Here is a 288,358-nt window from a genome sequence, read left to right on the forward strand (position 1 = left end):
ACTCGGTTCGATTGTTTTTTGATCGCTAACGACTACCGTGAGTTGTCAAGTACGGGGTGGGAGCGGTGCTCAGCCATGTCCTACCTTCTGGCCGTGAGTTGCCCATTGCCTATTATTCTAAGACCTTGGCACCAGCAGAGCGTAATTATTCGCAGTTAGATAAAGAGGCTCTCGCCTTGGTGGCTGGGGTCAAACGGTTCCACCATTACCTCTATGGCCGTCCCTTCATATTATACACTGATCATAAGCCTTTGTTAGGCATATTGGCAGGCGATCGCCCTGCTCCTCAAATTCTGTCCCCCCGCATGACCCGTTACTCTGTCTTCCTCGCTGCATACGAATATCGACTGGTTCACCGGCCTGGGAAGGATCTCGCTCACGCTGACGCATTGAGCCGATGCCCCAGCCCTGACTGGCTAGAGGACCCTGTCCCTGTGTCCTCTGTGTTCCTGTTGGAGGACGCGCCATTGTTGATCACCGCATCGGACGTCGCCCGGTTCTCCGCGAAGGATACTACCCTGCAGCAGGTGTTGGACTGGATGGCCAGAGGGTGGCCACCAGGGCCCTTCGCTCCAGAATTCCAGCCATTTGCCAGCCGCCGCCTCGAACTTTCTACTCAAGCGGGGTGCCTTCTGTGGGGTCACCGGGTGGTTATTCCACCCCCCCCTTCGTTCCTCATTGTTGAAGAAATTGCATCGGGGTCACCCGGGGGTGGTCAGGATGAAGGCGTTAGGCCGTTGCTATATGTGGTGGCCTTTGATGGACCGGGACATCACTGACTGGGTCGCACAGTGTTCGCAGTGTCAGGAGAACATGTCAATGCCGCCAAAAACCCCCCAGGGGAGTGGGAATCGCCTGGGGCCCCTTGGTCGAGGTTGCATATTGACCTCGCTGGTCCATTGAAGGGTCAGTCTTTCCTGGTCCTCGCTGATGCGTTTTCAAAATGGGTTGAAGTCGTCCCATTACGGTCGACTACAGCAGAGGCTGTCATTAAGGTTTTGCGTTCATTATTTGTAACACATGGGTTGCCTGACTGCATAGTTTCGGATAACGGTCCGCAATTTACTGCGGCCGAATTCGAGGGTTTTTTAGCCCACAGGGGCATCCGGCATTGTTTAGTATCGCCGTTTCATCCTTCCAGCAATGGTTGTGCGGAACGCGCGGTGCGATCTGCAAAAGACGCACTGAAAAAGATAGGGCACGGGACGTGGGCTGAGCGGGTGGAGGAGTTCTTATTAGCTCAACATACCACGCCCTGTCAACTAACTAACAGAAGCCCGGCTGAACTTTTAATGGGCCGGAAGCTCCGCACAACCTTAGATCGTTTGCACCCCACGTACGGACATGCCAAGCCCTTCGATGCCATGAGACAGTACAGGTCATTTGTTATAGGGGATCACGTATACGCCAGGAACTATGGGGGACTGCCCGTGTGGTTGGCAGGAAAGGTTGTTGGGATTGCAGGTCCTTGCTCCTACCATATTGAGATAGATCAGGGAAAAATTTGGAAGCGTCACAAGGATCAGTTGAGGGCTCGGAGAAGTGGGGCCAAAGGTGGGGGTATGGCCGCCGAGCCAAACTTGCAGGAAGTTAGATACAAGAATGAACACCCGGTGCCGCCACAGGCGAACACACCGACCACCCAGGGGAGAGAGGGTGAGGAGGAGAACTTACCTTTGCTGGATACGGGAAGCAGTACAGTAGAAGTAGGGGGCTCGCTTAGCCCGCAGCCCAGAGTTGAGGTACAACGGGAGATGAGTTCAAATTCACCGCCGGAGGGGGTCGGAGGGGTGGAGCCCAGACGTTCAGGGAGGATACGGCGAAGACCCGCGTACCTGGGCGATTACGCATGCGCCTGACGTTGGCACATGCTCAGATAGGTGGGAAGGGGTATTACATATTAAGTTAAGTTGATTGGAGTCTTGGGATTGGGTGCTGTAAGCGCAATGTTCATTGGTTAACAACTGACAGCTGGCTGTATATAAGGAGCTGTCAAGCGCGGGTTTCCTGTTCTCTGGCATACTTGTATTAATAAAGGTTCAGTTAGTTTAAACTCCGTCTCTGTCCTGTCAGCCGGCACTGAGAACAAAATATTTGCTGTCTTGAGTTATTAATAAAAAATAATAAAGGTGAGAAATAAATAAATAATAAATAATAAACAAAATGAAAATAACAAAACAATAAGTGTTATTGCATCCATGTGCCAAAAAGCATTTCATGAAAATGACGAGCATGACTATCACAAAGGCACATCCATGGAAATACATTATAAGGATCAAAACGCCCTGGGTCAATTCAAACTGAAGAAAATAGAAATGCCCATAGATTGCCAAAGAGCAGAAAGAAAATTCATTAAGTGATCATAAGCATTCACACACACAGCAGCTCCGAGCCTTTAGAAGCTTTGGCAATAATTAACGAGCTTTTTCTATTGGAACTATTAAGATGGAAATGTATGCAAGTTCATAGCAGTTATTTTTAAAAAAATCTGCACAAACATTAGCCCTCAAAACAAGCATTCTGTCAGCACCATTTGGATGGGCAATTACTGAGCCCTTTAGGAAAAACATGCCAAGAAATGAACAAAAGGAGTGACTAAGAGTAAAATTGTGGCATTCTCCTTAGAGGGATTTAGACAATTAGAGTTTGATATCAAAGGAAAAATAGCGATTCAGCTAAATACTTCTCCAAACTCCTGTTTTTCAGTTTGCTTAACATACAGTACATACTCTGTGTGATGTTTGAAATCCTTCCGTTGAAAGCAGTTTTGCTCTAAATCACTAATTCTAGAAAAATATGGGACTGCCAGCAGGTGTCTGAATTCTGATTCAGATACAGAAAATGTCTTTGTAGGAGGAGAGCCATGGCGTCTAGTAGCTCCTTTTCTAACTTGCAATTTTTAACATTTTTAACAATTTAACAGTTTAATATAGAATGGCTAGACCCATGATGGCGAACCTAGGTGGCACGCAGAGCCATATCTGTGGGCATGTGAGCCATTGCCCTAGCTCAGCTCCAGTGTGCATGTGTGCACCGGCCAGCTGATTTTCAGCTGGCCCCGCCACGCCGCCCCTCCCCTCCCAGGAGTCTCCACACAGTCCACTTTGGATGCCAGATAAGTATAGGGCTCGCACGGAGGCTCTGAGAGGCCATTTTTGCCCTCCCCAGGCTCCAGAAAAGCCTCTAGAGCCTGGGGAGGGTGAAAAACGGGCCTACCGGGCCACCTGGAAGTCTGGAAACAGACCATTTCTGGCCTCCAGAGGCTTCAAGGAAGCCTGCTAGGCCCAAAACGGGGCACAGGGGAAGCGCGAACACATGCGCAGGGGGCAGGGCACGGGGGACATTGAATTATGGGTGTGGGCACACACGCACTATCACTTTCAGCACCTGAGGAAAAAAAGATTCGCCATCACTGGGCTAGACTAATGTAGACTGAACTCTCATCCATCAAAAAGTTTCAGGCAATCTCAGAAACTGCAGTTAACACATTACAGTTAAATGGATCAGATACTGTTAATCTGTCTCTCAGATAATTTGTTTTTGCATAACTATCCTGTCTTTCCCTCTCTCCCAGTTTACATCTGCCATGAGTCTACCCACTGTGAATCTGATGAAGAAAATGTCTTGAAGCAGCACTCCTATGTCTTAATTTTCACCAAGATGTCCTACCTCAAAAAATTCCTGCTTATTCCTTTTAGCACTAATTGTGCTTCCATTTCAATGAACAGGAAAAGCACGCTTGCTTTCATTTTGTGATTATCTTTGTTTTGTAAAGGTTGTGGGAGATAGGCGAAGATTAAACCAGGTCTTGGAAGACAGCTTGATTTATAAAGCTATCAAGGTCTCTATGGACTGATCTGCCCTTGCTGTTTTGTCAGGACAGAGCCCCTACAATTTTAGGAGGGCAGGGATAATTGCATTGTCCTCACCCTGCCCTTAGGCTGCTGGGAAGGTGACCTCCAGCTGAGTTTTCATTCTCTGAATCAAAAGTAGCCTTTTCCCTTTCTCCTGTCTGTCTGGTCCACCTGCTGTGCTTCATTCTGGCTTCCTCTGTTGACTCTATGCCAACTGGCTGATGTGTGCTCTGGTGTGCATACCCACAGCTTCAGTTTTTGCTCTCTTCTTTTAGTAGCAATTTTGATTTGGGAGGCTAGCCATGAAAGTTGTGGGGAGGGTTGTTTTTCTTTTCAGATTCAGGAGCTGACAGTTCTTTGTTATTGTTTTTAACACAATTGTCAAAAGGAGAGTAAAATGTTAGTCTCTTCTTTTCTTAAATTTTAATTGTGAAATTGGTAGGAACTCTGCCAAGTTTCCCATCTAGCCCAAGGGTATAAGCTATAAAACTTCTCTCTCTCTCTCTCTCTCTCTCCCTCCCCCCCCTCTCTCTCTCCCTCCCTCCCTTTCTCTTTCTCTCTCTCTCCCTCTCCCTCCCCCCACTCTGTTCCTTCAAACCAATGTTGACATCTGGCAACCACCTGGACAACTCTGACAAAGAACTCCAGAGGCAACTCAACCAATTAATCTTTCTAAGTTTTTGTACTTTTTGTTGTTAACTTTCCCTTTGCTTAGTGGGAACAACATTCTTCCAATAATTAGGCACCTATGTGATCTTCCCATACATGTGGCATAACTACTCCTTAACAAATCCCATGCATGTGGCAACATTTCTCCAGCTATACTCTTGGCAGATGCAGCTGTATCATTTTTCAACATTTTCATATTTCATAATTTCCTTTTCATCGTTTTTGTTTCTTAGATACTAACATTTTCAGCAATCATTTCAGTTCAGTCTTTGGCATATCACCATCATTTCTATATAAAACATTGAATTACTTCTTTCCAGAATTGCTTCACTTCACTTTACTTTCAACACTTTTATTTTCAGTCTCATTCACTCTAGTAAAGGCTCCTCGTTGACCCTTTTGCATCACATTCAAGACAGTATTTACTATCATCAGAATTGCTCTGCATACAGGTAGTCCTCGTTTTACAACAGTTCGCTTAATGACTTAGAACCATTTTTCACACTTATGACCTTTGCAGCATCCCCACGGTCACATGATTTACATTCAGATGCTTGACAATTAACTCATATATATGACTGTTGCAGTGTTCTGTGGACACGTGATTCTCTTTTGCAACCTTCTCACAAGCACAGTCAATGGGGAAACCAAATTCACTTAACAACCATGTGACTAATTTAACAACTGCGGTGATTCACTTAACAAACGTGGCATGGGAAGTCGTAAAAAGGGGCAAAATTCACTTAACAAATTTCTCATTTAGCAACATAAATGTGGAGCTCAATTGAGGTTGTAAGTGGAGGATTACAGTACCTGTACTTACTTTTAATTTTAACTGCTCATTTCTCTCTGTGACTACATTCTTTCCAAGTAGCTTTTTCTTTATACTCACATTATAATGTCTGTCAGAATATCTATATCATCCTTGTTTTTGCAGCAGTCATATGCATATTCTTCATATTTAGTCCTTTTAACTTCATTATTTCAACTAGTATCATTTTTTTTCATATGCCCTATTTGTATATCTTCTCATGTTTCTGAGGCATTCACAAATGTAGTTCAGTTTTCCATTCTTTCTTTACATTCAGTTTCCATCCATTTTGTTGGGAGATCAATTCATCTATTTTTTTTTTTCATATGGGATTGTATTTTCTTTTCCTACAGTTCCTTTATTTCGGTTCTCATAACTTTTACTTCTTTCTTCTCTTTCTTGTATACTTTTTTCTCAATGATTGCCTGTGGCACAGTGGTTAAAGTGCACTATTGCAGGCACACTCTGCCCACAGCCTGGAGTTCAATGAGGTTCGAGGTTGACTCAGCCTTCCATTCTTCCAGGGTTGGTAAAATGAGGACCCAAATTGTTGGGAGGCAATATGCTAATAATGCTGACATTGTAAACTTCCCAGAGAGTGATGTAAAGTGCTATGGGATGGTATAGTAGCCTAACTGCTATTGCTATTGCTACCCACTTTTAACTGGACCAAATAATGTCTTCTTTCACATTCAGAACCTCATGGTACCCCCTTTTTTTCCTTCATTAATGTTTTCACGCTTTTATAATAAACATTAAAATTGATCATGGCTTTGGGTTTATATTCGTTTGTTTTCTATAAAAAGGTAAATGTTCCCCTTGCACATATGTGCTAGTCATTCCCGACTGTAGTGGGTGGTGCGGATCTCTGTTTCTAAGCCGAAGAGCCAGCACTGTCCGAAGACGTCTCCATGGTCATGAGGCCGGCATGACTAAATGCCAAAGGTGCACGGAACGCTGTTACCTTCCCACCAAAGGTGGTCCCTATTTTTCTACTTGCATTTTTTACGTGCTTTCGAACTGCTAGGTTGACAGAAGCTGGGACAAGTAACGGGAGTTTATCCCGTTACGCGGCACTAGGGATTTGAACTGCTGAACTGCCAACCTTCCAATCGACAAGCTCAGCGTCTTAGCCACTGAGCCACCATGTCCCCTTTTGTTTGCTATATATGTGTATAAAGTTTTCCACAGTGCTTCTTACTGGGGGTATGAGTTAACATTTTAGTTTATAATAGGTATCCATCCATCTGCCAGATGACTTCTGAATCTGAAGAGATGATGAAGGAGGAAAGAGGTTGCTTTCAACTTCCTTAGTTCTTTGTAAAAAGAAAAATTGAGCTCTACAAAGAAAATAAATTCACTTTTAAGCAAACAGCATTACTTTTTCTGTTATGGGCATTGTAATATGTCTGGTTTTTATTTTTTACAAATCCATCTTTTCAATGGATTTGTAATTTATGCTCATTACATTCACCCATGCTTCAACCACAAATAAATCAATTTCCCTTTTGGCCCACCACCCATAAAACATCAATAAAAAAGTATTAAAAGGTCTAGCAGCTGGTACAACCTTGTAGACAGGCAGAAGAAGATAAGACCATTCTGTTTATTTTTGAGCAGGGTAGATTGTTGTGGACTTACTGTCTCCATGGAAATAATGGCTTACAGTAAAGGTAAGAAAAAATAGTATTTTTCCAGGACAGGAGAGGGGCATAATCTCCGCCTCTCAAAAAAAGGAGTTCAAGTGCTCTCATATTTGGTATATGTGTAGAAGATGAATTATATAACACTGTATGAAGCATCACAAAGATCTAGTTTTTGTATTTATTAGGAAGAATATATGCATTTAAGTTTTCTTCTCCTTTTAAAGCATAAACTGATATAATTCTGTCTGCTGTTGAGATGCACCCATAGTGCAAAATACAGTTAAATTAAACTCAGTTGTAAAACCATCTGGCGGTAAATTTGCAGGATCTTTATACCAGCAATAGCAACTCATCTCGGTCATTTTTTTTTAAAAAAATAATTTTCTCTATTTAAATAAAGCCTACAATGATTAGTCACAATAATGTCAGATGAAAACATGCAAAATTGGGCAGTAAATTATATTTTTTAATAGCTTTCAATAATTTGTTAATCCTTAATAGCATTAGAATCAAAACAAAGACATCTCTTTTGGGATATTGTGCTGTTTAGTTGCTTTTGCATTATAACATCGCATCATAAATTGGGTGGGTCCTTAGTCCTCCAAGAACAAGTTTCCAGTCCTTAAAGATACTAAACTTGTAGAAGAACATGGACACCACCATCTCAGGAGCTTTGTCTGAATAATGAAAGCAGCATTTCAATGTCACAGTGCAAGCTCTGCCTCTTTTATATGTGCATGTGATCATAGGGGTGGGTTCCACTTACCTTTACTACCGGGGACTGGCTACTGCAGGGAGAGCGCGTGGGTGCTCGCTTCACGCGCACGCGTGCTCTTCTGTACATGCACAGATCACCGATGTCATGGCAGGTGGGCGGAGCCTCCCACCGGTTTTACTACCAGTTCTATAGAACCGGATAGAACCGGGAGCAACCCACCACTGATGTGACATCATAACAAGTGTATAAAGGGTGGGAAGTTATAGCATGCAAATACTATTAGTTATATAAATGTGTACATTATACTTTGATTACCTCCTAGGAAAAATGCAGACCTTTGCTCCAGTCAAGGGTTTGGGAAAAAAAGTTTGATAAAGATTATTTCCTTTGACACAAAATAATGATCTCCAATTTCCTATAAAACTAATTGGCATCAAGGATATGTAGCATTCTCGTTGCAGTTATGCAAAATAAAGAAGTAAATAAACAAGAAATGAGCAAAAGAAACCCTACCTTGGTCACTTCCCTTGCCTGCGTAATTCTGAAGGCTGGCTTGTTAAAATATTTATTAATTAGGTTAGTTAAGGAAAAGGTTGCCACTTCTCCCTTCAAGGGTGATCTCCCATCTCATTTTTATTATCATCTGTTCCCCTAATCAATTGTATAATTATCAGGCCCTTCAGTTTTTATATCCATTAGGCATATGCCCGTGGATAGCCTACCTTTTCTTACAGTCTTATTCTATGTAAGCACTTTGAAATCCTGTGACTCTTTTCCCTCTAAATCAGAGGCCTCCAACCTTGGCAACTTTAAGACTTCTGAGAAATTCTGGGAATTGAAGCCCACGGTTCCCAAGGTAAGAGACCCCTGCTTTAAATCCAGGAGACATCACTGTAGCTGCTAGCTTTGGAAATAATAAAGGATTTTAACGCTAACAGAGTTGGAAGGGACCTTAGAGGTCATCTAGTCCAACCCCCTGCTCATGCAGGAGACCTGTACTATTTTATTTTATTTCGAATTTATATACCGCACCTTCTCCCGAGGGACTCAGGGCAGTGTACAGCCAGCTAAAAACATACAATACAAACATTAAAAACAATTAAAAGAATATATATTAATTTGGCCCCAATTTAAAATGACAAACCAGTTAAAAATGTTTTTTAAAAAATGTTATGTTAAACCAGCCCGGCTTGCTGGAAAAAGAAAGTTTTAAGGGCACGGCGGAAGGCACCGAGGTCTTGAATTCTCCTTATCTCTGGGGGCAGCTGATTCCAGAGCGTAGGTGCCCCCACAGAGAAGGCCCTCCCCCTGGGGGTCACCAGCCTACATTGTTTGGCTGATGGCACCCTGAGGATGCCCTCTCTGTGGGAGCACACAGGTCGGTGGGAGGTCATCAGTAGCAGCAGGCGGTCTCGAAGATAACTAGGTCCTATGCCATGGAGCGCTTTAAAAGTGGTGACCAACACCTTGAAGCACACCCGGAAGACCACTGGGAGCCAGTGCAGCTCACGCAGGAGCGGTGTTATGTGGGAGCACCAGGCAGCTCCCGTAATTACCCGCGCGGCCGCATTCTGGACTAGTTGGAGCCTCCGGGTGCTCCTCAAGGGGAGCCTCATGTAGAGAGCGTTGCAGTAGTCCAGGCGCGAGGTGACAAGGGCATGAGTGACTGTGCACAGGGAATCCCGATCAAGAAAGGGCCGCAACTGGCGGATCAGGCGAACCTGACAAAAGGTCCCCCTGGCTACCGCCGTCAGATGTTCCTCTAAAGACAGCTGCGATTCCAGGAGGACACCCAGATTGCGCGCCCTCTCTGCGGGGCCAAAGACTCGCCCCCGATAGTCAGTGATGGAGTCAACTGACTATATCGGGATGCCGGGAACCACAGCCACTCAGTCTTGGAAGGGTTGAGCCTGAGCCTGTTCCTCCCCATCCAGATCCGCACAGCCTCCAAGCACTGGGACATCACTTCAAGGGCATCATTGGGGTGGCCTGGGGTGGAGATGTACAGCTGGGTGTCATCAGCGTACTGATGGTACTTCACCCCAAAGCCACGGATGATCTCACCCAGCGGCTTCACATAAATGTTGAACAGAAGGGGTGAGAGGACCGACCCCTGAGGCACTCCACAAATGAGAGACCTCGAGGTCGACCTCTGCCCCCCCTGCCAACACGAACTGCGACCGGTCTGAGAGAAAGGAGGAGAACCACCATAGCACGGTGCCCCCCATCCCCAACTCCTCCAACTGGTGCAGCATGATACCATGGTCGATGGTATCAAAAGCCGCTGAGAGATCTAACAGGGCTAGAACAGAGGAGCAACCCCTGTCCTGCGCCCTCCAGAGATCATCTACCAATGCGACCAATGCCGTTTCCGTGCTGTGCCCAGGCCTGAAACCCGACTGGAACGGATCCAGATAAGACGTTTCCTCCAGGAATTGTGGAAACTGTCGTGCAACCACACTCTCAACAACCTTCGCCACGAAGCGAAGGTTGGAGACAGGACGGTAGTTGGCTAATACTGCCGGGTCCAGGGCAGGCTTCTTGAGGAAAGGCATCATCACCGCCTCTTTCAAGGCAGCGGGGAAGTAACCCTCACTCAGCGAAGCGTTGATAATTCTATTCGAACCGCCAAACTTTCTGATTGACAAGCTCAGTGTCTTAGCCACTGAGTCACCTAGTCAGGCTCAGTCACCTTTTCCATTGATGGCTTTTCATAGATGAGTTCTCCATCATAATGGGCCTGGTGTCAGGACCCCAGGTCCTGACTGGTCTTGCCTTCATCATTCTGTCTCCCTACCCCATAGTGGTTGAGAAGCAATGCGTCTTATGATAAATTGGGCTTTTCTGACTGGCCGTTCTCACAATGGAAGCCATTTATGAAGGCATGGCAGTAAGAGCTACTGGTTTATGGCTTCCAGCACTGCTGTAAGATGTTGCAATTTTTCCATGCTGTGTGGAAATGAGCTGCCTGTAGACAGCAAAGAAGCACATGAATGAAATTGTAGTTCCCAACTATGAATCCTCTAGTTTTGCTATACATACCCTGCAGTAAGGAAATTGTTACATTAAATTGGCAGAGTATTCATTCCATTGATTCAGGACTCAAAAAAACAGGCCTTCTTTCAGGTGCAAGTCATATTTTCATTTATCTTATAGCCTATGGCTATAATTCTTTCTTAAAAATTATAATAATTTCATTACTGTCAAGAAGGTGAAAGATGAATGTGTTTTTCAATCAGGTTGTTTAGAGTCTTGGCATTTTCATTTTAGATACTTTCAACACAAAATACGGACAGGATCCCCACTGAATTCCACTAAACCTACTTCTGGGGAAGGAACTTAATTTTCACTCGAAGCCTAAGAAAAGTCACTGCCACTATTTTTATCATTTCTGGGGCAGCTGTTGTTTGGAACTGCATGTTGCTGCAGCACTCTCTTCCTCACATTTCCAATTATAGAAACAGTTCACAGGGAAGATGTCCAATTATTGCCAACCCAATTTGAGAGGGATTAGAGCTTTTGTATTTTCTCTCTCGCATTATCTACTTCTGAGAATTTCAGCTTCATTTCTGAACTTTTAGAGAACTCTATTTTAAAGCTCTGCCTATAGATTCTGAATGCTTTCCATTTTCAAGAACCCCAGTGCAAATACATAATTTGCATTACGACTCTCGGAAACAAATATTACAATGGATAACTAGCCATAAAAACATCACTGCAATTTTTGTTTTGTTTTATTTCTTCTGTTCAATCATGTCCGACTCTCAAATACGGCCTGGACAAGTCCACACAGTTTCCTTGGCCAGGTTTTCCAGAAGTGGTTTGCCATTGCCTCATTCCTTGGGTTGACAGAAAGTGACCAACCCAAGGTCATCCAGCTGAGAAGGTTGCAAATGGCGATCACACGCTGTCATTGCAGCTGTCGCAAATATGTACTGGTTGCCAAGCACCCAAATGTGACCGTAGAGATGCTGCGATGGTCATAGGTGTGAAGATTGATCCTAAGTCACTTTTTTTCAGTGCTGTTGCCACTTTCAAATGGGCGCTAAAAGGAAGATTGTAACCTGAGGATTACCTGTATAGGCTTTGGGCTTCTTGGATTTTTGTATGGTGTTTGGGATCTGTTTAAGTTACCTAAGCAAACCCTACATCTTTGTAAGAAGCCTGGCTCAAAATGGCAGAAAACCACATCCCTGATTTTTAGTAAATGAGGGTGTAGGATCCCCAAAAAGCACAAAGGCCTGGAACATGGGCACAGGGCTTCAAACTACACAATTCTGAAAGTGAAACAAGAGCTTAAATCAACCATGCCCCTTGCGAGGCTTTTGTGGCTGTTTTGACAGTCCTTTGCCTGGAAGGCAGTCTCAGCGGAAATATTCCCTGCAGATGATGTGGAGACAACCGGGAACAGCTTTTGAAATTGGCCAGGTGAGCCTTGCAAGATACAGGATTTTATTTGTGCTACCTTGCCTTGCAAAATGCTTCTTTCGACTGCTTTACGCTGCCTGGTTATCTATCAACAACATGTGGAGGATCAGATTTTCCAACCCTGATTCTTTGTTTTTTTAGCTGTACTACTGACCACTGGGGACGCAGTGGCTCAGTGGCTAAGACGTTGAGCTTGTCGATCAGGTCGGCAGTTCAGTAGTTCGAATCCCTAGCACTGGGTAACGGAGTGAGCTCCTTTTACTTGTCCCAGCTTCTGCCAACCTAGCAGTTCGAAAGCACATAAAAAATGCAAGTAGAAAAATAGGGACCATCTTTGGTGGGAAGGTAGCAGCGTTCCATATCCCTTTGGTGTTTAGTCATGCCGGCCACATGACCACGGAGACGTCTTCAGACAGCGCTGGTTCTTCAGCTTTGAAACGGAGATGAGCACCACCCTCTAGAGTCGGGAACGACTAGCACATATGTGTGAGGGGAACCTTTACCTTTACTGACCACCACTGAAGAGTACAGAGAGCCCATCACCAAAACACTGTGTACCATCCAGTGATGTTGGCATGAATTGTACCTCTGTACTGGCTTTATATCCCACTTTTCTTTAAAGAGCTTATAGATTCAGCTTTTTAGCTCACTGCCATCCAGTTGTTGATAATTAATGTTAAAATATTTAGTCCATACTACAGCCTTGCCTTTGCTACTGTCTCCTGTCCCAATCTAGGCAATTCTGATCCTGCTTGGCTTAGTGTGATATGATTGAATTATACGTTAAGACATTCAGTTGTAGTGTTTCCAGCAGTGTCCTTGGCCTTTTTAAGATATGTGGACTTCAACTTCCGGTTGGCTGGGGAATTCTGGGCGTTGAAGTCCTAGAAGTTCCCAAAGTTAAGAAACACTGGTCTATAGGCTCAGCTAAGACAATGAGCTCATTCTAAGCTGAAATTAATTTATTGAGGCAGAGCTGTTATAGTAAATATTTGTAATTTATCACCAAAGCTGTTTTTTACGTACGTTTTAAATTTCAACAAAATCATTCTGCTGCTGGGTTTTGGGTAGAATTTCTCTTAATCTCATTCTTTTTCATTCCACACTGGAATGAATTCAGGATAACACTATTTCATCTGAAGAAACAGATTCTAATCAATACTTGTCTATGCCATAATGAAATTGAAGGGGCTGCTTGATGCTTTTTGGGTTTGGCTACAACAGGGTAACACAACAATATAGCTAATTCCCATTAGGGTTTTATGTATCAGTTCTAATGTGTATCTATTTTTGATTAACTTGCATGCAACACCAGAGGCGCTAATGAAAAAAGTCACAAGTTCTATGAACAGAAACATTTTGGAATCCATAAATAGCATCTTAATCTGCTTTTCTTCAAGGTATACCTATCTAAATCCAGGTTTCAGTTTCTTGGGAGTATTTTAACCAATCTAGCTGGGTCCAGATTCTTCTAGACAAAAGACTTTTCTTTTGCACCTGATGAACACTTCCTCTTCAAGAGAGATCCAAGAGCAATTCACTAGTCAGTTTAGAGTCAATGTTATGAACCAGGGTATCTTTGTTTGAAAATAATAGCCTCTGAGAAAGCATCCCCAGGGCCACACAAGTCAAAACAGAGAGGTGACGCTTTCCAAACACTCCCCTATGGACTGAGAAAATTTTCATCAACCTTCCATCTCTGTTGCTAGTAGGGACAAAAGACAAATAATGTGCATCAATCCATTAAGGTTTGGATTCAGATCCCACTATCTTCCTATAGAGAAAAAAAAATACAACATCTATACCTATAGGGATTTACTTTTAGTTGTTCTATTTGCCCAAGCATAGCTGAGAACTGGAGATAACATACAATTGGTGGCTCAAATAACCAATCCTGTCCCCTCATGTTTCCTGCTCTCCAAGTCTCACCAAGAAGTTTGCTCCAATTATAAACAACAACCAAAAAAAGCTAAGTAGCTAGAACAAATGTATAAGAACTGAAAGGAGAAAAGCTGTATCTCAATCATTATTTCCACACAGTCATAAAATGCAGAACCTTCACTAGTTATCAATTACAGACTTTTACTGACAGGCTGAAACAAGTTTAGCAGCTAAGACAGATTTCATGGGTATGATGCCAATAATTAACAATAGGATATTAAGCTGAACAAGGTAGTAAGGAAGAATAACTAGAATTAGGATCCAAAGTCACCGAAACAGAGGAAAAACAGCATTTGCTTCAAACATTCTTTGTTTCTAACACCGGTAATAAACTCAAAATTAAAAGAACGCCATCCCTAAATTTAATCTTCCCCATTTGTATGCGTGCTCCTTTGTTGACCAAATATAATAACTACAGATACGCACTGGCAATTTCTCAGAAGGAAGATACAAATCTGTTTTGAAAGCTATTTGCAGAATGCTATTAGGGCAGAAGCTTCTCCAGAGCTCCAGCTGAAAAATATCAGGTGCAAAGAACCTGTACTTTTATTGTCTAATTCTGAGTAATGAACACATGCTTTGGAACACATCATCCACAAGGCAGCCAACATTTTTAGAATATTTAAGAAAACTGCGTGACTGGCTGTGGGCACATCTCCCCCACCTGGCACTTCACAGCTCCATGATCAGGTTGGTTTGCTGATACAGATGTGCCACAGAAAATGCAGACACTACTGAAACTGCCTATGTTCGATTGATGGGGGAGGAAGAATTACTGTAGATAATATGTAATTATGGTTGAGCATTGACAAACTCTCTCGAGTTCTGATTGCTATTTTTATTTGGAGTCCAGGGTTTTCTGGTCTTTGTAAGGAAGGAAATCCATAACAAACGGGATGAAGAACGTTAAAAGGTTATTCACATCCTTCAGTTCTAAAGAATATTTCTCTGCTATTTTCTCAGCAGTCCATGTCTCTGGAGAGCGGTGATGATTGTTGAGAAGAGTCATGGCTTCCTCTATCAAGACTTTGCCTTTGGGAACAGTCTGAATGTCCAGATAATTGAACTGTCCATCTATTACCGGCCTGTAATCCTCCTGCTTATGTGGGAGATTTCTCCCTTTTTTTTTCCTCTAGGAGAAAAAAAACATTAAAAAAAAAAACACCATTAGAAATATGTTAGTCAATGTTCTATTTCTATATTAAGGCATTTATTTTTCATGTAACCACCTGTAACAAAGTTATGAACTACAGGTAATCCTTGGGTTACAATGATAAAGCAATGATGCAGTCATAAAGCAGAATGTATCATGACTGCAATGGTAATAGACATTGTCATTGTTAAGCAAGGACTGTGTAGAGCAAGGACCTCACAAGACCGCATCATGGGCAAAGGTAGGGAGCAAGGACCTCACAAGGCAAGCAAGGACCTCACAAGACCGCATCATGGGCAAAGGTAGGGATCAAGAGATGTTTGTTTATGCTGCTGAAACTTTGTTCCAGATACTTAGGCAGGGAGGTCCCACAAGTAGGTGCTAGAGTGCAGGGTGGGCAGGTGCTGGGGTGACCACTAGAGAATGCAGTCAGGCACTACAGAGAACAGGTGGACGGGTTCTGTCCACATGCTGTCCAGAGACTTATTTGGGAAAAAACTGGTGGGGCTGAATGACTTGTAACCTCCTGCCAGTTTCCCATTGACCTTGGTTGTGAGAAGTTGGCAGGGAAGATCACAAATGGCAATCACATGCCTATGGGATGCTGCAGGTCTCATAATTGTGAGTTGGTTCCCAAGTGCCCAAATTGTGATCACATGGTCACAGGGATGCCCCAATCATTGCAATTCAAGGATCAGTTGTAAGCAGGGTGGATAAAAATCAATGATTTTTTTAAAAAAAATCAAAAAAAATCAGATTTTTTTGATTTTTATCGAATTTATTTTAATAAAAAACTTTGGGGGTAAAAATCTATCATGACATAGTTTTCTTTTTAAGATACATAAATAATTTAGTTTATTCAGCATGAAATGGAGCTTAGTTATGTAGCATGAGGCTGTATATTCTGGTTGTAAGACACACACACACCATTCAGTGCTGTCATAGCTAAATGGTTGCTGAACTAATAGCACTTAGCAATAGCACTTACACTTATATACCGCTTCACAGTGCTTTTATAGCCCTCTCTAAGCGTTTTACAGTGTATTACCCCCAATAATCTAGGTCCTCATTTTACCCACTTCAGAAGGATGGAAGGCTGAGTCAATCTTGAACCTGGTGAGATTCAAACTGCTGAACTTCTGGCAGCCGGCAGTCAGCAAAAGTAGCCTGCAGTACTGCATTCTAATCACTGCGCCACCGCAGCTCTTGGTCACTAAGTGAGGACTACCTGTATTCTTCTCTTATGAGCCTATCTGGTTTCCCATTTAAAAGAAGTGTCTGGTTATAATACTTGTTATTCTGGCTGTTTAATGAACTGGAAATACCTCAGAGGTATTTGGAAAAATATTACAACATCCCAGATTCATATCTAGGATTATTAGCAAGCTAGAATCCTGAAATATGGCTGCCATCAGTTAAAGACAAAGTCAAGCCAAATAGAATAATAGTCTGGCTTGTTATACAGTGGCTTGTTACTTTTTAATTTTCCAACGGGTTTTAAAAATCCCTTTCCCCCTCAATGCATTTGCCTTCTCCCTCTCTTTATCCTCATGAGAACTAGGGAGGGTCTTGTCTAAGATGCTTCCTCAGGTTACAATTCTGTTCTGGACTCAAGTTTCTTTTATCTGACTGTTAACTTGCCAGCAGCTCTTCCTTTTCTTCCTCAATATTGTTTCTTCTTGACTATAATTCAAATTTTCCCTCAGCTATAGGACCTAGCTGGTGGTTCTGGGCATTCTCTCTCAAGACATTCTCTCGTTTTAAAAACCTCACAAGATTGTTCTGAGTCTAAAATGAGGGGAGACCTATATGCTAAGCTACTTGGAGTGTTTAAGGAGGAAAAAAGATATCAGTGCAAAATTAGAAAACAATTAAGAACCTAAAACAGCCCTGCTGGCTTAAGCCCAGGCCCTTTTAGTTTAACATTTGATTTCTTGCATTATCTAAACAGAAGTCTCTAGATGCAGGATCCAGTGCCAATTACAGCCACCTTAACTTATTTTCATGGTATCTAAATGCAAGCCTGATTAATTTTACATTATATCCAATTGATTTTAGCCAAATGTTGCAGCCTGTCAAGATATCCTCAGTATCTTATTTCTATTTTTAAATAATTATACATGAAAATATTCCCAATGAAGATTTGTTTTTTGGGTAACCTAAATGACAAGAGGCCTTGCCCATTAACATACAAGATAAAAGACATAACCTCAGAGGTGCATCTTTTCTGAAAAATAAATGATCTAATCATAAAAAAAATTTTTTATACATTTCATTATCTTTTCAGGAATCTTAGAAAATTGTAAATGGAGCATTTAGGATTAGCCACAGAGCTTTAGTTATGATAACTGAGGCCAAGCAATTGTTTGTTGGGCAAAAAAATCCAAAAAGAAGGAAGGAGAATAAGGAAGCAATTGCAAATTCTACAGCTTAGTTTTCTCAACCTTGGCAACTTTAAGATATGTGGACTTCAGCAAGCTGGCGTATTCTGGGAGTTAAAGTCCAGACATCTTAAAAGTCACCCAGGTTAAGAAACACTGCAGCCCCACACTGCAGGGCCCTGTAGGATAATGCTCCTTTGCAAGTCAAAATTGCAGGCTGGGGAGAGACCAGCAAGGCAAGAGTGATTCTTCTCTCTTTTTTTTATCTCCACCTAGTGGACTGCCAGAAGAAAGACAGTTTTTCTAAACTGATCCTTTGCAGTGGATTTTTGAAATTAGACTGAGCTGACGACCTATTTTATAGCATCAAAACACAAGGAATTTTACAAACTGATATGCTAAGAGACGGTCTGTTCTTGCTTGAGAGTTTTAATTGCTATGAAAAGGCTAAGCACAGGGACTGCTTGCAGTAGACTACTGGGAAAAAAAAAAAAAGACCGGCTATGAATTTCTTATCTTGGATAACTGGTTTGTCGATATCAACAGATCATTCTTTGCTATGCTGCAATTTATTTCCCTTACTGGGTTTTACATTTTGACACTACCAATAATCATTTAAATTTAAAATAAGCAATGCTGGTGAGTGCGGGGTACCCTTTTAAGATATTTTTTCATTCCCCAAAGTGCCCCACAAGCTCCCCAGAAATCTCGTTATAGATTGATGTACAATTTCTCTTTAAAATACTCCAAAAAGGATAGTGGAGGACAGCAACGATAGCAAACACAGCCATGGTATTTTTTTCCATACAACCTCATGAGAAATATTAAAATTCAGACTAAAGATAACTTATCTCTGCAACTACAGTGAGTGGAGGAGAGGGGGAGAGATGAACAGAAACAAGGAGGCAAAGAAAGATCTGGGACAGAAAATAGAGCAAGCTGCCAGAGGCACAGTATGGCAAAAAAGAAAAAGGAGGGCATCTCCGAGCAGGACACCCTTCAGCATTTCTTTCTAACTTCTAAAGACAGCTTCTGAGAATAAGCTGTCTATAGGCCCTGAAACTAACTCGTTCGCCAAATGCATGAGAGTTATCCCCCAGTCCCATTTATCTCTCTTATATTAAAGTCAACATCAATTATCTTAGAGAGAAAGCCCTATTAAACACAGCCAATATTATTTCTGAATAATCTTCCAGATATTTGGACATCTATAAGCACCTTAATGTCAGATTCCAAATACAAATAAGTTATTCAGAAGTGCTTACTTTTGAATACAAGTAGTCCCCCAACTTACGACTACAATTGGGACCAGCATTTCCACTGTTATACAAGAGGTTGTTTAAGTGAGTCCCATCCAATTTTAGGACCCCTTTTTGCCATGGTTGTTAAGTGAATCACTGCCGTTTGCCAGGAAAATCCAGCTTCCCACATTGATTTTGATTGTTGGAATCTGGCTGGAAAGATTACAAACGGAGATCACATCGTCGCCATTTGTAACCTACATGCCATTGGTGCAGTAGTTAGAATGCAATATTGCAGGCTAACTCTGCCCACAGTCTGGAGTTTGATCCTGATGAAGCTCGAGGTTGACTCAGCCTTCCAAGGTTGGTCAAATAAGGACTCAGATTATTGGGGGCAATACTCTGACTTTGTAAACTTCTCAGAGAGTGCTGTAAAGCACTATGGACCAGTATATAAATCTAAGGGCTATTGTTATCCCAGGATGCTGCAACTGTCATAAATACATGCCAGCTGCCAAGAGCTCAAATTTGGATCACATGACAACAGTCTAAGTGAAAAGAGCGGTCAAAAGTCACTTTTTTCAGTGCTTTTGTAACTTCAAACGATTGCTAAATAAATGGTTGTAAGTCAAGGACTACCTGTGAGAGTCTTCAAATTACCAGGAATTCTGATGCATTTGCAGTGCATTTCCAAAATAAAGGCAAAACAGAATTTTGAGCAAGTGAAATAAAAAAGACATTTGGGAAATCTGTGAAAAAGTTTACATAGACAGATCCTTGCATTTATTAGGTAAATGTCACTGGGAATGGGAAATGTATGAGATTAATTGCATTCAGAAACTGAAAGAAATATCAGGCATTGGCTTGTACTGATATGGGTAAGAAATCAATATAAGAAAGCAAAGACGACTTAGACTGTGTCATGAAAAATCCTGAAACTTCTTTTGTCCCCAGTATGCTATGTAAAGCTGAATTATCAATGTGTGTGTGCATTTCAAGACTCTGTAACTCACTTGCAAGTCTGGATCACTGGAATCAACATAGACATCCTTCAAGAAAGTAAGAAGCTTTTCATCTTTTTTCTTTATCTCTTCTTGGAAATCGGCAGACCCTGAAGAAAATAAACATAAAACCCATAACTTTCCATTTTTACAACAAAATAACACAGTTCCAATAGAAGAGAATATATGTAGCTCAGAGCTGAACTGTGGAGTTCTTGGTGCTCTCTGAGCTTGGCTGTTTACCTGCAGAATTTTCATTATCAAACTAGGTAACTTATCAGTGCTAGTAAGTGTGGGGTTTGCTTCTCATTTATATATAATAGCTTGTCTTGCCAGGGTTAGTGGGGTATGGTTTTCTCCTTGGTAGTTTCTTGAAGAGGATATTGTTTTCTACTTGATTGTTTGTCTCCTTACTAGTTCTGTGAAACAAAAAGCCAACATCCAGATAAGCAGAGATCAACACCTAACAAACAAACAATCAAGCAAGCATAAAACAATACTCTAATCAAGGAAGTACTACAAAAAAACCAACAACATCCCCGCCAATACTGGCAGGGCAAGCTGCTGTATATAAAAAGAAAACAAACACCACTCTCCGTAGCACTGATAATGTTACCTAGTAGGTTAATGAAATGTCTGAAAGCAAACAACCAAGCTCAGAAAGCACCATGGACTCCACAATACGGTTCTAAATGAAATCATAAACAAAAAATCTGTATGTGTGTTTACAAACACAGACACCCCCCCCCCCACACACACACACACAAAACATCACAGCACAGCAGGAAAAGATAGGTAGAAGTTGTTTTCCAGTGGATTGTGGGTGGGTCGAGTTGATGACGTTTCCAGTCCTGAAAAATGGTTAGCCACCCATGTGGCTGGGCAAGTCAGTCCAAGTGTCGTTTCTCTGGTTTTACTTTAGCACATTGCATAAACTAAGTGATTGTGGCTTATTTAACCATAGAAAATAAAGAAAGGAGAGCTAAGTGTGTTGTGTGTTGACTGATCTGTCTGGAGCTGGAAGGAACAATACAGATAGTCCTTGACTTACGACCACAATTGAGCTGAAAATCTCTGTTGCTAAGCAAGACATTTGTTAAGTGAATTTTGCCCCATTTTACCACCTTTCTTGCCACAATTGTTACATGAATCACTGTAGTTTTTAAGTTAGTAACACAACTGTTAAGTGAATCTGATTTCCCCATTGATGTTGCTTGTCAGAAAGTCGCAAAAAGTGATCACGGGACACTGCACCTGTCAAAAATATGAGTTAGTTGCCAAGCAGCTGAATTTGGATCACAACCTGGGGATCTCTCAACCGTCCTAAGGGTGAAAAACGGTCACGAGTCTTTTTTTTTTTTTTTTGCAACTTTGAACGGTCACTAAACGAACTGTTGAAAGTCGAGGACCCTCTGTACCTGCTTCTTTACAGGAGTTATAATTTCGTATTTTGCAACAGGGCTATTTCGTGTAAAGAATGTCAGCCAGGATAAAAAAAAGGAGATATTGTTTGATCATTTGTATGTTTACGTCTGCACTGATGGAACCGGAAGACCTTCATAGAGCCGTGGCGGCACAGTAGTTATAATGCAGTACTGCAAGCTACTTCTGCTGACTGCTGACTGCCAACAGTTTGGCAGTTCGAGTCTCAGGGGCTCAAGGTTGACTCAGCCTTCCATCCTTCCGAGGTCTGTAAAATGGGAACCCACATTGTTTGGGGCAACATGCTGACTCTGTAAACCGCTCAGAGAGGGCCGTAAAGCACTGTAAAGCGGTATATAAGTCTAAGTGCTATTGCTATTGCTATATCTACGCTGTCTCAGCACCCTTGCACCTCTATTGCATCCCAGACTACCGTTCCCAGCCTCTGCTCATTATCGCAGACGCGCATGCGGCTGCTGCTAAAAGTCCAACCATCAATCTGTCTTTCCAAAGGCAGAGCTAACGCGCGGGCGCGGTTTCCAAAACTTGGGAGCGGAACGAAGGGTCGCTTCAATGTCACCAGCGCCTTTGGCCTCGAAAATCGCGGTTGCTTTTGTCTGTGCAGCCGCCCCGCCAGACCGGATTCATTTAAAGGACAAAGCCTGACTACGAATATCCCCTCCCTTTGCAAGATTTACTCCCAAGGCCCCTTTGATGCAAAGGGAAAGGAAGCCCTTTGCTCTTTATGGACGCAATGCAAACACTCGTTCCCTGCCGCGGGGCTGCCCGGGGTTATTTCCCGACGGGACGGCGGCTGCTTCCCTCCCTCCCCCAAATTCCCTTTAATCCAGCCTCTCTGCAGCAGAAAGCAAAGGAAGCGGCGCAGGGGGTGATTCCACGATCCGGCAGCGCGTTTGCGCCCGCTGAACTCACAATCCGGCTTGGCTGCGGTGAGGTGGCGCGGGGCAGGCTTGGGTTTCTTCTTGCTGATTTCCCGGTGCGCTCGGCTCTCCACGTTAAACTTGCTAAGCACGCGGGTCACCCTGCCGCCCATCGCACCGGCTCACAACACAACGCGTCGGGGAAGGTGTCAGGCTGGCCTTCGCGCAGAAGACCGGCGATAGGAGTACAGACCGCGGCCGAGGGCGCCGCTTAGTGGAGCGGAGGTCGGGTTGTTTTCTAAAACAGAAAGTCGAATTCGCTTTTTGTTTTGTTTTGTTAAATCCGAAACTGACGTTCGTTTTATTGTAAACTTAAGCCCGAACTTTCTGTGATATCCCGCCCCCCCGTGTGAATCAGGAAGGTGCGAGCTCGAAACTTTGCGATCCAACTAGGGTTGGGAAGATTGGAAAAAAGGACACACACCCTTTGACTTTCTGGGCCTCCATGACAAGAATTACAGCGAAAAACTGCCAAAAAAAAAAAAAAAAACCCACAGTTTTAGTATCAGGATTTCAATTGCTATGCTTTCCCTATAAATTTTTATTTTTCAAATACATGCTAATGATAATATAGAATGGACAAGAACGCTCTTCAAATTTCACCACAAGAACCTGTGGGAATCATGTCACCTAAAGATTACAGTGATTTGAAGGGGATGGGTTGAAATTGATTGCTCATAGAATCAGGAAATAAATAATGTCAATCTAGAATCTGTCAACAGATGAAAGAAAGAAGCAGGCATTTTCACAATACCCCAAAGTTTTAATGACTGAAGAACGTAGTCTGGTTCTAACAAGGTGATGCCCACTGAAATTAAAATATTGTGAATAATTGTGTGTGTGTATCAGGGGTGAAATCTAGCAGGTTCTGGAGAACCAGTAGTGGAAATTTTGAGCAGTTCGGAGAACCGGCAGATACCACATCTTGCCCCAGAGTGGGGTGGGAATGGAGATTTTGCAATATCCTTCCCCTGGAGTGGGATGGGAATGGAGATTTTGCAGTATCCTTCCCCTGCCACACCCACCAAGCCACACCCACCAAGCCAATCACGCCCACAGAACCGGTAGTAAAAAAATTTGGATTTCATCACCGGTGTGTATACATATACATACATACATACATACATACATACATACATACATGCAGGCATAAATATATAGAAAGAGAGTTAGACAATGTTTAATTTTAAGGCTATGGCTGCTAAACATGAGGACATGTCTTCCTTTTGTTAGATATATGGTAACCTTAAATCAAATGATTTTGCTGGCTGAGGATGAGGGGTTTGCAGCCCAACAGATCTGAAGAACACCAATTAGGTTGCAATGTCAAATTAGCTACATAACGCTTTCCAGAGGCTTTGCACCCTTTGGCCTAAAGTTCTGGGAATATAGGAGTTATAATTTTTGGAAGCCACCATATTAGCAACATAATCCCTTCGCAAATACAATTATTATTTTCTATTGCAAACCTATTCCCAATAAATATCATTGAACGTTGTGATTTTAAACTGCTTAGACGTGTGCATAATGTTACATGCTTTTATAAAATGAGGGGTTTTTTTTGTCCAGGTGTGATTTATAGGATAATTTAATTACTAATCATTTTTACCTTCTATTCAGTAAAAAGAGACTTCCAGAAAAATTTCCAAATATCATCAATAGGAAAATCAATACATGAAAATGTTTTGATTTGTAAAATGTATAGTTTTGTAGAAGTAAAGATAAGATTCTAATCTTTATTTCTAAATTTTAAATGTATAGATTTTAGTCAAGTTCATCTTTAGAAAACTAGAGCACTGGGTCCAATTGCCCATGTAGTTTTCTTAGCAATAGTATGATAGTAGCTTGCTGTAACCTTTTTTTTTTTTTTTTAAAGTTTAATTCACAGTCCTGGGATTTCCTGGTGATCTCTATCCAAATTCTAATCAGTTCCAGCCTTCTAAAGTGTCAGAATTAGCAGAGATGGCAAAATTGACTTGTCTGATTAGAGAAAGGATGATAACCATAGTATTAATGACTAGAGACCCCTTATAGAATTTTTGTTATAAAACAAAGAACTTGTGAGCTTGTTTATTAAATAGGCTCAGGCTATGGAAATAAGGAAATTATGTTGTAAACTTAGAGAAAGTAAAATATAAATGCATTTATAACTGCTGTCAAACAGATTGGAAGCCACTTGTTTAAAACTTTTTTCTTTTTTTCCTTTTTCCCCACATTTTTTTTATTTATCTAATACTTTTTTTAACTTTCATTACTTTTTTCTTCCCAAATTTGCCTTCTCTTTAATCTCTTAAAAATTATTTAATAAAATTTATATATAATAAACAAATAAATTAATCAGGTCTATCGCTATTTAGCTTTTTTTCAGATAAATCAAAGTTGGTTAGATGTTGTTGCTTAACAAAATGGGTTTTGGGGGAAAAAGTTGCAAACATAGTTTCTTAGTATAACATGAAGAATAATGATCTTAATGAGGTCTGGAATAGAAAAAACACTGGAAAAAGATGCAAAAATTGCTAGGTAATAGCTGATAGAAAGAAACATCAGATGGAGCTGACAGTGTCAGGCTTCCTTTCACTTCTGTTGCTTCTCTCTCTTTCTCTCTCACACCCACAAACACACAAAGAAGACAAAGGACAAAAGCACTGTGATCCTTTAAGATTAATTTACCCAGCAGTGTGAAAACATGTTGGACGTAGTAAAACCTCATCATTAATTTCTCATCAGGATATATTTTCATTGAATAACATTTCAAGCATCTTTGAGGGCTAGATTGCCTGATAAATGCAATAAATAAGAGAAAAATTGACCTTGAACTACCGTATTTTTGGGAGTATAAACGCACACACCTACCTTTTTTGATGAGGAAAAGAAGAAAAAGAAATCTTCCTCTGCCTCTGAGCAATTTTGCCTCTTTGCAGCAAACAGACTGCTTTGCTTTCATTTTCATTTTCAGCATAGCTTGATTAGCACAAGGGGAAAAAAATCTGCTCCAGCAATTTACTTCCTTGCAGCAAGCAGCAGAGCCCTGCCCAAAACAGCTGGGAGCAAATCAGCTGAGAGTTATGAGGCCGATCCAATCAATTTGTACTAATTAGGCTGTCCTGAAGCTGAAAGGAGCTGTTTTTTCTTGCTGTTTGCTTGCAAGGAGGTAACTGCTGCGAGGCAGAGGCCAAAGAGTGGGGGCCAGTGGGTGGCTGGGGCTATATTTGGTGTATAAGATGCACTTAAATTTTTACCCCCTTTTAGGGGGAAAAAAGGTGTGTCTTATACTCCCAAAAATACAGTAATTATTCAGTGATCTAATTCTCCAAAATATAGTGTGGTTTGGCTTAACTGTCTTAATCGTAATATTTGTCTTCTGAACGAAAACTAGTTGTGCAGCCCAAGAAGTTATATTTAATATAGTAGAGTACTCAAACTAAAAAGTTCTTTCCAATATGTGGAGAAAGATTCAAGCCACATAAATTATTAACATTTTTGTTTTAGGTTTCCTTTGTTTTTACCTGTAAAATAATGAGTTTTTGAAGAAAAAACTGAGCCAAAACTAAGCACTTTTAGGTTTGTTCATTTTAGTAGGAAATACAGGTAGTTTTCATTTAACCACAGTAATCAGGACTGGAATTTCCATTACTAAATAACACAGTTACAAAATGTGATGTCGTATGATGCCCCTTTGGGACCTGCTGGCTTTCTCTTTGCCTTTGCTTGTTGAAAACCAATGAAAGTTGCAAATGGCAATCATGTGACCATGAGATGCTTCAACATCGTAATTGTGAGCTGCCTGCCACATGGACACTGCAACCTTGTAAGTATGAGAACTGGTCATAAGTGCTTGTTCAGCACTGTCATAAATTTGAATGGTTGCTTAACAGACTTAACAGATGGTTAAGTGAGGACTCCCTATAGTGGTAATAGCTATCCAAATTATAATAAAATCGTCAAGATTGACTATGCACATCAGGGGTGAAATGTAAAATTTGTTACTACTGGTTCTGTGGGCGTGGCTTGTGGGGGGGGTAATGTGACTGGGTGGGCATGGCCAACTTTTTTTTTTAACTTTTCAAAGCATTTTTTCTAATGCTTTGAAAAGCCTCTGCCGATCAGGCAACTCAGCTGGGATCGTCAGAGAGGCTTTTTAAAAAATGCTTTGAAAAGCCTCTCTGCCGATCAGGCAACTCAGCTGGAATCTTCAGAGACTTTTCAAAGCATTTTTTTACCACCTCTTCGGCCAAGAGGTTGCAGGAAAAAATGCTTTGAAAAGCCTCTGATGATCCCAGCTGAGCTGCACAATCATCAGAGGCTTTTTTTTTACTTTTAAAAGCATTTTTTCATCGGAAGAGGTTGTAGAAAAAATGATGATCGTGGGGCTCAGCTGGGCATGGTGGGGGGGGCACAGGGATTTTTGCTACCGGTTCTCCGAACCGCCCGCCATCATTGCTACTGGATCGGATGATCCAGTCCGAACCGGGAGCATTTCACCCCTGATGCATATATATGGAAAAACTGTGGCTCAGTGGCTAAGACGCTGAGCTTGTCGATCAGAAAGGTCAGCAGTTCGGCAGTTCTAATCCCTAGTATAGGTCTCTTGCGTGAGCAGGGGGTTGGACTAGATGACCTCCAAGGTCCCTTCCAACTCTGTTACTGTTACTATTACAGTTGATTGAAAAGAAGATGCTGCTCTTAAGCCTTTAATTCAGGGCTGTTAAACTAGCGGCCCGTGGGCCAAATGGCCATATCCTTGCCCGGTTTAGCGAAAGGAGGAGAAGTCACAATACGTCACGTGACGACCCTGTGATGATGTGAGTTGGACACTCCTGCTTTAACTGCTTCATAGGAGATTGGCCAGCTCTACAACAGTTTCTACTGATCATTTATTGAATATATAAGAACCGTGCTTTTTCTGGTATGTGACCATATTCAAAGATCAATAGGACATGTAGGCAAATAAACCTGGTCTCAGATCTATGATGGCACATTTTCTGATTATCTACTAATAAATGTGAACCACAGAAAATGCATATTTTTGATCTGGGTTTACTTGTTGCAAAAGTTGCTTTGTTTATTGCATGTCTGGAAAGCACAATGACTTTTCATGACACTTCTTCGGTGTGGTAAGTTATTATACAAGTATTTAGCCTCAAGCATTTAATTGTTGGTCCTGCCAAGTGCAAATCCTTACAGTTTGTTTTTTTCCTGCATTCTTTTCTCTTGCCAATGGATGTTTTTCACATGGGTCTTCAAAGAAAGAAAACCCCTCTTAAAAAAAAAGATGTATAGTTAGAGAATTCCGCTTGGAATTTGCCTGAGGCTGCTTGCCCCGTGTGAATAGAATAATACAACTAGTCATCAAAAATGACCAGCTTCTTGCCTGTTCTACAAGAAAGATAGCTAGTGATATTCCAACATATTTCAGCTTTGTAAGTAATACAGTACTAAAGTTAGGAATATAATCTTTGTAAAAAAGTATTCTTGAAGTCAATGTTTGCATGAAAGAAAATAGATAAGCTTTCTTCAGAAAACAATTGGTTGACAGGAAAGCCCAAGTTAAATTTATCTTCAGCTTAAATTTATCTTCAGCAAGGAGCTTATTTCTTTGATGGAGAGAGAGCACAGTTTGTAAATTTAGGTATTAACCTCATGTGCTTTTTTTTCCAACCTCCCATTCCTGAAGAAATTGCTTGAGGACACAGAGGCTGAATAGATCAAAACTATTATATAAAACAGATTTTCTTAAATAAGTTTTGGGTCCAGTTTTGGCACCTAAACTACTTTGGCCCCCGTATTGATCTTTCCTGGGAGAGAGAGAGAGAGGAGTACATGCTGTTGCTTCCGGATCTCTCTGCAATTTTGGATACCATATGCCCGTGATGGCAAACCTATGGCACACGTGCCACAGGTGGCACACAGAGCCCTCTCTGCGGGCACGCGAGTCGTCGTCCCAGCTTAGCTCCACCGCACATGTGCGTGCGCCTCGTGGTGGCCAGCTGGTTTTCGGGTCTCTGCTGCGCATGTGTGGCAGGCGGGGTGCATGCGGGAGACGTGCATGCATGCACGGGGGGACGGTGCATGCGGGGGGTCACATGTGCATGTACGGGGTTGTGCATACATGCGGGGGTACATGGGGTCAGTGTGCATGGGGCATGGGGTGGGGGTTGCAAAGGGGTAGCTCATGCATGTGCGGGAGGGTGGGGATCGCGCAGGGAGTCACATGCACATGTACATGGGGTGGGGCGCACAGGGGGGGTCATGCATGCATTGCATTATGGGTGCGCGCACACGCTTTCGGCACACAAAGACAAAAAGATTAGCCATCACTGCCATATGCCATAGTATCCTCCTGAAGAGATTGTTCCAGCCATATGTAGGTGGCGGGGGGAGGAGGAATTAAGTGATTACTTGAATGTATCCATGTCCAAAATAATAAACATTGGATATTGGCACACATTTGTGTTTCACAAATAATTATTTTGCCTCTAAGGCCAAATAACCACCATAATGTAAGTTTAATTTAGCAATTTATCAACATTAGCAAATGCATATGTTGATTATTTATTGGACACTATCCAGTAGTGAATATGTTTTCATAGTGCTAATTAGCCACATCTTAAGCAATGTGGCAATTACTGCATAAAATAAATGGTAATCCTGTGCTAGTTGGTGTCTCTTGTTTGTACTATTTCTCTTTTAATGATTTCAGATAGACCTCAGGGTGGTGATCCTTAGCACAAGTGTAGAGATCTGCCTGAGAATAAAATTGTGGCACTTTTTAAAGTGAAAAAGGAGATAGGCAGGCTGCAATATTAGCAGCATAGCTTCAGCTTTATACGCAGTACTAAAACAAAGTCTAGCAAATGTCTTTCTACAGTGTGTAATCTAACTAGCCATTAAAAGTGAGTCCCAAAGAAGTGATAGAAGGAGGTATATTAACTGGAGAATTGATCTATGTTTATAATGGGCTAAGGCATCAGGTCCCAACCTTTTGGGCACCAGGGACTGGTTCCATGGAGATGTTCTGTCCCCCTTCCTCACACAGGCAAACGTAATACCAAGCACGCCTGCCAATATTTTATTAGGTAAACAGATTAGAATTCTTGGCAGACCAAGGTTTTGGCAGCAAACTGCCAAATGCCTGCCAAGACCGTTTTCACTCCCATAAAGCAGAAGAGGACTTATCTTCAGTCCGTTCCAGAAGCAACAAATTATCCACGAGACAAGAGTTTAGTTAATGTTCAGTCCAAAATATATCCAAGCCGAATTTCAGAGATCACGATGTGATTTTCAGGGTTTAACTTTGTCCGTCACAAAGCCTGAAGAGCAATCCCACCCACTTTTATTCCTGGTGGGGTGTGGCTCCGTGACTCAGCTCAATCTCTGGCCCTCCCACGCCTCTTCCGTTGCTGAGCACGCTTCTCCCTCCGACGCTGCCTGGGATCAAGCCAGGATTCATCATCCTCGCTCCCTATCAATTGGTGCTCCGATATGCCTTCCTCCTGGCACATCCCAGGCTGTTCCTCCTGGCCTTCGGATGGAACCTGAGGCATTGCAAGAACGGAGGGTCCTGGAGAGGGAGGCCTTGTCAGTTCCTCCCCATCACCTTCTGAGTCCTCTTCCTCTGTTAGGACAGGCTCGGGAGTCGGGGTCACAACAGGAGAGCGGTTTTTACGTAGACTGGTGGGTGGGGTGGTTTCATGTGCTGCCTGCATGCTGCGGATGGGGCTTCACTTGTTTGCATGGCCCGATTTCTGGCATACTGTGGACTGGGGGTTGGGGACCCCTGGGTTGAGGTGTTCAGATTGCATTACGCCATCACATTAGGCAATACTGGAAAAAGTAGCTATGAAGTCCTTTATGATCTTAGAAAATGCTTCTATATTGTATTTCAATTTAATATTAAGGAATGACTCACAAATGTGTATGTAAGAAGAGCCATGATCAAACATCATTTGTTAAACAGTGGCCAAAGCAATCCATCCAGGAAGATTACAAGCAGGATATGAACTGGGGAACAAATTGTGTGAGAGAAAAAGATCCAGCCTTCTCTTACGATCCTAACTTGGTCACCTCTTTTATATGTTGGGTTTGAAAAACTGTATAAAAGAGTGACAAGATTACAAATCAGTATGTTACCAATACTAGAAAAGGAGAAAGTGACTGATGTTTCTTTGCTAGGTGTTTTAAACAAGGGTGACCCATGTTATGATCTACAAATACATTTCATTGGTGATCTGTCCCCGTCCACACACACACACAAACACAGCCAGCCGAGGGTTAAGGAAGCACTTGGCACACACCCAGGTCTTTGTCTCCAACTTGGCAGCGATATACACACCGTCTGCCAAGTGCTTTTATTGCCACAGAAACAGAAAGATAATATACTCAGCGTACAAGAGTCCAACAAAAACAATATTCCTCTCGTCAGCTTCAGCTGTGTTCTAGTGACTATCCAGGGTTTGTTTTTGTTCGTCACAGGGATCACTGGCCACCACCCTCTATTATATAGTCTCTGGGGTGTGGTCCAGTGACTCAGTTCTAATCCCTAGCACGCCTCCTTAACTGCTGCCATCGTTTATCGCGCCTTTGTTGGCGTGCGTCCAGGAATGACGTCTCTCCTTCACTCTCATCCGAGACACCTGTCTCCCGGCTAATCTCCTCTCCCTCGGCCGGCACCTGAGACAGTGCCAGAGGGGAGGGGCCTGGAGAGGGAGGCCTGGCTGACTCCTCTTCCTCATGTTCGGAGCTTTCTTCCTCCGATGGGATAGGCTCAGAGGGCGGGGCCACAACAATTGGCTACATTCATGCATTGTCTAAACAAAGTCCAAACTACAGATAGTCCTTGAATTACAACCAGAATGGAGCTTGGAATTTTGGACATAAGACATTGTGATTGTAAGTTGAGGCACTGTGTGACCAGCTTCAATTTTATGATCGTTTTTACAACAGTTGTAAGAGGAGACACTGCAATCTAAATCCAAAAGAAACAAATCTCATTTTGTAGTGTAAGGTATATCATAATTGTTGATGTATGGAATTAGATTACTATAACTAGCGAGTCATGTACAATATGTGGTCGTTATATATAACATAAGTTACTTAGCAAAGCAGAAGCATGAATAATTTCTTTCAAAATGAGTTCAAAAGTTCCAAGAGTATAGGTTATAATGGTAATAAAAGACATTAACTATTATATTTTGTCAGAGCATTTGCAGTGTGAATACAATTAGGAGACAACCCAGGAGCAAAACACAACATACAGAGCCTCAGACATTTAACAGTGGTTTATATATAAGACATATACAGAAATATACATGGTAGGCAAAATACCCGACAAGCAATCAAACTTCTTAACTCTACACTGAGAACTCAGCAATGAATACCGGACACAAGGAGAGAGAATATGCCCTCTCCTGGCTGAAATTTATAAACACCTCTTAAAGGAGTAAAAGACTTGTGTGAACCTCTTCAGAGTCTTAAAAGAGGTTTTACCAATGCTGATTCATTCTCATTGCATCAGCCTTACATTTCATCAGCTTTACAGTTGCATTAGCCTTACATTGGCTGGTTAGCTTTAAATCATCATTAACCTGACATATTTTCTAGATGGTTAACTCAGCTAGGAGTAGGAGGTCCAATATGTTTTCAACCTCTTTTATTAGAAATGTCATTTTTCAAAAGATTGAAGAAAGTACAAGATTAGTTTTCCTGGACATATTCATAACCAACAGAGAGGAATTAGATTGAGGGACAAAAGAGGGCACTTTGGGGAAACCATAGCTATGTTATGTTGGAGATCAAACCAAGGAAGAAAAGCTGAAAGAAGTCAATTATACATCATGGATTTCAGGAAAGCAAATTGTAATGAATTCAAACAATAGGTGGGCAGTGTGCCATAACTTGAAATTTTAAAGTTTGAATAAGCTAAAAGAAGAGTTCTTCAAAAATTGTGATAGGGGAAAATATTTATTTAAGAGACCTGGATTCAATGGACATGTACCGGTATATCCGTTATATTACATTTTAATGCAAATAATCAAAAATATGTCCTTTGTGCAATACTGCTGTAAGTCATATTCTCCATTTTAATGAACAATTACGAATAATAGATACATTTTCTAGACAAATGGTCCATTAAAGTACTGAAAGCAGAAGCATCCCATAAAAAGGGCAAATGGGAAGTGGTGTATGATTTTGTTATGATTCTGCTAGATGGAAAAAAGAACTGGAAAGAAAAGGGAAGCAGGGTGCTAGATATAGATGAGTACCAGCTTATAACTCCAACTAGAGAATAATTCAAAATATAAGAATTTGGGGGGGGGGGGTTACTTTTGAAAAGAAAGATGGGGAAAGGAATAATGGTGCCTGGGGAAGAAAGGACACCGTAACGGTATCTTCTATAGACCACAATAGCATCAAAATAGAGCATTTGTGCATCTTATTTACAGTTGTGTTGCATATTAAGAAAAAATATTTTTACATGATTGAACATGGCCAATGGCACATTTAATAAGATTATCTAGGTTTATTCCTGGTTTGCACTGGGGACAGGAGAGAGCACCAGGAAATCCCGGAGCCATAGAAATAAAAAAACAAAAGTTTTTCCTATTGTTGCTAAGGATACTACATGGATATGTCCATAACTTTGGATCAATTTGACGAAGTCCAAAAAGAAGCCTAGAACCATATGTGGACCTATGCAGAGTTAATGAAGCAGGTCTTGGGTTCCCTTCTTTTCCTCTATTACTGTCTAGTAGAGTGGTTGTTGCTAGTTATTAAAGGAGAGGAGGATTAACATAAATTATTGAACGTTTGTAATGTGGCAATTAAATCAAGAAACAAAAGAAGAAAAAGGAAAGCCTTCCCCAGAACAGCACTTTTTCTAAGCAGTGATTTATAGTTATGGATTTAACTACATATTAAATAAAACATATTAAGTATTGCTGATCAGAAGGAGCATTAGCAGTAAATTATTAAGAACACACCTATTATTTAACAGTATGTTCCTGAAAGGTCTGGTATGAGTGAGAGCCAAATGTTTTGTTCTTATTAGATTATTTGGGATGCAGTTATTTTTAATTGGTGATATTAATCTGAAAAAATGTTATATAAGCTTATTTCAAATTCTCCAGAGAAAATGAGAAGTACTGAATCTATTATGCCTGTGTTTTATCAATTCACTACAATTTATTTTATCAATGAAAGGGAACAAATTTGTAAAACTCTTCCGTTTGCCAAGTAGGAGCTCCATGTTTGTAAGAATGAAGAAATGCCAGCTGTCCTTTTAACTCTAGGTATCAATCTTTATTTAAAAGTGCTTGCAGTAAAGATATAGCAACAGTCAATAAATGCATTCTTTTTATAGCTGGATGACAGTGGTGTCAGGCCTTAAAGTAGTTGGTATTTTTTCTCTCTCCTATGCTGGTTAAGAGAGCATTACTATTAATCTTCTCATCGTTCCATCATCCATCTCCTTCCACTTATGACTGTATGAATGTAACTTTGTTGCTTGTTTTTCTTAAGATTTATATTGTTTCCTGGTTGCTTATTTGTACCCTATGACTATCATTAAGTGTTGTACCTTATGATTCTTGATGAACATATCTTCCTTTATCCACACTGAGAGTATATGCACCAAGACAAATTCCTTGTGTGTCCAATCACACTTGGCCAATAAAAAATTCTCTTCTCTTCTCTTGTCTTCTCTTCTCTTCTCTTCTCTTCTCTTCTCTTCTCTTCTCTTCTCTTTCTCTTTTCTCTTCTCTTCTCTTCTCTTCTCTCTTCTTCTCTTCTCTTCTCTTCTCTTCAAATCATAGTTAGTAAATGTGGTTATAAATGGGCTCTGAACCCTATTACTTAAGGCTTAGCCATTAAAAAAAAATCTTAGGAAGAAGTAGCATCATTTTATTAATGCATTATCAAACATTTGTAAGATGGCCCTTTTATTTTCTTAACAGAATAAGAGTTGAAAGGGACATTGGAAATCTTCTAGTCCAACGGCCCCCAACCTTTTGGGCACCAGGGATCTGTTCCATGGAGAGGTTTTTCTGCAGACTGGAAGGGGTGTGGTTTCGTGTCCTGCCTGCATCCCATGGATGGGGCTTCATTTATTTCCATGGTCTAATTTCTGGCATGCCACGGACCAATGCCAGTCCAAAGACTGGGGGTTGGGGACCCCTGTTCCAGTCCAACCCCTTTCACAAGCAGAAAACCCTATACCATTCCAGACAAATGGCTGTCCAGTGTCTTCTTAAAAGCCTCCGTCCAGTGATGAAACACCCACAACCTCTGAAGGCAAGCCGTTCCACTGGTTAATTGTTCCCACTTTTAGGAAATTTCTTCTTACTTCTAGGTTGTTTCTCTCCTTGATTTGCCTTCAGGTGCTTTGGAGAATAGGGTGACTCCCTCTTCTTAGTGGCAGCCCCTCAAATATTAGAATATTGCTATCATGTCATCTCAGTCCTTCTTTTCACTAGACTAGACAAATCCAATTCCTACAACTGTTCTTCATATATTTTAGCCTTCAGCCACCTAATCATCTTTTTTTTTGTACTCTTTCCAGAGTCTCTAGTCTACATCTTTTTTATAAAATGGTGACCAAAACTGCATGCCATATTCTAAGTGCGACTATATTAAGACTTTATAAAGCGGTACTCTTGATTCTATCCCTCTGTTAATGCAATCTAGGTTTAGAGGTAAAATAATGTAGGATTAGAAATACAGAACAGCTGGACAAATGTTTATTACTTGCATACCATCTCAAGATTGATGGAATAGCACTTTAATTGGTGGGTTAAACAACCTACACTTTAAAAAAGCCTTAGTTGATCAGACAACTCAGCAGGCTTCAACAGATTCCTTTCATAATTTTCCTCTCTATTTCTCAATGGAGGCCTAATTTAGATTAACCCATATTAATCTAGCACCTAACAATACAGTTACCCTGGAGAAATCCTTGGAGACATCAGTTCTTTCTATAGTACTTCTTCAATACTTGAAGTAGGCCCCTCTTAAAGATGGCCACACTTTATAGTGTTTACAGAAAAAGCAGGAATTTTGCATCCTACTTCATTCAAAAATAAAGTTATCAGTAACATAATGATCTGGAACATTTTAAAAGTAGTCTTATTATCTTCTACCAAGATTTTCTTGTTACAGAGGAATGCTGGATATTGATTTATGGTCTGGGCAATTTGGCCTGCATGTTCAACATTCTTGAAAACATCCTTATAGCACACTTAGGAGAATGTCCTTTAGGAATCGGATCTCAAAAGCAGTGAATCAGACTATAAAACATGGGAAATATATTTGAATAAATTTTGCCTAACATTTTGTTTTTTACTGCCTACCTGAAACACACATTCACTATATGAAATCTATTTCTTCTTGAATGCACATTTTCAGTGCTCTCCTATCTTCAACGTTTATGTCAGATATGGGGAATCTAATTTTTATAACCTGCCCAATGTCAAATGATCTCCTGTCACTAATGATTTCATTTGTTGATCACAGCTAAACTAAAAACTGCCCTATAATTTGTACAGTATGCTATAGTACCTTCTCCAATTTTTCTTAAATATTTTAGAATTTTATGTTTCTCTTTATCTTGTAATGTTTGTCTTATTTTGCTGGCCTATAATCAGAAAAAGATTATTTTGTATATGTTTGTCTCCATTGATTTTTTTCCCAAAATGTAAAAATAAATTATTACAATAGAATCCTAAGACATGACCTGACCTGATCACCTCAAGCTTATAAATGAATACATTATAGAAATGTGGACTATGACCTCTGTTGAAATCTACCAGATTATTTACTATTTCCTTTTCAAAAAGGTATATTTTTTGAAAATGATGATAGTGGTTGTTCTAACAGAATTGCTTACCAATTTTCTACTTTCTAAAACAATCCATAAATAAGCAATAGAAAGCAGTCTGTTTTCTATTACGGCATTGTTTTTTTAATGTTTGTAAGAAACATCATTTTGTAGGGGGCTAAAATATTGTAAAGATAAATGAAAGAGGTCATTATCACATATCTAAAAATGATAAAATAGTTGTATCGGAAAAAAATATTATGAGCTTGAAATCTAGACCAAAATAGGGAGGGAGAGAAAGATGAGGTTACAGTCTTTTGTAGCTCAGAGAACATCACAAATACACTTTCAGCTCTGAGTTACATATAATCTCTGCTTTTGGAATCTTTAATATTGGCAAGAACAGAATCTCAACTGCAGATAGCAGGAGAGGAAGGAGAAATAATTCTTGCTGCCAACAAGTCTTGCTCCAGGAAGCACTTTCCTCTACCAGATTGTTACAACTGCTGATGTGGCTGGCTTGTACATTGTACTAGGCCATACTTTGTTTTACTCTGCTTAATTTAGTCTCTGCTTAATTTACTCTGGGTGAAAAAGTTAAGATGGCAAATGCAACATGATTATGGACACTATGCTTCAGTGGTGAAATCTGAACCTGTTTACTACCAGTTTGCTGGCTGCACATGCGGTGTGCACCACGCACCAAATACAAGGTGCACACGCACAGTGCACGCCAAAAGGAGGCATGTGGTAAGTAGAACAGCACGCGAGGGGGGGTGATCAGCTGTGGCGCGCAAGCCTCTGATGATCGTGCGGCTCAGCTGTGATCGTCAGCTTTTTTTTACTTTTTAAAAGCATTTTTTCTTTGGCCAAAGAGGTTGTAGAGGTTGTAGAAAAAATGCTTTTAAAAGTAAAAAAAAAAAAAGCCTCTGATGATTGCATGGCTCAGCTGGGCATAGGGGGGGGCCAGGAATTTTTGCTACCGGTTCCCCAAAACACCCGCTGCCATCGCTACCGGATCAGCGATCCGGTCTGAACCGGGAGCATTTCACCCCTGCTATGCTTTCATACACATCCTCCCTCGCAGACACTCCTGGCTGATTATATGAGTTGAGCTCACCTAATTCATAAACCCCCTGCTATAAATAATAGCTGGGTCCACACGTTATTGTATGCTCAAACAGCATAGGGAAATCTCTTGATGACCAAAAGTGATTTTAGGGCAGAGATCTTTAGTTCAGCCTCATGACAGTGTGTCTAGGGAGAATCTCAGTCATCCAGGTCATGGTTGTCCCAAAGGTTCTTTTTCAAAAGGTAACTGGACTTTGTTTTTCCTTGAAGACGCTTTGCATCTCATCCAAGTAAAGCAGCAGCTTCTTGGATGAGAAGCAAAACGTCTTCCAGGAAAAGCAAAGTAAAAGTGCCTTTTGAAAACACACCTTTGGATCATCAGAGTGGTTGCTAACCATTGGAAAAAAGTGTCTATGGAGACTCTCCGTCATCCAGATCATGGTTGCCCCCACAAAGGTGCTTTTTCAAGAAGCAACTGGACTTTCTGGTTTTTCTTTGAAGATGTTTCGCTTCACATCCAAGAAGCTTCTTCAGCTCAGAGCTGAAGTCCAGTTGCCTCTTAAAAAAGCACCTTTGGGACATTGGAGAAAAGAATGTTAAGTATGGGGATTTTTTTTAATGGAGAGCAGAAAAGTCCAACTTGATTCTTGATGAGAATATGGGCAACACTGATGTGGTTTTCTTTAAATATGAAAATGCTTTGTTACCATTTTTTTTTTTAAAAAAACCTTTCCTCCTTCAAATTCTATAAATCGGGGGGAAAAAAGCCAAACACACAACCCCTTGCAGGTGTAGCCTGCTACAGATCTAAAACTTTTCCTCTGAATCCCCCAAATCCCAACAAGATCAGGTAGCAGTTGTGATTATTTATTGAGTCTCCCGGAGAAAAGGTAAGGTATACAATACATCCAAAGAATAAATAAAAAACGGTGGTTATGGTCCACCGCCAAAGGAGACTGTGCTTTCTGCCAGGTAGATTTCAATATAAGGACGCGGCGGGCGGGCGGGGGGGACGGACCGAAATACTATGCTTCTTTCCCCCTTCCGCAGTCAAAATGTCTCGGGCCAGTTCCTGCCACCTCTGCAACAGGCCTTTGAATCCGCCTGCGGCGAGGCTTTAATCCAACCCGCCAGCGGACAAGCAGCCGAGGCAATTCCCGTTTGATCCGCTGTTGTTTCTCTTGCGCTCCGAGCGGGCCTCCTCTAGACTCCTCCTCCTGCAGGTGAATTAGTCGAAAACCTCCTCCGGCTTTCGCGGTTGCTAACAATGCGTTGTCCCCCGCTGCTGCTGCCACCGCCGCCGCCGCTGCTCCTGCGCATTGGAGAAAAGGGGAGCAATACAACTAGGAGGAGGAGGAGGAGGAAAGGAAGGAGAAAAAAAAAAGAGAGAGAAAGGAATAAAAAAAGAGAGAGAGAGAGGCAGGGAGAGGGAGCGGATCTACTCCCTCCTCCTGCTCCAGCAGCAGCAGCAGCAGCAGCATTAACAGCCTCCGGTCAGTGTGCAATTCAGCGCCGCTTAGCCGCAGAAGCAGCTCCCCTTCTCTCGGCTGTCCTCGGTCCGTTCGGCCCCCGAGATCGGAAAGAAAGCCCGGACTAGCCCGACTGCTGCCACGGGACGCGGTGGGGGGAACTATCCAGAGGTCTTCCTGCTCCCTTCTTGGAGAGGTGAGGCTGGGCGACCGGGACGGACTCCCGCCCGCTCCTCCGAATAGACTTTTCCCCCCCCGGGGGTGAGGGGGAAAGATCGTATTTTCAGCCTCGTGGAAACGGAGGAACGGCTTTCCCACAGAGCGGGGAAGGGAGGCAGGACGGAGCTTCGTAAGGAAAGAGGCCTGGCGGCCGAGCGGCTGCCGCAGCCCCACAGACGCCGTCATTGCCCCGCCGCCGCATAACAGAAAAGTCTACTTAGTTCCCTGATTATTAAGCGGGCCGGAGGGGCGGGAAGGGGGGGGAACCGACAAACTTGCCCCTCAACCAATAACGGAAGGTTTTGCCTCGGTTGCCGGGGCAACCTTCAACGGCGCCTGTGGGATACGTTGCCCTGCTTCAGCAACTGAATTCAGACTCCCCCCCTCCCTTTTTTTTTTCTTTTGGCATTGCAGCATTTCTTGGAAGGACTGTTGGGGCGAGGAGGGGAGGGTGGTGGTGGTTTAGGGAAGGATGTCCGGGAATGGGGTGGGGGGCGCTTTGGGTATCTCTCTGAGTTGGCATGAATGCTGCTTTTTGTTCATCGAATACCAAATGGCACTCTGAGAGCCTTTTGGTGGGGCTTGGAGAAGTTGCCCCCTTAAGAGAGGGGTGATTTGCCCAGTTGAGTGGCGGGCAGGTTGTGCCTTTCCTTGCACAAGTGATACATTTGCCCCTGATGGTTTCCGTCATCTCAGCAAATCTCCCCCTGACCTTCCTGGTGGAAAGGAAGGCCAAAAACAAAACAACAACAACAACAAAACAACCAACCCCTAAACAAACAAACAAAAAATCCCACCTTGCAGTTCTGGGAAAAATACTCTGAAGAGAAAGGGCTACAAGCTGGGGTTGCCAGGATGTGAAACAGTGGTTTGCTGCTTTTGAAAAAGATCTAAGGCATTATTTGTCAACCTCAACAACTCGAGGGTAGGTGGACTTCAACTCCCAGAATCCCCCAGCCAGCTGGCTGGGGGATTCTGGGAGTTGAAGTCCACCTACCTTCGAGTTGTTGAGGTTGAGAAACAGTGATCTAAGGTGTGGTTTGTGGTCTCAGGCCAGGTGAAGGGAAAGGAGGTGCCCTTGTTCAAAATGCCTTTCACATTGTTGCCATCTGGAAATGCAGATACTGTAGAGGAGTGGTTCCCAACCTTTTCTTCACCATGGACCTTTTGGAGGTCACGGATCATGGCCACAGACCACCAAGACTTAACTCGAGATTTAAATCATAACATTTCTTCAAGACTTTGTGTACCCCCAGGGGGTTGAGAACCACTGCTTTAGAACTTTTCACATTGTAAAAAAGCTATATGATAACTTGGGTTACTAGCTACATCCAACCAGTTTGAAGAATAGGATTGACTTGGCTGTAAATGGAGAGGAATCACATCCATAAAGTATATCCTATTCTTAAAAACTACTTTGTTCTTTCCCCACTTGTGCGATTCTGGGGCCACTTGTACATAATTCTTGGGCTGCTTCCTTTATATCCAAACATGGATCATATCCAGATATTCTGGACTTTCGGATCATGTTCTTAAAATCTGTATGAGTGTGGGGGTTTCCCCCTTTTTTCTTTTCCATTTGCCCTTTTCAAAACTTTATTATTGTATTTTTTTCCTGTTAGCGTGCCCTGCCTCTCTCTTACATTGATTGATCTGTGATGTATTTGGTTGAGGAAACATTCACTAAAAGGCCATTTTGACTGGATTCACATACAGTAATACATTAGTCTAAAGTGCAGTTGGCTAATTTGTGTCTCAGTGTGTTGTGAATTGAAGCAAGATAATTAATTCAATAGAGCTTGGTTTTATTAAGATGTGCAATCAAAGTCTCTGAGAAGTCAATACATGTTGGCAACTTCTCTTATTTTGGGTGGTATTTATTTACAATGAGCTTTGGTTCAGGAAGTTGGGAGATAACATTTCTTGCTGATCTGGAACTGAGCTTTAGATCTTGGGTTGCTGACACCAGATAAAGAGATTTGCTGCTGCTTTTATACAGTACACTATAGTATTGTACTGTACAGCAGTAATTTCCTGGGAGATTATTGAAAGTTTTCTACAAAAAGTGAGTGAGTTGGGGGAAAATGTTTAAACTTTTATTTTTGAAGAGTGCAGAAAGTCTGCTGGAAAATGTAACAATTATTTATACAATCCTAAGCAGTTCTTTGACTTGGGTCCAATTGTTATTATCATGCAAGTTATGAAAGCTTTTCAGGCGGAAGGTATAAATACTAGAAGTAAATATATAAATAAACAGACATAGGAGAGCAGTTTTGCATCCAGCTAAAATTCTGTCTAATCCAACATCCTGTTTCTAAAGTAAGCCAGCCAAATACCATTTGGAAAAATTGCAAGGGAGACAAATAAGAACTCCTTTGCACTAATGTTCATCAGCCTTTATCCTGAGAACCCTGTTGTACTTTCTACTGGAGAAAATGTATAGCCATCACGATTAATAGCTATTAATAACTTACTCTCTATGAATAGGCCTAATAATCTTTTAAAGCTATTCAGCTTTGTCTTTATCACTTGGAATAGTAAATTCCGTGGCTTAAGCATGCAGTATATAAAGGAGTCCTTTCTTTTATTTATCCTGATTTGAAAAGATTGTTATGGATGTTTTATTCATCTGCTTTCTTCACAAAAAGCCTGATTTTAATGCTGCTTGTTGCTTCCCCATAAACCCTATTTAGTTTTTTTTAGCAGCTAGTAGTGGAATCTAGTTCAGTGATGGGTTGCTACTGGTTCACCCCAGATCGGCTCACCCACCCGGACGCTTCTGCGCAGAAGCATTGCACATGCGCACGAGCACACGCACACGAGCAAACTGGTAGCAAACTAAATTGAAACCCACTACTGATCTAGTTGTATGGTATTTTGAAATTTGGAATGACATGGATATATAAGGCTCTAAAATTATGGAATAAATGTGGGTTTTGTGAAAGAAACAGAACAGGAATGGAGGTTATGGCAAGTTAGCATAAACTTTTGCTTTTGGTATTTTTGGTAATTCCTTTTGGTATTTTCAGATTTTGTCCTCCAGGAGAATTGACCCAACATTTCTGCCACTTGTTTTATTTTGGGGAATATAGGCTAAGGACCAAAATGGGTGCCTAGAGCTTTGCAGATTTTACTCCTTACAATTCGAAGCACCTCTCCTCAAAATCTGGGCCTCAGACCCTTTATTTTCACAGCAGGTTCACCCTCAACAGGATTCACAAAATCTTGGCAAGGTCCTTAAGACAACAGAAGTTATAAATCTTTATATTATGGGATTCCTTTGGGTCTGTTGTTTATGCAGTTTAAGCTTATTGAGAAGAGAGAGGAGTTAAGATGGCAGTTTTTCGCTACTTTATCATTGTAATTTCTAGATAAAGTTGTTTTGTAAATAAATCCAGAAAATTGTTTACTGACTAGTACTAGTTTGGAAAGGCTGACTATTTACCTGTTGCTAGGCTAGTAAAAGAAAGTGGCCTATTATTTAGCTGTCTACTTTTTGTTTCCATGCTGGTCATGGAAGAATACACTTCCAGTTTCCCTTAGATAATATGAAACCACATAGGTAGGGATATAATCAGCCCACTCATTCTTGTCAGCCTGATTATTTACCCATATGGAATTAATGGAACCCATACCTCGCCAGTGAAGCTGTTCATTTCAAGGTAAATGAAATATCTGACCTTTCTAACTGCTAAGTATAGTGTATATTGAAAAATCAGAGGATTAAAAATCACATAGTGTAACAGTAATAAACAATATACATTTTAATACAGTAGTACTAATGTACTATGAAAAAAGGTAGATACCAACATTTAACATTCCCCAATGCTCTCTCCTAAGGCCATTTTTTACTATCAAAATCGTTATTTGAAAGTTAGGAAGGTAAGGAACAATAATGTTTCTTTAATGTTTCAATTCTTATTTAACATTATATACAAAGAATGCAGAAATGATCCTGCTACCCAATTCTGGTAGCAGAAATGTGGAAAATGGTTTCCACATTTGAAAACCATTTGTGTCTGTATTTCTGAAAATTATACTGGAATTGCTCATGTTTTATAGGAATTCCTAACATTTGCAAGTACAGTTAATATCCTTATTACCTCTAAAACATTTTCAATTAAGGTCTGCTTCATATGGAATCAATGTGGATAAACTCTTTGCTGATATGTGCAAAAGTAAACCATAAACTCTCTATATAAACCAGAATAAACAGAAGGGATTCAGATAACATTAAATCACAAGCATTATACATTGTGACATATGAATCTAGCAGTATGATTGGTATACTTTACAAGAAAATGCAATTATTTTAGTATTATATTAGTTTCCAGCCTCCATAATTAATTTGTTTCTATTATTTTGCCCTTTATTACTTTAATGAACAACATAATTCAAGAAAAGGATAATAAAACCAATGTTTTAACATTATGTATTTTTTCTTTCACAAATAATAGAAATATTTTCATACTATTAATATACTGTAACTCTAAATGATTTTGAAACACTGGAATTTTTATGTATTGCTTCACGGGTTCTGCTGTTATTTCATAAAATTGTAGCTTTAATCTGGTCATAATGTTCTTCCTGGAGTGGAATGTGCTTTTCAAGTCAGCATCACCTCTCCAAGTCATTGTTACTCACTGCTGTGCAATAGATCAAAGCAGCTGGAATCAAATTTCCTATTCAGCAATGTCTAAATTTATTAAGGCAATAATTGCTGGTTCAAGTGATGCTACCAATGGTAAACATGAGAACGTAACCCTGAAAATATTATCTCTGTGAATGTCCCAGGTTTTTAAAGAGCCAGCACGTAGGACAAAAAGCTGGTTTTCAGAGAGAAATGGTTGGTCTCTGCTTTCTTGTATAATGTTTTAGTAGAATATTCTAACCAATAAAATCTAAAGCTGGTGGAGTAATGGGTGGAGAACCATAAAATTATTGAATAAATGGATAGAGTAGTCATGTTTCCAGGCAACCAGTTCTGTGGAGGAAAAAAAAAATCAAGGTCATACAAGCTTCTTTATAGTGAGTCAAGTGAGTCTTCTGATCCATCTAGCTTAAGGCTGCCTTTGTTGAAAAGATTTCCCAAAGTTTCTAGCAGGAATTTTTCTAATCGTATCTGGAGAAATTAGAGATTACATGGAAAATGGATGATTTCCGCCTTTGCTGTGAGTCTTTAGTAGCAACATTGCTCTCTTTTTTGCCAACTCCAATTAGAGAGGGATCTACACCTGTAATAAATATTGAAGCATAATACAAATAGCAACATAAGTTGCACTCATAAGGGTGGATACACAGGTTGAATACTGCCCTATGAAGTCAATAGTATAATTTGCCCTCTGAAATTGTTTATGATCTTATACTGAATTTGTACATCATCCTTCAGATACATCTAACAAATTCAGATTATTTTTGAAAACAGCTAAGTAGTTGCTGGGCCTCTTATTATATGGTATACCTAACTTTAAGATAAAGTTCAGTCCAGCTAGTGAATATTTCACTTAAGTATCCAGGTCGTTTTCTTGGTTTAGACTGTTTCCACCATTCTCTGTTTTGGGAATGTTTTTAGACTCCTCAATTAGCCTACTAAGAGTCAGGATGGCACAGTGGTTGGAATGCAGTATTGCAGGTTATTTCTGCTTATTGTTGGCTTCCAGCAATTTGGCAGTTCGAGTCTCACCGGCTCAAGATTGACTCAGCCTTCCATCCTTTGAGGTCAGTAACATGAGGACCCAGATTGTTGGGGGCAATATGCTGACTCTGCAAACCACTTAGAGAGGGCTGTAAAGCACTGTGAAGTGGTATGTAAGTCTAAGTGCTATTGCTATTGCTACTAGCCTGATATAACCTGCCAGTTACCAGGTATGACCCTGTTTAAATTTCTTAGCCCAGACAATTTCAGCCAAGTGCTCTTAGCTGTTGTCTTCTTATCCATAAATTGTTTTATTTCTATTCAGTTTGAGTCATCTATCTTCTTCAAATACCATTTTTCTTGAAACATCTAAATGTTGTTCCATATTCAGCTATTAACATGAAAGACTTTTGAGGCTTTGTAAACCCATCAAAATATTTGCCTACATCTATATGAGAACTGAAAGATTAACATTAAAAATGAAAGCTAATAAAATGTGTAAGTTTGCTCTGTTAAAGAGTTGTACTATAAAAATTGGAGTCAGTTTTCGTAATGTATCTCCTGCATTTATGGCAATATGATCCTATATTGGACCATTTATGTGTATTCTGCATTCCTATAATTATTCATAGAGCTAACAAAATATGTGATGTTCATTGTGTTCATCATGAGGAAGAAGATGATAAAGGATAGATTTTGAAAATTTTTTACCATGTAGAAAATGAGCGCTGAATTATGCCTTGAATCTGTGCATGGAATTTCCAGAGATGATGTTTTCTTTGATGTGGAAAGATATGTGTTCTGGAATGTGCAAAAATAAGATTGCATTACCTTCACATGAAGCGGACCTTTAAAATAACATGTGCAGATGTGTATTTTGATTAGTAAGAGTCATGGGGGAACAATTAGTGGTAAACTTGCATCATCCTGCTCTGGTTCTATTTCACATTCTTGTTGTCTTGGCAGATAGGATACAAGTATCAGTCAATGAAAAACCTCTTTAATTGTATTTCCACTGCTGCTTGAACTTTTCATGCTGAAATAACAGGGTTAAGATATGAAGTGGAATGGGGGTGGAGGTAATGAAACTCAAGGGACTGTTTTTTGGTGTGGGAATTAAAATAATGCTAAACTTTTCTGTAATTTTTGTATTGTTGCTTTGTAGGATATTCTTAATGACTCAGTCATGAAGTTGAATGTTGTAGTGTAAGCATCATAACTTTTTGTGCCCCAGAAAGAAATCAAGAATGTGTTGTCTGAAGTAGTTTGTGGGAGCTTCAGCAGAAAAGATTCATTCAAGATATGGCTCAAAATATGTATACTGTGCTGAACTGGTTTAAATGTTTGAAATTTAATTAAAGAAAAGTAAATAGTTCGGAGAGAGTCCAGGATTTTGTCTTGCAAAAACATTCTTTTAGCTTGCTACTTGACCCCTGTGTGACAACTGGAAAATAGACTACTTTCTACATCCAATCAATTTGCAGTTTCAAAAAAGTATACCTGTGTAACTTGATACCAAATATTGGCAGATAATATCTCCTTTTGGGCATTGATGCTGGCATTAACTATTCAGCATGAATTTTTAGCCTAATTACTTTTTGTAGCAATTTGCAATATTCCCTGCAAGGGAGAGAACAGAAAGTCATTTTAATTCTAACCCTATTTTTTTTTTCTTTTCAGTTGGAATGTGTAGTGCATTTCTGTAAATTATTAAGAAGGAAGGGATTCCAAACAGTAAAGCTGAAGGATGCCATCTGAAGTGTGCCTCAGGTATAGTTCACAGTATCTGCCTCAGCCAATTTTCATTTTATATGTGCTCATATTACCCAAAGGATAACAATACCACCCTCTGCACGCATGGATACCCCATCAAGATTACCCTGTCAACAAAGGTTTGTTTTTGTAATGTGGTAGTCTCCCTTGAATTTTCATGAGAACTTTTCTCACAGAAAATCTTGATGCAAAAAATGTTTGCTCTTTTCACAGGTTTATCAGCTCATTTACATATTGTGCATTCCTACTAAATTCTGGAGAGAGAGAGAGAGAGAGAGAAAGGAAGAGAATAGTATTATGGTGATCCTCATAGAGCAGTCCTCAAAATTATTTTTTAAAAAACATATATAAGCTAAAGTAGAATAATAATAAGATATTTTGCTCCTCCAAATTTGATTCAATTACAGTAATACAAATACTTTTTCCCAGCTGATTGGACTATTTATGTTGTTTATATATTTCATATTTGATTCTAATTATGCATGGTAAAAAGGAAATGTATACTTTGTATTCTGCATCTCTTTAGGTCTAAATATGTATCCAAAACGCTAGAACAAATGATTTAGCACAGGAAATTGGCTTGGATTTAAATTTTTGGGACATTTTAGATATGCAATTTTAATAAATTATTATGTTTAAACATATAACATGGTTCATTGTATTGACATTTAACGCAAGTCAGTAGGCAAAAGAGCAACTTCATTTAAAAGCAAATTCTAAAATTAATTTTGGTATAGAGTTGTGTTTCTTAATTTGTTTGTCTTTCCTTCAGATGTATTGAGACTTTAAATCTAGAATTCCAGCTGAACTATCACTAACACATTTTATTTAAAGATGAAAACTTTTGTGACTTTAGCTCACTTTATCAGAGCTGCAGTTAATGAAAAAGCAAGCTTTTCTAATGATTTTTTTTTAAGTTGGCAAGCTGTCACCAGATTAATGTTTTGCTTCCACAGACCAAATAGCTCTCCTCTTTCAAAATCCCAGCCAGTATTCCCAAAGGCTACACTGCCTGGGAATTCTGGGAGATACAGGTATAGACTTAACATGACCAAAGAGTATCAGAGTATTGTAGGAATGGCCGACCCTGAGAAATGCAAAATGCCATTCTAGTAATACTGTCCTTTTATTCTGTAGTTCATTATTCTTTGTGATTTGTTAAAAAGTTTTTTCTAGTGTGTGTTTATTTTTGTTGCAGCAAAAAACGTTGACAGGAACTGGTAGTGATACATAAATTATCTGAAGGAACCAGTGCTATATTTAGTAAGACATTTCAGTACTTCAGTACTGCCACTTTGCCCTCTCAAAAAATGCATTATATAAAGTTGAACATTTCCAGAATGTTGGAAAGAATGGTATGTATTACCATTTCTAGGGGCAATGACAATTTAATTACTTATATTCAGGGGAATTGGGGGAAATTGCATGCTGTTGGTTGACACTGTACAATTCTTACACAACGTAAGAATTGCGGTTCAGTTAATGTGAGCCTGGGAATGATAATTTATGTATGGGCCCACTTTGTATGTTTAGAATAGCATTATTTGGTATAGAAGAATAAGATCTATTTTTGTCTAATGGACTACAGTAATATTTCTGACAGACCATAATATTGCAGATCTGTTGATTCTGTGCAGAAATAGAAAAAAATTAAAAATACTCTATTTTTAATTGCCAGAGATAATAATATCGATAGTAATAATTGAAGTTGAAAAAACATGGCATAAACAGACCATGATGGTCCCAGAAGTTATTGACACAGTGAGTGCCAAATCAAAAAAAAAATTATATGGCACTTAGAAAATATGTGCATTGACAAAATTTCCATCTTCAATTACAAAAGGTCACAATATTTGGATCTGCACATACATTACACCAATAAATTATGACATCCTAGGTTCTTGGGAAGAACTTGATGTGTATAAAGGCCATCATTAGCTAAGGAAGTGTCAGCTGTGATTTCACATGATGTGAATATAATAATAATAATAAAATATCTCCCTACTCCAGATCCTTGGGAAGGGCTTGATAGGTGGACAGAAATATCAAATCCAATCTTAACATCTGATTGACTGTGCCTCCAGCCATAATATTGAATTCCTATCCAATTTCACTTTACAGGGAATTCTCAGGCACTTTTTTCCCTAAAAAATATTGTACAGGTGCATTTATAAATAGATTATATATGTGGTAATTTAAAAATCAGATAATTTAAAGCACATGGGTATATTCCATAGATTTTATTTTGATTCTCATGGTCCTAATTTTTCCTCTTTTGCAGTATTCAAGATATGCTGACTGGTCAGAGACTTTGCCAATCCAGTTCTCACAATGATGCTGTCCTGGCAGCTCTGAACCAACAAAGAAATGATGGGATACTCTGTGATATAACTCTAATTGCTGAAGAACAGAAATTCCCTGCTCACAAGGCTGTGCTAGCAGCATGCAGTGACTATTTCAGAGTAAGTTAACATATCTTTGTATAGTATATGCAGTATAGTTATATTTTTATGTAATTGTATTCTTCTAGATCATTATGATAAATGTAAATTCCTTTTTCTTTTAAATTTTGGACACAGTAGTGATAATCCACTCAAACATTTCAGTGTGAAAAAATTATTTTTCAAGTATTGTCCTGCGCATACATTGCTGGGAGTGTATATATGTACTTACATAGATTCTGTGTGGTGCATCTAGTCCTTGGAAGGGAAGACTGGCATAAGGCACTCTTTCTATGTGTAAAATATGTACAGATAGTTCTCAACTTATGAACATTCATTTAACAACCATTCAAAATTATGATGGCACTGAAAAAAAGAGATTTAAGACCAGTCCTTGTACTTATGACCTTCACAGAGTCCCTGTGTCACATGATCAAAAGTCAGATGTTTGGCAACCGGCATGTATTTACAATAGTTGTAGTGTCCCAATGTCACATGAGTGTCATTTGTGATTTTCCCAAAGACTTCTGACAAATGTGATTAATGACCATGGTGATTTGCTTAACAATTGTGGCAAAAAGGTAATAAAACCAAGTATAACTCACTTAATATCGTGTTTCCCTGAAAATAAGGTATCTCCTGATAATAAGCCTAATCAGGCTTTTTAGCGCATGCGCTAAAATAACCCCCCCTGAAAATAAGCCCTCCCCTAAAATATGTAAACGCATGCGCAGCTGGTCCTCGCCATTTCCTCTGGCTAGGGTTAGGGAGAAACAGCGGGAAATCAGATAAGATGGCAAGAGGAGCCCCGTCTTGTTCCATGCGCCCCAAAATAATATCTCCCCAAAAATAAGGCTAAGCTCTTATTTCGGGGTTGAAAAAAATATAAGACAAGGTCTTATTTTAGGGGAAACACACTAACCATCTTGCTGAGTGACTGTAGTTCTGGTCCTAATTCAGGAAAATAATGTTCTCTGTTTGTGGTGAGGTTTGTACTAGGAGGTGTCCCTGGATCTGGGTAATTTACCATATATTTAGATAGCAGGCATAATCTTCTATCAGCTAAATCCTTTTGTGAGCAGACCTGACTTGACCTTACTTATTTATTCTCTTTTAATTCTCAGCCTACACTGCAGCTATACTATACACTCTCCTTGCATTTTGCAGACTGGTTGGCAAGCTCCAGTTTGATCAAAATGCAACTGCCAGACTACATTTGAAAGGAGGAATGACTACCTAAACTTAATGCACCTGTCAATTACCTGATTTTCAATGCATTATAATTTCATTTGGCTGGATATTTTCAGAATGTTATTATTATTGTACCTCATGAACTTACAGATAGTCTTTAGCTTTTGACTACTAAGTCGAACTGGAATTTCCATTGCTAAGCAAAACACTTGTTAAGTGTTAAATGTCAGTTTAAAATGTTAAGATTTTTTTAAAACAATCCTTAAAATTTAAGTATTTTATTTTTAAAAAAACACCATTGTTAAACGTCATGTTGACTGCACCACTTAGCCATAGCAGTTCCAGACAATGTGGTTATTAGGTGAGGACATAAGGTGTCTGCAGTGTGCGACCTCCTGCCTGTTTTCCCATTGACTGCTTATCGGAAGTCGGATGGGAAAGTTGCAAATGGTGATCATGTCTCCTGTCACTTGAAGCTTACACACCAATCCAAGCCATTCCTGTCCTGATCCCGCTGAGCCCTGAGCTTTGGTTTTTCCTCCCTCGCTGCTCAGATATTCCACCGATTGGGATATTATCCACTGCCACTGTACTGACTGGGTGCCATTCAAACTTCCTCTACAGCCTGGTCACGCCCCTTTCTTCTGCGCATGTCCAGTCTTTCACTCAGTCACAGGTGATTAGACTGGTGTGCCTTTCGTTCTAGGATACAATTTGTCAATTTGTTGCAAACGTTAGGGTTTTTTAGCTAAATTTCTGTTCGGAGAGTTGTGGATTTAAAGAGAAACAATGTATCAGCGCTGAGCAGCTTCGGCGTTTCCCGGCTGGGGCGCCAGCTGCCTTGGATTTTAGTCAAAGGAAATCAGCGCTATACGGCTTGGCGGTTTCCTGGTTAGGGCGCCAGCTGTTTTCAGCGTTATTTGACAGCGCGTGGACAAAGGACCTTGCAACGGTCCTAAAGCAGCCGTTTGAGCCGCGAGCGAGGAGAGGGGCTTCTGGCGTGCCGGCAAAGCCGCCCTCGCTCTCCCAACTCTCCGCATCGTTTATTTTAATTTGTATGCGGCTTTGGAGTCCCTGCATTGCAGCAAACTCCATATAACAGGAGGAAACTTCCTTTTTAAGATTGGCAGAAGGGACAGAGGCTGCATTTAAGCCGAGTCGGCTGAGGTTCCGATCTCGAGCTTGTATTGATCTGCCTGCTCAGCGCCCATCCTCCCATTGATCAGAGCGGTTTGAGGCAGCTTATCAGATAAGCCGTTGGAGGATCGTTAACGGCTATTGTAAGGTGTTATCTACAGACGCTGTTTGTTTGAATAACCTCCTGTATACTGACATCAAAGGAAAGTAAAATTTTTTGATTATTTTAATTTCTATTTGAGAGATTGATTAATTATTTTCAACAATGGCAGAGGCAGAAAATTCATCAGATTTAGAACAGGTGGATTCACCACCTAGAGCACCATCCCCTAAGCCTAATAAATCCAAAAAGGGCAGAGCCAGGACCAGGGATATGTCTGAACAACCCATGTCCAGGCAAGGGGACAGGCCTTCCAGAGAGGATTTACGTAGACATAATGCTCTTGAAAAACAGTTCAATAGAGCCAGACTGGCAGCTCAAGTTATACCTCAAAGAGAGGTTCAGGAGGTGATTTTACCTCAGACTACTGAAAAAATAATATATCCTGAGATAGATGAGGAAGCAATGATTTGGCAGCAGGAGGATTTACCTTCAGACAATCAAGGCTTGTCTATGACAGCTAAGCCTTTGAATACAGAAACCCAAAGCAGGGTCACTGTGGGGACAAATCAACAACCTTTTGTTAAGGCTGCTCCAGAGGCCACATTCACTCCTATGGCCGCTGGCCTACGTGTAGGTGAAGGTCTATTACAGAGTCAGAATGTGGATTTCCAGGCTTTACTCTCACAAACATTTTCCCGCATTTTTCAAGCGGGATTGCAACAATCAGGTCTATTATCAGAACCTATACCACCAACTTCTTACAATATGTCTCACAATACTATGCAACAGTCTGTAGTTAATTGTAGTCAATTTGAGGAGGAAAATCCAGATTCAGACTATTTGAATGAATTTGAGTTATCAGATGATGAGGAGGTGGATACAGATAAGCCTACCTTTCAAGGACTTTTTAATCCTAAGCTTTTTAAGTCTCTTTTACGTAAGGCGAGAATAGCTACCAATATGGAACAGAGTAGTGACAAGAATTTGGATCCAAATTCCCAATCTCAAAAGACTAATAGTTTATTTCCAGTTCCCCCAATTGATTTTGACTATGTGCCGTTTCCAGATTTGTTTTCTCAAGTCATTAAGAAACCGTGGAATCGGCCTGGTTCAATTTCTGGACCCAATACATTTGATAGAAAGCTGTATTGTAGCTCCCCTGAATTGGATGCTCTTCTACAGTTACCTGCGGTAGATGAGCCCGTGGCCAGCCTCACTTCACCATCGGTGTTGGTTAGTGATGCTGGAGATGGTCTAAAATTGGAAGACAAACGGGCAGAGATGAATTTCAAAAAAATGCATCAGGCTGCCGCTTGGGCAATCAGGGCGGCAACATCCGCCTCATTTTTCAACAGAGCCTCATTAACTTGGCTCCGTCAATTAAAAGAGGGGATACCTCCACAAGATGTTAAATTTATGCAAAATGTGACTAAGTTAATAGCTGCAGCAGAATATTCAGCTGATGCATCTCTGGACGCAGCAAAATTTGCATCAAGAGCATTGGCTTCAGCAGTTTCATCAAGGCGTCTTCTTTGGCTACGCCAGTGGAGAGCTGATATGAAGTCAAAATGGCGCCTTACTGCGGCACCATATCAAGGACAGTCTTTATTTGGGGCATCATTAGAATCTATTTTAGTGGAAGGTCGAGATAAAAAGAAAGTACTACCATCTTCATATAGGCGTTATGATAGACGTTTTTCACCATATTCAAGACAGTCCTTTCGGCCAGAGCAGGGACCCAGTGGTTCCAATTTTCAAAGAGCTTCTACTCAACAGTATTCTTCCTTTTCGGATAGAGCGTCCTTTCGAGACAGGGGAAGACGTCAGGCAGGTCTCAAACGTCCTTTTAGGGGAACGGGTTCTCGCTCGTTCCGCAGAGGAAAATGACTCGACAACCCATGTACCCGTTGGAGGGAAAATCCAATTGTTTTGCAAAGAGTGGAAACTTTCAACAACAGACAATTGGATTCTTCGTACAGTGACGGACGGACTACAACTGGAATTCACGTCACCACCTCCAATGTTTTTCCTTCAATGTCCATTTTCAAACATCCCTTTAAAAAGACAACTAATGGAGTTGGAAATTCAACACTTACTTCAAATAAAAGCAATAGAACCAGTACCTCAACATCAAATACACAAAGGATTTTATTCAATTCTTTTTCTTGTGCCCAAAAATTCGGGAGGATGGAGGGGCATCCTCAATCTAAAGCGATTAAATCTCCATGTGAGGTATCGCCGTTTCAAGATGCACTCCCTCAGGTCACTGCTAGGATGTATCCGGTCCAACGATCTCATGCAATCCATCGACCTGAGGGAGGCATATCTACATGTACCGATTTATCCAACGCACAGGCAATTTCTCAGATTTGCATATGCAAATCGCCATTTTCAATACCGATCTATGCCTTTTGGCCTTTCGTCGGCTCCAAGAATATTTACGAAGTTAATGGCAGCAGTAGCGGCAACACTAAGGGAGAAATCAGTAAGAATTGTCTGTTATCTGGACGATATTTTAATCCTGTCGTCATCGGTACATCAAGCAGAACTGGACAGACAGACAGTTCTTCAAACACTGCAAAATCATGGATTGACTATCAATTGGGACAAAAGTCAGCTGGAACCAACAACCCGAATATTACATCTAGGGGCAGTAATAGATTCCAGACAGGGAATAGTGTATCTTTCCCCAGAGCGCCAATCCAGCATTCGAAAAATGATATCTCAAGTGTTGTCTCTGAGAACTGTACCTTTGATTCTGTTGTCGCAACTATTGGGAAAACTAATTTCATGCATAAACATTGTGCCTTGGGCTCGACGACACTCTCGTCAGTTACAATGGCTAATGTTGCCCTACCAAAAGCAGGGCACGGCAGACTCACAGTTCAAGATAAAGTTATCTCCGATAGTGAAACTATCACTAAAATGGTGGATATCACCAGCCCTGAGAGCAGGAACGCTATTTATAGAGCCACCAAGGATCAAGCTGACCACGGATGCCAGTCTGATGGGATGGGGAGCCCATCTCGGGTCTCAACTAGCACAGGGAAAATGGTCTCCTGTAGAGAAACAGTACAACATAAATTTCCTAGAATTAAGAGCAGTCAGATTAGCACTAAGACATTTCCATCAGGAAGTAGCGAAGAAACATGTATTAGTTCTAACAGACAATATGGCCACAAAGGCTCATCTGAACAGACAGGGAGGTACGAGATCAAAATCGCTCATGAGCGAGACAGAAAAACTGATGGCATGGGCAGAGAGATATATACTGTCGATAAAAGCGGAACACATTTCGGGTTCCTTAAATCAACAAGCAGACTGGTTAAGCAGGGGGACCATAGATCAGTCAGAATGGAGATTGAATCCAAAACTATTTCTACAAATTGTAAACAGGTTCGGGAAGCCGATGGTGGATTTGTTCGCCACGGAAAAGAATACACAACTTCCGAGATTTTTCTCAAGATTCCCGACTCCAGGAGCGGAGGCTCTAGATGCTCTGCGAAGTCCTTGGCCTCAGGGACTTTTATATGCATTTCCCCCCATTCCCATCATTCCAATTGTCATAAGGAAAATGATGATGGAAAAAGCAGAGCTCATTCTAGTGGCACCATACTGGCCTCGCCGAGAGTGGTTTGCAGACCTGAAAGATCGTTCGATCGATCAACCATGGAAGTTACCAGTGGGCAGACAGGATCTGAGTCAAGGAGCAATCTATCATCCAAATCCAGACTGGCTACAGTTGACCGTCTGGCGTTTGAACGGATCCGTCTCTTGAAAGATCAGTTACCACATGATGTAATAGACACTATTCAAGCGGCTAGAAGACCAGCAACAGTCCGCATTTATAATGCATCCTGGAAAAGGTTCGCTAAGTGGGCAGTTGAACAACATACAGATCCTACAACGGCATCAGTACAAGACGTTCTTAAATTTTTACAATCTGGATTCAAGAAAGGACTTGCACCAGCTACTCTCAGACGTCAGGTAGCGGCGTTAGCTACAGTGCTTCATACTGACAAGGGACATTCGTTGTCTCAAGATCCCAGAATTAGATCATTTTTACATGGTGCTGTAAATTTAAGACCACCAACAGTACATAGATACCCAACTTGGGATCTCAATTTAGTATTACAGTCATTGACACTAGAACCTTATGAACCTATAAAGGAAATAACATTAAGACATCTTACAATGAAACTAGCATTTCTATTAGCGATTACGTCGGCTAGACGAGTATCTGAATTGGCGGCATTATCTATTCGTCAAGATCTGTGTATTTTCTTTCCGGACAGAGTGGTTATGAGACTGGATCCGGTATTTATTCCAAAAATTAATTCATTATTTCACAGATCGCAAGACATTGTCCTACCTAATTTCTGCCCAAATCCTAGACATCCATTAGAAAAAAGGTGGCATACATTAGATGTTAGGAGGATATTAAAATGTTACATTAAGAGAACGGCATCTTTCCGTAAGTCTGAGGCTTTGCTGGTATCCTTTTTACCATCTACTATGGGACAGAAAGTATCGTCTACAACAGTGGGTAGATGGATTAAAGCATGCATTGCTGCTGCTTACAAGTTGCAAGGTTCACAAGTTCCTGAAGGTATAGTTCCACATTCTACACGCAGTGCGGCTACATCAGCTGCTTGGGCCACTCAGGCTTCAATTGATGATATCTGTAGAGCGGCCACATGGTCGTCTATTTCTTCTTTTATCAGACATTACCGAGTGGATTCATTTGCGGCTGCGGATGCATCATTCGGTAGAAGAGTTTTACAAGCTGTAATTTCCAACCAGAGCCAGGGGATGGAGTCTAAACCCTCCCATTGAATGAAGGCTTGGGTATGTCCCAATCGGTGGAATATCTGAGCAGCGAGGGAGGAAAAAGGACGTTGTACTTACCTGAACGTCCATTTTATCCTCGCTGCGAAGATATTCCAGCCCTCCCAGTGAACTTCCATCACCTGGCCTGGGTTGGGGTTTCTGTTTTTTCTTCCTCTACAGCAAAGAATGGAGTATATTAAGAGATAAATGGTGAGATACGGTACGAAGTCCATAGGATGGAAGTGAACATTACGAGAGTCGACTTCGTGAAAAGACTGGACATGCGCAGAAGAAAGGGGCGTGACCAGGCTGTAGAGGAAGTTTGAATGGCACCCAGTCAGTACAGTGGCAGTGGATAATATCCCAATCGGTGGAATATCTTCGCAGCGAGGATAAAATGGACGTTCAGGTAAGTACAACGTCCTTTCTCCAAGGCAAGGGATGCTTTCAGGGAATCCGTTCATTTCTTCTGCCCTGCGGGAACTGCTACGGCTTCAACTCCATCCCCTATCTCCCTTGCCTGTCCTTTTTGACTGCCCTGTATAGCCTAGCCAAGATGGGTATACTACTGCATGATGTCATCCGCCTTCATCGTCATCATTTCCCTTCCCATTTGTTGGGCTCATTGAAGCTAGTTGGCCTCAAGCCCCATGGTTTTGGAGCTCTGTTGGAGCTCATCCCTGCCCTTCTGGGGCACCCTGATGAAGATACCACTGAAGTCTGCTGCCGCCTCTGGGTCTAGCAGTGACGGAGCCCCTGCACTGTGGGTCTTAAGGCCATCTAGACCATTCAGCGGAGGGGAAGAAAGGCAAAGAAGATTATAAAGGTCAGCTAGGAGAATGGAACATAGCAGCATCATCATGCTTTTGCAGGGCAGCTCAAAGGACAAACATTGGGCCGGGAAGATTGATGTTGGGGAATTGAAGCAGAGACAGTTCATGCAGGGCAAGAGAATGGAATTGCAGGCCCCTGCAATGGTTGTAAGTGTGGGCTAGTTGCCATGCTCCAAAGTTTTGATCACATGGATACTATGATTGTTCTAAGTGCAAGACAGGTCATAAATCCAATTTTCAATGCCGTTATAACTTCGGACAGCTATTAAACACATGGTCATAACCCAAGGACTATCTGTATTGAGTCAGTTTTAGGTTGATGCTACTATGCTGTGTTTTCCTTTATTTTATTGAGTGCATAATTGAGACATGAGGTGAAAGTGATACTATCTCTTGGCAAAATATACAATATTAAGTTGGATTAGGGTATGAAAAAGTTGTGCTATGCCAGAGGATTCAAACGATTAGTCATTGTGGTGTCAGAAGTAGCATATGTTGCTTTCTTGATATACAATGGCGTTGTCAATGTTTGCAAAAACACAGCTTGTCCTTCAGTGTAAGGCTTTCACTTATGAGCAGTGTTGTGGGAGTAGTTTCCTATGGCTTTTTCACAAGCTGGAACACCTTATGTGCATGAAAAAGCCTTGTGGGTGTAGATTTAAGGCTGTGTGCAGACATTGCTTAGCCAGGAAAAAAAGAATACTGCTTAGGTAGGAAGGAAAAATGCAGTTGTACATTTAGTCCTGGCCTGGCCAGCAGAGACCTGTAGTTCAGGGGGACCTCATAGCAGTTGCTACAATATTGTTTTTTTAATTTGTTAAAAGTCCTTTTGTACTTGTATAGAATGAATGAATATGCCACTGCGAGCAAAGCTCCAGGTATCTCTCTTCATTTCCTAGATATTCAAGTATAGATTGCTGAGGCTCAGTAAGATTTTTAAAACAAAAGAGAGTAGTAATTTCTGCTGCCAATACCCATCTTTCAGGAGTGTCTCAATTGGTATCCATCCCACTAGCCTGATAAATAAGAGATAGGGCTCTCATGTTTCCCTTTTGATGATTAAAAGGTAAAATCGCAAAACAGAACCCCTTAATACTTTCAATAGTTCAATCTTCTGGCCATGTACAGTGAAACCAATGCCAGATTAGGACTGGGGACACTCAGATCCAGCAGATTGAGTATTTTGATTGAAAATCATCATCTTTCAGCCTAGCCTTCCTTATGGGCTTAATGACAGATTAAAATGGAAGAAGATCATTGTTTTAAGCTCCTACAGAAATGGAAGAATATTAATGGAATAAAACAAAATGTAACTCCAAAATTTGACTCCCTTGAAGGTATAGCACAGGGGTGTCAAACTCATGTCGTCACAGCAGCATCACGTGATGTATTGGGACTTTTTCCCCCTTTGCTAAACTGGGCATGGATGTGGCCAGTGTGTGATGCATCTGGCCCATGGGCTGGAAGTTTGACAGCCCTGATATAGCATATTGATTAGTAACTTCATTGGATCAGATCCAGATTGAAGACAATTACTCCTTTGATTTATAAAAGGCACCACAAGCTTTTGTGCGTTTCATTGTTGTTTTTCTTCATACAGTGTCCTGTGAATTTTTCCAGCCTTCCAAAGCAACTTTCCAAAAGACAGAGAGGTTTATTGTATAGGAGAAAAGAAAAATTGCAGAGACAATCTCTTTGCTTGGTCTTTGCCACATGAATAGAAACCTCTGTGCTATGTGGGAGCCAGTCCATGTTTAACAAAGATCTTTTTTAAGGAATAGCAAGAGAACAATCACTGTTTTCTGCTACTTAACATGGATATTATGCATAACAGTTTTAATGAATAAATATTTTATTTCTTCCTTTAGGCAATGTTCAGTCTTTGTATGGTTGAAAGTTGTGCAGATGAAGTGAATTTACATGGCATCACAGGAATAGGTTTAAAGCAAGCTCTGGACTTCGCGTACACCGGACAGGTATAATATTACAGTCCTTAATCAGCCTATAAAATTATATGAACCACTTTTACCAAATAACTTCACTCATAATATTGAAGAAATCAATTGGGATAGGGAAACAATATAGATCAGGACTTATGGAATTTCTTCAGATCCTTTAATAATAGTTCTGTTCTGGGCCAGATGTGTAGAAAGGATATGTGTATCATAGAATGGAGAACTGGAAAATTCTGATTCACTGCCCAACTGCCTTACCCATAGGGATGTACTGTACTGGGAAGAAAAATATGGTCTTTCCTCCATAGTTCCCAACCCAATCCAACTCAACTTTGTTGGTGTCTGTCCTCTCCAATCTTGTTTTAATATGGTTTTAAGAAGTATTCCAGTAAATATCATTTGGTGATTTAAAAACTTTCCTTCCTGAGATAAGAGGGCAAAGCATGTGACCATGTGTGGCTTTCAGCCACAAAAAATTAATTCATGGTTGGCATGCTGTTTCTGCCAAACTGCTGATTAGTCATCTGTTGAGTGAAGGTGAATAAAATTCTGGTTTTCTGCTCCTTTCTAAAAGTGGGAAACCAGCTTTTTTGTATAGAATCATTGAGGATTCTAGTCCCTTTCCCAGTAAGCAGCAATCTACAAGTAATGTTGATAGTGGCTATTAAGCAGGGGTGCTATTCAGCAGGTTCTGACAGGTTCTGGAGAACCGGCAGAGGAAATTTTGAGTAGTTTGGAGAACCGGCAAATACCACCTCTGGCTGGCCCCAGAGTGAGGTGGAAATGGAGATTTTGCAATATCCTTCCCCCAGGAGTGGGAGGGAATGGGGTTTTTGCAGTATCCTGCCCCTGGAGTGGGGTGGGAATGGAGATTTTGCAGTATCCTTCCCCTGGAGTGGGGTGGGAATGGAGATTTTGCAGTATCCTTCCCCTGCCACGCCCACCAAGCCACACCACGTCCACCAAGCCACGCCCACAGAACCGGTAGTAAAAAAACCTGAATTCCACCACTTCTATTAAGCCTATTTTGTAATCTTACAAGATAATGCAGTTAAAATGCTACTTGAATACATGAATTATAAGCAGATATGACTAACAAATGGCTAAGGGAATGAAAAGATCAATTTATATTTCTTAGTTATACCTCACCCACAGCAATTTATATTTTTTAGTTATACCTCACCCACAGCCTGTTTGTAGCAGGCTGTACATATTGTGACATAAATACTCAAATACCGTACCTATTAGAAAATGTTCAAATTATCAACCAATTGTTCTTATTTCACACACTCATAAGATAATGCTCTAAGTTCTGCAATCTAAATCTCAACAATATGTGGAGTGTGAACTGCCAGACATATAAGCTGAAATCAGAGGTTAATGGATAGTAAATAGAAAAGGCAAAGTAATTCCTGTATGATATCTATTTTTGTTGCATTACATTAAAGCTTTTGACTGGAAAATCACAACAATCTGTGTATAGTCCTTAAAACATGGGTGTACTAGACACCCCATCTGTTTATTGAAGAATTTGAATGATGACCAGGAAGCAACAGTTGGATTGGTATATGGAGCAATGGAATGGTTGAAAAGAAAACAGTCCTCCAAGGAGGTATATTTCCCTGTTATTTAGTTAAAAACAGAAAACAACAAGGACTACTGGATTAAAAAGAATAGAAATTGGAATTGTAACTTCTGGGAGAAACATCAACAATCTCAAATTGAGTGGTATGCCACTTTGGTGGTTGGAAGAAGGAGGAGTTGTAGCTGGCTTTATCTTCATAGTGTAGTCTCAAAAATTCACAGATTTCTTAAATATAACCAAGACACATCTTGGAGAAAGACTACAGTAACCCTAGACAAAATATTAAAGTGCCAAGACACCACACTTTGGATTTCTGAACTAAGAATCAGTTAAAAGCAAGCTGCCTGATTCCAAATTGAATTCTAAACTGGATTTTGCAGTTTACTGTATGACCATCCTAATGGTAACCATACATGAAAAAGGCTTATTTGTTTTGTTTGCTTTTCCTGGAATGTTTTCCTGAGACACCTATTTTCAAACAATAGAAGCTACAGTTAAAAAACAGTGAGATGTTTCTGTGCCCGTGTGATAACTCAATGCCATTGAAACATTAGAGAAACCCTCAAGGTTTCACCCAGCTATAATTCAAAACACTTGTTAGCAAATGAGTGGTTTTGTGTGTTCTCTTCTCCATTCTTCTCTGAGAGCACAGCCATATACCATCTTTACCCTCCTGCCAAAATGCTTATCATTTGTTTAGAAGATATCCTCCCAAGAAGTATGACCTTCCATAAGTTTCTTATTTCCATTGAGAAAATGTAATCATTTTGGAGCAGCTAGATCATTTATGTACTAGAAGTAAGGCATCGTGAAGAATTGTAGAGAGGAGAAGGAATTGTGGAGAGCCACCCAAGAAAGACAAACTAATCAGTATCTGACATCTTTCCTTCTTGGTTTGAAGGAAGCCACTTTTCTGTAGTGTTTGGTTTTTATGCTTGTGGCTGCTTAGATTAACCTCTCCTTTAAAATCTGGATGAAACAAAGGAATGGTTGCAAAAATCTGGTAGAATTTAGCTTGTCTTAGCTTAATTTATCTGCAAATAAGAAAGCAGGGGCAGATTCCTCGGCTCACTTTTTTCAGGTCCTTCTTCTCTGCTCCTTGCCTCTGCCATTCATCACTTCTAGCAGCCTGACTTATTTACCTGGCTGCAAAGACAAGGCACAGATAGCTATTGGTTTACGACCATTTATTCAACTGTTTGAAGTTAGAGCAGCACTGAACAAAGGAACTTATGATCTGTTCATTGCAGCTCCCCCACAGTCATGTGATCAAAATTTGGATGCTTGGCAGCCTGAACATACAATTGCAGGTTTTCAACTTTCCCTCCCCATCTATGTCCTTTTGGTCTCCTGCACTTCATGGTTCCTGATGCCCTAGCTGATTTTCGCCATGTTCTTTCTCCCATTGAGGATTGAACATGCCTGGCCTGGTCCTTCAATAGGCACCTATTGGTTGCTGTACAAAGAGGTGGCTTTAGAGATAAAGTCGTTCTTCTGAACTAATTCCAAACTAATCTTGTTTAAAAGAGTTATGAAATTAAAACCCTAGGATTGTAAGTGGCCAAATCCTGATTTGTCTAAATCTGCCATGAAACTCATGTGACATGTCAAAGAGGTCTTTTGCGTTTTGTGTTATAAACAATATCTGCTATATAAAAAGTGCAAGGAGAGGAAGTATTCAGCAAAGAGATATAACAGATGTCCTATTCAAATTCTTACATAGCTGTGAAGTTCATCCAATAACTTTAACTGATTACTTTTTCCCAGTGACATATATTTTACAGAATTTATGGAAGGATAAAATACTAGGAAGTGAAACATATGTAATCTGAGCTTCTTGGAGAAAACATGCCATGTAGATTGTGCACAATTGTGATGTGATGCGGTGCATACTTTATTAAAGAATGAAACTATATTATAGACAATCACTTTACATTTTTCAAGCTGTTAGCCAAAAATAGTGAAAGTACAGAGTTAACTGAAATAAAATAGAAAAAAACCCTACTAATCCCTCCTTTAAGTTTTTTTTAAACCATTGCTTAAGTATTTCTCCTTTTCTTGAATTCGTTATATTTATTTAAATAGTTTTGCCTGATATTTTTTTTCATTGATCTCTTGATTTTTTCCCCTTAAAAGCATACTGTATTCCAAATGTTTAATACCGGTCTTTGAAATGTAAAACAGCCATTCATGCTTGAATTTAGCCAATACAACATATTCTGTTTTGGGTCTTTCTTTCCTATATAGTTGCCAAAGTTTCACTTTTCCAATGTTGTGCTCCTGTCAGTTTAAGTCCTAGTACATTGTGATCTTTAACTGTTCTCTCTTTTCTTTTAGTAAATTTCTCTGATTATACTAAACATATTTATGGTTTCAATTCAAAATTTATTTTTAAGATGCAGTGCACGCTTGATTGTTCATGACACGCTGATCCTCCTGTGTCTTACTGATAGGCATCTGGTGTCTTGTACTGCATTGTGCTGCATTTGAAATATTTAATTAAACTTACTTTAATTAAATTTAAGAATTTAATTAAGCTTACTCTCACTTTTAAGATATATTTCACAGAAACCTAACCTTTTACTTACTTGCTTACATATTTTGCATAGTAGGAAAGAAAACACTTCTTTTCTGGAGAAGGTGGATATCTTGAGACCTCTAGTGAAAATGTTGGGTGTTGCGGGGATTTAGTATTAAAAATGGGACTTGGAAAGTATCTGGTGAAGATTAATTCTTCCTGTTTATTAAAAGCTGGATTCATGATTCATGAGAATTTATAAATGATTTAGGCAGCTTCATAGGAAAATCACTCTGTTGAGAAAGAATTATATTGTAATGCATATGTAGCACTACCTAATAATTTTGCAAAGACATGTAATATTTCAACATCACTATGTGATTTTTGTTGTTTGATTAACTTTTATTTAATTTTTTTGTCAGCCTGGCTTTCCAACTTAGTTTCAGAAGAATGCAGTTAGTAATGTAGTTTTCAGTAACTGGGAATATAGAAAACTGTTATAGACCCAATTTAATCTAACTATCAAATGGCAGTCACACTACAAAAATCTTTTCTTGTGCTGATGTTCACTTTAAAATTATTTGGGAATTCTGATTGCCCTGCCTGAAAATCCAAGGATATTTATGGCTTGTATGAATTTTTACTAATTAAAGCTGGTGTAGTGGCTACAGTTGCTCTTAACTGCGATAATAAATTGGCCATACCTAATAAACTCTGAATTGCTGTATTGCCTTGTTAAGTCTCAGAAACCATTTTTAGTTGCATATTTTGCCTAATGCTGCTAGAGCCCTTTTTAGTACAATCCAGAGGGCTTATAGTAACTTTTAAAACTCTGTTTCATGTACCATGCATCAAATGGTTATCCATACCTAAAGACGCTGAAACTATGCACTGAAATTATTAAAATAGATAATTTCTTAAATTAGGTTGTGATAGGTTTATAAAACAACTTTCTTAATGATTTCCAATCTCCCCATTGGCATGATTTCCCCAAAAGATTCACACACATGGTGACAAATATACGTGCCCCAGGATAATGTTGCAGAATCCAATCTGGGTCGGTCCCTGGGACCAGAGCTTAGTCTTCCAAGCTTTCAGATTTGTGTTGGAGCCCAGCATGAGTCCGAAAGCGTGGAAATCTAAACCTCTGGTCCCGGTGACCGACCCAGATTGGATTCTGTCACACGCATGATTTCCCTCAGATCTCTAGAAACCAGACTTAATTTATTCATTGGATGCTCATGGATATATATATATATATTTAAATTCCTCTGCTTTTAAAAGCTTTTGACATAAAACAAAGCTTGTCTGCTAGGATTAGCATTGTCTCACCAAGCAGTCCAATGCCATAATTAGATGAATTATATTGATTTTAAAATTAAAAAGATAAAATGTAGTTAATTTAAAAAGCTTTTTTAAAAAAAATTCTTTTAATACTGCCACATTCCAAATAGACTCATGGTTGTGGGATGCTGTAGTACTATGTTTTTAACACATGGATCTGTGAGATCAAGCCATGTATTGTAATATCACATCTCCATATTATATTGACCCCCATTAATGAAACTTTGAGCCTTTGTTGCCATAGTATTAGTCTTCCTTACATTTTTCTTTTTCAAAATAATAATATCAGATTAAAACCAGAGAATATACTGCAGTAATGTTGTATATTCTTTTGGGATTAGCATTTATCACTAGGCAAAATGAGACATTATTTGGATATCATAAAACAGCAAACTGGTGTGATCTTCTTTTGCCCAGATCATCTTTTTTTTTTCTTTAGAATTTTCTGCCTTGCTGATCAAAATAGTTTCCTTAAACTGTGTGCATCTTAATTTGGTATTGATATTGATGTTTCCTTTACTGTTTGGGGGCAATAGTGTCTCTTCGTCTGATCATATGGCCTTTAAGTGAAGGTCACTTTTACCTGGATTTGGGACCGCTTAGATTTATGTTGGGGTAGAATGTTCTCACCAAATATATACTGCTACATTTTTGATACACTTCATAAATTTATATTCTACATAACTTCAATGTAGCATGCTTTGCTACATTTTCCTATGTATGTTACTGCTCCCATTTTATAGTTGGTGTATTTTTGCTTGGAAAAGGGCTTTTCTAAATAGTTTTTTATTAAAGCCTTTGCTGTCTTGAATTTGCTCTTCCTTATATTGCAGTATTGCTTTGGCCTTGGTGAAAGAACTGTCAGAAGGATGACAGATAGTTCCAGCTACTGTAACATTGAATTGTATGGTTTGATTTGGTTTAATGCAGATTTCTGTGTGCCAATGAGTGTCTTAACTTAGAAAACCACCTTTGTGACCCTAGAAATATGTATAGATGTTGTGCTTCCCTTTCCCTTTTGTTACGAAGAAAAACATTATTGTAACCAGTAATTTCTAACACTAGCTAAGCATTTTGTTTGCAAAAGCTTTCAGTTGGGATATTTGAAATTGTGTATCTGCAGCTTTGTAAAAATGACATCAAGAAATATCGCTTTGTGAAGTTCCATGGGAAGTATGGGGAACTGAAGATAACCTTGACAAAGAACAAGGTACCGGGGAATAGAGGATAGAAGATAAGGAGAGGGTGGGAGATTACCTACATGTCCTACTGGACCAGGGCTGTCAAACTTGATTTTATTAATGCCGCATCAGGGTTGTGTTTGACCTTGGGGCCGAGGTGCGTATAGCCAGGGTGGGCATGGCCAGCTTGATGTCACTCATGTCGGAGGCGTCTGTGGTGGCCCGAGCGCTCTGTCAGCGAAAATGGGCTCCTGAGCTCCGTTTTCAGCCGTGACGGCCTCCTGCCACCCTCTGCCTGTGAAAACGGAACTCTGAGTGGGGAGCTCGCTGGCAAAGAGCAGCAGGGGGCCATTGCAGCTGAAAACAGAGCCTGGGAGGGCTGCACACGCCCCTCTCAAGCTCCATTTTTGCTGGCAGAGGCACTGAAGGCCGTTCCTTTGCTGTTTCTAGGGCAGCCCTGCAGGCCAGATCTAAGCACCCCATGGGCCGGATCTGGCCCCCGGGTCTTGAATTTGACACCTGTGCTCTGGATGGTGCTTCTTGTATGGAGACTGCAGGACAACAGTTTCCCATAAGTTTAAGCACTGGGAGACAAAGGGATCAACCAAGTTGCTTGCAGGTGTGGCAGACCCTTTTAAAGAACACTAACATAGCAAACCTCACTTTCTAACTACTTTTGTAAATTGCCTATTTAACTATCTTAAAACTGTTAGAGACCTTTGGTACAACAAGTCATCAAGTAAATTTAATCTTCAACTTGGAACAAAAGAAAAATTGATCATAATCTTAAGAATGTAATGAATTTGAGATAAACAGTGAAAAGCTAAATATGTTTTTTTAATCTAAGAAACTTATAAGTGGATTAATATTCCAGATAAATTTGGAATATTGACTTTTACTATAAGTGTTTGGAATTAACTAAAACAGTTTCTTATGGGAAACAGGCTTATTTTGGCTGTCCTGGCTACTGTAAACCACAACAAAGATAAGTTATTTTATGATTTTAGAAGCTGAACACTAGAGGGGACTAAAGATTCTAAGAAGGGGAAAAATACAAGCCTGTTCTTGATGTCAGTTAATACTATGATTTACAAAATGCCAAAATATATTATCAGAAACATTAAAGGAAATCTTTAAAGAATGGAACCAGAAACTAGTAACTACAATATGAATACTATCAGTAATGATATCTGCTTCTGTGGATAAACTGTATCCAAAAGATATTAATGAAGAAATGACAGATGTGGAACAAATTTTGTCTGAAAAGACAGAGAAAGTACAGAGTGTGGAACTACAAATGGCTGTTCAAGAGAATGATTTGGAAAAGGACCCTTTACTAGATATACAAAAGAAACTGGCTGAAATTTTAAAAATTAAAAGGGAAATACAAACTGAATGAATGACTTCTTGACATCCTTGAAGAAATCTTCAATGGGATAAAGAAGATTAAAGATAAATTAAACCCCATGACAATATTTGATTGAACTAAATAAGACTCTTAGAACTAAGGCGAATAAATAAAATTGATTTATTTACTCAAGGTTAAAATAAGACATTTGTTTTGCACGGTTATGGTAACGTTTTGTGGACTTTTTGTTGATACTAAGATTGAAAAATTGATACTTTATGGATCTGCTTATTAAACGATTAATTAATTAATTTATTGGTTCGATTTATTGGTTCGATTTATCTGCCGCCCTTTTCCGGAGACTCAGGGCGGCTTACAATGCGTTAAGCAATAGCCTTCATACTTTTGTATATACCTGCTTAGTAGGGCTTTCGCCCCCCCCCCAGCGTTGTTCTTTTTTATACAAAGTCAGTTTATTGCCCCCACAAACCGGGTCCTCATTTTACCTACCTTGAAAGGATGGAAGGCTGAGTCAACCTTGAGCCTGGTGAGATTTGAACTTGCAGTAATTGCAGGCAGCTGGTGTTACTTAACAGTGCTTTAGTCTGCTGCGTCATCAAGGCTAATTATTAGCAGGTGTTTAATAATTTATTTATTTCTAATCTTATAAGGGTGAAGAGTTACTAAATATGTTTATATATGTGATCAAGGTTAGAAGTCATTCCTTTTATGTATTTATTTTCTTTTTCTTTATTATATTTCTTGTTTTCTTTCTCTTTTTACTGCAGCTTTTATTCTTTTCTATATTTTTTATTTATTTATTATGCCATTTGAATTTAGTTATTCATTTTTTACTGTTGTAATAAAAATTCTTATTAAAAATTGCATTAAAAAAAAAAGACTTTCTCTTTTCTGCATGTTTTCCAGAACACTTTTCCAGAGAAATTTTAAAGCTTTGATTTTGTTTTCTTTGCTTAAAGGTTCTGCTTGAGCCAGGAGTGATTCAGGATGTGCTTGCTGCAGGTAGCCATCTCCAGCTGCTGGAAATGCTGAGTTTATGTTCACACTATCTTATCCAGGTAAGGATAATGAAATGGATATTTTTCTTTGTTTTCCTGAGCTCAATTCAAATGTTATATAGGGATGATTTTCAAAGTACTTATAGCTCAACATGGTAATTACCAGGAATTAACATGGATTTGTCAAAAAGAAGCCTTGCCAGACAAAGATTCAATCAATAATAGCAATAGCACTTAGACTTATATACTGCTTCACAGTGCTTTTACAGCCCTCTCTAAGCGGTTTACAGAGTCAGCCTATAGCCCCCAACAATCTGGGTCCTCATTTTACCCACCTCGGAAGGATGGAAGGCTGAGTCAACCTTGAGCCTGGTAAGATTTGAACTGCCAAATTGCAGTCAGGTGGTAGTCAGCAGAAGTAGCCTGCAGTACTGCATTCTAACCGCTGCGGCTCTTACTAATGAGTAAGGTATATCTTTAATAATAGATTTAATAGATTATGAGTAATATATATCTTTACCTTAGTAAGCCGTTTGTGTTCTGCCCCAGCTCCGGATTGCCGAGGATATTGACACAAACCAACAGTCCTTATCAAATTTATTAAGTAGCAAGAATAAACCAAAGTCCGGCAAACATTGGCAACCAGCCCAGAAAAACAAGATACAATAAGACTGTTCCAAAAATGCTCTGATGATAATTACAAGTTGTTTCTAGCAAGAAACTTACTAACAGCGTGTGACTTAAATAGGCTAAGGGAGTTGCCAATTATCCTCAAGCCTTACTCTCGAGGAGACCTCCTCCTCCTGAGTAGCCACTCCTGCCTTTTGGCAGCCCTGCGTGCTCAAGCATTGAGGAGAGGCTCCTCCACTTCGCTATCTCCACTTGAAGGAGCCTCTGGAGGTTCTGAAGGCCCTGGCTGAGTCTCTGCCTCTGGCACCACATCCTCTTCAGCCTCCTCGCTGTCTGATGTGAGCGCCGGCTGCGCAGGCTGCTGGCGCGACACCACACCAGGCTCCTCGTCGTTGGGATCAGCCACGATCCGCACAGGCCGCTGGTGAGCCACAACAATTAGACAAAGTTATGATTGGCAACAATTAAGTACGGACTTGGTGGTATCACAATGAAGATACACTGCCTTGAAAATAGTGCTCAAAAACTGCTCATTCAAACATCAGACAAGTTCCACAAGATTTAGTCCTTTGCTTGTATTATTTAGTATTTTTTTAAAAAAAAATATGTACATAAGTGGTTGGAACTAATACAGGGGTGGGCTGCTGAGGGTTCTCAGGGGTTTGGGAGAACCTCTAGCTAAGATTCTGTGCAGTTTGGAGAACCCCCAAATCCCACTCCTGGCTGGCCCTGCCCACCCTGCCCTGCCCCTCCCAGGAGTCCCCACGCGGCCTGTTTTGGATGCAAGTAAGTGCAGGGCGTTCACAGAGCCTCAGGGAGGGCAAAAAACGGGCCTACTGGAAGTTTGGGAAGGCCGGAAATGAGGCTGTTTCCTGCCTCCAGAGGGCCTCTGAAGCTTGGGGAGGCAGTTTTCGCCCTCCCAGAGGCTCGAGGAAAGCCTCCAGAATCCAGGAAGGGCAAAAATGCCTCCCCTCTGCCGTGGTGCAGGAGGCCGACTAGGCCACACCCACCCGGCAACCGGGCACAGAACCCTTTGCTAAAATTTTTGAAGCCCACCCCTAGCGAAATAGTGTATTAACTAGAAGGCAGAGTTAAATTCAAATACCCTAGAAGACTGCAATAAAATTCAAATCAGTCTTGATAGTTTAAAGAAAGAGGCTGAAGAACAACATGCAATTTAATTATTTATTTATTCTTAATTAAAGGTATTTCTTTCATTAGCCCTACAACTTGAAATGAAAAATATTCACAATTAAATTTTTTTTGTTAAGTTACAGTGGTGGTGATTCAGCCTTACCTAATTCATTTTTTAAGAATTTCATTATTAGCATTTTGGTACAATTTCCTGCTCCATACAGAGATCCAAATTAAATGATTCACAATAAGTTGAAAAAATAGCCTCTTTGGGAATTTTTTCAGCTATTGAACTGCTCGTAATGTTTTGATTTTTTGCCTTAATATTAAACTAAAATAGGTTTCATAAAACTTAAATAAATTGTTCCATGCCTTGACATAATTGATATAGGACATATTTCTTCGTATTGACATCTTTTTAAGCACTTATCATAATTCATCCATCATGACTATTAATTCTATTTGTTAAATATATAAATAGAATGGTAGGTTTCCCTTCAGTCCGAACTGAGAGAGAAATTAGCATACCCGCTGCTCACTGGTCCATGCGAGTGGCAGGAAAAATAAAGTGATGCCTTAAAGGATCCCTTAAAAGAGGGCACTGTCAGCAGCCAAGTAGTATTTTGTTCCTATAGAATTAAAGAGCTGAAGTCACTTATTGGAGTCTTGCCTCTTCCTTTCAACCCCAACTTAACACTATTTGCAAGACTAAACATTCCCAGAACTTCTAATTTCTTTTATAGGATTTATTTTCAAGTCTTCTAATTGTACACATTGTTCCACCTGGACTAAATCCTCTTTAAAGAGTGGTGGTGTCTGGTGGACAAAATACTTAATGTGTAGTCAGACCACTGAAAAATAAAACAAGATCAATACTATTAGGAAACTATACTTTTAAAATTTGGCCTAAAATCAATTGGTGTATTTTACATCCAAAATATCTTGTTGACTTAAGGTCAGTTGATAATTACTTTTCTAAGATCTTTTTCACAAGCATAATTGCCTAGTTGAGTATCTTCTATAGTGTATCTGCCCATTTAAATTCTGTTTCCTAAATGAAGTTCTTTGCATTTCTTGTGTTAAATATAATTTTGTTTTTCAGTAAATATATTTTCAATATATATTTCAATATATAACAGCTTTTAAGCCCATATTGGTAGGGAATTAATATCACTTTCACTCCATTATATAACTAAGGTTAACAAATATGCCCAGTGATATTCTTAAAATGAGGAAAATAAAAATCATCATCATAATATCAAAGTTATAACTGATATATAATCCAGGGAAAACCTGGATATTTGTTTTGTCCTTCAAATTTAATTTGTTAATCTGTTTAAAATATTTAACTGGAACCACCTAAGTATTTAATCTGTTTAAAATATTTAACTGGAACCACTTAAAAAAGCATATAAAACTTGATGAAAAAGTAATTTTTATGACATCATTACTTTTCATAGTGGTCTTAATACCTTATTTCCTCTGGATCATAGATAAATATTTTTGTCCACGAAATATTTTCCATTGATTTTCTTAGAGATAATAATCTCCAGGTATTTAATTAATTCTGGATGATGGACAGAGTTTATGTTTTTATCTACATCCATTAGGACCTTCTTTACAATTAGTATAATACAGTATTTGATTTATTTCTATTGATTATATAGACAGAATATTTACCCTATATCTATGGAGTCCTTGGTGCTCTGCGAGGTTGTTTGCTTGCAGATCTTTCCTTATCAGACTAGATAACATCTTCAACATTGAAATGTTTATGTAGTTTGATAAGGAAAGATCTGCAAGCAAACAGCCAAACTTGGAGAACATCAGGAACTTCACTGTTCAACCCTGAGCTGCAACATTTTCTATTGCTACCCAAATAACTGTTTAATTTCTGCAAATTTACAGAAAGAATGTGAATACTCATTTAAAAAAAAACCCATAATATTATCTATATGTAACAGCAACTTACATTCAAATTTGGTAATGAATTACTTGAATTTCCCCAGTTTGTCTTATTAAGCATAGTGAGGTTTTAATATGAAATTAAGGGAGATAAAAGAATCCTTGATACGTGCCACTTTGCAATTTAAGTACCAGTGAGATAATCCCATTAGTAATTACTTGAGCAGAGGGATTAGAATAATAAGCTGTTATCTACGAAATAATTTCTGTAGGAAATCTAAACTTCTACATTTCTTGAACTAAAACATAATTTGCAGGACTGTATATTGAAAGCCTTTTCTTTTTCTGCATCCAACAAAGCTAAAAACGGTGATAGATGTTTACTAACTAACAAAGCTAGTATGTAAACTATAAGTTTAATTTTATCTGGGTCATGATGTATTTATAGAATCAGATTACGTAAGATTGTTTATTGTAAGTAAATAAACTTCTCTAATCTTCTTGCAATGCATCTGTTAAAAATTTAGCAATAGCACTTAATAGAGATACCAACCGTAATCTGCAGTGGATCAGGTCCTTATCAGCTTTCAAACTTTCAGTTATATAAGCTTCATAATAAGAAAATGACAGGGCCTCCTTTCTCACCCCCAATAAAATATTTAATATATTTTCAAAAGTAGAGATTCCTTTTTTATCCCATTCTCTATCTGGCCCAGGGGCCTTTCTGGATGCTGTTATATCAATAATCTCATAGATTTTTCTGTAGTGTTGTAGATGCAACTAAACTCTCTTAAACTAAGATTTCTGAATGACTTATTGCATTTTTTAAAAAATTGCTTGTTGCCCATAACTCTATTAGGGTGGCACAGTGGCTCAATGGTTAAGATGCTGAGCTTGTTGGCTGGAAAGCTGGCAGCCCAGGTTAAAGACCTGAATGCCGCATGATGGGGTGAGCTCCAATATTGGCCCCAGTTCCTGCCAAACTAGCAGTTCGAAAGGATGCAAATGCGAGTAGATAAATAGGTACCACTTCACTGGGAAGGTAACAGCGCTCCGTGACATCATGACTGCGAAAATGTATTTGGATAATAATGGCTCAATGGCCTTGAAACGGAGATGAGCACTGTCCCGTATAGTCGGCAACGACTAGTGGAGTAAAATCTGCAGGGACTCCTTTTTTATAACTCTCATTTGTTGAATATAAAACCTAAAATTTGAAAATGAATTTCATTATAATTTCTATGAATTAGCCAGTTGAATCCCTTTAATAGACATTATGTTACTTTTCTTCAGATGTTTTAGGTGAAAACCCAATAACTCCCTGTTCCAATATGTTTGTTTCATTGGTTTTATTCCATATTCCATTTCCAACGCATATAATTGATCTGGCTGTAATTTAACGAATATAAAAAACAATATGCATTCTGAGTTTGATTTGTAGAATACACTTTCAGTGCTTCTTTTAATTCCAATTTTCATATTCTATGCTGCAGCGCACACATCTTTTTCCTCCAGGAGGTGTAGGCTATTATCTCACCATAAATATATGCTTATCCCAATCTGCCCTTTCTATTTATTTGAGAAAAAAAGAGTAAAAAACCCACTATATCTTTTTTTTTTTTGTGGTGGTTCAACAAATTGAGAGTCTTCCAGCAAAGAATTATTAAAATACCATCTGATGAGATTTTACTTTTCAAAACCAATGATAATACTACTGGTGTGTGATCAGAAATGAGCTTGTTTAATTTAGTTTGTTATGGTTGTAGATCAGAGTAACTTAAAATAATAAAATAGGTACATCAAAATTGAAACATGAGTAAAATAATATATCAGAACCCATACGAAAATTACATTAACATAAAATACTTGCATGTACACTTTCTGAAGCAACTGTTTACATTCCATCATAGCCAGTAGAGAGAAACTGGCTGTATTTCCTGAGGTTTCTACCTCCTGATCAGCTCACAGGAAACTGAGAGATCATTGTCAATCCTGCTTAAATACTGAGTTGTGGTGGGAGAAATACATGTACACATTGAATTTCTCTATAAAAGAATACAGTGCAACACTGCATGATCTACAATTTTGATTTTCCCCTATCTAAAAGTCAAGAGTAGATGCTATTCTTTAGGAACGTTGCAAGATCTGTTCTGTAAAAGAGTAGACAGATGAGCAGTTACAGTGGCCAATGTAACATCTCTTCTTATAAAATAAAATAAAATAAAAATTAATTTAAATGAATAGATGATACATGCTACAAGTGCTTGAGTTTCAGTGAATGCTATTCCAGCCTCTGCTGAAAGAACTGAGTTTGGGATGCATTGTGGAATCAGGAATACATCCTTTTAAAAACCCAATTGAACAACTTCTAGAAAACTTTTTCTTGTAATCACTTATTTGAAAGGCTGTGCTTCCAACTATGACTTTCAAAACTTTCTGTTCACTAGATACATAATTACCTTCTTTCATATGAAGAAGTCTAAAAATGTTCACTTTCCATTAATCCTGTTGGGAGATTAATACATATTGTAATATTTTTTTCATGCAGGATTCGTATTAATTCTTCCTGCATTTTAAACAAGTTTCATTTAAAAGTTGCCTTTTCTTTCATGACTATTTTTTCCTCAAGATTAGTTGTTGAAGCTAGCAAATGATTTGTCCCTCTTTCAGAATTCTCATTTATCTTTTTTCATTCACTAATTTCTCAGTTTTCATCATAAACAAATCAGTTGTGCTTTTTGGTTCATTCCTTTTTTCATATGTATGTCTAAAATAGATGTATTCTTAAACCATGTATCTGAAACCTATCATTTTCTCAGATGTTCATCTCCCCTCATTCTCATTCATTCTTCGTCTCCAAATGGCCTAGGCACTCTTTTTGTATTCAGCTCACATTTATTCAGGATGTTATGGATTTTTTCTCTAAACTCATTCCCTATTCTTCCATTTTCACCATTCACTAGAACATAACAAGTAGTTATCACTAATCTAAGGTTTCATACTCCATCAGTAACAAACTGGATGATATCAATACATACTTTCTGGTACATATTACATAATCTTTTTTTTTTCATTTAATGTATGCCTTACTTCCCTGCATGCATTCTTCAGTTCTGTTTCACAAAATCAAACTATCTTCATGCATACTTATGGCATTCTTTGTCTTTCTTTTTATTTCACAAAAGCCCAACATATCTATTTTGCTTGTCTGTTTTCCTCTATTCATTAATTTATGAAGGGGTCCTTGGTGCTCTCGTAGCTTGGTTGCTTTCTTGCAGACGTATTGTTATCCAAACTAGGTAACATCATCAAGAAAACAGCCAAGTTCATAGAGTACCAATGACTCCTCATTTCATCCCGTACTACAAATATTCTCCTTTATTGGTATCATTAATTTATGCCTTTTCTTTTCTTAGATACAAATTACAATGTGCTCCATATGCCTTAGTCATCAGTGGTAGCTACCTTGTTTCCCCCCAAATAAGAACATCCCCTGATAATAAGCCCAATTGGGCTTTTGAGCTCATGGCAGTAAGACGAAGTGCTTATTTTAGGGTTCAAAAAAATATAAGACAGGGTCTTATTTTCAGGGAAACATGGTAATCGCCTTCACAGGTTATGATGATGATAATACTAAAAAAGAATATAATGCTTAGTTTGGTCATCTTTTATCCAAAAATCATGGTTAACCTCAGTGAAGGCCCCATTCTTCTATGCCGGTTAAGCTCTATAATAAACTAGTATAATATTGTTTTCTCCATTTCATTATTTAGGAAATACATGAACTGTCCTGACACTCAGGGTGTAGTCAAAGCTGAACCATTCCAATGCCTTGGACTGGCCAGCCCATTGCACAAAATTTGGTCCTTATGGTTCTTTCTATTAATACTCCCAGTATTTGTTCCCTCTTATGGAGTTTTCAGAATTGCTTACAAGAAGATATAAGTCTATTTGAATTCAATTTTTTAAAAGTCATTTAATAAAAAGTTAAAAATAATTTAAGAAAGTAATTAAAATTTAATTAATCAAAACAAGAAAACTCTCACAGTGTAATGTTAATTTCCACCAAATAAAAAGTCCTGATTTATGACTGTCTGTAGGCTTTGCCTTCAGGCAGTTACTTTACCTAATAGATTTCACAGAGTGAATAATTCTTTTCCTTTAAAAAAAAAGTCAAACAAGAGATAGGAGTCATTAGATAAAGCAACTTCCTTATGGATATGCATCAAGAACTTGCATTTGAATATTCCTTGTTTCTGGTATGATGAGATCTGTACTGAATGATATTGAATTGTACATATTTCATGCAATATATGCTTTAATTTATATTTTTTCGATAAGGAGAACTGACCAATATATGTAATTAAGAGGTATCCCATAACTGTTACCACATTTCAACTAAGAGAAGTTGCTTGTTTTGATGAGGAGCATCAGATTATAAAGAGTTCCAGAATACGTAAGAACTATCTATTTTAGAGAAATCCCTATTATTATTACCAATGAACAGTAGATGGCAGTATGAGTCCACTAGTTTGAATAAATTAAGGCATTAGAAGGGGGGAAAAATGAAAAGAAATTATTTATTTTGCTCCATATTAGTCTTGTGACCTAATCAGTAAAAAAGTCATTATTCACACAACACTGGGCAATATGCATTGTAATTTTTAACAAATAATGGGGAACTGTTAACGGTTTCGCAGGAAATACAGCCCTGTCTTGTGCAGCAATGGTCATTTATCATTGCACTTTGTGAAATCTCTCATTTGTTCTAATTTGAATGTAAATGACTCTAAGGTTTTACAAATAAGGTGACAGACTCACATAAATGTAATTGCAGGGTTCATCTCTCTCTTTTTATATATCACTCATTAAGTTATGAATTAAATACATCGTATTAAACCAGGGGCATGTCCAATGATGATATTGTAATGGCAAATTACTCCATGCTATTAGAGGTGTATTTTTTATTCATGGACATTAATTTGTCATTAAACGGCATTAGTTTAGCACTTTTATGTGGGAGACGTGACCTGAAAGAGGAGACCTGCTGCTGTAATGCAAGAGAAGAGAAATATGAATACCAGATACATGTCACTCTTTAAGCTCTTCAAATGAAATGGAGGAAAATTTATATCAGCTTCTCTAGGCCTATCCACCCACATGAACAAATTCTTTTTTAAATTGGTTTTTATCCATGTTCAGAGACATCTCTGAAGAATGAGTAGCCTTCATTTTAAAAACCCTGTTTCCCATTCAAAAGCTACGGAGAGAGGTGAAGATGGGAAAATGTTAAGTTCATCTTCACAAGTCTCCCAGATTTTTGCTGAGTTTTGATTGATTACTCCTTTCAGCAATCAAAAATAGTGACAATAATCTATTTTGCTTTTAGTAAGGAAAAGTAACTTATTTGGTAGGCTAATGTTGTATACCATAACAATATAGAAAACAAAAAATCCAAAGAGTTGCCTTTTTTTTTAAAAAAAAAACCCTATTTGGATTTAATTGACTCTTTCAGAAATATTTAACCAAAAGTTAAATTGATAGGAGAAGGGAAGACTTTGGGCATAAGGAATTAATTTTTAAACTCTGTCTACCCTTCCTTCTCTTCAGTTCTGCCAGTGAAGAAGGATTCACAGAATATTTGAAGTAGGTGGTATCTGTATGCATCAATAATTAGTTGTATATCAATGGTTTGTGATGGGTGTATACTAAACATGAAGAAAGATACTGTAAGTGGGAGGAAAATGAATTCTCAAGTCCCAAGATCTTTCAGTCTCTCAACCAAGGTTAAAAAGAAAGCTTCCTTTTTTTTGGTATTCTTCAGGCATTGAAGGAGACAAGGGAGACCAAGGTTAAAGCACATGGGCATACCTAAATTAAAACAAAGTACAGTTAGCACTGAAGTGACAACAGGCCAAATACTGAAAAGAGAAACAAAGGCAAAATGGCGAAGAAAAATCAAGAGAGGGAATACAGGAAGCCATGGGATGCATTTGAATATTTAACCGCACTCATGGGATAATAATACCATTATATTTGCCATTGTCTCTAAGAATTAAGTCTTTTAGGACATTTCCCCAAATACCAGTGGTGGTGAATTGAAGATGCCAGAAAACACTTAACATTTGGTCTAAATTCCTTTTTGTGTCCGTGGGTTTGCCCCCTGTAAAGCATTTCTATTTATAGAGGTAAAATGACATTTAAGACTTTGAAGAGTTGATATAGCTGTAGTGTTTCAATTCCTATTTTCACTAAGACTGACTGATTCTCGGAAGCATTTCTGTGAAATCTGGAAAAAAAAATATAGAGAACCTTAAATGGCTTTTCTGAATTCAGTTGTAGGCTTACATTTCTTTTTACTGCATTTTGCATTTAGTAAATCTAAAAAATACTATGTTCTTCCTCTCTGTCTTCAAGCATGTGTAATTGCGTATATATATTTGGGAGAGAGGGAAAAATTATATATCTTTTATGTATGATTTCCACATAATTTTAGTAAATTGTCCACTGAATTACATGTGTATATACGTATATTGGAAATGGAGCAGTAATACCTTGACTTACAACTGTTCTCTAATCCAAAAAATAAAGCAGGTGGGGTAACAACTGGGTATGATGCCTTGGATATTAATGGCTTGGCTCAGCAATGGAATTCTAAAGCTGTATACACTTTTTCTGTCTTAATTATGCATTCATTAGAAGCTTTTATACCCAACAGAATAAAGTAAATATTTTTTGATCTCTGTAGTGTGCTCCCAGATTGTAGATTTGCACAGCAGGGTCTTGATAATCTGAATAAATTGTATTTCCCCAAGGAGTTTATCTTTCAAATAAGGTCATAAAGAAGTACAGCCTCTCCCCATAGTTCTCCTTGTGTTTTTCTTTCCTTTTTATAGCACAGCACACAGGAACAGAGGTATATTGTACTCAGTTCAGTTGTGTGCGTGGTTGTGATTAACTTTCATTTATCAGCCTGTTATTGATATACATCCTTTTCTATGGCATATGCAGTGGTTTTTTAAAAAAGCAACAACAAAGAAAAAACAAATGTGAAATGTGAAATAATACTAAAAGAAAAAGTTCATTTGTTGTTATACTATGTGGTATTTTACATCACTGTTGCTGTGTGTGCGCATCGGGGTGGTATTCACTTACCTTTGCTCCCGGTTCACAAATGTGAGCACTCGCGGGTGCCTCCTCCCCACATGCACAGAGTCTTCTGCGCATGCACAGAGAGTCAAAAACAGGACGTGATGACGTCCGGGCAGGTGGGCGGACCCCACTGCCGGCACTACCAGATCACCCGATCCGGATAGCGCCGGCTGAATTTCACCACTGGTATACATTCATACTGTAAAGAAATACCTATTTAGACCTGCATGTCATGTAAATGTATAAAACATGTACCGCATTGTGAAGTAGGAGAAACACTCTGAAAAATATCTTGGTAGTTAATTCATGTTGCCAATCTAATATGATAAAATTATTTATCAACATATTTTCATTGTTAAATCTCTCAGTAAACTATTCTTATGCATGTTTACTCAAAGCTAAGGCTCAATAAATTCAATAGTATTTCCAGAAAATTGTTATATTAACACTGAAAAGTCTATGTTTTATTGTTTACGATAAACTTCTAAGACGTTTTGGTGGTTGGCACTATGCATAGTCTAATCAATAATAATACAGTATTATAATTATGGTACACCCATTGTCAGCTTCAATTACTATGTAATTTTTGCACACTGAATAAATGTTAATTTGTATAATAAATAAATGAGCAATTTGTACATGATTTAAGCAGGGGGTATAATATCCCTGTTTAGAATTTGTACATTTAGTTGAATTCTACCATGAAAATATAAGGAGAGCAATTTCAGTTTAGTTACATGCTCTGTTTTAATTATAAGGAAAGTAAGCAAGGTAATTATAACACAGGTTTGTTTATTTATTACTACTCTTTGCATGCTGCCTGTTAGTTAGTGTGAGTGTTGAAAAGTGGAATAGCCTGTTTTCAATAGTGACTGTGATGAATGATTAGCAGTGGGCTTGTTTACTTGTCAGACTTAAGAGTGAATCTGGAGGCTAGTGATTCCATATAAGATTTGAAAACTGAATGGGGAAAATTGTTGTCTCCTGAAGTTTTCTGTGGTATTACAATCCCACCTAAAAGTAACAGTAGTTCAGCATAAGGTAATAGAGATTGGAATGCTGGCTGTTGAGTTAGGAAAAGAGGACAAGTGCAGAATGTTGAGGTGGTTCAATGAAGAAGATTAGGGAAACAATGGAATATGCTTGGGAATCTCTAAAACAAGTTACCTGAATGGATACAGTAAATCGTACAGTTGCAAGAAACAGCTGTGACTGGATTTCAGGCTGGGTTTTTGGGATATACGATCATTAGATTTGGGCAACGTTTGAATTTGATTCAAATTATGTTTTATGAAATAATTCTTTTGAATCAATATTTTGAAACAATTCCTAGCATCGAATCAAGTACCTTTTAATCTTTTTTTTAAAAAAATTCTGGAATGATGGAGATTTGATGATATTTTGACTTTGTAAAGTCTCAGACATTGTGAATGTGGACTATGCACAGGGGTGTGTGATGACTGACAATATTGGGCATTCATTTCAATGTACAGAACACAGCTGTCTATAAGAACTATCACAAATAAATATATTCATAGAGTTGGACATTCAATGGTTCAGACCATTGAATGTAAACTTTATAAATACTACGATCCAAGTGATCCAAACAGATATTCAGTTGAACACATTCCAATATAAATGAGCTCATTATGTTTCTTGGTATTTGGTCCATTGTCAAATTGCTCTTACTTCTAGGACTTGGTCTTTAATTTTTACAATAATCCAGAATCTGACTTCTTTTAAGTTAGGAATTGCAATAAAAAAGCAAATTGGAATTGATTTGTGATTGTGAGGAGGTCCTTCAGAGAAGTTAACATGGCAGTAGTTCACAGCGAATGTGAAAGTCAACCATGAGCAAAGTCCTTTGGATGACTTTGTGGTTCAGTGTAGGCCAGGGCTAGGGCTGTTTGCCTGTCTAGAATCAGTGGTGAGCCAGCAATGGAGTAACTGCAGCTAAAGACTTCTGATCAGTTATTTGGTGCTTTGCTGTGATAAACTGGAGGCATTGCCACTCATCTGATGAACATTTGTCAGTAGTGTGCTGGCAATAGCGATAGAATTGACTGTGTTCTTCAGGTGATGGTGGCTAGTTTAGTTGGGGTAGCTTTTCCATTTCTCCTTGTGGTGACGGCAAGTCCAGGGTTACCTCCCTTAGAGTTTTGGAGGTGTGAACACCCAGTGAAAGTTTTGAGTAACACTGGAAGCATGAGTAGTATGGTGTATTGACTACAGGATTTATTTGTGTTTTGTGTTGCTATGAGGCCCACCACATTGGCAGTAACTATCTTATCTCTTAATAAGCCACAACAGAACTCAGAGGCATTGAAAGGTTTGTGGACGGTTCTGTTTTACAGGGGCATCATGGTTTTCCATTTTCTACTCCAAAAAACTGATTGAAGGTAAGAATAGGACCTTTGATCCACATCAAAAGTGGACATTGGTGGACAGTGTTGAGAAATGGTTATGTCTGGGCTACATTTGTTTCCTTTAATGAGAGACATAGAGAATGATAGTGATTCCCCCAGTACTTCAGGTAAGCATTTCTGAATATAATTTAATACTCTCTTCACTGTCTTGAAGAGAGAAAGGGTAGAGGATGATGTTGTATCCCCAAAACCTGGTGAGTCAGCTAATTGAATGTTTGTGGTGTTAAGGGGGTCCTTTGTGAGCGAATGTATTATTGGGGGAGAGATGTGATGGAATATGATATTCAGCTGATGAAGCTGCATGCCAAAAAATGGTATGCTAAGTTGGCAGAATGCGTATAGCTGATTGGATAACCTACTTTTCAACCAGCAATAAGCCTTTTGGAAACAGAACGATAACAGTTGTATTAATCCTTGGAGTTAACTGAAGCACGGTTAACGTGGTTACCTGGAAGAGTTAGAATTTGGTGGCCCTGAAGAAGTGAATAGGGTCCTTGTGATTGAAATGCCTGTGTATTAGACTCATTATCTCTCCTGGTTGATTAAGGTTTCCCAGGAGATATTTGTAGTTGCCTTCAGGTACATCCAGGTGGTGTTGATTATTTCCTTGAGGGATGGGCTGGTTCTTCCAGCTCTTAAAAAGTAGTGGTCTGTCCTGTTCTCAAAAAAACCATTCCTCCATCCAGCAGTCCTAGACAGTTTTAATCCTAAAAAGGTAGACAGTTTGCATCTCCACGGGCTAAAAGGAAAAAGATTATGCAGACACTTTTCAGTTGGAATTCGGTTTGAGATACAGTACTGGGCTAGTATTGATTGCACTTGGTAGATGACCTGTGTAGGATCATGATTGGTGATAGTACAAATATATTATAAAACTAGATATCTCAAGGCGGGAAAATAGGCAGGAATTTTGAGCTCTGTGTCTGCTTGGATTTTGGCAGTGAAAATCAGCAGCTGAGATCTAGGCATGCATGGAACTTGGGGGTTTCCCCCCCTGCTTCTGCAGGGAGCTCTGCAGAGGTGAGGAGAGAAGGATTTTAAGCTATGTGTCTGCTTGGATTTTGGCTGTGGAGATCCAGGCAGGCACGGATCAGCAGGGAGCTCTTTCAGCTAGCCCCCAGAGACAAAAAAGGAGTATTCGCGGCAGGCAGCAGCAGCTTGCAATCTTCCCTGCTGGCTTCCCCATTAACTTTCTGGGGAAGCCTGCAGAGAAAATTGCAAATGACAATCACATGGTTATGGGGCACTTGACAACTGGTTGAAAATGCAAAAGCACCCAGATTGCGTTGATGTGACTGCAAGGGAGGATTGTAACATTTTATGATGGTCATAAGTGCTTTTCAGGCCAAAAAGCCCCCTATAGAGGCTTTCGTAACTTTGAATAGTCATTAAGTGAGGACTACCTGTATGTTTGGGGCTTGCCTTCACTCGTGCGGTATTTTTGTTGCATTGTGGGGTTTTGGTTTTGGTTTTTTGTTGTTATTTGTCATTTTGCTTTTATCCTTTTAAGCCTATGTCAGCATCCAGAGCAGAGGTGGTATTCAGCAGGTTCTGACCATTTCTGGAGAACCGGTAGTGGAAATTTTGAGTAGTTCGGAGAACCGGTAAATACCAGCTCTGACTGGCCCCAGCCCCTTCTATTCTCTGCCTCCCGAGTCCCAGCTGATTGGGAGGAAATGGGGATTTTGCAGTATCCTTCTCCTGGAGTGGGGAGGGAATGGAGATTTTACAGTATCCTTCCCCTGCCACACCCACCAAGACATGCCATGCCCACCAAGCCACATCCACAGAACCGGCAGTAAAAAAATTTAAATCCCACCAGTGATCCAATGCTGTTCACTAGTTGGGTGAACTAGTCAATCATTAAAAAAAAAAAAAAAAACTTAAACCCAATTTCTATATTCTGTTCTCTGGTATGAAAGAAATCATGCCTCAATTGTCTTCTGTGTAATATGATAGTGAAAGAGGGCTATCGTGTCTCCCTTGACTCATCATTTTTCAAGGCCGAACATACCCAGTTCCCTCAATGTCTCATTATTAGGGTTAGTTTCTAATCTCTTGATAATTTTTGTTGATGAAAATGGGCTTCATTTCAGTGCATTATTGCTGAAATAAATTACTTTTGGGGCTCCTTAAAAAAACAAATATCTCTCTCTCATATATATTAAAATGTGATGCGAAAAGGCAGATAGCAAGGTCATGTTTCAAGCAGCTGATTTAATATTGGTGTGAGGATGCTAAAGAAAGTTAATCTTTTTAAAAACTTTCTATACTGTTAGCATTATGTTCCCAAAAGTCTTATTGCTGATTGGAAAGTAGGTTATCTGATCAGCTTTATGCATCTCACCAACTCGGCATGCCACTTTTGGCGTGCAGCTTCATCAGCTGGATAGCAGGGTAGCACAGTGTATAATTTTAAGTCGAACAAGTGATTGGTATTACAGTGACAATAATTCTGTTGTAACAAGACTGATAGTTTCCAGGATTTAGAATTTAGATTTAGAACCATATTTAGTCTTCAATGGATAAGGATACATTCTAATATGAAATCATCATCACCATCTATCATTGTCATCACCATGTGGGGAAAAACGTTTTTCTTTATTTTTTATTGCTTTTAAAATAATTTTAAAAAAACAAAAAAACAAACACATTGATAATTATAATACAAAACCATATGTTCTCAAAGAAAAAATGCATATAAAAATGCTTAAAAAGAAAAAAAACATTAAAGTATAATATATCATTAATACAGTTAATTATAATTCTACATATACATGTCTAATGTAGACAAATACACACACACACAGTAGGTTTTTTAAAAATATATATAGCCCTTCACTTGCAACCACAATTGGGACCAAAATTACCCATTCCTAAACAAGGTGTTGTTAAAGGAGTAGCCCACAGTTTTACAACCTTTTTTTGCCACAGTTGTTAAGCGAATTACTACAGTTATTCACTCAGTCATTAAATAAATCCAACTTTGCCTGTTGAAAGCCAGCTGGGAAAGTTGCAAATGGCAATCACATAATTCAGGGATGCTGCAACAATCATAAATTCATGTTGATTGCCAAGCACCTAAAATTTGATAATATGACCATGGGGATGCTATGATGGTTGTAAGTGTGAGGACTGATCATAAGTCACTTTTTTCAGTAATTTTGAATGGTTGCTAAATTAATAGTTGTAACCTGAGGACTACCTATACTTATCCATATGTATCCACTCATAAGTAGCAAGTATAATCAGGTGTTCAAACCATTGAGTAAATGGGCCCATCATTTATCTTTTGAGTGTTGCAATGTCAGACTTTTAGCTGCAGTAAGGGCACAGAATACATTGATGTTGCCCAGTTGTCAAATTCCATGTATGTAGGTATGTAATTCAAGAGAATATTATTCTCTGAAAATTTTAGCTTTTGTCACACAGATATATATTATACACACATACACACAGATACATACATACACATATTCCACTACTTTTCCCCAAAATCAAATAAGTATACAGCATTGTAAAAACATGTTTTAGAGATGTACTGTCCTTATTGCATCTCTCACAAAATGCTCTTAAGACAGTCCTTTTTTATCCACACATAACAGAGTCTAACAAATTTTAACTATTATTTTTTGTGGCATAAATTGTTGCTTAAGATCCATTGTAGAAGGAAGTTCTGGCTGAGGGATTCTGAGAGTTGAAGTCCACAAATCTTAAAATTGCCCAGTTTCAATACTCTTGGTATAGGCAATATAGGAACCTCTAATTCTTTATTCTACAGATTTCTTAGCATTTTCCTATCAAATTGATTTCTTGATAACTAATATCTTTAAAAAATGAATAGTATTTTTTTTTTAGTTTTAAAGTGTTTAACAAATTCTAGTATCTCGGGTGGTCCAGAAGCTGGAGATGCTGCTGGCCCAAAAAATTTGTTAACAGTGTTGTAGCTGTAAATATTGCCATTGGGTTACGTGTTATAAATGAAATTTATTGCTTAACATAGAACCGTGATGGCGAACCTATGGCATGCGTGCAAGAGGTGTCACACAGATCCCTCTCTGCGGGCAGTGAGCCATCACCCAGCTCAGCTTCACTGCGCATGTGTGCACACCTCCTGCCAGCCAGCTGATTTTTGGGATGCGCGGGGGTTGGGCACATGTGGGAGATGCGTGTGCATGTGCAGGGTGGGTGGGGTGTGCATGTCTGGGGGATGGGGGAGTGTGTAGGGTGCGATGTGCCCCCGACGGCCCATATTTGGGCCCAGGAGGCTACAGGGAGGCCTATTAGGCCCAAAACGGGGGGGGGTGGGGTGTCGCATGCACATGCACGGGAGGGGGCAGAGGGAATATGTGGGGAGTCATGTGCGCATGTGTGGGGGGCATGCTGGGTCTCATGCACTATGGGTGCCGGCACACACCCGCGCTGTCGCGCACACATGCGTGCTTTCGGCGAAGAGAAAAAGGTTAGCCATCACTGACATAGAATATGTTAAAATTCAACTGCGTTGCCTATTAGTTGATGCAAAGTCAGTATCTCTACTTCCATCCAATTCTTCCATGTTATCATCTTTTTCCCAATTTTTAAAATTGAGCTTTCTCATAAGGTCAATTTAGGCTGGAAAAGGGAGAAAATCTTTTTTTTTTTTTTAGACATTACATTCCAGAACTTTCTAACTGACATAATTGTTTCCAGAAATACTAGCTTCAGACTTGGAAAACTGAATCTACCCTCATCAATTGGTAATTGCATATTTTGTAAAGATATTCGTGGGATTGAAAAATACCTTAGAAATTTTGTAAGCAAAGAATTTATTTTCTGAAAATACTTTCCAGATATATGAACTGGAATTCCTCTCAGAATATAAATTAATCTGGGAATAATATTCATTTTGAAAGTGCTCATTTTTCTCCAAAGGGTGAGTTTTAATGACTCCCTTCTATTGATATTTGAAGAAAATTCTATATTTTATTTATATTACTGTACTTGTTATTAATTTAATTTTTTCTTTTGGTACATACATACCTATACCACATGGAGCAAAAAATGATACATGATAATGATTGAGAGTGCATTTAGAAAAAAAGGACAAATACGGTAACTGCTATTAAGAACGTAGCTGTTCATATTGATTGGGATTGGGAAAACTATTCTAGTTGTTTGTATTTTGAAAAATAATGACAACAATGTCATCAACAATGGTATGTGCCATATCACAGTGCTTCTAAAAATTTAGGAAGTATGTGATGTGCTATGTAAGATATAAACCCAAAGATCCTTTTTGGAACTGATTGTATTGTTTTTAGCCTTTGATAAGGAGCGCCAAAACAAACTAACTAACTCAGGTTAGTGGTTGTTCTTTATATTCTCTTTGTGTTTTGGTGCTGAGTAGCAAAGAACAGCAAATGTTCTCATAAAGGACACAAAAGAGGTTTATTTTGTAGAAGAAATCAGAGCATTTAGCAGTGTTGATTTGAATATTTTGAAAATGCATTTCCATCTGTTGTTACAGGATTATCCTAAATATTGCCAACATTTAATCCATAGAAACAAATTCTTTCACATCTCTATCTGTAGTTGTGTTCTGAGATATAGATAGTGATGACATAAAATTGCAGTAGTAATTTATTCTAGGTTTAGCATGCTAAAATATGTTTATTTGCAGAAGGACAACTTTTTAAGTAGAATGATATTTCAATCTGAAGTTATCTTCCACTATAATTCTATAAGTTTTTATTAAATTATCATTCCTTCTAAACAATTTGTGTTTTTTGTTTTATTTGCCCAGGAGTTAAATAGCTTTAATTACTTGGATCTCTATAAACTTGCTGATCTTTTCAACCTAAATCTTCTGGAGAAAGCCGTGGTTGATTTTTTAGTGAAACATCTCTCAGAACTACTAAATAACCACCCCGATGAAGTCCTTGCGCTGCCATATTGTCTCATCCAAGAAGTTTTTAAAAGTGATCAACTCACGTCACTCAGCGAAGAACAAATCTGGCAGGTAATATACAAAGAATGATTAAACTGTTCAAAGACTAGTATTGTACATCCATAACTAGGGAACTAATTTATTGATTGATTAATCTTACGACTGTGTCAAAGAAAATAAAACGAAGTGGAATATAATGTCTATTTCCAAAATAAAAAGAGGTAAAAGACTACAGCAAATGACAAAAAACAATAAAAGAAAAGCATTAGGAATTAATTATTAGTGCAATATTAATTAATTATTGCCCCGAAAAAGTACTAGGGGGCATTCTGAAGACTGCTTTACTCCTTTGACAAGAATGCAAGTAAAACGTCATTGTTCCAGAAGAGGAGGGAGGGGTTGATAATATCCCAACATACTGAAGGCCTCCATATGCCAAGAAGGGGCTCTAAAATAGAGCAGGGGTTAACGAATACAGCTAATTGGTTGGGGGATTATATTCTCAGCTTTTGCTGCATAGCTTGTATCTTTAGATTCTTAGCATAAGAGGCTCTTCGTATTCAATGCAGTCTACTTTACAGTTAGGAAAATATGCAGAGATAAGCTGAAATATGCTTTGCCAAAACCAAAAATAGATGTTCAGTTCATTTCTCTTATATTTAGTAATATTAGTCTGTGTATAATAACTATCAGTAGCAGTTTCCTTGAAGGACAAGATATACATCCCTAATAAGTAATTTGATGAAGTTGATCTTGGAGGAAGTGGCTGATAAATTGGCATGTCAACATGATCCTTTAAATCCCATAGCTATCACACTTCTTATCAGTGGAGATTGTCTGAAGTGTCCAAATGTCTGAACCGGGCTAAAATATAAATAGGCTTTGTCTGACTAAATTGAGTTTCTTAGTAAGAAATCTTTGTTGTATTTAAGTAGTTGGGCTTTTCAGAACTCAACATTCAAAGTAAAAAAGATGCTTTAGAGCGTATGGGACTATGCATGTACTACCTCTCTGTAGATGTAGCACCTGAAGGCATGACATGAAGCAATGGATGGAAACTAATCAAGGCGAGAACCAACCTAGAAATAAAGAGAAATTTCCTGACAGTTAGGACAGTTTAATCAGTGGAACAGCTTGCCTCCAGAAGTTGTGAATGCTCCAACGCGGGAGGTTTTTAAGAAGAGATGGGACAACCATTTGTCTGAAATGTTATAGGGTTTCCTGCTTGAGCAGGGGGTTGGGCTAGAAGACTTCCAATGTCCCTTCCAACTCTGTTATTCTGTTCTGTAGATATTCAAACGAAAAGTTTTTCTGGGATTGTGCTGAAGCTGTGGAGGCCAGCTGCATAATCCTGGCAGGAAAGGGCAGCTTCTTTCAGAAGAAGGTGCTATGGATGAGTGCCCCATGCACTCTGAAGCACTTTTTTATGTTTGAATCTGAAGCGCTATACAATGCTATTAAATAATATATCCTCATCTCTTTACACTCTGCCCTGGAAGCATCTTAAACAGAAGCAGGAACTTCTTATGAATGGTGGATTCTGGCTGAAGAGTTTTAGTTCAGTGCCATTGTTTTGGAGCCATTCAACAGTTCAAAATTTCTCCTCCTTCCCCTACTTTGAGCAGGAGTGCAAAATTCACATCGCGGGGGGGGGGGGGCAGGAATGAGTTTACCACATTCCAATGAGAGAAATGCACGTGTGGAGTTGTCAGAAAATATGGCTTATACTGAAATGCAGTAGGATCACCATTTCCCCAAGTCATGAAGCATTATGAGAACCAGAACTTTTGCAGAACATTATGGTCTGTTTCTCCCCCCCACATGCTGCATGGTTCCCACAGCTATTTTTGCTTTTGTGCTTCTCTGCTGCCTCGCATTTGGTATTGCAAATAGTGCATTCGGTTATGACAAAAGTGCTGCTTTCTGAGTGACAGCAAGCACTGCACTGGCCATTCTAGGTGTTATTCTAATTGCCTCTCTAATGGTTACTAATGCCATTACCTAGAATCTTTAAGCTATTTTACTGCTGTGGGCAAAATGAATGAAACCAGAATTTCATTCCTGGACCTCTAGAATGAATTAAGACACACATAAATATTTGCCAATTTAAGCTTTGAGTGGGAAGTAAGTAACTGTTTTTGTTTTATCTTAGTAAATAAGCAATTCCTTCACAGTCAACCCAATACATGAAAATCAAATCAGGGCTGCTCTGTTGCCTCGAGTGTAGTTAAGTTCATCATTTTTGTTAAGGTTATACTGTTAAAGCAATATACCATGGAAGAATCTAATATTCAGCCCAGGGTGAAGATTGGGTATGCCAGAGGATTAGTGTCAGGGTGCTTTAGAGAAGTGAAACTTGATATACAGGCTGGAGCCAGAGCTACAGAATCTCATTAAATTGCTGAATTGTTCATTACTGAGCACTCTCTCTTTAATAAAGTGCTCATTGACTTTGACAAATCCCCATCCTATGTCTTAAAGGACAACAACAGGGTAAGAGGCATTGGAGAGGGAGGGGGCTCCTGGCTTCAAATTTGGGTGGGGGCATTGGTGGAAAAGCAGTAGGAAAGCTGGTGAAGAATACTACTCTCGTGTGTTAAATCGGTGAGGTGTTGGTAAAAGCCAGCTGCAGCCATGTTGTGTATGCACATGCATGAACAGGAAGAACTCTGATTTAGTATTCCCCCCCAAGGCATCATCCACTAGTTGTGCTTCCAATAAGCATCGACCACAAATTTAATGGTGTCTCTGCGCTTTCCTTTTCCCAAGGGCAGGGCGCTTGGAGTGGATAGCAATATTGCCTAGGCATAAATAATTCCTACACTCTAGTTACTGAAATGATGACTCATATTCGGTATACTGGCTGAACAATTTAGAAGAAAAATATTTATCTTGAATATTGGTAAGGCCAGGCTAAAGACAGATATGATGGTGGCTATCATGGAGTTCTGGTCACATGATCCTTGTGTAGATAGTTTCATAGTTCGTACTTTGCCAGGGAATGTCCCCGATTTGTGATAGCCAGTAAACAAGTGCTAATGCTTAAAAACTTGGTAAATGTTAAAAACAAACTCTGGGTAGAATTTGAATATAAGAAAATGCTACGATGCCAGCATTAGCATACTTGAATTCTTATACACCAAAAGGTTTTTTTCTCTGATGAAAACACAGATGCCTTCTTTTCAAAATCAGACAGCAGCGGCATAAGTATCACCTTGCAGGCTATGACCCAATAAAGGTCACATCTTTTTATGAAAATATTTTGGGACTTGCTGTGTTTAACATCACAGTTAAATGTGCACAAAATGTAGAAAATCACAACATATTTTTTTCCTTTATTCTATGCTAATTTTCAAAGTCTGGCTCAGAAAGTAAGATAAAGACAATCTTTAGAGAAATTGCAATTTCACAGCACGTAGAAGGATTACAACAAGGATTGTCTGTTGCAAAAACCTCAGGACAGCCAAGGATCTGATGAGTATCAACTCTGTACTCTAGATGTTTGGGAATTCTGGCTAATACATTTCTGCAAGCCTAAAATATTATTAATATTATTGTTTGGTCCCATAGTCAGCCAGATGGTTAGGCTGAATTTGGCATTTTTATCTACAGTACCTCTGGGGTTAGGCAGATGTTGTTGTTATAGGTATCGTAGCAGGATGTAAGCTGTTCCAAGTAGAGCTGCCTTTTGCAATTTACTGACAGTAATTTTGTCAATACCATAGTATTCAAATGATATCTCTGTTGTTTTAGGATTGCACCCAAGGTGCCTATTACTATTGGTAGTATCTTTGCTTTCTTTTGCCACAGTTCTTCTACTTCTATTTGCAGTCTTTGTATTTTGTTATTTTCTCTCTTTCTTTGTCTTCTCTTCTGCTGTCTCCAGATATTACATCCACTATTCAGACCTTTTGTCTTTCTTAACAACAATCTGTTGATAAATCTGCTGTTAAATCTGGGGTGTTATGTGGTGCAGACACACAGACACACGTCAATTGAAAAGTAAGGCTTTATACTATATACACAGAGGTTGAGGTAGCAAAAATAGATCCTCTTATGGTTTCATGCTTTGTGGCTTGTGTGATGTGATTTTAAAAAAGAAGAGAACAATTCTCACAATCTAACAGCCATACTTCAGAGACCATCCTAGATGAGGAAAGCCTGGTCTGGGAGAAAGACATATCTCTCTCCCCTGCTTCCCCATTTCTGTGTTGGAAATATACTTTCTTAGAATATGCTATGCTGTTCACAGTTCTTGACTTTGTTGAATAGAAAATATATTATCACCAGTTAGGAAAAGACTGAAATAAAAAGAGGTAACAGCACAGCAAGCAACCACATTGAAAAAATGAAGCACAGCAGTTTGTAGGAAGACAGGAGGGCAAAACATGAAGACATCCTGTGTGGGTGTTCAGAATTGTGGGAGTTATAGTCCAAAATACTTGAAGGACCCTAGATCACTTATTCCTTGCTTTATTGAATATGCATTATTGTGTTGGCATATTGTGTTGTCTTTTGGTTTAGACAGCTCATTTGAAGGATAGGGAATGATGAGTTTGGAAATGAGAACTTAAAAAGACAAGAGTTGAATTTGATTCATATGTTAACAATATGTTTGGCTATTTTGAATTTAGAATAGATCCAAATATGTCATAGTGTGAAATCCTTATTTTCAGAATGTGTCTTTATTTTGTAACTCTGTGGTAGGCCTACATTCTTTGCTTCCATTTTTATTTTAGAGGTAGAAAAATAATAAAAACAGGAAAAAATGTTCAATGTCTTTTGGCTGGTTGCACCAGAAACTTGATCTGGATACATTCCTAGTCTGTATTTCGATTGATTCTGGGTAAGTCTGATATAATCAGTTATGTTTTTCTACTGATTTTACATAGTAATACTATAATCTTAAACATACAGATAGTCGTTAACAATATTTAGCACAATGACTACATTTGAATATGTCTTCTAGAGGTCTTTCTGTTCTTTTTCTACAGAACTGAAGGAAAAAAATAGAGTAGCTCAGCTTCAACATAAGATATTCAAGGTTTTTAAAAAGTCTTTGATTTCATTAGGATTTAGTTACATCTAACCTCTCAAGGTACCATTTCTTGTAACTTTTTTTTTTTTTTAATTTGATTTATATGCCGCCCTTCTCCGGAGACTCAGGGCGGCTTACAATGTGCTCAGCAATAGCCTTCATCCTTTTGTATATTTATACAAAGTCAGCTTATTGCCCCCACAACTGGGTCCTCAATTTACCTACCTTAGAAAGGATGGAAGGCTGAGTCAGCCTTGAGCCTTGGCGAGATTCGAACCTGCAGTAATTGCAGGCAGCTGGTCTTAATAACCAGCTTAATAACAGGGTGCCTTAGATCACTGTACTACCAAGGCTCTTCTTCTTAAAACTGATAGGGCTTAATGTTTTGTCTCATGAATTTGGGAGCATGCATACAGCATATGCAATCTTCTTTAACCTTTTTCACAGACAAAATTGTTTTATAACTTTTATAATGACTTTTTTCTGAACTATTTCAGCAGTGTTTTCTTACTTAAGCTGACATAATAGGGTATTCTTTCCGGATTTTTCCTATATTTATTTTTACACCTTTTACACATACACCTTTATAACTATGTGATAGTTAAAATAAAATCTGCCCCCCTTTTTCATTTTTATTGTCTGTTTTACAGACCAACCAAGCATTGCTGAAATTCACTGTTTTGCTTTATTTAGGTAACTACCATATTTGAATGGTCAATGTAGATTCATTGCCAGAATTCAGAAATGTCCCCTATATTGGTGTGCTTCCTCTATCCTGGAAGGCTGAATATCAGAGTATAACTAAAAATATGCTTTCTTTGGCTTTCTAAAAAGAAAAAGAAAGTGCGGTTTTACACTTTGGTCTGGGGCTCTGAATCTACATACATATAAATAAAAAAATCATTAAAATCAAAGAGCATGATTTCAAAAGGGATATTTTTTCGAATTTAAGGTAGGGTTTTTAAAGTGTATGTGCTTCAAAAAGAACAGTGGCTTAATTTAGCTCTTGATCAGATTGACTCCTTTTTGAGATTTGGCCCCTCATCTCACAATGAGAGTTCATTTCCCCTACATTCTGGGTGGGGTGATTGGCTCAAGATCAATCCTAGCAAAACCAACCAAGTAGCTGTGGGTTGGGGGGAGTCATCTGGAATCGGGGAGTTTTCATCTTTGGTTCTAAATAAGACTGCACTGCTCCAGGCAGACCTAATGCATAATTTGGAATGTCTATAGAGATTTTCAGTCATCCAGGTCATGGTTGTCCCAAAGGTGCCTTTTTAAGAAGCAACTGGACTTTCTGGTTTTTCTTTGAAGACGTTTTCTTTGAAGAGCTGAAAAAGCTTCTTGGATGAGAAGCAAAACGTCTTCAAAGAAAAAACAGAAAGTCCAGTTGCCTCTTGAAAAACCATATTTGGGGCATAATTTGGAAGTTTCCCAGACTTCCTGAAGAATAGGTGGCATCTGAGGCTCAGAGAACCTTTGTACAAATCAATCTTTTATGCCAGTTGCATCCATTGTTACCCTACGCAGTGTCAATCATGCTTTAGTCACCTCATCTGTTATTACCTGAACATGCTCAACATTGAGCTGCCCTTCAGACCACTCATATCACTAGTCTAGAATGCAACAACATGAGCAGTTATGGTCATACCTTAGTGTTCCCATGTAACCTCACTGCTTTGCAAAGTGTACTGGTTCCTCCTGATCTTCCAGGTGCAATACAACATGCTGCTTATTTGGGAGATCACTTGTCTCAGATTACTTCTGCCCTTCTGATAAGATCTGACAAAGATGGGCATGATCCAGGTTCCTGCTGTAAAATAGTGCCATCTGAATAAATAAATGAATTTCAGATACTCTGGCCAAACTTTAAGATTGAGCCCAGGAATGGGATACTAAGCTTGTTAACTTTGTAGAATCTTACTCAAAGGATTTTACTGTGGACTCTAATGCAGTCTGTTATAAGAACCTTAGAGCATAGGAACATATTTTTCTACCAAGAGGAACATTTTATTATAGTGTTGTTTGCCGAAATTTTAAGGAAAATAGGTCCTCAGTTGGCTATTGTAACTTTCTGATTAGAAAATTAAAGCAGTGTAATTATAGCTGCATAATCTCCTATGATGCTGAGCTTTAGTCCTTGACTGGGCAGTTCATAAAGTGCCCTATTATTTTCTGTTAGCTCTTTGATGATGTTCTTTTTGAAACTGATTAGAGAAGGAAAAATCATCCTTAGTTGTAGTGTTCTGTCTCCTTTCCTTTCTGCAAAAGTTGAGCCCATTCCATTTTTTAAAACCTCACAATAAGCTTCTGAAGTAAGTCTGAGAAATAAGCATACTTGGTGGTTTTTAAATGGACTGATCTACATTTTTGAACTCAATTTGTCTTTTTTTTAAAAAGTTTTTTATTTCATAAACAAACGAACATACAATATATAATCTATCAGTCAATATATCATCTGAATACATCTTTTTTCCATCTTACTCCTCCAATAATTGTCATATCTTAATATTATCATTTCATTTATTATTACATTTCCCCCACATTTACTTTTCTATTAAAACATTTATCTATTCAACACTTTTATCCCAACCCAACCTTTGCCTCCCTCCCCACCCCCCCACCCCCGACTTCCCAGGGCAAAAACAGGGTTTTCAATTTGTCTTTTGTTGATTTCTCCAAACACACAAATTTTGTCTCCTATTCTGTTCTGTTCTATATTAATTGATTTGAAAAGTAGCTTCCTAAGTGGGGAGATGGACAGGCTGTCAGACCAGCAAGAATTCTGAGACTCTTTACATTATTTCTTTCCAGAATTCTGTTGCCTTGGAAAGAATAAGAAGGACCCAGGGGATATACAAGTAAAGTAAAAAGTTGCTGGTTCTCCAAACAGCATTGGTTGCTTTCCCTTCACTTTTAGCTTGGAGAGGTGAAGAACATGAACAGTCACATCACGGAATGTTTTTAAATATAGAACACAAGTCAGACTTGAAACAAAATGTTTCATGGTATTATAGCTTCATTGTATTATGTAGTCTTTCACATAAGACTACAGCTGCTGATCACTGCAAGAATTTCAAAAGATTGGTGACATGAAATACAATAATAATAAGGACTGCTTTTCAAACAAAGCAGGTCAGTAATACTGCTGAAGGATGATCTTCTGCTCTTCAGCCAGATACAGCTGCTTATTGCTACTGCTGTTTCTGCTGTAAGTCAGTGATCTGTAAAGCATCTTTGATCATGGGAATGTTTTTTTTTACATGCTACACAATAATTTCCTTTAAGCATCTTTAAGTCCCATTGATTTCAGTGGGAAAGAGTGAATTGCACACTTAATGGCTTCCCATGGAAACTAATGGGACTCAAGCGTATTTAAATTAGACTGGATCATGCCCACTTAACATTGCTACATTTACATATCTGCCAATAGTTAATAAGCTCGGGGGCACACTAATATTGCTGTAGCTACAATTAAGGGTAGGTGCATGTAAAAGGACACGGAGATAAATTCTGTTTGCCGGGTAGGTACAAACTGGAAGTAAATTTATGAAATATGAAGCTCTTTGAATTAGCTTCGGCCTTCTTTCTCTGCTTTGCCTTTCTTCAGATACAAATTAATCTCCTCTGCTAAGCCTCTTGTTTTGCTGCAGTGTCCTGAATGCTGATGTACTGTGGGGAAATATGATTGGCTAGATGCATGTGATGCAGCTCAAGAACATAAAGGTGTCTTGCAGTTTTCCACTTAAAACACCTACTTTGCTCAGTGATAAAATGAGGTTGCCTTTGGCACTTTTATTTTAATAGTTACTAGAATCTCAAAAAAACAACAATGTGGTAGAATTATGCAAAGCTAGCTGAGAGAGTTTAGGAGTATGGTGTGAGTTAGCAATGCCTGGAATATTCTGTTCCCCTTTCCTCATAATTAAGAGTATCAGACTGTTAGCTTTAATTCATAATAGATTAAGTAAGAACATAGTTCTGAAATCAGCAGCTCCAATATATATATATATATTTGTTTTCTCAGGTTTTCGCGGGTGTTTGTATGTAGGTCTTTGGTTATTCGGGTTTTCTCCCGTGTAAAATTGGAAGTGTCTTGGCGACGTTTCGACGAAGTCTCATTCGTCATCTTCAGGCCGGTGTTTTCGGCTTCATCCAGGAAGGGCAGTTGGTTGTTAGTTTCTGTTTCCTTGGTGAATTGTATTTTGCGAAGAGATCCAGCAAAGAATCATTCCCAGAGAGAAATCATCCAGATGCCCTAAGCTCTATGGTCTCCCCAAGATATACAAAGAAGGAACCCCTGTTAGACCCATAGTCAGCCCCATAGGCTCACCTCTACAAAACCTAGCCAAATTTCTCGCCAAACAACTACAGCCCTATGCAGAATCCATCACCTCACACGTAAAAAACTCATTCCAGTTCATAGAGATCATAAAGAATCATAATGGAAACAGAAGCTAACAACCAACTTCCCTTCCTGGATGTCTTAGTCTACAAGAAATCCAATGGCTCCCTAGGACACACCATCTACCAGAAAAAAACACACACAAACCGCTATCTGCACGCACTCTCACACCATCACCCAGCACAGATCAACTCCGTAGCCAAGACACTCATCTCCAGAACAAAACACTTAGCTGACGAACAACACCTAAAAACCGAACTACACACTCTCACTAACATACTAACATCCAACGGATTCCAAAGAAATAAGATTACCAACCTAATCCAAAAAGAAATCAACCCACTAAAATCCAAGACAGAAAACAAGAAAACGGCAAAACCTCCTCCCATACATAAAAGGCACCACAGAAAGAATCAGCAAGATCCTCCACAAACACAACATCAAGACAGCATTCTGCACAAACCAAAAAATATCCACCATCCTAAGAAACCCCAAAGACAAAATTGAGTTAGAAATTCAAGGAGTATATGAAATCCCATGCACCGCCTGCCCCACCACATACATCGGACAAACCAACAGAAGAATAAGTGCACGCATTGAAGAACACAAAAACTCAGTCAGAAAAGAGGAACCAACTTCTTCCCTGGTCCAACACCTTAAAGCCACAGGACATGAAATTGACTTTAAAAAGACCAGAACTATCGCCAAAACTGAATACTTTAACAACAGAATAATCAGAGAAGCCATCGAGATAGAAAAACGCCCACACAGCATGAATAAACAAGATGATACCTCCCGCTTACCAGCCATTTGGAAACCCACCCTTATTGACAAATGAGTCCCTAACACCAAGAATGACACCAGACCCACACTCATAAAAACCACACAGGATGTCACCACCACACATCCATGCAAAAAGCAAACCAAAACCCACACCGATGATGACGCACAACCACAAACCAGAAGCCAGACCACAGCTGCATCATTAGCCACTTTAAACCCCTCCAATCCATACATGAAGCAAACTGACACCCACCATGAAGATGTGGCACGACCACGAACGCGAAGCCAAACAACAGCAACGCAGCTCACCAGCTCAAATCCCCCTGCAACTCAGACTAACCCGAGCACAACCAAGCCCCCACCCAAACAGAACACACCCCAACCCAATCAGAGTACAGCCAACCGCCCATCCAATCAGAGCACAGCCAAGCCTCCAACCAATCAGAACACACCTCCACCCAATCAGAACACAGCCAAGCTCCCACCCAATCAGTTCACACCCCCACTGGCAGTTAAAAGGAAGAAACAGCTGCGATCACACATTGCTCCTAGAAGCATGAAGCCGAAAACACCAGCCTGAAGATGACGAATGAGACTTCGTCGAAACGTCGCCAAGACACTTCCAATTTTACGCGGGAGAAAACCCGAATAACCAAAGACCTACATATATATGTAGGTCTCCCCCTCCCTCCCTTCCACCCCTCTCTGTGTATTAAATTCCAGAAATGTTCTTGGCTTTGATTTCTCCCCCCCCCTCAAAGAAAAGAAAACATCATAACTGTATCACTTCAAAACTGAGAATGGCAATACATTTATTGTTGAAGAAAATGTGTTGCAGAGCTCTTTGCACATTCATTGTCATTGCTATTGCTCCGTTTCCATTTTCCAAACTTCCCTAACATTGTGAAAACTGTTGGCTAGAATAAACTGCCCGGTTAATCAAACAACACGGAAAGGTGAGGTCACTGGAAGTCAGTTATCTTGTGACTGGGTTTTGCTGAAATTATGCTGAACGCACACTTAAAGCCTGCACTTGGAGCAAAGGGAGGAGGCAGAATCCTACCTGTGTTTTTATAACTCTGCACTGTCAGAACTCATAATAAGTCAAATATTCTTTCTGAGGTACTCGAGGAGGAGGGGAGAGTGGGGGGAAAACCTGTAAATTTAAGAGTAATTTCAGATTGTAAATGAAAAAGAGAGGCACGACTGTTCATTTGCACCAATCATGCCTTCCTTTCATCTGCTCTGATTAGGCCTGGTGCGGTTTCATCAAACTACTCCATCACGGAGCTGTCACTCCAGCCGTCTGTTGATTGAAAACAATCAGGGCTCTGATGGCACAATTATTCTGACCCTTTAACTAGAGGCTGCTGTGATAATGAAAGGTTGATTATGATAGTTTGTGCCTCTTTCAGTTTGCCAAGAAGGTTAATTTGGGCATCAGACGGATGTTTAATGGGCGCTTGCTGGCTACACTGAGGTAAATGAGAACGTGCAGCCTTCGATATTGCATGGATATAGTTTGGCTGCCAATCATTGTCATTTTGAGTTTGTGCCTTGCACTCTGGAAATCACTTTTTTTTTCTTTGGGATTTAATTTATTCTGTGCCCTGAGGAAGTTCTTTCACTCCCTGACCTTCACTGTAGCTTCCTCTGCTCTCTTAATTTATTTTTATTTTTATTTCCTTGCTTCCCTTCTTCGGGCTCCGTGGGTTGTACTTAAAGCCACAGCGGATCTAGTGCAATCCTGCTTCCCTCCTCCTCCTCCTTTTAATTCCCCCTCCCCCTCCTTGGTTGTTTATCATCTGTGTCTGGCATGGTCTTATTTTGCTTTTTGTTTCATGCTGTAGAATAAGAATGTCAAAAATTACTGTGGAAGTTATTTTGCTTTAAATAGTAGTATGTTTCATGGAATATTGCCAGGGCTGTTTGTGAGGTGGTAGACTTGTATCTGTAATACGAAAACAGGGACGGCAGTTAAAAAAAGAAAAAGAAAAGTTTTCACACGATTGCTCTCACAAGCCACATGATTTTTTTCCCCTTCTCTTTAGTGGTGAGACAAGGATGCAGGTGGGAGGGAGAAATTCTGCCTATCTGATCATATGTCCCATTCAGAGAGGCTAATAATAGTTATTAAAAATGAATATACGCATTCTGGGGGGAGCAGAATCAGGCAAAAAACAATAAATAAAGATCTTGCTATATGGGGGAAAAAACCTTTATTAAAGCATGCTCTTTTGTTCTCATCAGGTAGGTCTCCACCGGAGCTTCAGGTGCAGAAAATAGGAAACTGAGAGACTTATGCCTATTAGCGGTGCTGCTCTGTAAAATGGTTTGGAGGCTTCAGCTGATTCCAGATGTCACTACTTGGTTTTTGAGGGATTGATTATTCAATATAGAGCTTCTGCTCTGTTGATAGTACTGTAGCTTGCCTTCAAACCCCTTGATACAGTTCTTCATTCCTATTGGAATCAGTGGAACGAATCCCAGTGGATTTTTTCCCCATTGATTTCAGTGGGGTATTTCAAGTTCAGATATTGTCCAGCACATTATTCTCATACATCCATAGTTATCACAGCTATATGGCACTATCACATGTCCAGCAAAGCACTGCATGTATATACTAGAAAAGAAATCCTGAGTGTGCTTCATTCTACTACCTATGATTGCTAGCACTCAAATAATTTATTGCATCTAGTTCATCATTGTTGTTGTGCTCATTTTAATCTTTGTAACATGCTTTGTACAGTATACTTCAGGGGTGTGCCTTTTGGTTAACTGTCAATTAGGAGTTCAAAAGTTGCGTGCATGCATTAACAATGATAAAAAAATAAAATCATCAAGAATGAATAAGGGCCTTATATATTGTATGGCTAATAGAACATAGAATAATAAAGTTGGAAGGCACCTTGGAGATCTATTAGTCCAACCCCCAGCTCAAGCAGGAGACCCAATACTTTAATAGATAGGTATATATATATATCAATAGAGATGTGGCTCTTGACATTTTTTTATCTTGCTTTCCCACAGCTTTCCCCAATTTTGTGTTGTTCAAATAAATTGGAACTATAATCCCCAAAATACCCAGTGACCATGACTAATGGGTACAACCTTCCCCAATCTGGTGGCATCCAAAAATGTTGAGATAATAACTCCCATAATGCTCATTGAACATCAACATTGGACACCATTGAGAGTTTGGGAACTTTGGAGACATGTTGTTCAAACACAGGCCCAAATTGGAGAAGGCTGCTCTGGTCAATTGATTACCAATATAACGTACATTAGTCATTATGGGAAAACTCCCATTTGTCGTGTGTTGTTTCTTCTTGTTTATGCAGGGCACCCATTATTTTAATGTTTGCTAAGACAAGACGGCCCTGTTATCATACATTAATTCTACACAGAGTCGTCATTATTTTAGGGGAGATGAAGGAATGTTTTTATATATGCAGCAAGATTAAATTTGGGAGTATAATTTTTTGTTGATAAGTTGAATAATTCAAATATGTATTTCTCACACCGAATTGTGAATAATGTAGATAAGTTCATTTTTTTTAATGTTTTTCCTCCCTTCTAGCTAGCTGTGAGATGGCTAGAACACAACTGCCGATATCAGTACATGGATGAACTTCTACAGTACGTTCGATTTGGGCTTATGGATGAGGATACACTGCATACGGTTGCTCTCTCACACCCTCTTGTCCAAACTAGTGAAACGGCAATAGCACTGATCAATGAGGCTTTGGTCTATCATCAAAGTATCTATGCACAGCCAATTTGGCAGACCAGAAGGACGAAACCTCGCTTCCAGTCAGACACACTTTACATCATAGGTGGAAAAAAACGGGAAATATGCAGAGTTAAAGAGCTGCGATACTTCAATCCTGTGGACCAAGAAAATGTTCACATTGCAGGGATTGCAAACTGGAGTGAGCTGGCTCCCATGCCAGTAGGAAGAAGCCACCACTGCGTGGCTGTAATGGGAGATTTCCTCTTTGTAGCAGGCGGTGAAGTTGAACAAGCCACTGGCCGCACATGTGCAGTACGGACTGCTTGTAGATATGATCCCCGTAACAATTCCTGGGCAGAAATAGCTCCGATGAAGAATTGCAGGGAGCATTTTGTACTTGGGGCTGTGGATGAATTTCTCTATGCTGTGGGAGGCAGAAATGAGCTACGTCAAGTTTTGCCAACTGTTGAACGATACTGCCCTAAGAAGAACAAATGGACTTTTGTTCTGTCCTTTGACAGGTCCCTTTCCTGTCATGCAGGATGTGTTGTGGATGGTCTTCTTTGGATATCAGGTAGAAAATGTTTCACCCAGAACTTTGAAGACTAAAAGCATGACAAAACATGTTTGTATCAGTGGCATTAGTTTGGGGCCACATGCCTTAGAAAGGTTTCCTTTTGTTTGCTGGAAATTGAGTTTTAATACAAGGGGCAGGTGGTATAATATTTCTGAGCCACAGATACTCAGCAATAGGTATTCAGCACAAAGGAGAGGAGTTGTACGGCCAGAGAATTGTATACAGGGATAATGAAAGTGCAGTGCCTGCTGAACAAAGCAATTACAATTTAAATAGAAGTGTCCCCAGCAATTTATTTTAAACATATTTGTATTGGCCCATTAAGAGGAAGATGTATGTATCCTTATCTCTTGATGCCAATAAATGCACTCTTGATTCTTTTTTCACAAAATTGTTGGATTTAGCACACCTATCTTAGTTGAAGTAACATTTTAAGGCATGAAACTTAAGCAAATAATAGCTGTCTGTTAGTGATCTTCTACAATTACAGAATAGGTCGTCATGGCTTATATAATAATAATAATAATAATAATAATAATAATAATAATAATAATAATAATAATAATAATAATAATAATAATAATAATAATATTTGTAAGCCACCTGACTGTGAACAACTCAAAAGAACAATTGCATTTGCTACCATTAAAAATGGTAAAATGAAAATAAGGAAATGAAAATCAACTAAATTAATATAGGGGAGAAGAGTACTGAACCTAGGAATAACTGTCCTATTTTCAAAAAGGAAGATTTTGCACATTTTGGAAATATTAAATAGAAACAGAATGGACAGAACCCCTGTAATCCATAAAAAGTAACTGATCAAATGATTAAAATTAGAATTCCTGTGAATGTTTGAAGGACGTCCACACTCTTTTACCCTTAAAGAATTTTGAAACTTTCTTGTGTAAGGTGGTGGTGATTAAATATATGGATTGTTTCTCATCAGAGAATAGTAGAGATTGTAAACTACAAACATAGAACATGCCCCTCCCTTTTTATAGTATAGTATGACAACAGGAGTATGCCAGCATTGCTCTCAGTAGTTATGCACGTGGTGAGTACAAAGTTCAACCCAGATTTCTCCCAAAGAAATCCATACTATATGCTTAAAATGTGAAGTATTTAAATAAAGCAGCAATGTAGTCCATCCAAATCATTAAAAAACATATTCAGTAATCTGCCTTGATTGATGCAGTATGGTCTAGGACAGCTAATACTCAAAGAGAAGAAAGCACCTATGTTGGTCAACCTTTAAAAAGGGCAACAAAGTCTTCCATTTACCTAAAGATAAAGAAAGATTGCAGACAAGACCAGGAGCAGTATGATTCAATGAAATTTAGAAAAGGCTACTAAGCAAGAGAATTTCTTACGGGGAAGGGATTGATAGGGATTGAATTTGAGTTGAATTGGTTCAATTCAAATACTGTATGCCAAGCTAGTTCAATCTGAGCTAATTCAACTGAAAAATGTCCTAAGTTTCCCAAGGCTTCTACAGTACTGATAGTCACTTTATGCCATTTTATACAATAGCAAAGGCCTCTTTTAAACAGCAATAACCAGAGGGCATTTTGGTCTATAATTTCTTGATGGTATATTTAGAAGACCCGGTAAGCCTGTGTAGTCTAAGCTCTTAACTGATCCGTCAGTCCTTCTGGCATACAAATGGCCTCCAATATAGTTATAGTACAGGCCAGGCCTTTTTCATCCACCACTGCATGTTTTCCTTACCTTTTCTTTCCCTCATTTACATAATATTTACCCCCCCCCCATTTCCATTGGTCAGAGGCGCCAGCAAGGAGTGCTGCTGCTTTTTGCTTGTGGGAATCTACTTAGTTGTGATAAAAGCATGTTGGGTAACCAGATGCTTGAGAAAGCCCACAAGTGTTCTTCATTTCCTCTAGCTATTGCCCCCCCCCTTCCAATAAGCTTTCAGCAGTATGCTTTAAACAGTTTGACTTTCCATGCCCTGCTAATGTGTATTTATTTATTCTCATTGTTTTTATTGGCTTGGAGCATCAATGTTTTTCTAATTGGGGATATGGGCAGAAGCAAGTACCGATGCTTCTTTTTCTTAAGTCGCATATTGATCAAAATATCTATTGCTTATCAGAGAACTTCAGAACAGACAAGATTTCTATGTTTTGTTTTAATGTCTGTCGCTTGTTAAATGCTCCCAGGATATTAATATTTGTGTTTATTATCTGGTTTTATGTTTTATGGATGGATGGATGGATGGATGGATGGTTTTTTAATGCATCTTAAAACCTTGTTACCTCCTAGTACTCCTGGACAACAATAAACCAGAAAATTATCACACGTATGCTCTACATTATCACTTGTCCTTTCTACCATTCTCTGGAAGATTACTTTCAATAATCCATTGTCTATGGTTTTGGCAGTGCTACTAGACTATTTTCTCCATTATTTTCAGTGGAATCTCTTAAAGTAGAAGGGAAACCTTTATCTCTTCAGTTTTTTAAAAAAAGAATTGAATATCTAGTGTAATTAAATAGCTACTATGGTATAGAGGTTAAAATGTTAGATTAGAATAAGGGAGACACACAACCTTAGCCATGAAAACACACTGGGTGAATGTGGGACAGTCACTCTTTTTCATCTCTACCTCATGGTTTGTGTCCTAGGGAACATAGGAGGAAGAGGAGGGACTGCAGCAGATGCCATTGTGAACTCTTGAATAAGAGGTGGAATAAATAAAACCAATACAAATATTTCCCTTTACAAATAGTGAAGAATAAAAAACTATGTCAGCACCGAACCTTCCTTTTTTAATATACTTTATTAAATTTCTATAAAAATAAAATATAAAAGCAAAAATTATTAAGAAGGAAAAAGATGGGGGAAGGGAAGATGCAGAGGATTAAAAGCAAAACAAAAATAAAGGGAAGCTTCTACCTTTCTTCATTAGTTACAAATATAAAATTCATTAACCTTTTGATCTAAAATTCAATAATACCCAGTATTTCTGTAATCTCAAATATTTCTAATCAATTCCCAAAACTTCATTTTATGACCCTGTATCAAATCCTAAAATCAATATATATATATATATATTGTTTCCAGGAAAATGATCCTGGATTTACCACCTAGAAGCAAAGTTAGACAAGAATTTTCCTTAATCAAGATAGCTAATTTCACCATCTCAATCAGTTTCATTAGCTTCACCATCCATCCTTCCATTGTAGAATCTGTAAGACTTCATTGCTGGGCATTACAAAAATCTCACCACAGTTATAATGTTTAGAAACAAAGATCCATATTTTTTCTCTAACTGCTTATCCATCAAACCTAAAAGTAAAATCTCTGATTGCAACTGTACCTTTGTTTTAAAAATTCTCTGAATTTTAAATGTATCAAACGTATTTGATCCAAGTAACTCTTAGCCTCCTTATATGTCCACCAGAGGCGAGAAAAGGTGCCTTCAGAATGATTATATTTCCAACATATGTTTGACACACTATTTGTATATACAGTATCTTTGTCAATTTAAGGTGTTAAATACCAATAATATATAGAAATTCTCTTTCAAATTATAGCTCAAAGTGAATTTCAATAGCAATATCACTTAGACTTATATATCTCTTCACAGTGCTATACAGCCCTCTCTAAGTGGTTTAGAGAGTCAGCATATTGCCCCCAACAATATGGGTCCTCATTTTACCAACTTAGAAAGATGGAAGGTTAATTGTAGAGTTAATTGTAGAGTGAAACATCTAGGGAGCAATAGTTCGTTAAATGGGTTCTAGGTTACAAAGTCTCTGATTTATGCCATAGAGATTTTTTTTTCTCTCTCCAATTAGATCTAGAGAAATAGAACCAACATATAGTACTTTGCGGCTATCCAAATCTGCTTTGGAGGATTGCTTATTTCTGGGAGAAGGCTGACCTCTTTATTCCCACATGGAGTCTCCTACTTTGTCAATATTCATTCAAAAAAGGAGACATGGGAACCATTATCATGTTGAAAGGTATCATGGGGATTTCAAATAGTATGCAATATGTCCTTTACTATTAAAAATGATTTTCTGAAATTGAAAGAAGACATAGCAGGAAGGTGAAATTCTCAAATATTAAAAGGACTTGCTGATAGTTTGACTGAATCTCTAGCCATCTTTGACCTTCACAAAGCACTAAAAAATGAGAATCTTGAGAGCTATAGAGCAATCAGTTTGACATCAGTTAGGAAGATTCCAGAATAGATTGTTTCCTAAATGTTTAGAGATTGCTTTTCAATGTAGTACTTAGTTGAAGTCAGTATTCCCTCCCCCCACCCATTTTTTTGATTGGGCACTTCCTTATTGGAGATTGTAGGCATTTGAAGCATATAATATACTGTATATACTGTAACTTAATTTCAACAAAACAAGGTAGTTCAGTATGGGCTGGATGGCGTCCCTATTTGGTGAATCTACTTCTTGCTTGAAAATTGTACTCAGTAAAAGCTCATCAATGTTTTCACATCAAAGTTCAGGAAAGTGTTGAATGGACTATATGGTCCTCTTCAACTGTTTTTTTCTTAATGATTTGTATGAAGTGGTAGGAGCTATGCTTACCATATTTGGAAATCATTTAAAATAGGACTGGATAGTTAATATGCTGTATTAGATATATAAACCAGACTTCCCCAAATCTTTTTGCAATCCTCAGAGCTACTTTAGGTTAGGTAGAGCCAAAGCTTTGAGCTCCTTTTTTATTTCTTGTGAGGCTTAAAGGAGTGAAATGGGCATCAAACCATGAGGAAAGGCATCCATTTAAGTCTGTAACTTCACCTTCCCACACAATTCTGCTAATTGTTAAGATTTATATCTGGCTTTCCTTAAGAATTCATAGCAACCTATACAGAGAACTCCATTTTTCCCCCAACAGCCACCAAAGAAAATTGGCCTTAAAGAGATTGAACCAAAAACTAAGGACAGTCCATGTCTCTCTAGTTTATATTCTGTGATGATACCTTCAACACCATCAAACAACAACATCTGTCTATCCCAGGTCCTTGGGAAGGACTCGATAGGTGGATAAAAATGCCACATCCAGTCTAAACATCTGACTGGCTGATATCATTATTCCCTTTCTTTCTTTCAGAAAGTTGCATAAAGAAATTAAAGCAATTGCTCTTTTTATTGTCCCAGCTTACAATGGGAAAATGCTTCTTTTTCTGATACAATTTATACATTTTCTATTTACTACTGATCTTCCTTCCTTCCTTCCTTCCTTCCTTCCTTCCTTCCTTCCTTCCTTCCTTCCTTCCTTCCTTCCTTCCCTCCCTCCCTCCCTCCCTCCCTCCTTTCATTTTATTTTATTTTATTTTCATTCGCTGTGGCCTATAGTATTCTGCAAGTCTGGCCATCCAAAAGGTCATTATAAGCTTGCTAAATATGAATGGGAGAAATTGAATTCCCCATTTTTTTGAAAAAAACTGGAACACTTAAAAAGAAAAAACTTTTGCTGCAGCACTTAGGATAAACCTAAGTATTGAAAATAAATGCTGATAGGAAATTGTAACACGAATGTCAGACAAATCTGTAGAAAACAGTTAAGATGCATATTACCCTCCCAGGGAGAGAGGGTGGAGGGAGACCGAAAGGAGCAGGAGCAGGAGAAAGCAAGACTACCAATCTATTAAATATACTTGTTGGCAGGGAAGGCATGGGATGTCTCTCTGCAAATGCAGTGATTGCAGGGGGCAATGTAGCAGCATGTGGCAGCCTAGCTTGCGAGCAGACAAATCAGCTTGATGACTTTCAAAGCCAGGGATTCTGCTGCAGGCAAGGGTATTTGATCTAATGGGTGGGGGATTAAAACATATAGAGAGTGCTATTCATTTCACTCCTATTTTGTGTAGTCAAATCTGTATGCAAATCCATAGCATCTCATTTTGCTAGTTTTTTTTTTTAAAGGATGCTAAATAAGTATCGGTTTTAGGCATGCATGTGGTATGTGGAAAAAAAAACCTAAACCTGCAGAACAAGAGTGTTCCAATTATAAATAAATGTATACCATATACTCCAAAGCAAATATCTTAACTGCACCCAGTCCGACAATTATGCTTTTTACAAAAGCACAACTGGGATTTGCATAATTTTCATTCCCGAAAAAGCTTGTTTTAAGAAAATGTAGAGCCCAATTTTTAATCTTAGTTTAAAATGCTATGTACCCTTTGCTCATGTCTCTGCAATTACTTGTCTTCCAGCTTTTCTGACCCTATGCCTATTCACCCCCCCGCACACACACACACATAGACACATAGACACACCAATATCTCTATTTCAACCAATAGCAGTAATTTCAGACCTGTCTATAACTTCATTGTGCTTGCTGATCTTTTAACCATCTTTATATTGAATTTTTATACCCTGCTATATTAGGACACAAATTCCTAGAATTCTCAGCCTGGGTGGCTAATGGCTATGTTGACTAAGAATTTAGGAATCTATAGTCCCAATATATCCTGAATGCCAGTTTATTGCATATATTGGCTTGCAGGATTGTCTCTAAATTAGAGATCGTGCCCTTATATAGTAGACCATACTTGGAGTAAAACTGTGATTTTGATTATATTTGTGGCACAATGGCCGAAATGTGCCAGGATTAATTGATATGCCTTTATTATAGTAAAGGAATATTGCATATGATGCTGGTATGATTTAAGCTACTATATTTATTCCTTCTTTTTTAAACTAAAAATGTTGTGGGAAAGCCTCAATTGATATTTGAGATAAGTTTCTGTGGGCCCATTTTGTGACCCCATGGCAAATTTTGAACTCTGCAACTTTGAATACGGGAACAAATAATAAACAGTCCACATTATAGGATGAAATCAAAAGAAAAGACCATGTTCTACATTTGTGACACTAAGAGAGAAATGTAGCAGGATTGATGAAATACAAGTATAACAGTGGATCTGTAGATTTAATTGTGGATGAAAGGGATAAATGTGTGCCAGACAGAAACTGGCTTTTCTAGATTGCTAGATAACGCTCTAGCCTCGTGTAATGCTTCAGTGAATGATGATAATGAAAAATAAGAATTTTTTAAAGGAAAAATAGCACATTATTCGGAATGAATGTGATCTTTGACAAAAAGTTATTCCATTAGGTAAGACAAATGGATGGATAATTATGAGATGAGAGTACAAAAAACAAGAAGGGACCATTCAGACACCCAAGATGAAAGTGAATCAGAATGGTTACCCGGGAATATTTGCTTAGAAGATTCATTTTTAATGCATACAGGTAGTTTTGATTTACAACAGTTCATTGAGTGACCATTCAAAGTTACAACGGCACTGGAAAATGACTAATGACCGTTTTTCACACTTATGACCTTTGTAGCATCCCCATGATCAAGTGATCAAAATTCAGATGCTTGACAACTGATTCATACTTATGACCATTGCTGTGTCCTGAGGTCATGTGATCACCTTTTGCAATCTTTTGACAAGCAAAGTCAGTGGGGAAGCCAGATTTACTTAACCATTTTACTAACTTATTAACTGTGGAGATGCACTTAACAACTGTGGCAAGAAAGGTCGTAAAATGGGACAAAACTCACGTAACAAACGTCTCACTTAACAACAGAAATTTTGGGTTCAATTGTGGTCGTAAGCCAAGGACTACCTGTAGCTAAAACAAAACAATGGATATAAATCTTAGAAGCATAATTGGTTAATTCTTTATGATGTAAGGCAGATTCCATGGAAGATAAGGGGTGATGAAAGAGAAAACAAATTACAGTGGAAGTACAACTCACAAAGTCTGAGAAAGTATTAGAGGACATATTAATCTCTCAATGGAATGGATGAAGAATGGATGTAAGAAAAGAATGTTTTGGAAGCTGCTTTGAACAGAGTGAAAAGACTTATGTTACAGAATGCCACAGATGTCTCTGCAGTTACGCTAATGAGAAGCATGAGAAAGGATGCTTAGTGCAATGATGAAGTGAAATAAACTGTGGATGATATCTATAAGATAATGAGTGCAAAAATTAGGACAAAGGAAACATGAGTTGTGTAGAATTAAAAAAAAGCTGCAAAGATTAAAAAGGGCAGGAAGTATGTAAAGCAGTTTTGAGGGAATAATTTAAAAAAACATGTTTTGGAACTGGATGAAAAGGAGCAGGCAGTGAGCCTCTAGCAGAGTGAATGGAAACAACAATAATGAAATTATTTAAAACGAAATTGAAGTGGGGGAATGGCAGAAGAGGATTTTAGAGATTTGTAAAGGAATGAGAGTGATTCATCAGAGCTGAATAGAAATAATACTACAAATGTTAGGGTCCAAGTTGGGGGTGGGGGAAATAACTGGCAACAAGGAAGACATATATGCTTTGAGAATATTGAAAAATAGTAAGACCACAGGTATTTATGGAGAAATGTTAACATGATTTAAAATAAAATTGTACTCATGACAGAGTAGATTGACAATTGCTCTCTTATACAATGGGAAAGGTAATGAGTGAAGTGCATACAGTATATTAGAGTGGTATTGGTTTATTAAACTTGTCTGAGACCATGTTTGACAGAATTTGGGGACATCAGAAGATCCCCTTGCTGGCATTTGTAAGTAATTTGTTATGTTTTTTGAGGAGAAAAATCACTCATTTTTATTTTGAATAAAATAAATATTACATTGACTTGGCCAATGGATATTACATTGGCCAAGTCTTATATGAGGTGACCAAGATCTTGTGAGGTGCTTTTGAGCCCTTAACATTTAATTTCCCTGAGGATCATCTATGGAATGAGCTCAGCCACTTACAACTTAGATCCTTTCCCTTATGAATGATTCGTGCAGCCAGAAAGAACATGATTTTATGTGGGTCCATGAGGTGGTAGAGGGATTTTTGGTGGAGGGATTCTTGCCATATGTTTTTAAGTAGGCAGTACAGTGTGCACTTTTAAAATATCCATTCCTTGATCTAGCCATCTTAGAAGTTTTACAATTTTTTGGTAAATATAGGAGATGTTAAAGGAGGAGGAAGGAGATGTTAAAAACCTGCACTTCTGTGTGGGGTGTTTCAAAGCTTGGTCCTTCCCCCATTTTATTTAAAATCTACATGAAACTGCCAAACAAATCTTACTTCATTCTTTGACAAATTAGTAGCTCAGCAAAATGCTGTGGACATAGTATACTTGGATTTCAGTAAGGCATTTGACAAAGCTCACCACAACCTACTTCTTAGTAAGTTAGAAAAGTGTGGGATAGACATCATCACCACCAAATGAATTCGTAACTGACTGACAAACTGCACTCAACCTGTAGTTCTTAATGGAACTACATCTAAATGGAGGGAAGTAACAGTGGGGTACCCCAAGGTTTTGTTTAAGTCCCAGTACTCTTCAGTATCTTCATAAATGATTTAGATGGAGGAATAGAAGGGAACTCATCAAATTTGCAGATGACACCAAGCTGACAGGAATAACCAACACCTCAGAAAATAGGCTTCAGATCCAGAAGAATCTCAACACACTTGAAATCTGCTTTCTTTCTTTCAGCTTTCTTTCATTGGGGGTGTTACTTGGAACCCTGACATTGGCCCTATCAAACAAAATGAAATTCAGTTGTAAGAAAAGTAAAGTTTTACACTTAAGAAAGAAAAACCAAATGTATAGTTATAGAATAAGTGCAACCTGGCTCAATAGTAGTAACTGTGAGAGGGATCTTGGAGACCTAATTTCCTGACAGAACAATTAACCAGTGGAACGGGTTGTCTTCAGAAGTTGTGGATGCTCCATCACTGCAGGCTTTTAAGAAAAGATTGGAAAGCCATTTGTCCAGAATGGTATAGGGTCTCCTGCTTATGCAGAGGCTTTGACTAGAAGAACTTTCAACTTTGTTATTCTGATAGGAGAGATCATCATTCAGTTTGGGGTCAGGTATTGTAATTATAGAAATAGCAATAGCACTTAGGCTTATATACCACTTTACAGTGTTTTACAGCCCTCTCTAAGCGGTTTTACAGAGTCAGCATATTGCCCCCAACAATCTGGGTCCTCATTTTACCAACCACAGAAGGATGGAAGGCTGAGTCAACCGTGAGCCTGGTGAGATTTGAACTGCCAAATTGCAGGCAGCCAGCAGTCAGCAGAAGTAGCTTGCAGTACTGCACTCTGACCACTACGCTACCATGCCTCACTATTATGGTGATAGTGTCCAGCTTTAGATTAATTAGAAGTATTGACTTTTAATTAAAGTCATATAGGCAATACAGTATAAGTCTTGATCAGCACTTAAAGCCTATGAGAGACTGGTTGAGGTGAAATTGACTATACTCAATTCTAAGTGAACATGGAAACTTTCTGGTACCATAGATGTTCCATCTGTTACTCTAGATGGGATGGAACTACTGAAGGAACTGGTGTGCCATCTAAAAATTGGCTTCCACTCATGGCTCCTGCTGGAACAATAAATAAGAAAGCCCCAACAGTTCTACCTAGTTTAATCTCTTCCCCACATCCTAAGGTTTACCAAGAAATAGCTCTTTGTTTCCTTTCGTGTTTTCTTATTAAAAGCCCATCATTTTGATTGACTTCTTTTTAATGTTTCTCCCCCTCTTTCCAGCATCTTACTTGGAGTTTTAAAATAGACTTTAATTATACTCTGGTGTACTGTATTCCTTTATTTGAAAGGTGATATATTTCTAACACCAGAGTGAATTAATTTTCAAGTATAGTAATGCTTATTTGTAATGGATGGGAGAGGTAATACAGAAAAAGTTATGGTTCTTTTAAAATAACCTAGATTGTCAATATTCTGGAAGTGAACTTTTATTTTAGCAATTTACTCATTAACATTTTGTGGCATCACAGAACAGTAATGGAAAAGTAACGGTTGATAGGGATTGACTGATCAGTTAATAGTTGATATAGTTTAATATTGCTGTATACATATTTGTGTATAAACTCACCCACATATAAATCAACATTTGCATTTTTAATAACAAAAAACCTTGAAAAATGGCTTATCTAAGGGACGGACATTTTTGCTGGTATTTTGGTTGGAAATTTGAAGGCAGATTTGTCAATAGTTAAGGTTATGAGTATTTACAGGATATATGGGTATTTTAAAAAGCTAAGGGGGAAATCTATTATATATATTCTGGGAGAAGACGAACCCATTTTTTTCATTATTTTGGCACCTAAATTTTTGGCTTATCCACAAGTAAATATGGTACATGTAATAAATCTTAAACCTTAGAAAGATTTTTAAGGTTTCTTTACCATTACACATTAGGAACAAAATACTGCATATTTTTGAGTTGGCTTATATAAGAGATTCTTCCACAGCATACACAATACAGATACCCTTCCCCTCCCCACAAAATGCACTATATTCTTAGGTTATAAAATATGTGTCTTGTTTTAGCTGGTAATGATTTGATCCAATCAAATCCACATCATTTTATATTAATTTATAAATAGAATAAATAGGCTAGAAAGACTTCTGAACTCAGCAATTTTCTTTTCTACATTAGCATGCTTTCTTACTAATAATTTCCCATGAACTCTTCCCAACTGGGTTTAATGTTTGTGTAACACTATGAATGTTTGTTACAGGAGGAGTGACAAACACGGCGCAGTATCAGAACAGGCTAATGGTGTATGATCCAACCCAGGTAAGCTTATATTCATTCTGCTAGTCTAGCTCTGCTTCTCCAATAACTTCTGCACCGTAGTTTGTGTGAATGCATGTGAGAGCCCAAAGACAAAAAGACATACAGCTTTTCTCTCTCTCTCTCATGTTGACTTCATGTTCCATGTACTTCAATGAGGTGGCAAGGGAAGGTGTATTATTTAATTGTGGAGAATCTCTCCGCAGCCAGGTGCTGCCTGTCCTTGTTTGCTGAAAGAATCATGTTCTTGAGCTTTATCAGTGGTTGTAAATAAAAGATTTCGCCTGAGATTAGCATCCTTTATAGGCCCTACCCAGTTTCTTTTGAGTTTTTTACATGGAATTCATAAGACTGAATCTTATCACTTAGTCCCCAGGTTAAGAATGAGTTCTGCTCCCAACTTTATTTTTAAGCCAGAATTGTATATGAGTCTGAATTTGTACTCAAAACCAGAGTACCTATTACTAACAAAGATGGTGTTCTCCCTTGAGCCAACAAACTGCTGAAGCCTTGCAATGCATTCAAGAAGTGCTGAAAACAGGCTACATATAAAAATTGTATGGTTTCAGTGGTTTGTCAAGTAGAAGAGGAAGGCGAATGCCATTCAACATTTTTAGTACTAGACCAGCTGTTCGAATTACCAGAAGAAAATACAGGTCCTTCATATAGGGACCACTGGTGTGAGTATTGGATACAGAATTCCAGAACCTGTGCTCTGCTTTGTCAATATTATAGTAAGCATTTCTACTGTCGAACTGAGCCCTGTGGCCTCAATCGGACAAGTACAGCCAGAAGGCTTACTTTGTATGGAAAGACTTGCTCATATGGTAAATGTTGCCCCCATTCTGAATAAAGGCTATCTCTGTTTAAACCTTAAAATGTCAAATGTTCCCCTTTTTCATGTGTCCTTCCCCCCCTCTCCCCCGGTCTGCCACGCTCTCCCATGGGCTGTCACATTTTGGCTGCTCCCAAACTCCATCCCCGCAGGCTGCGCTAACAATGAAAAGGCAGCGAGTTCGGGCTAGCATTCTTATAGCGAGGGTTGCTTCATGGTTTTACACACATACGTTTTTATTTCTATTTTTAAAAAAATCTGCTGGCAGATTGTATGGTGGGCACTCGAAGCCCCTCGCATCTGCCTGCGTCTTGCACAGAATCTCAATAACTCTATCTCGTTGGGTGCTTGTGCCTGTTTCTGCGCAAGGCCTTTGTGGTGTGCTGATAATGTCTACCATCTGCCACCGAGCACATCGCTACCTGCCAACAGGCAGGCTGGGGTGACCTCTGCTTCTCCACTGCTGATTAGTATTCACACGCTGACTTATTAGGAATGACCCCACCAGCCCCCCACTCCCGTTTCTTTGCTTTTGCAGTGCTTGGCGGCTTACCTGGCAGTCACTGCTGTGAAGGAAGCTAAAATATAATCAGGGGATGCAGGCAGGCTTTGCAAAGCAGATGGTGTCTATAGTCCTGTGTCAAGGGAATGCACTGTAAATGCAAATATTAATTTCTCCCAATCAGGTGTTGCACAGTTTAATGGATAGCTCTACGTTTGGAAGGACTACATCGAACAATTGTTTTCTGACTTCTGCTCTTTGACACTTACCGCTTAACAATGTTTCAAACAGCTCAAAATAGTTTCCATGCTGGCCTTAAATATTGCTACTCATCAAAATGATAAAATATCTTAGAAATAACAGAAAATTGGTCTTTTTTTTTTTTTTTTTTGGTCCTGGATGGAATTTCATTAAACTTGTATTTTTCAGTGATTACGCTACAAACAAAAAGGCATTTTGGAGGGTTTCTTTTCTTTAAAAGAAATGATGCGGTTTTATGCAAGATGTATTTGGATAGCAGGTGTTATGAGTGTGTTTCGGCGTACTGGTGAATGGGAAATCAACACAGCTAAAATGTTCATGGTATGTAGGAATTAAAGTTTTCTTTTGTCTGCTTTTGCAGAATAAATGGCTCAGTCGCAGCCCCATGTTGCAGAGGAGAGTCTACCATTCCATGGCTGCTGTTCAAAGGAAACTCTATGTTTTAGGGGGCAATGATCTAGATTACAACAATGACAGAATTCTTGTCCGCCACATAGACTCCTACAGCATAGATGCTGACCAGTGGACCCGGTGTCATTTCAGCATGTTGACAGGCAAGTGTTCTTAGCAGAATGTGTCAAATCTGTAGGACAAATCCTATTTTTAACAGGAGACGTATATTACAAAAAACAAACAACCGCCCCATCTTTGGCTGACATCGAAATGCTAAGCAAGGCTAGACCTGGTTAATAATTAGAGAGATAGCAGGATGTATCAGGGTTGTTGGCTAGATTGTGAAGCTGAAATGACATCTACAACATCTATGGAGGTGGCAATGACAAAGCATTTCAAGATCATTTTGGAGGAAAATTACAGTTCATATGTTAACTTCAAACCGAACCTGGCAACGGCCATTTTTCCATTCCTCAGTTGCCACACTGAAGGGGAAGGGGGGAAGGGGGTTGAATGCCTTTCCAGACAAAACAGAGTGCTTTCTCATGAGAACCAAGGTCATCTCTACCGTCAACAGATAAGGTTGGGGAAGGAATGCCTGGAGAGCCCAATTAACCCAATTGGCCAATGTGATCTGTGACATTTGGGGATGGGGTTATTTCTTAGTTTAATTATACTGAAACTGCGGGAAAGATTTAGAATTGGTTTTCCTTTGAAGCTGTGCCGATATGATGTACTCAATAAAGAAGACCTTTGAGGTCAGTTTCAGAGTTCTGATTTGCTTGGGTTCGTTAGTCGGAGCCTTGACATTAAACCCATTCTCATAAATCTACCCCGGGGTTCTGAGCCCCATCCAACAACACCAGGGGGATGGAAAAGACTCAAGGATGATAGGAGATGGAGTAGACGGGGGAAGTGGTTGCTAACTATTAACCCATTAAATCACCAGTTGAGCTTGATTTGGAACTTTTTTCCTCCTCCTCTAAAAGAGATCTCTGTCTTCATGACCACTACAGTGCCTTACACCTTATATGATATACCTAACATTCAAACATAGTTGCATGTAAAATTCCATCCAGAAGAAACTTTTAAAGAATCAGCTGGCGGGACAAACATGTATTGCATTTGCAGAAAAATATACAGTCCTCTGGTGCATGTTAAGTTAAAATTAACTGAGACTGTCACAGCATTAGATGTGTGGCATTGTGCTATAAAGGCGTTCTGACGTTTAATAATAAGTCAATGAAATTCATGGTTTATTTTTCTCTTTATCAGGCCAGAATGAATCTGGAGTGGCTGTACACAATGGCAGAATATATTTAGTTGGTGGCTACTCAATTTGGACAAATGAACCCTCAGCATGTATCCAGGTAACTGTCCTTTTGATAGCTTTCAAATTGTCCTGATGAGGGATGCTTTGGTGAGGAATAGGAACAAGAAAATGTTTAAGAAAACTATTGGACCCTTTCACTAATTATTTTTATGAAAATGTTTAACTGGGATGCATAATGGTGTAGCCATGTGCAGTTTTATATTAAGTGTACTTAATCAGATACTTTAGATCACCAAAGAGCTTTTGGGTGAATTTCTGATTTAAAAAATGGCATGAATATTACAACTTCACTGTATGCTTGAATTTTTTAGAATATCACTTAGCTTTAGGTGTTTTTTTTAATATCCAGTATTTTTTTTAGATAGTATACAATATTCATTTTAATTATGTAGTCCACAGTGCATAGAGAGCCAGTCTGGCATAGTGTTCAAGGCACCGGTTTAGAAATTTGTGAGTTGCTGCCCTGCTTAGGCCCAAAGCCAACTGTATGTCCTTGGGCCAGTCATTCTCTCAGCTCTAGGAAGGAGGCAATGGGCAAGCCACTTCTGAAAACCTGGCCAAGAAAACTGCAGAGAATTGTCCTGGCAGTAGCCAGGAGTCAACACTGACTCAAAGGAACCACAACCAAAGCAAACCTGAATGTGGCCTCACCTTTGATATTTCTTATATGAAATTTTGTAGTTTGCTTTGAATAAAATAGCATAGACTTAATTTTAACCATGGGTGGCACAATGGTTAGAATGCAGTATTGCAGGCTAAGTCTGCCCACTGCCAGGAGTTTGATCCCAACTGGCTCGAGGTTGACTCAGCCTTTTATCCTTCCGAGGTCAGTAAAATGAGGACCCAGATTGTTGGAGGCAATATGTTGACTCTGTAAACCACCCAGAGAGAGCTGTAAAGCACTGTAGAACGATATATAAGTCTTTTTTTTTTATTGTAAAAGTTTTACAATTACATTTTCACCCCAATTTCACCCCCCTAACCCACCCCAAACTCCCCAACCCACCCTCCCTAACCCCCCTAACCCTCCCCTCCCCCCCGGACTTCCATAGAATGTACCCCATCATTATCCCCTTTATATAAAAAACCTTGAACCCCCCCAACCCCCATATCATTTTGATATATAAGTCTAAGAGTGATTGCTATTTTTCCTTACACAGGTGCTGGATGTTAGTAAGGAAGGAAAAGAAGAAGTTTTCTATGGGCCTTCTCTGCCTTTTGCTTCAAATGGAATTGCAGCCTGTTTTCTTCCCGCTCCTTATGCCACATGCCCAAATCTGCAGCCTTTGCAAGTGCCTCATCATAAGATGGGCAATGTATGAGAAAAGGAACCTGGTCACAAGAGAACAAGCTACTTCATTCATCCTGATTGTGTCTTTACATCAACAAAATTGAATGGTTGTGGAATCTAACCTTGTATTAAGTGCAGTAGAAGCCAAAAAGCAACAAAAGGTGGCAGAATTACACCGGTCTCTGGTCTTCAAGTGGCTTTGACCATGTTTGCCTATTAAGAATCTTTCTCCAAGTATTCCGAAAAGCATTTTTTTGCACTTTAATCCCTTGCTCCTGTTTTTGTCATTTTCACTGCCTTGCAAAAAAGTATACAAAGGAAATTTAAAGAATTCTACCTTTCAAAATGTGGGCTAACAAACTACAAGGCGCTTGGACTGTTGAATTCTTGAAGGTTTTTTCTTGGGCTTTGTCCTTGGAATTAGAAATGTTGAAAATACATACTGTTGTGTCAACAACTTTTACTTGCAAAGGTGCTTGTAACCTACTGGCTATTTCTCATACTTGCCTCACAGATCAGACAGGGGCTAAAAACCGGAGTCACGTAGATATAGTTTTACTTGTAGAAAACGCAGACATGTGACACTATAAAGGAAGTCTCATAAAGCCGGAGTGACAACAGGACTTGCTACTTGGACCATGTATGTTACCTTGCATTGTTGTTTCCTAAGTGATGTCTGGAAACCATAATTTTTTTAACGTGTTGGAGAAAATAAAAGTTTAATTTTACCATTTTTAGTTTTAACAGCTAATACCTAAACAATATCCTGAATTTTTAAAATTAAAAAGCTTGTTTAGGAAACAATACTTATCAAGCTTATCAGAATAAATTTTAAAGGAGTAAAACTAAGGGATTTACAAAGATGTTGAATTTAAATTGATGTAAATTTAAGAGGATCTGTTTCAAGTTTGAAATGAACTAGATCAACCAATCCCAGAAGTGATTCGAGCACAAAGACTTTTAGGGTGATAAATTGCTCATTTCAAATTTGGAGGGAAAAAAAATTGAAATCAAAACAGGGAATTTCAATTTTATGTGAAGCGTTTTGCATACCACTGTAAAGCTGATTGCTGCATGTTCCAAGTTTTCTCCAAAAGGATTCAAAATACATCTGGCTGGACAATTATGATTTTTCTTTTCCAGCTTTTGAAGATATTTTGTGTAGTTACTAGAGATCTATGATCCAGTTTTTAAGTTTTCATAACCAAAAACACTAAAGGCAATATTTTTGTTACTTGGTTACATATTATTTTAGGCTTCTGTTGTTTGATATATCATTACAGCCAAAAAACAAGCTACGACCAAAGAAGTGTACCAAGAAATGCAGTAAGTGTAAGATTGGCTGGGTATTCACTTCACAAGCAATGAAAACAACATTCCCAGTGCTTTCTGACAATGAAGAAACCCAACTTAATTTACAACAGCAGTTGGCAATCTTCTAAATTGCTAATCGTATGCAATTTTGGTAACCTGTACCTGAAAATGTAGAATTATCATCCACAATTTTACACGTTTTGGCAATTATATATTTAGATTTTTCAAAACCAATAATTTGATATCAAGCAAGGGGTGTGTGAAATTTCATGAAAGCCAAATGTCATAATTAGCAATTAATAACTTTAGCATAAACGAAACACAGGAAATGAAGTAATCTTGAAACTTAAATCAAAATGGGTGAATTTATGGAGATTAAGGGTGGGAAATGCCATATTACTTCCTGACATTTCTCTATAGTCAGGAACATTGTGATTGGCCAGACATTTGGTGCATGGAACATTCCCCCTTCCCCAAGTTTCTTTGACAGATAATTTTTCCCCCCATCTTGAAGCACAGCAGCCAGCTTTACATCCAACTATCATATCTACCATAGATATAAAAACATGCCACTACTTGAATCCTTAAGATACCAGGGACTGAACCTAAATCTTCAAATAACTGACACACATTCTCTTCAAGGAGCAATGATGATTATAAAAAAAGAGGGTAAAACATGGCTGTAATTTCCTATTTATCCCCTTTTCAAGAAGTATTAGTATGAGGCTTGAGCTCATTCTGAAAAATCATGCATGTCTCACGATATTTCCAGTTGTTTAGGCATTATAATTTCAAAATAATGTATTCTGAATTTTTAATTCATTCAAGAGTCACTTAGGTGAGAGGGGAAGTATAGAAATGTGATGAATAAAATAACTAAAACGAATGCCTGAATCTTGAAGAAAAAAAAAAATAGGAAACTGCCATTTTACACTTCTCACAATCTATTTTAATATATGCAGGGTATCTACAGTAATATTTTTTATCATTAATAACTTCATGACCAATTTCTTACATATTTTGACATTTATTTGAAAGAGATACCACATTGATAATTGTGTACCCACTGCAAATTCGTAACCTGCATGCTTGAATATGCTGAGGTATAAAACAAATCAAATGATGAAGAATTTCAAACAAATGTGCCTCCATTCAACATTACTGGCATATGTGCATAGTCTACAATAAAAATAACATTTTTCACTATTTACTGCATTTTAGTGCCTTTTTGTTTATATTCATATTCTTAAAATATATTTTCACACAGTAACTATTTGAGTTTCTAACAGACCAGAGGAGCACATAGTGGTGCTGTTTTTCTATGCAGTAAACCAACTTAGGAAATCACAGGAAATTTGCATATATATGCAGTTTTTAAGCATCTTTATTGACATTAACAGCCAAAAGTGTATTATTGTTTTAGATTTCATACTTGGACTCCAAGACAGTCCCACATTAATAACATCCAAACCATTGCCAAGGGCTCCACCGACACCATAAACTCAGATGAAGACCTGGTCTTCAGAAACTTCTGGAATGCTTGAAGGATGGGAACCCTATGTATTTCAGTTGTGGGTTGTTCCAAAAAAAGGGGATGCTTCTACACAAAAGGCATACTTCCTCTGTCAGGTGGAGGTAATGTGAAACACCTTGCTGCATTTATACAGATTGTCTTCAAGGGTACCCTCATGTGTAGCATGTTGCAATTGTCTAAGCCTTCTGGTCATAGCTAATTGAGGAAAACTTAACAGTACAAAGATCTTTCTGGCCATAGTGGCCACTTAACAAACGTGAAAATGTCCCAGATGTTGGGATAATGGTTCTTTCCAGATAGTTTAGATTACAGTTCTGCAAACTACCTGAACACTGGTCTTGCAAAGATTTATGGGATCTGGAGCCTGAAATATCTGGATTACAGCAAGTTCCCACCTTTGGCTTTATAGTTCTTAAGAAACTTGTCATCAAGAATCTAGCAGTTTAATTGGTAGGTTAATGAATATAGTATCGTTTTGAGTGGCCTCCATGCACCTTGCAAGTATTAGAATCTAACAATATCTCAAATATACAGCTATATTCATTTTCTCTGTACAGGACAATTGTAGTCCCCCTCTAAGACAATTCTTAGTTTTTTGCACTTGTCATTTTAACAGTATCAAGACCTGGTCAAATATACTACTGTACAGCGATGGTTAAAACTTCAAAATCATATCAAGGAAAAGCCAATTGAAAATGGGGGTTATAAAGTAACATCTTTGATGGCATTACTATTACCGGTAGTAATAGTAATATTCAGCTCTAAACAAAGTCTACATATGACACAATTTTTTTCTGTCAAAGATTGACTTGAAAATCCTTAAGGATGTACTTCTACATTTATTTCTGGTTCTTTAACAAAGCACCTGTCTTCTGTTAAGATTTGCAAGACTGTTATGGGAATTCTTGGATTCTCTGTATGCTTGCTTTTCTTATGGAAAAGGAAAGAAAACGTATTGTAGTGCTATTACCCCCAAAATAAAGTGTGGTACCACTTAACTAATTGGCTGACGTGGAATAATCTACATTAATGATAGCTTTTATCCAAGCTAATTTCAACAAACCAACTACATACATCAACTAGCTACGGAAAAAAGAAGAAAGCTGAGAGTTTTCTAGTGCAGCTTAATGAAATACAACAAAAATGTAATACATTTTTACTGATGTCTGTAATCTCACATTCTGTGGAATTGTACCTACAATTTTGTGCAAGGCACACAAGGAAAGTAAAACTCCATTATCAAACATTGTCAAATGCCCTTGGTACAGAGATCTGATGAGCACATGGAATGCCTGAAGCTGTTTGCTTCCTAACCATTTTCATGCTTGTCACAGTTAATTTTGGCGTATCTACCTTTCTTTATAGACACTCAAGTTTATTTAGCAAAGAAATTATTAATAAAAATATGAGTACAGCATAGACACCTATTTTCTTGCTGAACTGTTCCATTTAGGTGAGTATGTTATATCTAGAATAACCTGCTAGGGAAGGAAGACTTTATAAATACCATTTAGATTTTTTTTTTTTAAAAAAAATGCTTCATTCTATGATGAAGGTACATCTTTCACCCCCTGGATCTCAGAAGCTTTTGTAATAAGGCAAAATACCTCATCACTTATGTGAAATAAAACTCTCAAGTAATTTAAGACACATTTTCATCTTTCCAACAATAAAAAAATACAGAATTTGACAAAATGGACTTGCCTATAATTGTAAATGATGGCAATTAGTATGAATTTTCAACAATTTATGCAATATCATAGAAAATTGTTTGATGGTTAAGAAACTGAGCAATTTATGTGCCTACTGGATGCTTTCTTCTCCATTGCTAAAATGAAAGTGGATCGTATTGGTGGCCAAATTCTTTCAATTTGCAGGGGGATTAGAAGTACACTGAAATATACAGCATTAACAAAAAGCCTATAAGGAGGGGAAAAGGCAGGTTCTACCATTTAAATGCATGCTGTAATACATAAAATACAAATGAAGCGCTATAACGGGTAACATATAAAATCCAAAATGAGAAATGAAAACTTTTAATGGACTGAATCCTCAAAACCGTGGCAGCAAAAATTCTAAAACTGGCTTTCTATATCTGCATTCTGACTACTGAAAGTGCAAATGGGGAGGTTCCTATCAAAGAGGTAGAAGGTAGAATTTACCTTGGCAAAAAAATCGGAGACCTACCACATCATCCTGAGCTTTCTACAAAGTTTAGAAAGTACACGTCACTACTAATAAGCATATTTTAAAGGACTTATTTATTTTATCCTGCCTTTACTATTTATAAAAAGCTCAAGGAGGTGGATGTATCTAATAATCTTTTGTCCCCTTATTTTCCCCACAACCATCCTGTGAGGTGGTTGACCTGAGAATGACTGGCCCCAAATCACCCCGGTTGGCTTTCATGCCTGAGGCAAGACTAGAATTCACAGTCTCCCAGTTTCTAGCCTTAACCATTAGATCAAACTGGTTGTCTATATGTATACATTGAGTAGGACTAAGGTCAGGATTGCTTCTGTTGCCTAATTTGTCTGAGTCCAAATTTCATTTTGGGAATAGCTAGAATACATTGATCTTAAGCTCTTTCTCTAAAAGCCAGCCTTAATCACCTACACTTTCATATTCTATCTAAATATAAAAAGGTCAGGCTTGTAACTTATCTTTATAATGTAGGGTGTAGGGAAAGACTTCATGGTTGCAAAGGAATCAAGGTAAAGAAAATGTAACATTCATGTCCTTCTTTTCTTGAATCTTTGAAAGGACTCCTTTCTAACTGCACATTAAGTCCTCTGCTCAGGACTTCTTGACTACGATTTATAACCATGGCCTACATAACCTTACGCAAACAATAACTGAACATTATGATAAAAAGATTTACTATGGTTTACAATCTAATAAGCCTTTGAATGGTCACACTGAATTCAGTAATTAAACCTTCATTCAATAAACAGAATTTAAATCAGAATTAGACATTTCTATCTAAAACTGAATTCATCTCCTTGGAAATAAGTGAATTAATATTGCGGCTCTAAACTTGATAAAGGAATTTGTCATAAAAGCAGTTATTTAAAATAGAATCATAAAATAAACATAAAGCACTTGGGATTTTTTATGTACCCAATTAAATTTTAACATTTTATATATTTCTGTATATTATTGCCATATATATTTTGCCATGTCATGTGCACTCTGCAATTGTTCAAATTTTCTCCGCTACTTCTCAAGATAATCAGCCAATGCAGATTTATAAAGCTTCTCTGCAAGTTAGATATCTGTTCCCTGAATCCACAGGCAAATAATCACTGTCAGCGATCATATAATACAATGTTAAAAAGATGTGTTAATAAATCTTTCAACTGACTCCTCATTCAAGAGTAATTTTTCATGAATGGAGACTCATAAAACTCTTTAAATATCTCAGTATTAATTATATTTCCAATAAAAGACTGTTTGGTTAAACAAGCTGTTATAATGTAATTCCTATTTTCCTACAAATCAAAGGCTTTGCACTCAAAAAGTTAATGCAAAAGGCGTATTTCTGTTTCGCGTTTCTACTGAAAGGTAAAGACTCAGATTTTGAAAGAATCTCACCTGAAGGTTTTTAAAGAAAGCCTTTTAGAAATGAAGGCCTTTTGAACTGAATTAAACTCTCTCAAAGTATAGTTGCTTAGAAGAAACTACAATGTAAATTCAGTAAGTTTCTTTCATAAATGAAAAGAAGGTTTTGGTGCCACACTATTAAGTAGCCTAAAGAAGCTTTTAGTTCCTGTAGGTCCTGATGTAATAATAGCTGAGTTAGGGAAGAGATAATCTGCTATCTTTACATAATAAAACCCTAACAATAGAAAATGCTCTCAACAAGACTAGGAGGAAGTTTTTGTGACAATAATTGATGGACACTCACACACAAAAAAAAGAGTCTCTGGTTATTAACTGAAAAATTTCATTTCACCTGTTTTGCCACTGAGTCGATATAGCACCCTACTTAAAATGAAGGGTCTACACGCCAGATGTGGCAATTGCATAATTTATTGAATGAGAATCCATACAGCAATAGTGACCTGGTGAGCAGTTTTCATTATTGAATCAGTTCTTGGTATTCAAGAATAGGAACACAGCTCAAGCAAGTATAAGGATAACATAGAAAGGGTCAGAGGTCGAATTCTGCAATACACGTTTACAGATTTTAAAACAGGGGCAACGCTAGGACAGCTCTTACCATTCCACGCAATGCATACACATAAGGTTAACATAAGGTACTCAAGTTTCTTCACCACATCCTGGCCTTGCTCATGTGAAGTGTTGGCGTGCAAAACATTCAAGATGTCAAACTGAAAGACCTGACAACAAAAGAGTGCTGATTTACTGGACCAGGAAAAAGATACTGTTGGAGATTGTGTTTCCCATTTCTTTTTAGTATTTAGTATATAACACATTTTTATTCTTGGCATAGCTTTCTAGTTCTGATAGAGTGTAATGGCACCCAATGTTTATGTGAAATGAAAAAACATTCAGGGTATTTTGCATATGTTGTTTGAAGTTTTAAAATATTAAATCACATCTGCTTATATAAAAATATGCAGAAACATTATGTACCTATACACAGGAAATGTGTTGTCTGCATAAAGGACCAGCATTCTAGGCAACATCTCCCTCTCTCTCTCTCTCTACACACAAACAAACACACACACACACACACACACACACACACACACACACACACACACACGCAAACCAATCAACATGCTGCTAATAGGACTCATTTTCCAGTTTCAGTATCTCCATTTGTCCAGGCTCTGTGAGGTGAGATAAAAGTCTTTTGTAGGCTTCTCTGTTAAGAAAGAAAACAAACAAAAGATATAACATTTTAATTAAAACCAGTGTCATAGAGCTTAAGAATCAGGCATGTCATTCTTTTGCTATTGTAAGCAAATCGACAATATTTTTTTCCTATAATTTTGTACTGTTTAGTGCAAGTCATGAGATTATTACTATTTTAGATTTTTTTTTTTAGTTATTGAAGCAACAGCTTGAGTCCATGACAATTTTAATCATTATTTCAATCAACCTCTTCCTTGTTGCTACATTAACAGATGTCCTAGTTTACACCTCTATAATTCTCAGGCATATTGATCGGTGGTGAAATCCAATTTTTTTTACTACTGGTTCTGTGGGTGTGGTGTAGTGGGCGTGGCAGGGGAAGGATACTGCAAAATCTCCATTCCCACCCCACTCCAGGGGAAGGATACTTCAAAATCCCCATTCCCTCCCCACTCTGGGGACAGCCAGAGGTGGTATTAGCCGGTTCTCTGAACTACTCAAAATTTCAGTTCTCCAGAACCTGTCAAAACCTGCTGGATTTCACCCCTGATATTGATCTAGAATTAGAGGAGCTGTAGCTTGGCAAAAGTTCTGCTACAGAAGTCAGGCTCACTATTGTGAATGGCTATGAAAGAATTTCCATTTAAGTTAAGTTTCAGAGTACAGGTCTCTCTTTCCAGATTTACATTCTTTAATCATCATCGGGAACAGTCCAAAATAAATCCTTTCTTCTTATAAAGTGATCGCCATCCAGCTTATAAAATATTTATGTCCAATTCATTTATTTAAAATATTCTTTCCCCACTTTTCTCTTTAAAGCAGGGGTGTCAAACTCAAGGCCCCTGGGCTGGAACTGGCCTGCGGGGTGCTTAGATCTCTCCTGCGGGGCCGGCCTGGAAACAGCAAAGGACCAGCCCATGGAGCCTCTGCCAGTGAAAAAGGTTCATGGGGGGTGGGGGGGGGGTGCACGCAACCCGAGCTCCATTTTCACTGGCAGAGGGCTGCAGGAGGCGGTCGCAGCCGAAAACGGGGCACAAACTAAAAACAAAACAAACTAAAAAGAAAACAAAAGGAGAAATGTTTCCCCTTTTGCATTTGAGCATGCAAGAAGGGACAGGAAAGGAGAAAGGAAAAGAGGAAAGACAAAGAAAAAGATGGGAAGAGAGCACAGAAGGAAAAATAAGGAAAGAGGAGAAGGAAGAAGAAAGGAGAATGAAGAGGGAAGGAAAAAGAAAAGGAAGGGAGGGAGGGAGGGAGGGAGGGAAGGAAAGAAGGAAGGGGATTACAACAAGAATGAGTGAGGGTCTCAGGGAAGTCCTGGCTTAGCATTTGGCCATCACAGGTGCCCCCGACACGAGTGACATCGAGCTGGCCATGGCCACCCCGGCCATGGCCACCCATGGCCCTCCGAGGTCAAACACAACCCTGATGCAGCCCTCAATGAAATTGAGTTTGATACCCCTGCTTTAAAGAGCACTCAAAAACAGGTATGGATAGATATCTTTATCTTTATCTTTATCTTTTTAAATTTCTATACCGCCCTTCTCCCGAAGGACTCAGATATGAAGACTGCAGGGTGTAATCTAAGCTGAGAAACAGACATTGGAAAAACCTGGAAGAGACGACAAAATAAGAATGCGGAACTTCCAGAATATACATTCACAAGTCCAGCCAAGTCCTTTTGGGTTGTTTGAGGAGGAACACCACTTGTTTTGAGCAACATATACTTTACTCTCAATCCAATTTTAGTTACATAATGCAGGCACCTAATCAAGGCATCTTGGACCAAATAAGAGCCTTGGTAGTACAGTGGTTTAAGGCACTCTGTTATTAAGCTGGTTATTAAGACCAGCTGCCTGCAATTTCTGCAGGTTCGAATCTCTCCAAGGCTCAAGGTTGACTCAGCCTTCCATCCTTTCTAAGATAGGTAAATTGAGGACCCAGATTGTGGGGGCAATAAGATGACTTTGTATAAATATACAAAAGGATGAAGGCTATTGCTGAGCACATTGTAAGTCGCCCGGAGTCTCCAGAGAAAGGCGGCATATAAATCAAATTAAAAAAATAAATAAATATGCATTTCCAACCACATAGAAGGTGGTCATTAAAAAGAAGAGGGCCCAAATAAGCAGGGATACAAATAAGAACCTGTTGAATGGCCTTTTTGTCGAGGCAGAATCATTCAAAGTTTGCATGTTATTATTTTACAACCAGAAAGAAAAACATACTAGAACAGAGAAAGCTAACTAGCAACAGGAATTATATATTTATATTATGTTGTTATCAATTTCTCTGCACTTAGGAAACAAGTAAAGGAAGTTAATAGAAGACTAAATTGGCTTTGTTTTCCACTTCCATTCCATAAGATAGCATCAGCATCATTTCAAAAAGATTAAAACTGCACCAGTTTAGAGCACGGGTCATTTCATATTCAATAAAATGACAACTGATTTGTGATTAAAATCACAAGGCCTTACTAAAAGCACACAATTTTCTTTCAGTTCAGAAAGCTTATTTTTTCATATCTCTATCCCATAGTAGCTCAGTATTAGGGTACCAGGTTTAAGGGTAGCATATTTCTTACAGCAAGAGTTTCAAACCTGTAACGCATACTGATTAGGGAACTCTTATTATGGAGTTCACACAACAAAAGGCGTCGTGATGATTCCGACATCCATTTACTGCTGCATTTGTGTGGAAACTGAAAACAGGAAATCAAATTGGGTGGCGGGGGAGGGGGGGAGGGGAGAGGGAATCGAAATTGTAATCTCTATATATGAAAGAACTAAGCGAAAAGAACTGTGAATAACTTCTTCCTGAAGGAAATATGTACCATCCTTCAAAAAAGCTTTTGGAAAGAATGAGTGGACATCTCTTTGTTGCTCTAAATCAGGGGTGTCAAACTCAAGGCCCGGAGGCTGGATCCGGCCTGCAGGATGCTTAGATCTGGCCTGTAGGGCCACCCTGGAAACAGTGAAGGACCGGCCTGCAGTGCGCCTCTGCCAGCGAAAATGGAACTTGGGAGGGCCACATGCAGCTCTCCTGAGCTCCGTTTTCACTGGGAGAGGGATGCAGGAGGCCGTTGCAGCCGAAAATGAAGCCCGGGAGCCTGTTTTCACTGACAGAGCGCTTAGACCAGCACAGGCGCCCCTGAAACGAGAGATGTCAAACTGACCACGCCCATCCTGGCCATACCCACACAAAACACAACCCTGATGTGTCCCTCAAAGAAATAGAGTTTGACACCCCTGCTCTAAAGCAACAGTAATCCCCACACTTACCTTTGCAAGGTGTTTCTTCCAAGGCCTTGTTTGTACTCTGAATTTCTCAGGGCCTCAGACATAGCCGGAATCAGACAGACGACCAGAGACTGGTCCAGAATCGCCACTGTTTCCAAGATGCTATAAACCTGATTATCATACACAGTAGTGTAATCTTGAATAAACTGCCTGTAGGCGGAGAGAAGGGCATTTATTGCAAAGATACCTTTTTGGTTTTCAGAAAACAGGCTCAGCCAAGAAATGCTTGCTTTTATTTGAAAAACAATTCATGGAGTATCTAAATGGATGCTATCTGGAAGCAGAAGGAAAGCAACCAATGCACAACAGCTGAGAGTGTGCACACATGGGTGTGCAGACACACACACACACACACACACACGCACACACACACATACAGTATATATATACACAGTGTATATGTGTGTGTGTGTGTGTGTATATACACACACACACACACAAATGTATATATATATATATATATATATATATATACATACATATAGAAATATATTATTTTATAATATAAATATATATGTATAATTTATTATATATAAAATGTGTATATTACATAATTGAAAGCAATACACGAAATCACAATTTGTCTTCATCACAGATTAGAACAAGAATGGAAAAGTCCCTTTGTCATCCAATTCTGAGGCTATTATCAAAAATCCAGCTTGTATCCTCAGGAGCCATCCCAAGGAAGGACTAAATCCTGTTCAGAATTGTGTAAACATGCCCTTTTGAATCCTTAGGAATGCCTTTTCCAAAAGTAACGCTAAGCACTTCTTTCAGAACCAATTGTTATTAAAGCTCTGTGTTACGTTTAAAATGGAATTCCCAAGCCAAAATATTCTATTCTTATTTTAATGGCCATTTTATCAGCTTGCATTTAATTATTTAACCAATCTAAATTACAGCTCTCTGAATTCTTTAAGTGAATTCTGCATGAATCACGAAAAGAAGCAGTAGCATTTTTATCTGTTCGCTTGACTGTATGCACTTTTTTCCCCCCCTATGATCCCAGGCAACTAGGTGGACAAATCAATGCAGTTTTCTTTTTTTGGAAATGTAGTTGTCTTTTACCTAGGGATGACACAAAGTGACTGGTCCAAGATCACTCTTTTAGCTTCTACAGATAGTCCTTGACTTACAATCACAATTGCTACCGGGATTTCAGTCCCTAAACCCGTGATAGTGAACCTATAGCATCTGTTTCAGAGGTGGCACACAGCGCCCTCTCTGTGGGCCCGTGAGCTGTCGCCCCAGTTCAGCTCCGCCGCACATACATGCGTGCCTCCCACCGTTCTTCGGGTCTCTGCCGTGCATGCGTGGCGTGTGTGTGTACGTGCATGTGCATGGGCGGGCACATGCGGAGGCTGCGTGTGCATGTGTGTGGAGAGGGGCGCATGTGGGGCCGCGAGTGCATGTGGGGGCAGGGCGCATGCAGGGGAACACACGTGTGCAGGCACAGGGGTGGGGCACATGCAGGCACGCTCACACATGCACAAGGGAGGGCACACATTGCATTTTGGTGATTCATGCATGCACGCATGCTTTGGGCACTCGTTTCTGAAAAGGTTAGCCATCACTGCCCTAAGCAATGTAGTATTTAAGTGAGTCGTCAAGTGATCAGATCCAATTTTACAACCGTTTGGTCATTAAGTGACTCACATGCTCATTATGTAAACCCAGCTTTCCACACTGACATTGCTTGTTGGAAGTTAGCTGGGAAGATCACAAATTGTGATGACATGATCACCATAGGACACAGCAACATCATAAATGTGAGCCAGTTGCCACAGTGGAATGGAGCCCATCAAGTGGCTTGTTTGATTGTGTGTTGTTGTCAGGGGAGTGAGGGGTTACTGTATTTCATTCTGTTATATTGGGTTTTTTTTATTGTTTGTAAGCCGCCCAGAGTCACTTAGAGTGAGTGAGCAGCCATATAAATTTCATGAATGAATGGATGGATGGATGGATGAGTGCTCAAGTTGCAACTGCAGAAGTGGTGCTGTTAGGAAATGATAATTACCTAACTTGTTGGGTTGGCAATATATAAACCCTCAATATAGCTTTAAGACTGTATTGCTGTATTGCATCATACTGTGTCCTGATTGGTTAGCTCTGTAGTCAATGTCCTTAAGAGGAAGCTTGAAACATGGTTTGTTTCTCTTTGCTGACCATTATTGCTCTTTGCTGATCGTTACTGCTCTTTGCTGTGTTTGCTACTGTTTGCAACTGTTTATTGTGTATGACTACAACGACTGGTAAGAAGACTTCGTTATTGGAATATCCCTGGACTACTGTTTTACTATCTATTGCTTTATCTGTGTATGACCTGGACTGTTTATTGGACTGTGCCTTATTACTATTTCCTAAAAGTAAACACAACTCAGTGTATCTGTGTGTTGGCTGTGGTTATTCGCAACTGCTCTCAATCGCTTTCATGTGCACACCCTTGCTATTCTAGGATTGCTCTGCGAATTCCTTAACAGGTGCCATGATTGCAACTTCAAGAACAGGTCATAGGTCATATAATGGCTATTATATAGGCTATTTTTCCAGCATGTTGTAACTCTGAACTATCTTTAAACAAATGGTTGCAAGTCAAGGACTATCTGAATGCCTAAGGCAGGATTAGAACTCAATTTTTCCAGCACTTAGACAACGCAAGCCTTTCTAGTTTGGGCTAATCTGAATTCATTGCTGAAGTTATAGATCTTTGGTAGGGTAATCCCTACAGAGAAGTTAAACCCGCCTTTTGTTTCTCATCCCTGTTACTATGTCTCTGACTCACTGAAAGTATATGAGAGTGTCAATTATTCCAACCATCTTGCATAGTAGTCTGAAGTGTTTATGTTTTCAATCTACAGCTCTGGATATTTGGGGAATCTCCTGGAGCAGATCTGGGTGATGGTGGTGGTAGTATACAGCCAAGAACCACAAAGAAAAAAAAAAGATATTGTACAACGAGAAAAAAGTCCAGAAGAAACGCATCTTCTATTCAGCAGTACGAACATCAGGAATCCAAGTTAAAAACGATCACATCTGCCCCTTTATTCAGAATGGAAGTGTGATTTTACCCGCAATTTGCACTTGCTATCAATTTCTTCTCTTACAGTTATAATTGAAGATAAGTGTTTCTGACAGAACAATACTTCTTAGAAATCTAAATATGACTTTTCAGAGTACTCAGTGTTTTAGAAACTGTCTGGAAAAAAAATATTTAACGTGGAATGGATTCTCTGAAACAGGCACAAGGAATTCGTACATGGACACTAGTTAACATCATTAGGTTAAATATTTACAGCTAAATAAAAAGTCTGGTGAGTCAGGAGGCATACACATTTTTGCAATAAAAGCAAACATACAGGCAAGTTCAGCAAAACTGTTAAAAATGCAGCATTCCAGTAATCTGGTCATGGGGTAATGAAGTGTGGTCTCCAAATGTAGGGAATTAATTTACTATGACATAAATGTGGCAAGCCCATGACATTGTTAAATTTAGTATCTCGGTAAAATTGGTCTTGCAGTGGCAAGAAGGTGAATCTAAAGGAGACTGAGACCAATTTTTCTCCTCACAACTAGACAACCCGTGATCCCTTGGGTCATCGTTTCGGAGATATTTCCTTCTCAGATTTCTCAATGCCTTCAATAACGGCAGAGCTTGTATTATACCTGGAAAGTTCTTAAAAATTCAGCAAGATATGTAGAGATGTATATGCTTTGAAAAAAAGCCTGTGTTGAACTGTACAGCACAAAACATCAGCACAGGAAATGATTTATGACATTTTGTATTATGTCATAAATTGCTTCATGGAAATGTTTATGCTATGAGTGAAATGTTTTATAAAAATTTGCCAAATTTCAATTCCATTTTGAACACATTCTGTAAGTTAGCCCATGTGAAGCAGTGGTGAAATCCAATTTTTTTTACTACCGGTTCTATGGGCGTGGCTTGGTGGGCGTGGCAGGGGAAGGATACTGCAAAATCTCCATTCCCACCCCACTCTGGGGCCAGCCAGAGGTGGTATTTGCCGATTCTCCGAACTACTCAAAATTTCTGCTACCAGTTCTCCAGAACCTGTCAGAACCTGCTGGATTTCACCTCTGATGTGAAGTATCTTGGTTCAATTGTTGTCCCAGTATGCATTATTTTGCCCAGTTACAGGTTACTTGAACGAATGGTTTAGTACTATGTAGATACATAGATGAAGGAAAAGCAATAAAATGGCTGAGATCAGGAGTATCTGTAAGGGATGATCTAAAAAATCAAGATGGTGGCCACAACGGTGTAATCAATCCATCTTGTCTTTTTGGATCATCCCCTGAGGACAACATGGCTGACATGCAGCAATGGCTTTGCTTGAAGATGATGGTAAATGGGTGGAAGAATCCTTTAGATCAGGGGTCTCTAACCTTGGCAACTTTAAGACTTGTGTACTTCAACTCCCAGAGTCCCTCAGCCAGATTCAAGCCCAAACCCATTTATTTTTTTATTTTTATTTTTTTATTTTGAATACTTCAAACATTATACTCTCTCCTCTATTTTCTCCACACGGGGAAAGGTGTGAGAGTTGGGTAGAGGGAGGTAAATGGTCCAAAGTCACCAGATCGTTTCTATGTCTATGAGATAACTAGAATTTATAGTCTCCTGTTTCTAGTGGCTAGTGTTAGACAACGCAAAATGTTTCTAGTCCACACCGTAACTACTATGTCAAACTAGTTTTTGATTTTAATTTTAAATTTGAAACAGGCGATCCAACTTTGTTGACAGCATTGCAATACTATTCCAACCGTATCAAATGTCTTCTGATCTTGAAAGCTTTGAGCTTGAAACATTTGCAATATGGACAGCCAATACTGAAACATTTACGGTAAACAACCCTTTCTGAGCTTGTAATGTTTCAAAACCAAAGCACTTTAGATACCTCTAACTGTTATTTAAGGCATGATGAGAGTGTAAATTCAAAATACTTGGAAAAGACCAAATTTGGGAAAGATAACATTCAATATTAGGTGTCAGAGTGTTTACAGCGTGACTACTATTTTGAGACAACCCAGGAGCAAAATACAGGACACAGAGGTTTTGTCATTACAAACAGTAGTTTATATACAAGACTTCTATAAACAGACATACACGTGGTAGGCACATACCAGGCAAGCAATCAGTCTTCAACTCTACCCGGAGAACTACAATGCAGATAGAACACAATGAGGAGAGTGATGTACGAGGAGAGAGAGAGACACCCTCTAATGGCCTCCCTTATATAGCCAGCTTCTTAAAACAGCAATAACCCTGCTGACTCCTATTCTGTCTGAAAGGGGCAATAACCCTGCTGACTCATCCTCAGTTATCATCTCGGTTTACAGCTTTACAGCAGCTAGTCAACTATTAAATCATAATTACCTTAACATTAGGAAACAGTAACATTTATTCCTATGCTACACAAAATTTGTTCTCATGAATTTCAGGCTCCTCCATTACCTGTGGGGTTTGGAAAAGTCAAAGAGACCTCAAGCTATTAACGGTGAAGCAAAATAATCTTAAATTTCATGTAGTAACTTGATTTACAACCTATCGTTTAGTGACTGTTTGAAGTTACAAGGGCACTGAAAAAAGTGACATAATTTTTACACGACCATTGTAGCATGTGCTCAAAATTTGGGTACTTGACAACCGGCATGCATTTATGTCAGTTGCACTGTCCTAGGGTCATGTGCTTCCCATTCCCAGCTGGCTTCCAAAAAGCAAAGTCAATTGGGGAGGGCGAGCCAAATTTGCTTAATGGCCACATGATTCATTTAACAACTGCATTGATTTGCTTAACAACTTTGGCAAAAAAAGAAAAGGTCATAAAATTAGCAAAACTCACTTAACAACTGCCTTGTTTGGCAATGGAAGTTATGGGCTCAATGGTGGTCGTAAGTTGAGGACCACTGTATAAGTTTTAATTTACCACTTTCGAATCTCTCATCCTGGAAAGTCTTTAAATATTTATTGTACCAAATCTGCAGATGATCAAGAATATTTGTCAATGAGAGAGCAGCGACGGAGGAACGCACAGTGGAATTTCACAAGGCAGTATATAATTCTCCTTAAAGATGAAGCTTCAACGCACATTAAAACTCCTTTGTCTTCATGGCTGCAACTATGACAATCTCCCCCCTAGTATTCAACATCTACAGGGGGTGGGATGTGCGTGTGCTTCCTGATTTGTTGGCCAATCCACACAATAAACCATCTTGCCAAGAATGAAAGTATATAAACAATCCACATCAAATTATGTTAGGGATAATTAGTTGCTTAAAAGAACATGTTTTCTGTCAAATGCTTGCAATCATTTCGGTGCCAGTTGGCTAGTATTCTACTTACCTAAACACAGAAATCAGCTGGGTTGCAAGCTCGCCTCCTGGCCTTGTTTGGCAGCCTTCTACCAAGTACTGTAGTATCTCCGTTGAGAGTTTTTTAACTGCAAGAGACAAATTGCATTGAGCCTCGGAATAGCTACATCAAAAAGAGCCCTAGGAAGTTTATGAAATGATTGGGGTTGAGGGAGTGATTGTTTTTGGCATTATGATTCTGAGTGTCTCAAGGCCTAATGAATGTAAAACGTTTAAAGGGAAGATGCACAATGGAATAAATGACCACTAAATAGCTGGAGACCGAGTTTATATAGTAATCTTTTAAGGCCTATTGAATTATTGAGAAAATCCAACCTCTTCGAGGTATATTTCTCTTAATTTTTGCTGTACAGAATCCTGAAGTGGCACATGTGAAATGTATCAGCTTTAGTAGGTTTGTTCAGGCCTCATGTTTCTCATGCGTGCACAATAGCAATAGGAGGATATGCTTATATACCAGTATATAAAGCAGTTTACAGTCTGAGCGGTTTACAATGTCAGCATTATTTACATATTTCCCACAACAATCTGGGTCCTCACTTTACTGACCTCAGAAGAATGGGCTGAGTCAACCCTGAGCCCTCTCAGAATCGAACTTGAGGCTGTGGGCAGAGTTTGCCTGCAATATTGCAGTTTAACCACTGTGCCACATTAACCTTAGACAAACCGTTATCTCTCACCTTTGTTCTACCCAATAAACTAAATAGTTGAAATGGTAAACTAAAGTATTTGAATCTTAAAAGTACTCTCTAACTCAAGGTTGTTACCATTAATATCATATGAATATTCTGGAAGCATGACAATTAAGTCGTTGCAACCACAGAAGAGACCAAGCAATTCTCTTTCTAGAGCAGGGGTGTCAAACTCGCATCGTCACAGTGGTGTCACGTGACCGATTGCGACTCCCCCCCTTCACTAAACTGGGCGTGGGCGTGGCCAGCGTGTGACACATCCGGCCTGTAGGCCATGAGTTTGACAGCCCTGTTCTAGTGGGAATCTTGATTAGCAACTTAATCCAGGACCTGGATTCAGCAGCGGCTGAAGTGCTGCTACCAGGATTTCGCCCTAACTTTGTATTCTGTTAAAGTTGTTCTAAAGAGAACTTCATTCAATGAGAATTGTTCCTTTTCTGCCTAGGAAACAGTTCTAGGCAAAGCAGCCAACCCACATGAACTGAAAGTTTGGTAGAGGGGAGGTTCTGCATGACATCCAGTTTGATTTAATCACCTGAGCTCAAGACAGATTGCATAGTTGTGAAGAGGTAAAATAGTAGTAGAAGTAAACCTCGCATAACAATCCTAATTCGGACCGGAATTTCTGTCACTAAGCAAAATGATTGTTAGACAAAACATCACATGATTCTGCTGCTTGGTGACAGCAGTTCCGATAGTCCCAGTTGTTAGATAAAGACCATGGCACTGCTAGGAAAAGACCTCACATTTCTTCTGCCTGTGGAAAGTGCTAGCTTCTCCTCCTTCCTCCCCAGCTGGGACAGTGAGCCCCCTTTGGTAGATGCGGTTCTGCCACCCTTGCTGCATATATCCCTGGCTGGTGCAGAAGGAGGAAGAAAACACAGAATGTCAGCCAGGAGCTGTAAAAGTAGGTGGCAGCAGAGTGCAGGGTGGCCAAAAGCAGATATGAGGGGGGGAGTTAGGCGGGTTGGAGGAACCGAAATGCACATTGTGGTTGTAAATGCTGGCCCACTGCCAAATGCCCAATTTTTGATAATGTGACCATGCTGTAACTTCAAGGACCAGTAATAAGTACCATCTGTTTAGTTTGCAACTTCAAATGGTCATTAAGCAAGGACTGCTTGTGCCTCCTTGAGCACTGGTTAGCTGTCATTAATACACAAAGCAGCCCAGTAGGTATTTGTCATATTTGTCCTTGCATGTCTCTTACCCAGCTAGAAAGCTTTTCATTATATGTCAGTACAGAACCTATTTCTTCTCAAGTTAATTCTGTAGCTAGGGTTGTAAATTAAGCATTTGGAGTTTAAGAAATAAATGCCAGAATTTTTTTATCAATTTAGGTCTGATTATATCGATGATCAAATGATGCCAGTGGCTGATTCAAGACATTAACTATCTTACTATAGTTGTAAGATCCTTTAATCACTCACAAGTCTATCGCCAGATTGGAAAATCTTTGTATTTACCACCATCCGTATATATTATCCTTGTACAATGAAGTCTGTGATCTTTTTCTTATACTTTCTGATATTCTAATGCACCTCTATATAGACAACAACGGAAGCTCCTAAGCTTACCCTGTGGTTCATTAACCAATATGAGGCACTTTAAGACAGAAGGCAGCAACGTCTCAACATCATATATTTCAATGCTTTTGGTCCTTTGCAGTGCTTCAAGAGTGAAAGCTAACACCGATCCTAGGCGAGGAGGAGGGGCATTACCTTTGAACTGTAGATAATTTTCACTGGAAGAAAATAAAAAGAAATCATTCTATCATTCTTTAGGATACGTAATGAGAATTATATGTTTGTATGGTCTTCAGGTGCATTTTCACCCAATTTTTTTTACATACCATGTTTCCTCCAAAATAAGACCAGGTCTTATATTAATTTTTGCTCCAAAAGATGCATTATGGCTTATTTTCCAGTTAGGTCTTATTTTGGGGGAAATACAGTACTAAACGCCTCTGTCTGGTTGACGATCTTAATTGGGGCTTATTTTGGGGGTAGGGCTTATATTACGAGCATCCTGAAAAATCATGCTGGGCTTATTTTACGGTTGGGTCTTATTTTCAGGGAAACAGGTTATACACAGTGTGTTCTGATGGAATTAAATCAATCCAGATATTTTTCAGCTAAAAAGTTCTGAGCATTTCCTCTCACAATCTCATGCTTGTATTGCTTTCAAAGTAAAGGCACTAATGCATTTTTTCCTCCACCAATTTAGCTATTAAACATTCAAATGCCAACCGTTGATTTTATTTTCTGGATTTTACCTGATGACTTGGACAGACGTCTTGTGTAGATGAATGGCTTCTGGAGTGGCAGCAGAACCGTGCAACGCCAGCAAGATGGGATGATGCCCGGCTCGAGATGACAGAAGAAGAAAGCGTCCCAAATACTGGCGAATCACATTCCGTAACAATTGGTTCAAATAGGCACTCTGACTTTGAGACTGGCAATGGCAACATATAAAGGACAAGCCCTAAAGAAGTGAGGGGGGGATGGGAAGGGAAGAATAATAATTTGCCACATTCAAATTGTGAATGCAAAACATCACCATCATCATCAGGACATCCAATGATCTTCTATAAGTAGAATCTTCTAGAAATACCCTGGTGAGAATTCCTGATAGCATCACTACCCCAACGTATCTTAAATTTCCAAATATATCAAGTGGGTGTTTTATTTATTAAAATGTACAAAAAGGGGATAAGATTTAAAAAAAACAAAAACAAAAACCAAGAACATATTTACTATCGGAGTTTGGTCATTTCCACTTGCTTTGCCCCAAATCTAGGACAAAGAGTCTTTTTCTAGAGACAGGCAGGAGGGTTGCCGTAAAGGTAACAATGACCTATTAACTCAGGTCATGTGACCCAGGTGACTCTTGTGACTGAGAGTGAGAAATTTGAAGTATCTTTTGACTGTTCTTCTCTGTTCCATTTTATCCTTAATCACATATAGGTGGGCAAAGATTTTATTTTTATTCATTTGTATCCTGCCTTTATTATTTTTACAATTAACTCAAGGTGGAAAACATATCCAACACAACTTCCTCCTCCTATTTTCCCCGCAACAACTCTGTGAGGTGGGTTGGTTGATAAAGAGTGACTGGCCCAAAGTCACAATCTTCTTGTTAGGTCCCTTAACGAGAATTATTGAACTACTATTTAATTGTAAATAGAATGTTAGTATTATATTACTGAATAGAATACTGCTATTAATAAAATAATGAATGTTGGTATTCATAGTCTTGATTTAATGGTAGGTTATATTTAGTTTTTGATATAGTTTAAATAAATGGTAATTGAGGCAATGAAATGTTTTAGATATAGTGATGTATTTTTCTATATTATATTGTAAGTATAGTCTATTTCTTGGAAATATATACTACACAAATAAAATCAGCCAATAATATGATATCTGACTATTTCAGTTTGATGTAGTGGTTAAAGTGCTGACCTAGAAGCCAAGAGACTATGAGTTCTAGTCCCACTTAAGCATGAGAACTGACTGAGTGACTTTCAAACATTCATTACACACACACACACACAGAAAGAGAGAGGAGGGGGGGAGAAAGAGAGAGCGGTGGCCTAGAGGTGGAGCTCTTGCCTCACAATCAGGAGGCTGTGAGTTCGATCCTAAGTAGAGGCAGATTTTCTATCTCTGGAAACACTGAGAATATATCTGCTGAACAAAACTCTGCATTGGCAACAGGAAGGGCATCCGGCCATTAAAACACTCCGCTAGCTCCAGTCAGTTGCCCAGACACTGCCACACAAACATATACATATATATACATATACATATACGATTTTGCAATCTCTGTCTGCAAGTAAATAGCTTACAAAAGTAAGCTATGGAAATCATGTACTAAAGGGGTTATCACGATATTAAGATGTCGTTACAGAAGAGTTGAAAAATGTGGAGCCAAGTTTTAATCATGCTTGCTCCTTGTGGGCAGAGTCCTACTGAGTGTTCTTATGAATTATCATGAATATCCATGAGAATTGCTAAAGGGAGGATGTTAAGATCTTCAAGGAAAAACACTATGTTACTTGGGAGGGTAAGATGTTTGACACATCATGCCACCTGGAAACTATGAAGCTAGGTTTTTGCTACTAAACTTGAGGGCTTCTACCTCACTCTTTCTGTCAATTTTGGAAAATCTTTATTTCAGTGTCTTTAGTGTACTTGTAGCTCACCAGCCTCTGGGAGAAAGCTGAGTCTATAGCTTATCAGTTTTCAGGATGCACACAAAGAATCTATCAGTATTAAAGGGGCCAGGCCATTTTTATATTAAAAAACAAACGAACAGCATTAATCAAAATGTTAAATATTTTTATTATTTTTTTATTTATTTTTATTTTAATTTGATTTATATGCCGCCTTTCTCCGGAGACTCAGGGCGGCTTACAATGCGTTAAGCAATAGCCTTCATTCTTTTGTATATTTTATACAAAGTCAGCTTATTGCCCCCACCAACTGGGTCCTCATTTTACCTACCTTAGAAAGGATGGAAGGCTGAGTCAACCTTGAGCCTTGGAGAGATTCGAACCAGCAGAAATTGCAGGCAGCTGTGTTAATAACAGGGTGCACTAAACCACTGTACTATCAAGGCTCTAAATACCTTTATCCAGGCCCTACGTTTACTTGTAAACAACGTGCCACATTTGAAATGCAATCCGGCACTTGAAATACTTCAGAGACTTGGTGTGGATGATCTCAAGCAGACTGCCTTTTTCTCCCAAACCAAATTCTACTTTATAGAGAAGTTGGTTCAGGGGGTTAGCCACAAAATACCCAATAGCAGCTGGGATAAATTGAAATCTCCTTGGGTTCTGAAACGCCCCTTGAGCCTTCTGGCTCCATATAAAAGTCTATTTTTTAATAATCAGATGAGTAGAAAATCACCCCTTGGTACCACCTGCTTCAACTTCTACCCATTAATGATCCATGTCAGGCTTTCAAGCCTGTTTAGGAATACTTAAGTTTTATTGAGGTCTAACTCCAGGTGCTACTCTCTACAGAAGAGTGATAAAGATTAGTGTGCCCCTCTTTAGTCCGTGGTGATATTCATTGGACCAGTGCAGGGGTCTGCAACCTTACATACTCAAAGAGCCATTTGGACCTGTTTCCCACAGAAAAGAAAACATCGGGAGCCACAAAACCTGGGTGGGCGTGGCCAACCCAATGTCATTCACTTCCACCAGTCACATGACCTCCCCTAGCCACGCCTACCCAGCCAGTCATTAGGGCAGAGAACCAGTTGTTAAAAAACACCGGGAACCACAAAATTCTTTTGACATATATCTCTCTCCCCTCCCACCCACCCCCTCTCCCGCTCTGTCTGTATCTCTCTGTCTCCGTCCTGGCTGCTTCGCCATCCCCCGCCATCGCCTTTACCTTCTCAGGCCATGTGAGGAGTACTGGGAGGGGAGGGAGAGGGGTGGGGCCAGCCAGTGGTGGGATCACCTGACAGGGAGCCACAGCAGAGGCCCAAAGAGCCACATGCAGCTCCAGAGCCGCAGGTTGCTGACCCCTGGACCAGTGCATAATCTAAGTATAGCAGCATTATCATGTGCCCATCTGTAACATTTGGTTGACGACATTTTCTTTAGTTAAAAGATTGACAATGTAAAAATTAAGTTAGCCATGGGACAATATACAAATAAGGTATACAATTTATTATAGAATCATATAAAAGTTCCAAACAAATTTTAACATATTATTTGGTCATTAATATAAAATGCCTATCTTAAATAAACAACAGGACTTACATTTTGCATATTTGACCAAAAATTCTATTATGTAATTTAATCGTACAGGAATAACTGACATAAACTGTATTTGCATAATTCATAAAAGAATAAAACAAAATAAAGTCTTCTTTTGGGATACTAGTTGTTGAAGATCACTTATCTATGGTTAAAAACATTTTTTTCTTATCTTGCTTCCGTCCAATAATTTAATTTTAGTTTTAGTATTTGGAATTAATATTTAAACTCCCCAAATTAAAAAATGAAAAGCAATGTCAGGAAACCTTTTGTGAAGGACCCCAATATTTTACAGCTTATTTAAAAAACTATGAATGCTTTGGAGTATTCATTTCTGATCCTTTTTCTTATTTTATATGAAATTTATGCTTGTTGTAGCTAGAATAAAGAATATTCTGTTCATGACTTTTTGTTTGTTCTATGCATTTTTTCCTCCTATCTGCTTAAACAGGTTTTGTTGAAAACGCTTTCTAAGATTAACAGGAACAGAAGTAAATCATGACTCCATAACCATATGCAGTTATTATTGGAGAATTCATGAAGGGTCATATATTGAATTCACACTAGCAAAATGATCAAGTGACAGCTGGCATTTTATCAGTAGAAGGAAGCTCTACCACGGCCACTGCCACCAAGGAGTGTTGTTTTGCAGGGCGGCCAAAGGGCAAAGATGGAGGGGGGGAGTTGAAACCCCTTAGCAGTTGTAAGTGGGCACAGTCTGCCAAGTTCTCAAATTTTGGTCATGTGACAATGGGGGTTACTCCAATGGCTGCTAACTTCAGGAACTGGGTGTTACATAACATATGTTCAGCACCATTTTAACTTCTGATGGCCACCAAACAAATGGTGTTTATGTGAGGAATATCCATAATCAGTGAATGATACATAAACAAACATTTGCTTCACTTAATGAGTGTGCGGAATCAGATAGATTAACTAGATTGATCAATGGTAAAAAAGATTCAGAATTTTATAACAGTTGGAAATTATGGTGCGATTGGGTCCAGAAAAGGTGGGATAGAATAGATATATGTTGATGTATATATATGATGGCAAATATGTATGTATAAAGGAATGACTTTATATTTATGGACAATGTAATCACATTATACCATGGTGGCAGGATTGTATATTTTATTTGTGTATTGGTGTATAGAATATATTAATAAAAATTATAAAAAACAACAACAACAATCATTTGCTTCACAAGTGCAGTTTTCATTTTTTAAAACACATAAGGGAGAGAAATGTGCCTAGGTCAGGTATTTGAACAAGTAGCAAATACTTTTGAGATAATTAAAATCAAGCCCTGAGCATTGTGCAATCACCTCTAATCTTGCGGTACTTGTGAATTTAACGATATATGCATGTGCTCATTATTACTTCTATTATGCAAACACACGCATACTGTAGAATTTTTTTAACCCACCTTATTACTTTCATAAGTTATTCAAGGTGGCAAACAGACATAATACTCCTTCTTCTTTTTATTTTCTCCACAACAATCCTGTGAGGTGGGCTTGGGCTGAGAGAGTGTGACTTGCCCAACTCACAGACTCCTGATTTCTAGGACTACTACATCAAAGTGGTGCTTCTCTCCGTGTGTGTGTGTATGTGTGTGTGTGTATGTCCGTCCCTGTGTGTGTGTTTTCATATGAACATAGTATAGAGAGACCAACGCACCTGAAGAAAAAATGGGAGATTCTCACGAATGGCAGCCAACATCACTGCAGGTAGTTCTTTATCTTGCTGAAGCACAGCATGGGGCAAAAGCAAGCAATCTATAATACGGAACAAGAGGGGTTGTGCTTTGGAAGTAGCCAATATGGCTGCCCAGGACTTCACAAGGCATCCTGTCGAAATAAAACCAAGAAAACCAAAAGTTGAAATTGCAAAAAGAGAGAGGAAGCATGAAGAAATATTTCTGCCGGATTTCATGTCTACTGGTAACTATAGCAACCAAATAGTCACATTTCCATATATCCCGCTTAATAATCCTGGGGATGGTGAACGTCCATTTATACAGTGAACTAAAAATGAGAGTTGTGAACTTTGGACTGAAACCAGATACGTCAGGGAATAGTATACTAAAGAAATAATGCTAATGTATGCTACTTTTGTACTTGTGTATTTACTATTTGGTATGATCATTTTTAATGCAAATTGCTTTTGCCTTTTGTTTTCATCGAAAGCAGTAACATAGTTGGTTAATAAATATAAAGCAAAACAAATGTTATAAATGCAAAAAAACATTCAGCAACATATTTTGAATCCCCCTTTACTTCCCTAAATAGGAAATATCACTGGGAAAAAGGATAGCCTTGCTTCAAATACATCAACAGAAACCTCACAGAATGACGGAGCCTGCATTAGAACAGAATGTGTGACCCACTTTCATTCCTCAGTAATTTTTTTAGGTCTGCACAGGAAAATGAATCAAAACTAGCAATATAGATTGACTTTGAATGCCACGAGGCAATCAATAGATTGGCTATTCTGAGAATGACGGTATCAACATAGCCTTAATATGCTGAAATTCTTTCTAATGGAGATATGTTTTCTGGAATTCCTTATGCTGCTCTTCCAAATAACTATAACTGAAAGACTGACAGGTATAAGTTACAATATTTTTATTTAATATATTTTATGCTATTTCCCAAGTAAGAACGTTAAAATAAAGCAAAGATTAAAAAAGAATGTCAGTTATTAGAAGAAAAAAGAAAAATTGAAACTAAGTACTATAATATTTTCTCTCCCCCACTTTTTAAATGTATATTATTGATACGAAGATGACCTGGGGGAAGAACTTTTAATAAAATATGTAATAGTATGCAGCTCTGAAGAACTAAGGGAAGCATTCCAAGGAAAGGAAGGAAGGAGGGAGGGAGGGAGGGAGGGAGGGAGGGAGGGAGGAAGGAAGGCTGCAAGTACCTCAAGATAACAATCTGCAGGAAAAAGCAGAACTACTGTCAGTAATTACAGGTAGTCCTCGACTTACAACAGTTCATTTAGTGACTGTTCAAAGTTACAACACTGAAAAATGTGACTTATGACTGTTTTTCAAAGTTAAAAGTTTTCCCACAATCATGTGATCAAAATTCAGACACTTGGTAACTGACTCCTATTTATGACTGTTGCTGTGTCCCAAGTCATGTGATCACCTTTTGCGACCTTCTGACAAGCAAAGTCAATGAGGAAGCCAGATTCACTTAACAACGTTACTAACTTATCAACTGCAGTGATTCACTTAACAACTATGGCAAGGAAGATTGTAAAATGGGGGCAAAGTTCACTTAACAAATGTCTCACTTAATAAGAAAAAAATTGGGGGCTTAATTGTGGTCGTAAATCGAGGACTACCTGTCTAAGGATTAAGGAAAAGTGTAAGGAAAGAAAAGAAAAGAAGAGGACAGCCAGGAATAAGATTGATGGATTCAATCCCAGCAGCAATGGGGGCAACGCTGGAGATCTGAAGGGCCAGGCCGGGGACAGATCTTCCTAAGTTGTTGCAAAGGTTGATTCTCAACTTGTCTCAATATGCTACAGGAGGAATTTCTGACATCCCTAACAAATGCACATCCCAGCAAACTCTTAATGAACATAACCCCACTTGCACTATATCTCCTGGCTGGTTTTATTGACAGACACTTGCAAGGGAACCAAAGGGCGTTTGTAGGTTAGAAGTTCTGCTGGAGAAGTTGCCTGGAAGCATTGACACTAATGGCTTTGCCTTATATTGTTGATAAGGGGAACACTGAGCCTGAGAATTACCTATTATCTTGTAGGTGAGATGAAGTCCTTCTGCAGGCCCTTTCTTTACTAAATAGGGTTTTACATATTTTAATATGTCACCAAGATATACCAATGCCTTTGTCACCATGGCTGATTTTTCAGGCAGTTGCTGAAGCTCACTGTAGTTTTTTCCAACAGCCTAAGAAAACATAGGAGAAAAAATTGAGAGCAATTCTTGATATTGAGACACATCTATCCTATTAAGATAGGATAGGGTATTTTCTAATTCTATTCCTCCAAAACTGCTATTTATAATAAACACCGTACCTCAATGAACCGGAAAACAGCCTCCTTAGGATCTTGTTTGTAGACTGACTCATCAAAGTGAGCCTTTGAGAAGATAGTTATTACTTCTGGCAGCTTGAATATCAATCTTGTAAGTTCAGTCACTTGTTCCATATAAGCCTTATCTATTTATCAACACAACACAAGAATTCGATGTGACTTAGCATTGGACTTTTCCCATCAAGTATACATCCTTAGACAGTTCCTCAGGTATGGTGAACTACAACTTCTACAAGGGGAAGATATGAATTGTACTCCAACACCAGTATTTGTGAGTTGGATTTATATATTGTGTTTCCTCAAGGAGCACAAAGCAATAAACCCAGCACTTCTGAACAACTGCAAAAAAACTTATAAGGTAGGTTGAGTTGAGAGTGTAATTGGTCAAGTCTCTTAGTGAGCTCCGATGGAAGAGGGTAAATTTAAATCTGAATCTTATTATTCTAGATCAGGGGTGTCAAACTCAAGGCTCGTGGGCCGGATCCGGCCCATGGGGTGCTTAGATCTGGCCCTTGGGGCCGCCCTGGAAACAGTGAGGGACCGGTCCACAGTGCCTCTGCCAGTGAAAACGGAGCAGTGAAATGTGCAGTGGCCCTTTCCCCTGGCCTGGAGAATTGTGTGCCCTCCCCCCCCAGCTCCGTTTTTGCTTGACAGATGCTAGCAAAACAAACTACTAACAAAACTGGATCCCCCCAGCCCTGCCCGGGCCACCACAGGTGCCCCTGACATGAATGATGTTAAACTGGTCATGCCTACCATGGCCATGCCCCCCAAGGTCAAACAGAACTCTGATGCGGCCCTCAATGAAATCGAGTTTGACACCCTTGTTCTAGACTAATATCACTATACCAAGTTCAGATTTGAAAGACTGTAAAAAAGCAGGGATGTTTTTTAAAAAAACAAAGATATTTCTTGGAAATCATGCTATGACTGTTAGTAAGTATCTTCCCCCCAACAAACCTAAGCCCATTACGTTTCTACATTTTATCCACTACTCAAGTCAACCAAGCTCATAAGGTTAACTCCAATTCAGGTGAGATCATCAAAGATCAAAATCAGTGGTGGGATTCAAACTTTTTTACTACTGGTTCTGTGGGGATGGCTTGGTAGGCATGGCAGAGGAAGGATGCTGTAAAATCTCCATTCCCTCCCCACTCCAAGGGAAGGTTACTGCAAAATCCCCATTTCCTCCCGATAAGCTGGGACTCGGGAGGCAGAGAATAGATGGGGGCGGGGCCAGTCAGAGGTGGTATTTACCGGTTCTCCGAACTACTCAAAATTTCCACTACAGGTTCTCCAGAACCCGTCAGAATCTGCTCAAATCTGATCACCTCTGATCAAAATCTAAAATACATGAAATGACCACTAATTCATCTATCTTTTAGTCCAGTTTCACACGTATCTTGCCCTTTGCTTGAAAATATAATAAAAAGAATCACTAGCATTAATATCTATAAATACAGACTTTCAATTGTCATACAGCAAAATGCCCCCTCACACAAGTTAAAATGTTTTGAAATAAATGATCAGATTTAACCTATGATTTCCAATTAATTACATTATTCATCAATGTTTGGGAAATTTTGTTTTTGTTTTCAAATGAACATACTTGCTTTAATTTAAATTAAAAAATAAGCAACTAATCAATTACCCAAGCAGGCAAACATAAACTGGAAGAATAATAAGGCAAAAAAGTGACAGTAGTGATGGTAGTGGTAAACTAACATTGTGCATATAGTTGAAAAGACTAAGTTTCTATTACTGCTGATCACATATAAACCAATGCACATACTGGTAGTTTGCTCAGCATCTGTTCTGATCAAGGTGTCGGGAGGCTGATTGATAAACATCTGTAAAATGCATCGAAACCATGACTGAACAAACAAGGATTGGTAGGATGAATGACCCATGCCAGTAAGAGCTTCAGCCAGTGCACTATATAGAAAAGAAAGCCAATAAAGAAAAACAAATTAGGTAAGTAGAAAAGTCATTCCTTCTCCTTGATTTATATCATTTTTAAAAAATCTGTAAATGATTCCAAGAACTCCTGCCTCTAAGAAATGCACTATGGCACAGAATACCATGACTTCTCCCAAAACAGAACAAAACCCTTAACCTAGTTTGCACAATGCAAACTGTAGCAAAATCTAGGACCGTGATGGTGAAGCTATGGCATGCATGCCACAGGTGGCACGTAGTGCCCTCTCTGTGGGCCCGCGAGCCGTCACCCCAATTCAGCTCTGCCATGCATGCGGATGCACCTCCCTCCAGCCAACTGGTCATCGGGTCTCTACCGCAAGTGGGGAGGAGCCCGTGCAGGGGGCCCATGCGTGCATGTGAGGTGGGGCGCATGCTGGGGCCACGCGTGCATGTGCGGGGGAGCATGTGCAGAGGGGCTGTGCGCATGTGTGGGGGGTATGGCATGTACAGGGGGCATATGCGCATGCATGGGGGGTGGGGCACATGGGTGCACACGCATTGCATTTTGGGGGTTCAGGCACTCGGTCCGGAAAAGGTTAGCCATCAATGATCTAGGATCTCACTTATTCCCAGTTTTCTAATAGTCCTTCAGTGTACAGCTAGCAGAACAGCTCAAAAGTTCCATGCAGCTTTTATAGGCCAGGGAGTTAGGAAAATCAATGTAAATATAATACAACATCAATGTTTTCAGGAACATTAATATAATGTATTGGAGTTGGTTCTCCTGAACTATTAAGAGAGAAGAAAAATGATAATCTCTGTTTGCAAATGCAATTTAGTGTCCTTACTCTCCACCACACATCCATTCCCTTTCTTCTTCATTATTCTATCTTCTGACACCCCTCTTTTTTCCTGACATTTTCCTGACTCTTTCCCTACCATACATCTGTTTCCTAGCAGACTGAGAAGAATTCAGTCAGACTTGACAAAAGCATGACAATATGGCTTTTGAAATTGGATTATTTAGTGTATTGGAAGGATAATATTGGCATTGTTATTTGTATAACTGAAAAAAATCTAGAAAATAGATTTTCAACCCGGCTTTCACAAAAATCTACAGTAAAAAAAACCCTACATGTTACTGCAATAGAAGAAGTAAACCAAAGTTATGCCAACACCTGCTTTTATTTAACCAAGATGTTGTATCGCTTACCTGTTTTGTATCAGGTGAGTTAGATACCTTGATACCAGCTGAGGGCAAACCATATCATCCCATCCAAACAACTGCATCATAGATATAATTGGCTGAGGCTGGAGATCTGAGGTACATGTGCTGGGTAAATCCAAAGCTAACAAAGTCAAACCTGTTTTTAAAAAATGAAGTGGCTATATGTTAGAAAAGCAAAGAAGTAGAACAAACTTCTATGCTTTGTACACCACTGTTTTTTTAAAATGCTAAGATTCCTTCCCCTTCCCCAGTGAATATAAATACTTTGAAATCTTGAGCAGAGCTTCAAGACATATGCTTTTCCTGCTTGCTGTTTGTATCTTAAAATCTGTTTCCACCAGCTGCTTTCTATTTCCAGGAAATTCTATTATTAAAAATGAAAGAAACTCGAAACAGGAATCATAAAGTGACACGGATTATGCCAAATGTTGTCAAATTAGCTTCATCAGTCGGCCTTGCTCTCTATCATAGATCAACCCACTGTATTTATAATCCGAGTTTATTTTTATCTTTGCGGACATTTGGGTAGAAAGGAAAATGATATTGGCACTAATTCCTCAATCAAAATGAGTTAAAACTTAACTGTGCTTTGTCATTTATTCATTCACTGAATATGTATTAAGAAACTTATACTTTCACTGTTCTTTAGCATTTTAACACAAACATTGCTATATTCTCAATGTTAGTGACGATCAATTATATAGTTCTTTTTTTAAAAAAACTTTTTAAAGCAACTATGCAAGGAAAACTAGAATGGACTAAAAGAAGGTACTAGAGCCACTGCTTTAGTGTTGTATCCATATGTCATTACATGCCAAGGAAATTGCATTTTATTCCGCCGTTATTATATCTTAACGATTGCAAAGCTGCTGAAATGCAAGGTCTTTTTCCATTAATGATTAGGATTTTAAAAATGCATATGTTCGGTTCTTAATTCATATTGAGGAAAATACATTTAAATTCAAATCTATCTTTTACAAATAATACTGAAATGGTTTTCGGTGAGGTATTATAACTAAATGCAAGTCTTCTTGCACTGAGTTGAAATATACAGAATTAGTATACAGGAATATCATGGAAGAAATAGTACTATATTAAAATACAAAGGAACCGGATCGGGTGGGCACAGCTCCAGTGAAGTCAAGGATCACCATTTTTATAGTTTTGTTGCAAGATGTTGTTCCATCTGCTAGAATTTTGAGCAGCATTCTTACATTATAAGACTCCAGAATATAGGGTATTATTATTATTATTATTTTTAAAAAAAGTCACACAATGTATTTGAAATCTTACCTGATATATTTACAGAACAGTGAAGATTATCATAATCTTAGAGAAACCCGAGGGAAGGGAATTTGTAGCGGCAAGAGACTCTGAACAAACTCATTTAAGCACGGAGAATACGCATGGTATTGAATATGGTGACGTATCAACCATTAACGTTGCTTAAGATCACAACTACACATTTCAAATAGAATGAACATCTAACAAAAAAAAAAAAGTGCCACTCGATTTATAGATCCGAGGGACCCTATGAATAAAGTGAGCCCTCTACTAAGAGGAAAATATGAGTCCCCCTCTCTCTTTTCCCACTGAGGTGTATGCATGCATCAAAAGGCTGCCTACAGGAATCTTACAATGTGCAGGTAAATTCTACTATATCCAGTAACAAGTTACTTAGAAACAGGAAGAATGCATCACGGTCACAAGAAAGACGAGGTCAAGTTGGGAGTACAAACCTGCAGCTGTATCGGCAAGCTGAGGAGGGGGAGTCTTCACCATCCTCTGGCCCTTCAAGTAAGGAAAGAAATTTCTCCAGAGAGCTTTGGCAACAGCAAGGTGGTGCTCTTTCGCCACTGATGAAGGCTGTGCATTGGGGCCTGGATTGCCTAACCGAAGTCCCTGGTTTAACTGCTCATGTGCTGCTCTAAGAAGAAATAAAGGTGATGTGACCATAAAGTCTATTGCCCTGGGAGGAAGAGTAATTGAATTTTTTTTTTTAAGATGCATGAGGATAGTTATTGTGCAACACACAAACTTAAGGATTTAGAAATCACCTTTCGTAATTCAAAACTTGACGGAAGGACATTTATCCATACAAGCAATTTGATGGATAAATGATGGCATATTAAGCACCGTAAAGTTAATGTTAATTATTTATGTCATCCATTAATTATGCACCTCTTAATATGTCAGGCCCAAATGGGAAACAGGCAGTTCTAAAATGAATGTATTTATCAAATGACAAGTAAGCATGCTTACACTCCAATGCCAAATCTTTCATGATTTGTTAATTTTCTATGCACGATGTACAGAAACTGGGTCAGGCACAGAAATCTATGAATATTTTTCCCCCCTCAAAAGCATTTATCACTGAAGTTTTTTTCCTCTTTTTGCAGCCTCAGTAGAGATAAATGAAAAAACAAACAAACAAAGATTAACCCTTTTCAAGTACATAGCAGCAACTGCTCATAGCAAACTAAGGCCTAAAGTTACTGTTATATCTAAAGTCAGTCCTTTACAGAGACAATGTGGCATGAATTCAATAACACATTCAATTTTCTTTGATTCTGCTAGTGCAATTCCTAGTACTTAATCTAATTTGGAAGTTGTGACTTTCTAAAGGCTCAATAGAGATTTGTCTGCAGGGAATCAGTTGGAGGAAGGGCAGGAAGCATTAATAAATTTGTCTGGCAGACTAGAAAGCGAGGCATTGCTGCTCTTGGACGATCAACTAAATAACATGCTTATTAAAAACAATCCGTAGAAATGCACTATCATTCCTGCTCCTATTTATCTCATGGTCAGCTAAATTGAGATTGTAGATTAAGGTACTAGCAGCATTATTACATTTGCTTTATTAAATTCTACAAACAGCAGTGTAAAATCAAAGACAAGGTATGATTCAGTGGCAAACTACAAGGAAAGGCAGTTGTCTTCATACTCCTTTTGGTAGTAGCTGACAACCAGATTGAAAGCAGAAAAGGACTTGCATATTTGTGAATTTTATCCTAATGGTGTTTCTTTCCACTGTTATTCTGTTTCCCCGAAAATAAGACATCCCCGGATAATAAGCCAAATCGGGTTTTTGAGCGCATGCGCTAAAATAAGCCCCCCCCGAAAATAAGCCCTCCCCAAAAATATTTAAACACATGTGCAGCCAGTCCCCACCATTTCCTCTGGTTTCCTCCATGTGGCCCAAAATAATAAGACCTCCCCGAAAATAAGGCCAAGCTCTTATTTTGGGGTTCAAAAAAATATAAGACAGGGTCTTATTTTCGGAGAAACATGGTATTATGCTGACTTTATTTTGTATGGGACCAACAACTGTTGTAATAATTTGCTTGGTGTTATGTTCATTATCTAACAGTGTTTAGGTCTACACAGTCCATAATAATCTGGGGAAGCACCCAGGCAAAAAGCCTGTGGAAACTCCATTCTATCTTTATTATCCTCTCTCACTTTGGATTGTTCAATGTATATATTTCTTGCCCTATCCATCTGTGGCAACTGCATTAATCTGCCTGAAACAGAAGACTTTGTAATAAAATTATAAATTGCAGCCGCAAGGAAGAAAAACGTGACGAAAATCACAAGGAAAAAAACACAGAAAACAGATGCTGCATTGCATGTCTGCATCAGTCAAAGAAACAAGACTCATGGTTGACATTTAACATTATGGACTCCTCCTTGATAAAGAAACCATCTGAAATGTATAAGGGAATAATAAATAGAGACACACAATATAATATCTGTTTTCTGGGTTATTTTTCTCTCACTTTGGGGCCTATATCCAGTAGCTGTTTAGGTACTTGAAATTGAAAATCAGCCCTAAATCTAATGATGGATTAAAAAAACCTAAATTTCGGTTTAACTGAATTAAACTTTTTTTGGGGGGGAGGGGGAGAGAATCGATTTAGCTCCTAGCAAATATATAAGAAACTCAGAATGTACCTTTTGACTAAATTTTATACTCTTTAGAATTGTGTAACATGGATGTCATGGATGTAGATGATAGATAGATAGATAGATAGATAGATAGATAGATAGATAGATAGATAGATAGATAGATAGATAGATAGATAGATAGATAAGATAGATAGATAGATAGATAGATAGATAGATAGATAGATAGAAAGAAATATATAGAGATATTAATTATTAATTTTTGTTAAAACATGGCATATTATTTCCCTGTGGAAAAATTTGCAAAGAATTAACCACTAGGTAGCTGCATATGTATAAATATTTGCATAAACACTTTTTTTGCATAACAGCATCATATAAAATGCATTTTTGAATTATTGGACCATCTTCAGGAATGGTTTTTCAAGGGGTATCAGAAGCTGCAAAAACTTCTTCAGGGACAGAATCAAGCTATACTGCAAAATCAGACCTAGGTATTACTTTAATGGAAGAGGCCCAAGGCCTCTTCAATTTGAATGGGAAGTCAAAAGAAGACACGGGTGAATTATCTCTGTACTATTTTAAATACTACTGTAGTATCATCAGGAATCAAAGCAAAGGACATTTTACCTTTTAGTGAGAACCTCAAGGAATGTGCCCCTTAAAACACCCAAACATACATACATGTTAATGCATGCATCAAATGTACATGTAACCCTTTGGATCTTATTCACAAATGGTTACTTTTGTTGTCATCTGCGTGTTTTTCACAATGAAAAGGATGAAACTTATAATTGCTACTCACATATATAAGTATTATGCTCTTCAGCTAACCAACAGAGATCAGAAAATTAAAAAAGCATTATTGTGACGTATCTTTGCCAACTAACTGATATAGCCTCTTGCAAATTCTTGGCATAAGAAAACTTAAAATACCATGTAAAAAAATATTATCAGCTTGTCACAACACATTCACCATGCAGTTAAGAGGATACATATTCAGTAGAGATGTATGAAAGAGACATTACAGGTTTAAGCAGTATATAATTTACTCTGGAAATATACTTTAAAATGGCATAATATTTGTAGAATCTAAAATGTTAGACTAATTTAGATTTTTAAAAGTATATAAACATGAATGTATTTCCACATCATCGTTACTCTAAAACTTGTCAGCTTGTCTATCACTTAAAACACTTCTGGATTTAACACTCTGACACTTCCCAACAATCCAAATTAACTACAGAAAATAATCTTAATTGTAAGAAATGTAACTGAACCGGCAGAATTTTGTGTCTTTTAAATCACTTAAACAGGAGAAAGTTTTTGCCATCAATATGACTGGGAATTATTAGTTTTCTTTTTGCTGCAATCTAGATATTTTAAGATGATACAACTTCTTTTATAAAATAAACAGATTTTACACATTTGAACAGAAGCAACTCAGAGATGAATAGTGAAGTCACACTGACTAGCACTAATGATGCAATCTGGTCAGATAATGAAACATTTGCATGCAAACAACCAAACTCAGAGAATGCCAAGAACTCCACAGATTTTATACATGGAGGTCCTGTGAGTTACAATATAGCTGAAGGCTTAATCTGTGAGAAAACCGTGGCAATTTAGGGACCTGTCTTTGGGGTGGGGGAAACTATATGTAAGTGAAATGTCTCCCAGAAACAAAAACATTTTGATTTGCCCCATTTGTATGACAGAAGAAATTCAGCAATCTCTGCCAATATACGTTTATTACCAAATGCTTCTTTAGAGGACTGTTCAATAGGACAGAAGATATTGGATAAATGCTACATTTTTATTCTGAACAAAGTTTATTCTGTCCTGGTCCTATTAGACCTCTCAGCGGCTTTTGATACCATCGACCATGGTATCATGCTGCACCGGCTGGAAGAGTTAGGGGTGGGAGGCACCGTGTTGCAGTGGTTCTCCTCCTTCCTCTCCAACCGGTCGCAGTCAGTGTTGGCAGGGGGGCAGAAGTCGACCCCGAGGCCCCTTGTATGTGGGGTGCCACAAGGGTCGGTCCTCTCGCCCCTTCTGTTCAACATTTATGTGAAGCCGCTGGGTGAGATCATCCGTGGTTTCGGGTACCAGTACGCTGATGACACCCAGCTGTACATCTGCACCCCGGACCACTCCAATGATGCCTTTGAAGTGATATCCCGGTGCCTGGAGGCTGTACAGATCTGGATGGGGAGGAACAGACTCAGGCTCAACCCATCCAAGACCGAGTGGCTGTGGTTTCCGACATCCCGATATAGTCAGTTGGTGCCATCACTGACTATTGGGGGCGAGTCGTTGGCCCCCACGGAGAGGACTCGCAACTTGGGGGTCCTCCTGGACTCACAGCTGTCTTTAGAAGAGCACTTGACGGCTGTGGCCAGGAGGGCATTTTATCAGGTTCGCCTGATTTGCCACTTGCGTCCCTTTCTAGATCGGGACTCGTTAAATATGGTCACTCATGCCCTCGTAACTTCCCACCTGGACTACTGCAATGCTCTCTACATGGGGCTCCCCTTGAGGAGCACTCGGAGGCTCTAGCTGGTCCAGAATGCAGCCGTGCGGGTGGTTATGGGAACGACGTGGCGCTCCCATGTGACTCCCCTCCTGCGCAAGCTGCACTGGCTCCCGGTAGTCTTCCGGGTGCACTTCAAGGTTTTGGTTACCACCTTTAGAGCGCTCCATGGCTTAGGACCGGGGTATCTACGAGACCGCCTCTCACCAACCAGTACGCTCCCATAGAGAGGGGCTCCTCAGGGTGCCGTCGGCCAAACAATGTCAACTGGCGGCCCCCAGGGGGAGAACCTTCTCTGTGGGGGCACCCGCCATCTGGAACGAGCTCCCCCCAGAGATATGGAGGATCCCGGATCTGCGCGCTTTCCGCCGTGCCATTAAAACATTTCTATTCCAGCAGGCTGGCCTGGCCTAACCTCTCTTTTAAATTGTTTTTAATTGTTTTTAAATTTTTAAATTTTAAATTTGTCTTATGAATTTGGGGTGTTTTAAATTTGTTTTCCGGCAGGGAACCATTGCATATTTTGGTTAATTTACTAATGCAAATGAATCACTAACTTCTTGCACTAAAAAGTGTGTGACAAACTTAGCTGCTCCCCTTAATGTATGTTTTTTTACACAAGTAAGTGTGTCTGAGGGAGTTTATGGAGAAAAACAATCCCAATATTTGATATATCTACTCATAGATAAAAGTGATAAAATTCAAGAAAAGCTTTAACCCTTTGATTGTACTGATCAAAACTAGTCTGAAAGTTGTTGGAAAGTAATAGGGTACAATATCTAAAGGAATATGGGATAGTGTTGTTAGGTACATAGATATATCTAGCACTGAAGTCCCAAAGGTGCTTTTTCAAAAGGCAACTGCAGTTTGTTTTTCCTTGAAGAATTTTCACTTCTCATTCTGAAGAACTGGAGATGCTTCTTGGATCAGAAGCGAAACATCTTCAAGGAAAAACAAAGAAAGTCCAGTTGCCTTTTGAAAAAAAAAAACCCACCTGTGCCTGTGGGACAACCATGACCTGGAGGATCGAGAATCTCCACAGAAATCTAACGCTGAAGCAAAAATGGCTGGTTCTCTTTACCCAACAAGACCAGCTCAGCTTCTGGTTTTATGAATGGGGTTTGTGCTGCAAAGATGACATTTATCTTCTGATATTAAGAGCCTTTTATATTGAAAAACCAGCCTTTGACCATGCTAGAAATAATAAGAGCTACATTACTCTTAAAAAAAAATCACAGAGGGAACTTAGTGATTTCATGTCAGTTAGAAAATATGAGAGAGCCACAAATAGTATACAAAGTGGCATTATATTGTCATTTAATTTTCAAGTTTAAGCAGCGTCAGAAATTCAGATATATAAATAAATATGACATATAAATGGAGTGGGAGAGAAATTAGCTGAGACAGCTAATGATAGTCTAGATTTTTAAGTTGAGGCAAATTAGTAGTTAGTCTACTAATACAAACGCTGCAGAGCACTGAAAATGGTAGTTGCTGTTGGATAAGAAGCCACAAGCCATTTCATTATTTTGTGATATATATATATATATATATATCAATCACTGTGAGGGAGTGGTTGGATTGTATTCCCCTTGAACTGTGTCGACTGGCAAGAGACTTTGTCCACTGTTGTGAGAGGACAGTGGCCTTGGACCTTACACTTTGGATGCCCCCATCTTATTTGCTTCCCCCTGGACTTTTTTATTTACCATCTGGACCCTTGGGACTTGGTCATTTCATCCTCTTGTAGCAAAATGTATTCGGCAGCTGAGCTTCTTGTTCTGCGAGACTCCCCCCTCTCGCAGGTTTGGCCCTCCACTCTATCGAGGGCCTACCTTGATGACGGGCTTTGGAACCCCGAGAGGTGGCATGGTGCAAGAAGGGGGTTGAGGGGTTTTTTAGCTAAATTTTTAATCAAAATTTTAAGGGGACCCGGGAGGAAGGGAGGGGGTTATAAAAGTGGACCCGGGGGGGTTCAGATAGCGACTGAGCGGGGTGATGGGTTGATTGGCTGCAACAGAGGGGTCGTGAAAGGAAATTTAACCAGGGAGCAGGGGGACGATAGGAAGGGCAGTGTAATTGAAACAATGAGTGGGAGGGGCAGGTATGACGGGCGCAGGGGGCCATATCATGTGCTGGGGGTGCGTACACGCTGTTACGAGCAATTACGCACTCCGGCCCCCAATGCGCGACTCGTGTCCTGGGTTGTGCAGAGTCTCAGGCCCAGGGTCCACGGCTGATGTTGTGTAATGCCAGGTTGGTCGTTAATAAAGCCCCCCTCATTTGTGATCTTATTTTAGAGGGGGGTGCGGACCTGGCAGGTATTACGGAGACCTGGTTGGGCCAAGAGGGGGGAGGTTTCCCCTCATTGAAATGTGCCCACCAGGTTTCCGTGCATTTCATCAGCCAAGGGCCCAGGGGAGGGGTGGGGGAGTGGCGGTGATTATTAGGGAGAGTCTTTGTCCGAGGGAGACCACTGTTCCTCAGATAGCCGGATGTGAGTCCCTCTTGTGAAGTGGGGCCGTGGGGTGCAGATGGGTTTGCTGACTACGTACCTGGCACCCTGCCACGTGGCAGCGACCCTGCCCGAGCTACTCGACGTCATTGCCGGGGTGGCGGTTGACACCCCCAGACTTATTGTCATGGGGGATTTCAACCTTCCGTCTGCGGGTGAGGCGTCAGAGGTGGCTTGGGAGTTCATGGCTTCCATGATGGCCATGGACCTGACCCAGTTAGTTCAAGGCCCAACTCACATAGGGGGACACACTCTGGACCTGATTTTTGTCTCTGGTCAGTGGTTGAATGATCTTGGTAGAGGGGACCTAGACATCAAACCCTTGTCATGGACAGATCATTCACTCCTTCACTTAGACTTTCCTACTGCTTTCCCCCACCGCAGGGAGACGGTTCCGTCCCAGGCGCCTGATGGACCGCGAAAGGTTCCTGACGGAGCTTGGGCCGATTCCTGAGACCCTGGCACACGACTCGACTGAAGAGCTGGTGGCCGCCTGGAAGAGTGCGGCCGCCGGAGCTTTGGACCGTGTCGTGCCTTTGCGGCCTCTAACCCGAGGCCGATCTCAATTGGCTCCTTGGTTCTCTGAGGAGCTGAGAGAGATGAAGCGTCGGAAAAGACGCCTAGAGAGCATTTGGAGGACTAGTCAATCCGATTCCGACCGGACATAGGTGAGGTCTTATATCAAGACCTACCTAGTGGCGATAAAAGCGGCGAAATCTAACCATTTTTCTGCTCTTATCGCATCTGCAGAGAACTGCCCAGCCGCCCTGCTTAGGGTGACCCACTCCCTTCTTCGGGGGGGAGTGCGGGAAGATCCCTTGCAGGGCGGCGCTGAGGATTTTGTGCAATTCCTGCATGATAAAGTCACTCGGATTCGGGATGGCTTGGACTCTGATTGGATGAGTCCAGGGGAGGAGACAAGGGCAGGTCTTGAGAATATTATCTGGGAGGAGTTTGATCCTGTGGCTCCCGAGGATGTGGACAGGGTTCTGGGTAGGATTAGTGCCGCCACATGTTTATTGGACCTGTGTCCCTCCTGGTTGGTACTGGCCTCCCGGGAGGTTACACGAGGCTGGCTCCAGGGGATTATAAGTGCTTCTCTGAGTGAGGGTGCCTTTCCCGCCGCCTTGAAAGAGGCGGTGGTGAGATCCCTCCTCAAGAAGCCTTCCCTGGACCCGGCTGAATTAGCTAACTACCGTCCGGTCTCCAACCTTCGTTTTGTGGCGAAGGTTGTTGAGAGTGTGGTGGCACGACAACTGCCCGGGCACCTGGATGAAGCTATCTATCTAGACCTGTGCCAGTCGGGCTTCAGGCGGGGGCACAGCACAGAAACAGCATTGGTCGTGTTGGTGGATGATCTCTGGAGGGCTCGGGACAGGGGTTGCTCCTCTGTCCTAGTCCTATTAGATCTCTCAGTGGCTTTTGATACCATCGACCATGGTATCATGCTGCAGCGGTTGAGAGGGTTAGGAATAGGGGTCACCGTTCTGCGGTGGTTCTCCTCCTTCCTCTCCGACCGCTCACAGTTCGTGTTGGTAGGGGGGCAGAGGTCGACCTCGAGGCGTCTCGCATGGGGAGTGCCACAAGGGTCGGTTGGGGGTGAATCTTTGCCCCCCACAGAGAGGGCTCGCAATCTGGGTGTCCTCCTGGACGCACGGCTATCTTTAGAAGAGCATATGACGGCCATGGCCAGGGGGGCCTTTTATCAGGTTCGCCTGATCCGCCAGTTGCAGCCCTTTCTGGACCGGGACACCTTGCGCACGGTCACTCATGCCCTTGTCACCTCCCGGCTGGACTATTGTAATGCTCTCTACATGGGGCTCCCCTTGAAGAGCACTCGGAGGCTCCAACTGGTCCAGAATGCGGCCGCGCAGGTGGTTATGGGCGCAACTCGTTGTGCCCGTGTGACACCCCTCCTGCGCGAGCTGCACTGGCTCCCAGTGGTCTTCTGGGTGCGATTCAATGTGCTGGTTACCACCTTTAAAGCGCTCCATGGCATAGGACCTGGGTACCTTCGAGACCGACTTCTGCCACCAGTAGCCTCCCACCGGCCAGTCCGCTCCCACAGAGAGGGTCTCCTCAGGGTGCCATTGGCCAAGTTATGTTGGCTGGCGACACCCAGGGGGAGGGCCTTCTCTGTGGGAGCCCCAGCCCTGTGGAATGAACTGCCCCCGGAAATACGTAAGATCTCCGACCTCCGGGTGTTTCGTTGCACATTGAAGACCCTGTTGTTCCGCCAGGCCGGGCTATCAACATAATGATTTTAAATTGGGGTATTTTAAATTTTTGGGGTTTTAAACCGGCCAAATCTATTTAATTATTTTAAATTTTAATCATTGTTGTGTCTTGTGTTTTTAAATTGGCTGTACACCGCCCTGAGTCCTTCGGGAGAAGGGCGGTATAGAAATAAAATTATTATTATTAAATTATTATTATTATTATATATATATATGTATATATGTATATATGTATATATGTATATATATTCTTCCTGGAATTTGGGGTAAGAGCAATTGCAAAGAAAACTTGGAATTGCTAAGAAAAGCTACCATCTTTTTTTTAGGGTTAATGGATGCTTTTGTCAGATTTTTAGGTCAGATTAACCTTTTGCTCGCGATAGGGTTGTTTATTGGTTTTATTTTTACTGACTTTGAATGAATCTGAAAGAAAGGATGGGGAAATCAATACGAAGCAAGACAATGGGCTCTCAAGCCTCTGGCTATACTTGCTTTTGGTTTGGACTCACACACAATTTTGCAACATGCTGAGACTGAGGAGGATTAGCCTGCTTGTGTTGAGTAAACTGATGATACCCAATAAACAGTTTCTGTTGTAAACCCCTTAGGATGCGCAAAGCCACACTAGTTGGCATTAGACCAGATAAACTGTCGAACTAGCTGTAATCTCATTTAGACCCGAGCTGATCCTCCTGTCCTTGATCCACAGGATCAAGGAAAACCACCAAGCAAGCAGATGTATTAACAGCAGCACTGCTGGCTGGATGTGACAAATGTTTCATAAATTCCCCTCTCGCTTTGTAAAAGTTTGCATACAGCTTGAACTGAGCCAAAGAAATCAATGGATTGCGGAATTTATTAGTACTCTTATTATCGCAGGCTATTTTCTACTTATGGGAGGGCAACTTATTACTGGGTAGTTCTGGAAACTTGATCTTACATGGTGACCGTTTCCTTTTTCAGTCAGCACTTTTTATTTTTGGTTGCAGTTCAGGATGAACCATTAATTTACAGATAGATCTCGCTTACTGACCACTCATTCAGAAACTCTTCGAAGGTGCAACGGTGCTGAACAAGTGATAAGACCGATCCTCAAAGTTTGCAACTGATACTCAAAGTTCCGCCCATTCTAGTCGTTGTCTTCATCAAAAAATTGCAATTTAGGCACTTGGCAAGTGTCCTGTGGCCACCTGGTCACCATTTGTGAACTTTGCTGCCAGTTTTCTACAAACAAACTCAGTGGGGAAGGTGCCAAGTAAAGCCACATAACACTGGCAAATTGTCCCCTGGTTTTCCCCTGCAGCACACTGCACTCTCCTTTCCATAGCTTCCCTTTGCACGCATAGTGCCTCCCTCGGCTTCCCTCCACTTGCACATACACGTGCTCTCCTTCCCCTGCTTAATGACCTGCATGTCTTGGGTTTACAATGGCAACTAGGACTGCTTGGATTGCTGTTGTTAAGCAATGCAGTCATTTGACACTGCACTTTACAACTACAATGCTTAGTAATGGCAATACTGGTCCCAATTGCCATTGTAACGCAAGGACTATTGGTACATACTACAGTATTTTTGAGATCTCTCTCTTTCCCCTCCCTCCATTTGCATGAATGGAGGGCGCGCACGCCTGCACCTCCTGCTCACACACACACACAGGCCAGGCCACCAAGCTGGAAAACTTGGGAATCGCTACTCTAGACCACAGCTGATGGCTGCATCTAGTTGGCTTTGACATATTTTTAATAAACCAAGAGGTATCAGACCTGGTTAGAAATTTGGTAGATTACCAGAAAATCTGAAAGTTGTAATCTAGACTTGAAAGTTGAAAAAAAAAAAAAAGACAAATCACGTATGTACGGTTGCCAAGAAAATCATAATAGCTGGTTCATATCACATTAACTTGGCTCTATTTTTAAAAACTGGCACTAAAATTTCTCCATATTTTCCACGTAGCTGAATGGTTATCAGTATTCCCACAGTTGTAGCTACTCTCATCTTTTCTGTCCTCTAACACATATGCAAATGAATGGATGGTTGATGCCACCATTATATGTGCTTTCATGCTTAGTAAGAGATCTGAAGATCCTAATCTAACAATCGCAGATAAAGCACAAAATCATTTCAATAACAATAAAGCAGTTTTTTCCTTCTTAACATTTCCCCCCACAAATGCAGGCAATAAGTCGTACAAATCAAAAGTGAAGAATCTTGCTGGTGGAATTATAATCATAGTTATGCTGAAAAATCCAAGTATGTGGCACGATACTCAAAAGAGTAAGAGGCAAATGCTACTTCATGTCTATATCAATTTCCATGTGCTGTCACAAAGCAGCCATGTAGACCAGACACATATTAAAGGGCAGAGAGGTGAGGTCAGATGTATATTACAGATGCTGCAAATTGCCACTGACCCACTGTAGACAGCTATAGCAAACATGCCCTTCTCATTAATCTTAATCTACCCCTCTAGTATATTTGGGCTGAATGCAGCCAGAAGAATTCAGATTGTTCTTCAATCTGATTTAGCAGTGAGTGGATCAGGGTTCTTGTTTGAATAGGTCCACCACAGGATTCAACTGAGGATTGGCAGGTGCTTCCACAGGCAACTCTAAAAGCTTCACTACAACATGGCTCAAAATAATCATCCCTGCCAACCTAATGTCTACATTTAAACTCCTTTATAGAATGATCTGAAGTCACAAAATTCAACACTGTGTCTTTCTCTCTCTGGTTTGAAGAGACACAGTAACATCCAATTCAATTTAGCTATGTGACAGAAATTACTTTATAGCTCCTGCACTATCACTTTAAAGCTGTCTGATATGTTAATGTTTCACCTCTTGCCCACTTCTCCTTTGGAAGTAAAGGAGTCCCATTTAACATAATCACTTAATAACTGCAAAGCGATGGGTATCAGAACCCTAATTCTTCTAATATTTGCCAAACCCAGCTCTTTTGTAATAACAATAACACCATGATAGCAAACTGTAAATCTGTGTAATTATAGTTTAATTGTATTGTGAGGCATGCATTAATCACAAAGTTTAAGTGCCAAGGATAGAATTATAATAATTCTGTAAAACAAATTTAAGCTAGCTAAGTAGGTCAAAACCACTAGCATGCAACAGGAGACCTTTGGGAATTTATCAGTTAATGGCTATTTATGTGCAAATGAGTGCCCTACAACCCTCCAAAATCCTGTGTAGCCGAAGGGTATTTCTGTTAACCAGGAGCATGCTTAACTGCTGAGGCATAAATTAAACCATTTATTGGAATTATTTTAATTCCTTTCCACCCTCATTCTCACTGCACAATTTACAGTGTTCATTTACATGGAGATGGAGCTACTAAGGACTTTCCAGAACAGTTCTTGTTTAGGGGAGAGAAAAAAAGTTTTATTAAAGCAGTACCAATCACTCAATCTTCTGACCTTCTAAAAGGTGGCTGGAGTCATTAAAAATTCCAGAGGTTCAGTATGGCACAACAATACAACAGGAAAAAGGCGCTCTTTTGTAATGAACTCTAATTAAATGAAATGCAGCCTTCCACCCATGTGGAATTGAAAAGATAACAATGAGCATTCTGTCAACTGCATTTTCTAAACTGCCATGTTCCTAAAGCAGAGATATGGAAAAAAAAATGCTTATATAAATAGATAAAAAGGGAATTTTAAAAGCAAAAACAAAGTTGAGGAAGATTTTATTTCTTTTAAGGCAAAAGAAAAGAAATACTGAGTTTTGCTAATGAAGTAACCTTGTGAGCAATACTGAAAAAATGATCTGGCCTTTTGCTTAACTATCATCCACTTCCAAACAATGAAACTCTTCTTTTCTATAGGGGAAATATGGAAGGGGTTATTGAATTTTTTTCTTCCTTCCGATGGTCAGTTTTTTATTCTTTTCGGTTTTTATTTGTGTCTTCATTAGATTTTCTTTTTTACAGACATATTTGGTTGTGTTTGGATTATAAACTTGCTTTAGTGACCTTTTTGGGGTCAAAAACAGGATATATTTTTATTAAGTGAAGGATTATAAGCACAGACATATACTTATTTAAAAATGTAAAAAAGTCAAATTTCTTTATTAACAACTGATATGCTGAGCATCAGTCCACAGAACCATGGTATTTATTTCTGTAGTAACACTGGTTCCATTTTGTATTCATGAATTCTTCATAAAATCTGATCTGATCTACTTGTTTTGATCTAAACATCTGAATTTTTTGCAGATTCATTTACTTGTCACACATTCTTGGAATTCAACATAAAGATTACTTGGACACTGCATGCTACAATCAAGTACAGTTACTAGCCCAAATTCTAGACTTCAATGTTTCCTTTATACAATGTCAAGAAAGGTACGGTAGATTAATTTTACATTACTTGCATTGTAAGCAAGAACTGATATGAACATAAGCTCTATTAACTCATAAAGTTTTCATTACCCATATAACATAGGATTTGCACTGAGAGGTCCTACAATTAGTTGATTATGTGGTCCCCATTGATTGAAATACAGGTAGTCCTTCACTTACAACAGTTTGTTTAGTGACCATTTGAAGTTACAATGGTACTGAAAAAAAGTGACTAATGACCATTTTTCACACGTACGATCATTGCAGCAACCCCATAGTCACATGATCAAAATTCAAATGCTTAGCAACTGACTCATATCTATGATCGTTTCAGTGACCTGGCATCATCTTCTGACAAGAAAGGCAATGGCAAAGCCAGATTCACTTAACAACCGTGTTACTAACTTAACAACTGCAATGATTCAATAAAAACTGTGACAAGAAAGGTAATAAAACTACCATATTTTTCAGATTATAAAATGCCCTGGACTACAAGACACACCTAGATTTACGGGAGGAAAAAAAGAAAAAAAAATTTTTTTGGGCCTCCGTGCATCCCGTTTCTGCCCTCCTTGGCCCCCAGAAGCACTTTGCAGGCTTCCCGAACCGTCAGTGTGTCCCGTTTTTGCCAAAACGCACCTGTTTTCACCAAAAACAGATGCATTTTTGGCTTCCTGAACCCTCCATGCATCCAATTTTCACCAAAAAAGTGCCCGTTTTTGGTCTGCAGAGTGCTTCTGGGGGCCGGGGAGGGCGAAAACAGGATGCAGAGGGTTCGGAAGGCCAAAAATGAGCCATGTGGCTCGTGCTGCAGAGTGCTTCTGGGGGCTGGGGAAGGCAAAAATGGGATGTGCAGAGGGTTCCGGAGGCCAAAACTGGGCCCATTTTTGACGAAAACGGGCCATGCTGAGCACTGCAGAGTGCTTCTGGGGGTCGGGGAGGGCGAAAACAGGATGCACAGAGGGTTTGGAAGGCCAAAAATGAGCCATGTGGAGCACTGCAGAGTGCTTCGGGGGGGCCGTGAGGGTGAAAACAGGAGGTATGGAGGGTTTGGGAGGCCAAAAACAGGCCCATATTCAGTCTATAAGACACACTGAAATTTTCACCCACTTTTTTTTGGCGGGGGGAAGTGCGTCTTCTATTCTGGAAAATATGGAAATTTAACAAATGTCTTACTTAGCAACGAAATTTTGGGCTCAATTGTGGTTGTAAGTCAAGAACTACCTGTACAAAATTACCCCCTGGGAAGATGAAGAGAAGAAAAAAAGCAGAGAAGAAGCACAAAGTATTATCATACTTACCTGAAAAGAAAATGATACAAAATTAATGATGACCATCCCCTCTAAGGAAGACTTGAGAGAAATGTTTAATACACATGTCGGCATGCACACAAAAGCTGCACAATATCCATTTTCCTTAAATTAGGATTGTCAATTGAACTCAAATCTAGAAATCCAACCTACCAGCACAATAAACCCATGCAGGAAGTCACACTTCAAAAAGAGGGTTAGGGAAATCATAAATTGTTACTAATTAAATTATTGACTAAAATCAGTTGTCTATACGATAATCTGTTTACAAAGGTAATTGATGCTCGTCTGCATATACCAGTTGATTTCTTGCATATACCATTCTCTCACACAAAAATTTACAAGGATTCCCCACAAACACACGTATACACATTTTCCCTCTTTTTGGAATAGCAAAAAAGGAAAAAGAGATTAGTTAAGAGGAAGAGGTGGCTGCACAGAGAAAAGAAAGGAAAAACAACTGAATGATAAGGCACATTGAGTTTTGATGTTAATGCATTATTCTAATGCATCAAAGGCAGTGGTGAAATCTGAACCAGTTTGCCACCGGTTTGCTGGCCGCACATGCATAGTACGTGCCAAAAGGCTTGGGAAGGTAAGTAGAACAGTGAGGGGGGGATGTGCTGCGCCGTTTAGATTCACTAGAAGATTTCCTGCTTTCTAGCGATTTTAAATTGTGCGACATAGCTGATCGTCAGAAATACCGGTTCAGAAGAACCGGTAGCTTTTTTTTAAATACCAGTTTGCCCAAACCTGTAGTTTTTATCGCTATCGGTTCGCCCGAATCGATGCGAACCGGTAGCATTTCACCACTGATCAAAGGGAGTTGGAAGTCAATGCCTTTTTTTTTCTTTCCCCCTTTTCTTTCCCCTTTCCTACCTTTTCTACTATTTTCTTTTGTATTTTCTTTGTATGTTATATTATAAACTAATAAAAACTCTTTAAAAAAATGAATGACAAGGCACGGTAACTAGAAAAAGAAAAGAGAAAAAATGTGCAGGTGCAGATACAAAATGGTTTGCTTAGGTGTTATAGAAAAAAGTTAAATGTTTTGAGACAAACAGCCTGTTCCAAGTTAAAGTTCTAGGCTAAGCTTCAAGCGAACCCACGTTTCAGGATCAGTACCTGTAATTCTGCACTCCTTGCTTATTCCTTAGCTTTCACAGCAACTCAATTTCCCAATTCCCAGCTGCTTGTCTTCCTCCAAGGCCACTTATTAATTCATTTCCATATAGTTCATAACTTGTTGCTTGCACGCCTTTGATCCCATTTTTACCCAACCTGATACCCTCCAGAGAGGATGAACCTCAATTCCCATTCTGTTTGGGAATGATAGAATTGAAGCTCAGTCCAACTGTAAAGCACAAAGGAGGTTGTTATATGCTACAATATTTATAAAGAATAATTCAGGAAATAAACCAGTATTTATACAAAAAAGGGATCCAATCAGCATAAGAAGCATTTTTTAAAAACAAAACCAAAACAAAAATCCAAATGAGATTTCAGAAAAAGGGTCCAAAATGCAAAAGATTGGTGCCAAAGAACTCATGAGAGAATGAGGAAGAAGAAAAATTATATTTTTCTGACTGCTTAGTTCCAGTTTTGGAGGACCTCAAAGTATTTATTCTGAGGAATTTGATGCAAACGAATTCACTGATATTGTAGTTTCAGAACTGCCAAATGCATACTTGAGGGGATGAAATAAGATCCCCTCCTAAAAGAAAAGAAAATAAGATGAACTTTTAAATAAATCTATGACAAGAGTATCTTAACCCATCATATATGCTATTTCATCCTACACACTGATTTCATTTAGTGACCAAAGTTACGACGACAGTGAAAAAAGTGATTAATGACCATTTTTCACACTTATGACCATTGCAGCATCCTCTTGGTCACATGATTTACACTCAGATGCCTGGCAACTGGTTCATATTTATGACAGTTGCAGTGGCCCAGGGTCATGTGATCACCTTTTGAGGCCTGCTGACAAGCAAAGTCAATGGGAAAGCCAGATTCACTTAACAACTATGTTACTAATTGAACAACTGCAATGATTCACTTAACAACTGAGGCAAGAAAAGCCATAAAATGGGGCAAAATTCACCTAACAAATGTCTCACTTAGCAACATAAATTCTGGGCTCAATTGTGGTCGAAGTTGAGGCCTATGTGCAGTTATTTCATGTATCTCCCAATCTAGTTTTTTTTTTTAATTAAAGAAAAAAATCATTTTTCTCTTTCCCATCCCCAATTTTGGAATACTGAAACCATGAATAACTGCCAATCACGACCAATGTGCTCAGGCCACTCCCATCGGCACCATTAAAGCAAATGGTAGGACGTAGCATCAATCCTGTCAGCAGCTGCAGCCACGAGAGTTAGAGATTGCTTCTATCATTATACAAGCCAGATGACTGTTCTCTAATCCGACCAAAGCTAATAAGTACCATCAACCTGTCACTTCCTACATTTCAAATTCTAAACACTGCAGCATCAAAGAATCTACCCCCCCCCCTTTTTACATTTCGATTTCTTTTGCTGGCAGCAGTGAGTAGCCTCCCGTTCTCCTCAGTTCTCCCACGGTGTGTTCGAATGCAGCATATTTGCACACCGGGGTTACTCCCAGTCTGAATAGTAGGCATCCTCTACTCACTGAGCTCATCTGCGGCCCATGTGCTAGGCAATTTAGATCCAATCAGCCCTTATTTAGCTCAAGAGTAATGAGTAGCATAGTGACACAGACTTAAGCCTGACCCTCAGGACACTGCTCATCAAGCAGGAAAACTGTGACAAAATCATTCATCTTCCACCCGCTGGCAAGAAATAATACTCACACTCACTGTATTACTTTTCAAGGTGAGGGGGAAGGGGAGTCCTGAATTTTCATGATGTGAGACATTAATTTGCAGAGAGCTGAATTCTCCTAAACCCCCCTGTTGCTACGAGCTCACCGGGGGGAAAAGAGGCCTTAGGAGACCGAAACGGAATAAAGAAAATTGCTTTGGCTTTCTTTCATTTTAAATAAGCCTTAAATCTGACAAGTTATCCTAAAGACAAGATACACAGAACACCAATATACAGAATATAGACACAAATGTGCGCATGTAAATATGTCTGTCTAGTTTGTGGTTTTATGTGTGTGTGTACGATATACATATATATATATATATTTCATAGATCCTTCCAGTTAATCAGTTGAATTGGTTAATTCAAATTTAGAGTTCAACACCAACTGATTTTTTTTTAATTGCCTTGGTTCAATGGGGGTGGGGGAAACTTGCACATTTCAATAAAGAGCCATTTTTCCCTCTCAGCAGCTGCAAAGAAAGAAGTATGAAGAAGGAAGTTCATTCAAGGGAAAAAACACTGTAGCTTTGAAAGTGGAGTGCTTCAACCAGAAAATAGATGTACATTGATGTTCTTCAGGGATCACATATTTTTCTAAACAACTATGAGCCATGAGCAGCAGGTGCTCAGTATACTTTCAAATGGAAAGTACTTATTTTTCTTAAAGCATATTTTGGTGAATTTACTCTTTCACAACAGTAAATCATGTGTAGCTGACAGGTAGGTTGCTGAACAAGTATAAGAGCTGATAAAATGGTTACAGCAGTGTGGAAAAGGAATATAAGAAAGTTCTGAAACCGTAGAAGTCTGAGGAAAGTGATATAATTTCAGAGTTACCATATTGGCTAGCAGTATTTCTTAATCTTCCAGCAAGCTATTTCAGTGCAACACATCTTTAAGAGGATAAAGGGCCAGGAGAGGAGATTTAGTAACTCAATATTCCAATATAGATTTATTCAAAGAAGATAAAACTAAATCTTGAAAAATAGCTAACCCCCCCTTCCCCCAAAAAACTTGGAACCTTCCAAAAATGTTAGAAGGCATCTATCTCAGGTCCTTGGGAAGGAATCAGTTGGTGGATAAAAATACCAAATCCAGTCTAAACATTTTGGGTGATCGTGCAACAACCATCATAAATTAAACCCGTACGTTACCTGATTCTCAATGACTGATTATACGCATTAAGATTAGAAAGAGTTTAAACTGTACCAGTGTCACAGGACTAGGTTAAGAACAAGTCAGAAAGAGTTGTCATATTTAAAGGTTTCATGACCTGTTAAGCCTTTGAGGTAGTTCACACAAGAAGCACAGCAATCAATACAACTTTTATTTTAAGATTACCTTAACAGAATGTTGCAAGAGTGAGTGAAAATGTTTCTCTCCTCCTTTCCTTTTAGGGTCTGGAAAACTAAGGAAGGTTCCTTCCTTCTGAAACACTTTCCATGTGCAGTCTCTCCTTCTCTGGACTGAGGTATTTTTTACATAATAATTGTGCAGTCTGTAGCACTTTCTTCTGCCTCTCAAGGTCATTCCCACACACCATTACAGCTCTACAGTTTTTTATTCTAGTAATTTATACACACAAATATAAGAAGCTGCCTTATCGTGACTGGAATCTTCCTAACCTGGAAAATAGATTATCAGAATTTCAGAAAGTTAGGCCTGTGCAAAACTTTGATTCAAATACCTGAATCAAAGGGACCTTTCAAACTCAATTGCTGCAATATAATTTGAAACATCTAATCAAATCAACTAGATTTTCTGATGTGAACTAATGCTTTAGATTCATATACCCTAAAAAAGTGATTAGTCTCAACCTTAACCCTAAAGATGTACACATTGTTCTGAGTTTCCTTTGCATATAGACTATGTGCCCTTTCACTATTAGGCAATATTGAGAAGTAATAGACATTTCTTTCTAGGATTAATGAGCTAATAGTTAATTATGCTGCTTTGCTTTGACAAATGCATGAATGACCAAGAAGTGAATTAATGCTTTTTTCTCCTAATTTAAGACTTTCTCTTTTAGTTGAAATACACTTTATTCTCAGCTAAAATTAAAATTTGGTATATAACAGTAGGAAGTAGGACCTCAAAGTTGCTACTTTTTGGAACAATAGCAATTTGTTTTGTTATTGGTTGCTGTTATCGGTTTTCTTATAAATAACCAAATGACCAAGTCATGGAGTGTGGATGAAGTCAGGCTAGTTCAATGTACCATTCTGATCATAGCCTAGAAACTCATCAAATCTACCTACCTACCTACCTACCTACCTACCTACCTACCTACCTACCTACCTACCTACCTAATCTATCTAATTTATATAGCCACCCAATACAGAGTGACTCCAGATGGCATACAATATTAAAAATTTAAAGTTAAAAATTCACAATTTAAACTCTTCTACTTCTTATTTTGGCATCGGGAGCTTTTTTAGATTATATTTTTTTAAAAAAAACAAAGACTGCATGCAACCCACCCATTTCAGAGTTATGGATTAAGGACTGAGAAGGTCCCCCTATTCAAATTTTCAGTTATGAAGCTTACTGACCGGCTATGGTCCATTTAGTATATCAGCCTATTTCATGAGTTTGTTGCGAGAATAAATTAGAAGCAGTGAATACGATCTTGAGTTCTTTTACACAAATGCAATGAAAAAAGTCTAAGACCTATTTCCTTTCTCCCCCTCTATATTTGTTTTAAATATAAAGGTTAAGTGTGTAGAAAAAGGAGCTTTGAAATCCTTGCTTTGGAGAAAAAAGGGAATACTTACAAGACCTTTCTACTCATACTTTATCTCAAGAAAATTATTTCATAGTACATTATACAGTCAAACAATGTCGACTGGCGGCCCCCAGGGGGAGAGCCTTCTCTGTGTGGGCACCTGCCATCTGGAACGAGCTCCCCCCGGAGATACGGAGGATCCCGGATCTGCGCACTTTCCGCCGTGCCCTCAAAACATTTTTATTCCAGCAGGCTGGCCTGGCCTAACTTCCCTTTTAAATTGCTTTTTAAATTTGTCTTATAAATTGGGGTGTTTTAAATTTGTTTTGGGCCAAAGTATTTAAAAAAACGTTAAATGGTTTTTTTAACGTTTGTACTATGTGTATTTTATCTTTTGGCTGTTCACCGCCCTGAGTCCTTCAGGAGTAGGGCGGTATATAAATTTAATAAATAATAATAATAATAAACCCTAAAAAATAAAAGAGGCTATAGTACAAAAGTTGACAGTCCTTTAACTACAATGAGGATGACAATAATTAAACTGCAATTTTGGCTACCTATCACTTCGTAAAATGGGGAAAAAAGGAAGAAAACCTTGTGATTTCTATGATCATTTCAAGTAGAATGTGATTACCAAAAGTCTATATGATATGTTAAAGGGGATTGGTTCAACTATTTGACATTCTAAGCTTTAAATACCAAGGCATTTAGTTAACACAGCGAAGTCAGTATTTTCATAATGCTACTTAATCAGCAATAAAGGAATGCTCCTGTGAGCCATCATCTTGGGTTAGGAGAAAAGTGGCATATGAAGTTATTATTAACTAACTGCCTATAGGGAGCTGCTTCTGTCTTTAATCAATGATCTCACTTCCTATCTACTTGCAAATTCTGACAGCCATAGAACTATTACACTCAATGCGGTTGCCAGAGATATTACATTTATGCAAGGAGTTGATATCTTATTCCCATCTGGATCTTGAAGTAGAAAGGATTGTTACAGTGAGACATTTTCCCCTTTGCCAAATCAGAAAAGCAAACCAAGAATGCAAATGACTAATCTGGCCAAAGATATTGCAATGTAATCCAATTTCCCCCACGTACGTGTGCATACACGCACACATACACGAAGTAATGTGCAATTGTTCTAGAGCCAGGAGAGAATGATCATGACAAGGGACTGATGTCAACATTCTGCCCAGCTCGCTTTGGATAGTGAGATGAGTGTCATATAAATTTAATTAATAAAAATAAATTCAACCCGAGATTACATTGCCACTAACCAGTATAAAAGGTAGGGATGCGGTGGCTCAGTGGCTAAGACACTGAGCTTGTCGATCAAAAGGTTGGCAGTTCAGCGGTTCGAATTCCTAGTGCCGCGTAACGGAGTGGGCTCCCATTATTTGTCCCAGCTTCTGCCAACCTAGCAGTTCGAAAGCATGTAAAAAATGCAAGCAGAAAAATAGGGACCGCCTTTGGTGGGAAGGTAACACGTTCCGTGCACCTTTGGTGTTTAGTCATGCTGGCCACATGACCACAGAGACGTCTTCAGACAGCACTGGCTCTTCGGCTTTGAAATGGATATGAGTACTGCCCTCTAGGGTCGGGAAAGACTAGCACATATGTGCAAAGGGAACCTTTACCTTTTAATCAGTACAAAACACAGATTTAGCATTTAGCCTCTGCTGTGAATTGGGTCCAATAAGATGAATTAGGTCCATCATAGCTATGGCAGCCTTGGACCTTTGAGGTGCTTCTGACTCTGAGTCAGAAAGAGCAGGTTGAAGTCCCCCAAAACCATCAGTCTAGGGAACTCCACTGTCAACTTGGTCACAGAGTCAAGGAATTCAGGCAGAAGCAGTAGTTCTATCCAAATGACATTTACTATGGTTAATCAAACTTTTGTTAACATCTGCATTATTTTTTAAAGCAATTGCAGGTCACTCTTCTTCCTTAAATCAAGAGGTTTATTTATTTAATTTTAAAGACTGTTCTGTGTTCATCTAGACTATTCAAGACCAAAAGCCCTTCTAAGGTAATATGCATGGCACACTTCAGAACAAACGAAGAATGAATGGGTCTAGCTTCTAGATGGTTTTTGTTTTTAAAATACCAACTTAAACCAATTTATAAAGACTCTCCTAATAAATCACCTGCATTTTGTCAAATACTTTATCTTTATTTAAACATAGACTGGGGGGAAAAAAATCAGCTGTCCTTGGATTTGTAAGCTACTGACAGGAGAAGTCAAACTATTCAGACAGTAACAAAGTACTTAAGGTAAACATGTAGGTGAGTTTCTTCCCAATGCTCAGAAAGTGTATTTTCTGCAGTCCTTCCCCTACAGTGACCAATCAATAACTGCCTCATTATGGTGCATGGCAAGATGATGGGTGAAGATGACTTCTAGCTTTCCTAAAGAAGTTTGTGACTTTTAGCCAAAAGAGCTGCTTTCAATGCAAATTATGAACAAAAATATGTTTACCACAAAAAGAAAGTTTGGATGTTGCTAATGATCACACAAATCAAGGAAAAACATATTTGGGCTTAATCACAAACCTCCCTTTTTTAAAAAACTAAGCACTGTTCCAGGGATGGGTTCTAAAATTTTTTACTACCGGTTCGGTGGGTGTGGCTAGGTGGGGGGCATGACTGTGCGTGGACGTGATGTCACTCACGCATTCAGTCACATGACCCCCCCAAGCCACACCCACCGAAAAGATGGCTAAAATTTTTGGGACTTTTTGAAACTTTTTTTTGACACTCCGGCCCCATATCTAGGTCGGGACACACGGGGTGGCGTAGTCGTCTCGGCTTTCCCTCCGTTGCGTTTCCTGGCCAAAAAGCGCCCCTTCTCGCCTCTGACGGGCCTTCCTTGTGATTGCAGCCGGAGCAACCCACTCTGCCAGCTCAGGGCAGTGGACTCAGCTGCAGCCCAGACGAGTCAAGAAACTGTGGGGAGCCTCCTGCGTGTTGCACCCCCTCCCAGCCTTCCCCCCATGCCTCCGCACCATTTTCGGGCACCCAGTTTACTGGGCTGTCCCCATCCCTGTCGCAGCTCCAATAGCGGCGGCTTTGGGAGACGCTGGTGGCACGGAGGCGCAGGCAAAGGCTGGGAGGGGGATGCAACACACGGGAGGCTCCCCACAGTTCCTCAGCTCGTCTGGGCTGTAGCTGATTGAGGTGTTTTAGCAGCCATGAGCTGCGCTTTCCTCCAAGTCTCACAGAGAGAAGCACCTGTTTCCTTCTGCCGCCCACAGCGCTTAGAGGAAAGCACGGCTCATGGCTGCTACTGGGCTGCCCCAGTCCCTATCGCGGCTCCAACAGCGGCGTCTTTGGGAGATGCTGGTGGCACGGAGGCACCGCGAAGGCTGGGAGGGGGATGCAACACGTGGAGGGCCAAGTCTGCTCCCCTTCACCTCTCCACACTTGTTTACCTGTCCCAGAGAGCTCAGGCTACGCCTCCCTCCGACCCAGTTGCCTTCCTTGCTGGCGTCGTTCCTGAGAGAACTCTTCTGTCCTCGGCTGTTGCAAAGAAGCGGCAGCTCTGGGTGCGCCACGCCCGCTTCGTTCTCTTTGAGAGCTGCTTTGCACCTTGTTGCAAAGCAGCTCTCAAAGAGAAAGAAGCGGGCATGGCTCACCCAGAGCTGCCGCTTCTTTGCAACAGCCGAGGACTTCTTCCGCTTGGAGCTCCAAGCTGCGGGGAGTGGGTGAGGGGGGGACGGATGCAACGCTGGCAGCTTCGGTGGGCTCCTTCCCTCAGTGGTTTCTTTTCTTTTACCTCGTCTAGATGACTTTGTAATTAAAGGCTGCTCTGCGCCTTTTGATCTTTCTCTGGCGTGGAGAAAAGCGACCCTGTGTGAAGGGACTGAGCCTGCTGCTGAACTCGGAAGCTGAGAGGCTTCTTTTCTACCCAGCCACTGGTGCACAGTGCTGAAAAGACCTCCGGTAGCTGCCACCATTTTCGCACATGCGCAGCTTTCACCGGCTGAAGGACTTTTTGGCACCCTGCAGCCAGGCGGCTGAGAGGCTTCTTTGCTCCGGTCAGCTTCGGGTGGGCGAGCAAGCAGCGACTGGGTAACCGGTTCGGGGGCGTGGCCTGGCTGCCATTACCAGCGGTTCAGAGAACTACTTTCTAAAGTTACTACCTATTCGGTAGAACCGGTCCAAACCGGGAGCAGCCCACCACTGCACTGTTCCTTCCTTTCACTGTATGATTTTTTAAAAATATCTAACTGAATTGATGTAAAAATTGCACTTGATCTTTCTAAACTGTAGGAAGACCCTCAAAAGCATGCAAGCTCAGAAATCAAACAGTCTAATGTAGGATTTTTATTTTATTTTTTTTTGCAATGTCCCTCAGCAGCCTATTCTAACTGTGGTGGGACCATTCAAACCAACTCCCTATGAGGAGGTACATCAGGTCTATCTCTTGTAGAACTCATAATATCATTTGAGAAACCTTCTGTTACATCAAGAGAGCAGAAGAATGGAAACTACTTCTATTATCTTATTCTCCTGCAAAGAAGATCTGATTAGTTTTAATTATTATGTTACATGGCCTGGAAGTCCCTTAGAAGACGGAGGGTCAAATTTAAATACTAAGAACAATTGCTCCATTCACAGAGAACATTGGAAGTTAACTTTCCTGTCGTTTGTTAAATGTTTGCCATATATAGCAAATGTCAGAAGAACCTGAATTAAGTAGATAGCTGAAAAAAAAATGATCAAAACATTGGTACAATAAATTTCATACTCTTCTACTCTATTTATTTCATGGTTTGTAATGTAAGAACCATATTGAAAAAGAGTATGTTAAAATATTATATATCTTTTTTCCCTAATTCTATCACTACATGCACATGCACTACATGCACATCTTCATTTATCATTTTCATCAGCAAGTAATGAACGTGCATTTGTCTAACAGCTCTTACACATCTCATCTATTTTTATACTAAAAACCTGAAAGCTTCCAAGTTTATTTCAGCTTCTTGCTATATATGTTGGCCAAATGGGTCTCTGCAGATGACAAAATGTGTGTGAATGCTGCTCTTTAGCTGGATACTACTTCACAACCATTTTTGCTCTCATATTTCTTGTTCATTGCATTTGGTACTTTCTTTCTCACTTTATATGATAACATCCTATTACTAGTATATTATTTCGATCACATTTGTACACTACTCAGATAGTTATAAGAAAAAAGGGTGGTTCAGTAAAATTTTAATAAATGCATAAATAGTACACCACATACATTACCCTGAAGCTGTGTTGAAATTAATAAAAAAGGAATTTCAGAAAACTGACATAAAAAAAATTCTCACCTCAGCTTGAACAAAACAGCTTGCAGGAAGTTTAACACTGCGGTGAGTTCAGCTCCTCGGCAACCTGGCAACAACATACTAAACCCATCACTCATCAGCTTTTCTTCAGAAAGGTTCAGGTATAAGCTGCTTTCAAAAACTTCTTGGACTCCATCAACATATGTGGAAAGTAGCATCCAAAGGTTTTGTTTCTGCACGAGGTCGTTTCTTGCGACTAAGAATTCTTTTGCCTTTTCACAGAAAGCTGCTGAAAGTGGCTCAGCAAGCACTCTGATGTCCATGCTCTTGTCAATGTAGGTTAAGATGAAGGCAAAGTAGCCTTTCCAGATAAGAGCTTTCTGAGTAACACTGGTAGAAGTGGGACTGAGGAAGCGCAGAAGTTCCATCATGCGGCTAGCAACATCTTCTGTCTCTGCTAAGGCCGCCAACACCAGGAAAAGGTACAAGAAATTTTGAAGTCCAACTTCCGTTAGTTCACACATTCTTTTCTGGTGAAATTTCGAATAAATTCTGCATTATAAAAGAAAACCCCCACAATTTTTTTCCTTAACATTTGTTTTGAATCTATTTATTTCATTTATTTATTTATTTAAAGCATTTATATACCTGCCCATCTTCTAACCAACTCCTAATCAATTGTTCTTTGAATTGATGACTCCAGCTAGTCTCAGTTCCAAAGAATTCTTTGATGGAAAATGAGTGATGTTGAATGAATGCCTTTCTACTAAAAATGTATTACTGCATGCATATTTCTTCAACATTCCACTTTGTTTATACCAGTACATTCAGAATAAGGGGGGAAAAGCTTCACAGAGTAGAAAACTATAAGATGTGCCTGACAAGTGTGATGGAGCTAATGTAAATCACAAATGTCACATGAGAAAGAGGCACTGTTGAGGTTTGAAAGAAAAGTTTTACTACTATCTACCTTTCATCAAACAGAAGCTAATACATGAAATAATACATATGTGATGTCCTTCGGGGAGAAAGTGAAAATTGATTTGAACAAATCTAGTAAAACATTATTATCAACTAAAGTTTTTCCTCATGCATCATCAACTGAAGTTTTTTTCCTGTTTACACTGAACTTTTATACACTGATAAAATTTATGGTAGTCTTATACAATCCAGTCCTGTTAGGAGCAATTTGACTAAAATTTCCCATCATCTGTTGGGTCTAAAAATGAAGGAATATTCCAAACAAATCTTTAGAGCACAATTTGGAAAACTTTGATCTACACTTTTACCGGGATCTGAGAAGCACATTTAAGACTGAATGCATCATGAGAAAACAACCATAAAGCAAAAAACACCGTAGTTTCTATTGACCCTTTTCCATATTGCAGCTCCATAAACTTCTGAAAAGTGTCTGGATCACCAATAGTGGATTATAGCATGTGGAAGTCAATAGGAAGAAGTTACAAAAAATTACACAGAAATGCCTTCTGTGACTGGAATTCTTAGCATACAAATTGTTTTCATTGATGTGTGAATACAACTTCTCTTCAAGTGATAATTTGGGGGGAAAAACACTGGGGTTTCTGAAAGCTAATATATAAGAAAGAATCATCTTACTACTGACTCACTGCTCTAACTCAAATAATCTACTTCAAATAAATATGACTGTCAGCATGAATCGCATATTCATCTGAAAATGAAAAAAAAAATAGAAACGTCATGAATTCCTGTTAATTACATATATTTTTAATATTAAAATAAAATCTGATTTTTCTGCAACCCTTTATTTTATGAATATTTCAGAATACTTTCTGAATATAAATCTTAAAAGAAGGATGCTTCCAAGATAAGACAAAAAGTATAAATAAAAAGGACATGATGGACAAAAAATCCTAGGTGAAAAACTATTAAGCTGCTCAGAATCATCTTATAAGGGAGATGGGCAGAATGAATGAATGAATGAATAAATAAATATTTATTTATTTATAAATACCTTCCTTTGATCTGCTTCCATGGATGAACACCATTAATCTTGCCTGCTTTCTTCATTATTTGCGCCAAAATGCGAAGAAAAAATTGGAAACTGTTGCAGGATATATACATGTCAGGTGTATGTATGTCATTGCAGTAACTCTTTATCAACTCATACATAGACAAGGGTGTCTTGCTAATATTTGCAAGACCTTTAAGACCAAACCAAGGAATGGTAAAGGGGTTGTTCTGCAAAAAAACAAAACAAAACAAAACAAAGTTTCATAACATGATACATGCTTTCACCTTTCTTCCATAAGTTATTTTATCATAACCAATCAGATGTCTAATAACTGTAGAAGTAAAGAGCTCTCTAGCTTTAGATCATAAATCAACTAATGAATACTAATTGGAGATCTGCTGCTCCTTTCTTCTCATCGCAACAGCAGAAAAATTTCATATCTTTGGGAAATTGGTCCACCCCTTCCTTCTGAATGTGTATTTATTTATTATATTTATTGAAAATATAATGTCATTTAAAAATACCATATTATTGATCTGAAATAATTTCTGTGGTACAGTGCATTGTACATTGAATGAATACATAAAAACGATCATTTGTTTTACAGAATCTGGAATGATTATTTGCTATATAATAATAAGATGTAACCATTTTAAGCTAAAGTATTTCAAATATTGTGAATTTGTATTGTTGTTGGAATAAAATAAATAATGTAAAAATTAGTAATCCTACCACTTAACAAAAAGCACTGGATTACTTTTTTTTTAAAATAAAAACCTCAGTTAGATTTTTTAAAAAAGATATTTACTTACCAGATTTTTGCTGTAATGTTCCCAAACTATAGTGACAATAGTGAGATTTACATCCCAGATGTGGCTTAATGTCAAGCAACACTGAAGATGCATCCGTAATTGTTCTTCTAAAATTCCAGCCTAGCAGACAAGAAAATTAAGATATTATTAGTTTTTTGTTTAATTTATCAAGGTTTCTATTTTATACACACAATCTTGACCACAAGTCAAATCAGAAGGATTCATATTTAAGTACTTCGTTTTATAACTATTATTTCTGTCTTAAAAGGAAATTCTGTTAAAACAACACGCAAAATAGAAAAAGCAACCTGAGAAATGATGGTACAATCATTTATCTAGTATTATCAACTAATCTCCATGTATATTTTTTTGAATCATATAGTTATAAAAATATGGTATACTTAAAAGATAATTTGAAGTTTAATTCATGGTTAGGCTATATCTAAGCATCCTCCAGCAAAATTGTTTGGGACTAAAAATACTTCCTAATGCCTTGGATGAAGCATCATTGGAAGCAAAGGAAGAATTCTAACTTTTTAGCTACCATAAACAACATGATAGATTTGGTTCACTTATAGTGATTCATTATTGTAACTTTAAATGCCAGCATTCTATGAGCTATTGCATTAACACATTTGTCAGACAGCTAGGAATGTAGCCTTTTAAAGAACAGAAATAAAATATAATCCTTGGTCAATTGTACTGGAACTGGCCCACTGAAATTAATTTTTAAGGGCAAAACAGCCTATTGATTTAGGAACATTATTTCCCACCTTGGCAAAGGCCACTGATCATGATAAGTTAGAAATTATGGTTATAAAATACAACAGTAGGTTCAAAGAAAAATCTTTTTTTAAAGTTTGGCTTAATATAGAAGCACAACAGAAAAAAACACTATTATTTCTTCTTTATATACAATCATATATTATTTACATGAACAGGCCAAAACCAGGGCAGCATTTAAAAACATATGCTTATTTGTCATGAGTTCAATTCCAAGGAAACTTTCTACCCAATTCCAATATGTAGCTACATTTTTTATTCTTTAAATATCAGTCACAGCAAAATACAATAACTAAAGCTACTCTCTCTATCACCATTTTAGCGAAGAAAGACTAACTAAATTTCCTAAATTACATTTCAGAGTAAAATACTATATGCTATGAAATTAAATTTTACAGTAAAATATGAGGGAGAGGAGGGTTTAATAACCATTCCTATATTTTTCCAAAGACTACAGAAAAACATTATAAAACATTTTTGAGCTTATTTGAGTTTGAAAAGCAGTTTCATTCATCATATAAACAGTTAAAATTGTTGTTTTTCCCTAACCATAGCTATATTTTCATATTTTTTCTTCCAACCCTAATAATATATATAAACCAATCTTATGTTCATTGTCACAGAAGCAAGTTCCACTTAATTCAAAAAAACTATGATACATGTATATAAAACTACACCTATCACTTTAATTATAAGGTAGCAAAGCATTAATATGCAGTTTTGCTCATACTAAAATTGAATTGGTGCTAAAATTCTCACACAATTTTCTTCCTCTTTATTTTAGAGGGCTGATAGACCTTTTGAATTATTACAGGAAATGAAGCTGGACAATTATGAGGAAAGGGAACAAACTGGAACAACAACACAGGACAGTACAGTACAATTGTCTTCCTTAAACAGGAATATTTCAGTAAAAAGAATCTTGACTAAATTTTGAATTCATTAATTTTAATTCATAATCTGACTTAGTTAAAGTCAAAAGGAAAACCGATCCTTTTGCTTGACTATGTGATTTCAGATACACAAAACAACTCAAAACAAATTATTTATGTAATGGTTGATACTAATTTACCATTTTATATCATGCAACCAAGAACAAATTCACACAAAAAACCACATTAATATGTTCAGAATACTTAAAAGTATATTTAAAAGGAGGTCACTTCTGACCTCTGGGCCACAAAGTATTGCATTAACAGCTCTGCAGAAAGAAAAATGATAAGGTATGAAATGAATGCTCAAAAGCTACAACCTTATCAGTAAGAGTTTGATTCAAGCCTGTAAGACAAATTGCTCAGCAAGTCAAGTCACCTTCCTGCTGTGATGAGGATATAGCTGAATTTTCAATGCAATAGACTATCTCCCTTATCACGTCTCTCAACTTGATACCCTCAGATGCAGTATACATTTTCTAAGCTTCCTGTTCTTATTTGGAATATATCTTGTCAAAGGAGCCAAGTAACACGTCCAGGATAATTATCTCTATCATGCACTTTATCTGACAATTTATCTTCAAAAAAATAACCATTTAAGAGAATATTCTTCTAACAAGAAGGAAACTATGTAGAACCTTAGCTTAGAAGTTCAACTAGAATGATCATGCTACAAAATTAATTTCAGAAAGCAATTGAATGAATAAGATACGTTAAACCCCTCGTCCCTATATTTTGAAGTAGCCATCATCAAACTTGCAAGTTATTATTAAAATATTTACTTGATTGTTGACTGATTGTTTCAGCAGATCTTCAACGTAAGGCCAGTTGGATTCTACTGGTTTCTAAATGGAAAATAGTTGGAGAGAGTTAATTTATAAATAATATTAATAACAATTACTCTGTAGAAACCTATACATAAGCAACTCATACAGGTAGTCCCTGACTTATGACCACAGTGGAGTCCAAAATTTCTGTTTCTAAGCAAGACAAGTGAATTTTGCCCCATTTTACAACTTTTTTTGCCACAATTAAGTGAATGCAATTGTTAAGTTAGTAACATGATTGTTAAGTGAATCTAGCTGTTCCATTGACTTGTCAGAAGATTGCAAAAGATGACCCCAAGACACTGTAACCATCATAAATATCAGTCAATTGCCAACTGTCTGAATTTTGATCATGTGATCATGGGGATGCTGTAAAGGTCGCAAGTGTGAAAAAGAGCCATAAGTCACATTCCCCCCCCCCCAGTGTTGTTGTAACTTCAAATGGTCATTAAGTGAACTGTTCTAACTGAAGGACTACCTGTACTGAAGTCAGTGATCTGTCAGTTAATCAACAGGATTGTAGCCTAAATAAACTATGTAGAGGTTACATTGCTGACCTGGGAAAAAAGTGAGTAAAAGCACATAAGGACAGAGCTGTATGAAGATATGCAGGTTTTACAGAAAGAAAATAGGGAGATGTCCCTCTTTCATAAAAGTAGCACCTGGATCACTCAGTGAAGCTGAATGGTGGAAGTTTCAGCTCTGAAAGAAATACTATTTCATAAAGGGTATAAAAAAAAAGTATCAAATTTACTATAAGAAAAGCAACCGATTTTATGATCTTTGTGGGGGTTGTTAAGTGAACCCACTGTTCGCTATGGCATGGTTTGGCCAACACCATCATAAAACACAGTCATGTGACTGCGGGGGGGGGGGGGAAAGAAGTGCTGGAACTTCAGAACCAGGTCTTAAATCCCCTTTTGCAGGTAGGCTGCAACCTTGAATGTTTATTAAGCAACCATTTGTAAATTGAGGATCATATGCAGATAAATTCATGAAGGTTTGTTAAATGGTATTAGTCATAATGCCTCTCCTGTATCACTGGCAATACCTGCTACTGAGAAATACACTCTACGACTAATGAATTTTCCGTATGTACATGGTTAGCTATAATAGTCACAGATGGATAGACCAACTAAAGCCTGGGACTCATCCAACATGTTTCTTCTCATGAGTGTCTCTATGACAGAGATGTCAAACTCAAGGCCTGGGGGCCAGATCCGGTCTGCGGGGTGCTTAGATCTGGCCCGCAGGGTCGCCCTGGAAACCAAAAAGGACTGGCCCATGATGCCTCTGTTAGTGAAAATGGAGCTCACAAGGGCCGTAGGCAGCCCTCCCGAGCTCCGTTTTCGCTCGCAGAGGGTTGCAGGACGCTATCGTTGCCGAAAATGGAGCTTAGGAACCCGTTTTTGCTGGCAGAGCACTCGGGTTGCCACAAACACCCCCGACATGAGTGACGTTGAGCTGGCCATGCCCACCTTGGCCAAGCCTACCCTGGCCCCCCAAGTTCAAACACAACCCTGATGCGGCCTCAATGAAATTGAATTTGATATCCCTGACTTAAGACAAGTAAGTGAAACAGTGAAAGGCTATCTTCTTTTTCACTGTTTTTAAAATTAGTACCTAAAAATTTCTTTCTATCCTGTTGTTAAATTAGTACAAAAATTAGTATTAATTTAATACTGATTAGAATTTCTGAGCCTCACAAAGACCAAATTCCTTTTGTTCTTGTTAAAATAAAATATTTCATATCACTTTTTACCTGGAAGAATGCATAAATATAGATAATTTAAATTATCCTTTAGGTTCTAAATTCAATGTGTCTACTATGCTATATATATGCTATTTAAAGGATCAAGAATGCAGCTAATTTCAGTGGATTTAATATGAATCACAACTAGCAGTTCATTCATTTAGATATTTTTCTAAAGATCATAGCCAGCATGTGTTATAAGCAGGGTGGATAAAAATCAATGATTTTTTTTAAAAAAATCAAAAAAATTGGATTTTTTTGATTTAAATCAGATTTTTTTTATTTTTATTGAATTTATTTTAATAAAAAACTTTTGGGGTAAAAATCTATCGTAAGATAGTTTTCTATTTAAGATACATAAATAATTTAGTTTATTCAGCAGGAAATGGAGCTTAGTTATGTAGCACAAGGCTGTATATTCTGCAACACTGGGACTATCGATGAGTCAACAGCGGATCAAAGGAGTAGCAGAGATGACATTTGCTCTTTAAAATTATGATTTAAATCGAGTCAATTTAAATCGAGTCTTTTTACTAGTGATTTAAATCATGATTTAAATCGACTCGATTTAAATCAAGTCCACCCTGGTTATAAGTTAGTTTTCCTGAAATTCTTAATTAACAAGTGATGTTAATGAAATCTATGACAAGATCTAGAAATGATTACTCCCTTCTCTAATTTGGTCTATGTCAATGAAGAATAAAGAATTAAGGTTGTCTATTTACATAAATCAAGTTTATAAACACAGTTCAAAAGGTCTTCAAGTCTTGAACTAAAAATCCCCAACAGTGAGGAAATGACAACCATTTTCTATCTTTAATAAAAAGTGTTTTGCCTTTGAAATATAGGTTTTCATAAAGCATTGCAAAATATTCACTCCCTTAGTATATCTGTCATTTCTGCCTAAGGAAAACATTTGTGATACCATCTGCTAAACAAACACACATGTAGTTCTGAGCTAATAGCATGCAATATGATTTTGCATTCATTTGTCATGTTACTTAAAAATACAACTTGAGTTGCAACTTTAAGTATATAGGCAACATTTCTTTTTAACTCTATGCAAAAAGAATCTAGTTTCTTCTTCTGGTTCACTTGTTGAGTTGCTAAGCTGCTCAGCTGGAAAGCACTCTTCGCTTATCTTAGAAAGTATTTTAAACTATTCAAAGGTAAGAATATTTAGCTCAAAGTCATTCGAACTATATTTGGTAGCCTTGAGCAGCATTAAAATTGACCCCTGCAATGTTCAAAAGTTGTAATATTTCTAATGCTATTTGGTTTTTGAAATTTATGAATATAGCCTTTAAGAATATGATAATGCAGATTCTTTGGTTGTTAAGAAACACTTAAGATCTGTGTTTTACAAATTTTTAAAGTTAGATATTTTGTTAGAGAAATTTGACACTTTCCAATTTTAATCCAACCACTAAATATACATAAACATTGATGGATATATCAAGGTTGACTATAAAAATGGTAGCAAACACATCTCTATTAAGCATTAAGCCAAAACCAAATAAATTACAGTATATAATGGAATACTACAAGTCATATACTTTTGATGCTGCACAATCTTTTCTAAATTTGTTTTTAATATATGTTTAGTTATGAATGTCAAATATACTTAAATGTTTTTTTAAAATGAAATCATGTGAGTATGTGTATCAAATCTAGTCTGTTATGGTATCACAGTATTCTTTTTAATAATTTGAATCTTTAAGATTCAACTATAGATTTCCAAAACAGACAATCTGAAAGATATAAAATAATTATTTTAAAATATGACACAGGAAATTGCAGATCTACCATAAATTAATTAAAGGTAAGGCAATTTAGGCTGGTAGTATATGTTTCTTCTATATCTTGATCACTTTAACTTATAGTTAAACATAACTATTATTTAATGAGAAATAGCAAACGTATATATCTTAAAACTAGTTATGACAAAACAATATAACAATTCAAAATATTTAGCACTAGCAATTTCAATCAATCCCATGTTTTTCCATTTTTATTTATTAAGAGGAAGCAAATCTAGAAATCAAGTCAATTACTGTATGCTTTTCAGTGAAGAGAAATTCAAAAATGTTTGCCCAAATGGTAATCTCCAAGAAATTTGAAATTCTTATTAAGAAAGAAGAAAAATGTATGGCTTTGATTTATTAATATTGTTCCAATCACACAAAATGTTGAGAGTTCTTCAAACTTCTAGATCCGTGATGGCAAATCTATGGCATGCATGCCAGAAGTGGCATGAAGAGCCATCTCTCCAGGCACGCGAGCCATCGCCTGTTGTTCTTCTGGGTTCCGGCATGCCAGTCAGCTGGTCTTCACATACGCGGGAACACTGGAAACTGGAAGAGCAGCCGCCCGGTGCGCATGCGCACCGGGCGGCTGCTCTTCCGGTTTCTGGTATGTGCGTGCACTCCCATTTCCGCACTCAATGCGAAAAGGTTCGGCAACACTGTTCTAAATTATTGATCCAAACAAGCAATTGGGTTATACTTGGCTGAAAACAACTTGGTTCTATCTGAAAGGATGAGCAGAAAGCTACAGAATTATCAGGCATGGAAAGCTTATAATAAGATCCAGGGACGTCTATGGCGGGAGGGCAGGACAGAACTAAACAGACATTGCCCTACGAGATCTACCTCTTTCAGAGCTTTAGTTGCTTCGACAGAAGCCTGTGAATACCCCTACTCAAAGCTGGATCAGAGTCCTGGCCTGCTTTGAACAATGCTAGGTTTGGAAACTAATAACAAAGCGAGTTTTTTGGGAAAGGAATAAGACAAACAAGAAAAAGAGCTCTGGTCGCTCAGCAGACTAATTAACATCCACTTACAGCTGCTGCCTGCAATTACTGCAAGTTCAAATCTCACCAGGCTCAAGGTTGACTCAGCCTTCCATCCTTTCTAAGGTAGGTAAAATGAGGACCCAGATTATAGGGGCAATAAGATGACTTTGTATAAATATACAAAAAAGTATGAAGGCTATTGCTTAACGCATTGTAAGCCGCCCTGAGTCTCTGGAGAAGGGCGGCATATAAATCAAATAAAAAAAAAAAAGACAAGAGTTGTGTTTGTCATAATGTTGAGCTTTTCACTTCTGATAATTTAGTGGTTGCTGTAGTCTTTACTGCTTGCAGAAGCCAAGCTGAAGCAACCAGACTATAAAAATTAGTATGCATGTTCTCAGTAAGGCTGATTATTTAGTAATTTTGGTTTCCATTTTTTTTTATTAATTTTCAAAACTTATTAATATTAAGCACCCGGATTTCATTATGGTGTTCAAGGTCAGTGTAAATTCACAGCAATAATTTATCAGACATTAGGATTTCATAGACTGGGTTCATACAGAAACAAAGTGATGCTTTTATTAAAAGCAGCTCATTAAACAAATCACAATTGGCTGGGGTTATATGCCATTCTAAAACCAAGTCAAATTGTAGTATGGCTTAATCAGTTTCTCTGACCAGCTGAAAAATCCAAATAGAATGAAAACAATGCTTAAAGAATGATAACAAGTGGAAAATTTCCCAAATAGAATATGTATCTAAAAACTACAAGTCAACTGAATGAAGTCAAACCCTCAGTGCTTAACATATCGTATATATAAATACATATATAATTATAATACTGTTTTCTCTGGGGTAAGAAATAAGATGCAGAACAGAGAAAAGAAATAAATTCAAGAAAATAAAGGCTTTGGATTTCTTTTTTCTTTAAAATTTTTACATAGCTAAAATTACTTTACGCCCAATTAGTTCACTAGATATCTTCACAAATGTCTACCATTCAAACCATCCCTGCTTCCACCCCATTCATATTTTGGTACTTGGTGTTTTTTTTCCAAGATGTCATCAGCTCTACTGATCTCTCAGTTTTGCATTCAAATCACATTTACTATATTCAGCATCCATCCATTCTTGACCTTAGCTCTTCTTATTTTACCACTTAAATCCATCTGCATTCAGCTTACTTTTATATTTCTCCTGTCATGCCACTCACTTCGAGATAAGAAAGAGGACAGCAGCGTGTTGTTAAACCAGAACCATTTCTGCTTCTTTTGGTAAACATTTCTTGTTTCAGACCTTCTACCATTAGCATTGGCCCGTCTTAAAAAGTTCTCTTTCAAATACGTGAATTTATCGACTTGCACTAGTTTTTCACTACTTGTATATGACTTGTAAATGTTCACTCTCCTTTCCCTGTCAAGCACCACTACCTTGATCTTTGATACATTAATTTTCAAATCCATCCTCCTTGATGCATCGTATAGTCCAACACTCACAGCAAACCATTTGATTTCTCTGCTAATAATATGGCTTTATTTATATACAAAGGTAAATGAAGTTCACCTTCCCATCATACACTCCATCATCACAAGCATTCTCCGTACATTTCTCCACAAATACATTGAAGGGGGACATGGCACAGCCCTCCATATGTTCTGAAACATCCTTTATCTACCACTCTTATTGCATTCAGCCACCAACCTTCAACAACATAATTGTGCAAAACATTCAAGACTACTTGATTCAAGACTACTCTTTATAGTACATTCCTTCTAAATCAACAACCATAACAATAAAATTTCTTTTTCATATTGTTATGCGCTCAGTAACCTTAAAGAATAACAGGAATTTAACAATTAAAAGCACATTGTAACCTTTGACCGTTAATATTGTCTTGTTACTAATTTGGTGTCTTTCATTTCACTTTTTAAAGAGTATAGAAAGCATTTTTTTAACTCAAAGGTAGGCTAAGATTAAGATTCCTGAAGCTCAAAATTTAAGAAATTTATATGCCATTTTGTTCATTAAGTATTAAAACTTTTGGGGAAATTAAGGAAATATTAAAAACGCCTTACAAATATTCCCCATAGAAAAAGAACAAACTTACCTTTTCATCTGTATATCCATTCCGGTCAATATGATAAAGTGATGCCAGGTGGGTTATAATCCACCAACTGAAGCTCAGTGGATCCTTGCATGGAATTGATTCAAAGGCAGATACTGAATCAGTACCATTGTTTTTTTTGAATACTTTCTTCAGAATTTTATTTAGCCAGTTCCAAAATGACTGTAAAGAAAACCAACAGTTTTTAAAAGGAAACCTGCACACTTTGGCCATCTGCTTAGCTCTTGAGAATTTTTCCTATTGCTTTTTTGCTTCACCAGATAGCAGCTTACACAGGACAAATTTTGAGGCTGAAATAGAAAACAATCTGATCTTTTTCTTAGCTAACCTTTTAAACATACCTTTGGATATGCTTTCATTTATATATAGTTACTGTTAGCCAAATATTAGTTTTTCTATGTCAGGGGTGTCAAACTCAAGGCCTGTGGGCCAGAGCCGTCCCGCGGGGTGCTTAGATCTGGCCCATGGGGCCACCCTGGAAACACCGAAGAACCAGCTCGCTGTGCCTCTGCCAGTGAAAACAGACCACGGGAGGGCTGTGTGTGGCCCTCCTGGGCTCTGTTTTCGGCTGTGACGGCCTCCTCAGCCCTCCTGAGCTCCGTTTTCACTGGCAGAGAGCTGCAGGAGGCCGTCACAATTGAAAATGGAGCCTAGGAGGGCCACACACGGCCCTCACGAGCTCCGTTTTCACTGGCAGAGTGCTAGCAAAACAAAATACTAGCAAAAGTGGCATTTGATCACATGAGTGATGAGCTGGCCACACCTATCCAGGCCACGCCCACCTTGGTCCCCCGAGGCCTAACACAACCCTCAATGAAATCAAGTTTGACACTCCTGTTCTATGTAATTCTACTTTTGGTAATATATTTTTCTTAATGAACTCAGGTTCTGAATTGGACAAGAGTATATTAATTCTTTGACCTTCACTGTAAACTTAATATGATTTAGAGTTCCCATGAACGCAATCAAAATATACCATTAATATAAATGTATACCATTTTGGGGGCAATCTATGGAGAAAGGGCCATTTGACATAGGACTGTAACAAAGTAAGAGAGTAAAATCAAGTCTCTTGATTGTAAGAGGCAAAAAACCTGAATAAATAAAAGAATCAAATCAAGTTCAGCCACATCTCAATCAACGATTTCTGAAGAAACCTTTATATTTAAAATCCAAATTATGCAACTAAGGTAGGGATAGGCAATCTGGTGCTTGCCAGCTATTTTAGATATAAACTTCAGGTTGTAACTATATAGTTTAAGAGATTATATATCTTTAGATTATATAAAGAACAGGGAATATTTTCAGTATAATCAAGAGAAGGACAAGCTAGATGTGGGCAATGATTTGCTATTATTTGGTGGAAATAAGGAAATTCAGGATTCTCCAAGATTGTGTTTTGTGATGTTTTGTGATTACTTATACTCAGGCAAATTGTTCAATTAAAAAAAATCAATTCTAGCAGGATTCTAGATTGATGCACCCAACATTTTCTTTTATTCCTTATAGTAATGATCATGGACCCACCAAAAGTAAGTAAAAGCAATAAATGACAGTAAAATAATGTAACAATACAATACCTTGCTATCCTATTTAATATAATCAATAACCATTTCCAAATGTATGTAGGATCCAATCTGGGTCCATCACATTCTGTTAGAGAGAAGTTCCCTAATTATGGGCTCCAGCACGAATCTGAAAGCTCGGAAGACTATTCAATCTTCTGTTGCTTGTATCTTATGATTTATATTGTTTATTTAGTATCCTAATATGATTTATGTTGATTGCTTATTTAGTATCCTATGACTATCACTAAGTGATGTATCTTATGATTTATGATGAATGTATTTTTATGACTATGATCATGATTTATCACTTACTGCTTGTATGTTCACTGAGATTCTATTCTATTCTATTCTATTCTATTCTATTCTATTCTATTCTATTCTATTCTATTCTATTCTATTCTATTCTATTCTATTCTATTCTATTCTATTCTATTCTATTCTATTCTATTCTATTCTATTCCATTCCATTCCATTCCATTCCATTCCATTCCATTCCATTCCATTCCATTCCTCTGGTCCTGGTGACCGACCCAGATTGGATCCTGCAACATTATCCTGGGACACGTATATTCGCCTTCATTCCAAATGTATGTACTGTTAGTAAAGCAGAAGTTCTATGAGTTACAATGTAAATCAGTTTAGAATAGTGAAGCCCACAACACACATCAGGAGAAGATAAGAGTCTATGAAGAAGCTATAACTATTGTCTGGACATACAGTATTAATTTATGACTGACCTCCCCAGGGCCAAATACCAGAAATTTTAACTATAAATTCTTAGTGGTGGAAAGAATCGTTTATTGTGCTATTGATTCTTTAAGCTACTACAGTGCTAATGATTCCCCAACTAAGTCTGAATGGATGGTTGCCTTAGTCCTGGTCTGATAATATCCAGCAATACCATGCTGACAATTATTTGACCCTGCTGGTCAACTAACATAAACTTCTTTAAAGTTTACAAGGGGAAAAAAGCAACACCTTTGATATAAGTTTGCCTATGGGGTGGATAAAACCGTTTGATATATTTGTCAAACTATGAATTTCTGCAGGTTTCCAACACAATCTGTTTCATGAAATGTATTCATGCTGGGAATGTAACAATTCCTACCTCTGTAAGAGATGCTTTATTTCTGTGGTCAAGCAGATGAATAAGCAGAACCCACAGCTCTTTTATACAGGTACAAGTATAGTGGTGAGTAATAAGAGCTTCAGAGAGCCTAACCTGCAACAAATAACATTTTAACTCAGAGAAGATAGAAGACATTTCTACATGAACAAACTTCAGAGATGGAGGAAGCAGTTGAAAAATATCACTGAAATACTTGAGTGTAAATATAAAAAGATTAAGCCATCCAGCAAACAGTATAAATCTTTCTTTCTTTCTTTCTTTCTTTCTTTCTTTCTTTCTTTCTTTCTTTCTTTCTTTCTTTCTTTCTTTCTCTCTCTCTCTCTCTTTCTTTCTTTCTTTCTTTCTTTAAAAAAGAAACTGCCACATCTTTGTATCCATGTGCTTGAAATCCAAATTTAAAGACTGTGCATTATCTTTGTGGTGTTATAATTTCATCGCCTACTGCAATTTTTCAGAAGTTACTCCCTTTAAGGAAGAAAATGGATAGGTGTGAGCTTACATGTGTGTGTTAGAGAAAAATAGAAAGAGACTTATCTAGATCTGTCAAAACCACAAGGAATTATTTATGTGCCTAATACTAAGAAAATGTTTAAGGAGTGTTCATCTCAATACGATTCATACACATTGATTGCTTCTTTATTGGTGAAAAATTGTTGAAACTGTCCTACTGTTAACACTTAGAAAAGGTAATTTTGGTGACTTTCTTCTTCCTGTTCTATTCTCAAAAACAATTTTTGGAAGAATGGCCTACTTAAAAATCACATTTAAATAATCTGGTTATATTTGAAATTTCAAGTGCCACATGGACCATTATTAAATAATGCATAAGCAAATTTGTTTAACATTCATATACATTTCGGAAAAATGCTTCTAAAACTAGTAGACTAAGTCTATGCCTTATTCTCTCTATATTTTCTTAGTATCCAGTTTGCCGAATTCAACAGAGCTTGTTCTTAAGTACTGTGGTTATTTAAAGTTACCTGTCAGATATGAAGGGCTACCATTCAGGATGGTTGACATTATAGTTAAAACCTGTTATACTCTGCAGAAAACCATCATGGGTTTTAGAATAATTCAAATAAAAGGGATACAGAAGAAACTCCCCACAGTATCAGCATGAAAAAGAAAAAAATAAAGCCATAGACTGCATAAATAGTTCTTAAGAAATTTCTGCAGCATTACCTTTGTAAACTCTCTATTCCTGGTATGATAAAACTATGTTATTGCTAAATAAACCAATATTTTCAAATTATTCAACACTAATTTTTATGATAGAACCTATAAAGGCACAAATTTAATGCCATACATGATGGAATAAAAACACTACATTGTTCCAAAGCAATGCAATATTTCCTGAATTGTTTAGTCTGCCATCTTTAATCAAATGAGTTATACCTTGATGTACCAGCAGGTGGTACTGTAGTCACATATAGCAACGGAATACCACTCCCCTTTTAAGATTTAAAAAGTTTCATTCCATTTTGCATTGCATTTGGAAAATAAATACTTACTTTTTACATGTCACGTAGATTTGCCCTTTATCCAATTCAAGACTAACCTATTTGATAGTTTAGAGTTAATTAGCTGAATAATTTATTTTGCACTTGGGAACTTTGGAAGGGAAAGGAAACAATGCCTAAGAATGATTTATCAAACAAACCTTTCTTTCTTTTTTTTTTTTTTTGAAAAAAATAGAGTACTAAAAAATGTGTGTATGTGTGTGTGTGTTTGTATGTGCGTGACGGCATGTCCCTTCCCACACATTTTATAACAAATGTACAACTAAAATTAGGAGATAAATGGATATAATAATTCTTGTAACCAGCTCTTTTGCTTCCTGTCACATTCTAAAGACTGTTGATCTCTCTAGAGCATTAGGGCCATAGGAAAACAGGAATATCGGGAGTTTTCCACTTGCCAAAGACCTTGCTCACTTTTAGAGTTCACAGACTTCATTTCTGGACAAAGGCATTTCTCAAGCTGTATTTTCATTTAACTACCTCACACAGGTGAATTAATAGAAGTAGCATCTAACCAAAAGCACTAAGATGAATTTATCTGGGAAATACTGTTTTAATATATATTAATAGATACATTTCTACTGTCTCAGAAATTTAAGCAATATTACCATAATATTGAATAAAATTGCAATACCTTTGAATACCTCTTAACTGACAAACTTATCAGATCATATAAGAGATTACCACAGTGATCTTCGAACAAACTGATATTGGTTAGATTTTCTCCGGTTAAATTTGTAAATCTGTGAGCATATATGGTTTGCCCTAGAAAATACAAATAAAATGAGAAAATCGAATTAATGAATGTAGAAACAGAAATATGTTTTCAGTGCAAAAAACAAACAACTGCAAACCAAACCTATAGTCATTCATTTTCTAAATTTATCATACAGAAAATCTCAACATTTGTATCATTTGATGTATAATTTGTGGGTGATCTTGGACCAGTCACTGTCTCTCAGCCCAACCCACCTCACAAGGTGGCGAACATACTTATAATACACCTCACATTGTTGTGGGGAAAATAAAATGCTCACCACTTTGAGTTAATTAAAAAATAATAAAAGGCTGTATAATAAATAAATAAATAAATGAAATAAAAAATTTGATGTCACTATCTTTGCAGCTGGATGAAAATGACCGGTGCTGGTTCAGTAACAGAGTCTTATATCCTGTTTTAGATATAGATACTTGTAGGGCAAAATATTTAATTGCAAACCATTTCCTCCCCGGTTCCCAAGAAAAGGTTTTTTTTAAATATTACATATCATACTTATCTATACAGGAAGCTTTACAGACTAAATTGGTCATGATGACATTAATGCTGATTCCATTTCTGTAGCTTCGTTAGTTTCCTTTAAGCATAATTAACTTTGGGGTCCAAAATTACTATTGCAACACATAGGAATTCCTTTACTCTACTTTCTCCTCCATCAGTGCATGCTTCAAATGGCCTCTGCGAGAATGCTATTTACATTTGGAAAGGAACAGGAATGCTTTTGGCTATTAATGTTCAGTTAGAACTGAAGAGAGGGAAAAGCATTATTGAGAAAGCACCACTGTATGCATGGGTAGGAAGGGAGCTTGGGAGATAGGAGAATTACAGTATTTTTTGGAGTATAAAACGCACCAGAGTATAAGACGCAGCTTAGTTTTTGGGAAGGAAAATAGGAAAAAAAATATCTGCCTACCAGGTATTCATCTGGCTAGCGTCCTTAGTCTGGTCAGCTTCAGCACATTAGTTTGCTGGGTTTTTAATCCCCTGCTTGGGGATAAAAAACAGCTTCTAAAGCACAACTGATCTTTGGAGAGAGAAGCAATGAAAAAAGCAGGCAAACCACGGATATCGCTTCACTCGCTAGCGCCTCGTTAGGGCTGAAAAAAAGCTTCACAGCTGAGAGTCAGAGGGAGCAGGCAAAGCACGGAAGATTGCTTCACTGAAAAAAAGCTTCTAAAGCACAGTTGAGAGTCGGAGGTAGATCACTTCACTTGCTAGCACCTCGTTAGGGCTGAAAAAAAGCTTCGAAAAAGCTATATTCAGAGTATAAGACGCACCCAAATTTTCAGCCTCTGTTAGGAGGGAAAAAAGTGCGTCTTATACTCCAAAAAATATGGTACATCTGAAGATGGTTTGAATTCTGCATTTCCCCAACATTGCTGTTTCTTAGATTGCTCTTTGTCCTCCTTTCTCTCTGACTACTGAAAGGAAACTCTAAAATTTAGAAGGGGGAATTAAAGCAATATTTGGAAGGAAGGCATAGCCACGTAAACAGCTCCTCAGACCAAAAGCACTCCATGCTAGCTTTTATTGCAAACTCTAAATTCTTATTGTTAAATAATGTATAAAGGAAGTAATCTAGAATTAAGCATTGTAAAACATAATAAAATGGATGTAAGGTTGAAAATACCTACGTTTTCTCCTTCAGCATTCATGTGTTAAATTAGCTCTCACAGTGAAACTTTTCCTACTATAATGTGTGACCTTTAGTGTCTGCCCAATTCAGAATATAAAACCTCTCCCTATATTGTGCAACTCCAAGAACAAATATTTAGGGGTAAAGTAGTCTGAGTACACAGAACATATATTGAGTAAATGTGAATAGGGTGCCTTGTTGTCACTTAATTCATAACTTTTTATCAATTATTAAATAAACTTGTGGAAGTATAAGTATAGAGAAGTTAGGAATAAGGGGCATTCATCTATCATTCAGCAGCTAAGATTGACAGTACTCTACATCAGTGCTGAATGATGTCTGGTTACCACTGATCCCTTTAAAATGGAGTTGTCAATCAAGGAATTGTTTTTTGAAAAAAATCTGAGTATATCTTTACGCTTCATTGGCTAGAGTAACCAGGATCTCTCGGAATAGCCATTTTTGACCCCACAATGTATTTAGAATATGAGTAATTCTAAACATTGTATTTTTCTGGATACTCTAAGAGAACTTGCATGAATAATTTTAAAAATACTAATCACACGTGAGCACACATTACACCTACATGCCTTCAAAATATTTTTATATTTTTATAACTTCATTAATAAAGATAAAGATAACTGTTAAATTTAGAATTCTGCTATAACATTCAGATTGTTGAGTGTGCAATTTGTGTAAGGACCTTTTACCCTCTCAAAATACAATGAAAACAAAATGTATTTGTAAAGAATTAAGTTAGAAATTCCATCAAAATCAAAAGGACAGTGTTTATTGATTTTAAATCAATAGGACAAATAATAAATGGATAGATGCATTGATCTTTTAATTGATTTATAAGTGAAGTTTTGCTGTGAAATTATAATTAATTATATAATTATAATTGTGAAATTATATAAATCAGTTGAGTTATTCATTGATTTTAAAAAATGGTGCTGCAGATGAATCAATCACATTAAGGCTGTTTATAATTTATAATTTGAGGACTAAAAGATTATACTTAAAAGAAATGAAGTAGAAATAACCTATTTTAGGAATCCCCGAACTGGTTCCTTCAGAATATTGTCTGGATTTCAACATAATATCAGACTTCAGTCTCCATAATTCACTGCCATTTTTCTAATTTAGGATACCAAGAACTTAAGTTTATCATATTCTGGCAGGCATCAGGATGAGGAAGACTGATCTTCCCAATCACCAGATATCCACATAAGATGGTAATTTGATCTTTTCTGTTTTATTTAGCTTCCATTGTTAAAAACATGTTTGGACTCTTCCCCTAAATAGCAAGAAGTAACAGGAAGCACAATCTATTTCCATATTTCACTTTCTCTTTTATTTCTTGGTAAATTACTTGGAAATGTTTTTATTGCACCTCCGTGAATCTTAAAATTCATTTGTTACTAAATAGTCTTAACAACCATTGTGTAAGCTTAGGTTTTAATAGAGCTATGGGCAAATGAACAGCTGTAAAAATTGAAACTGTAAATAAATAAATGCAAGCATTTTAAATCCCAATTTTGCAAGCAAAAGTAAACAAACTCATCAAACTGTAATATACTTAAATGAGTGTTTCCCATTATATCTGAAAATTTGAATTTTTAATTTTTTTTATTAAAAAGTTTTCAAGACAGAAAACATTTTTACAAATCCCTCCCTCTACTCCCTCCCCCCCTACCACCCCCCCTCCCCCCCGAACTTCCCAGAGCAAAATACAGGGTATAGCATTTATCTATCATAAGCTAAACTAAACTAACAATCTATAAGTTCCCGCACACCTCCTTGAATTTTTAATTTTAATGTAAACTTGCTAAAACCTGGACAATGAAGTCCTGGTTTAAGAATCTTAATAGATCCGCCAGCTACCAACCAAAATCTCAGAGGTAATGGAAGTACCACATTTAAAAATATGAAGATTGATGTAAGAATCTCAGTATTTAGAGTGAGTCAAGGATGAAGATCCCTGATATCAGTAATGCAACCCACAACTTCTCCCCTTCCTTTCGTAGATTGCATCACTTTTCTTGTGTTTGTCCACCCTGCAAACTCTGTAGAGCAAACTCTGTAATCTGAGTTAAGAGCCAGAACTCACTAATTAAAACAAAGCTTAATTTTCTCATTGAAAATTGTACAGTTAATTCTTGAAGTATGACTATTTGTTCACAGACTAAATTTACAGGGACCCTGAACGATTGGTGGTTATACCCAGTCCCTAAACGTACAGCCGTTGCAGCATCTCCAAAAATCAAAATGTGACCACTTGGCAGCCCTCCAGCATTTATGACCACAGGCACTTCCATCTACCTATCTCCCCCCACATCTGTTGGCCCTGCCACCCTTATACCCTCAGATAACCTTCACTGTCTTCTTCCTGCCACTGTTGAAATAACAACTAACCTCTTTCTTTAGGCAGCTGCTGACCGTGCCAGGCTTCTTCCCAAGGCCATGGTGACCTCTTGTCCAAATTGTGCATAGCCTATTGGAGAGGTTTTGGAAAACAGATTGTGCTGGCCAGGTCAGCGGTGGCAGAGGCAGTGGAGTGTAAGGTGGCCAAAAGGGAAGCGATGGGGAGATGTAGGCTGTTGTGGTCTGCCATCAGCCTATGGAGCTGGCAGTGGAGTCGGACAGTGAGGAGGCTGGGGAGGACAACGGGCCAGTCCTGGAGTCAGGGGAAGGCCCGGATAAGGGCTCTGCATCTGAGGCAGAGATGGGGCCAGGGCCATCTGGGAGCGATGCGCGGACTCCAAAGGCGGATAGCAGAGAGGTAGAGGAACAAGAGGAGCCTGTTCCTAGTGCACGCATGCAAAGAGCTGCCAGAAGGCAAGAGCAGCTAAAGCAAAAAGGATGACTCGGGAGTAAGGCCAGGAGATGATTGGCCCCTCCCAGAAGGCTTAAAAGAGCAGCAATGGCTCTTGGGATCTTTGTAGGAAAGCAATGTTGCTACATTTGTTCTTGTTGGCGTCTCTTGCTTCTGAACTTTTGGCAAAGCAGGGTGCCAAAGTAGATAAAGGTGATAAGGCTGAAAGACTGTTTATGAAGAATTTGTTTTGGACTTAATTTGGACTAAGATGAGAATGAAGTAATTCTCAGCTGTTCTAATAAAATATGTTTATTTAGGACTGATTGTGTCTGGTAATAACTACTTGGGTCTAGGTTATAACATAGGCAGATGAGTGAGTTGAAAAGAAGGCAATACCTTATCTTAACACGGCTTGAGGCTGGGAGGGACCAAATCAGGAGTAGTTTGGATCAGGTAAGATCCTTGGCTAACAACTGCTGGGATCTGCACATTTCATAATGTTAAATACACTTCTTTATGAAGACTACAGAATATGAACTCTTCTTAAGACTATTGCTTTAGCAATTATTTGCATGTGTTTTATTTATCCTTCCAAATCCCAATGACAAATAACACAAAAGATATAAACAAAATGACTCACTTTGCATCTTTTCACCAAGAAGATGGAGGATTTCCAACACTGACCAGTGAATGTCTATGTACAGATGCAGCAAGTGCCATGATGGAGGAAATAACTACATTAAAAATATCCAAGAAAAATACTGCATGTTATATTTTAATTCATATATGCAGAATACACCGTGACATATAAAGATTTTAAAATGAACTGGCCTTCCATGTGTTGGAAACAGATTGATAATTAATGTAGTAGGGTACATGTAATATTAAAACGATGCCAAATATTGTTACTTTTGACCGAACTCAAAAGAGAAAAGACAATTCTTTAATAACAAAAACTATAAGGCCCTGTTATTACTACGATAGTGTAAATAGGTATCCAGTTATTTAAAAATTATAGCACCACTACAGGTTAGTCCTCATTTAGTAACAACTAGGACTAGCAAGTTTCCCTAAGTGAAACTTCAACTATGCTTACAATCTTACTTCTGTTTCCTTTGCTTTATAGACCTGTGAAGCTCATAAATATGAATGCTGGTTGCAAAATTACATTTTAAACACCATTATAACTGCAGTCACTAAACAAGGCAGTTGCTAAATGAGAACTCCCTGTATATGTAGTATATTTTTATCTCCTTTTTACCCCCAGGAATGTTTTTCATTTTTATCTCAGCATACATATAAACTAGAATATTTTGAATTTCCTATATATCCAATAGTAATGGTTTAATATACTACAAGACCATCTTGTTTTTGAAAACAATGATGGGCAATTCAACTCTTCTGAGTTCAGGGAAAGTGTGGGGATACAAAGTACTTTGGGTACTTTTATACAGGTCGAGTATACTGTCCTATGGAAGTAAGATTGTCCATCTTACTAGGCACAGAGAAACTTGTGAAAAATTTCCTAAAATAGTGGAGGAGAAGAAAACAAAGAGCAAACTGAACTTGGATTGGGACTTTGGGAATTGAATGAAAATAATGAGCAGAGACATTAACCCCCCCAATCCACCCATTCCTAAAGACACATGTACTCTAGAAGGCAGACATCCTAATGCAGGGGTCTCCAACCTTGGCAAGTTTAAGACTTGTGGGCTTCAACTCCCAGAGTTCCTCAACCAGCTTTGCAAAGCTGGCTGAGGAACTTTGGGAGTTGAAGCCCACAAGCCTTAAACTTGCCAAGGTTGGAGACCCCTGTCCTAATGTACAGTATCTCACACACGTGCATATTAGAGACAAAATTTTCCCCAAATTCAGAATTAATGGGGAAGAAAGACCAGGACCTGTGTATGAAGTTCAACAGGCTAGATGAGAAACCTCCTGGGAGCTGGCCTACAAGTTAGAGATATTCCATATCTATTCCAAGACATAAGCCCTAGTAATATTATCTCTTACGTCATCACTTGATAATGGTGGTGACTTTGTGCCATATTTTATCACATTCCCCTGTGGCTTCTCATCAATGTCCCAACATTTACAAATAATATACTCTATATTTCTGTATGATCCTCATGTTTGATAATATTACTTATAAAGGAAAAAAAAAGTCAGACCACCTTTGATTGAGGCAGAATGGTATTTCCTTCTAGAATGCAAGCAGGGAGGTCATATAGGCGGCCAATATGCAGTGTCAAAGAATAGAGTTCTTCAACAATCAAGGAAGGGAGTTGTGCTTCTTGTTTCTCATATGGATGGAACAACTCATCTTCTGTTTCATGTGGCTCCAGATACCTGAAAAAATTCATGGAGACATAGTACCACACAACATAAAATATACAGAATGGATGAAACAGGACTTATGCTTGACATCTCACCTGAAGATGAAAACTTTCACATATTGCAGGAACTCAACACATTTTTGTCTCGTGTTATGCGCTTCTAAGTGACGGTTTGCAGCTTGACCTGAAATAAATTGGAAATTAAGGATGGACTCTTAAGGAGTTCATGCACTACACAATTTTACTTGATGTTCATCTTAAGAGTAAACAACAATACATATTATCATTGCAATAGTGGTGAATATCTGTAGCTTGGGTATAAGACGAGGGTGAAGGTTTGTTCTCCGAGCTTCTGGGTTGGTTTCCGAACCTTTCATTACCAGGCTAGGTAACATCTTCAGCGGAGTTTAAGGAATGTCAGTGTTCTTCTGCTTATAAGGGCTTCAGGTGTGGGTGTGTCAATCACAAGATCCTCACCTGACACATCCACACCTGAAGCCCTTATAAACAGAAGAACACTGACATCCCCTAAACTCCACTGAAGATATTACCTAGCCTGGTAACAAAATATTCAGAAACCACCTCACAAGCTTGGAGAACAAACCTTCACCCTCACATATTATCCTAACTGTGTATTGGGGATCCCCAAATTCACTCCGAGTTGAATCATCTACACCAGTTTAACAAGAATAAGCCAATTCATAAATTAGAAGAATAAGAATAAGAATAATTTTATTTCTATACCGCCCTTCTCCCGAAGGACTCAGGGCGATGTACAGCCTATTAAAAACACAAGACAACATCAGTTAAAATAGTTTAAAATTATTAAATAAATTCGGCTCGATTTAAAACCCCGGAAATTTAAAACCCAATTTAAAATTGTTATATTGATAGACCAGCCTGGCAGAACAACAGGATCTTGAGTGCACAACGAAACACCCAGAGGTCGGAGATCTTACGTATTTCCGGGGGCAGTTCGTTCCACAGGGCTGGGGCTCCCACAGAGAAGGCCCTCCCCCTGGGTGTCGCCAGCCGACATAACACAATTAGGGTTTTTTAACTTTGAATTGTGACCTCTTAGGATGCTGTGAACAAATTTGCATATTTTGAAGGGCTCGTGCGCCGAAGCTAGAAACCCACCCTGAACTTCTTAAAGAAGTGAACCCCATTCTGCCTAGACATACTGGCTGAGGTTTTTCCCTAGGGAAACGATATCTGGACTATTGTCCACCAGTCTAGGTTTTCCTAAACAAGAGTACAAATGGTTAAAAAAAAAAGAGAGAGTATCTCTCTTCTCTTAAGTGCTGAGGGAGAAGGAAAAATTTGGGGACATGGAGGGGTGGGGAAGATGTCAGTCAAGGCAATCATCCTTAGCAACAACTCCTGTCACTGGAAATTTTCACAGATCATCCCTGGGCTCCCTCTACATTCTGTGCAAAGAGTTCAAGTTTGGTCTCCCCTGTTCTTGCCCAAGGCTGCTTTTCCTTTTCCCAATACTCTCACTTGGCCAAAGTGGGGAGCCTGAACCCAAGCAGCCCACTTTCCCAAGGCAAGACAATTAAAATCCATATTATACATTGTGCAACTCCTGGAAAAGCTTTATAAGCCAGAAGCTGAAAAAGACAGAGGCACAGGGAAAATGGCTTCTTTACACATTTTCACATACCTCTTACATACATAAGAGCCTTGGTAGTACAGTGGTCTAAGGCACCCTGTTATTAAGGTGGTTATTAAGACCAGCTGCCTGCAATTACTGCAGGTTCGAATCTCGCCAAGGCTCAAGGTTGACTTAGCCTTCCATCCTTTCTAAGGTAGGTAAATTGAGGACCCAGTTGTGGGGGCAATAAGCTGACTTTGTATAAATATACAAAAGGATGAAGGCTATTGCTGAGCACATTGTAAGCCGCCCTGAGTCTCCGGAGAAGGGCGGCATATAAATCAAATTTTTTTTAAAAAAAAAATACCTACAAAGTGGATCAAAGCAGGCATCAACTAGGAGACAAGAAGACACTGAGGTTAAGCCTTTCCTTCCAGGCTTTGGGAACCAATAAGGAAATGCCCTTTTTGTTTTTCTTCTTTTAGTGCCTAATATGAAAAGTTAAATAACCTAGCCTTTCCGCAATCTGGCAGTATCCAGTTTTGTTGGACTACAGTGCAGTTCAGTCATTCTGTGCCCAGAATTCCTCAATGGTGGGTCATGGGAAAGTTTGTATGCATGAGAGTATTACTATCCAACCAGATGGCACAGAAGGGAAAGGATGATGTATCTATCCATCCATCCACCCACCCATCCAGCCTTTATTACTTTTTAAGTAGCTCAAGGTGGTGAACATAATACTCTTTCCTCCTTCCTCCTCTATTGTAAAGTTACAATAATAACTTTAACTTAACTGAGGTGAATTGGGCTTAAAGAGTTACTGGTTCAGTCACCCAGCCAGTTTTTCACCCCCAAGCAGGACTAGAACTCACAATGTCCTGGTTTCTAGGCCAGTTCCTTAAACACTATATAACCTACACATACACATTAATTTTTCTCTGATGGTTGCGATGGAGCTGTTTAAATAAGCTTTTGTGTCAGGATTGGGGAGCCCATTGCCTACAGTTTCCTTTATCTTTCACTATTAGCCACATTGGTGGGAGACTAATGGGAATTTTAATTCAGCAACATCTTGAGCATCACAGCTTCTTAATCTCATATTCATTTCAGAGCCTATCAATGTTGTACGTATCTTTAAAGGCATTTATGGAGCTTCTGCTTTATGGCTGCCCACTCAGAATATGCTATGCGTTTTAAGGAACTGGCAACCTCTTTATCTATCAAGCAAAAAGTATAATTGTATTTAAATGACTAATATTTTGTTCACATTGTCCAATGTTGAAAACATGAAGTACCAAATCAGCTGTCAAATTTTCTGTTAGATTATTTGGATAACTGCACTGTTTTTAAGATTTTTGTTTTTTAAAAAAAATAGGGATGTGAAATTTGTTATGTACACCACATAGCATCAAGATGATAATATTTCTTTTGCTTTCCTTCCTCTCTTTCTGTCCCGGAAGAAACATTAAGGCATTATAACTCTCACACACACACATGTGGCAAATAATAAGCTAAAAACAGTGTAACTAAAAATATATCCAGAAAAATAATTTCTTAAAAACAACTCAAAATTCCTGGGTCAAAATGTGTCTCCCACATTTAAGTGTTGAGTGAAAAATAAATATGTATCCGATTATTTTGCTGGATTGCCAGAATCAGTATAGGATGCCAACTTTTTTATCATAATGGTCTAAGAATTCTTACAAGAACAATTACTGTGCAAGTGGTCCCCAACCTTTCTAGCTCCACGGACTGGCAGTGGCAGTGGGGGATGGTTTTGCGTGCGGAACCTAGATCCCATGCATGCGCAAATGAAGCTTCATGTGCTCACCTGCCACTTGCATGGCCCGGTTCTCAACAGGCCGCATCCGGGCGGTGGTCTGTGGACCAGGGGTTGGGGACCCCTGCCTTACCATATTAAATGTATATCCATATATATCTGTACATGTATGACTGTCTTGGATAGGCTCCAAGTATTTATCTTTGTGTACATACACACAAACACACACACAATTTTATTGTACAAACTCTTGTAAGGCACATGTAAATGAAAAATATTTTAAAATTTACCAAAGTCAGATGAACTTGACTGAACAAGGTTTTCTAATCTGTATATAAATTGCCTGTCAGAATTAAAAGAAAAAGATGTTATTGAAAATAAAAGTATATACCCAAATACTGTATTAAAACCATACATGTATCTCTACACAGACATTCCATATGTTATGATCATAATATGATTCATGATGAATGTATTTATGATGACTATGACCATGATTTATCACTTATATCTTTTATATACACTGAGAGTTTATGCACTGAAGACAAATTCCTTGTGTGTCCAATCACACTTGGCCAATAAAGAATTCTAATATCCATATATACTGTACATACAGCACACGCATATGCACACGTATTATACTTGTTAGACTTTCTTTTAAAAAACATTTATATCTGCAAATCATCCATGCCAACAAGCTTGCCAGCCTAGGTAAAGCATCTTTTCAGAGGAGGATGGATTCTTCAATTTTTACTAGGAGTTTCTTTTATAAACAGCTTTAACTTCCATTAAAGTTCAGTAACAATGCACTTCAATAATATAGTTAGTGAAAGTCCTCAGAACAAATACTCGGAACAAAATAGTGTAGGTTTTAAGAAATATGGAGCAATACAATAACCAACAATATATTACAGGAATAATAATACTAATACTAATACTAATACTACTAATAATAATAATGCTACTTGGAACATTTACATCTTAAGAAAGTACTTGGTTGATACCTAGGATGCTGGCAACAACCCGTATCAATCATTAGCACCAGTCATTTGTGATGCATTTTTGAATATTCAGTTAACTGAGTTTCATGTTTAATGAATTAAGTAAATAATAATAATAATAACAACAACAACAACCACTAGCACCAGTCAATGGTATTTGTGATGCATTTTTGAATGTTCAGTTGACTGAGTTTCATGTTTAATGAATAAAATAAATAATAATAATAATAACAACAACAACAACCACTAGCACCAGTCAATGGTATTTGTGATGCATTTTTGAATGTTCAGTTGACTGAGTTTCATGTTTAATGAATAAAATAAATAATAATAATAATAACAACAACAACAACCACTAGCACCAGTCAATGGTATTTGTGATGCATTTTTGAATGTTCAGTTGACTGAGTTTCATGTTTAATGAATTAAGTAAATAATAATAATAATAACAACAACAACAACCACTAGCACCAGTCAATGGTATTTGTGATGCATTTTTGAATGTTCAGTTGACTGAGTTTCATGTTTAATGAATAAAATAAATAATAATAATAATAACAACAACAACAACCACTAGCACCAGTCAATGGTATTTGTGATGCATTTTTGAATGTTCAGTTGACTGAGTTTCATGTTTAATGAATAAAATAAATAATAATAATAATAACAACAACAACAACCACTAGCACCAGTCAATGGTATTTGTGATGCATTTTTGAATGTTCAGTTGACTGAGTTTCATGTTTAATGAATAAAATAAATAATAATATCATACCTCAATAATCCAAAGAGAAATGTACAAGATTCAACTAAAGCAATTTCAGTAACCCATTGAAAATCAAATAATTCCACAATGTCCTTTTCATAATCAAGTGGAAAGGGATCCAGCCCCAGTAAATTCCTAAGAAACAAAGTTAATATTTTTTATGTTTCCTTAAGCAACATCCATAGGCATTCTTTAACTGGGCACCCTCCAAGTAAGCTGGGACTTCATTTTATAACTAATTCCAATATTTGTCCCAACTGGAAGGTTGCACACATCTATTCAATTTGTATTTAATTAATATATCATAGCCTTGCTCATTGGTGACCAAGATAATTGTTATATGCCCCCTGGTGTATGTCTTTGTATTCACTCTATTTTAGAAGGCCCTTTAAAATCAAACTGCGTACTATATTAAAAAAAATCTAATCGAAATGTAACTATTTATTTGCTGCTTGAATTACTTCATGTACCCCATAAATGATTAGCTTTGCAGTACTGTATAATCAAATTTCTTAACATGAAATGCATAGGGATCTCAGGAAGTAGATCTCCAGCTCAGGGAATCTTGATTTTTTTAGATCATGTCATATGTCTCACAGTATTCTTTCTGATTGGTTAGAATTGGAGATCACAATTCTACAGCCTAGCACATCTGACTGCACAGTTGATAACTATATTTAAGGCATTTTGGTTATTTTCTGTATTTTACTGCAATTCTCATTTCCTGCTATTGCATGATCACTTCTATACTTCAATAAACTAGCTTTCGGTAGTAATTCGTTTTTAAAAAATCAGTCAAAAACAGCCCAACATAGGTAAAGTACACAAGTACAAATAAAAGTACTCATGTAATCCAGAAAAGCACAAACAACAACTGGCCTACCCCTCTGAAGACAACATATGAGTTGGGAAGGGGGAAAATATTGTACTCTCCTCCCCTTTCCTGCTAGCAGCGTTGTCTCAGGGCTTCCAGATACTGATACGAAAAATATCTAATCAAGTACCACCACTTTGTTAGTCCCATAGAGAAGGATCTCTTAATTTAAATGCAAGTTGCATGACATTACCTTGGAGGGGCATATGACACTGAAGGAACTGATGGTCAGCTAATTTGAAGAAGCAAAGGCTAAATGAGTGAGTGAACTCCAGCAGCTAATTGCTGGTGACCATGAGAAGGCTTAAGAGCACCTCATGGATCATCACAGATCTGCTTGAGAATCACTGGTATACAGGTAGTCCTCGACGTACGACCACAATTGAGTCCCAATATTTTTGCCTCCTAAGTGAAACATTTGTTAAGTGAATTTTGCCCCATTTTAGGATCTTTCTTGCCATAGTTGTTAAGTGAATCACTGCAGTTATGAACATGGTGGTTAAGTGAATCTGGCTTCCCCATTGACTTTGTCCATCAGAAGGCCTCCAAAGGTGATCACATGAACCCAGGACATTGCAACTGTCATAAATATGAGTCAGTTGCCAAGTGTCCGAAATTGGTCCATGGGGATGCTGCAACAGTTGTAAGTATGAAAAACAGTCATAAGTCACTTTTTCCAGTGTGGTTGTAACTTTGAACAGTCACTAAATGAACTGTTGTAAGTCAAGGACTACCTGAAAAGGTATTCCGTCTAGAGAACTCTGTCTAAGACAGGGGTGTCAAACTGGCAGCCCGCGGGTCTGATGCATCACACGTAGGCCACACCCACCCCAGGTCCGCAAAGGGAAAAAACATTGCAAAAACATACATCATGTGACAGTAATGTGACGCCACGAGTTTGACACCTGTGGTCTAAGGCATGATATATATATTCTACATTTCAATATACAAAGTGTTGTTGCTATAGAACTTTGTCCTCCTTATCATGAGATTATTAAATTTATATACTGCCCATCTCACTATAAAGCAACAGGGTGCATATATACAGAACAACCACATAAATTATCTACAGTACGGGTGTCAAACTCAAGGCCCGGGGGCTGGATCTGGCCCGCGGGGTGCTTAGATCTGGCCCATGGAGCCACCCTGGAAATAGCGAAGGACTGGCCCGCGGTCACTGCCAGCAAAAATGGAGCTCGGGAGGGCCACCTGCTCCATTTTCACTGGCAGAGGATTGCAGGAAGCTGTCCTAGCTGAAAACAGAGCTCACAAGGGCCCCCCAAGCTCTGTTTTGCTTGCAGAGGGTTGCAGGAGGCCGTCCCAGATGAAAGCAAAGCTTGGGAGCCTGTTTTCACTGGCAGAGCGCTTGGGCCACCACAGGTATCCCCGACACGAGTGATGTCAAGCTGGCCACGCCCACTCTGGCCATGACCACTCTGGCCCCCCCGAGGTCAAACACAACCCTGATGCGACCCTCAATGAAATCGAGTTTGACACCCCTGATCTACAGGAAAACTAATTCATGGCCTGAATGTTATAACTGTCTGAATCACTAGTACTAGACATAGAATCAGCATTATAAATATGTTCCTTATATAACATATAACCCAAACTAAGTAGAAGAAATATTGTAGAGATATTCCATAACAGCAATATAAAGAATTATCCCCAAGATCTATTCAAACAAAAGCCGAAAACACTAATGGGATCATAGTGGCACACAGCAGCTGTTAGAAGACGCTAATTAAACATTCCAAATTCTCAGTTCTGAACATACTCACACACCAGGGATTTTAATACTATTCCAAGTAATTATGATACTGGAACATTCTTAGTAAAATCCAGCTTGTCTAATAGTATGTTCAAAATAAAAGTCCCATGAGCAGCATTTTAGGTTTTACATACCTCTTAAGAGAACCACTTGCTAAATAAGAATCAGGAGAAAAGCTTGTTCCTTCACTTTTAAGGTCTGAGACACAGGAGAAAGAAAGAATTTGGGAGTAATGTCCTTCTATTTCCATTGCAGCCTCTAAGCTCTCAGTAAAGGAAAAAGGCATGGAGTGAGCGCTGGAGTCATCATCCATTGTTCACGCTTCTCCCTGGAAAAATAAAAACATGCAGCATACATTTTTCCACATGTTTATTTTTCTGAATTATCAGAACTAAATCTTACCTATTAAAGTAGAACGTGATAGATTTCCCACAAGGACTTAGAAATATGTCAAGGCACAATAAGTTTTCAAATCAGCTGAGTATCTGAGTACGTCAGAATCCCACAACTATCAACTAAATTCATTGTGTCAGCTCAAACATAACATTAAACTAGCTGCAGATTAATATTTACAGTTGTTTTCCAGATGTATTGCAGTAGAAATCTCATCATTCACAACCGATTATCAAGTTAGCTGGGTAATGGAGGTTATAGCACAACATACTGCATCTTGCTGGGGAAAACCAAATAAACAACAGTCATAATAATTATAAGATTGATGCTGAGCACTTATGTGTTTCCTTCTTTTCTTTTTACATAGCCATGAGACTATGAGCATTTATTTCCTTTTTAATTAATCAGTTGAGCATCAATTCACAGCGTTTACATATTTTGTCATGCCATTGAGCAGCTTTTGTTTGTCCTTTGAGATTAGTGTGATTTTTTATTCAGTTTATATCCTGACTTTCTGCCATAATGAATAAATTTAGAGCCTAGCCAATTTTACCTTAAATCAACTATGATTTAACACGTCAACTCTTAATGTTATGTATCAACTATATCAGCAAGTCCAACAAATGCAAGTTCTTTACAATGCCATAATTCAGTATTTATGTTATGTCACTGAGGTAGATATGACATTCTGAGGAGCTGCTGGAATGTCTCCATTATCAGAGATTATGATAACACCTACAAAAAAGGTAGGCTTTCTCAGTGGTTCCTCAACTTGAGAAGTTCTCAATTAGTTCTGTCAGGTTCCACCTGACTGTCTTTTCTGTCCCTAAGAGACATTTCATTTTTCTCAAGTTTCTTCATTACAAATTTAATCTTGGCGATACATTTTCTTCTATTCTTGGGATTGTTACCTATTAATTTCTTATTCATTTTAAAAATTTACCGTCTATTTTTATTCTTTCTTGTCAATCTCTTGATTGACAGGAAATCTCAAATTACTTTAATACATGCATAAATAATAACTAGATTGTCATGATTCTGCTTTTGTAAATTTGAACAACCGATAATAGTCCTATAAATATTTTCCGCTGGGGATGTACATATAGAAGTGGCATTATTTTTTTAGGGAGATAGCAATTCTAAGTGAACTTGCAAATGGAATTAAAAGACAAATTTTCCACCAGTTCCATCTTATGATGATTTTCCACCATCGGTGTAAGTGAAATCTCAGCATGAAAAGGATAAGGGACAGTGGGGGTAGCCTTGCTTTTGTTTCGAGTGTCTGTTCATATTTCCTTTCTCAAATTATTTTAATCAGAACAAAAATCTTTACATAGGCTTCAAACTGATATACTCTTAACTAATGGGTCTCATTCTGGAATCTTTCCAGGCAGTGATTCTATGATACTGAAAAGCTGGGTATGCCTTTTAACAACTAAAAATTTCAGATTCATAGATGTAGCTGCCTACCTTCACTGACATAGGATTTCAGTTCAGCTGTCAGTTCAGAGCCCAAGAGCAAGACTACTACTATATCTACTAACAATGATTATTTGACAGGTCACACACATTTGTACTAGAGTGTCTCTGTACCAGAACAAAATACATATTTGATCAGAAAAGTATATTCATATCTTTGCTAATTCTTTTTGCTCCGTGACAAAAGCAACAAAATACCTCTAGATATTTTATTAAAACTATCCCCTTAAATTTAAATGTGTCTTAAATTGGGTAGATTGTAATATAATTCACAATTTGATACTGCTAACAGTGAACATTTATATGGGCTTTTATTATTTAAGAAAACAGAAAACTGTTAGGTTAAAAATGAAATCCATTTAAGTAACTTTAGATAGTGAGTGACTTTCAGTACTACTGTAACGCCCACTAAATTCCCAGTCAGCAAAGCTGTTGCAAGAAAGTATGGGAAATGAAGTCCAAAGCAAGGTAATTTTTCTCCTTGTTTATATTCGGAGATTAATCTAAATTTCAGATTACAGACCCTATATTTTGAGCCATGATTCTATACAATATATCTATAAAGAAATACTCCTTACTCAATACAGAAATTCCCAGGAAATGTATTTTGGTGAAGTTTTTTCACTTCTCATCCAAGAAGCTTCTTCAGCTTTGACTCCGTTCCCCACCATCTGGTCAGAGCTGAAGAAGCTTCTTGGATGAGAAGTGAAAAAACGCCTTCAAAGAAAAACCAGAAAGTCCAATTGCCTCTTGAAAAAAAAGCACCTTTGGGACAATCATCATAAATGTGAGTCAGTTGCCAACTGTCTGAATTTTGATCACATGTCCATTGGGATGCTGCAACGGTCATAGGTGTGAAAAATGGTCATCAGTCACTCAGTCAGTGATATTGTAACTTTGAATGGTCACTAAATGAACTGTTGTAAAGTCAAGGACTAGTTGTACAGCTATATAGCTGTATATATGCATCTGTATGCATCTGTATGTATGTGTTTTCATATATATAAGGACTAGCTGTACAGCTATATAGCTAATATATATAGATAATAATCCCAGGTCTTCGCACTTTCCGACGTGCCCTGAAGACCTTTCTGTTTCAACAAGCAGGGCTAGCATAAACATCTAAATTCTATGCCAAGGTCTTAGTAGATACACCAAGTTGACTCAATTTATTATTTACTGTTTATATATATATATATATATATATATATATATATATATATATATATATATATATATACACACATATTATATATATTATATATATATAATATGTATATGAAATCTTAATCTGTTCACTGCACTGAGTCCTTCGGGAGAAGGGCGGTATAGAAATTCAATCAATCAATCAATCAATCAATCAAAGTATATGTATGTATCTGTATGAATGTATATATATGTACAGCTGCACAGGATTCCCACTCCCGTCACTGCTAGTCATTATTTCCTCATTTGAATCGGGAGCCACAGAATTTGTAGTCCATGACAATTGAAGGGCAAATAATACATACCCCACACTCCATAAAACAGCATACATGAATCGGGGCTGCAAATAATCGCTGGCGGAGGACAAATCCCCGAAACTCCGCTCTAAAAGCCGGGCATGCAAAACGAAAGTACCTGGGGCAAAAGCGCGCGCCCTCTAACCTGCTCACAGGCTAACGGGGCGGGGGAGTAGGTTGCACAACGCCGATCCTCCCCCACCATCCCACTTTCATCCGCGGAATAAATTGTAGCAGCATATCCCGCCGCCGCTCTGTAATTCCCGCGCGGAACCGGCTCCGCGCTACTGCGCGTGCTCAGAGGAAGAGGGGGCATTATGACGTATCACGTTCTCACTGGACAGAGGAGCTTTCCATTCAGAAGCTTTTTCCCTTTTTTTTCTCGCTTCGCGGGTGTCTTCCGCCTGTGGGAGTTTCCGAGTGGAGGCGGTCTCGCGGGTGACTTGCTGGGTTACTTTTGAAACCGAGTGGCTCCTTCCCTCCGCTGATCAGTAATTGCCGGGAGTTCCACGAAGAAGGGATTTCTCGGTTTTCACGCTAGAGAGAATTGCGGTCGGCTGGTGATCAGTTGTGATCCCAGCCGGTTTGCTAAGTTGGTAAGAACGTGTGAATCCCAGCAGTTGGGTTAGTTTAGTTCACCGTTCGTTTATACCAGTGGTCTCCAAACTTGGCGGCTTTAAGACTTGTGGACTTCAACTCCCAGAATTCTCCAGCCAGCATAGCTGGCTGGAGAATTCTGGGAGTTGAAGTCCACAAGTCTTAAAGCCGCCAAATTTGAAGACCTGATGTATACGAACACGGGGCTAAGTTTATCCAGCTTTACACTGTTCTCTCAAAGTGGAAATCATAGGTAGGGTTGATGCTTCCGACTACAGGCAGTCCTCGACTTAGGACCGCGGTTGAGCCCAGTATTTATGTTGCTAAGTGAGAAATCTGTGAAGTGGGCTTTGCCCCATTTTACGACTTTCCTTGCCACGTTTGTTAAGAGAATCGCTGCGGTTTTAAAATTAGTAACATGGTTTGTTAAGTGTTTTCCCCATTGAATTTGCTTTGTCAGGAGATAGCAAAATATGATCACATGACCCCAGGACACCGCAACCGTCATAACTATGAACCAGTTGTCAAGCATTTGAATGCAAATCACGTGACCATGGGGATGCTGCAATGGTCATAAGTGTGAAAATGGTCATAAGTCACTTTTTTTCAGTCCTGTTGAATGGTCACTAAGTGAACTGTTTGTAAGTCAAGGACGACCTGTATGCATGCTGAGCTGACCCTAGTACAGGTTGTCCTCAATTTACAACAGTTCATTTAGTGACCATTCAAGATTACAACGGCACTGAAAAAAAGTGACATGACTGTTTTTCACAGTTATAACCTGTGCAGCATTCCCATGATCATGTGATCAAAATTCAGATGCTTGGCAACTGGTTCATATTTATGACCGTTGCTGTGTCCCGGAGTCATGTGATCACCTTTTGCAAACTTCTGACAAGCAAGGTCAATGGGGAATCCAGATTCACTTAATAACCAAGTTTGCAAATTTATCAACTGCAGTGATTCACTTAACTGAGTCAAGAAAGGTAAAATGAGGCAAAATTCACTTAATAAATGTCTCACTTAACAACAGAAATTTTGGGCTCAATTGTGGTGGTTCTGTAGAAAATTATGACATAAAGATGCCTAGCTGGCCATGGGTCCTGCAGTTGTACATACAACATAAGTCCATTCATTTGCTGATGAATATGGAGTGATTGAATTCCAGATACAGTGAGTGAGTTGACAAAGCATAACAACAGGTAATGAGGTTTGTTTGCTTTTTGCTTGGCTTGTATGAGTACAGCTGTTAATTTCAGCTATATATTGTCTCACGGTTTACAGCTTTCAGTGCTGTCTGTCTGTACAATACACTAGGCTAAAATATGATTGAGACTCAAATGTGGATGTGTGAAGCCAACTAGGAAAATTAGGTTGTGCAAACCCATGGTGAATATAGCAAATTAGGCCATGTAGGTTGAAGCAAATAGTGCACTGAACCTTTTTTGGTTATCCCTGCTTTCTTGAACCCAAACCTGATTTTCTTGAGTCCTTTGTCTTTTGGAATCCTAGGGTGCAAAGAAAAAAATATCTGCTGCAAACTACACGTGGAATCAGGAGGGATATCCGGTTAGTAAACACTCCACTCCATCCAGTCACCCTGATTCTACCCCGAATTAAAGGAATACTGGGTTGTAAAAAGGTGTTTTTGTCTTTTAGATTTAATTTTGTCTACTTCTCTTTTTCCATACCAAATGTGATTAAAACTATATCTTATTGAAAAAATAGAAAAGTTAGATATTATCCAGGTCCCATTTATTTGAGGGCTACCTGGAAGCAACACTCAAGAGCCAGTGATGCACTGCTGGCCTTCCAAATATCTACATGGTTTTAAAACAATACCAAACAATGTTTCAGAGTATTGTGTGCAATCAACAAGTAACTGTCCTTTCAATTTTTAAAATGTGATGTTATAAATGGGTGTTATATCCAGGGGTGAGGAACAGGTAGCTCTCCAGATGTTGCATAAACTATAACCTGCAGCAGCCTTAGCCAACACAATCATTGTTGAGACTTGGAGCAGTCATGCATCTAAATCTAGAGAGGGAAAAGTTCTTCATTTCATGCATACCTAACTGGTAAAAATTTCTCCTGAACAAGCATGGGGATTATTTTGCCAGCCATGTGAGTATTTGGTCTCATATTTCATCTAGATAAATAATCTCCTTTTTCAAATAAAAAAGGAGATTATTATATATGTCAGTATAATCACATCAGCAGATGGAAACAGCTAGCTCTCCCGAAAAACTGGTAAAAAATTGTGTAAACTTTCAAGCTGCAAATTATCCTACACAGATAACATCTCTGGAAGGTTGAATGGGTTAAGTTAAGAGATTGCATTTATGCACTTTGCTACAAGCCTTAACATGGATTATTTGATTTTAGTTTATTGTGGTTTATAAACACAATCTTGGTTTGGGGCAAAATGCATGTGTTTTCAAATTGTGTTCTGAGAACTTGATGGGGCTCTTAGACTTAACATTTTAACAGAAAGTTCACTCAAAGTTAGCCAATTTCAATAGAGCTTTCTCTCTTCATTATGGCTTCTAGGAATTCGAGTGTGTTAACTGATTGGCTCCACAATCTAAAAAGTTGGAAGACCTCTAGCATGATGTGTGGCCCAAGCCAACTGATTTAATAAGACCATCTTTAGATAAAGCATGCTTTAGTACAATGCAGAAAGCCAGCCCGCACAATAAAATATTTTGAGCTCTACTGATGTTGATGGTATTGTTACTGCTTGGATGACCTAGATGTTTCAGAGTGCATCTTCCAAAAATGGAATGGTGTACTTCAGAAAGTTGTTGAGAATCTAAAGTCAGATTGCTACATCGATGGATTCCCTGGATTCTTTATATTCTCTCAATTGTTCATTTTGCCATTGTTTTCTGGGGGAAGTAAAAATAATTTTAAATAGTTTTTAAAAAGTGTTCAAAAAGAATCAGAAGAAAGCAATACCCTCCTCCCCCTTATCTAACTTAGAGGTGGCTACATGAGAAGTAGCAGATTTTTGTTGCTTGCACTCCTTTCGTACCTCTCGTTTAGGATTGTGCTGTGTGAACGATCCAAAAGTTTCCGATTTCCAGTGAGCAGAGTGTGATTATTTGATAATCCTTCTATCCTGAAACTTTTCAAAATACTAATTCTGTCTTCTGGCATACTGATACAAATAATACCAAAGAAAACTTTTCTTCTAATAATGTTTAGATAATAATAATTACTTCTTTCCACAACAGAAAGTAAAATAAGTTGTGCAACTCAGAAAACCATCTTTTTTTTTTTTACAGTTAAGTAGATGCTTTTGCTCTAAGAGTGTAAGGCAATCTGTCTCTCTTTATTCTTTTTCAATTTGTAAGTTGCCATGGTTAAATAAATCTGAACTGGGGTAACTGATTACCATATGCAGATTTTTCTGCACTGACAGCTTCTTTTTCTCTCCCCCCCCCACCTTGGGTCGGTCTGATTTTTATTCCACCTTTCTTCTCTCTCTCTTTCTCTCTCTCTCTCTCTCTCTCCCTTCCTTCCTCCCTCCCTCTCTCTCTCTCTTTTCTGCATGACGAAGCCAAAACATCTCCCAAACAAAGATTCCAGGTAATTGCTTCAGGCATAATCGGGGAGAGGGAAGGAAATGCCCTGTTAAAGATCTAAACTGTAGCTGGTGGTTCCTATTACCCCCTTTTCCAACTCAGCTTTTTAAAGTTCCTCTGGATGATGAATCTAGACAACAGAATCCATATCAACAGCCAGCGGTGGAATAGATATGTTGAACTTTTGTTGCTCTTTGACATTATAAAAAAAAAAAAAACCACCAGTGGGGAGAAAATATTGACAGAAAGGCTGCATTCCGGCTGATATATTCTCTTCTAGACAGCAGATCCAGTGTGTCTGCTAGGGAGCAGTGTGCTGGAGTTGGATTTAGTAGGAAAGAAGGTGTTGGTGTGGGTTGGTGTCTTCGTAGAAGGCAGAGATCAGAGGTAAGCAAACTGTTTCCGTGTTCTTGTTGGGTTTGAAAATGTTTTCTTTTTCAACCTTAATGCTAAGAGGAAGCGGCATCAAGGATGCCTTAGATATGCTTCATGGATCCCTGTATTTAATTTGCATTAGGAATGCCTGATTTGTAAACAATACTTCGTCAGGGATTCTTCTCAGCTTTTCAAAGAAAACGAAGCAGTCAAGTTAGCAGGGTTTGTGACATCATGTTTAGTGCAAAAATTGAATGCCAAGCTTTACTGCATATGTACCAAAACCTCCTTTTCTTAAATGGTTGGCTATGCTGTTCTGTAGATAATGCTGTATTTGGATGTATTATAGAAGGTATGTTTTGACTGTAGTTCAAATATTAGAAATTGTGTTTAAAACCACAGTGTTTTTTTTAAACTATGACTTTAGAATAGAAGCTCCAAATGCTGGATAATTAAAAACAGTATTTAGCCTGGCTGTTTTGCAGCCAACGAATAAGGTAATAAATTTTATTGCACTAATCAGACTCAAGATGTTCTCTGTGTTAATTGGGTTAAAAATTGCAGTACTTATTAGAAATTCTAATTTCACAATGCAGCACTGACAATAAGCCCAGCCAGTGAATTATTCACATCTTTAATTTGCTCACTTAATGACAGTGTGCTGTAATCAGAGTGCAGAGAAGGCTTCCTATGCATTATGTATGATGCTCAGGACTTTAATGCAGGACATTATGAAGCTCTCAGTGGTTCAGTAATTAGTTTTCCACAAGGCAGGACTTGGCTATTCACAGATAAAAGTTATAATACTGAAAAATAGTAGTGATGGATAAAACAAACTAACAAAAGCAAAGGGAAAAAATAATGATTTTTTTTGTAGGTTTAAATTTTACAAAATCTGAAGCAAAAAAGAATGGAATAGACCTCACCCCTTCTAGGACAACAGTAACACAGAAAGTTGCCTCTGACTTTCTTTCCTCTTTTTGATTATGAAGTAGATGATAGCATCTGTTTTGTGAATTGTATGGGGGGGAGGCGTGCAATGGGCCAGTAATAATTTTTGCAAAGCTTTGCAATCAGTATTAAAGAAAAATAGAGCTGTGTCTGAAGTTCAAGTTGATATTTAACGTAAGTGAGGAATGAACCCCTAAGCCAATCAGACTTGGTCTCATTGGTCACTTGCAACAGTCATAATGTCATTTCACTGCCATCTTCACCTCATAGGTCTCCCTTATGGTGAATGGAAAACTATCCCTAAAATCATGACAGGCCTAGTATTTTTCCACTGCATTTCGGGAAACTGTAATGAACTTCTACTATTGCTTGAGAGTTGTCCTGGATTCATGACTACTGCTGGATGGGCAGTGGGAAACTGTAAGCAGGAGGACCTTTGCCTAGTTCAGGCTGATATACTATTTGTAGTCTTACTTTTGGGGTTCATGGATCTCACATTAGTTCATGGCTTTATCATTACATGTTGAGACTACTGTGATACTATATACTGTATAATACATATATACTGTGTGTGTGTGTGTGTGTGTGTGTGTGTGCGTGTGTGATATAAATTGTGATTACTGTATTTTTTGGAGTATAAGAAGCACCTTTTTACCCCCCAAAAGGGGGTGAAAATTTAGGTGCGTCTTATACACTGTTGGAAGAAATATCCTTCTGGGTTCTGCTCCAAGTGGGGAAAAAGACACTGGAAACATGGAGACTGCTTGGAAAGAGGGTTTAATAGTGGACAGGATCACATGGCTTGAGTTCCTGAACAGAAAAGGGCAGATACAGTAAATCCTCGGGTTTTTATGCTCTCTCTGGCTTTACATTTCTGGGCCCCCCGAAAGAGTATCCTGATTGGTTGTCAGACTTCCAGGGGGTGGGGGTCTTAGCTAGCCTTGTTGGTTGATGGTCACATGTGCTTCCCAGGTTACATGTGGTGAGTTTCTGCTGCTATTGTGTAGAGGGCTAATCCTATCTTTGTTGGATCTTTGGCAATTCCTACTATGGCTCTGCCTGAAGGAGGTAGATCTTTGTTATGTAGAATAGACTGGCCCAGGCCTTAATGGCCCATTGACAAAGGGTGGGGGCAGGAAGATGGGAGCTGCTTCGAAACATGCTTATCCATTTCTCATCCAGGGAAATATAATACTCTGCCTTTTTAATATTTCCCAAAAAATATTTTATTCCTCTAGGAAAGGGGTGGGTGCTAACTTCCTACAACACCGAATGTAGCCCTGCACCCCACTGGCCCCTACCCTTTGGCTTGTGCCTCGCAGCAGTTACCTTCTTGCAAGCAAACAGCAAGAAAAAACAGCCCCTTCTGGCTTCAGCATAGGTTAATTAGCACAAGTTGATTAGATCGGCCTCCCGACTCTCAGCTGATTTGCTCTCAGCTGTTTTGCGCAGGGCTCTCCTGCTTGCTGCAAAGAGTGCTGGAGCAGATTTTTTTTCCCCTAGCTTTTTTCCCCTAGAAAAAACGAAACTGAAAGTAAAGCAGGCTCTTTCCTGCAACGTGACAAAATGAGGCAGAGAGAGATTTCTTTTTCTTTTTCCTCACCAAAAAAGGTAGGCACAAACAATGGGAAATTTAGGGCAAAAGAGGAGAGTTCAAGATTTTAAAACACAAAAGAAAAAAAGCTCTATTTAACTAGGGAATTGTAATAATTGAGATACTATTAATTGTATATTGTTTTGAAAGCAGAAATGGTTAACTTGTGGTTTGGAGGAATATATGGGGAAAATTATTTGATTTATTATTATTGGTAAATATAATTAATTGATTTGTAAGAAATTGGATTACATGGAAATAATTGGAATATTCATGTTCATATTGATTAATATACAAAAAAGATAGTTATAACTAATTGATTTATATAAAAATGTTGAATTTGTATTAAACAATTGTAATATTAAATAATTAACCAATGTGAGGATGGATATAAAAATAGATGACAATGGGAAGGGGTATAATATAGAATAGAAGGGAAAAATTGAATTTGATTAAGATTAGAGATGAGAATGAAGGGTAATATTGTTTTTTTTTAAAAAAAAATAGATGAGGAATAAATATGGCAAAAAGGAAATGTAGAAATTGTAATTTACTGTATTTAACTTCTATCCTGCCTTTATTTTTATTTTTTTACAAATAACTCAAGGCAGAGAACCTACCCAATATACCTTCCTCTTCTTAGTTTCCGCTCAACAACAACTCTGTGAGGTAGGTTGGACTGAAACAGAGTGACTAGCTCAAGGTTACCCAACTAGCTTTCATACCTAAGATGGGACTTGAACTCACAGTTCTCCTGCTTTCTAGTCTGGGGCCTTAACTGCTAGACCAAACTGGCTCTCTCAGGGCTTAATGTGTTATGTAAATCGAGCCATTTCTGGGGTTCCACAGTTCACAAGTCAGCAGTCTTTGGCTGTACAGGTGGCCCTTGATTTAGGACCATATTTAGGAAGAGAATTTCCATTGCTAAGCATAAGGCTTGATATCACATAATCACATTGCTTAACAATGACAGTCCCACCATTCCCCATTGCTGTTGGTAAGCGAATTCTGTAGCAAACCTTTAGGTGAGGGCCCACCCCAATCCAAGCCATTATGGGCTTGATCCCTCCCATCCTTGAACCTCGGTTTTTCCAATTTTCAAATTCCTCGACTGTCTTATTTTTCTTCATCTCTTCCCTTTTGGCTGCCTTACACCCTGCCTTGTAGGGCACAAAGCAACTCCAAGATCATAAGCTGCTTGTCACGCTGTGGCTCAGGTTTTTTTTTAGCAGGCTGTGGCAGCAAGAAACCCTGAACTGCGGTGCACTATGAAGCTGCAACTCTCCATGGAAGTTACTGCTGCCCCAGCTTGGCCCAGCACAGGGGTGAAATCCAGCAGTTTCTGACAAGTTCTGGAGAATCGGTAGCGGAATTTTTTTAGTAGCTCGGAGAACTGGTAGTGGAAATTTTGAGTAGTTCAGAGAACCGGCAAATACCACCTCTGGCTGGTCCCAGAGTGGGGTGGGAATGGAGACTTTGCAATATCCTTCCCCTGGGGTGAGGTGGGAATGGAGATTTTGCAGTATGCTACCCCTGCCATGCCCACCAAGCCATGCCTACCAAGCCACACCCACAGAACAGGTAGTAAAAAAATTTGAATTTCACCACTGGCCCCGCAGCATGACATAAAAGCCACAGCATCCCAGGGACTTCCAACAGCATGGCACAAAGCCCAGGCGGAGTATCCCTTGCCTTCCTGCACGCTGTGGCTGACCTTCATTATCTTCCTCCCACTTCTGAAGAGGAGCACTTGGCCCATAGTTCTGGCCAGGCCAGGCCTCCTTGAGGTTGCTCACGCCATTCTCCATATAGCACACCTGTTCTCATGAGACCTGAGGAAGATGGCCTCATGTGGAAGGTCAGCTGGGCTTGGCAGGACCTGTGGAGTACAGGGCAGCAAAGGCAACTGTGCTCGGGCTGGGGGTGGCTGGCTGTGTTGTGGGACTTGAGGGGCATTTCTCAATGGCAGTGGTGGCACTGGGGTTGAAGAGGCCTGGAGATGGTGTCAACTAGCTGAGAATGCATCTATTTTATCCCCACTCCTGCTCTTGTTGCTGAGGAGTGCTGCTGTGCAGGTGGTGTATTTGGGGTGGGGGGAGTGGCAGGTGGGGGGAATTGAAGCAGCACTTGGTTTCAAATGTGGGTGGGTTGCCAGGCATCTGAATTTTGATCATATGACCGTGGGGTCACTGCAATGGTAGTAACTTTGGGGACCAGTTGTAAATCCCTTCATTCACTTTAATGTTGACCTGTAAGTTGAGGACTACCTCTAGTGTTCAATTTATCCTCCATCTGTCCCCCACCCCATTCCAGGAAAAGCAGATTTGAATCACAGAAATCTTGGCTAAAAGAATACAATATCGAGGAACTGCTTAATGTTACTTATTCTGCAGTTCCTCTCAAGCTGCTATTGCTTCTGACATAACATTCATCCTGTGCTGCTACAATTTTGGGTACAAAGGAGAGAACAGTAACCAAATTATGCGTACCACAAAGGAAAAAAAAATGGCTCCCTGCCCAGCCAAACTTTAAGCAAAATTGTGTGCCTTCATTTCTCATTCATTGTCATCTGAAGCACTTAGCTTTATCTGACTGATTCTATATTACAATTGCCTTCAAATTGATTTGAAGGGTTGTGCAGATGTGTGTGTACATGTGCACACACACGCACACACACACACTTACCCTACTACACATTTGAATCAGATCTGTGTTGATTTGTTAATTAGTGCTTACCTCTAATTTCAAAAGATTTCTGTGGTTTAAACTTGTGTTGCATTTGAGTGAATTAAATCTCGTTAGATGTAGGAATATCACATTTTAGAGCTAATCTTTCTAATTTATTGGTTTAAGAAAATAAAACACTGAATGCTGATATAACTATTAAAAGTTTTAGAATGCAAGGCAAGGATTTATCTAACAATATTTGTTTCTAGAGCTCAATTGTTATAGTTGTACTAGTTATATTTTAATTTCAGTAATAGCTTTGCTTTATATGGGTAGAAATCCTTGGCTTTTAAAAAAAATAATATGTGTATCTTTGTTCTCTTGAGATGTTATTGCTTCTCATGATGGCTTTTTTATCATTTTCTTTTCTAAAGAATGGGTTTGCCCTGGGGACTGCTTTTAGAAAGCCCTGGGAAATTGTTAGCTTTTATTTCTATTGCTATTAATTTGAAAGAAATATTCCTTCTTTATGAAACATTTCAGTAATGCATATCCAGAAGTGAGATCCTGTGATACCGTATTATTAGTTCATCCTGATCTTGGTGAAAATAGTAGTGAAGTTGTGAATTTGGATTTGTGTCCCTGTTATGGACGAATAAGAGATCATACAGTATATACCTGTAAATATGTGGATTTTGCATGTTAAATGCATGTTGCACATTCATAAGAAAGCAAAGTCATGACACCTCTGTACTGATCCCAAGAAAAATGCGTGGGCCTATTTATGAAGTCACCAATACATCAGCTTAATTCCAAGGAACTTCCCTATTGGATGAGATGGCGGTGGTGGTAGTTTTCCAATTTGAGTATTCTCCCTTTTAAAATAAAGCATGTGCTAACATTCCTACAGTTTAGATCAGGGGTCAGCAACCTGCTGCTCTGGAGCCACATGTGGCTCTTTCATCCCTCTGCTGCAGCTCCCTGTTGCTCAAAATAGGCGTCACAACCATCAATGTGCGACACCTGCCGGCACACGATTTATTGAGCTTTTCGACCCCTGGTAGCCCAACCATGGATAAATCCAAGAAAAGAAAAGTTTCAGAAGAAAACAAAATGTTTAATTCAACTACATATGCTAGTTTTGTGGCCGCTCAAGAAATACTCAGGCACAGGAAGGTTTGTGGCTCCCGGTGTTTTCTTTTCTGTGGGAAAGAGGTCCAAATGGCTCTTTGAGTGTTTAAGGTTGCCGACCCCTGGTTTAGATGCATTCCAAAACAGTTCTTATTGAGCTAAATCTTCATAAGCTCACTGTGCTGACCGATCAATTATGACCACTATTCTATTGTATGTTTTGTTATATGTGGTGTTTATACAGTATATAGTGAAATGTGTCATTACAGCAGAGGTGGGTTTCAGCAGGTTCTGACCAGTTCTGGAGAACCGGTAGCGGAAATTTTGAGTAGTTCAGAGAACTGGTAGTAAAAATTCTGACTGGCCCCACCACCATCTATTCTCTGCCTCCCAAGTACCAGCTGATCGGGAGGAAATGGGGATTTTGCAGTAACCTTCCCTTGGAGTGGGGTGGGAATGGAGTATCCTTCCCCTGCCACGCCCACCAACCACGCCCACCAAGCCATGCCATGCCCACCAAGCCACACCCACAGAACTGGTAATAAAAAAATTTGAAACCCACCACTGGATTACAAATGATTTACGACAATTCGCTTAGTGACCATTTGAAGTTACAACGGCACTGAAAAAAGTGATTTATGACCATTTTTCACACTTATGACCATTACAGCATCCCCCATGGTCATGTGGTTTACATTTGGATGCTTGGTAACTGCTTCATATTTATGACGCTGGCAGTGTCCCAGGGTCATGTGATCCCCTTTTGTGACCTTCTGACAAGCAAAGTCAATGGGGAAGCCAGATTCACTTGATTCACAACTGTGTTACTAACTTAACAACTGCAGTGATTCACTTAACAACTGTGGCAAGAAAAGTCGTAAAATCGGGAAAAACCCACTTAACAAATTTCTCACTTAGCAACATAAATTTTGGGCTCAATTGTGTCTGTAAGTTAAGGACTACTTGTATTTCTGTACTATGTCTACAAAGGTATTACCTGGCAAGGCAGTACAGGAATCTTTTAAATAAATAAAAAGAAGCTTGGTAGTACAGTGGTCTAAGGCACCCTGTTATTAAGCTGGTTATTAAGACCAGCTGCCTGCAATTACTTCAGGTTCGAATCTCGCCAAGGCTCAAGGTTGACACAGCCTTCCATCCTTTCTAAGGTAGGTAAATTGAGGACCCAGTTGTGGGGGCAATAAACTGACTTTGTATAAATATACAAAAAGGATGAAGGCTATTGCTGAGCACATTGTAAGCCGCCCTGAGTCTCCGGAGAAGGGCGGCATATAAATCAAATTAAAAAAAAAAAAAGCTAATAAAATACAACTGTACCATTGGTGAATATATTGTGTATGGACCTTTTTGGATTGGATTAGATTCATATAGCTACCTATCTCACACAAATGACTCTGGATGGTACACAAGAATTAATACCACAAAAAACCCACAACATACAATCCCTAGCATCCAAGGATAAATAATAATCCAGTTCATCTCCTTGCACCCACCACACCATAGGAGACAACATCTAACCTCATGACTCAAATGCCTGGGGAATCAGCCAAAAGGCTAACAGAGTTGGGGGCCATCCAAATAGATAGGATCTAAATCTGGGTGCAGTGGGGGGATGTTGTTTCATAGGGTAGATGCCTGTCACTGGGAAGCCATGGCTCCAGAGCTCATCAAGATAGCATGTTTTGAGAGAAGAAGCCCAGAGTTTTCCCTCTGGACCAGATCTTGGGGGAGGGGGAACGTTCCTGCTCTAATAGTTTACTATATAAAACAATATATATGAATGCACCAAGTATGGGGTAGGATGGGTTGAGAGAGAATTATTGGCCCAAAATTATCCATTTTACCTTAGGCATGAAAGTCTAATAATATAACAATGTCCTACCTGTCAATGACTACTTCAGCTTCAACCACAACAATACACGAGCACACAATAGATACAAACTTAAAGTGAACCGCTCGAAACTTGATTGCAGAAAATATGACTTCAGCAACAGAGTGATCAATGCCTGGAATGCACTACCTGACTCTGGTTTCATCCCCAAACCCCCAAAATTTTAACCTAAGACTGTCTACTGTTGACCTCACCCCATTCCTAAGAGGTCTATAAGAGCACCAGCGTGCCTACTGTCCCTGTCCTAATGGTCCCTTTAATTGTATTCATTTTATGTATTCAATTCATGCTTATACTTATATATATTATCTAATACGTATTTGACAAATAAAATAAATAAATAAAAAATAAATGACTGGAAGAGGGGGAAGGAGTATTAGATATATTCGCCACCTTGAGTTATTTACAAAAAGAATGAAGTTGGGATAAAAATAAATAAACCAATAGTCTTCAAATTTGAAATAACTGAGGAACCCTTCTCACCTGAAAAATCAGTACCCTTAATAAATATTTGAAGAAAATGTTACAATTAATGTTGCAATAATTTCATACAGCATAAACAGAAACGGTAGTTGAATCCCAACAGGATTTCCTGGAATGCAGTTTGAATACCACAGTGCTAAACGATGGCTTGTTTCACTGTCTTTCATTGGATAAAGTACAATTCCCTTGGTTCACTTAACTTACAAAATCGTATCAGTCATGGTGCCAAACTGCAATGATTAGAACAGTGTTTCTCAACCTTGGTAGCTTGAAGATGGGTGGACTTCAACTCCCAGAATCCCCCAGCCAGCAACGCTGGCTGGGGGATTCTGGGAGTTGAAGTCCACCCATCTTCAAGCTTCCAAGGTTGAGAAACACTGGATTAGAATGATACAATATCCTGAACTATAGATGTGCAAACCACACTGTAGCTCAGTACAAAGTGCACAGCTCTTTTACTTAAAAGTATAGATGTTTCATTTTACAAGAAGTTAAATCAATGTAATCAATTATTTAAAAAATACTGATAAGCTGCATGGTAAATACACTTGATTTAAAGGTTAAGGCGCAAGACTAGAAACCAGGAGACTGAGATATCTAGTCCTGCCTTAGGTATGAAAGCCGTCTTGGTAACCTTGACCCAGGCTCTCACTCTCAGCCTAACCATCTCAGAGGGTCGTTGTGGAAAAAAATAGGAAGAGGAAACAATATTGTGTATGTTTTCCTTACGTATATGAGGACCCAGATTGTTGGGGGTAATATGCTATTTAGTATACTGTCTTTGGTGTAAGCCGCCCAGAGTCCTCGGAGAGTGGGCGGCAAAGAAATATGAATAATAAAATAAATAATAAAATAAAGAAGTATAAAAGAATGAAGGTGGGCTAAAAAAATCTAATAATGAATAAAATAAATGTATCATTTATCTGTCTTTTCTTAGATCTTTAATGCTTTAATTTCTGTTAGTTTTCCTTACAGACGACACAAATGTTAATTGTAGTTTAGATTCCTAAAGGCCACAAAGTTCATTTGAAATTCACAAAACCTGATGACTCAAAATTCAAATTTAAACTACTGGCATATGCATCCTAATCCTAACGATAACTGGAATCCTTTTGACAACATCTTGATGACATCCAATTTTTCAGGCTGTTCTGTATAGTCAAAGCATTTAAAACAGACTAAATTATTTTTAAAATAGTGTACTGGTTCTTTGCATTATTGAAATTTGCTACATAGGGAACACTACTAAGAGAACACAGCTGCCTGATGATGCAGAACAGGAAAAAAATTGTAAGAAAATATTTGATTGTAATGATTGTAAAAAGCTCACTTTGGGGAGCAAAGAATATTTGGAAGAGAGGCATGTTGCTAATAAAAAGAGAGTTTAAATAACTTTAGTTAAACTGTTTTGATGAATAAATATGGTAGGTTTCATTGCAATTTTCAAAGGTTCTTAGAAATGAATATTTATGTTAGAATTATCCAATCCATTTCTTAGTCAAAAAGAAACTTTTGCCCTAAAAAGATTGGAAATGTCTTCTAGCTTTTTGAGAGTGTCAGCTTTCTTGTGAGAACCATCATATTCAATTATATTGTCAACCATTTCTCTGTCCCGTTGAAGTGAAGGGGGCGAAGGAATTAAATGAGAAGAGGGGAGAGATGTCTGCCCTCGTTGGATTCATCCCTATGTTGACTTGTCTTAGAGTTCACATGATAGGATGCCAGTGTTCTGTCCCCGTCCCACACGCACACACACCAACAGACGTCCAAGAATTAAAAACCAAACCAGCCGACAAAATCCTTTTCCTTATTATAACGGAACTTGGCAGCAACCTAGTGGCTGCCTGCCAAGAGTTTATTACTCACGAAGAGATAACGTCTCTCCGCTTCTGGTACATCAAAGTAAAATGTTCAATAATTACAGAGTAAATCAAGTCCAAATATAATCCAGCAAAGTCTATAGCAAAAGTCCGGCAATGCAGAATGGCGTGGAAGCTTTCAGCTTTGTTCGTCACAAGGCTTGACTGGCCACCACGCTCCCTTTTATACCCTGTGGGGTGTGGTCCAGTGACCCAGTCTAATCTCTGGCACGCCTCCTCTTCTGTTGCGCGCGCTTATCTCTGCGACACTGGCGTGGATCCAGCCAAGACTCATTACTCTCATCACTGTCCACCTGTGGCTGCGTGGACGTGCTTGGCCCTGGCCCTATCTCTTGCCCTTCGGCTGACACCGAAGGCATTGCCAAAGAGGAGGGTCCTGGAGAGGGAGGCCTTGCCAACTCCTCTCCTTCACTCTCGGAGTCCTCTCCTGCCGATGACACAGGCTCAGGTAACGGAGCCACAACAGCCAGACAGTCTTTAGTTATGGCATATTTTCACCTATACAGCTTCAACCATCGTGTAAATGCAGCTTATGGTACTGGATATGGAGTTCTATACTCATTTGTGTTTCCATAAAGGAAAGCTGTCATACATAAATGGTCTATTGCAGTCTGAAACAGCTGACACTTTCTGAAAAATTATGATCCACTTTGCCAAGTCAGGAATGAATGACTGCTCTTTTCTTTTTGTCATAGGAAACAATCTTCTTATTGCTGCTGGTCCTCTCCTTTGCAGAAAGAGTCTGGCTTCACCAATAGAAGTATTCTAAGACTCTAATATAAGTTGGGGAATCCCTCCAATGATAATCATAAGCCAAGAGCGAAATATGGTTTAAAACAGGTGTGTTTAACCCAGTCCAAGGGCCACATGCAGCCTTACACACAGCTGGTAATGCGGTTGCTCAAAATCACAACCATTATTATGTGATTTATATACATTAACTATATTATTTATTTAATCATTTATTTATTATATTTATTATATTTCTATACCGCCTTTCTCCCGTAGGACTCAATTATATATTTTATGTGCAGCCCAAGACAATTCCTCTTCACTCAATGTGGCCAGGCAAGCCAAAAGCTTGGACATTCATGGTTCAAAAGTTTAGCTAGATGGGCATCAAGAATCCAAGTTTGAATATAGAAGTTGCCCAATGGCAGTGTAACAATGAATTGGAATATGGAGTCAGGAATATGGAATATGGAACATTTATTTTATTTATTTAGTTAGTTTGTCAAACATGTACCAGATAACAGGTATAAGTATAAACATAAACACAGTAAATGGGTACAAATAAATGGAGACAGTAGGACAGGGATGGTAGGCACGCTGGTACGCCCCTTAGAGACCTATTAGGAATGGAGTGAGGTCAACAGTAGACAGTCTTAAGGTTAAAGTTATGGGGGTTAGGGGATGTAACAACAGAGTCAGGTAGTGCATTCCAGGCATTGATTACTCTGTCACTGAAGTTGTATTTTCTGCAATCAAGTTTGGAGCGGTTTACCTTGAGTTTGTATCTATTGTGTGCTCGTGTATTATTGCAGTTGAAGCTGAAGTAATCATTCAACTATAATCAACATATATATAAAACTATAATCAACATGGCTGATTGGGGGAATTCTGGGAGTTGAAATCCACAGGTCTTAAAGTTGCCAAGGTTGGATATCCTGCTATACTGTATAGTATTATTAGTATAGTATATAGTACAGGTAGTCCTCAACTTATAATCATTTGTTTACCATGTAACCAGGGGTGGATTCTAAATTTTTTTACTACTGGTTCTGTGGGCGTGGCTTATTTATTTATTTATTATTTATTATTTGATTTGTATACCGCCCTACTCCCGAAGGACTCAGGGCGGTGAACAGCCAAGCAATAAAATACATAAATAAACAAAATTTAAAACCAGATAAAATCAAATTAAATCATTTTGGCCCAGACAGATTAAAACACCCCAATAATTTAAAAACAGATTAAAATTTACATATTAAAAGAGGGAGGAGATTAGGCCAAGCCCGCTTGATGGAATAAAAAAGTCTTCACAGCGCGGCGGAAGGTGCGCAGATCCGGAATCCTCCGTATCTCTGGGGGGAGCTCATTCCAGACGGTAGGTGCCCCCACAGAGAAGGCTCTCCCCCTAGGGGTCGCCAGCCGACACTGTTTGGCTGACGGCACCCGGAGGAGTCCCTCTCTATGAGAGCGTACTGGCCGGTGGGAGGCTATTGGTGGTAGTAGGCGGTCCCGTAGATAACCAGGTCCTAAGCCATGGAGCGCTTTGAAGGTGGTAACCAAAACCTTGAAGCGCACCCGGAAGACCACCGGGAGCCAGTGCAGCTCGCGCAGGAGAGGTGTCACATGGGAGCGCCATGACGCTCCCATTACCACCCGCGCGGCCGCACTCTGCGCCAGTTGGAGCCTCCGGGTGCTCCTCAAGGGGAGCCCCATGTAGAGAGCATTACAATAGTCCAGGCGGGAGGTGACAAGGGCATGAGTGACCGTGCGTAACGAGTCCCGATCCAGAAAGGGACGCAACTGGCGAATCAGGCGAACCTGATAAAAAGTCCTCCCGGCCACGGCCGCCATATGCTCTTCTAAAGACAGCAGTGAATCCAGGAGGACGCCCAAGTTGCGAGCCCTCTCCGTGGGGGCCAGTGATTTGCCCCCAATAGTCAGTGATGGCGTCAACTGACTATATCGGGACGTCGGAAACCACAGCCACTCGGTCTTGGATGGGTTGAGCCTGAGCCTGTTCCTCCCCATCCAGATCCGTACGGCCTCCAGGCACTGGGACATCACTTCAAGGGCATCGGTTGGGGTGATCCGGGGTGGAGATGTACAGCTGGGTGTCGTCAGCGTACTGATGGTACTCCACCCCGAAACCACGGATGATCTCGCCCAGCGGCTTCACATAAATGTTGAACAGGAGAGGCGAGAGGACCGACCCCTGCGGCACCCCACATATGAGGGGCCTCGGGGTCGACCTCTGTCCCCCTGTCAACACAGACTGTGACCGGTCAGAGAGAAAGGAGGAGAACCACCACAACACAGTGCCTCCCACCCCTAACTCTTCTAACCGGTGCAGCATGATACCATGGTCGATGGTATCAAAAGCCGCTGAGAGATCTAACAGGACCAGGACAGAGGAGCACCCCCTGTCCCGAGCCCTCCAGAGATCATCAACCAACGCGACCAATGCAGTTTCCGTGCTGTACCCGGGCCTGAAGCCCGACTGGAACGGATCCAGATACGTCGTTTCATCCAGGTGCTGGGGGAGCTGTTGCGCGACCACACTCTCAACAACCTTCGCCATAAAACGAAGGTTGGAGACCGGATGATAATTTACCAACATTGCCGGGTCCAGGGAAGGCTTCTTGAGGAGAGGCCTCACCACTGCCTCTTTCAAGGCGGCAGGAAAGACACCCTCACCCAACGAAGCATTTATAATCCCCTGGAACCAGCCTCGTGTCACCTCCCGAGAAGCCAGCACTAACCAGGAGGGACACGGGTCCAATAAACAAGTGGTCGCGTTCAGTCTACCCAGAATCCTGTCCACGTCCTCAGGGGTCACAGGATCAAACTCATCCCAGATAACATTCTCAAGACCTGCCCCAGTCCCTCCCCCTGAGACTACCCAGTCAGAGTCCAGATCTTCCCGAATCTGAGTGATTTTGTCATACAGATATTAAACAAAATCCTCGGCTCTACCCTCCAAGGGGTCCTCCCGCGCTTCCTGGTGGAGCAGGGAGCGGGTCACCCTAAACAGGGCGGCCGGGCGATTATCTGATGACGCAATAAGAGCAGCAAAATAACTACATTTCGTTGCTTTTATCGCCACTAGGTAATTCCTAATATGAGATCTTACCAGTGTCCGGTCAGATTCAGAGCGACTGGCCCTCCAACTACTCTCTAGGCGTCTTTTCCGGCGCTTCAACTCCCTCAGCTCCTCAGTAAACCAAGGAGCTAAATGAGATCGGCGCCGGGTCAGAGGCCGCAAAAGCACGACCCGGTCCAGAGCTCCAGCGGCCGCCCTATCCCAGGCGGCCACTAGGTCTCCAGTCGAGGCATGTGCCAGAGCCTCAGGGAATGGCCCAAGCTCCATCTGGAACCTATCAGGTTCCATCAGCACCTGGGGCGGAACCATCTTACCGGCTCCGCCTCCCTGCGGCAGGGTGTAGCGGTTCGAAGGTCGAGACGAAGGAGAGAGTGATCAGACCATGACAAGGGCTCGGTGACTATATCCCCTATCTCGAGATCACTCAACCACTGTCCAGAGACAAAAACCAGATCCAGCGTGTTTCCCCCCGTGTGGGTAGGGCCATGAATTAACTGGGTCAGGTCCATAGCTGTCATGGAAGCCATGAACTCCCGAGCCACCTCAGACGCCTCGCCCACGGACGGCAGGTTGAAATCCCCCATGACCATAAGCCTGGGGATATCAACCACCACCGCGGCGATGACATTGAGTAGCTCGGGCAGGGCTGCTGCCACGTGGCAGGGAGCCAGGTACGTGATCAGCAAACCCATCTGAACCCCGTGGCCCCATTTCACAAGGAGGGATTCACAGCCGGTCGTCTGAGGGACAGTGGCCTCCCTCGGTTTCAGACCTTCCTTAATGATAACCGCTACCCCCCCGCCCCTCCCCTGTGACCTGTGGCTTATTTTGTGGGTGTGGCTTGATGGTCATGTGACAATTCTTTAGGATTTAGCAGAGGTACTGGTCTACCAGGCTTTTAACTGCTTGCAGAGCTGTACCGGTCTACCCATTTATTTTTGCAGGCACTGGTCTACTCATGTATTTTTGCAGGCACTGGTCTACCCATTTATTTTTGCAGGCAGCGGTCTACTCATATATTTTTGCAGGCACTGGTTTACCCATTTATTTTTGCAGGCACCGGTTTACTCATTTGTTTTTGGGGGCTCCAGTCTACCACCAAACTGCCTTTTACCACTGATCAGCTGTAGGGCGGCCCTTTGAAGCCCCGTGGCAAAAGTTTAAACAGTTTTTTTCTTTATATCCCATCAGCTGGGACTCAGGAGGCAGCAATAGATTGGGGGTGGGGCCAAATAAAAGCTAAGAATAATGCGGGGGGGGGGCGGGAGGGGGTGGGGGGGCAGAACCGGTTTGGTGATGTCATATTGTCACTGCTACTGGCTCGGCAGAACCAGTCTGAACAGGGAGGAACCCACCACTGCATGTAACGGTTCAGAGTTACAACAGCACTTGAAAAAGTGACCTACAACTGGTCCTCGCATTTACAACTGTGGCAGCATCCCTAAAGTCATGTGATCAAAATTTGGGCACTTGGCAATCGGCATGTATTTATGACAGTTGCAGCATCATGGGGTCATCTGATCACCATTTGCAATCTGTTGAGCCAGCCAAGCAAAGTCAGTGGGGGAAGCCAGATTTGCTTAACAACAACATGATTCACTTACCAACTGTAGTGATTCACTTAAACAACCATGATAAAAAAAGGTTGTAAAATCGGGCATGACCCACTTAACAACCATTTTGCTTAGCAATGGAAAATCTGGTCCTAATTGTCATCGTAAATCAAGGATTATCTATCTATTATATAGTATTAGTAGTATAGTTTACTATATAAATATTATTTATATCAATTTACTATATATTCAAAGGATTTTAAGCAATTCAAGAACCTGAAGCTCTTTTTTTTAATTTAAAAATATTTTTATGAATCTGACATTTCTATAGCATACTTTTGTTTATCCACAAGAAAAGGAAAATAGGCAGGCAATGAGTGTTTCCAAATGCTTAAAACAAGTAGTCCTCGATTTACAACACTTGGTTTAGTGATCCTTCAAAGTTACAACAGCACTGAAAAAGGTGACCATTTTTCACACTTATGACCATTGCAGCATCCCCATGGTCACATGATCAAAATTCAGATGCTCAGCAACTGGTTCATATTTATGACGGTTGCATTATCTGTGCAACCTGTGATTCCCCTTTGAAAACTTCTGACAAACAAAGACAATGAGGAAGCCAGATTCACTTAACAACCGTGCGACTACTTTAACAACTACAATGTTTCACTTAACAAATATGGCAAGAAAATATCAGACTTTGCAGTAGAAATCAAATCCAGAAAGCACACACAGGTAAACTGATTCAGCAGGATTCATAAACTTCTTTATATACATAATAACACATGAAGGTAAATGTACACTACCAATATAGATTCTTTTTAAATGTAGTAGCAGCAATGGTGGGTTCCTCCCGGTGCGATCTGGTTCGGCCGAGCCGGTAGCGGTGACGATATGATGTCACCGAGCTGGTCCTCCCCCCTGCCCTCCCACCCCCCCACCCGCCATGTTATTCTTACCTTTTATTTGGTCCCACCCCCAATCTATTGCTGCCTCCTAAGTCCCAGCTGATGACTAGAGGGAAAAAAACTGTTTAAACTCTTGCCGTGGGGCATCAAAGGGCCATCCTACAGCTGATCAGTGTTAAAAGCAAGCAAATGAGTCGGGTCATAAGTGCGAGGACTGGCCGTAAGTGTGAGGATCTTCCAGAAATGACTCTGACCAGCTAGCCACGCCCACCTAGTCACATGACCTCCAAGCGACATCCACAAAATAAGCCGGTAGTAAAAATATTTAGAACCCACCTCTGAGTAGCAGTTACAAGCAAAACAGAAGGCAGGAGAGAAGAGTTAGTTTCATTTCAGCAGAGCAGACTAGTTTAGGCTTGTTTCATTTCAGAGCTGAGCACAGAGCTTAATACAAAGAGAGCCTCCTCTATACAGGGCACTTAAGCTTCTGCACAGACTCAGTTGCCTAAGCCACCCAGACTTCAGACTTAAGTCTGATTTTTCGTCGGGCCCTGAAAACTTATTTATTTCAACTAGCTGGGCTGGCTTGAGTTAAATTTTAAACTGATTTAAAATTGGGTTGTTTTAAATTATGGCCAAAAATATTTAATCATTTTAAACTGCTTTTAAATTTTGTATGTTCTGTTTTTTACTCTGGCTGTTCACCGCCCTGAGTCCTATTGGAGAAGGGCGGTATAGAAATGGAAACAAACAAACAAATAAATAAACAAACAAATAAATAAATAAGTTTCTGTTTCCAAATAAGCCTCATTGGCTGATCTATTCCAGTCCATGAATATTCATACTCTGACAGAAAAGTTGCAAAATGGGGCAAAACTCACTTAACAAATTTCTCATTTAGCAACATATAATTTGGGCTCAATTGTGCTTGTAAGTTGAGAACTACCTGTATTATTATTATTTATTACATTTATATGCCGCCCCTCTCCGGAGATTCAGGGCAGCTCACAATACATTAAAAACAACAACAACAACACCATTCTAAAAACATTTAAAAGATTAAAAAACATTAAAAACCTTAGAACGCATTCACACCATTCATGGCCGGATCTCGCCAGATCGCAAAGCGAGATCAATGCCGGAAAAGCCAGGTCTTCACAGCTTTTCGGAAGGCCAGTAGGGTGGGGATGGTCCGGACCTCAGGAGGTAATTAGTTCCAGAGAGCTGGGGCAGCCACAGCCCCCGCGGGCCCGCAAGCCGGCATTGTTTAGCTGATGGGACCCGGAGGAGATCCCAACTCTGTGGGATCTTACCGGTCGCTGGGAGCTATACGGTAGAAGGCGGTCTCGAAGATAACCTGGCCCTGAGCCATGTAGGGCTTTAAAGGTAATAACCAATACCTTGAATTGTGCCCGGAAACCAATAGGGAGCCAGTGCAGCTCGCGGAGAATTGGTGTAATGTGGGTGTATCTCGGTGCACCCACAACAGCTTGCACGGTTGCGTTCTGGACCAGCTGCAGTCTCCAAACACTTTTCAAGGGTAGCCCCATGTAGAGCGTGTTGCAATAATCTAACCGTGAGGTGACAAGGACATGAGTGACTGTGAGGAGCGCCTCCTGATCCAAGTAGGGTCTCAATTGGTGCACCAGGCGAATCTGTGCAAAGGTCCCCCTAGCCACAGTTGTCAGATGTTGCTCTAATCTTAGTTATGAGTCTAGGAGGACACCCAAATTGCAAGCCCGTTCTGAGGGGGACAATTTCTCCCCCCCCCCCAGAATCAAGGATGGATAAGCAACATAGTTTTTAGGAGGCAATACCCACAGCCACTCGGTCTTGTCTGGGTTAAGTTGATAAGTCTGAGCCTGTTGACTACCATCCAGACCCTCACAGCCTCCAGGCACTGGCACATCACATCTACTGCATCACTGAATTGATGCGGGGTAGAGATATACAGCTGGATATAATCAGCGTATTGCTGATATCTCACCCCGTATCATCGGATGATCTCACCCAGCGGCTTCATGTAGATGTTAAATAGGAGGGGAGAGAGGACCAAGCCCTGAGGCACCCCGCAAATGAGGAGCCTAGGGGTCGACCTCTGTCCTCCCACCAACACCGACTGTGACCGACCAGAGAGATAGGAGGAGAACCATCGTAACATGGTGCCTCCCACTCCCAACTCCCTTAGTCGTCCCAGAAGGATATCATGGTCAATGGTATCGAAAGCCGCTGAGAGGACAAGTAGCACCAAGATGGAGGAATGACCCCCATCTCAGGCTCGCCAGAGATCATCCATCAGTGTGGCCAAAGCAGTTTCCGTGCTGTAGCCAGGCCTGAAGCCCGACTGAAAAGGGTCCAGATAAACCGTTTGATCCAAAATAGCTTCACTTTAAATTGTCTGGAGAGGGGTGTCAATTTAGGGGAGTCAGCAGTGCTAGCAACTGCCTAAAAGCCTTTCCCATAAGATAAGTAAGGGAAATGTTTCAGATTTTCCCCCTTCCATTAGTCTGGCTGGATCTGGCCCACTTTCAAATTCAAATTTTCTTTTGCCTTCTTTTCCCTACCTGCTTCCACACTATTCCCTCTGCTATCCAATTTGCAGAGATTTATGTTGATGGACAGAGCATTATATTTTACATACAGTGGTTCTCCATTAATAACCACTCATTCAGCAACTTACAGTAGTGCTGAGTGGGTAGAAGGAATGACAATTCCTTGAAGTTCATTTATTTCAACTCACAATAGGAAACCTGCTCACAATCCAAGTGCTCAACAACTGGCCCACATTTCTAATCTTCGCAGGCAGCAGCGCTCCACGACCACCTGATCACAATTTCCAACCTTCTCTGCCAGCTTCCCACAAGCAAAGTCAATGGAAAAGCTGGCAGGAAATCAGATTTCGTGGTCAGCTGAGACTCATGCTTGACAACAATAACTGGGGACCTCCAGGATTGCCATCCGTAAGTGGCAAAATCACATGATATTGCACTTTATGAATATGTTGCTTAGTGATAGATTCTGGTCCCAATTACCATTGTTAAGCAAGGATTACCTGTAATTTTTTTTCAATGCTTACTGTACTTCCGGGCTCAGTTGTTAGATGTATAGGCAGTCCTCAAAATATGACCATTCATTTAGTGACTGTTCAAAGTTATGATGGTGCTGAAAACAATGACTTATGACTGGTTGTCGCACTTACGACCGCCACAGTGCCCCCTGTGATCAGGTAACCAAGTTTGGATGCTTGTCAACCAGCATGCATTTACAATGTTGGCAGCATCCTAGGGTCATGATCACCATTTGTGGCCTTCCCAGCTGCTTCCAACAAGCAAAGCCAATAAGGGAAGCTGGATGCATTTAACAACTGTTAAATATGGTGAGCCGCATAATGTCCATACCAAAAAGGTTGTAAAATTGGGCGTGATCCACTTAGCAATGACCACTTAGTGACAGAAGTTCATGTTCTGATTGTAGTCATAAGTCAATGTATTAAGAAATGTATTAGAGTAAGAGTAGATGGCCATCCATTGGAATGTTGTATTAGTGGCTTTCTACACTGGGCAGGGAATTAGACAAAGTGAGCTCCACAATTTATTTATGTTTATGTATTAAATTTATATGCCGCCCATTCAGTGGTGAAATGTAAAATTTGTTACTACAAATGGGGGGGGGGTAATGTGACTGGGTGGGCGTGGCCAACTTTTTTTTTTTTTACTTTTAAAAGCATTTTTTCTACAACCTCTTCAGCCGAAGAAGTTGTAGAAAAAATGCTTTTAAAAGGCTCTGACGATCAGGCAACTCAGCTGGGATCATCAGAGCCTTTTAAAAGCATTTTTTTTACAACTTCTTTGGCTGAAGAGCAGGGGTGAAATGCTCCCGGTTCGGAGCGGCTCAGGCGAGTAGGTAGCGATGGCGGTGGGCAATTCGGAGAACCGGTAGCAAAAATCCCTGCCCCCCCCACCCCCATGCCCAGCTGATCATCAGAGGCTTTTTTTCTTTTAAATGGCTCTGATCCAAGCTCTGACGATCCCAGCTGAGTTGCCTGATCGGCAGAGGGTTTTTTAAAAACCCTCTGACGATCAGGCAACTCAGCTGGGATCATCAGAGCCTTTTGAAAGCATTTTTTTACATGGTTTTACATGTAAAAAATGGTTTTAAAAGTAAAAAAAAAATTGGCCACGCCACCCAGTCACATTACCCCCACCACCAAGCCACACCCACAGAACCGGTAGTAACAAATTTTAGATTTCACCACTGCCGAAGAGGTTGTAGAAAAAATGCTTTTAAAAGGCTCTGACGGTCCCAGCTGAGCCATGCAATTATCAGAGGCTTTTTAAAAAAAACTTTTAAAAGCATTTGTAGAAAAAATGCTTTTAAAAGTAAAAAAAAAAAGCCTCTGATGATTGTGCGTCTCAGCTGGGCATGGGTGGGAGGCAGGGATTTCTTCTACCGGTTCTCCGAACCACCCACCACCATCGCTACCAGATTAGGCGATCCAGTCCGAACTGGGACTATTTCACCCCTGTGCCCATTTCACTTTGAGAAGCAACCCCAGGAAGATTTGATTGATCTGTTTCAATTCTTACATTTTATGATTGTCTCGTGGCTATAAGAAATGTAATGAATGGAGTTCATGTATTCTTGAATTAGTTATATTTTCTTTATCTCCTGCTTTCATTTTTCTGAATAAAGATCCTGGTATTATTTTGAATGAATGTGTTGTCTCCCCAGCAAATATGGCTAGTTCTTTTTACACTTTGATTCACAGATGAAACACTTGGTTACATCACCGTAGCTTGAAGCCATTAGGTAGTCCTTGTATTTTTATTCTGTGATCAATGAGATGCTGTAATAAAATAATCAGACTAATATATCTGAAGAGCCAACAAAAATTTGGATAATGCCTCTGAATATATAATGATCTAAGAGGCTTTTAGATAAGATAATGTCTAGACTGGAGCTCTAAGAGTACTTTCTGTTATGGATGCATGCCAGTGATCTTTTAATAGGGCTGAAAGGTTATAGGAAAAGCAAATATCTTTTACTTGCGGCTGGATAAATGTGACTTTTCTCTCTGAGGTTTTCCTGGGATATTTTCCTAGACTATGTCAAAGGATGTAAACATGAGAAAGAAGGGTTTGCTCAATCAGGATAAGATGAATCAAGGATGATTTTAACAGAAGATGTGCACTTTCAGCTTTTTATTAAAAATACATTATTTGTGCTCTTGAGTATTTATTAAAAAGATACGTATTTTGATCAGCATTTTTAATAAAAGGCAGAGAAACAGTGGCTGTCTTGGAAAGTTACACTGAGCCAATATTTGCCTGCTAACTAAACCACAATGGCTGGGTTTATCCAAACTGCTAAACCAAAAGAGGGTAAAGGAATAACACTGTCTGAATTGCTTAATTAAAATTTCCAGGATCCCTCATCATTAACAAGCTTCCTAGGATTACTGAAAAGAATTAACCAACATTTAGAAGGCCTCTTTTGTTGCTGAACTATGCTAAAACACAAGCAACTAAACTACATTATGATTTAGTGTGCTGTAATGTAGGCAAGAGAGGATTATTATGCCACTATATATCAGGGACTTCTTAAGGCAGAGGTGTCAAACTGGCGGCCCACAGGCCAGATGTGTCATATGCAGGCCACGCCCACCCCAGCTTCATGAAGGGAAAAAAACATTGTGATATGTCACATGATGGCAACAAATATGGCCAAATAATCATTTGCTTATAGAAGCAGGATAGCTTGTAGAAGCAGGAGGAAGATGCCAAATATTAAAACACAGGAGTAGTAACTTACATGTAGCCTTTGACACCAAGGATCAGTTAGGCAGATCTGTGTGCATATGGCATTATCTTGGTATGCCATAAAGAAACGAAATAGACCTATTGTATCTGTAAGCTTTCCTCTGAATAACAGGCTGGTTTTCTGGGCTAGCACTGCAGATTGTCAGACAACAAATAGTAAGCCGGATGCCTGTCACAATTGAGTGATACACAAGCTAAGGCAGAACTGTTAGAAGAAAGGAATTCTTTTTACTTGGCTTGGCTCAGGTAGAGAACAGGGGTCCAATACACAAGCAACAAATCCAATGGACAAGACAAGAGAATCAGTGAGTTCAAATCCAGAGTTCAAAGTTGGGACAGCAAGGTAAACATCTCAGCGCTGAGACTTGAACAGTTATTCTCAGAGTATGCTCCAAAGGAGTGACACCAATAAATTGGCCACACTGAGCTTCCACCCAATACACAGCTGAGACATTTAACTCCTCAACATTGATTCTGCAGGCTAGCTTCTAGCCAAGGGTCTCCAATCTATGGAGTTTCTTCTTGTTGAATCTTTATCACACACCTCTGGGTAGGACTGGATAACTGGCCTCAGAATTTGAATGGCTATTAGGGCATGTGTGATGGCCCTGTTGGATCTCAGTTTGGAAGAGGAGGAGGAATTGGAACCTGGAATTGGAACCTGTGGAAATGGCACCCCCTCCAAAACGCCCATATAGTCCAGAGGTTGAGGCCTATTTGGCATTGGGAGTTGCGGCCGACCAACTGGATGAGAGCTGTCTACTAGAGAGCAGCAATTGTGGAGGGCCAGCAGTGACAACAGATTACAGATTGCCTCCAATGAAGAACAGCTGCTGTCCCCACCCAATCTGCAGGTGCGGAAATTGGAGCAAAGGGAGGCATGGAGAAGGTCGGTGAGGTTGCTCAGGAGGAAGCAGCCTTATCCCTCCTGACAAAGAACACCTGGGATTGGGTGGTTTAGCCAAACACTGGGGGAAGGTATGTTTGTCAGAAACACCTGTTTGATGCAAACCTTCCTGGCTTTCGTGGATGCTTCCTCGTGAATCTTGGATGCCTGAAAAGCATCTCTTCCTCCTCCTCCTCCCCCTCGTCTTCTTCTTTTACAAAAATGATAACATTTATTTATTTATTTATTTATTTATTTTTATTAAATTTGTATACCGCCCTTCTCCTGTTGGACTCAGGGCAGTGCACAGCCAAAAATAAAAAACATTCCAATACAAAATTTAAAATTTTTTAAAAGAATTACACAACTTTGGCCCAAAATTTAAAACATCCCAACTAAAACCCATATACAATTAAAAATCTAACATCTCAAAAAGGGGGGGGGGGGTTATGCCAGCCCTGCTTGGTGGAAAAGAAAATTTTTTAGGGCACGGCGAAAAGCCCGGAAATCTGGTATCATGTGTATCTCTGGGGGCAAACGTTCCAGAGGGCAGGAGCTGCCACAGAGAAGGCCCTCCCCCTGGGGGTCACCAACTGACACTGCCTGGCTGATGGCACCCTGAGGAGTCCCTCTCTGTGGGAGCGTACTGGCCGGTGGGAGACTATCGGCAGCAGAAGGCGGTCCCGCAAATACCCAGGTCCTATGCCATGGAGCGCTTTAAAGGTGGTAACCAGCACCTTGAAGCACACCCGTAAGACCACCGGAAGCCAATGCAGCTCATGCAGGAGAGGCGTCACATGGGAGCACCCCCTCGCTCCCATAATCCCCCGCGTGGATCATCATACAAATCTACTCATAATCAGATTCGAGAATGAATTTGGTTCTTTCAGTGTCTTAATTTATGAAACAATCTAGAAATACATGTTTCTGTAAGATAAAAATCAGTGTTAATGTAATTTTGCACTCAACTCCAACTTTTTTCAGATCTCAGAGCCACATCTGATTATTCCTACCGAAAATCAGTGACATGATTTCCCATCTTTTTGAGGTGAAAATTAAATCCCTCAACTGGATTTAGCACAGTTTAAAAAACAAAGAATTCTTCTCTTGCCTCTTCTCTTGACAAAAGTCAGAGAACTCCCCTTTTTCCTTATATAAAAACAATGTGCACAACAGATAATATGCAGTGCTGAAGGGAAATAGCCAGAAATTTGCCATTTGCCAGGAGATTATAGATCCGTCAAGACATTCTATGGCTATGTTGACTACATATAAACTGAAATTGAGGAAGAAATTAAAGACAAGAAATAAGACAGGAAATATAGTTAAATTTAGTCTATGCCATTCACTATTCATTTTGATCCTTGCAAGCCATCCTTGTGTTTATGTCAAATAAGATAGTCCTCAACATACAACTATTCTTTTAGCGACCAAAGGTACAATGACACAGAAAAATGTGACTTATAATCAGTCCTTGCATTTTATGACCATTGCAGCATCTCCACAGTCAAGTGATCAAAACTTGGGCAGTATGACAGTTGCAGCCTTCTGGAATCAAGAGATCATCATTTGCGACCTTCCAAGGCAGCCTCCAACAAGCAAAGTCAACGGGGAAAGACGGAATTGCTTAACAGCCACATGATTTACTTAACAACTGCAGTGACTTGCTTAACAATCATGGCCAAAAAAAAAGGTAACAGTGGAAGCAACTCTCTTAACGACCATCTTGCTTAGTAATGGGAATTATGATCTTAGTTGTGGTCAAGAACTACCTGTACAGTGCTTCATATATTATCTTTTGTTCTCCAAGTTTCTCCTTTGTTTTTGGATATCTCATCTACTTCATGCAAATATAACTTTCTCAGTCTTCCTTTTCCTCTTAGCCCATTCACTCTTCCTTGACACTTGCTTTGCAGTTTGATTGTATTTTCTCTGTATGACCAAAACACCTTAATGTACTTTGTTTGTACTGGCACTTAACTTTAATATTTATATTGATTCAGTGCACAGTCATCCATAATCCTATCTCTTCTCATTTTTTAAGTACCCCATTCTCTTTGTATTCAGTTTAGATTTATGCTACATTTATAATTCATCATTACAAAGTAGGCAGAAACATACACCTTTTTTTCTGTTTTCCAATGAACAATTCCTCACAACAGAACATACACAGTACAGCTCATTACTTTTCCAGCTTTTGAACATCTTCAAGTTTCGCAATCCATATTTCAGAAAATATTCTGCCAAGATCACAAATTCAGTTTACTGTAGTTAATGGTCATTTATGCATATCTTGGAAGCATTCAATCCATTTTCCTGTCAAACACATTTTTTCCTGGTACATGTTCCTTGTTGCATCATACAATCCATCTGACATTTGGTGTGACTCATTTGGGTTCTCAGCCAATAATAAGACATTGGTTGCATACAAAACTAGGTGTCCATTTGGATTCCCACATGATTATTATCACCATCATATTTATACATAAATATATTATATATCTAAGCACATTCTTACCTTATTCCATTCTCACTGACAAACCATTCCTTGTGCATTTCATTTATTCTCATGCCTATTTTGTCTTTGGCATATACTGCCCAGCAATCAAATTTTAAGACTGTGTGATGACCTGGGACAAGGCAGGAAGGTCACACAGCCAGCTGAAAGTTTCAGCTTTTAATGCTCCAAATTTCACCCCTCCCCATAGGGTCTTCTTAAATCTCAGTCCCCAGGTGTGGCTTTGAAGAGGGATGGGGTACTCTCCTCCTAAATGGTTGGGTCAGCCTGCGCTGTTCCCGCCTTCTCTCCACTCTCCGTGCTCGGGGAACAGGAGAGGGCAGTCCTTGCTCATTCCCTGAGCTCCATTGCTCCGCCTGTCCACTGCTTGCCCTCTCTCAGTCATCATGCCCCCGTTCTTCCCTGCTAACAAGCTGTCCCAATCCTGAGGGGCCTGGGCTGCCTCTGCCTGCTCCTCCCCACATTCCTCTGAAGCCAACGAAACTTCCCCCTTGATCTCCGTCGCCTCCAGCTCCTGCTCATCCTCCTCCGCAGATTCAGGCTCCGACAGGGGCATGACAGACTGTATTCACACAAAATATTCCATAATTGAAGCTTACGTGCTTTTTAATTTTATGCTTTATCTAAATCAACAAATGTATAATAAAGTTTCTTACATTTATCTATTTCTCAGTAACCTTCTGAAGAGCAAAAATCTGGCCTGTTCATTTCTGCCTGGCACAAAAGCTTCATTGCTTTGCCAAATCTAGCTCATTGTCACTTGTATCCTATCAATCAGAATTTTGCCAATCTTCCCAGTACATTCAACAAACTAATTCATACATTGTTTTTGCATTCATTCTTGCTACTCATCTTTTGTTTATGGGGAACAGTAAGTGTATTCCAATCACCAGGCACAGATGTACCAGATTAAACAAGTTGCACAGCCCCCCATAAGCACTGTATCCATATTTTTATTTTTCTCCATTTATATCATCTACAACTCTTGCCATTTTTAAACATTCTCACAGCACTTATGACTTCATATGTTTTTCTTGAACACTAACATTTATAGCATTCATTTCTCTTCCATATTACTGTTATTCTCATGCAAATTTCTGAAATACTCCTTGTAGCATTTTTTAACTCTATCATTTTATCAATTTATTTTGTAAGTCCATTCACAGTACTCAAGGTTCCTTAATCTCTTTTTAACCATAATAATTTTTTTCTTTCCATCAAAATCCCTGTGTATTTTCCTTGCCTCTTTTAATATTAACCATCATTTGCCCTTCTTGATTACATTCCTTGCAACTATATTTTTTATTTCTATGCACATGATACACATAATTCAGTGTCTTTATCTCATCTTTGTTTTTCAGCAAGCATTCTCTTATTTGTTTTTCTAATCCACAGTCTCTTCCACAACATCATTCCAGCAAATATCCTTTTTCATGCTTCATTAGCATAATGCCATAGCATCTGTGGCCCTCTATAATATCTCAAAGGTACTTTTTCAAAAGGCAACTGGACTGTTTTTTCTCTGTTGTTTCTCATTCAAGAAGTGTCATCAGATTTTATATAAATCACAATAATAAATGTTCTGTCCTACACATTGGCAATAAAAATCAAAATACCAAATAAAAGTTGGGCGGAAAACGACCTCGTAGACCCTCATTCTATTAAGGACCTAGGAGTACTCATCTCAAATGATCTAAGCCCCAGAGCTCACTGTAACAGCATTGCTAAAAATGCATTAAGAATTGTTAAGCTAATTTTGTGAAGCTTCTTCTCCGGTAACATTGTATTGCTAACTAGGGCATACAAAATCTTTGCCAGACCAATTCTCAAATACAGCTTGTCTGCCTGGAATCCATACTGTATATCAGACATTAATACGATTGAGTGGGTCCAGAGGTATTTCATGAGAAAAGTATTCCACTCCTCTACTCACAGTAGAATCCCTTATGCCACTAAGCTTGAAATTTTGGGCTTGGACAATCTGGAACTACGCGCCTGTGTATATCTAAGCGTAGTACACAAAATTGTCTGCTACAACATCTTACCTGTCGACTTCTTCAGCTTCTACCTCAATAATACACAGGCAAACAATCAATACAAACTCAAGTTAAACCGCTCCAAACTCGATTGCAGAAAATATAACTTCAGCAACAGAGTGGTCAATGCCTGGAATGCTCTGCCCAACTCCATTGTTACATCCTCAAACCCTCACAGCTTCAACCTTAAACTGTCTATCTTGGACCTCACCCCATTCCTAAGAGGTTCGTAAAGGGGGCGTGCATAAGCACACCAGCATGCCTACCATCCCTGTCTTACTGTCTCCATTTATCTGTATTTACTTCCTTTGTTCATGTTTATGTTCATACTTATACTTGCTATCTTGTACATGTTTGACAAACAAACAAATAAATAAATAAATAAATAAATAAATCTTATGAAGCTTCTTGGATAAGAAGCGAAATGTCTTCTTCCTCAAGGAAAAAGCAGTCCAGTTGCCTTTTCAAAAAAGCACCATTGAGACAACTATGACCAGGATGACTGTCAGGTTCTGAATCAGGATAAGAAAATAAATCGCAGACAACAGGGTGGATGTTGTTCTAAAGTTTTATCTTCCTAAATTTGGCATGCTCCGACAATCACCCAGTGCAATTACAGTGAAATATTGTCAGGTCTAACCTTATCGTGCTTTCCCTTCCTGTTTTAAACCTAGCGCGCCTCACCCCGCTACTCCTCCCCCAGATTCCACCCCAAATTCCTGTGCTGATTGAAGGGCTCCAGCTACCTTCCTCCGGCCAGTAAGTCAGAGGAGTTGGTCCTGGTTCATTAGGGCCGTTCCGATTGGGATAGGTCTGGTAAGCCTCCATTAATGCTGGCTAACACAGCCGGCACCTCATCCACGCAAGTGCAGTCCTATCCACCCTCAGCTGGAGGCCCTGTGAACAGCTGATAGTCCCCAGATGGGCACATTGATATTGACCTCTGCTGCCTATCATGTCATTTCATATATTGATTTTTTAATAAAGAGCCTTGATAGTACAGTGGTTTAGTGCACCCTGTTATTAACACAGCTGCCTGCAATTACTGCTGGTTCGAATCTCTCCAAGGCTCAAGGTTGACTCAGCCTTCCATCCTTTCTAAGGTAGGTGAAATGAGGACCCAGTTTGTGAGGGCAATAAGCTGACTTTGTATAAAATATACAAAAGAATGAAGGCTATTGCTTAACGCATTGTAAGCCGCCCTGAGTCTCCGGAGAAGGGCGGCATATAAATCAAAATTAAAAAAAAAAAATTAGAAAAAGTGTAGACAGCCATAGTCATACCATGACATATAGGTAGTTCTTCACTTACCACCATAATGGAGACTGGAATAGCAGTTGTAAGTCATTGCAGTCTTAAGTCAAGGCATCCTAAGATTAGACTCAATATTTTTTACAATCATGGTAAAGTGAGTCACTGCAGTCATAAACCAAATCACATGGTCATTAAATAATCTATTATTTTGAATGGGTGTTTTTTTGCCAGAAACCAGCAAACCCTGCCAGAAAATGGCAAAGAAGTGACAAATTGTGGTCACATGACAGTATGACACTGCAACCAGTCGTAAATGTAAACTGGTTGTCAAGCACTCGAAATGTGTTTATGTGAATACAGGGGCTGGGGCTGGCAGCCATAACCTTAAGGATGTTGTAAGTATCTTTTTAAAAGTCCATTGCAACTTCGAACTGTTGTTAAATGACTGGTTGTAAATTGAGGAGTACCTATCTGTACAGCCTTCCATGCTAATGGTAAAGACTATACTAGTCAATTTGGGCAGTATGCTATAAACTCAATCTAAGCATGGTTTTACCCCAAACATACTCATGTCACTCCTGTGTAACCTAAGAGTTGTAGTCTTTTACCCCACCACTGCAATGTACATACAGGATGCTGATAACACAGAATGCTATTGAGAACAGAATTTTAATTTTCATCTTCTACCTTAAAAAAAGGCTTTGCTTTCTTTTGTGTATTTAGTCCTTTTTCCTCTTTCATAATTACATAGATACCAGAAAAAGAAAAAGGGACTCAATTTGCAAGCAGGAAATGTTCTATTTATTCTTAATGTAACAGAATCATTTTTCATCCTTTTATTACAGGAAGTTTTAAATTGTCACTACAAACTAATAATGCTAAAAATGATAAAGTCATTTAAATTATTTTAAGAGAACACTTTAAAACGTTTTTAATAATTAATATGACCTGCAATTGAAATCCAAAGTCATTTTAATGGTTGCCTTGTTAATGCAGAATTGTTTTAATTAAATTAAAACCAGGAAGCTTATATGGAAGCATGGTTTATATTTCTTCAACCAATTCCTTTTGAGGCTATAAGGGGGAAATATATGACATTACAAAGTGCCTTAAGTAAAAATGTAGGCTGCGCAAAAGACAATTACAATTTCACCTTATAAAATAGAACCTTATAATATATAAGAACCTTATAATTTATTTATTTTGTAATCAAATTCATCGAAAAAGCAAAGGAGAGAGGATTGTTTTACAATTGTACCTGTATAGTTCAAAATTCAAGAATGCTACCTTGGAACTGAGGAGGTCATCTATTTTTTTTTAATGCCTTGAAAGGTTTTAACAGTATTGGATTCCTCTGTATGTAACTCTCCATTCAGTGAAATATAGGTGAGTGTCCATATAATTGTAGGCTATAACCAACAACAGACAAAGATACCTCATGGAGGTGTGCATGAAACAGAAAACATATTTTCCTTGAAATGTAAAAGAACCAACATGTTGTGGAAGGTTTGCTTGGCTGCTTCATGTCACCTACAGTTGGATAGAAATAAAACCTGGAGTGATTGGACATTTCCAGGTTCCTGCCAAAGCAACATTTTGCAAGTTCACAAACATGTTGTGAGCACCCCTTCTTCCCATTGTTGATACAGCCAGTCACAAAACACATATACACCGTACAAGATAGGTTGAGATTGACCCTATCATTTTCTCTAACCTTGTCCATTATCCTGGTTTACATTTGTATTTTTTTCTGGGGTGGCAGACAGATTTCCAAAATACTGAGCTATGGCCACCTACCATTTTTATTATCTAAGATTGCATGTGGGACCTGTTTTAATGTTTTAGATGAAGGTAATGTCAGAAGCTATTGGCTTGCTTTGTAGCATGCCAACTCCTAATTCCTTTTTTAAATAAAAAATTAAATGTCAGGGCAGGTAGCCCAGTAAACCATAAGAGATTATCTAATCTGTCCTGTTTAGTTCTTGGGGATTGGTACTTTTGACTTTTAAAAACATTAAATGAAGTTATCTCATATGTAGACAGGTGCAGAAAATGTACAGAACAGAGGTCAACCGTGTTTTCATTTATCTCTTCCATTTTGACACTTTTGTCAGGGAATTAGGAAATCAATGGACACTAATTTCATTGGCAAGGATTACAGAGTACATGAGAAGGAACAAGCACAGTGTCCCTATTCAAGGACATTTTTGAATATAATTGAATTCTTTGGGGTTGCTTGCTGAGCTCATTTTCCATTCCTCATATTTTAATTTTGTTTTATTTTAGCTAGGAACTCACCATATTTTTAATTTTTTTTTAAATTAGGGTTTGAGTATGATGAAAAGATTTAATTTGCTACATAACTACAGTAATAGTTTTGGGTTAAGCTATGCATTGTTTTCAGTGTTGCCTGGGTTTAGCAGTTGTAATATTTATGTAATATTTCAGTTTGTGGCAGTTCCTGTGGTCTATGTAAAATTTTGCTTCTGAATTTTGTATCAGGTTTAAGAACAAGAACTTTAAAGGGTTTTTGAGAATTGTCTAGTTGACAATTGTCATCTTTCAGACTTACTATACATACCAAGTTTCATGTTAAAAAATTTTCATGGTTTTTTTGGATTTTTAAAAGAAATAATCCCTTCTACATGGGTAAATGTCACCCCATCATTAAGCTTCATATTACTCCAGATATTTTTATATTATTATTATTAATATTTCCAGTATTAAATCCACAAATATCTGAAAGATTTAGTAACTGCTTGTTTTGGGAAGCAATTATGGGAAGTTATCTGAATTGATTTGCTTCACCTCCAAATAAATCCATTGGCAAAATCCCTAGGACAGTGAAAGACATAATTCTATGTCAGATGTAAATGCCTTATTCTCCAATGTGTAAATAATGTATATATGGAACATCAGAGGTTAACTTATTCTTTGGACTTTAATGCATTCATAACTTACCACTCCCATTCCTAGCTCCACCCCTTGTATATATAAGGAGCCACCCTCACCATTCTCGTCGCTTCTACCTTGAATATTCAGTGAATATAGAATGCCTATCATAATTAAAAAGAAATATATTTAAAGCTTTAACTTCTATTATCTTTATTGAGTCTGATCCTGAAAATATTGCAACAAGCTGGTAGCAGAGGATGGTTAATTGACTCAATAAGTAATTAAAAATGTCCAAGAAAGATAGGCCCAACACCAGGGCCTACAGCAAAGAAATAGAAACTGATCAAGAGATGATCAACGAATCCACCAATGCGATTTCGAGAGAATCCGAAGAATACACCACTGAAGAAGAAGAACTAATGAGTGAAAATAATGACCAGAAAGAAATCGAAATAGAAAATAACGAACTCAGGTCAGAGATATTAAAGATACTAAAAAGCCAAAAGAATGATGAAAGTCTCATCGCGGACCTCCAGGAGATGCTGAAGAACAGCGGAGCAGCGAGAGAGAAAAACGTCATTAAAGAAAAACCCAAAGATCAAAAAATCGTAAGTGAGATGACTACTGAGAAAATAGTTGTTAAAAAGAAAAGATGTGATCCCGCGCGAAATTTTGAATGGCAGCCATCTTGGTTTCAACGAACTTCAAAAGAGAATGGAGCAGAGCCAATCAAAACGCTCAGTTCAAAATTTCTGGCGCGAAAAACACTATCAGACGAAGAAAGTGAGAAAGAAGTCTCAAACTCTTCAGATGATCCAAAATCAGAAAGTGAAGACGATTTAACAAAATCTCAAGTAAAATCAGCAATGAAAACGCTTTTTGCTGCTTTTGGGCCAAGACTGAAAATTACCAAGACATCTACGAAGAAGCAAGAAATCAAACCGGCGACTCAAGACCTGCACGCTCCCATCCTGACTTCGAAAGCGACGACGCCCGAGCCCAGAGAGCCATGCCGATTTCGCCCTACACCACAGACAAAATCGAATACCAACGCACACAAAAAGAAGAAAAGAACCGTCACCACCACCAGAACCCCAAAAACCGAGCCAGAGACCGACTCATCTGAGGAGGAGCGGATCGAGAGAGCTGAAAGGGAGAGAACCTTCCACGACGCCACCAAAGAAGAAATGAACAACGCGCATGTGCGAAACTACGTAGACGACCCAGAAGGACTTGAACTGGCCAGAGAACCGCGCAGACTCATTGCAAGCATCCCAATGCCGTTCTGTAATTTCCTGCACTTGAGAGATCACGGACTGCCCCAGGTTGTAAGTAATGGACAGAATAATGTAGGTAACTTACCCAGTGACTTCCCAAAACTTAGAATTGATGGCATTAATTTACAAGAGTGGTATCAACAGCTTCAGGTTATTTTCATGAAAGAAAATTTACTATTCTTTATAACTAGCCCTCCAAGAAGACCTTGGACTTTAAAAATAGATTGTTTACATCATAGAGCATTTTTCATAATAATATCTAGCGTGTCTCCTGCAATGTATCATAGCATCAAACCAAACCTAACTGTATCAGAAATAATTCAATGCATGTTTAATCTATTTCACAGCGATAGCGTAGCTACAACCACAAGAATGTCTAAGGATTTCTTTTCCTCTAGAGTAAAACCAGGGGTTTCTATAAGTGAGCATTTGATAAATCTAAACAAAATAAGAGCTGAGCTACAATTGAGGGGGGAAGTGATTTCAGATCAAACAATGAAAAGTGTTATTATCAATTCACTTGATCCATCATGGGATAGCTTTATGTCACACTTAGATACCATTAATTTGGGATATTTATCCATAGAAAGTCTATCTAACAAATTGATAGCAGAAGACAATTCAAAAAAAAATCGATCCAGTAACCAAACAGACCACAAACCTTTTAGGAAAGTAGTCTTTCAAGATAAACATAATGAGGCCTTTAGATGCTACAATTGTGGATCCAGGGAACATAGTAGAAGAGACTGCCCCAAAGTCTCAAGAGAGAGACATAGACCAGAATATAGGAGCAAATATAATTACAGACAATCTTCCACAGATAGACACAAATATAGAAGCCCACCAAATTACAAAGAAGGTAGAGGGGGTAGAGAAAATTCAAAAGAGAGGAAATCTGGGTCACTGAATGGGCTAAATAAACAAGACAGCACCAGAACACAGCAGGATGAGAATAACAATTGGCTTATTGATTCTGGTGCAACAAATCACACCACCAACAACAAAAGTATATTATCTTCATTTATAGAAGATAAGTTTGTGATAAAGGTAGCTAATCAAGAAAAGGTTCAAGTACTAGGCAAAGGAAATGTGACCTTGCCTGGTCTAGGGAAAATAGAGGGGGTATTATTAATCCCAGAAATACCTCACAACATACTAAGTGCCATAAAATTAAGCAGAGAATCTGATATCAATATAGTTTTCTCAAAGGGGAAAGCAACTATAGAAAAGAACAAAACAAATGTAGGTACTGTAATGATAAAAGGAGGTCTACCCTATCTGATAACTAAAGAAAGATGTTTACATAACATTGATTCAAATATGGAAGATTGTATTGAAGCAGATGATGAAAATGTCAGTAACAGTGACAATGATGAGTGTAGAATAACTCATGATCACAAAAACACATACAAGGAAAAGAAACCAAAAATAGGTAAACCAATTCATGATGAGTGTGCTCACATCTTACACAGGAAGTTAGGACATGCAAGCTTTCCTGTAGTACAAAAAATGACTGAACACGCAGAAGGTGTCAAAATAAAAAATTGTGAAAATTATTTGGAATGCTCAGTATGTAAGTCCACCAAACTAAAAACCAGTCCCAGACCAAAAAAATCTAACAGATCAACTAACAATATTTTTGATTTGGTACATATGGACTTAGTTGGTCCATTAAGTCCCTCAATTACCTATAGAAAACGTTACTTCCTAACAATAGTGGATGACTACAGCCGATATGGTTTTGTTTACACATTAAAGCACAAGGATGAAACATTTCAGAAATTTAAGGAATTCTACAAACGTATAGAAACACAACATAATATCAGAATAAAGCAAATTATGACAGATAGGGGATGTGAGTTCATGTCTAAAGAATTCTCCCAATGGTTAAAGGATAGAGGAATGTTACATTTCACGTCCAATCCTTTTTCTGCATTTCAAAATGGAGTTGCAGAGAGGAAAAATTCCACACTACAAACCATGATTAGGTGCACATTAGAGGATGCTGGTTTAGGCAAACAATTTTGGTCAGAGGCATTACATTACTCGAATTACACTCAAAATAGAACCTGGTCCAGTATTGTGAATAAGACACCATATGAGGTGATGTACAATAGAAAACCCAAATTATCACACATGCACATATTTGGAGTCACTGCAGACGTACACATACCTAAACAATTGAGGAGAAAGGGAGAAAACGTATCCAGGAGATTAAGATTCATGGGATACGAAACTGGAACCAAAGGGTACAGATTTATTGATAGTAATAACAAATTTATAGTATCCAGAACAGCTGTGTTCCATGAACAGGCCAATTGGTCAAAATTGCACCTTAATGAAATATTTCCTAATAAATGTAAAGATACGATATCTTGCGAGGAAGGAACAACAGAAAATCAAAATATTAACAAAAGTAAGAACAAAACCAAAACTTGGACTAATAGTCAGCATAAAATAAAGACAGACACATTAACAAAAAAGGAAGCTAGATATTTGCATGATAACCATAGCAAGCCTGAAAGAACTATTAGAAACAATAGAAACCAAATACCAAATAAATACAAAGATTACATAATGCATATGAATGGAGAACAAATAACACCTAATACATATGAAGAAGTATTGAAACTTCCACATGAAGAAAGAGAAAAATGGGAACTAGCTATGGAAAAAGAGATGGAAAGTTTACAAGGATTAAATGTATTCACACCTGCGATCGCACCTAAGGATAAAACAATTATAGGTACCAGGTGGATTTATAAAATTAAGAACTTAGAAGGAGGCAATACCTTATACAAGGCTAGACTAGTTGCACAAGGCTATGCACAAAAATATCCAGAAGACTATACTGATACATATTCACCCACAGTGAGAACAGAGAGTGTCAAAACAGCCCTTGTAGTAGCATCTGCACTCAATCTGGACGTATTCCAATATGACATACAGACCGCATACTTACATGCAAAATTAGATAAGGAAATATATGTAAGAGCACCACACAGTCAATACACTAATAAGAACGAAATTTGGTTATTAAATAAGAGTCTGTACGGATTAAAGCAATCCGGCAAAAGATGGTACGATTGCTTGGTAAAAGTACTTAAGACCATGGATTTCAACGCCACCACTGCTGATAACTGTTTCTTTGTAAAAAAGAGTAATGATCATATTGAATTTGTATTAATTTACGTGGACGATATTTTATACATTGGAAAGCATAAAGAGAGCAGGGAAATCTTTGTAAATAAGTTAAATGAACACTTCTCACTGAAATCTCTGGGTAAAGTGAATAAATACCTTGGTGTGCAAATTAACAAAACTAAAAGGGGATTCAAACTTACACAGAAAGATAAAATCATCGAACTCCTAAACAAATGTAACTTAAATAATGCTAAAACCTGTGACACCCCTATGCAAACTGATTTTCTTAGAAACACTGATGAATCTTCCCCTGAGTTTAAAGACAACACATTTTACAGATCAGTTATAGGTTCACTCCTTTATATATCTAATTGGACTAGGCCAGATATTGCATTACCTCTCAATCTATTGTCAAGATATGTTAGTAAACCAACCTTGTATCATTGGGAAGCTGTCAAAAGAATTCTAAGATATCTGAAGGGTACATTAGATTTTTGTTTAATGTTGGAACCCAATAATGACAGAGAACCAAAAATTACTTGTTATGCTGATGCAGATTGGGCTGGTGATACATCATGCAGAAAGAGTACTTCTGGTTATGTTTTTCTATTGAATGATTGTCCAGTTTACTGGTATACTGGTAAACAAGAACTAGTAGCCACTTCTACTACAGAAGCGGAATATGTTTGTTTGTCCAAAGCTGCAAATAACCTTGTATGGTTCAATGATCTGATCACTGATGTTTGGAAGAAACCCACCTTACCATTTATTATGCATGAAGACAATAAAGCGGCCATTGAAATATCCAGATCCGATGCAATTGGACAAAGGTCCAGGCATATTGATATAAAGTTTAAGCATGTGAGACAACTGTCTCAAGACGGATTCATTAAAGCAATACATTGCGATACTTCTGAACAATTAGCTGACATATTAACAAAACCCTTACCTTCTAAACAACACAAATATTTAACTTCTAAATTATATGTATTATATTGTCCTGAATCAGAATGTAATTGGTGTTGTGTAACGAACCGGCATTTAGAGGGGGATTTGTCAGATGTAAATGCCTTATTCTCCAATGTGTAAATAATGTATATATGGAACATCAGAGGTTAACTTATTCTTTGGACTTTAATGCATTCATAACTTACCACTCCCATTCCTAGCTCCACCCCTTGTATATATAAGGAGCCACCCTCACCATTCTCGTCGCTTCTACCTTGAATATTCAGTGAATATAGAATGCCTATCATAATTAAAAAGAAATATATTTAAAGCTTTAACTTCTATTATCTTTATTGAGTCTGATCCTGAAAATATTGCAACATTCTAGATGAGAATCTTCAGTAGAAGGTATATCCAAAAGCATTTAGCTCTTCCATAGTTTTCCATCTAAAATTCTTATAAATTAGTCATTGATTTATATTTCTATGGGTTTTTCAAAAATTACATTGGCAGATGCTCATATCTGCTAAAACCATTCAGAGCTGCAAAATTAAAACAGTAGTAATATCGTTGTTAAATACTTCATTCTTAGATTCTTCACTTTTCATTAATCAGCAAAATCACTTCATTTTAAAAGGGAATTAATGCATGGGCAAACCTTTCTAAAAGATTTGGAGGGAGTTCCATGAAAACTAAGCCACTTTATACATTGGAAGCATGTCATTTTGTGTGAATTTCAGCCGAATCCATATCTCAAATGAGTGCTAAAATAGGGTCATGTTGATGGGAAGCCTATATAAGAACAGAGGAAGGAAAACAATCTCAGCATAAACTAAGTATCTGGATTTACAGAAGGCAATTTAAAACTAGGGCCATTATTTATGTGAGACCAATGGTAACAATGGCATTTGATGGCTTATAATGAATTAGAATATAACCTGTTAATTATTTTGATTAGTAGACTTCTTTATTTCATGAAATAATCAAGGATATTATTGCCCCAATAAAAAAAGTTATAGATGCAACTTGCAATTAATAAATTATAGCAGCTTTGGCTTCAAATGTGAACTAGACTTTGACAATACCATACTGACATTTATGTTACATTCTTTTCACTTGCACTAATATATGCATGCATAACAAGCCATAATCTATTAGTGAAATTTACCTAAATGGTATTTGAATTATTACAGTGACAGAGCTTATTTAAAACTCGCCAACATTATATTGATTATTGTAGTCATAAAACAAAATCTGACATAAATATTTGGACAAAAATTCTGAATTTTTCACATGGAAGAACATAGTAAAATATTTAAAACTATCACATTAATAATATATATTTTGGATTTCTTTCATTGAACAAATTTGTTGGCATCATTCTCCAGTCTGGTGGACCTCTTTTAGCCATTAATTTGCTTTTGAGAATAATAATGGCTATTATACATTTATTGAATGGTTTCACCAAATTATATTAGTTAAGAACTTGATGTGAATTAATGGTGCTATAAAACATAATATTTTCAGGATATTGTTAGTACCATGAGGCCTATCATAGCTGTATCCATGTGGTTTACATCAGACCCGGCCACTGATATTTTAAATCTTTCATTAGCCGCCTCCTTCATTCCTAAAGCTATTGGAAACCTAAAACACATTACCGTATATCAGTGGTGGGTTTCAAATTTTTTTACTGCCGGTTCTATGGGTGTGGCTTGGTGGGCATGGCATGGCTTGGTGGGCATGGCAGGGGAAGGATATTGTAAAATCTCCATGCCAGGGGAATGTTACTGCAAAATCCCCATTTCCTCCCAATCAGCTGGGACTCGGGAGGCAGAGAATAGATGGGGCCAGGGCCAGTCAGAGGTGGTATTTACCGGTTCTCCAAACTACTCAAAATTTCCGCTACCAGTTCTCCAGAACTGGTCAGAACCTGCTGAAACCCACCTCTGCCGTATATGTTATAGAAAGTTCATTGTTCCTAATTTTAACTACCTGTGATGTAACATACTAATGGAGGCCAACTGCTATAGAAAATACTCACATTTTGGAGATATAGTTAGTATATATTTGAGCTCCAATATGTTTAAATGGAAAAAATAATTTAGGAAAGAATGACATGTAAACTATATAAGAGTGACATAAATGATATAAACCATCAACACCAGAAAGATACTAAGATCCTTGTTGATTATCACTATAGAGAAAGCTATTAATATTTGGATATATTTCAATGGCCTGGAGGTTCTTTATGCTTTTATTTTCCTTAATCATCAACATAAAATTGAACTAGAAGCCAATATCCAGCTGGTTACTGACTGGAGCTTTTTCATTGGGTTCTTTATCCTTCCTGATAGGAAGTGCTATCGACACCGTACGAAATACAAATGACCTTCTGTTTTGTAGGAATCTTGATATTTCTTTTAAAAACAGTGTCAGCAAACAAATTGTTGGATAGCTCATAGTTATACCTATTCTCATGTTCTCATCAAACATTTGTGGAATGAAAGTCACCATGGGAAAGGTGAAAAAGAATGAAGCAGCAGATGCAAAAATCAAGCTAGGTTTGAACCCTTTCATCCATAACTTCAAAAATGTTTTGTGTAGCTTGCTTCTCTCTGTCATTGGGATCTCAACCAACACAAAGATAAAGTAAGTTAGCAAGGTAAGACTGACAATAACTGAGGATCAAGAATCAGTCACATAAACAAAAAGCTTAGAAGCACATAAGTAATTGTTTGAGCTGTTGTTGTCTTCACAGCAAGTATAAAGGCAGAGATAGTTTTTTACATTTAATAGTATAAGGTCTCCCTGCTGACAGCATGTACCGGATGCTGGATTTCCTCAAGGTTAAATGTGATTATAGTGCATACTCACAAAAATTGCAGGCAGAGATTAAATCGTAAAATAATGAGATCTTCTCACGAAGCAGTGTATTTATGATTAGTCCTTCTTTTGTCTCTAAGCCATGCTTCTGTTTTTTTTTTTAAAAATATCCAAAATATACACGGGAAAACAGAATATGAGTGAGTTTCATGCAGCTTTTTTAGTATTTGATAGATACACTGAAAAAAGGTTTCTATATTATTTCTGTCAGTTTTATATTCACCTTTCTACAAACTTTATTGAGTTTGTAGCTTGGGACAATTTGTTAGTTAAAATTATTATTGTAAAATAGTTCAAGCACCAGGTTAACTGAAACAATACAAGTAAATACCTGATAAAAGACTTTGAAAAAGTATCCTTATTAAACAGAAAAGCTAAGAGCACATCTTGTTCTATCTTTTGGATAAGTGGAAATATATTTCATTGGAAGATTGTGGTAGATAGAAGATAAGCATCACTAGACTATTGATGATGACTGGGTTTGTCAGAATTAATCTTGATAAATGGTTGGCAACTTTTCAGTGAGCACCACCACAAAATGTTGTTCATAGTATCAAAATACAAACTTGTCCAAAGTCTCATGAGATTTCAACATTAGAAAGTTTTTCTAAAATACTCGTCAACATTTGAAAGCAGCTTTGGATCATACAATTATCTCATGCTATAATATTCAATATTAAATACATAAATAAAGGCCAAATTTGCAGCTTTATGATTTATTATTACATATAATATGTTTTATAATTACATTCACTCTTACATCTAAATTTCGTTTGTTTGATCTTCATTGCTCTCTGGTTGATTTCTTGTAGATGTTTCATTGCCAAACTACATAATGCCAAACAAATTTGGTTTAGCATTTAATAGATAAGAAATAGCCGCAATTTTATATTCTCTTATTGTCTTTGGCTTAGATCTATAGTAGACTTTAGAAGACTTTGCTTCTAGTTTTGACCAATTATTGTTTGTTTTAATGTAGGAAATGGAGTATTATCTATGATTATCAGAACACAATTCAGTTTCATGCCATAGGTTATGAAATGTGCTTGTCTTTTTACAACTGAATTATTTATTCCAATTCCTGACTTTGCCTCAATGGGCCATGCACATACAATAAAATCTGTAAGTGTTCACTTTGTTCTGTCTAACAACATAGGTTTTGAATTTCCCTTAATAGGTTTCAACCCTACTCAAGTCTTCATCTCAACTTATATGTCTCAAAAACCCTTTCTGTCCTCTAATCCTTTCATGAAACACTTGGGAATAAATAAATGGCTATGATATATGTTTGTAATTCAACAGTTAGCAATACCTGTATCTGGAGACTTAAAATTTTAGTGATGCACATCTGTTGATTACCCTATGAATTCTAGAAGAAATGCATGAGACAATTAATTTATGCAAACAGTTTTGAAGCTATAAAGCCTGTTACAGAGCTCAGGGATGACTCAGTCTAGCAACATGCATTTTATTAATGTATATTGTTAAATATATTTAACAAAAGTCTTTTGAAACAGATCCAGCTAAATGTATACATTTAAAGAATTTAACTGATTTGTGGACGAATAATATAGGAAGACTAGTTACTATAAATGGAATTAATTAATATTTTGTATGTAGGCCACATTTTGGACTGAGAGTACTTGACATTTTTTTTAATGTAACCAATACTGGATACCAAAGGATTCAGAATCCAATCATGTATTTTCATGAGTCACAGAATTTTCCTTTTTCCAGCAGTTCCTGCCATATACAGTATGCTCTCCACCAATTTTCAGGGGTACATTTTGGGACCACGGAGGGATTGGGGCAGTAAGGATTGGAGACAGTAGTCCCATTGCATGAAAGGAGATAATATTATAGATTTAATAACCAGATTATTAATTACAGTCTATTTTAATAATCAGCTTGCAGGCTGTATCTTTATGCTGATAAGGTTTAAATAAGGTTATTGATATGCAACGAATATAAGAATGTTTATATAAAACTCTTTCCTGAAGATAGTTGTTATCTCTTCGATTTAAATATATTTCTGTTCAAATTTGAACCAAAATTTCTACTTTCAAGGATAGACATTATGATTGTTTTTAACATTTCAAGACCTTATGAATGTGTAGCTTCCTCAGAACATGCCTTGGTTGATTGGAGAAATCAATCAGTATGGCATTTGTGAAGCTGAATTTGTTCTCCAGGGTACCTTCTATTTACTCCAGACATTAAAACATGAGCTGGAACTCAATGTCCTTGGTTATCTCTACATATCTAATTTTACAGTCACTGTATGATGTATGTAATGCATATTTTGTCAAATATATTGCTGTTTTGTTATGTAAAAAAATAGAAATGCTAAGGTATTCCTAGTAAAATCTTCACAGCACTTAATTACCTAAACTCTATAGTGCGAAGACTACTACTACCACATCCCCCTTTTCACCTCCTTCTCCTTGTCTCGTTTGCCATTTCCTTTCTTTTCACTTGTCTGTTTAGGAAATAATTTAAGAATACAGAGTATATGTACACACACAGACACGAAAGAAGAAATAAGAATATGTTGAGTATCCATATTCTCAATAACATTTCGACTGACAAAGGAATTGTATTCAGAAAGCCATTGTTATTATAGCTAATAAATTGTTCAATAATGAAAGTAATTTTTTCAGCAAAGGAAAATTAAATTAGTGTATATGTTTAGGAAATATGGGCAATAAACCAACAGCAGAATTCGTTGTGGAGTTTTAATGGTGATTTCCCCAATTTCTTCAACTGTGTTAGGTTAAAAGGATGGACTATTTGAGTGTAATACTACAAAAATTTTGTTGCATCCCAATTTTATTAGAACATCATATAAATTAGAAAAATTACAATTTATATGGAGTAGAGTGCCACCTATGGATTACCTTCATAGCTAAACCTTGATGACATTGAAATAATGTTTAAAGAAAATGTTTAAAAAGGAGTTTTAGCACAGAATATTAGAAAGAAGAATATGCAAAAAAAAAATGTTCAATATTCATGGAGTTCCAGGAGATTCATCAAATCCCAAGTCATTTCCCATAGCTTTTTAAAACCTTTCAAGAATCCCTGTCATACTTCTTACAAGAGTTTAATATAATATTGATGAGATTCCCTTGTGATAAAATGATATAAATGTGTGCCATTCCTCAACATGGTTAATGGTCTTAACTTGATAAGATATGGATAGTTTACATAGAAATGTAACTCATTTCACTTGTATCTAACTTGTTTGAAACCTGGAACTTGACCAATCCTTTTGCAAACTATATTCTGCAGAGACAGAGTTTTCATCAATAATTAAATATCTAATTTTATAAAATCCAGCTATCATCATATTCTCTGCATTTTGCAGATTTATCTTAATGGGAACACTCAAGAAATGGGAAAATGGGAGAAAGATATCATGTTCATAATTTCTGTACTTCTCTTTAAGTAAGTGCTAAAGATGATTTGAGATAGTAGACATTGTTTTCCAAATCCCAAAGAGGAATGATATCACCCTTGATTAAAAGTCTAATGCTAAGGCATTATGTAACAGTATTCAAATTCCTAATGATATGAATTGTCTTAGTTGAAAGACTTGAAAACAATTTGTTTTGTCATCTGTTTTATATTATATAATTCATTCTAGCCTTTTAAATAATTTTGTACAGTAATATATAAATGGAGAAAAAATTATTTGCTGTATATGAAACTAAGTTGTTAGAAGTATAACTAGGAATGTGTGAAGCAAAAATAGATTTTTAAAATAATAATTTTAGTTGCAGCTGTTCTACCAAGGAATGCTAAAAAGAGATTAGCATGACTTCCAATCTTGCGCAAAACAGAGTTATAATTACGTTTCTTTAATTGATGCCAATCTATTGTAATAATTACTCCTAAATATCAAAATTTATCTAGACTGATATAAATTCTACTAACTTCATGAAGCTGTTTTTATGGTAGCATATCAGAGTTAATTTATAACCTCGATGCTGCATAAAATATATTTAATTTAAATTGCAATTGAGTGTTTTCTTTAAAATCAATTTGGTTGTTTAAGAAAAATGAACAGATTAATTATAATTACGCAATGTTCTGTTTTTTACATTAAGACTTGAATATTCTTCTTTTTAATATCTTTTGCTAATACTTCCATAATAACATTGAACAAAATAGGCAATGTTAGGTGTCCCTATTTATTTGAAAATAATCCATATCCAATCCATTGATGGTAATTACTGTTTGTGCATGTGAATATAGCTGATTAATTATAGAAATATCCAAATCCCATTTCCAAACAGTTTTAAGTAATTTACATTTCTTTCTGTCAAGCACAAAAAAATATCTGAAGATAGCAGAATGAATAGAAATTTGGTGTATTTTAGCATACTGTATTGCATTTAAAACTCTTCTAATTGCTCTAGTATACAGTATTTCTTTCAGGAAGAAATTCAGATTGAACAGGACATATAATTACTTGCAAACAAATTTAAAGTTGTTACAAATAATGTAGTTATCTTTTAAAACCGTGGTTTAACAATGCAGATATAGACCTGTATAATGATGTGTACCTAAAGTCTTTATTTGATTTTGGAATACTCCAAAATCCGTTTTGGTTCTAAGATGCTGGAATACTGTAATAGGTTCTGTTATATGTTATTATACTGTTGACACAGATATGTATTTATTATTTTTAAATATTGTACTATTCATGTCCAAAATCATGCTTATCTGGAATTTCAGCATTTAGTGAATGTGTTATGACGTCTCTTTTATGTGTTTGTTTTTCAGTTAAAATCATCTTTTTGCTTGTTGAATTGAGTAAGTTCAAAGTTTCCTAGGAAGTCCGTGATCTCACTGTTCTCTGAATTAATGGATTGAGAAATAGACCAGTAATGTTCTAGAACAGTGATGGCTAACCTTTTTGCCATCGCGTGCCAGGAGAGGGGGGGCGGGGGGCGCACGTGCCCACGTGCATGTGTGCGCAACCCCCTCCCCCTCCCCCGCTCCTGGCACAGGATGGCCTGGTAGGCCCGTTTTTCTTTCTTACCTGGTTCCAGATCCTCTCTGTGTATCTGGGAATGGCGAAAACAGCCTTTCCCATTCCCTTGGAGGCCCTACGGAGGCTGAAAGGGCCCATTTTCCAACTCCCGGTGGGACAGGAAGTGACATTTTTTGCTGTCCCCAGCCTCCAGAACCTCTCTAGAAGTCTCTAGTAGCCTCTCTAGGAGTCTGTAGGAGCCTCTCTAGGAGTCTCTGGAGGCTGGGGACAGGAAAAAAAGTCACTTCCTGTCCCACCAGGAGTGGGGAAATGGGCCCTTTCAGCCTCCGTAGGGCCTCCAAGGGAGTGGGAAAGGCTGTTTTCGCTGTTCCCAGATACATAGAGAGGATCTGGAGCCAGGTAAGAAAGAAAAACGGGCTTCCCCACCCACCCCCAGGCCCTCCAGAGGCAGGAAACAGCCTGTTTCCCTACTTCTGGTGGGCCCAGAAGGCCCAAAAATCAGTTGTCCGGCACACGCATGCGCCACAGAGCTGAGCTGGCGTGCCCACTAATACGGCTCCGTGTGCCACCTGTGGCACGCGTGCCATAGGTTCGCCATCACGGTTCTAGAAGATTCCTTTTCTACATGCATGGATGTGGCTATGTGTATTGAATATATGCATGGGTGTGGCTATGTGTATTGAATGCACATATGTGTGTGTGGGTATGTGCATGCATGTTGGTGAGAATATTTTGAACATTCACCCTTCCCTTGGAAGTTGGGAAGGCCTGTATCCTCCTAGCTTGCTGAAAAACACTTAAGACCTACCTTTTCCCCCAAACACTGGGATAGGGTGAGTGGGCTAGAAGTTTTAAGTAGGGCCTGCATATGGAAATTAACTTTGGCACTAGGTTTTTAATATTTATGGTTTAATAGTACTATTCTGTTTTATTATCGATATTATTTTAATTGTTGATTGGGAGCTATCCAGAATTCAATATAAGATGGGTGGCTATATAAATGTTTAAGATAAAATAAATGAATAGATAATAAAAATAATAAAATATGTTTAGATGCTCAATCAAAATGGCCATCATTGGGAAGAAAGTTGGCATGCCAATATACAGTATAAAAGATGTTCTATATTATCTATTAACTATTTTTCCTCTTCCTTCAACATTATTACAACTATTATTCTTAAGACATAGAAGCACATAGTTTGGTGGGGCCATATACTTTATCAAACTTGACTCTTCTGCCAAGATTGGATTGAATGATAAAGTCCTTTATAATTTGATGGGGCTGGGATGATTGTTTTTTTCTGGATGTTTGGGATTTCCCAGTTGTATTATCAGGTTTTTTTAAATGATTTTATTGAATAGCATCCAGAGTCATTGTACAGCTCGATGGCCTTATTTCATACATCAAATAATTAAAAAAAAACACGTAGTACATTGCCTATCCCTACTATAAAACAGCAGTAGTTTAGGATACTCATCACAAGCAGGGTTACTCCAAGACATTTTGCTCTCTTGTCCCAGTCTTTGCACTGAAGATAGCTTATTCCAGGGTGAAATGCTCCCATTTCAGACGGTAGCGATTGTGGCAGGTGGTTTGGAGAACTGGTAGCAATGGCGGCGCGAGACTCCGCCCGCCCACCTGGGTGTCGTTACTTCCTGGTTTTAACCAGGAAGTAATGTGTTTTTTACCCTCTGCACATGTGCAGAAGGTTTTGTGCAGAGGGTCTGCGCACACATGTGATGCACACATATGCATGAGCGAAGCTAGCACACGGGTGTGGCGCATGCACTTCCAAACCGGTAAGGAAGGTAAGTAGATTTCACCTTTAGCTTATTCCCCACATGACTGAAATAATAACACCTGCACAAGCCATAGGCACTTAGGACAGTATTTCACAAGCTTGGTTTTGGAACCACTGATAATGCACATATAATGGGAAGAAAGGACAGCCTTGAGGAACAGAGAGAAGCACAACCAAGAGGATAGTCAGATAAAGGAAATCTGAGTCAGTGCAGAAATATAATCTGAGAAAGCATCTCAGGCATAACCTTCTCTAGTTTTCATGAAGATACATGAAGTGGGTGGGTGTGGGGGAACATGCAGACTTTCAAGATTCTGTTAACTGTAATCTTACAATAAGAGTGGTATTAGCTTATTAGTTCTCGTCTTCCGAGAGCAATGCCAGGAGAGATGATGGGGCTTCTAAAGGTAGAAGAGATCGAACAGGATACTTTGGCTAACAGCTATTCACGAAAGTGACCTGAATGAGGCTGAATGGAAAGAAAGTTCTTGTCTATCCTTTCCTTTTTTCCCATCTTAAAACTTCAAAGAGAAGAAAAAAACTTGGAAGAATGTATAGAAAGTGCCTTAAAAATCTAACACTTAAAAAAAAAAAGACCCAAGAAGATATATTTTAGTTGTTTATACCAACCGTTAAGTTGCCAATATAATTTCGATATGAGGGAAAAGAAGTAATTACTGCATTGTTAAAGAGGTAAAGAAATAATAGTTTGTACTAGCTGATATTTTTGCATCCTGTTAAGTTCCCCATTAAATACTAAGACTGTCCTTGAAAGAAGATAATCGCATAACTAGAAAAAGAATTAACTGGGATTTCTTAAACCGTTCTTTTGTTTTTGTCTATTTCTTCAGATAGGTGAGCCCTAGATTTCATTTGTTCCAATAGAGGAAGAATGTTCTTGATCAGAAAAAAGGAAGAAAGCTTCATACCCAAGCCAAGGATCGTATCATTTCAAAAATTCCTGATCGAAAATTCTTTGTTTTATATTTCAGAGCATCAGGGCTATGGCCATTTCAGATACTTCTTGCAAGCGATGACTGTCAGCTTCCACCAGAGAGCAGAGCTGCTCTATTACCCAAGTCTTTTACACTCTGGAAATGAGTGGAGACAGCCACACAGCCAGATCCTGGCCAAACAACATGGATTGCAGTTCATTTCAAAGGTCAGCGCATATTTAAACTTGCTTCATTACTTCCACCTTTATGCCTGAGATTTTCATTTTTTGAAAATCTGTTTACCAAGGGTCCTTTAGAGACAGAAAAAAAATGAAAGTGCTGAGTCCTATTTTCATTTGGAGATATCAAGCTTTTTATCAAATTATAGTGGTGGCGTTTCAGAGTATTTCATATCTGATGAAAAAGGAAATCCAAAAATAATTTTCTCTTTATTCAGGAGTCTTTCAGCCACCAGGACTGTTTTATTTATTATTTGATATCCATGCACTAGTCAATCATTTTTGAATTCAGACAAGAAAATAGGTTTTTTTTTTAAATGGTATTAAAAAAATATATATCCTAAAATGTGTACTATTGAAATGCTATTTTTATTTGGAGCATAAAATTAGAACCTCGCTCCTTGCTCTCCTGTATGCATAATATTGGTTTTAACCATAATAGGTTAGACTGAAGCTGTGCACTTAAGCAAAGCCTCTTGTGTTAGTTAATTAGGGGCACTGGGCCTCCTGTGTATGTGTACATTTATCTTTCAGCTTTCAGAATTTTGGCTGCTTCTATCGTTTGAGACACTTTCCATGTATCTTTGCACTGAAGCATTGCTGGTTTCACCATGTGTGCCCAATCAGATGCACAGCATTCTTTTAAACAGTACTGTTTCATCTGAATATAACTGGTCAAGAAGAGATCGTCTTTTTCTTTTTTTTTGTTTATTAGTGTAACAGAACCCTTTGACTGTTATCTAACCTGGTAATATTTTATTGAAGGAGAAATAAGCCCTCCTGGGACCTAATTTCTGATCATGCAGTCCTTTTGTTTTCTTTGAATATATAAAAGAAACCAAAGCATGCATTGTGTGATAGTCATTTTTAAACCCCCCCCCCACACATCTTGGATATGCTCAGCAACCATTGCTTCCTTGAATAAATTAATCCCCACAGCTCTCTTCTCAGGATTTCTCATCTCTATACAATGCATTACGAAGATAAGGAGAAGGAAGCTGAAAATGGCCTCTGTGATGACTCTCCTATAGAACCCTAACAGTCATTTTTCTAACCCTTAATTTATAGAACTTACATGTCACTATCAAGAGTCATAATGCTGGCGAGCGTATTTGTTATCTGTTCTACATCTTATGACTCCGGCAGAGTTCAGTCATGACACAGATGATATCTCCAACAGTTTCTAAGTGCTGTCTTTAATGAATTCTCCTACTTCATCTGCAGCAAAGAGTGAAGTAAAACTTGTGAAAATTGAGTATAAATTTGTATGCTCTTGGTAATACATGTTTGGGTATGGGTATGGGTATGGGATATGTAGCTACCGAGTAATTATAATTGTCAATACTTGATGTTCCTTCTGGGAAGTTTGATTTAGCATTTCTATGAGAAAAAAATTGTATTCTGGCTCAATCCATTAAAAGATGCATTATAGTAATGATCCAGGACACTAATGATGCAATATATTTGATTAATAATGTTTTCAGTGGTTAGGGTTACTACTCCAGTATTTTATGTTAATAAGGTTTTAAAACTTTGTAATACAATAGACTTCCAGATAAGGTTTTTAAAGTCCTGTTTTAAGTATGGTTTCCAGGTAAAAGGATAGGTACCGAATATGACATATGACACTTTTTTTAAAATGGTAGTTGGATTTTTAAACTTTTTCAGTTCATGTACCATGTTTTTCCGAGTATAAGATGCACCTTAGATTTTTTGGAAGGAAAATAGGGGGGGGGGGGAAATTCTGCCTACCAGATATTCATCTGGCTAGTCCCAGTACATTAGTTGGCTTGCTGGTTTTAAGGTTGGGGCTGGTTGGGGCTGTGCTTCTAAAGCACAGCTGATTGTCGGAGGGAGCAGCAATTAGAAAAGCAGGCAAAGCACGGAAGATCGCTTCACTGGCGTTGGGGCTGAAAAACAGCTTCAAAAGCACAGCTGATCCTCGGAGGGAGCTCCATTGACTAAAGCAGGCAAAGCGGGAAGGGATAAGAGAAGGCAGTAGCTGTTCTGGGTAGCTATTTTGGGCATCGCACGGGGTTACATTTGGAGTATAAGACTCACCCAAATTTTCAGCCTCTTTTAGGAGGGAAAAAAGTGTCTTATACTCCGAAAAATACGGTAATCCTTATTCTGTTCACAACTGTCATTGAAACACCACATGCAGGATAACAGAAAAGAGAAAACTATTATACAGTATTTCTTACTTCCGTAATAAGTCACTGTGCTTCTGCATTTTCTGTGTTTTGTGTGAGCAATGATAAAACAACAGCCCCTGTGGTATTTGAGGCTTATGGCCTTTGAGCCACAAAAAAGCACAGATGCAGGTTTAAAGATTCAAATATGATTAAGCGTAATATTTTTTTCAAACTTCTTGTGGCTTTCAATAAGCTACTCTAGGTGCTTTATGATAATGACAGTAGAACATGTATTTGACAAAAGCATTGTGCTAAAGTCAGTACAGTTAATATGCCTTAAAAAACCCCTAAAGTCTGAATTCTCAGTCACTGAAGCTGAGGATGCAGCTAATATGAAAGGAAAAGTTATATCCACCCCTCCTAACCTATGAGATAGTAGAACTTCGGTATTAGGGGAAGAATCTACAGTAACTAGCTCTCCAGGAGCAGCAGAGCATGGAGAAAATGATGACATTGAATTTGTCCACAACCAGCAAGTCACTCAGTAACCCTTTGCCCCAACTCAACAGACTGGGCACTCAGCATTCTGACATGGTAGGTTTTTTAAAATTAACTTTCTAACAGAAATACAACTTTTTCTTTCTTTATATAATTATGAATATGAGCCATGGTGGCACAGGGGTTAGAATCCAGTCCTGCTGGCTACTTCTTCTGCTGACTGCTGGCTGCCAGGAGTTTGATCCTCACCGGCTGAAAGTTGACCCATCCTTCCATCCTTCTGAGGTCGGTAAAATGAGGTTCCAGATTGTTGGGGGCAATATGCTGACTCTGTACACCGCTTAGAGAGGGCTGTAAAGCAATGTGAAGTGGTATATAAGTCTAAGTGCTATTGCTATTGCTGATATGGCTGCACAGATTTTTTTTTTTTTGAAAGAGATGTTTGGAATGCACTGGAACATGTGCAAAACAATCTTCAAATAACTAAAGCAGCTGTATTTTCCCCCATGCTTCCATGGCTTCTCCATAAACTACTTTCAGCTGCTTCTGTGTAAGTGTACATGCACCACTGCTTTTCTTTGCTAGGAAAAAACAAAGTGGAATGGTTAAGCCTGTAAATGCATGTGGAGTTAGTTGGGAGCAGCTAAAGAAGCAACTATGTGCACCGGGGGAAAAAGACACAGGAGCTTTTTATGTGCTCCTACACATCTAAAGGACTTATTTTGAAGAACGATGAACCATCCTAATAATAAATGTATCTGCCTAGGAAAGGAATCTTAAAAGGGGAGAAAGATTATCGTCCAGCTCTTGAAAATGCTTTGGCATCAATTGACTTTTCCAGTATTGACTTTGACTCTTTACCTTAGATGCTACATAAAATTAATCTCTCAGTTTTGCCTGTTTTTAATAATATTTAAACAAGGGACAGATAAGAACTCTGAATTGCACATATTTCCTGGCAGAGAAATTGACATGAAGTTAATTGTGAGAATGTATCTATTTTATTTTTTACGTGTTCAGCAGTAGTGGAGAATTCTGGGCAGAAGGTGGTTCTTAGAGAGGGAATAAAAAGCTGAACCATTTTTCTCCCTGCCACAGTTCTAATTAAATTCATTTCTCTGTAGATGCTCTTTGCATTTCAGATACAACTTCCATTAGCATGAAGGGGAAGTTTGGTTAAAATGCAAGTAGTAACTAGAGGGAAATTATTTTTTATCAAGAATATGGAAACAAGATAGATTTTGCTTCCCCCTCCCAAACAAATTTTAAGACTTCTTAGGCTTTCTTGTTATAGAAATAATATATAAAACTCACATTAAAGCCAATTCTGAATTTTGGCCCTAAGAATTCCTACTTTGCCAGGTGTATGACAGTATTTAGCCAACATTGTCTGATCTCAGAAGGTTAAGCAGGGTAACAACTGGTTAACAGTAGGATAATAATGGGACTATAGGTAACTGAGACATTTACAAGAAGCTTCATGAAAAAGGCAACAGGAAACTTCTTTCATATTGTTGTCAAGAGAATTATATGGAAGTGACTCTATATTCAGCAGTAATCAATCTTGATTGAAAGGAAATTTATTTTTACCAGGGGCTATGCACAGATTTGGTAAAGAAGTCAAGATAGCAGTGGCTACAGTTTTTTTTTTTATGTGTTGTATATGCCATTCAGCAGTTAATTATTTCCCTGTCTGCTAAATAATTCTCCTCCTGAAGTTAGTGTCCCTAAAATATTATTATGTACTTAGCTATAGCTAAGTTCCTCTTAAAGAAAACAAAGGGTTTCAGATAAGTTTTGCTGACAGCCACAAGTACACAGTAGAATATTGAACTTTGGATCCTTTTCTCTTTCAATAATTCTTCTTAGATAGACTCATCATTTGAAGTGTGGTCCTTCATTTTTGATTGCCTTTTTGATGGCTTTCAGTCTATCTGAAACTATGGTTTCTTCAGCAACCAAATCTGCCAAATCCAGTTTGTCTTGCTAGCCATCATTTTCCTCTACAGTTCTTCAACTTCAGTCATAACTTGTCTCCTCCCAGTCTCTCAATCCATTTCAGCTTCCTCTATTCTCAGCATGAAAATTTATCTGTGTTTGTGGGTATGAGAAAGAGAGTAAATGTGTGTGTGTGAGAGAGAGAGAGAAAGGGAGAGAGACGGAGAGGGAGGGAGAAAGAGAGAGGGAGGGAGGGAGGGAGAGGGAGAGAGAGGGAGAGGGAGAGAGGGAGAGAAGTATTTCTACTTCTCTTTCAGCTCTTTCCCAAGACTGGGGCTCTCAGCTCCAAGTATTGATTATAACCTTTGGAGATCACTGGATAAAATGGCAAAATTATATTCCAGTTTGGGGATCAAATTTAAATGTGCCCAGTTTTCAGATTTCAAGGTATTTTGGAATATTCTCCCTGGACTTCTGCTACCACGCCATGTGAGAAATTAAAATATATCTCTTAAGCAATATATATATATATTACTAAATTCTTTCAAAGCTCTGCTATCAATCAAATACAAATACACATGTGGGTATGCACACATACACACAAATATATCTGCAGTAGGAACATCCATTGGTTTTTGATGCAGAGTGCTAATGTATAAAGCATTTCAATTACATAAGGGTTGTGAGAGGACCAGTGGTGGGTTCCTCCCGGTTCGGTCCAGTTCGGTCGAGCGGTAGCGGTGATGATATGACGTCACTGAACCGGTTCTCCCCCCCCGCCCTCCCACCCATCCCGTTATTCTTACCTTTTATTTGGTCACATGACCTCCAAGCCACACCCACAAAATAAGCCACGCCCACAGAACCGGTAGTAAAAAAATTTAGAACCCACCCCTGGAGAGGACCCATTGAATACCAAAAGAAAGAATATTTTGCTTTTCAGAATTTACCCAGAATGTAAACTTGGTTGGATTCTTCCCAACTGTTTTAAGGGAAGGGACGATCTCTTTCTATTTTAACAGAAAGAAAAGGATAGTGTCATCATCAGTGACCATCTACTTGCCCAGATGAAAATAACAAAAGCAATAGCACTTAGACTTACATATCGCTTCCCAGTGCTTTACAGTCCTCTCTAGGGTGTACAGAGTCAGCCTATTGCCCCCAACAATCTGGGTCCTCATTTTACTGATCTCGGAAGGATGGAAGGCTGAGTTAACCTTGAATCTGGTGAGAACTGAACTGTCGAACCGGCAGTCAGCAAAAGTAGGCTGCATTACAGCATTCTAAAATCAAAGTTAGCACAAAACGTATCTCTATATCTATGCATTTGTGTCAATGCATATCTTCAGAAACATATGCCTATGAAACAAATAAAATGTTAAAAAGTTACGATATTTATGTAGTTACTTACCAAGCACATCTAGATTATATTAAAGTAACCAAAATATCTTTACAATCCCCAAGGCATGTCACAACTTTTGAGGAACCCTAATGTTTGGAAATTGAAAGTTGAAAATTTGACATGCCCTACTATGCATATGTTTATATTCTGTAAACCGCTTAGAGAGGGCTGTAAAGCACTGTGAAGTGGTATATAAGTCTAAGTCCTATTTAACATAGACTATTTTTCAGGGAAGGCAAATATGTTGCATATGGTCTCACTCATTCTCTGGAATCTTTCATGAAAAAGATGGATTTCAGTAAATTAATGCTATAGTTGGCATGATTGGCTAACTCATCAGTTCCACATATAAATTAAGACAATCATATGTGTTTTCATGTATGTTCAAATAATCCTTCATCTTAATATTAGTATTCATGACCAGATTTGTTCTCATGACTCTTCACATCAGGTGTCACCAACCTTTCGGATCTCAGGGACCACTAAATTCATAATTTTAAATCCCACGGACCACTAATATGATCTGCCTAATGATCAGCTGTGTTGGCGTGGGTAGGTGGTCATGTGACTGGGTGGGCATGGCCAACTCAATGTCACTCATGTCGAGGGGTGCCTCACCAGCCCCTCCCCTCCCAGCCACTCCTTGCCTGCCCGCCTGGGCTCCTTAAGGCCCCAACAGGAAGCAGTTGTTGGAGCTAAACAGCCACCAGGAGAAAGAGTTGGCAAAACAGCTCAGTTCAAATTGGAGCTGACCGAGATGGAGGCTCAGTAGAAGCATCTCACTGAGGACTACGAGCATAGGCTTTCCAAGCAGAGGCAAGACCTGCAGGACTGCAAGGCCAGATATAGGTGCCGTTCCAGGCGCCGTTCCAGGCCATGATGCAGTCCCACTGGAACAAAGTCCTCCGGCTCTTCGCCACCAGTGGCACTTCCCTCCAGCCTTCGCCCAAAGCCCTGTACCAGGAGGCTGAAGCAGACCCCAAGTCAGAATTTCTGCCCCCCCTCCGATCCACACAAAAAGACCCTGAAAGGGGAGACTCCCTGCAGCAACACAAACGTTCATTGCACATATCTGTTCCAGGGGCTGTAGTTTGAGGACCCCTGATTTAGTGCAATATTTCTGCGGACCACCAAAATTTTCTCACGGACCACCAGTGGTCCATGGACCACCAGTTGGTGACCGCTGCTTCACACAACCTTGTGACCGAAACTTTAAAAAGAAAACACATAAACAAGTTCTCAGCGTCTCCTAACACCAATTGTCAACTGAGATGTGGAGATGTCATTCTGACATTTTGTTATTTCTGTTTCTTTTTAAAAGAGATAAACAATGTCGGTTGCAACTCTGAAAGACCCTCCAAAGCTGCCGTTTAACAGCAAGGAAAAATGGTTAAAGACATAAGGAATAATCAGATTTGCTGTATTTAAATAACATTGTTGAATTTTAATTGGATTTAAATTAAACAAATTCAGATCTGCTCCTTCTTTCCAGTGGCCTTGTCTACAGTTTGGAACGCAGCCTTTGAAAAGTGAAATATGCCTTCTGTTTGAGAAAGCTGGTATTGCTCTGCTCGAGCAAGTTCTTAATGATTTTTCATTTTTCTGCCCGACATCAGCAATAGCCCTTCTGTGTGTTATTCTGAAGCCCTCCCATATCGTAATGGTGAACAGTAGCTCTTTCATGTATTAGTCTGATTTCACAGAGATTTATAACTAGGAAGTACCTTTGGCTTGGTAGTGTCTTGTTCCAAGGAAAACAGAGAGTTTCAGCACTAACCATGCAGGCTCTTTCCAGATTTTTTTCCCCCTAAGTTCAGCATCCTTTCTAAATCACCACATTGATTTTTGATGCTGGCCCTGGAAAGAGAGCAGCGTGCCCCTTACTCGTCATTCTGGACAAAGGTCAATAACTATTGAATCTATTCCTAGATCTCAGAGCATCAGATGTACATATATGTCTGGTAGGTATTCGTATCTCTTTCAGTTTATGTGAATGGGCATGTTTGTGTATTTGCAGTCTTTGAGCAAACACCTGTCCATTCCTTGGCTCGCGCTCTGCTGGGTGGCTAGCACAGCTTCATTTGCCCTTTGTACATGTGATTAAATATTAATTAGGCTTCTAATATGAGCAAGTGAGTTCACAGACTCAAGTGCCACATAAATAATGCATGAGGTACCCGAAGGCTCAGCCTGAAAAGCTGATTGGCCACCTCGGATTTGTATAATTATGAAGTTTCATTATTAACAGTGGAGGCAGTGGAGAGATTTGCCTAGCTTGAGGGACTTTGAAAGCATAAGCTGTCTCATTAGGGAAAAGGGGAATAAGGCATAATATGCAAACTTGTTAGCGGGAGGGAATTTTTTTTTTCCAAAAAAAAAAAAAAAAAAAAAATTAAGCTCAGGTCTTTAATAGGAGGTATGTGTAAAAGAGAGAGAGAGAGAGAGGAGGGGAGGGGGGAAATGAGAATGTAGGCATATATAAAATAATTTAAGCAAATGGAAAAAACGAAATTCAAATAGGAAAGTTTGTAGCATTACCTTTCATCGTTTTTCCTTTTATTTGGCGGGCTCTTTTTTTTTTTTGCTTCAAAGCATTGAGGCTTCATATATAACCATCTTTAATATTTTACTGAAAAATCCACAGGTAGCTTAATGGGTTCAGCAAAGTGAGAGGTAGGGAGGTATGAGAGAATGAAGACTGTCCAGGGTTCTTGCTAGAATGTGTGTTGTGCATGCAATTAAATCTCAAGGTCAAACAATTTACAGACAATTACTTTTCTAACATCTCTAGAAATGCCTGCTTACACGTCTTTAATTTTAAATGATACTGATATTCCAATTCTCCCCAAAGGTTAATGCTGACTAAATCCAGCTGTGACCTGACACGCAGCGACAGCACACTGCCTAATTATCCTCTGGATAGTCATTTACTTTATACCATTAAAGGAATAGGCCAAAAAAGATGATTTAGAACTCTAGGGGGAAAAAAAAATGCCAGTCTTACTTTTTTCTTGAAGAAAGGAAGGATGGGCAGCAAAAGTAAAAAAAAAAAAAAAAATAAACCTCTTATAAAATGTTAGCTATTTGCTTATGATGGCAGAATATTTTTTTCAGCTGGGTTTTTTTTTTTTCTTGAAGGGAAAAAAAAACCACCCCTCAACAGGTTAAATTGTTAACTAGTTCATTTTATCCATTGCTGGTGGTGTGGCACTAAATGTCAGTGACAAATTTTGTACTTGTCTTGAAGAATGAATTAAGTTATGCACAAAAGCTGCGTAATGCTCTATTTTAGGATGAATGATTTGAGGGGAGAAAGTGGGGGGAGTTGATCTTTTGGGGGAAAAAAGATTATATCGATTAAAGGCCTTTTCTATTGTAATGGAAGACAGGTAGTGGTTTAAGGTAATTCTAACAGTTACCACCCATGGAGAGAAGCAGTCTTTTGCTAGAAATTTTTAAGAGCTCTCACATCATTTCATATACCATGACTATTATCATAAGGCCATTTGTAATGGTAGGGGAAAAAATACAATTACAAAAAGAGACAACTGTAGTGTTTATTAACTAAAGTAAAAGTTACTCTGTTTTTGCCCCATTAAGGGATTTTTTTAAAAAAAAAAATCCCATTGTCTATTAAAAAGTTGATAGAAAAGACCAGTTTATTCAGAAATTTGTTTTGGATGATAGCACAAGAACTACACAAAAAATCCACTTCTCTTTTTTATATATGCAATTTTTATTAAGTTTCATTATAAAATAAAAATATGGGAAAAAAACTAAAGTTAGAAAGCCAAGAGAAGGGAAGAGAAAAGTGGAGAGAGAGAGAGGGGTTGTATGTGTGTGATTTCCAACTTTTTTTCAATTCAATAAAATAAAAAAAATATACTTCAACCTTTTCCTTTACATGTCACAACATTTCAAGCCATTTCTACAATAACAAAATCATTCTAATTATCAAAATCTAAAATCAAACTTTAAGTTTCTTTCAATTTTGAGCAAAAGCCTAGAGCAAAATGTCCAGTTTCCAAGTAGAAACAAAACTAGATAAATTCTTCTCTTTAATTAAAACAGTTTTGCTATCTACATCACTTTTACCATCCAATAATTTCTTCTTCTCTGAGAAATAAAACAAAATATGACCAACAAGTCCACTTTCCACATAAGCCTTCAGCATCAAGAAATCAAGAGCTCATTTCACACATATCCTTCCTGCTGGAGACTTCTAGTTCTCCATAAATTTTCTGGCTCACAATCCTGAAAAGCAAGAGAATGGGAGTGTAAAGGAGAAAAAGATGAAAATTTACACAGAGATAAAGGAATAAGTAGTTCCATCTACCCGTGAGATCCTCTGATTGATTTTTATTTTGATTGTAAATGTGTACTAAAAAGTAGTTAAAATGTGGCTTAAAATATGACTTTGATTACATGATCACAGCCAGGTTCTTGACTTTTTTGAGCCTCCCTACATGTATTTCTGGGTTCACTTAACAGCTTTATGGCCATCTGTAGCCCTTTTTGATGCCCTCTCCTTGATTAAGTTCTCAGGTCTTGTTACGTTGCCTTCTCATGGCAGGGATTGTCATGGGAGGAGCAAAGAAACCACTGTGAATGGTTGGCAAGGATACATGGCTTAGGCCCAGGCCATTTGTTGGACTACCTGCAACCAGCGTCAACTTCCCATCGCCCAGTGCGTTCTCACAGAGAGGGCCTACTCAGGGTGCCGTCGGCCAGACAATGTCGGCTGGCGACCCCCAGGAGTAGAGCTTTCTCTGTGAGCGCCCCCACTCTTTGGAATCAACTTCCCTTGGGACTCCGGTTGGCCCCTGACCTTTGCACCTTCTGCCGTGAATTGAAAACCTGGCTATTTATGTCCCCTAGCCTGGACTGATGGGGTAGTATATTTTAAATTTTTTTAAAAAATTTAAAACTTTTTTATATTTTTATGTATATTTGTTGATTTTAACAGTTGTTGGTCGATTGTTGTTTGAGCCGCCCTGAGACCTTGGAGCTAGGGCGGCATACAAATTTTATAAATAAATAAATAAATAAATAAATAAATAAATAAATAAATAAATAAATAAATAAATACATACATACATACATACATACATACATACATACATACATACATACATGCAGGCATGAAGGTTTTCCCAGCTGTACGGTTAAAGCAAGTAGTCGCCTATATTGGGCAACATCAATGTAGAAGATGGTGAAGTAGATGGTCACTTTAATGACTATAACAAAGGCATCCATTCATGCTGTCTGATACAAGGAAAGTAATAAACCCAGTGCAAAATTTTACTTGGAAAAAGACATGAATCGACCACATAAAATGATTGTGTACAGTATATATATGAAGATATTTATATAAACTGTAATAATTGCCTTTATGGTGTAGCTAGATTAAAACCTTTTGGAATGCTTAGTTGACAATGTTGCCATCCAAGAAAAGTCCAAAACTACAAAAATTGAATTACAGTGGGAACATGGAACATAAGAAATATGAACATGGAAAAGAATAAACACATAAACATATTGAAATCTTAAGAATCAGTGAATTGCAGTGGACTAGGGTTTCCATTGGAGATGTCACAAATTGCAGTCACCTGATTGCAGGATGCTTCAAACAGCCATCAAAGTCAGTGAGTTGCCAACTACCAAAATGTGATAATGTGACCACAGGGAGGAGATATGGCTGTTGTAACTCCAAATGGGTCATAAGTAGCACTGGGGAGGTCCATTGTAACTTCGAATGGTCATTAAATGATCAGTCATAAGTCAAGTACTATCTGTAAATACTTCATTGTTAACAGTCTTCCAAAAAAGACAAAATGCTGCTATAAACATGGACATCAGCAGATGCAGTACATAAATATCAGATTGTCTATATTATTGGTACAAGGAGGTGGAACAGCTCAGTTTTAATCACAAAAATATGGCTTGGAGCTGACAGTGGAATAAATCACAAACTGCTGTTGTGCAGACTCCAAGATAGCTAACCAATACTCACAAAATAATCTTCAGCAGATACCCACAATCTTCAAGGAGAATATCAGGAATTGATTTAAAGTCTTGAATCTCTTGGAAAGGGAGCCAAATAACTCTGGCATGCAATCCAAGAAGTTAAAGATAAATGTGGACATGGACTGTCAAAAACCAAAAAACAGAAGAAAGCAAGACTTTGGAGATCTTCTAGTCCAAACCCTTAATCAACTTCGTTGCTCTTTTCTGTACTCTTTCTAGAGTCTCCACATCTTTTTAATATTATGGTAACCAAACTGGATGCAGTATTCCAAGTGTGGTCTTACCAAGGCCTTATAAAATACTAACACTGGATGTGTTTTCTAGGATGTGTTTTCAACTTCCTAGTCTAGAAATTATTGTTGCTTCCCCTCCAAGAAGTAAGAAGGTCAAAAGACCCTTGTTGTTGTTTTCTTTTCAATATCAGCCCAGATCACTTAACAGGTTGACCCAGGCATAGATGCCACACGTCTAGTTCAGCCCCTGCTGACTGTTGGTAGTTTTTATAGTTTGCCATTTGCTTTCTTCTGGAATGTTTTTCAGACTTCCTAGCCTAGCCTACAGCCCTGTGGCATGGCAACAGTCACTTATCTTATGTGACTAATATTCTTTAAAAATCTCTTGGGGTATTTCAGATGGCATGACATTTTGTGTCATATTGTAAATCCAGTGCTTATCCAATGACTAGCCAGGCATAACTTGGCTCCGCTGTTTTTGGAAATCAACCAAACTCAATTAGATGCTGCTCCCTTAGGCCCAAAGCCAGTGGGTGACTTTGGGCCAGTTGCTCTCTCTCAGTCCTTTGAAAAAGGCAGTGTCAAACCACTCCCAAAAATGTTGCCAAGTAAACTGCAGGATTCCGAAGCAATATGACAACCATCATCTTCTATAATATGGGACCTACATTTTAGAGCTCACATCTGAACAGACATTTCTCCTCCTTGGGTACCTTCCTTATTGCTTCAATGTCCAGCTTTTTAGAGGAGCATCTTTCTAACTTTAGGTCTCCTGCAGCCATAAGGAGTGTGGCAATGATACTTCAATCCTTTGGGTGTCTATTGGGGGTATTGAAAAACAAAATTGACATACTAGGCTTAAAACAAGTGTATTTATCACGAATGAAGGCAACTATACGTGTGACAGTCAAGGCAAATATATGTGTCCTAATATAATGTTGCAAGATTCAATCAAGGTAATATCATGCATCTAATAAACGGTCAGGATGGCTGTGTGGATAAGTCTTTCAACACAGTGACTCATTTAACTAGCAATAGGCCAGGTGAGTAACAGACATAAGGCCAGCATATGAAGAGATCTGTTCATCCAGCTCTTACTATTTGACCTCACATCAGATAGACTCAAAGAGGCAGAGGAGTGATACAATCTTCAACAGGAAAAACTTTGGAATAGCTGAAGGCTGTCAAATGAAATTTGTTAGAGTTGTTTATTTCACTTTATGAGGAAAAAATTATTCAGAGTGAAAAAGGGGGGGGGGCAGATAAAAGTTACAAGGAAAGAAAAAGAAAAGAAGAAGCAAGAAAATATTTAAAGAAGTAATTTCCTATTTCATCACAAACAATCTTTATAGTATAAATCTGTGGTTTGGATATAGTCTAACCATAGAGGCAGATATTACTGCTGACACTGTAGCTGCTAATATGTGACTAATATTCTTTAAAAATCTCTTGGGGTATTTCAGATGGCATGACATTTTGTGTCATATTGTAAATCCAGTGCTAATCAAAAACAAAATGCAAGGTTTTTTCTTTTCTTTTTTCTTTTCCTTTTCTGCCTAGAATCTAGTCCTCGCAAGTGACCAATTTCTCCAGTCATAAATTCTCAAGTGTCTATAATATCTTAGGCAAAACAGTTTAGTTGCCATAATATATGGTTTATTTGTATAATTATTTCCAAACCTTAAAGAAAAAGTTTTAATATTACAAATTTAACTGGACCCTTAATTCAGTTACAACTTTCTTGGATCAAAATCCTATTTAACTTTTGGGCAATTTATTTTCAATTTTTTATATTCTGAAATTTACAGTTAATTTTTCTTTTATTCAAAAATGAAGGTAAATGGATGAGATGGCTTTTCAAACTTGTTGTTCCAAAATTTTGTAATAGCCTTATGATAGTTACGTATATCACTCTCTGAATGACATGGGCAGTTTCCAAATTTGAATAAACAAACAAACACAAATAAATACAAGTAAGCAATTTCCAAAAGTGATTAGAAAGTGAGGTTAGCAAACTAGTGTCCTTTAAAGGTTCTGCTGTGGTTTGATAGCTGTTCCCTTTGTCTCCTTCAGTCTCCTCGCAAGGTGCAATTGTCTGGAGCACATATGGGTGATCGCTCATCCTCTTCTTAGCTGGACAGGTTCCATAGAAATGGGTTTACTTTATTTATTTATTTATTTTATTTAGTCAAGCATGTATTAGGTAACAGATATAAGTATAAACATAATTATGAATACATGAAATGGATACGAATAAAAGGGAATATTAGGACAGGGACAGTAGGCACTCTGGTGTGCTTATGCACACCCCTTAAAGACCTCTTAGGAATGGGGTGAGGTTGATAGTAGACAGTCTAAGGTTAAAGTTTTGGGGGTTTGGGAAAGAAACCACAGAGCCAGGTAGTGCATTCCAGGCATTGACCACTCTGTTACTGAAGTCGTATTTTCTACAATCAAGTTTGGCACAGTTTACCATGAGTTTGTATCTATTGTGTGCTCGTGTATTGTGATTGAAGCTGAAGTATTCATTGACAGGTAGGATATTGTAGCAGATAATTTTATGTACTACGCTTAGGTCGGACCGAAGATGGCGTAGTTCTAGGTTGTCTAAGCCCAAAATTTCAAGTCTGGTGGCATAAGGTATTGTGTTGCGGGCAGAGGAGTGGAGGACTCTTCTCATGAAATATCTCTGGACTCATTCAATTGTATTAATGTCCAATGTGCAGTCCGGGTTCCAGACAGATGAGCTGTATTCAAGCATTGGTCTAGCAAAAGTTTTGTATGCCCTAGTTTGCAGTTCAATATTACTGGAGAAGAAGCTATGTGCTAGTTTTCCATGCCTTGTCCAGATATCAAATGGAAAACAATCCTTAGGCGGTGACTGAATACCAACTGGAAATCTTTGTTCCTATATAGAATTCTATCACAGAACTAAGGGATGCCAATTATTCACCATAACCTTTGCATTTTTGGGCTTCAAATATGTAATACCTATACAGTGTGTCTTATTATTTAAACTATGTGACATACGTTTTTATTTAAACTATGTGACATAAGGTCCAAACAATCTTAGAGCAATTGTACCATCCCTTCCCTACCGTGTTCCTCCCAAAATAAGACTCTGTCTTATATTTTTTTGAACCCTGAAATAAACGCTTGGCCTTATTGCCATACGCTCAAAAACCCGATTGGGCTTATTTATCAGGGGATGTCTTATTTTGGGGGAAACAGGGTAGTTAGTATTTATCCAGCGCCATATACATGGTAACTGTGTGGTGTTGGTAAAAGATTCTTTATAAAACAATATCTATATATTTATTTAGCTTTATCTTAAAATCTGTGAGAGTTTTGCCTCATATTGTTCTAAAAGGTTGAAATGTTTTCATAATTCTCCACTGGAAATGCTTAGAGTAATTTCAACTTTATATCTGCATATATGGATGGATTATATATTTGCATTATCCTACTCTAATTCCTAAAACGCATGCTATCTATCTGTCTGTTTCTCTCGCCACCAAATATCAAGCTCCATGTATTTGGATAAGATCAAGGAAGCAAGAACTACCCAGATTTCATACAGCAAAGTCTCTTTGAAGTTCCTGTTTATGAGATAAGCTGTCAACTGATTTGCCCTCCATTTCTTGACTATTTATGTCTGTTCTCACTTCTGATTCTTTTCCAGCCACCCTACAATCTCTTCTTACACTACCTCCACAGCAGTTTTATAATATGATAAAAGTGAATTATAAAATATCAGTATCAGAAAAGTTACCATCGTTGTCAGTTTGTCCACAAACTGCATCAAAGATTTGGCAAAACAGAATGGTTTTAACTGCATTACAAAATTAAATAGGTATTTAATTGTTTCCCCATGATGTATTTGTCACCAGACAGAAAGTTTTTTGTTTTGTTTTTTTGGTAAATTTTAAATTGGAGAAAGATTTCTATGAGATCATCTCAAATTAGGAGATCATCTCCTTCCTTCCTTCCTTCCTTCCTTCCTTCCTTCCTTCCTTCCTTCCTTCCTTCCTTCCTTCCTTCCTTCTTCCCTCCCTCCCTCCCTTCCTCCCTCCCTCTGACAATTTCTGACATTTTTGGCAGAGAATTCAAAAGGGAGTGCAACAAGAGGAAAGATTAAATGAAAACTAGAACTTCATTTTTTTAAAAAATGCAATTTTGGCATATTAAATATTTCTGGCTTTGAGAGCCTTGTACAAATAGAATCTGCATTATGCTATGGTGTTTACCAAAATCTGCCTTGCTTCACATTTCTGTAAGCCTTTGATGGTTTTATTATTCAGAGGTGGGGAAGCAGACAGAATGCAATGAAAGCTGCAGGATGATTTAGCACTGTGGGAACCTAATCAATAAGGCTGTTGTAGAGAGCTCCCAGGAAAGAGAGCTGTTTTCCATCCAGATGATAATGAGGCAGTCTAGCAGCAACCTCTAGAGATAAATACTGGAGCAGTGATTTTTGTGTGGTGCTGCTTTCCTAGTTACTAATTAATAGTTTTGAGGCCAGCAAGACACCCTTTGGCCTCTCTGATACCTGCAAACTTTTACAGCAAGTCTCACTTGATTCTTCTACCATAAGGGGTCACTCTAGGCTGATTAAATCATGTCAAATCTTAACTTAATGGAATTTATGCATATTCAGGCAATTAGCTCAGAGATCAAAGCTTTCAGTCATCTTTAATTTTTGTTAAACAAATTACTTAATTTTTATTCAGATCCTAGGATGGCAGAGCTGGTACATCTTTACTTTTTTTTTTTTAAACTTACCATCCATTTGCATTTGTATGAATAGGATAGGAAATAAGTGGAGGAATCATTGCCAAGCCTCGAATTGTGGGAGGAATTAAAACTTTCAATAGTTGCAGAACCTCAGGTTTGTAAACAATTCAGTGAAAACAAGCCATGTTACCTAGATTCAACTCTTCCTATGGCTTAGAGAATAACAGTTAGAAGGGACCTAGTTAGAAGTTATTCTAGTTCAATCTGCTACTCAAGCAGGAAACCTTATATCATTTCAGACAAATGGTTGTCCAATCTCTTATTAAAAATCTCCTGTGATGGAGCACCCACAATTTTGAGAGGCAAGCCCTTTCACTGGTTAATTGTTCTCACTGTTGGGAAATTCCTCCTTACTTCTAGGTTGCTTTTCTCCTTGATTAGTTTCCATTGATTGTTTCTTGTCCTGTCTTCAGGTGCTTTGAAGAACAAATTGACCCCCTTTTCTTTGTGACAACACCTCAAATATTGGAACACTGCTATCAGGTCATTCCCCCAAGGTGAAATCTGCAGCCCCTCTTCACCTTCCTCAAGAGCCCGAAGACCTGGGGCCTGGGAGTATCACACTGGAGGTGATTTGATGGATCAACAGCAGATCCCACCTCTTCCCTGTACATCCTATCTTTTAATGATAATTTGTGTGTGTGTGTGTGTGTGTGTGTGTGTGTGTGTGTATAAATAAATATGTTTTTTTCTGAGGTTTTCGCGGGTGTTTGTATGTAGGTCTTTGGTTATTTGGGTTTTCTCCCGCGTAAAATTGGAGGTTTCTTGGCAACGTTTCGACGAAGTCTCATTCTGAAGATGACGAATGAGACTTCGTCGAAACGTTGCCAAGAAACCTCCAATTTTACGCGGGAGAAAACCCAAATAACCAAAGACCTACATATATATATATATATATAGCACACACACACACACACACACACACACACACACACACACACACAACCATATATATATATGGTTTTACTGCTTTTAACATTGTAAGCCACCCAGAGTCACCTCACAGTAAGATGCGAGTCAAACAAATTTAATAATAAGAGAAAGGGTGGGAAATAGAATTATTCCACATAAGAGGAACATGTGTGATGAAACACAGAAGACTATGAAATTCAATTTTTTTTACTATCAGTTCTGTGGGCGGGGCTTGGTGGGCATGGCAGGGGAAGGATACTGCAAAATCTCCATTTCCACCCCACTCCAGGGGAAGGATACTGCAAAATCCCCATTCCCTCCCCACTCCTGGGGGAAGGATACTGCAAAATCTCCATTTCCACCCCACTCCAGGGGAAGGATACTGCAAAATCTCCATTCCCTCCCCACTCCTGGGGGAAGGATATTGCAAAATCTTCATTCGCACCCCACTCTGGGGCCAGATTATTAAAAAAATAAAAATAAAAAAATAATTAAAAAAAACCAATTAGATGGTCCAGTGTATCAAATACACTGGATACTTTAAAAAAAACTCTGGCACATTGCAGAGTGATGGCTTGCTTTGGGCCACCAGCAGATTATTTATGCCATGAGCCAATGTTGATTTAGTAAACTGTCCTGCACAGGAACTCAGCTGAGGTGAGTCTAGGACAGTGGTTCTCAACCTTCCTAATGCTGCGACCCTTTAATACAGTTCCTCATGTTGCGGTGACCCCCAGCAATAACATTTTTCCTAACACCATTGAAAATATGTGTTTTCCAATGGTCTTAGGCGACCCCTGTGAAAGGGTCATTCGACCCCCAAAGGGGTCCCGACCCACAGGTTGAGAACCACTGGTCTAGGAGATTGACAGGAAGGGACATGGAGAGATAACAGAGAGACTGTTACTTTCTGAAGTGCTTTGGGTGAGAATAAAAGATGTCAGATGATAATCGGAAGATACAGAAGGATAGCAAATATGTTTTTCAACATGCAACAAAGTTAGGCAAGTTATCACGGAGTTTGAATAATTGCCACTAGAAACAGAGCACATTGCCAGCCTTTCAAGAAAAAACTGGGGAGGAGAAGCGTAGACATGAATAAAGGGAAGAAAAGAAACTTTCACAAGCACTGGTTGTATTGTGAACAGATTAAATTATTAGACTACCACATTTTCTGTTACAAGGGAAAAAGAAAAGTTAAATAGCAGATGGTACTACTAAAGTAGTAACTTAAATCTTTTTTTACTTTGGATGCAAAATAATTACCAAATATATTAGGTGTAAGTCAGGAATTAAATTCCTTAGGTGGAGTTAAAAGGGCTGAAAAATGACAAAAAGCTGGCAGCAAAACTTGAGTAAATACTAAGGTTTGATAATAAGATTGTACTGCCTATTATTGCAGGCAGTGGTGGGACTCAAATTTTTTTTACTACTGGTTCTGTGGGCGTGGCTTGGTGGTGTGGTATGGCTTGGTGGGCGTGGCAGGGGAAGGATACTGTAAAATCTTCAGACCCACCCCACTCCAGGGGAAGGTTACTGCAAAATCCCCATTTCCTCCTGATCAGCTGGAACTTGGGAGGCAGAAAATAGAAGGCCAGTCAGAGGTGGTATTTACCGGTTCTCCAAACTACTCAAAATTTCCACTACCGGTTCTCCAGAACTGGTCAGAACCTGCTGAATACCACCTCTGATTGCAGAGTAAAATAGAAAGGGTGCCCTCTTATCAGTGGTCAATTCTTTCATACACTTTGGCTCCAGTTTTCAAACTTGAATATGGCTGTTGCAAATTAATCAGTTAAGGTAAACAAAAATTGGATTTTTGCAGGTTTTGATGGTGAGCTTCTGTGTTGATGTAGGGCAATTTAAGCACAATTGAAACTTTGTCTTTGTCACAATCAGGAAACCTCATTTTTCAGATCTTCCGCATAATTTAACAAGAGCCTCCGCGTGAAAAATCACTTTCAGAATGGATGGAAACCCTGTGAGCCCTGATGCTCTGCCCTGCAAAACTTTGAAAGGAACGTTATTGTGGATGAAACAGACATCAAGGAATCTTTTTTTATTTGAAGTCTTTTGATCAAAGTATCTGCAAATCTAAAAGTAATTTTGGCTGTAGCTGGGAGAATGATACATTTTCTCTCCCATTTTGAATTCTAGTACCTTCTCTTTCTTCTGGTTAATTTCCTTTTCTTTGAATCTCCCTACACACCTATCAAGCAAAACTTCTAAATGGAACCTTTGAACCTATGTGCAAGCATGTTTTCAGGTGAACATTTCCAATAGTTTTCTTCACTTTGCTTCACTTTGTCTCTAGATACGTTGGTTCTACAGCTGGGAGGCGAAGTGTACAAATTGGACAGAGGAAAAAAAATATGACTGTCCTCCTCAATACAGTAAAATCAATAGAAAGGGGTAATGCTATTGGCTATGAAAGTAAACGTTTCCAAGGATTATGGTCGGAAGCTCCTCTCAAGCTATACAAACAGTCCTGAAAAAACCTAGATCAGAGTACCCCCTTTGCAGAGCTTTGTATAAGGTTGCTCCTCAGCTGTTTCTGAAGTGCAGTTAAAATCTGCAGAACAGAGGGATTTTAACCCCTGTGTATGTGTATGTGTGTGTGTGTAGAAACATACCGTATTTTTCAGAGTATAAGACACATCTTTTCCCCCCTAAAAGGGGGTGAAAATTTAGGTGCATCTTATACACCGAATGTAGCCCCACCTACCCACTGGCCCCCACCCTTTGGCCTCTGCCTCCCAGCAGTTACTTCCTTGCAGCAAGCAGCAAGAAGAAACAGCTCCTTTCAGCTTCAGCACAACCTAATTAGCACAAGTAGATTGGATCGGCCTCCCGACTCTCACCTGTTTTGCTCTCAGCTGTTTTGCGTGGGCCTCTGCTGCTTGCTGCAAGGAGGTAAATTGCTGGAGCAGATTTTTTTCCCCTTGTGCTAATCAAGCTATGCTGAAAACGAAAATGAAAGTAAAGCAGACTGTTTGCTGCAACGAGGCAAAATTGCTGGGAGGCAGAGGGAGATTTCTTTTTCTTCTTTTCCTCACCAAAAAAGGTAGGTGCGTCTTATAGTCCGGTGCGTCTTATACTCTGAAAAATGCAGTACATACATGCACATTTACAGATGTAAATAATTACAATCTAGATAAAATATATCTCAATTTAGATGGGAAATTAGGAGATCTCTCTTTTCATATTAGACTTAAGTGAAATCAAACCTTCAGACTCAAGATGTCCCTATGTAAAATACTACACATGGTTACTCTAATAGAAAGTTGTTTTGCACATTGAACTTAAGGAAGAAATATTGTATGTCTTGAATCTTGGAAAAACCTATAGGGTTTCCTGTAGTCCAAAACCTGTTTGGACTAAAGGAAAGCTTTCCAAACTCCTCAAAATGGGAGCTACATAGTTTATGAGGCTAACCCAAGCATGTCTGATGTACAAAGAGAAGTTACAAGACTTTGCCCTTGAGTTCAATGTTCTATTGTGTCCATGTTCTGGACCATATGGAGAAAATATATACAATTCTTGGTGCCTGAAAGAAATCCCAAGCAGTTTTTGTGTGTGTGTGATTTATCTAATCTATTTCCTGATGTGGCGGCCTAGTGGTGAAAACTCTCACCTCCCACTCGGAAGATTGAGAGATCAATGCTAGGTAGCAGCAGATGTTTCTCTCGTAGGGCGCAAAGAAAAAACCAGGGAACTCTGTGTGGCATCAGGAAGGGCATCTGACCAGTAAACGCTCAGTTCCATCCAGTCATCCAAACTCTACCCCGAATTAAGGGATTCCAGGGTTGTAAAAAGGGAGGTTTTCTTATCTAATGTATTGCCTGAATAAAACTGAAGCTGAAGTTGAGTAGTGCAACCTAGTTTCTGGTAAAATTAATGAGATGCAAACTTGACTGCAGAAATGCAGTATTGCTTTAGCAAATTGACGTTAAGAAAAGCAGTTTAGAAGACACTACTGAGCACATCCATTTTGTTATATTTGTTTTCAGAGGAAGAATTATGATACTGCCATTGTTCTAAGAATACTTTTCATATTCCTAAATTTGATCGGGTTCAGAATAGCCTGTCACTTTCACCAAATACATCACTTTAAACTGGGTCTACTATTTAATTGTATTTAAATTGCACGTCTAGCTATCTGGTTTTGTGAGAGCAGTTTGGTGCTCCATAGCACTTACTATCCAGGTCAGTCCTAATTGATTCATTAAAAAGAAAAACGTATATGAAAGGATGTACTCCACCTTCTGTGATACATTTATCTTTTGTTTTTATTTTTTTTTAATACAGCTACGAATTTTTATTAGGTTTAAGTACGTCTTCTTTTAATTGCAGAGTTCTTCAAAGCTCTTATCGTTAGCTTATGGTTTTTGTTCAAAGGAATTTCCCACAATTTTAAATATCCCCTGATCTAAAAAATTACATACTTTAATTTACTAGTACCTGATGGTAACAAATGAATGAATGGATTTCTCATGCTGCATGACTTTAAAAAACCTTAGTAAAAATGGACAGTAAATCAACATTGTCAAAGATTGTTTGACATTTTTACTGATTTCTTCACAACTATTTGACTGAAATGTCACCAATGGCATGATTGGAAATAATCATAATAATGGAACCTGATACTAACTTCTTCTTTTTTTTTAACATATCTTTTAAAAAGTTATAAGGAGTCTACCAAGTGAGTACCAAGAAATGAGTCTGTAGTGACAAGCTTGTCTAACTATGTTACAAAGTCATCACAACTGTATTCCTTGAAAACAAGGAACCCTCCTTTTTAGTTAATAATTCACTGCACTGATTAGTAAGTGTTCACGTTGTATTATATATTTATTAGAGGTGAACTAGAATTGAAAAATATTTAGTCCAACCCTCTGACCAAAGCAAGACAACAAAACTCAAAGTGCTTTATACATAAAACAAATAATGGGAAGTAGAACAATCTCCATATTTCTTACTTTTGTCTCATGCTGGTTGCTACCTGCCACTCAAACTATAAGCGGCCAGAAATATGGTTTTAACATTCATAAGATCATTTTAAAAATCTTATGTAGAAATAGCATGCACAGTTACTTTTTTTGTTAATCAGAATGTTAGCTCATTTTTAAATAGGTTGGATGATAGCAAGTAATCCAAATAAATGATTGTTCCAAGTTCAAGCAATAGATTTGTGGCGTTTTTTGTTTTTCTCCATTAGTTTACTCCCATAAATAATAATAGAATGACAATAATAATAATAATAATAATAATAATAATAATAATAATAATAATAATAATAGCATTACAATAATTACAATGACAACAAAAAGAATGCACTACTATCCCACACAGTACTCTCATAAGACTACTGAAGAGTCCTTCTTATGAGAGTACTTCAAGGGTGAAATGTTCCCGGTTTGGACCGGATCGCCCAATCCGGTAGTGATGGTGGCGGGTGGTTCGGAGAACCGGTAGCAAAAATCCGTGCGCCCCTCCCATGCTCAGCTGAGCTGCGCGATCATCAGAGGCTTTTTTTTACTTTTAAAAGCATTTTTTCTAAAACCTCTTCGACCGAAAAAATGCTTTTAAAAGTAAAAAAAAAAAAAGCCTCTGATGATCATGCGGCTCAGCTGGGATCGTCAGAAGCTTTTAAAAGCATTTTTTCTACAACGTCTTTGGCCAAAGAGGTTGTAGAAAAAAAAATGCCTTTAAAAGCCTCTGGCGATCCCTGCTGAGTTGCCTGATCGTCAGAGGCTTCTAAAAGCATTTTTTTCTGCAACCTCTTAAGGTTGTAGAAAAAATGTTTTTAAAAGTTTTTTTTTAAAAAAGTTGGCCATGCCCTCCCAGTCACATAACCCCACCCCCCAAGCTACGCCCACAGAACTGGTAATAACAAATTTTAGATTTCACCCCTGGAGTACTTCATAAGAGTACTGAAAAGAGTACTC

At 38.8% G+C, this 288,358-nt stretch overlaps 3 protein-coding genes across 16 annotated transcripts; 1 reads left to right on the forward strand and 2 right to left on the reverse strand.

The window, feature by feature from the left end:
- Window positions 1–14,191: 14,191 nt before the first annotated feature.
- On the reverse strand, window positions 14,192–22,395 carry NDUFAF4 (NADH:ubiquinone oxidoreductase complex assembly factor 4). Its single transcript, XM_034409035.3, has 3 exons — window positions 22,199–22,395; window positions 19,856–19,953; window positions 14,192–15,199 (listed from the first exon to the last, which is right to left on the reverse strand). The coding sequence occupies exons 1-3, from the start codon at window positions 22,317–22,319 to the stop codon at window positions 14,906–14,908; spliced, it is 513 nt and encodes a 170-aa protein (XP_034264926.1). The 5' UTR covers window positions 22,320–22,395; the 3' UTR covers window positions 14,192–14,905.
- Window positions 22,396–36,487: 14,092 nt separating this feature from the next.
- Window positions 36,488–120,146, forward strand: KLHL32 (kelch like family member 32). Of its 7 annotated transcripts, XM_087882592.1 has the most exons (13): window positions 38,665–38,752; window positions 46,091–46,180; window positions 47,382–47,538; window positions 48,465–48,645; window positions 58,587–58,694; window positions 65,244–65,330; window positions 67,630–67,728; window positions 86,701–86,916; window positions 100,651–101,377; window positions 112,956–113,014; window positions 114,971–115,163; window positions 116,278–116,372; window positions 117,496–120,146. In XM_087882592.1, the coding sequence occupies exons 4-13, from the start codon at window positions 48,475–48,477 to the stop codon at window positions 117,655–117,657; spliced, it is 1,917 nt and encodes a 638-aa protein (XP_087738718.1). In that variant the 5' UTR covers window positions 38,665–38,752; window positions 46,091–46,180; window positions 47,382–47,538; window positions 48,465–48,474; the 3' UTR covers window positions 117,658–120,146. The 7 variants fall into 7 exon arrangements, with proteins under 7 accessions (XP_087738719.1, XP_087738722.1, XP_087738720.1 ...); XM_087882596.1 differs by lacking the exons at window positions 38,665–38,752; window positions 65,244–65,330 and adding an exon at window positions 36,500–36,766; XM_087882591.1 differs by lacking the exon at window positions 47,382–47,538 and having other exon boundaries at window positions 38,318–38,752.
- A 4,344-nt stretch (window positions 120,147–124,490) lies between these two features.
- On the reverse strand, window positions 124,491–211,701 carry MMS22L (MMS22 like, DNA repair protein). 8 transcript variants are annotated; one of them, XR_004589795.3, is made up of 26 exons: window positions 211,373–211,701; window positions 208,124–208,317; window positions 205,354–205,479; window positions 203,868–203,920; window positions 200,297–200,384; window positions 200,039–200,213; window positions 198,505–198,598; window positions 193,267–193,397; window positions 191,092–191,205; window positions 188,398–188,577; window positions 181,699–181,761; window positions 179,202–179,321; window positions 178,390–178,616; window positions 176,439–176,948; window positions 150,423–150,610; window positions 148,669–148,819; window positions 147,328–147,470; window positions 145,518–145,660; window positions 145,230–145,389; window positions 143,142–143,311; window positions 137,955–138,163; window positions 137,257–137,423; window positions 134,959–135,055; window positions 128,580–128,747; window positions 125,074–125,308; window positions 124,491–124,817 (listed from the first exon to the last, which is right to left on the reverse strand). XR_004589795.3 is itself a non-coding variant. In XM_034409037.3 (25 exons), the coding sequence occupies exons 2-25, from the start codon at window positions 208,300–208,302 to the stop codon at window positions 125,227–125,229; spliced, it is 3,738 nt and encodes a 1,245-aa protein (XP_034264928.2). In that variant the 5' UTR covers window positions 208,303–208,317; window positions 211,373–211,701; the 3' UTR covers window positions 124,491–125,226. The 8 variants fall into 8 exon arrangements, 6 of the variants coding, with proteins under 6 accessions (XP_034264928.2, XP_034264929.2, XP_034264930.2 ...); XR_015731386.1 differs by having other exon boundaries at window positions 211,482–211,663; XM_034409037.3 differs by having other exon boundaries at window positions 124,491–125,308.
- Between the last annotated feature and the right edge of the window lie 76,657 nt (window positions 211,702–288,358).

Source organism: Pantherophis guttatus, chromosome 1 (assembly GCF_059756535.1).
Source record: "Pantherophis guttatus breed Tessera chromosome 1, ASM5975653v1, whole genome shotgun sequence".
Taxonomy (NCBI): domain Eukaryota; kingdom Metazoa; phylum Chordata; class Lepidosauria; order Squamata; family Colubridae; genus Pantherophis; species Pantherophis guttatus.

Excerpts from the sequence above, each read along its gene's own strand:
- NDUFAF4 (XM_034409035.3), bottom strand. The coding sequence starts at position 22,319 with ATGGGCGGCAGGGTGACCCGCGTGCTTAGCAAGTTTAACGTGGAGAGC. Across the intron at positions 19,954-22,198 it reads CACCGCAGCCAAGCCGGATT|GGTCTGCCGATTTCCAAGAA; the intron begins GTGAGTTCAGCG and ends TATTTTCTTCAG. Across the intron at positions 15,200-19,855 it reads CCAGTGATCCAGACTTGCAA|AGGAAAAAAAAAGGGAGAAA; the intron begins GTGAGTTACAGA and ends TTTTTCTCCTAG.
- KLHL32 (XM_087882591.1), top strand. The coding sequence starts at position 46,158 with ATGCCATCTGAAGTGTGCCTCAG. Across the intron at positions 58,695-65,243 it reads ACTTCGCGTACACCGGACAG|CTTTGTAAAAATGACATCAA; the intron begins GTATAATATTAC and ends GTGTATCTGCAG. Across the intron at positions 116,373-117,495 it reads AACCCTCAGCATGTATCCAG|GTGCTGGATGTTAGTAAGGA; the intron begins GTAACTGTCCTT and ends TTCCTTACACAG.
- MMS22L (XM_034409037.3), bottom strand. The coding sequence starts at position 208,302 with ATGGATGATGACTCCAGCGCTCACTCCATGCCTTTTTCCTTTACTGAG. Across the intron at positions 200,385-203,867 it reads GTCAAGTTCATCTGACTTTG|GTCAAGCTGCAAACCGTCAC; the intron begins GTAAATTTTAAA and ends AATTTATTTCAG. Across the intron at positions 176,949-178,389 it reads TGGAAGCAGATCAAAGGAAG|AATTTATTCGAAATTTCACC; the intron begins GTATTTATAAAT and ends TTTATAATGCAG.